Source organism: Protomyctophum bolini, assembly GCF_963924005.1.
Source record: "Protomyctophum bolini genome assembly, chromosome: 13".
NCBI classification, from domain to species: domain Eukaryota; kingdom Metazoa; phylum Chordata; class Actinopteri; order Myctophiformes; family Myctophidae; genus Protomyctophum; species Protomyctophum bolini.
The window spans coordinates 25328293-25616650 of NC_137874.1; the positions used below are offsets into that span (position 1 = coordinate 25328293).

Here is a 288358-nt window from a genome sequence, read left to right on the forward strand (position 1 = left end):
AATGGTTTGAGAAATGATTGACAGCAAGTAATAAAATAGGAGGGATTAAGACACATATGAGGAAAAGGTGGTTAACAAGGGTGGGATACACTGGCTGCTACACTCCGAAATGTTTAAGATACTTTGGCCCCTCATTGCCTGAGGGCATCTTAGTGCTTTGATGTCCTACACGCCTGCTCTGTTTGCCTTGGTGGGTGGGAAAAACAAAACCAAAGCTGTCCCGGGAGTGGTTTGGGGCAATAACACTAAGACTTTGTGAGTGTATAAATTTCATGGGTGCTTTTTGCAGTTATTTTTGCAGCGCGCCTTGAAAATCAGAGGATTCTGTGTGATCACTTGAGCTGCCTGAAATTAGTGCTTATATTGCAAGATAGAGCTACAACCCAAGGAAAGGTGTCATGACCCTCATTGTGGTTTCATGCATTTGACTTAAATACAGTGTGTTAAGATAACATCATATTCCGATAAATAGAATTATAGCTTTCATGTTGTCAGTGCTTTGATAAATTGAAAGAAATGAAAGAAAGAGAAAACCCCGAATTACAGAACAACAAATAGAGTATATTTCATAGGAGCTGATAGTCAGACAGTATATATTTCTAATCATGGGTAATCCTCCATATTGTTGAATGTCAAACCATAATGTTTATATAAAACAAAGGAACTGATTCAATAATATCATATAATACCTTTACCTTATAATACCATACCAATAATACCATATCTGAATGTGAAGTTCCTCAAGTTCTTCAAGTTCACCGGCTGCCCACCAGTCTGTTTTTCTGGTTAGAATCTGTCAGTCATATTTTTTCCTTCCTCAGTCGAAGGTTATTTATGGCGCCACTGACCCGCATGCAGGATAATTAATAATAGTCTAATTCATTCCAGTCTAAATGTACATGGTCTGCTCTGACGGAGAGAACAGCACAGCTCAGCTCAGAAAATCCCCCATGATTTAAACCTACTAGACTCTCTGAGGGAGAGTCCAGCTGTGGACTCCCAAACATCATACCAGGACAGTCATCTGAAATACATTGTTTTCAACGAGTGCGGCGCAAATAAGAGCAATTTTAGGCATGTGTGCAACATGACAACTGTTTTAAAGTATTGTATAGTAACAACTAAAGTCTCTGTAATGTTTATGTTGTACGATTACTACAAAACAATCTAAAATAAAGGGATTTAAGATCATTACAGCTGGGCTGTTGCCTGGGTCCAATGCATGTCTGCCTACTTCCGGTCCCCATTCTCAATAGAAGTCTATGTAGAAGAGGCGCCATTGGAGTTTCCTATTTTTGCAGATCTTCTATTTTTGCTTTTGAGAGTTTTTCTTGTTGGTAGATCTGCTGTTTTTGTTCTATGCTCCTAACAAACAAAGTTTGAAATAAATGTCCTTTTGTTCACTCCTGTCTCAGTGTCTTTAGCTATGCTTTAGCTATTGAAAAATAGCAGACCTACAAACTCATAGCACGCTACGAGCTTGTAGGTCTGTATCGTCTGTTTTCGTACTTCTGGTTTACCGGAACGGGGTTCAACTCCCTGCAGTGCCCTGCTCAATGTGTTGTATTTACCGGAAAAATTGAATGTTGCGGAGGATGAGAAACATTAGCAAATTGCGGAGTGTTGCGGAAAAATTGCGGAGTGTTTAAAAAAAAATAGCCCAATAGCCCTTGTTATAGCCCATCGTTTTTGATTTTTTTTTTTAAAACCCCGTTCCGGTAAACCAGAAGTCCGACACCAGTGCCTTAGTTTTTGTGTTGTTCATTTACAGGTCCAGGTGTGCATACGCATGTGCGCCTGTGCGTGTGTAGGTGCACGCTTCAATATAACCCATCGTTTTTTTTATTTTTTCATTTTTGTCAAATCCTCAAAAATGATGAAAAACGGCGCGCTATAGTATGCCGTACGATATGGGCTATAGCCCATGGTCCAAAATGATGAGAAACGAGGCTAACTTTTTTTTTCAAAATTTCAAAAACATGGGCTATAACCCATCGTTTTTGTCATTTTGTCATTTTTTTCAAATCCTCAAAAATGATGAAAAACGGCGCGCTATAGTATGCCGTACGATATGGGCTATAGCCCATGGTCCAAAATGATGAGAAACGAGGCTAACTTCTTTTTTCAAAATTTCAAAAACATGGGCTATAACCCATCGTTTTTGTCATTTCGTCATTTTTTTCAAATCCTCAAAAATGATGAAAAACGGCGCGCTATAGTATGCCGTACGATATGGGCTATAGCCCATGGTCCAAAATGATGAGAAACGAGGCTAACTTTTTTATTCAAAATTTCAAAAACATGGGCTATAACCCATCGTTTTTGTCATTTCGTCATTTTTTTCAAATCCTCAAAAATGATGAAAAACGGCGCGCTATAGTATGCCGTACGATATGGGCTATAGCCCATGGTCCAAAATGATGAGAAACGAGGCTAACTTTTTTTTCCAAAATTTAAAAAAACATGGGCTATAACCCATCGTTTTTGTCATTTTGTCATTTTTTTCAAATCCTCAAAAATGATGAAAAACGGCGCGCTATAGTATGCCGTACGATATGGGCTATAGCCCATGGTCCAAAATGATGAGAAACGAGGCTAACTTTTTTTTTCAAAATTTCAAAAACATGGGCTATAACCCATCGTTTTTGTCATTTTGTCATTTTTTTCAAATCCTCAAAAATGATGAAAAACGGCGCGCTATAGTATGCCGTACGATATGGGCTATAGCCCATGGTCCAAAATGATGAGAAACGAGGCTAACTTTTTTTTTCAAAATTTCAAAAACATGGGCTATAACCCATCGTTTTTGTCATTTCGTCATTTTTTTCAAATCCTCAAAAATGATGAAAAACGGCGCGCTATAGTATGCCGTACGATATGGGCTATAGCCCATGGTCCAAAATGATGAGAAACGAGGCTAACTTTTTTATTCAAAATTTCAAAAACATGGGCTATAACCCATCGTTTTTGTCATTTCGTCATTTTTTTCAAATCCTCAAAAATGATGAAAAACGGCGCGCTATAGTATGCCGTACGATATGGGCTATAGCCCATGGTCCAAAATGATGAGAAACGAGGCTAACTTTTTTATTCAAAATTTAAAAACATGGGCTATAACCCATCGTTTTTGTCATTTCGTCATTTTTTTCAAATCCTCAAAAATGATGAAAAACGGCGCGCTATAGTATGCCGTACGATATGGGCTATAGCCCATGGTCCAAAATGATGAGAAACGAGGCTAACTTTTTTATTCAAAATTTCAAAAACATGGGCTATAACCCATCGTTTTTGTCATTTCGTCATTTTTTTCAAATCATCAAAAATGATGAAAAACGGCGCGCTATAGTATGCCGTACGATATGGGCTATAGCCCATGGTCCAAAATGATGAGAAACGAGGCTAACTTTTTTTTCCAAAATTTAAAAAAACATGGGCTATAACCCATCGTTTTTGTCATTTTGTCATTTTTTTCAAATCCTCAAAAATGATGAAAAACGGCGCGCTATAGTATGCCGTACGATATGGGCTATAGCCCATGGTCCAAAATGATGAGAAACGAGGCTAACTTTTTTTTTCAAAATTTCAAAAACATGGGCTATAACCCATCGTTTTTGTCATTTTGTCATTTTTTTCAAATCCTCAAAAATGATGAAAAACGGCGCGCTATAGTATGCCGTACGATATGGGCTATAGCCCATGGTCCAAAATGATGAGAAACGAGGCTAACTTTTTTTTTCAAAATTTCAAAAACATGGGCTATAACCCATCGTTTTTGTCATTTCGTCATTTTTTTCAAATCCTCAAAAATGATGAAAAACGGCGCGCTATAGTATGCCGTACGATATGGGCTATAGCCCATGGTCCAAAATGATGAGAAACGAGGCTAACTTTTTTATTCAAAATTTCAAAAACATGGGCTATAACCCATCGTTTTTGTCATTTCGTCATTTTTTTCAAATCCTCAAAAATGATGAAAAACGGCGCGCTATAGTATGCCGTACGATATGGGCTATAGCCCATGGTCCAAAATGATGAGAAACGAGGCTAACTTTTTTATTCAAAATTTAAAAACATGGGCTATAACCCATCGTTTTTGTCATTTCGTCATTTTTTTCAAATCCTCAAAAATGATGAAAAACGGCGCGCTATAGTATGCCGTACGATATGGGCTATAGCCCATGGTCCAAAATGATGAGAAACGAGGCTAACTTTTTTATTCAAAATTTCAGAAAACATGGGCTATAACCCATCGTTTTTGTCATTTCGTCATTTTTTTCAAATCATCAAAAATGATGAAAAACGGCGCGCTATAGTATGCCGTACGATATGGGCTATAGCCCATGGTCCAAAATGATGAGAAACGAGGCTAACTTTTTTTTTCAAAATTTCAAAAACATGGGCTATAACCCATCGTTTTTGTCATTTCGTCATTTTTTCCAAATCATCAAAAATGATGAAAAACGGCGCGCTATAGTATGCCGTACGATATGGGCTATAGCCCATGGTCCAAAATGATGAGAAACGAGGCTAACTTTTTTTTTCAAAATTTCAAAAACATGGGCTATAACCCATCGTTTTTGTCATTTCGTCATTTTTTTCAAATCATCAAAAATGATGAAAAACGGCGCGCTATAGTATGCCGTACGATATAGGCTATAGCCCATGGTCCAAAATGATGAGAAACGAGGCTAACTTTTTTTTTCAAAATTTCAAAAACATGGGCTATAACCCATCGTTTTTGTCATTTCGTCATTTTTTTCAAATCCTCAAAAATGATGAAAAACGGCGCGCTATAGTATGCCGTACGATATGGGCTACAGCCCATGGTCCAAAATGATGAGAAACGAGGCTAACTTTTTTTTTCAAAATTTCAAAAACATGGGCTATAACCCATCGTTTTTGTCATTTCGTCATTTTTTTCAAATCCTCAAAAATGATGAAAAACGGCGCGCTATAGTATGCCGTACGATATGGGCTATAGCCCATGGTCCAAAATGATGAGAAACGAGGCTAACTTTTTTTTTCAAAATTTCAAAAACATGGGCTATAACCCATCGTTTTTGTCATTTCGTCATTTTTTTCAAATCCTCAAAAATGATGAAAAACTGCGCGCTTTAGTATGCCGTACGATATGGGCTATAGCCCATGGTCCAAAATGATGAGAAACGAGGCTAACTTTTTTATTCAAAATTTCAAAAAACATGGGCTATAACCCATCGTTTTTGTCATTTCGTCATTTTTTTCAAATCCTCAAAAATGATGAAAAACGGCGCGCTATAGTATGCCGTACGATATGTTCTATAGCCCATGGTCCAAAATGATGAGAAACGAGGCTAACTTTTTTTTTCAAAATTTCAAAAACATGGGCTATAACCCATCGTTTTTGTCATTTCGTCATTTTTTTCAAATCCTCAAAAATGATGAAAAACGGCGCGCTATAGTATGCCGTACGATATGGGCTATAGCCCATGGTCCAAAATGATGAGAAACGAGGCTAACTTTTTTTTTCAAAATTTAAAAAAACATGGGCTATAACCCATCGTTTTTGTCATTTTGTCATTTTTTTCAAATCCTCAAAAATGATGAAAAACGGCGCGCTATAGTATGCCGTACGATATGGGCTATAGCCCATGGTCCAAAATGATGAGAAACGAGGCTAACTTTTTTTTTCAAAATTTCAAAAACATGGGCTATAACCCATCGTTTTTGTCATTTTGTCATTTTTTTCAAATCCTCAAAAATGATGAAAAACGGCGCGCTATAGTATGCCGTACGATATGGGCTATAGCCCATGGTCCAAAATGATGAGAAACGAGGCTAACTTTTTTATTCAAAATTTCAAAAACATGGGCTATAACCCATCGTTTTTGTCATTTCGTCATTTTTTTCAAATCCTCAAAAATGATGAAAAACGGCGCGCTATAGTATGCCGTACGATATGGGCTATAGCCCATGGTCCAAAATGATGAGAAACGAGGCTAACTTTTTTTTCCAAAATTAAAAAAAACATGGGCTATAACCCATCGTTTTTGTCATTTTGTCATTTTTTTCAAATCCTCAAAAATGATGAAAAACGGCGCGCTATAGTATGCCGTACGATATGGGCTATAGCCCATGGTCCAAAATGATGAGAAACGAGGCTAACTTTTTTTTTCAAAATTTCAAAAACATGGGCTATAACCCATCGTTTTTGTCATTTTGTCATTTTTTTCAAATCCTCAAAAATGATGAAAAACGGCGCGCTATAGTATGCCGTACGATATGGGCTATAGCCCATGGTCCAAAATGATGAGAAACGAGGCTAACTTTTTTTTTCAAAATTTCAAAAACATGGGCTATAACCCATCGTTTTTGTCATTTCGTCATTTTTTTCAAATCCTCAAAAATGATGAAAAACGGCGCGCTATAGTATGCCGTACGATATGGGCTATAGCCCATGGTCCAAAATGATGAGAAACGAGGCTAACTTTTTTATTCAAAATTTCAAAAACATGGGCTATAACCCATCGTTTTTGTCATTTCGTCATTTTTTTCAAATCCTCAAAAATGATGAAAAACGGCGCGCTATAGTATGCCGTACGATATGGGCTATAGCCCATGGTCCAAAATGATGAGAAACGAGGCTAACTTTTTTATTCAAAATTTAAAAACATGGGCTATAACCCATCGTTTTTGTCATTTCGTCATTTTTTTCAAATCCTCAAAAATGATGAAAAACGGCGCGCTATAGTATGCCGTACGATATGGGCTATAGCCCATGGTCCAAAATGATGAGAAACGAGGCTAACTTTTTTATTCAAAATTTCAGAAAACATGGGCTATAACCCATCGTTTTTGTCATTTCGTCATTTTTTTCAAATCATCAAAAATGATGAAAAACGGCGCGCTATAGTATGCCGTACGATATGGGCTATAGCCCATGGTCCAAAATGATGAGAAACGAGGCTAACTTTTTTTTTCAAAATTTCAAAAACATGGGCTATAACCCATCGTTTTTGTCATTTCGTCATTTTTTCCAAATCATCAAAAATGATGAAAAACGGCGCGCTATAGTATGCCGTACGATATGGGCTATAGCCCATGGTCCAAAATGATGAGAAACGAGGCTAACTTTTTTTTTCAAAATTTCAAAAACATGGGCTATAACCCATCGTTTTTGTCATTTCGTCATTTTTTTCAAATCATCAAAAATGATGAAAAACGGCGCGCTATAGTATGCCGTACGATATAGGCTATAGCCCATGGTCCAAAATGATGAGAAACGAGGCTAACTTTTTTTTTCAAAATTTCAAAAACATGGGCTATAACCCATCGTTTTTGTCATTTCGTCATTTTTTTCAAATCCTCAAAAATGATGAAAAACGGCGCGCTATAGTATGCCGTACGATATGGGCTACAGCCCATGGTCCAAAATGATGAGAAACGAGGCTAACTTTTTTTTTCAAAATTTCAAAAACATGGGCTATAACCCATCGTTTTTGTCATTTCGTCATTTTTTTCAAATCCTCAAAAATGATGAAAAACGGCGCGCTATAGTATGCCGTACGATATGGGCTATAGCCCATGGTCCAAAATGATGAGAAACGAGGCTAACTTTTTTTTTCAAAATTTCAAAAACATGGGCTATAACCCATCGTTTTTGTCATTTCGTCATTTTTTTCAAATCCTCAAAAATGATGAAAAACTGCGCGCTTTAGTATGCCGTACGATATGGGCTATAGCCCATGGTCCAAAATGATGAGAAACGAGGCTAACTTTTTTATTCAAAATTTCAAAAAACATGGGCTATAACCCATCGTTTTTGTCATTTCGTCATTTTTTTCAAATCCTCAAAAATGATGAAAAACGGCGCGCTATAGTATGCCGTACGATATGTTCTATAGCCCATGGTCCAAAATGATGAGAAACGAGGCTAACTTTTTTTTTCAAAATTTTAAAAACATGGGCTATAACCCATCGTTTTTGTCATTTCGTCATTTTTTTCAAATCCTCAAAAATGATGAAAAACGGCGCGCTATAGTATGCCGTACGATATGGGCTATAGCCCATGGTCCAAAATGATGAGAAACGAGGCTAACTTTTTTTTTCAAAATTTAAAAAAACATGGGCTATAACCCATCGTTTTTGTCATTTTGTCATTTTTTTCAAATCCTCAAAAATGATGAAAAACGGCGCGCTATAGTATGCCGTACGATATGGGCTATAGCCCATGGTCCAAAATGATGAGAAACGAGGCTAACTTTTTTTTTCAAAATTTCAAAAACATGGGCTATAACCCATCGTTTTTGTCATTTTGTCATTTTTTTCAAATCCTCAAAAATGATGAAAAACGGCGCGCTATAGTATGCCGTACGATATGGGCTATAGCCCATGGTCCAAAATGATGAGAAACGAGGCTAACTTTTTTTTTCAAAATTTCAAAAACATGGGCTATAACCCATCGTTTTTGTCATTTCGTCATTTTTTTCAAATCCTCAAAAATGATGAAAAACGGCGCGCTATAGTATGCCGTACGATATGGGCTATAGCCCATGGTCCAAAATGATGAGAAACGAGGCTAACTTTTTTATTCAAAATTTCAAAAACATGGGCTATAACCCATCGTTTTTGTCATTTCGTCATTTTTTTCAAATCCTCAAAAATGATGAAAAACGGCGCGCTATAGTATGCCGTACGATATGGGCTATAGCCCATGGTCCAAAATGATGAGAAACGAGGCTAACTTTTTTATTCAAAATTTAAAAACATGGGCTATAACCCATCGTTTTTGTCATTTCGTCATTTTTTTCAAATCCTCAAAAATGATGAAAAACGGCGCGCTATAGTATGCCGTACGATATGGGCTATAGCCCATGGTCCAAAATGATGAGAAACGAGGCTAACTTTTTTATTCAAAATTTCAGAAAACATGGGCTATAACCCATCGTTTTTGTCATTTCGTCATTTTTTTCAAATCATCAAAAATGATGAAAAACGGCGCGCTATAGTATGCCGTACGATATGGGCTATAGCCCATGGTCCAAAATGATGAGAAACGAGGCTAACTTTTTTTTTCAAAATTTCAAAAACATGGGCTATAACCCATCGTTTTTGTCATTTCGTCATTTTTTCCAAATCATCAAAAATGATGAAAAACGGCGCGCTATAGTATGCCGTACGATATGGGCTATAGCCCATGGTCCAAAATGATGAGAAACGAGGCTAACTTTTTTTTTCAAAATTTCAAAAACATGGGCTATAACCCATCGTTTTTGTCATTTCGTCATTTTTTTCAAATCATCAAAAATGATGAAAAACGGCGCGCTATAGTATGCCGTACGATATAGGCTATAGCCCATGGTCCAAAATGATGAGAAACGAGGCTAACTTTTTTTTTCAAAATTTCAAAAACATGGGCTATAACCCATCGTTTTTGTCATTTCGTCATTTTTTTCAAATCCTCAAAAATGATGAAAAACGGCGCGCTATAGTATGCCGTACGATATGGGCTACAGCCCATGGTCCAAAATGATGAGAAACGAGGCTAACTTTTTTTTTCAAAATTTCAAAAACATGGGCTATAACCCATCGTTTTTGTCATTTCGTCATTTTTTTCAAATCCTCAAAAATGATGAAAAACGGCGCGCTATAGTATGCCGTACGATATGGGCTATAGCCCATGGTCCAAAATGATGAGAAACGAGGCTAACTTTTTTTTTCAAAATTTCAAAAACATGGGCTATAACCCATCGTTTTTGTCATTTCGTCATTTTTTTCAAATCCTCAAAAATGATGAAAAACTGCGCGCTTTAGTATGCCGTACGATATGGGCTATAGCCCATGGTCCAAAATGATGAGAAACGAGGCTAACTTTTTTATTCAAAATTTCAAAAAACATGGGCTATAACCCATCGTTTTTGTCATTTCGTCATTTTTTTAAAATCCTCAAAAATGATGAAAAACGGCGCGCTATAGTATGCCGTACGATATGTTCTATAGCCCATGGTCCAAAATGATGAGAAACGAGGCTAACTTTTTTTTTCAAAATTTCAAAAACATGGGCTATAACCCATCGTTTTTGTCATTTCGTCATTTTTTTCAAATCCTCAAAAATGATGAAAAACGGCGCGCTATAGTATGCCGTACGATATGGGCTATAGCCCATGGTCCAAAATGATGAGAAACGAGGCTAACTTTTTTTTTCAAAATTTAAAAAAACATGGGCTATAACCCATCGTTTTTGTCATTTTGTCATTTTTTTCAAATCCTCAAAAATGATGAAAAACGGCGCGCTATAGTATGCCGTACGATATGGGCTATAGCCCATGGTCCAAAATGATGAGAAACGAGGCTAACTTTTTTTTTCAAAATTTAAAAAAACATGGGCTATAACCCATCGTTTTTGTCATTTTGTCATTTTTTTCAAATCCTCAAAAATGATGAAAAACGGCGCGCTATAGTATGCCGTACGATATGGGCTATAGCCCATGGTCCAAAATGATGAGAAACGAGGCTAACTTTTTTTTTCAAAATTTCAAAAACATGGGCTATAACCCATCGTTTTTGTCATTTCGTCATTTTTTTCAAATCCTCAAAAATGTTAAAAAACGGCGCGCTAAAGTATGCCGTACGATATGGGCTATAGCCCATGGTCCAAAATGATGAGAAACGAGGCAAACTTTTTTTTTCAAAATTAAAAAAAACATGGGCTATAACCCATCGTTTTTGTCATTTTGTCATTTTTTTCAAATCCTCAAAAATGATGAAAAACGGCGCGCTATAGTATGCCGTACGATATGGGCTATAGCCCATGGTCCAAAATGATGAGAAACGAGGCTAACTTTTTTTTTCAAAATTTCAAAAACATGGGCTATAACCCATCGTTTTTGTCATTTCGTCATTTTTTTCAAATCCTCAAAAATGATGAAAAACGGCGCGCTATAGTATGCCGTACGATATGGGCTATAGCCCATGGTCCAAAATGATGAGAAACGAGGCTAACTTTTTTATTCAAAATTTCAAAAAACATGGGCTATAACCCATCGTTTTTGTCATTTCGTCATTTTTTTCAAATCCTCAAAAATGATGAAAAACGGCGCGCTATAGTATGCCGTACGATATGGGCTATAGCCCATGGTCCAAAATGATGAGAAACGAGGCTAACTTTTTTTTCAAAATTTCAAAAACATTATAACCCATCGTTTTTGTCATTTCGTCATTTTTTTCAAATCCTCAAAAAGGATGAAAAACGGCGCGCTATAGTATGCCGTACGATATGGGCTACAGCCCATGGTCCAAAATGATGAGAAACGAGGCTAACTTTTTTTTTCAAAATTTCAAAAACATGGGCTATAACCCATCGTTTTTGTCATTTCGTCATTTTTTTCAAATCCTCAAAAATGATGAAAAACGGCGCGCTATAGTATGCCGTACGATATGGGCTATAGCCCATGGTCCAAAATGATGAGAAACGAGGCTAACTTTTTTTTTCAAAATTTCAAAAACATGGGCTATAACCCATCGTTTTTGTCATTTCGTCATTTTTTTCAAATCCTCAAAAATGATGAAAAACTGCGCGCTTTAGTATGCCGTACGATATGGGCTATAGCCCATGGTCCAAAATGATGAGAAACGAGGCTAACCTTTTTTTTCAAAATTTCAAAAACATGGGCTATAACCCATCGTTTTTGTCATTTCGTCATTTTTTTCAAATCCTCAAAAATGATGAAAAACGGCGCGCTATAGTATGCCGTACGATATAGCCCATGGTCCAAAATGATGAGAAACGAGGCTAACTTTTTTATTCAAAATTTCAAAAACATGGGCTATAACCCATCGTTTTTGTCATTTCGTCATTTTTTTCAAATCCTCAAAAATGATGAAAAACGGCGCGCTATAGTATGCCGTACGATATAGGCTATAGCCCATGGTCCAAAATGATGAGAAACGAGGCTAACTTTTTTTTTCAAAATTTCAAAAACATTATAACCCATCGTTTTTGTCATTTCGTCATTTTTTTCAAATCCTCAAAAAGGATGAAAAACGGCGCGCTATAGTATGCCGTACGATATGGGCTACAGCCCATGGTCCAAAATGATGAGAAACGAGGCTAACTTTTTTTTTCAAAATTTCAAAAACATGGGCTATAACCCATCGTTTTTGTCATTTCGTCATTTTTTTCAAATCCTCAAAAATGATGAAAAACGGCGCGCTATAGTATGCCGTACGATATGGGCTATAGCCCATGGTCCAAAATGATGAGAAACGAGGCTAACTTTTTTTTTCAAAATTTCAAAAACATGGGCTATAACCCATCGTTTTTGTCATTTCGTCATTTTTTTCAAATCATCAAAAATGATGAAAAACGGCGCGCTATAGTATGCCGTACGATATGGGCTATAGCCCATGGTCCAAAATGATGAGAAACGAGGCTAACTTTTTTTTTCAAAATTTCAAAAACATAGGCTATAACCCATCGTTTTTGTCATTTCGTCATTTTTTTCAAATCATCAAAAATGATGAAAAACGGCGCGCTATAGTATGCCGTACGATATAGGCTATAGCCCATGGTCCAAAATGATGAGAAACGAGGCTAACTTTTTTTTTCAAAAATTCAAAAACATGGGCTATAACCCATCGTTTTTGTCATTTCGTCATTTTTTTCAAATCCTCAAAAATGATGAAAAACGGCGCGCTATAGTATGCCGTACGATATGTTCTATAGCCCATGGTCCAAAATGATGAGAAACGAGGCTAACTTTTTTTTTCAAAATTTCAAAAACATGGGCTATAACCCATCGTTTTTGTCATTTCGTCATTTTTTTCAAATCCTCAAAAATGATGAAAAACGGCGCGCTATAGTATGCCGTACGATATGGGCTATAGCCCATGGTCCAAAATGATGAGAAACGAGGCTAACTTTTTTTTTCAAAATTTCAAAAACATGGGCTATAACCCATCGTTTTTGTCATTTCGTCATTTTTTTCAAATCATCAAAAATGATGAAAAACGGCGCGCTATAGTATGCCGTACGATATGGGCTATAGCCCATGGTCCAAAATGATGAGAAACGAGGCTAACTTTTTTTTTCAAAATTTCAAAAACATAGGCTATAACCCATCGTTTTTGTCATTTCGTCATTTTTTTCAAATCATCAAAAATGATGAAAAACGGCGCGCTATAGTATGCCGTACGATATAGGCTATAGCCCATGGTCCAAAATGATGAGAAACGAGGCTAACTTTTTTTTTCAAAAATTCAAAAACATGGGCTATAACCCATCGTTTTTGTCATTTCGTCATTTTTTTCAAATCCTCAAAAATGATGAAAAACGGCGCGCTATAGTATGCCGTACGATATGGGCTACAGCCCATGGTCCAAAATGATGAGAAACGAGGCTAACTTTTTTTTTCAAAATTTCAAAAACATAGGCTATAACCCATCGTTTTTGTCATTTCGTCATTTTTTTCAAATCATCAAAAATGATGAAAAACGGCGCGCTATAGTATGCCGTACGATATAGGCTATAGCCCATGGTCCAAAATGATGAGAAACGAGGCTAACTTTTTTTTTCAAAAATTCAAAAACATGGGCTATAACCCATCGTTTTTGTCATTTCGTCATTTTTTTCAAATCCTCAAAAATGATGAAAAACGGCGCGCTATAGTATGCCGTACGATATGGGCTACAGCCCATGGTCCAAAATGATGAGAAACGAGGCTAACTTTTTTTTTCAAAATTTCAAAAACATGGGCTATAACCCATCGTTTTTGTCATTTCGTCATTTTTTTCAAATCCTCAAAAATGATGAAAAACGGCGCGCTATAGTATGCCGTACGATATGGGCTATAGCCCATGGTCCAAAATGATGAGAAACGAGGCTAACTTTTTTTTTCAAAATTTCAAAAACATGGGCTATAACCCATCGTTTTTGTCATTTCGTCATTTTTTTCAAATCCTCAAAAATGATGAAAAACGGCGCGCTATAGTATGCCGTACGATATGGGCTATAGCCCATGGTCCAAAATGATGAGAAACGAGGCTAACTTTTTTTTTCAAAATTTCAAAAACATGGGCTATAACCCATCGTTTTTGTCATTTCGTCATTTTTTTCAAATCCTCAAAAATGATGAAAAACTGCGCGCTTTAGTATGCCGTACGATATGGGCTATAGCCCATGGTCCAAAATGATGAGAAACGAGGCTAACTTTTTTATTCAAAATTTCAAAAAACATGGGCTATAACCCATCGTTTTTGTCATTTCGTCATTTTTTTCAAATCCTCAAAAATGATGAAAAACGGCGCGCTATAGTATGCCGTACGATATGGGCTATAGCCCATGGTCCAAAATGATGAGAAACGAGGCTAACTTTTTTTTTCAAAATTTCAAAAAACATGGGCTATAACCCATCGTTTTTGTCATTTTGTCATTTTTTTCAAATCCTCAAAAATGATGAAAAACGGCGCGCTATAGTATGCCGTACGATATGGGCTATAGCCCATGGTCCAAAATGATGAGAAACGAGGCTCATTTTTTTTTTCAAAATTTCAAAAACATGGGCTATAACCCATCGTTTTTGTCATTTCGTCATTTTTTTCAAATCCTCAAAAATGATGAAAAACGGCGCGCTATAGTATGCCGTACGATATGGGCTATAGCCCATGGTCCAAAATGATGAGAAACGAGGCTAACTTTTTTTTTCAAAATTTCAAAAACATGGGCTATAACCCATCGTTTTTGTCATTTCGTCATTTTTTTCAAATCCTCAAAAATGATGAAAAACGGCGCGCTATAGTATGCCGTACGATATGGGCTATAGCCCATGGTCCAAAATGATGAGAAACGAGGCTAACTTTTTTTTTCAAAATTTCAAAAACATGGGCTATAACCCATCGTTTTTGTCATTTCGTCATTTTTTTCAAATCCTCAAAAATGATGAAAAACTGCGCGCTTTAGTATGCCGTACGATATGGGCTATAGCCCATGGTCCAAAATGATGAGAAACGAGGCTAACTTTTTTATTCAAAATTTCAAAAAACATGGGCTATAACCCATCGTTTTTGTCATTTCGTCATTTTTTTCAAATCCTCAAAAATGATGAAAAACGGCGCGCTATAGTATGCCGTACGATATGGGCTATAGCCCATGGTCCAAAATGATGAGAAACGAGGCTAACTTTTTTTTTCAAAATTTCAAAAACATGGGCTATAACCCATCGTTTTTGTCATTTCGTCATTTTTTTCAAATCCTCAAAAATGATGAAAAACTGCGCGCTTTAGTATGCCGTACGATATGGGCTATAGCCCATGGTCCAAAATGATGAGAAACGAGGCTAACTTTTTTATTCAAAATTTCAAAAAACATGGGCTATAACCCATCGTTTTTGTCATTTCGTCATTTTTTTCAAATCCTCAAAAATGATGAAAAACGGCGCGCTATAGTATGCCGTACGATATGGGCTATAGCCCATGGTCCAAAATGATGAGAAACGAGGCTAACTTTTTTTTTCAAAATTTCAAAAAACATGGGCTATAACCCATCGTTTTTGTCATTTTGTCATTTTTTTCAAATCCTCAAAAATGATGAAAAACGGCGCGCTATAGTATGCCGTACGATATGGGCTATAGCCCATGGTCCAAAATGATGAGAAACGAGGCTCATTTTTTTTTTCAAAATTTCAAAAACATGGGCTATAACCCATCGTTTTTGTCATTTCGTCATTTTTTTCAAATCCTCAAAAATGATGAAAAACGGCGCGCTATAGTATGCCGTACGATATGGGCTATAGCCCATGGTCCAAAATGATGAGAAACGAGGCTAACTTTTTTTTTCAAAATTTCAAAAACATGGGCTATAACCCATCGTTTTTGTCATTTCGTCATTTTTTTCAAATCCTCAAAAATGATGAAAAACGGCGCGCTATAGTATGCCGTACGATATGGGCTATAGCCCATGGTCCAAAATGATGAGAAACGAGGCTAACTTTTTTTTTTCAAAATTTCAAAAACATGGGCTATAACCCATCGTTTTTGTCATTTCGTCATTTTTTTCAAATCCTCAAAAATGATGAAAAACTGCGCGCTTTAGTATGCCGTACGATATGGGCTATAGCCCATGGTCCAAAATGATGAGAAACGAGGCTAACTTTTTTATTCAAAATTTCAAAAAACATGGGCTATAACCCATCGTTTTTGTCATTTCGTCATTTTTTTCAAATCCTCAAAAATGATGAAAAACGGCGCGCTATAGTATGCCGTACGATATGGGCTATAGCCCATGGTCCAAAATGATGAGAAACGAGGCTAACTTTTTTTTTCAAAATTTCAAAAAACATGGGCTATAACCCATCGTTTTTGTCATTTTGTCATTTTTTTCAAATCCTCAAAAATGATGAAAAACGGCGCGCTATAGTATGCCGTACGATATGGGCTATAGCCCATGGTCCAAAATGATGAGAAACGAGGCTCATTTTTTTTTTCAAAATTTCAAAAACATGGGCTATAACCCATCGTTTTTGTCATTTCGTCATTTTTTTCAAATCCTCAAAAATGATGAAAAACGGCGCGCTATAGTATGCCGTACGATATGTTCTATAGCCCATGGTCCAAAATGATGAGAAACGAGGCTAACTTTTTTTTTCAAAATTTCAAAAACATGGGCTATAACCCATCGTTTTTGTCATTTCGTCATTTTTTTCAAATCCTCAAAAATGATGAAAAACGGCGCGCTATAGTATGCCGTACGATATGGGCTATAGCCCATGGTCCAAAATGATGAGAAACGAGGCTAACTTTTTTTTTCAAAATTTCAAAAACATGGGCTATAACCCATCGTTTTTGTCATTTCGTCATTTTTTTCAAATCATCAAAAATGATGAAAAACGGCGCGCTATAGTATGCCGTACGATATGGGCTATAGCCCATGGTCCAAAATGATGAGAAACGAGGCTAACTTTTTTTTTCAAAATTTCAAAAACATGGGCTATAACCCATCGTTTTTGTCATTTCGTCATTTTTTTCAAATCATCAAAAATGATGAAAAACGGCGCGCTATAGTATGCCGTACGATATAGGCTATAGCCCATGGTCCAAAATGATGAGAAACGAGGCTAACTTTTTTTTTCAAAATTTCAAAAACATGGGCTATAACCCATCGTTTTTGTCATTTCGTCATTTTTTTCAAATCCTCAAAAATGATGAAAAACGGCGCGCTATAGTATGCCGTACGATATGGGCTACAGCCCATGGTCCAAAATGATGAGAAACGAGGCTAACTTTTTTTTTCAAAATTTCAAAAACATGGGCTATAACCCATCGTTTTTGTCATTTCGTCATTTTTTTCAAATCCTCAAAAATGATGAAAAACGGCGCGCTATAGTATGCCGTACGATATGGGCTATAGCCCATGGTCCAAAATGATGAGAAACGAGGCTAACTTTTTTTTTCAAAATTTCAAAAACATGGGCTATAACCCATCGTTTTTGTGATTTCGTCATTTTTTTCAAATCCTCAAAAATGATGAAAAACTGCGCGCTATAGTATGCCGTACGATATGGGCTATATCCCATGGTCCAAAATGATGAGAAACGAGGCTAACTTTTTTTTTCAAAATTTCAAAAAACATGGGCTATAACCCATCGTTTTTGTCATTTTGTCATTTTTTTCAAATCCTCAAAAATGATGAAAAACGGCGCGCTATAGTATGCCGTACGATATGGGCTATAGCCCATGGTCCAAAATGATGAGAAACGAGGCTAATTTTTTTTTTCAAAATTTCAAAAACATGGGCTATAACCCATCGTTTTTGTCATTTCGTCATTTTTTTCAAATCCTCAAAAATGATGAAAAACGGCGCGCTATAGTATGCCGTACGATATGTTCTATAGCCCATGGTCCAAAATGATGAGAAACGAGGCTAACTTTTTTTTTCAAAATTTCAAAAACATGGGCTATAACCCATCGTTTTTGTCATTTCGTCATTTTTTAAAAATCCTCAAAAATGATGAAAAACGGCGCGCTATAGTATGCCGTACGATATGGGCTATAGCCCATGGTCCAAAATGATGAGAAACGAGGCTAACTTTTTTTTTCAAAAATTAAAAAAACATGGGCTATAACCCATCGTTTTGTCATTTTGTCATTTTTTTCAAATCCTCAAAAATGATGAAAAACGGCGCGCTATAGTATGCCGTACGATATGGGCTATAGCCCATGGTCCAAAATGATGAGAAACGAGGCTAACTTTTTTTTTTTAAATTTCAAAAAACATGGGCTATAACCCATCGTTTTTGTCATTTTGTCATTTTTTTCAAATCCTCAAAAATGATGAAAAACGGCGCGCTATAGTATGCCGTACGATATGGGCTATAGCCCATGGTCCAAAATGATGAGAAACGAGGCTAACTTTTTTTTTCAAAATTTCAAAAACATGGGCTATAACCCATCGTTTTTGTCATTTCGTCATTTTTTTCAAATCCTCAAAAATGATGAAAAACGGCGCGCTATAGTATGCCGTACGATATGGGCTATAGCCCATGGTCCAAAATGATGAGAAACGAGGCTAACTTTTTTATTCAAAATTTCAAAAACATGGGCTATAACCCATCGTTTTTGTCATTTCGTCATTTTTTTCAAATCCTCAAAAATGATGAAAAACGGCGCGCTATAGTATGCCGTACGATATGTTCTATAGCCCATGGTCCAAAATGATGAGAAACGAGGCTAACTTTTTTTTTCAAAATTTAAAAAACATGGGCTATAACCCATCGTTTTTGTCATTTCGTCATTTTTTTCAAATCCTCAAAAAGGATGAAAAACGGCGCGCTATAGTATGCCGTACGATATGGGCTACAGCCCATGGTCCAAAATGATGAGAAACGAGGCTAACTTTTTTTTCAAAATTTCAAAAACATGGGCTTTAACCCATCGTTTTTGTCATTTCGTCATTTTTTTCAAATCCTCAAAAATGATGAAAAACTGCGCGCTATAGTATGCCGTACGATATGGGCTATAGCCCATGGTCCAAAATGATGAGAAACGAGGCTAACTTTTTTTTTCAAAATTTCAAAAAACATGGGCTATAACCCATCGTTTTTGTCATTTCGTCATTTTTTTCAAATCCTCAAAAATGATGAAAAACGGCGCGCTTTAGTATGCCGTACGATATGGGCTATAGCCCATGGTCCAAAATGATGAGGACGAGGCTAACTTTTTATTTCAAAATTTCAAAAAACATGGGCTATAACCCATCGTTTTTGTCATTTTGTCATTTTTTTCAAATCCTCAAAAATGATGAAAAACGGCGCGCTATAGTATGCTGTACGATATGGGCTATAGCCCATGGTCCAAAATGATGAGAAACGAGGCTCATTTTTTTTTTCAAAATTTCAAAAACATGGGCTATAACCCATCGTTTTTGTCATTTGGTCATTTTTTTCAAATCCTCAAAAATGATGAAAAACGGCGCGCTATAGTATGCCGTACGATATGTTCTATAGCCCATGGTCCAAAATGATGAGAAACGAGGCTAACTTTTTTTTTCAAAATTTCAAAAACATGGGCTATAACCCATCGTTTTTGTCATTTCGTCATTTTTTTCAAATCCTCAAAAATGATGAAAAACGGCGCGCTATAGTATGCCGTACGATATGGGCTATAGCCCATGGTCCAAAATGATGAGAAACGAGGCTAACTTTTTTTTTCAAAATTTCAAAAAACATGGGCTATAACCCATCGTTTTTGTCATTTTGTCATTTTTTTCAAATCCTCAAAAATGATGAAAAACGGCGCGCTATAGTATGCCGTACGATATGGGCTATAGCCCATGGTCCAAAATGATGAGAAACGAGGCTAACTTTTTTTTTCAAAATTTCAAAAAACATGGGCTATAACCCATCGTTTTTGTCATTTTATCATTTTTTTCAAATCCTCAAAAATGATGAAAAACGGCGCGCTATAGTATGCCGTACGATATGGGCTATAGCCCATGGTCCAAAATGATGAGAAACGAGGCTAACTTTTTTTTTCAAAATTTTAAAAACATGGGCTATAACCCATCGTTTTTGTCATTTCGTCATTTTTTTCAAATCCTCAAAAATGATGAAAAACGGCGCGCTATAGTATGCCGTACGATATGGGCTATAGCCCATGGTCCAAAATGATGAGAAACGAGGCTAACTTTTTTATTCAAAATTTCAAAAAACATGGGCTATAACCCATCGTTTTTGTCATTTCGTCATTTTTTTCAAATCCTCAAAAATGATGAAAAACGGCGCGCTATAGTATGCCGTACGATATGGGCTATAGCCCATGGTCCAAAATGATGAGAAACGATGCTAACTTTTTTTTTTCAAAATTTCAAAAAACATGGGCTATAACCCATCGTTTTTGTCATTTTGTCATTTTTTTCAAATCCTCAAAAATGATGAAAAACGGCGCGCTATAGTATGCCGTACGATATGGGCTATAGCCCATGGTCCAAAATGATGAGAAACGACTAAACGAGGCTAACTTTTTTTTTCAAAATTTCAAAAACATGGGCTATAACCCATCGTTTTTGTCATTTCGTCATTTTTTTCAAATCATCAAAAATGATGAAAAACGGCGCGCTATAGTATGCCGTACGATATAGGCTATAGCCCATGGTCCAAAATGATGAGAAACGAGGCTAACTTTTTTTTTCAAAATTTCAAAAACATGGGCTATAACCCATCGTTTTTGTCATTTCGTCATTTTTTTCAAATCCTCAAAAATGATGAAAAACGGCGCGCTATAGTATGCCGTACGATATGGGCTATAGCCCATGGTCAAAAATGATGAGAAACGAGGCTAACTTTTTTTTTCAAAATTTCAAAAAACATGGGCTATAACCCATCGTTTTTGTCATTTTGTCATTTTTTTCAAATCCTCAAAAATGATGAAAAACGGCGCGCTATAGTATGCCGTACGATATGGGCTATAGCCCATGGTCCAAAATGATGAGAAACGAGGCTAACTTTTTTTTTCAAAATTTCAAAAAACATGGGCTATAACCCATCGTTTTTGTCATTTCGTCATTTTTTTCAAATCCTCAAAAATGATGAAAAACGGCGCGCTATAGTATGCCGTACGATATGGGCTATAGCCCATGGTCCAAAATGATGAGAAACGAGGCTAACTTTTTTTTTCAAAATTTCAAAAAACATGGGCTATAACCCATCGTTTTTGTCATTTCGTCATTTTTTTCAAATCCTCAAAAATGATGAAAAACGGCACGCTATAGTATGCCGTACGATATGGGCTATAGCCCATGGTCCAAAATGATGAGAAACGAGGCTAACTTTTTTTTTCAAAATTTCAAAAAACATGGGCTATAACCCATCGTTTTTGTCATTTTGTCATTTTTTTCAAATCCTCAAAAATGATGAAAAACGGCGCGCTATAGTATGCCGTACGATATGGGCTATAGCCCATGGTCCAAAATGATGAGAAACGAGGCTAACTTTTTTTTTCAAAATTTCAAAAACATGGGCTATAACCCATCGTTTTTGTCATTTCGTCATTTTTTTCAAATCCTCAAAAATGATGAAAAACGGCGCGCTATAGTATGCCGTACGATATGGGCTATAGCCCATGGTCCAAAATGATGAGAAACGAGGCTAACTTTTTTTTTCAAAATTTCAAAAACATGGGCTATAACCCATCGTTTTTGTCATTTCGTCATTTTTTTCAAATCATCAAAAATGATGAAAAACAGCGCGCTATAGTATGCCGTACGATATAGGCTATAGCCCATGGTCCAAAATGATGAGAAACGAGGATAACTTTTTTTTTCAAAATTTCAAAAAACATGGGCTATAACCCATCGTTTTTTTCATTTTGTCATTTTTTTCAAATCCTCAAAAATGATGAAAAACGGCGCGCTATAGTATGCCGTACGATATGGGCTATAGCCCATGGTCCAAAATGATGAGAAACGAGGCTAACTTTTTTATTCAAAATTTCAAAAAACATGGGCTATAACCCATCGTTTTTGTCATTTCGTCATTTTTTTCAAATCCTCAAAAATGATGAAAAACGGCGCGCTATAGTATGCCGTACGATATGGGCTATAGCCCATGGTCCAAAATGATGAGAAACGAGGCTAACCTTTTTTTTCAAAATTTCAAAAACATGGGCTATAACCCATCGTTTTTGTCATTTCGTCATTTTTTTCAAATCCTCAAAAATGATGAAAAACGGCGCGCTATAGTATGCCGTACGATATGGGCTATAGCCCATGGTCCAAAATGATGAGAAACGAGGCTAACTTTTTTATTCAAAATTTCAAAAACATGGGCTATAACCCATCGTTTTTGTCATTTCGTCATTTTTTTCAAATCCTCAAAAATGATGAAAAACGGCGCGCTATAGTATGCCGTACGATATAGGCTATAGCCCATGGTCCAAAATGTTGAGAAACGAGGCTAACTTTTTTTTTCAAAATTTAAAAAACATGGGCTATAACCCATCGTTTTTGTCATTTCGTCATTTTTTTCAAATCCTCAAAAAGGATGAAAAACGGCGCGCTATAGTATGCCGTACGATATGGGCTACAGCCCATGGTCCAAAATGATGAGAAACGAGGCTAACTTTTTTTTTCAAAATTTCAAAAACATGGGCTATAACCCATCGTTTTTGTCATTTCGTCATTTTTTTCAAATCCTCAAAAATGATGAAAAACGGCGCGCTATAGTATGCCGTACGATATGGGCTATAGCCCATGGTCCAAAATGATGAGAAACGAGGCTAACTTTTTTTTTCAAAATTTCAAAAACATGGGCTATAACCCATCGTTTTTGTCATTTCGTCATTTTTTTCAAATCCTCAAAAATGATGAAAAACTGCGCGCTTTAGTATGCCGTACGATATGGGCTATAGCCCATGGTCCAAAATGATGAGAAACGAGGCTAACTTTTTTATTCAAAATTTCAAAAAACATAGGCTATAACCCATCGTTTTTGTCATTTCGTCATTTTTTTCAAATCCTCAAAAATGATGAAAAACGGCGCGCTATAGTATGCCGTACGATATGGGCTATAGCCCATGGTCCAAAATGATGAGAAACGAGGCTAACTTTTTTTTTCAAAATTTCAAAAAACATGGGCTATAACCCATCGTTTTTGTCATTTTGTCATTTTTTTCAAATCCTCAAAAATGATGAAAAACGGCGCGCTATAGTATGCCGTACGATATGGGCTATAGCCCATGGTCCAAAATGATGAGAAACGAGGCTAACTTTTTTTTTCAAAATTTCAAAAAACATGGGCTATAACCCATCGTTTTTGTCATTTTGTCATTTTTTTCAAATCCTCAAAAATGATGAAAAACGGCGCGCTATAGTATGCCGTACGATATGGGCTATAGCCCATGGTCCAAAATGATGAGAAACGAGGCTAACTTTTTTTTTCAAAATTTCAAAAACATGGGCTATAACCCATCGTTTTTGTCATTTCGTCATTTTTTTCAAATCCGCAAAAATGATGAAAAACGGCGCGCTATAGTATGCCGTACGATATGGGCTATAGCCCATGGTCCAAAATGATGAGAAACGAGGCTAACTTTTTTATTCAAAATTTCAAAAAACATGGGCTATAACCCATCGTTTTTGTCATTTCGTCATTTTTTTCAAATCCTCAAAAATGATGAAAAACTGCGCGCTATAGTATGCCGTACGATATGGGCTATAGCCCATGGTCCAAAATGATGAGAAACGAGGCTAACTTTTTTTTTCAAAATTTCAAAAAACATGGGCTATAACCCATCGTTTTTGTCATTTCGTCATTTTTTTCAAATCCTCAAAAATGATGAAAAACGGCGCGCTTTAGTATGCCGTACGATATGGGCTATAGCCCATGGTCCAAAATGATGAGAAACGAGGCTAACTTTTTTATTCAAAATTTCAAAAAACATGGGCTATAACCCATCGTTTTTGTCATTTTGTCATTTTTTTCAAATCCTCAAAAATGATGAAAAACGGCGCGCTATAGTATGCCGTACGATATGGGCTATAGCCCATGGTCCAAAATGATGAGAAACGAGGCTAACTTTTTTTTTCAAAATTTCAAAAACATGGGCTATAACCCATCGTTTTTGTCATTTCGTCATTTTTTTCAAATCCTCAAAAATGATGAAAAACGGCGCGCTATAGTATGCCGTACGATATGGGCTATAGCCCATGGTCCAAAATGATGAGAAACGAGGCTAACTTTTTTATTCAAAATTTCAAAAAACATGGGCTATAACCCATCGTTTTTGTCATTTCGTCATTTTTTTCAAATCCTCAAAAATGATGAAAAACTGCGCGCTATAGTATGCCGTACGATATGGGCTATAGCCCATGGTCCAAAATGATGAGAAACGAGGCTAACTTTTTTTTTCAAAATTTCAAAAAACATGGGCTATAACCCATCGTTTTTGTCATTTCGTCATTTTTTTCAAATCCTCAAAAATGATGAAAAACGGCGCGCTTTAGTATGCCGTACGATATGGGCTATAGCCCATGGTCCAAAATGATGAGAAACGAGGCTAACTTTTTTATTCAAAATTTCAAAAAACATGGGCTATAACCCATCGTTTTTGTCATTTCGTCATTTTTTTCAAATCCTCAAAAATGATGAAAAACGGCGCGCTATAGTATGCCGTACGATATGGGCTATAGCCCATGGTCCAAAATGATGAGAAACGAGGCTAACTTTTTTTTTCAAAATTTCAAAAAACATGGGCTATAACCCATCGTTTTTGTCATTTTGTCATTTTTTTCAAATCCTCAAAAATGATGAAAAACGGCGCGCTATAGTATGCCGTACGATATGGGCTATAGCCCATGGTCCAAAATGATGAGAAACGAGGCTCATTTTTTTTTCCAAAATTTCAAAAACATGGGCTATAACCCATCGTTTTTGTCATTTCGTCATTTTTTTCAAATCCTCAAAAATGATGAAAAACGGCGCGCTATAGTATGCCGTACGATATGTTCTATAGCCCATGGTCCAAAATGATGAGAAACGAGGCTAACTTTTTTTTTCAAAATTTCAAAAACATGGGCTATAACCCATCGTTTTTGTCATTTCGTCATTTTTTTCAAATCCTCAAAAATGATGAAAAACGGCGCGCTATAGTATGCCGTACGATATGGGCTATAGCCCATGGTCCAAAATGATGAGAAACGAGGCTAACTTTTTTTTTCAAAATTAAAAAAAACATGGGCTATAACCCATCGTTTTTGTCATTTTGTCATTTTTTTCAAATACTCAAAAATGATGAAAAACGGCGCGCTATAGTATGCCGTACGATATGGGCTATAGCCCATGGTCCAAAATGATGAGAAACGAGGCTAACTTTTTTTTTCAAAATTTCAAAAAACATGGGCTATAACCCATCGTTTTTGTCATTTTATCATTTTTTTCAAATCCTCAAAAATGATGAAAAACGGCGCGCTATAGTATGCCGTACGATATGGGCTATAGCCCATGGTCCAAAATGATGAGAAACGAGGCTAACTTTTTTTTTCAAAATTTCAAAAACATGGGCTATAACCCATCGTTTTTGTCATTTCGTCATTTTTTTCAAATCCTCAAAAATGATGAAAAACGGTGCGCTATAGTATGCCGTACGATAAGGGTTATAGCCCATGGTCCAAAATGATGAGAAACGAGGCTAACTTTTTTATTCAAAATTTCAAAAAACATGGGCTATAACCCATCGTTTTTGTCATTTCGTCATTTTTTTCAAATCCTCAAAAATGATGAAAAACGGCGCGCTATAGTATGCCGTACGATATGGGCTATAGCCCATGGTCCAAAATGATGAGAAACGATGCTAACTTATTTTTTTCAAAATTTCAAAAAACATGGGCTATAACCCATCGTTTTTGTCATTTTGTCATTTTTTTCAAATCCTCAAAAATGATGAAAAACGCCGCGCTATAGTATGCCGTACGATATGGGCTATAGCCCATGGTCCAAAATGATGAGAAACGACTAAACGAGGCTAACTTTTTTTTTCAAAATTTCAAAAACATGGGCTATAACCCATCGTTTTTGTCATTTCGTCATTTTTTTCAAATCATCAAAAATGATGAAAAACGGCGCGCTATAGTATGCCGTACGATATAGGCTATAGCCCATGGTCCAAAATGATGAGAAACGAGGCTAACTTTTTTTTTCAAAATTTCAAAAACATGGGCTATAACCCATCGTTTTTGTCATTTCGTCATTTTTTTCAAATCCTCAAAAATGATGAAAAACGGCGCGCTATAGTATGCCGTACGATATGGGCTATAGCCCATGGTCCAAAATGATGAGAAACGAGGCTAACTTTTTTTTTCAAAATTTCAAAAAACATGGGCTATAACCCATCGTTTTTGTCATTTTGTCATTTTTTTCAAATCCTCAAAAATGATGAAAAACGGCGCGCTATAGTATGCCGTACGATATGGGCTATAGCCCATGGTCCAAAATGATGAGAAACGAGGCTAACTTTTTTTTTCAAAATTTCAAAAAACATGGGCTATAACCCATCGTTTTTGTCATTTCGTCATTTTTTTCAAATCCTCAAAAATGATGAAAAACGGCGCGCTATAGTATGCCGTACGATATGGGCTATAGCCCATGGTCCAAAATGATGAGAAACGAGGCTAACCTTTTTTTTCAAAATTTCAAAAACATGGGCTATAACCCATCGTTTTTGTCATTTCGTCATTTTTTTCAAATCCTCAAAAATGATGAAAAACGGCGCGCTATAGTATGCCGTACGATATGGGCTATAGCCCATGGTCCAAAATGATGAGAAACGAGGCTAACTTTTTTATTCAAAATTTCAAAAACATGGGCTATAACCCATCGTTTTTGTCATTTCGTCATTTTTTTCAAATCCTCAAAAATGATGAAAAACGGCGCGCTATAGTATGCCGTACGATATAGGCTATAGCCCATGGTCCAAAATGATGAGAAACGAGGCTAACTTTTTTTTTCAAAATTTAAAAAACATGGGCTATAACCCATCGTTTTTGTCATTTCGTCATTTTTTTCAAATCCTCAAAAAGGATGAAAAACGGCGCACTATAGTATGCCGTACGATATGGGCTACAGCCCATGGTCCAAAATGATGAGAAACGAGGCTAACTTTTTTTTTCAAAATTTCAAAAACATGGGCTATAACCCATCGTTTTTGTCATTTCGTCATTTTTTTCAAATCCTCAAAAATGATGAAAAACGGCGCGCTATAGTATGCCGTACGATATGGGCTATAGCCCATGGTCCAAAATGATGAGAAACGAGGCTAACTTTTTTTTTCAAAATTTCAAAAACATGGGCTATAACCCATCGTTTTTGTCATTTCGTCATTTTTTTCAAATCCTCAAAAATGATGAAAAACTGCGCGCTTTAGTATGCCGTACGATATGGGCTATAGCCCATGGTCCAAAATGATGAGAAACGAGGCTAACTTTTTTATTCAAAATTTCAAAAAACATGGGCTATAACCCATCGTTTTTGTCATTTCGTCATTTTTTTCAAATCATCAAAAATGATGAAAAACGGCGCGCTATAGTATGCCGTACGATATAGGCTATAGCCCATGGTCCAAAATGATGAGAAACGAGGCTAACTTTTTTTTTCAAAATTTCAAAAACATGGGCTATAACCCATCGTTTTTGTCATTTCGTCATTTTTTTCAAATCCTCAAAAATGATGAAAAACGGCGCGCTATAGTATGCCGTACGATATGGGCTACAGCCCATGGTCCAAAATGATGAGAAACGAGGCTAACTTTTTTTTTCAAAATTTCAAAAACATGGGCTATAACCCATCGTTTTTGTCATTTCGTCATTTTTTTCAAATCCTCAAAAATGATGAAAAACGGCGCGCTATAGTATGCCGTACGATATGGGCTATAGCCCATGGTCCAAAATGATGAGAAACGAGGCTAACTTTTTTTTTCAAAATTTCAAAAACATGGGCTATAACCCATCGTTTTTGTCATTTCGTCATTTTTTTCAAATCCTCAAAAATGATGAAAAACTGCGCGCTTTAGTATGCCGTACGATATGGGCTATAGCCCATGGTCCAAAATGATGAGAAACGAGGCTAACTTTTTTATTCAAAATTTCAAAAAACATGGGCTATAACCCATCGTTTTTGTCATTTCGTCATTTTTTTCAAATCCTCAAAAATGATGAAAAACGGCGCGCTATAGTATGCCGTACGATATGGGCTATAGCCCATGGTCCAAAATGATGAGAAACGAGGCTAACTTTTTTTTCCAAAATTTCAAAAAACATGGGCTATAACCCATCGTTTTTGTCATTTTGTCATTTTTTTCAAATCCTCAAAAATGATGAAAAACGGCGCGCTATAGTATGCCGTACGATATGGGCTATAGCCCATGGTCCAAAATGATGAGAAACGAGGCTCATTTTTTTTTTCAAAATTTCAAAAACATGGGCTATAACCCATCGTTTTTGTCATTTCGTCATTTTTTTCAAATCCTCAAAAATGATGAAAAACGGCGCGCTATAGTATGCCGTACGATATGTTCTATAGCCCATGGTCCAAAATGATGAGAAAAGAGGCTAACTTTTTTTTTCAAAATTTCAAAAACATGGGCTATAACCCATCGTTTTTGTCATTTCGTCATTTTTTTCAAATCCTCAAAAATGATGAAAAACGGCGCGCTATAGTATGCCGTACGATATGGGCTATAGCCCATGGTCCAAAATGATGAGAAACGAGGCTAACTTTTTTTTTCAAAATTTAAAAAAACATGGGCTATAACCCATCGTTTTTGTCATTTTGTCATTTTTTTCAAATCCTCAAAAATGATGAAAAACGGCGCGCTATAGTATGCCGTACGATATGGGCTATAGCCCATGGTCCAAAATGATGAGAAACGAGCCTAACTTTTTTTTTCAAAATTTCAAAAAACATGGGCTATAACCCATCGTTTTTGTCATTTCGTCATTTTTTTCAAATCCTCAAAAATGATGAAAAACGGCGCGCTATAGTATGCCGTACGATATGGGCTATAGCCCATGGTCCAAAATGATGAGAAACGAGGCTAACTTTTTTTTTCAAAATTTCAAAAACATGGGCTATAACCCATCGTTTTTGTCATTTCGTCATTTTTTTCAAATCCTCAAAAATGATGAAAAACGGCGCGCTATAGTATGCCGTACGATATGGGCTATAGCCCATGGTCCAAAATGATGAGAAACGAGGCTAACTTTTTTATTCAAAATTTCAAAAAACATGGGCTATAACCCATCGTTTTTGTCATTTCGTCATTTTTTTCAAATCATCAAAAATGATGAAAAACTGCGCGCTTTAGTATGCCGTACGATATGGGCTATAGCCCATGGTCCAAAATGATGAGAAACGAGGCTCATTTTTTTTTTCAAAATTTCAAAAACATGGGCTATAACCCATCGTTTTTGTCATTTCGTCATTTTTTTCAAATCATCAAAAATGATGAAAAACTGCGCGCTTTAGTATGCCGTACGATATGGGCTATAGCCCATGGTCCAAAATGATGAGAAACGAGGCTCATTTTTTTTTTCAAAATTTCAAAAACATGGGCTATAACCCATCGTTTTTGTCATTTCGTCATTTTTTTCAAATCCTCAAAAATGATGATAAACGGCGCGCTATAGTATGCCGTACGATATGTTCTATAGCCCATGGTCCAAAATGATGAGAAACGAGGCTAACTTTTTTTTTCAAAATTTCAAAAACATGGGCTATAACCCATAGTTTTTGTCATTTCGTCATTTTTTTCAAATCCTCAAAAATGATGAAAAACGACGCGCTATAGTATGCCGTACGATATGGGCTATAGCCCATGGTCCAAAATGATGAGAAACGAGGCTAACTTTTTTTTTCAAAATTTAAAAAAACATGGGCTATAACCCATCGTTTTTGTCATTTTGTCATTTTTTTCAAATCCTCAAAAATGATGAAAAACGGCGCGCTATAGTATGCCGTACGATATGGGCTATAGCCCATGGTCCAAAATGATGAGAAACGAGGCTAACTTTTTTTTTCAAAATTTCAAAAAACATGGGCTATAACCCATCGTTTTTGTCATTTTGTCATTTTTTTCAAATCCTCAAAAATGATGAAAAACGGCGCGCTATAGTATGCCGTACGATATGGGCTATAGCCCATGGTCCAAAATGATGAGAAACGAGGCTAACTTTTTTATTCAAAATTTCAAAAAACATGGGCTATAACCCATCGTTTTTGTCATTTCGTCATTTTTTTCAAATCCTCAAAAATGATGAAAAACTGCGCGCTATAGTATGCCGTACGATATGGGCTATAGCCCATGGTCCAAAATGATGAGAAACGAGGCTAACTTTTTTTTTCAAAATTTCAAAAAACATGGGCTATAACCCATCGTTTTTGTCATTTCGTCATTTTTTTCAAATCCTCAAAAATGATGAAAAACGGCGCGCTTTAGTATGCCGTACGATATGGGCTATAGCCCATGGTCCAAAATGATGAGAAACGAGGCTAACTTTTTTATTCAAAATTTCAAAAAACATGGGCTATAACCCATCGTTTTTGTCATTTTGTCATTTTTTTCAAATCCTCAAAAATGATGAAAAACGGCGCGCTATAGTATGCCGTACGATATGGGCTATAGCCCATGGTCCAAAATGATGAGAAACGAGGCTAACTTTTTTTTTCAAAATTTCAAAAACATGGGCTATAACCCATCGTTTTTGTCATTTCGTCATTTTTTTCAAATCCTCAAAAATGATGAAAAACGGCGCGCTATAGTATGCCGTACGATATGGGCTATAGCCCATGGTCCAAAATGATGAGAAACGAGGCTAACTTTTTTATTCAAAATTTCAAAAAACATGGGCTATAACCCATCGTTTTTGTCATTTCGTCATTTTTTTCAAATCCTCAAAAATGATGAAAAACTGCGCGCTATAGTATGCCGTACGATATGGGCTATAGCCCATGGTCCAAAATGATGAGAAACGAGGCTAACTTTTTTTTTCAAAATTTCAAAAAACATGGGCTATAACCCATCGTTTTTGTCATTTCGTCATTTTTTTCAAATCCTCAAAAATGATGAAAAACGGCGCGCTTTAGTATGCCGTACGATATGGGCTATAGCCCATGGTCCAAAATGATGAGAAACGAGGCTAACTTTTTTATTCAAAATTTCAAAAAACATGGGCTATAACCCATCGTTTTTGTCATTTCGTCATTTTTTTCAAATCCTCAAAAATGATGAAAAACGGCGCGCTATAGTATGCCGTACGATATGGGCTATAGCCCATGGTCCAAAATGATGAGAAACGAGGCTAACTTTTTTTTTCAAAATTTCAAAAAACATGGGCTATAACCCATCGTTTTTGTCATTTTGTCATTTTTTTCAAATCCTCAAAAATGATGAAAAACGGCGCGCTATAGTATGCCGTACGATATGGGCTATAGCCCATGGTCCAAAATGATGAGAAACGAGGCTCATTTTTTTTTCCAAAATTTCAAAAACATGGGCTATAACCCATCGTTTTTGTCATTTCGTCATTTTTTTCAAATCCTCAAAAATGATGAAAAACGGCGCGCTATAGTATGCCGTACGATATGTTCTATAGCCCATGGTCCAAAATGATGAGAAACGAGGCTAACTTTTTTTTTCAAAATTTCAAAAACATGGGCTATAACCCATCGTTTTTGTCATTTCGTCATTTTTTTCAAATCCTCAAAAATGATGAAAAACGGCGCGCTATAGTATGCCGTACGATATGGGCTATAGCCCATGGTCCAAAATGATGAGAAACGAGGCTAACTTTTTTTTTCAAAATTAAAAAAAACATGGGCTATAACCCATCGTTTTTGTCATTTTGTCATTTTTTTCAAATACTCAAAAATGATGAAAAACGGCGCGCTATAGTATGCCGTACGATATGGGCTATAGCCCATGGTCCAAAATGATGAGAAACGAGGCTAACTTTTTTTTTCAAAATTTCAAAAAACATGGGCTATAACCCATCGTTTTTGTCATTTTATCATTTTTTTCAAATCCTCAAAAATGATGAAAAACGGCGCGCTATAGTATGCCGTACGATATGGGCTATAGCCCATGGTCCAAAATGATGAGAAACGAGGCTAACTTTTTTTTTCAAAATTTCAAAAACATGGGCTATAACCCATCGTTTTTGTCATTTCGTCATTTTTTTCAAATCCTCAAAAATGATGAAAAACGGTGCGCTATAGTATGCCGTACGATAAGGGTTATAGCCCATGGTCCAAAATGATGAGAAACGAGGCTAACTTTTTTATTCAAAATTTCAAAAAACATGGGCTATAACCCATCGTTTTTGTCATTTCGTCATTTTTTTCAAATCCTCAAAAATGATGAAAAACGGCGCGCTATAGTATGCCGTACGATATGGGCTATAGCCCATGGTCCAAAATGATGAGAAACGATGCTAACTTATTTTTTTCAAAATTTCAAAAAACATGGGCTATAACCCATCGTTTTTGTCATTTTGTCATTTTTTTCAAATCCTCAAAAATGATGAAAAACGCCGCGCTATAGTATGCCGTACGATATGGGCTATAGCCCATGGTCCAAAATGATGAGAAACGACTAAACGAGGCTAACTTTTTTTTTCAAAATTTCAAAAACATGGGCTATAACCCATCGTTTTTGTCATTTCGTCATTTTTTTCAAATCATCAAAAATGATGAAAAACGGCGCGCTATAGTATGCCGTACGATATAGGCTATAGCCCATGGTCCAAAATGATGAGAAACGAGGCTAACTTTTTTTTTCAAAATTTCAAAAACATGGGCTATAACCCATCGTTTTTGTCATTTCGTCATTTTTTTCAAATCCTCAAAAATGATGAAAAACGGCGCGCTATAGTATGCCGTACGATATGGGCTATAGCCCATGGTCCAAAATGATGAGAAACGAGGCTAACTTTTTTTTTCAAAATTTCAAAAAACATGGGCTATAACCCATCGTTTTTGTCATTTTGTCATTTTTTTCAAATCCTCAAAAATGATGAAAAACGGCGCGCTATAGTATGCCGTACGATATGGGCTATAGCCCATGGTCCAAAATGATGAGAAACGAGGCTAACTTTTTTTTTCAAAATTTCAAAAAACATGGGCTATAACCCATCGTTTTTGTCATTTCGTCATTTTTTTCAAATCCTCAAAAATGATGAAAAACGGCGCGCTATAGTATGCCGTACGATATGGGCTATAGCCCATGGTCCAAAATGATGAGAAACGAGGCTAACCTTTTTTTTCAAAATTTCAAAAACATGGGCTATAACCCATCGTTTTTGTCATTTCGTCATTTTTTTCAAATCCTCAAAAATGATGAAAAACGGCGCGCTATAGTATGCCGTACGATATGGGCTATAGCCCATGGTCCAAAATGATGAGAAACGAGGCTAACTTTTTTATTCAAAATTTCAAAAACATGGGCTATAACCCATCGTTTTTGTCATTTCGTCATTTTTTTCAAATCCTCAAAAATGATGAAAAACGGCGCGCTATAGTATGCCGTACGATATAGGCTATAGCCCATGGTCCAAAATGATGAGAAACGAGGCTAACTTTTTTTTTCAAAATTTAAAAAACATGGGCTATAACCCATCGTTTTTGTCATTTCGTCATTTTTTTCAAATCCTCAAAAAGGATGAAAAACGGCGCACTATAGTATGCCGTACGATATGGGCTACAGCCCATGGTCCAAAATGATGAGAAACGAGGCTAACTTTTTTTTTCAAAATTTCAAAAACATGGGCTATAACCCATCGTTTTTGTCATTTCGTCATTTTTTTCAAATCCTCAAAAATGATGAAAAACGGCGCGCTATAGTATGCCGTACGATATGGGCTATAGCCCATGGTCCAAAATGATGAGAAACGAGGCTAACTTTTTTTTTCAAAATTTCAAAAACATGGGCTATAACCCATCGTTTTTGTCATTTCGTCATTTTTTTCAAATCCTCAAAAATGATGAAAAACTGCGCGCTTTAGTATGCCGTACGATATGGGCTATAGCCCATGGTCCAAAATGATGAGAAACGAGGCTAACTTTTTTATTCAAAATTTCAAAAAACATGGGCTATAACCCATCGTTTTTGTCATTTCGTCATTTTTTTCAAATCATCAAAAATGATGAAAAACGGCGCGCTATAGTATGCCGTACGATATAGGCTATAGCCCATGGTCCAAAATGATGAGAAACGAGGCTAACTTTTTTTTTCAAAATTTCAAAAACATGGGCTATAACCCATCGTTTTTGTCATTTCGTCATTTTTTTCAAATCCTCAAAAATGATGAAAAACGGCGCGCTATAGTATGCCGTACGATATGGGCTACAGCCCATGGTCCAAAATGATGAGAAACGAGGCTAACTTTTTTTTTCAAAATTTCAAAAACATGGGCTATAACCCATCGTTTTTGTCATTTCGTCATTTTTTTCAAATCCTCAAAAATGATGAAAAACGGCGCGCTATAGTATGCCGTACGATATGGGCTATAGCCCATGGTCCAAAATGATGAGAAACGAGGCTAACTTTTTTTTTCAAAATTTCAAAAACATGGGCTATAACCCATCGTTTTTGTCATTTCGTCATTTTTTTCAAATCCTCAAAAATGATGAAAAACTGCGCGCTTTAGTATGCCGTACGATATGGGCTATAGCCCATGGTCCAAAATGATGAGAAACGAGGCTAACTTTTTTATTCAAAATTTCAAAAAACATGGGCTATAACCCATCGTTTTTGTCATTTCGTCATTTTTTTCAAATCCTCAAAAATGATGAAAAACGGCGCGCTATAGTATGCCGTACGATATGGGCTATAGCCCATGGTCCAAAATGATGAGAAACGAGGCTAACTTTTTTTTCCAAAATTTCAAAAAACATGGGCTATAACCCATCGTTTTTGTCATTTTGTCATTTTTTTCAAATCCTCAAAAATGATGAAAAACGGCGCGCTATAGTATGCCGTACGATATGGGCTATAGCCCATGGTCCAAAATGATGAGAAACGAGGCTCATTTTTTTTTTCAAAATTTCAAAAACATGGGCTATAACCCATCGTTTTTGTCATTTCGTCATTTTTTTCAAATCCTCAAAAATGATGAAAAACGGCGCGCTATAGTATGCCGTACGATATGTTCTATAGCCCATGGTCCAAAATGATGAGAAAAGAGGCTAACTTTTTTTTTCAAAATTTCAAAAACATGGGCTATAACCCATCGTTTTTGTCATTTCGTCATTTTTTTCAAATCCTCAAAAATGATGAAAAACGGCGCGCTATAGTATGCCGTACGATATGGGCTATAGCCCATGGTCCAAAATGATGAGAAACGAGGCTAACTTTTTTTTTCAAAATTTAAAAAAACATGGGCTATAACCCATCGTTTTTGTCATTTTGTCATTTTTTTCAAATCCTCAAAAATGATGAAAAACGGCGCGCTATAGTATGCCGTACGATATGGGCTATAGCCCATGGTCCAAAATGATGAGAAACGAGCCTAACTTTTTTTTTCAAAATTTCAAAAAACATGGGCTATAACCCATCGTTTTTGTCATTTCGTCATTTTTTTCAAATCCTCAAAAATGATGAAAAACGGCGCGCTATAGTATGCCGTACGATATGGGCTATAGCCCATGGTCCAAAATGATGAGAAACGAGGCTAACTTTTTTTTTCAAAATTTCAAAAACATGGGCTATAACCCATCGTTTTTGTCATTTCGTCATTTTTTTCAAATCCTCAAAAATGATGAAAAACGGCGCGCTATAGTATGCCGTACGATATGGGCTATAGCCCATGGTCCAAAATGATGAGAAACGAGGCTAACTTTTTTATTCAAAATTTCAAAAAACATGGGCTATAACCCATCGTTTTTGTCATTTCGTCATTTTTTTCAAATCATCAAAAATGATGAAAAACTGCGCGCTTTAGTATGCCGTACGATATGGGCTATAGCCCATGGTCCAAAATGATGAGAAACGAGGCTCATTTTTTTTTTCAAAATTTCAAAAACATGGGCTATAACCCATCGTTTTTGTCATTTCGTCATTTTTTTCAAATCATCAAAAATGATGAAAAACTGCGCGCTTTAGTATGCCGTACGATATGGGCTATAGCCCATGGTCCAAAATGATGAGAAACGAGGCTCATTTTTTTTTTCAAAATTTCAAAAACATGGGCTATAACCCATCGTTTTTGTCATTTCGTCATTTTTTTCAAATCCTCAAAAATGATGATAAACGGCGCGCTATAGTATGCCGTACGATATGTTCTATAGCCCATGGTCCAAAATGATGAGAAACGAGGCTAACTTTTTTTTTCAAAATTTCAAAAACATGGGCTATAACCCATAGTTTTTGTCATTTCGTCATTTTTTTCAAATCCTCAAAAATGATGAAAAACGACGCGCTATAGTATGCCGTACGATATGGGCTATAGCCCATGGTCCAAAATGATGAGAAACGAGGCTAACTTTTTTTTTCAAAATTTAAAAAAACATGGGCTATAACCCATCGTTTTTGTCATTTTGTCATTTTTTTCAAATCCTCAAAAATGATGAAAAACGGCGCGCTATAGTATGCCGTACGATATGGGCTATAGCCCATGGTCCAAAATGATGAGAAACGAGGCTAACTTTTTTTTTCAAAATTTCAAAAAACATGGGCTATAACCCATCGTTTTTGTCATTTTGTCATTTTTTTCAAATCCTCAAAAATGATGAAAAACGGCGCGCTATAGTATGCCGTACGATATGGGCTATAGCCCATGGTCCAAAATGATGAGAAACGAGGCTAACTTTTTTTTTTCAAAATTTCAAAAACATGGGCTATAACCCATCGTTTTTGTCATTTCGTCATTTTTTTCAAATCCTCAAAAATGATGAAAAACGGCGCGCTATAGTATGCCGTACGATATGGGCTATAGCCCATGGTCCAAAATGATGAGAAACGAGGCTAACTTTTTTATTCAAAATTTCAAAAAACATGGGCTATAACCCATCGTTTTTGTCATTTCGTCATTTTTTTCAAATCCTCAAAAATGATGAAAAACTGCGCGCTATAGTATGCCGTACGATATGGGCTATAGCCCATGGTCCAAAATGATGAGAAACGAGGCTAACTTTTTTTTTCAAAATTTCAAAAAACATGGGCTATAACCCATCGTTTTTGTCATTTCGTCATTTTTTTCAAATCCTCAAAAATGATGAAAAACGGCGCGCTTTAGTATGCCGTACGATATGGGCTATAGCCCATGGTCCAAAATGATGAGAAACGAGGCTAACTTTTTTATTCAAAATTTCAAAAAACATGGGCTATAACCCATCGTTTTTGTCATTTCGTCATTTTTTTCAAATCCTCAAAAATGATGAAAAACGGCGCGCTATAGTATGCCGTACGATATGGGCTATAGCCCATGGTCCAAAATGATGAGAAACGAGGCTAACTTTTTTTTTCAAAATTTCAAAAAACATGGGCTATAACCCATCGTTTTTGTCATTTTGTCATTTTTTTCAAATCCTCAAAAATGATGAAAAACGGCGCGCTATAGTATGCCGTACGATATGGGCTATAGCCCATGGTCCAAAATGATGAGAAACGAGGCTCATTTTTTTTCCCAAAATTTCAAAAACATGGGCTATAACCCATCGTTTTTGTCATTTCGTCATTTTTTTCAAATCCTCAAAAATGATGAAAAACGGCGCGCTATAGTATGCCGTACGATATGTTCTATAGCCCATGGTCCAAAATGATGAGAAACGAGGCTAACTTTTTTTTTCAAAATTTCAAAAACATGGGCTATAACCCATCGTTTTTGTCATTTCGTCATTTTTTTCAAATCCTCAAAAATGATGAAAAACGGCGCGCTATAGTATGCCGTACGATATGGGCTATAGCCCATGGTCCAAAATGATGAGAAACGAGGCTAACTTTTTTTTTCAAAATTAAAAAAAACATGGGCTATAACCCATCGTTTTTGTCATTTTGTCATTTTTTTCAAATCCTCAAAAATGATGAAAAACGGCGCGCTATAGTATGCCGTACGATATGGGCTATAGCCCATGGTCCAAAATGATGAGAAACGAGGCTAACTTTTTTTTTCAAAATTTCAAAAAACATGGGCTATAACCCATCGTTTTTGTCATTTTATCATTTTTTTCAAATCCTCAAAAATGATGAAAAACGGCGCGCTATAGTATGCCGTACGATATGGGCTATAGCCCATGGTCCAAAATGATGAGAAACGAGGCTAACTTTTTTTTTCAAAATTTCAAAAACATGGGCTATAACCCATCGTTTTTGTCATTTCGTCATTTTTTTCAAATCCTCAAAAATGATGAAAAACGGCGCGCTATAGTATGCCGTACGATATGGGCTATAGCCCATGGTCCAAAATGATGAGAAACGAGGCTAACTTTTTTATTCAAAATTTCAAAAAACATGGGCTATAACCCATCGTTTTTGTCATTTCGTCATTTTTTTCAAATCCTCAAAAATGATGAAAAACGGCGCGCTATAGTATGCCGTACGATATGGGCTATAGCCCATGGTCCAAAATGATGAGAAACGATGCTAACTTTTTTTTTTCAAAATTTCAAAAAACATGGGCTATAACCCATCGTTTTTGTCATTTTGTCATTTTTTTCAAATCCTCAAAAATGATGAAAAACGGCGCGCTATAGTATGCCGTACGATATGGGCTATAGCCCATGGTCCAAAATGATGAGAAACGACTAAACGAGGCTAACTTTTTTTTTCAAAATTTCAAAAACATGGGCTATAACCCATCGTTTTTGTCATTTCGTCATTTTTTTCAAATCATCAAAAATGATGAAAAACGGCGCGCTATAGTATGCCGTACGATATGGGCTATAGCCCATGGTCCAAAATGATGAGAAACGAGGCTAACTTTTTTTTTCAAAATTTCAAAAAACATGGGCTATAACCCATCGTTTTTGTCATTTTATCATTTTTTTCAAATCCTCAAAAATGATGAAAAACGGCGCGCTATAGTATGCCGTACGATATGGGCTATAGCCCATGGTCCAAAATGATGAGAAACGAGGCTAACTTTTTTTTTCAAAATTTCAAAAACATGGGCTATAACCCATCGTTTTTGTCATTTCGTCATTTTTTTCAAATCCTCAAAAATGATGAAAAACGGCGCGCTATAGTATGCCGTACGATATGGGCTATAGCCCATGGTCCAAAATGATGAGAAACGAGGCTAACTTTTTTTTTCAAAATTTCAAAAAACATGGGCTATAACCCATCGTTTTTGTCATTTTGTCATTTTTTTCAAATCCTCAAAAATGATGAAAAACGGCGCGCTATAGTATGCCGTACGATATGGGCTATAGCCCATGGTCCAAAATGATGAGAAACGAGGCTAACTTTTTTATTCAAAATTTCAAAAAACATGGGCTATAACCCATCGTTTTTGTCATTTCGTCATTTTTTTCAAATCCTCAAAAATGATGAAAAACGGCGCGCTATAGTATGCCGTACGATATGGGCTATAGCCCATGGTCCAAAATGATGAGAAACGAGGCTAACTTTTTTTTTCAAAATTTCAAAAAACATGGGCTATAACCCATCGTTTTTGTCATTTCGTCATTTTTTTCAAATCCTCAAAAATGATGAAAAACGGCGCGCTATAGTATGCCGTACGATATGGGCTATAGCCCATGGTCCAAAATGATGAGAAACGAGGCTAACTTTTTTTTTCAAAATTTCAAAAACATGGGCTATAACCCATCGTTTTTGTCATTTCGTCATTTTTTTTAAAATCCTCAAAAATGATGAAAAACGGCGCGCTATAGTATGCCGTACGATATGGGCTATAGCCCATGGTCCAAAATGATGAGAAACGAGGCTAACTTTTTTTTTCAAAATTTCAAAAAACATGGGCTATAACCCATCGTTTTTGTCATTTTGTCATTTTTTTCAAATCCTAAAAAATGATGAAAAATGGCGCGCTATAGTATGCCGTACGATATGGGCTATAGCCCATGGTCCAAAATGATGAGAAACGAGGCTAACTTTTTTATTCAAAATTTCAAAAAACATGGGCTATAACCCATCGTTTTTGTCATTTCGTCATTTTTTTCAAATCCTCAAAAATGATGAAAAACGGCGCGCTATAGTATGCCGTACGATATGGGCTATAGCCCATGGTCCAAAATGATGAGAAACGAGGCTAACTTTTTTATTCAAAATTTCAAAAAACATGGGCTATAACCCATCGTTTTTGTCATTTCGTCATTTTTTTCAAATCCTCAAAAATGATGAAAAACGGCGCGCTATAGTATGCCGTACGATATGGGCTATAGCCCATGGTCCAAAATGATGAGAAACGAGGCTAACTTTTTTTTTCAAAATTTCAAAAAACATGGGCTATAACCCATCGTTTTTGTCATTTCGTCATTTTTTTCAAATCCTCAAAAATGATGAAAAACGGCGCGCTATAGTATGCCATACGATATGGGCTATAGCCCATGGTCCAAAATGATGAGAAACGAGGCTAACTTTTTTTTTCAAAATTTCAAAAAACATGGGCTATAACCCATCGTTTTTGTCATTTCGTCATTTTTTTCAAATCCTCAAAAATGATGAAAAACGGCGCGCTATAGTATGCCGTACGATATGGGCTATAGCCCATGGTCCAAAATGATGAGAAACGAGGCTAACTTTTTTTTTCAAAATTTCAAAAACATGGGCTATAACCCATCGTTTTTGTCATTTCGTCATTTTTTTCAAATCATCAAAAATGATGAAAAACGGCGCGCTATAGTATGCCGTACGATATAGGCTATAGCCCATGGTCCAAAATGATGAGAAACAAGGCTAACTTTTTTTTTCAAAATTTCAAAAACATGGGCTATAACCCATCGTTTTTGTCATTTCGTCATTTTTTTCAAATCCTCAAAAATGATGAAAAACGGCGCGCTATAGTATGCCGTACGATATGGGCTATAGCCCATGGTCCAAAATGATGAGAAACGAGGCTAACTTTTTTTTTCAAAAATTCAAAAACATGGGCTATAACCCATCGTTTTTGTCATTTCGTCATTTTTTTCAAATCCTCAAAAATGATGAAAAACGGCGCACTATAGTATGCCGTACGATATGGGCTATAGCCCATGGTCCAAAATGATGAGAAACGAGGCTAACTTTTTTTTTCAAAATTTCAAAAAACATGGGCTATAACCCATCGTTTTTGTCATTTCGTCATTTTTTTCAAATCCTCAAAAATGATGAAAAACTGCGCGCTATAGTATGCCATACGATATGGGCTATAGCCCATGGTCCAAAATGATGAGAAACGAGGCTAACTTTTTTTTTCAAAATTTCAAAAAACATGGGCTATAACCCATCGTTTTTGTCATTTCGTCATTTTTTTCAAATCCTCAAAAATGATGAAAAACGGCGCGCTATAGTATGCCGTACGATATGGGCTATAGCCCATGGTCCAAAATGATGAGAAACGAGGCTAACTTTTTTTTTCAAAATTTCAAAAACATGGGCTATAACCCATCGTTTTTGTCATTTCGTCATTTTTTTTAAATCATCAAAAATGATGAAAAACGGCGCGCTATAGTATGCCGTACGATATAGGCTATAGCCCATGGTCCAAAATGATGAGAAACAAGGCTAACTTTTTTTTTCAAAATTTCAAAAACATGGGCTATAACCCATCGTTTTTGTAATTTCGTCATTTTTTTCAAATCCTCAAAAATGATGAAAAACGGCGCGCTATAGTATGCCGTACGATATGGGCTATAGCCCATGGTCCAAAATGATGAGAAACGAGGCTAACTTTTTTTTTCAAAAATTCAAAAACATGGGCTATAACCCATCGTTTTTGTCATTTCGTCATTTTTTTCAAATCCTCAAAAATGATGAAAAACGGCGCACTATAGTATGCCGTACGATATGGGCTATAGCCCATGGTCCAAAATGATGAGAAACGAGGCTAACTTTTTTTTTCAAAATTTCAAAAACATGGGCTATAACCCATCGTTTTTGTCATTTCGTCATTTTTTTCAAATCCTCAAAAATGATGAAAAACGGCGTGCTATAGTATGCCGTACGATATAGGCTATAGCCCATGGTCCAAAATGATGAGAAACGAGGCTAACTTTTTTTTTCAAAATTTCAAAAACATGGGCTATAACCCATCGTTTTTGTCATTTCGTCATTTTTTTCAAATCCTCAAAAATGATGAAAAACGGCGCGCTATAGTATGCCGTACGATATGGGCTATAGCCCATGGTCCAAAATGATGAGAAACGAGGCTAACTGTTTTTTTCAAAATTTCAAAAACATGGGCTATAACCCATCGTTTTTGTCATTTCGTCATTTTTTTCAAATCATCAAAAATGATGAAAAACGGCGCGCTATAGTATGCCGTACGATATGGGCTATAGCCCATGGTCCAAAATGATGAGAAACGAGGCTAACTTTTTTTTTCAAAATTTCAAAAACATGGGCTATAACCCATCGTTTTTGTCATTTCGTCATTTTTTTCAAATCCTCAAAAATGATGAAAAACTGCGCGCTTTAGTATGCCGTACGATATGGGCTATAGCCCATGGTCCAAAATGATGAGAAACGAGGCTAACTTTTTTATTCAAAATTTCAAAAACATGGGCTATAACCCATCGTTTTTGTCATTTCGTCATTTTTTTCAAATCATCAAAAATGATGAAAAACGGCGCGCTATAGTATGCCGTACGATATAGGCTATAGCCCATGGTCCAAAATAATGAGAAACGAGGCTAACTTTTTTTTTCAAAATTTCAAAAACCTGGGCTATAACCCATCGTTTTTGTCATTTCGTCATTTTTTTCAAATCCTCAAAAATGATGAAAAACGGCGCGCTATAGTATGCCGTACGATATGGGCTATAGCCCATGGTCCAAAATGATGAGAAACGAGGCTAACTTTTTTTTCCAAAATTTCAAAAACATGGGCTATAACCCATCGTTTTTGTCATTTCGTCATTTTTTTCAAGTCCTCAAAAATGATGAAAAACGGCGCGCTATAGTATGCCGTACGATATGGGCTATAGCCCATGGTCCAAAATGATGAGAAACGAAGCTAACTTTTTTATTCAAAATTTCAAAAAACATGGGCTATAACCCATCGTTTTTGTCATTTCGTATTTTTTTTCAAATCCTCAAAAATGATGAAAAACGGCGCGCTATAGTATGCCGTACGATATGGGCTATAGCCCATGGTCCAAAATGATGAGAAACGAGGCTAACTTTTTTTTTCAAAATTTCAAAAAACATGGGCTATAACCCATCGTTTTTGTCATTTTGTCATTTTTTTCAAATCCTCAAAAATGATGAAAAACGGCGCGCTATAGTATGCCGTACGATATGGGCTATAGCCCATGGTCCAAAATGATGAGAAACGAGGCTAACTTTTTTATTCAAAATTTCAAATAACATGGGCTATAACCCATCGTTTTTGTCATTTCGTAATTTTTTTCAAATCCTCAAAAATGATGAAAAACGGCGCGCTATAGTATGCCGTACGATATGGGCTATAGCCCATGGTCCAAAATGATGAGAAACGAGGTTAACTTTTTTTTTCAAAAATTCAAAAATCATGGGCTATAACCCATCGTTTTTGTCATTTTGTCATTTTTTTCAAATCCTCAAAAATGATGAAAAACGGCGCGCCATAGTATGCCGTACGATATGGGCTATAGCCCATGGTCCAAAATGATGAGAAACGAGGCTAACTTTTTTTTTCAAAATTTCAAAAACATGGGCTATAACCCATCGTTTTTGTCATTTCGTCATTTTTTTCAAATCATCAAAAATGATGAAAAACGGCGCGCTATAGTATGCCGTACGATATAGGCTATAGCCCATGGTCCAAAATGATGAGAAACGAGGCTAACTTTTTTTATCAAAATTTCAAAAACATGGGCTATAACCCATCGTTTTTGTCATTTCGTCATTTTTTTCAAATCCTCAAAAATGATGAAAAACGGCGCGCTATAGTATGCCGTACGATATGGGCTATAGCCCATGGTCCAAAATGATGAGAAACGAGGCTAACTTTTTTATTCAAAATTTCAAAAAACATGGGCTATAACCCATCGTTTTTGTCATTTCGTCATTTTTTTCAAATCCTCAAAAATGATGAAAAACGGCGCGCTATAGTATGCCGTACGATATGGGCTATAGCCCATGGTCCAAAATGATGAGAAACGAGGCTAACTTTTTTTTTCAAAATTTCAAAAAACATGGGCTATAACCCATCGTTTTTGTCATTTTGTCATTTTTTTCAAATCCTCAAAAATGATGAAAAACGGCGCGCTATAGTATGCCGTACGATATGGGCTATAGCCCATGGTCCAAAATGATGAGAAACGAGGCTAACTTTTTTATTCAAAATTTCAAAAAACATGGGCTATAACCCATCGTTTTTGTCATTTCGTCATTTTTTTCAAATCCTCAAAAATGATGAAAAACGGCGCGCTATAGTATGCCGTACGATATGGGCTATAGCCCATGGTCCAAAATGATGAGAAACGAGGCTAACTTTTTTTTTCAAAATTTCAAAAAACATGGGCTATAACCCATCGTTTTTGTCATTTCGTCATTTTTTTCAAATCCTCAAAAATGATGAAAAACGGCGCGCTATAGTATGCCGTACGATATGGGCTATAGCCCATGGTCCAAAATGATGAGAAACGAGGCTAACTTTTTTTTTCAAAATTTCAAAAACATGGGCTATAACCCATCGTTTTTGTCATTTCGTCATTTTTTTTAAAATCCTCAAAAATGATGAAAAACGGCGCGCTATAGTATGCCGTACGATATGGGCTATAGCCCATGGTCCAAAATGATGAGAAACGAGGCTAACTTTTTTTTTCAAAATTTCAAAAAACATGGGCTATAACCCATCGTTTTTGTCATTTTGTCATTTTTTTCAAATCCTAAAAAATGATGAAAAATGGCGCGCTATAGTATGCCGTACGATATGGGCTATAGCCCATGGTCCAAAATGATGAGAAACGAGGCTAACTTTTTTATTCAAAATTTCAAAAAACATGGGCTATAACCCATCGTTTTTGTCATTTCGTCATTTTTTTCAAATCCTCAAAAATGATGAAAAACGGCGCGCTATAGTATGCCGTACGATATGGGCTATAGCCCATGGTCCAAAATGATGAGAAACGAGGCTAACTTTTTTATTCAAAATTTCAAAAAACATGGGCTATAACCCATCGTTTTTGTCATTTCGTCATTTTTTTCAAATCCTCAAAAATGATGAAAAACGGCGCGCTATAGTATGCCGTACGATATGGGCTATAGCCCATGGTCCAAAATGATGAGAAACGAGGCTAACTTTTTTTTTCAAAATTTCAAAAAACATGGGCTATAACCCATCGTTTTTGTCATTTCGTCATTTTTTTCAAATCCTCAAAAATGATGAAAAACGGCGCGCTATAGTATGCCATACGATATGGGCTATAGCCCATGGTCCAAAATGATGAGAAACGAGGCTAACTTTTTTTTTCAAAATTTCAAAAAACATGGGCTATAACCCATCGTTTTTGTCATTTCGTCATTTTTTTCAAATCCTCAAAAATGATGAAAAACGGCGCGCTATAGTATGCCGTACGATATGGGCTATAGCCCATGGTCCAAAATGATGAGAAACGAGGCTAACTTTTTTTTTCAAAATTTCAAAAACATGGGCTATAACCCATCGTTTTTGTCATTTCGTCATTTTTTTCAAATCATCAAAAATGATGAAAAACGGCGCGCTATAGTATGCCGTACGATATAGGCTATAGCCCATGGTCCAAAATGATGAGAAACAAGGCTAACTTTTTTTTTCAAAATTTCAAAAACATGGGCTATAACCCATCGTTTTTGTCATTTCGTCATTTTTTTCAAATCCTCAAAAATGATGAAAAACGGCGCGCTATAGTATGCCGTACGATATGGGCTATAGCCCATGGTCCAAAATGATGAGAAACGAGGCTAACTTTTTTTTTCAAAAATTCAAAAACATGGGCTATAACCCATCGTTTTTGTCATTTCGTCATTTTTTTCAAATCCTCAAAAATGATGAAAAACGGCGCACTATAGTATGCCGTACGATATGGGCTATAGCCCATGGTCCAAAATGATGAGAAACGAGGCTAACTTTTTTTTTCAAAATTTCAAAAAACATGGGCTATAACCCATCGTTTTTGTCATTTCGTCATTTTTTTCAAATCCTCAAAAATGATGAAAAACTGCGCGCTATAGTATGCCATACGATATGGGCTATAGCCCATGGTCCAAAATGATGAGAAACGAGGCTAACTTTTTTTTTCAAAATTTCAAAAAACATGGGCTATAACCCATCGTTTTTGTCATTTCGTCATTTTTTTCAAATCCTCAAAAATGATGAAAAACGGCGCGCTATAGTATGCCGTACGATATGGGCTATAGCCCATGGTCCAAAATGATGAGAAACGAGGCTAACTTTTTTTTTCAAAATTTCAAAAACATGGGCTATAACCCATCGTTTTTGTCATTTCGTCATTTTTTTTAAATCATCAAAAATGATGAAAAACGGCGCGCTATAGTATGCCGTACGATATAGGCTATAGCCCATGGTCCAAAATGATGAGAAACAAGGCTAACTTTTTTTTTCAAAATTTCAAAAACATGGGCTATAACCCATCGTTTTTGTAATTTCGTCATTTTTTTCAAATCCTCAAAAATGATGAAAAACGGCGCGCTATAGTATGCCGTACGATATGGGCTATAGCCCATGGTCCAAAATGATGAGAAACGAGGCTAACTTTTTTTTTCAAAAATTCAAAAACATGGGCTATAACCCATCGTTTTTGTCATTTCGTCATTTTTTTCAAATCCTCAAAAATGATGAAAAACGGCGCACTATAGTATGCCGTACGATATGGGCTATAGCCCATGGTCCAAAATGATGAGAAACGAGGCTAACTTTTTTTTTCAAAATTTCAAAAACATGGGCTATAACCCATCGTTTTTGTCATTTCGTCATTTTTTTCAAATCCTCAAAAATGATGAAAAACGGCGTGCTATAGTATGCCGTACGATATAGGCTATAGTCCATGGTCCAAAATGATGAGAAACGAGGCTAACTTTTTTTTTCAAAATTTCAAAAACATGGGCTATAACCCATCGTTTTTGTCATTTCGTCATTTTTTTCAAATCCTCAAAAATGATGAAAAACGGCGCGCTATAGTATGCCGTACGATATGGGCTATAGCCCATGGTCCAAAATGATGAGAAACGAGGCTAACTGTTTTTTTCAAAATTTCAAAAACATGGGCTATAACCCATCGTTTTTGTCATTTCGTCATTTTTTTCAAATCATCAAAAATGATGAAAAACGGCGCGCTATAGTATGCCGTACGATATGGGCTATAGCCCATGGTCCAAAATGATGAGAAACGAGGCTAACTTTTTTTTTCAAAATTTCAAAAACATGGGCTATAACCCATCGTTTTTGTCATTTCGTCATTTTTTTCAAATCCTCAAAAATGATGAAAAACTGCGCGCTTTAGTATGCCGTACGATATGGGCTATAGCCCATGGTCCAAAATGATGAGAAACGAGGCTAACTTTTTTATTCAAAATTTCAAAAACATGGGCTATAACCCATCGTTTTTGTCATTTCGTCATTTTTTTCAAATCATCAAAAATGATGAAAAACGGCGCGCTATAGTATGCCGTACGATATAGGCTATAGCCCATGGTCCAAAATAATGAGAAACGAGGCTAACTTTTTTTTTCAAAATTTCAAAAACCTGGGCTATAACCCATCGTTTTTGTCATTTCGTCATTTTTTTCAAATCCTCAAAAATGATGAAAAACGGCGCGCTATAGTATGCCGTACGATATGGGCTATAGCCCATGGTCCAAAATGATGAGAAACGAGGCTAACTTTTTTTTCCAAAATTTCAAAAACATGGGCTATAACCCATCGTTTTTGTCATTTCGTATTTTTTTTCAAATCCTCAAAAATGATGAAAAACGGCGCGCTATAGTATGCCGTACGATATGGGCTATAGCCCATGGTCCAAAATGATGAGAAACGAGGCTAACTTTTTTTTTCAAAATTTCAAAAAACATGGGCTATAACCCATCGTTTTTGTCATTTTGTCATTTTTTTCAAATCCTCAAAAATGATGAAAAACGGCGCGCTATAGTATGCCGTACGATATGGGCTATAGCCCATGGTCCAAAATGATGAGAAACGAGGCTAACTTTTTTATTCAAAATTTCAAATAACATGGGCTATAACCCATCGTTTTTGTCATTTCGTAATTTTTTTCAAATCCTCAAAAATGATGAAAAACGGCGCGCTATAGTATGCCGTACGATATGGGCTATAGCCCATGGTCCAAAATGATGAGAAACGAGGTTAACTTTTTTTTTCAAAAATTCAAAAATCATGGGCTATAACCCATCGTTTTTGTCATTTTGTCATTTTTTTCAAATCCTCAAAAATGATGAAAAACGGCGCGCCATAGTATGCCGTACGATATGGGCTATAGCCCATGGTCCAAAATGATGAGAAACGAGGCTAACTTTTTTTTTCAAAATTTCAAAAACATGGGCTATAACCCATCGTTTTTGTCATTTCGTCATTTTTTTCAAATCATCAAAAATGATGAAAAACGGCGCGCTATAGTATGCCGTACGATATAGGCTATAGCCCATGGTCCAAAATGATGAGAAACGAGGCTAACTTTTTTTATCAAAATTTCAAAAACATGGGCTATAACCCATCGTTTTTGTCATTTCGTCATTTTTTTCAAATCCTCAAAAATGATGAAAAACGGCGCGCTATAGTATGCCGTACGATATGGGCTATAGCCCATGGTCCAAAATGATGAGAAACGAGGCTAACTTTTTTATTCAAAATTTCAAAAAACATGGGCTATAACCCATCGTTTTTGTCATTTCGTCATTTTTTTCAAATCCTCAAAAATGATGAAAAACGGCGCGCTATAGTATGCCGTACGATATGGGCTATAGCCCATGGTCCAAAATGATGAGAAACGAGGCTAACTTTTTTTTTCAAAATTTCAAAAAACATGGGCTATAACCCATCGTTTTTGTCATTTTGTCATTTTTTTCAAATCCTCAAAAATGATGAAAAACGGCGCGCCATAGTATGCCGTACGATATGGGCTATAGCCCATGGTCCAAAATGATGAGAAACGAGGCTAACTTTTTTTTTCAAATTTTCAAAAACATGGGCTATAACCCATCGTTTTTGTCATTTCGTCATTTTTTTCAAATCCTCAAAAATGATGAAAAACGGCGCGCTATAGTATGCCGTACGATATGGGCTATAGCCCATGGTCCAAAATGATGAGAAACGAGGCTAACTTTTTTATTCAAAATTTCAAAAAACATGGGCTATAACCCATCGTTTTTGTCATTTCGTCATTTTTTTCAAATCCTCAAAAATGATGAAAAACGGCGCGCTATAGTATGCCGTACGATATGGGCTATAGCCCATGGTCCAAAATGATGAGAAACGAGGCTAACTTTTTTTTCCAAAATTTCAAAAACATGGGCTATAACCCATCGTTTTTGTCATTTCGTCATTTTTTTCAAATCCTCAAAAATGATGAAAAACGGCGCGCTATAGTATGCCGTACGATATGGGCTATAGCCCATGGTCCAAAATGATGAGAAACGAGGCTAACTTTTTTATTCAAAATTTCAAAAAACATGGGCTATAACCCATCGTTTTTGTCATTTCGTCATTTTTTTCAAATCCTCAAAAATTATGAAAAACGGCGCGCTATAGTATGCCGTACGATATGGGCTATAGCCCATGGTCTAAAATGATGAGAAACGAGGCTAACTTTTTTTTTCAAAATTTCAAAAAACATGGGCTATAACCCATCGTTTTTGTCATTTTGTCATTTTTTTCAAATCCTCAAAAATGATGAAAAACGGCGCGCCATAGTATGCCGTACGATATGGGCTATAGCCCATGGTCCAAAATGATGAGAAACGAGGCTAACTTTTTTTTTCAAATTTTCAAAAACATGGGCTATAACCCATCGTTTTTGTCATTTCGTAATTTTTTTCAAATCATCAAAAATGATGAAAAACGGCGCGCTATAGTATGCCGTACGATATAGGCTATAGCCCATGGTCCAAAATGATGAGAAACGAGGCTAACTTTTTTTTTCAAAATTTCAAAAACATGGGCTATAACCCATCGTTTTTGTCATTTTGTCATTTTTTTCAAATCCTCAAAAATGATGAAAAACGGCGCGCTATACTATGCCGTACGATATGGGCTATAGCCCATGGTCCAAAATGATGAGAAACGAGGCTAACTTTTTTTTTTTTAATTTCAAAAACATGGGCTATAACCCATCGTTTTTGTCATTTTGTCATTTTTTTCAAATCCTCAAAAATGATGAAAAACGGCGCGCTATAGTATGCCGTACGATATGGGCTATAGCCCATGGTCCAAAATGATGAGAAACGAGGCTAACTTTTTTTTTCAAAATTTCAAAAACATGGGCTATAACCCATCGTTTTTGTCATTTCGTCATTTTTTTCAAATCATCAAAAATGATGAAAAACGGCGCGCTATAGTATGCCGTACGATATAGGCTATAGCCCATGGTCCAAAATGATGAGAAACGAGGCTAACTTTTTTTTTCAAAATTTCAAAAACATGGGCTATAACCCATCGTTTTTGTCATTTCGTCATTTTTTCAAATCCTCAAAAATGATGAAAAACGGCGCGCTATAGTATGCCGTACGATATGGGCTATAGCCCATGGTCCAAAATGATGAGAAACGAGGCTAACTTTTTTTTTCAAAATTTCAAAAACATGGGCTATAACCCATCGTTTTTGTCATTTCGTCATTTTTTTCAAATCCTCAAAAATGATGAAAAACGGCGCGCTATAGTATGCCGTACGATATGGGCTATAGCCCATGGTCCAAAATGATGAGAAACGAGGCTAACTTTTTTTTCCAAAATTTCAAAAACATGGGCTATAACCCATCGTTTTTGTCATTTCGTCATTTTTTTCAAGTCCTCAAAAATGATGAAAAACGGCGCGCTATAGTATGCCGTACGATATGGGCTATAGCCCATGGTCCAAAATGATGAGAAACGAAGCTAACTTTTTTATTCAAAATTTCAAAAAACATGGGCTATAACCCATCGTTTTTGTCATTTCGTAATTTTTTTCAAATCCTCAAAAATGATGAAAAACGGCGCGCTATAGTATGCCGTACGATATGGGCTATAGCCCATGGTCCAAAATGATGAGAAACGAGGCTAACTTTTTTTTTCAAAATTTCAAAAAACATGGGCTATAACCCATCGTTTTTGTCATTTTGTCATTTTTTTCAAATCCTCAAAAATGATGAAAAACGGCGCGCTATAGTATGCCGTACGATATGGGCTATAGCCCATGGTCCAAAATGATGAGAAACGAGGCTAACTTTTTTATTCAAAATTTCAAATAACATGGGCTATAACCCATCGTTTTTGTCATTTCGTAATTTTTTTCAAATCCTCAAAAATGATGAAAAACGGCGCGCTATAGTATGCCGTACGATATGGGCTATAGCCCATGGTCCAAAATGATGAGAAACGAGGTTAACTTTTTTTTAAAAAAATTCAAAAATCATGGGCTATAACCCATCGTTTTTGTCATTTTGTCATTTTTTTCAAATCCTCAAAAATGATGAAAAACGGCGCGCCATAGTATGCCGTACGATATGGCCTATAGCCCATGGTCCAAAATGATGAGAAACGAGGCTAACTTTTTTTTTCAAAATTTCAAAAACATGGGCTATAACCCATCGTTTTTGTCATTTCGTCATTTTTTTCAAATCATCAAAAATGATGAAAAACGGCGCGCTATAGTATGCCGTACGATATAGGCTATAGCCCATGGTCCAAAATGATGAGAAACGAGGCTAACTTTTTTTATCAAAATTTCAAAAACATGGGCTATAACCCATCGTTTTTGTCATTTCGTCATTTTTTTCAAATCCTCAAAAATGATGAAAAACGGCGCGCTATAGTATGCCGTACGATATGGGCTATAGCCCATGGTCCAAAATGATGAGAAACGAGGCTAACTTTTTTATTCAAAATTTCAAAAAACATGGGCTATAACCCATCGTTTTTGTCATTTCGTCATTTTTTTCAAATCCTCAAAAATGATGAAAAACGGCGCGCTATAGTATGCCGTACGATATGGGCTATAGCCCATGGTCCAAAATGATGAGAAACGAGGCTAACTTTTTTTTCCAAAATTTCAAAAACATGGGATACAACCCATCGTTTTTGTCATTTCGTCATTTTTTTCAAATCCTCAAAAATGATGAAAAACGGCGCGCTATAGTATGCCGTACGATATGGGCTATAGCCCATGGTCCAAAATGATGAGAAACGAGGCTAACTTTTTTATTCAAAATTTCAAAAAACATGGGCTATAACCCATCGTTTTTGTCATTTCGTCATTTTTTTCAAATCCTCAAAAATTATGAAAAACGGCGCGCTATAGTATGCCGTACGATATGGGCTATAGCCCATGGTCTAAAATGATGAGAAACGAGGCTAACTTTTTTTTTCAAAATTTCAAAAAACATGGGCTATAACCCATCGTTTTTGTCATTTTGTCATTTTTTTCAAATCCTCAAAAATGATGAAAAACGGCGCGCCATAGTATGCCGTACGATATGGGCTATAGCCCATGGTCCAAAATGATGAGAAACGAGGCTAACTTTTTTTTTCAAATTTTCAAAAACATGGGCTATAACCCATCGTTTTTGTCATTTCGTCATTTTTTTCAAATCCTCAAAAATGATGAAAAACGGCGCGCTATAGTATGCCGTACGATATGGGCTATAGCCCATGGTCCAAAATGATGAGAAACGAGGCTAACTTTTTTATTCAAAATTTCAAAAAACATGGGCTATAACCCATCGTTTTTGTCATTTCGTCATTTTTTTCAAATCCTCAAAAATGATGAAAAACGGCGCGCTATAGTATGCCGTACGATATGGGCTATAGCCCATGGTCCAAAATGATGAGAAACGAGGCTAACTTTTTTTTCCAAAATTTCAAAAACATGGGCTATAACCCATCGTTTTTGTCATTTCGTCATTTTTTTCAAATCCTCAAAAATGATGAAAAACGGCGCGCTATAGTATGCCGTACGATATGGGCTATAGCCCATGGTCCAAAATGATGAGAAACGAGGCTAACTTTTTTATTCAAAATTTCAAAAAACATGGGCTATAACCCATCGTTTTTGTCATTTCGTCATTTTTTTCAAATCCTCAAAAATTATGAAAAACGGCGCGCTATAGTATGCCGTACGATATGGGCTATAGCCCATGGTCTAAAATGATGAGAAACGAGGCTAACTTTTTTTTTCAAAATTTCAAAAAACATGGGCTATAACCCATCGTTTTTGTCATTTTGTCATTTTTTTCAAATCCTCAAAAATGATGAAAAACGGCGCGCCATAGTATGCCGTACGATATGGGCTATAGCCCATGGTCCAAAATGATGAGAAACGAGGCTAACTTTTTTTTTCAAATTTTCAAAAACATGGGCTATAACCCATCGTTTTTGTCATTTCGTAATTTTTTTCAAATCATCAAAAATGATGAAAAACGGCGCGCTATAGTATGCCGTACGATATAGGCTATAGCCCATGGTCCAAAATGATGAGAAACGAGGCTAACTTTTTTTTTCAAAATTTCAAAAACATGGGCTATAACCCATCGTTTTTGTCATTTTGTCATTTTTTTCAAATCCTCAAAAATGATGAAAAACGGCGCGCTATACTATGCCGTACGATATGGGCTATAGCCCATGGTCCAAAATGATGAGAAACGAGGCTAACTTTTTTTTTTTTTAATTTAAAAAACATGGGCTATAACCCATCGTTTTTGTCATTTTGTCATTTTTTTCAAATCCTCAAAAATGATGAAAAACGGCGCGCTATAGTATGCCGTACGATATGGGCTATAGCCCATGGTCCAAAATGATGAGAAACGAGGCTAACTTTTTTTTTCAAAATTTCAAAAAACATGGGCTATAACCCATCGTTTTTGTCATTTCGTCATTTTTTTCAAATCCTCAAAAATGATGAAAAACGGCGCGCTATAGTATGCCGTACGATATGGGCTATAGCCCATGGTCCAAAATGATGAGAAACGAGGCTAACTTTTTTATTCAAAATTTCAAAAAACATGGACTATAACCCATCGTTTTTGTCATTTCTTCATTTTTTTCAAATCCTCAAAAATGATGAAAAACGGCGCGCTATAGTATGCCGTACGATATGGGCTATAGCCCATGGTCCAAAATGATGAGAAACGAGGCTAACTTTTTTTTTCAAAATTTCAAAAAACATGGGCTATAACCCATCGTTTTTGTCATTTTGTCATTTTTTTCAAATCCTCAAAAATGATGAAAAACGGCGCGCTATAGTATGCCGTACGATATGGGCTATAGCCCATGGTCCAAAATGATGAGAAACGAGGCTAACTTTTTTATTCAAAATTTCAAATAACATGGGCTATAACCCATCGTTTTTGTCATTTCGTAATTTTTTTCAAATCCTCAAAAATGATGAAAAACGGCGCGCTATAGTATGCCGTACGATATGGGCTATAGCCCATGGTCCAAAATGATGAGAAACGAGGTTAACTTTTTTTTAAAAAAATTCAAAAATCATGGGCTATAACCCATCGTTTTTGTCATTTTGTCATTTTTTTCAAATCCTCAAAAATGATGAAAAACGGCGCGCCATAGTATGCCGTACGATATGGCCTATAGCCCATGGTCCAAAATGATGAGAAACGAGGCTAACTTTTTTTTTCAAAATTTCAAAAACATGGGCTATAACCCATCGTTTTTGTCATTTCGTCATTTTTTTCAAATCATCAAAAATGATGAAAAACGGCGCGCTATAGTATGCCGTACGATATAGGCTATAGCCCATGGTCCAAAATGATGAGAAACGAGGCTAACTTTTTTTATCAAAATTTCAAAAACATGGGCTATAACCCATCGTTTTTGTCATTTCGTCATTTTTTTCAAATCCTCAAAAATGATGAAAAACGGCGCGCTATAGTATGCCGTACGATATGGGCTATAGCCCATGGTCCAAAATGATGAGAAACGAGGCTAACTTTTTTATTCAAAATTTCAAAAAACATGGGCTATAACCCATCGTTTTTGTCATTTCGTCATTTTTTTCAAATCCTCAAAAATGATGAAAAACGGCGCGCTATAGTATGCCGTACGATATGGGCTATAGCCCATGGTCCAAAATGATGAGAAACGAGGCTAACTTTTTTTTCCAAAATTTCAAAAACATGGGATACAACCCATCGTTTTTGTCATTTCGTCATTTTTTTCAAATCCTCAAAAATGATGAAAAACGGCGCGCTATAGTATGCCGTACGATATGGGCTATAGCCCATGGTCCAAAATGATGAGAAACGAGGCTAACTTTTTTATTCAAAATTTCAAAAAACATGGGCTATAACCCATCGTTTTTGTCATTTCGTCATTTTTTTCAAATCCTCAAAAATTATGAAAAACGGCGCGCTATAGTATGCCGTACGATATGGGCTATAGCCCATGGTCTAAAATGATGAGAAACGAGGCTAACTTTTTTTTTCAAAATTTCAAAAAACATGGGCTATAACCCATCGTTTTTGTCATTTTGTCATTTTTTTCAAATCCTCAAAAATGATGAAAAACGGCGCGCCATAGTATGCCGTACGATATGGGCTATAGCCCATGGTCCAAAATGATGAGAAACGAGGCTAACTTTTTTTTTCAAATTTTCAAAAACATGGGCTATAACCCATCGTTTTTGTCATTTCGTCATTTTTTTCAAATCCTCAAAAATGATGAAAAACGGCGCGCTATAGTATGCCGTACGATATGGGCTATAGCCCATGGTCCAAAATGATGAGAAACGAGGCTAACTTTTTTATTCAAAATTTCAAAAAACATGGGCTATAACCCATCGTTTTTGTCATTTCGTCATTTTTTTCAAATCCTCAAAAATGATGAAAAACGGCGCGCTATAGTATGCCGTACGATATGGGCTATAGCCCATGGTCCAAAATGATGAGAAACGAGGCTAACTTTTTTTTCCAAAATTTCAAAAACATGGGCTATAACCCATCGTTTTTGTCATTTCGTCATTTTTTTCAAATCCTCAAAAATGATGAAAAACGGCGCGCTATAGTATGCCGTACGATATGGGCTATAGCCCATGGTCCAAAATGATGAGAAACGAGGCTAACTTTTTTATTCAAAATTTCAAAAAACATGGGCTATAACCCATCGTTTTTGTCATTTCGTCATTTTTTTCAAATCCTCAAAAATTATGAAAAACGGCGCGCTATAGTATGCCGTACGATATGGGCTATAGCCCATGGTCTAAAATGATGAGAAACGAGGCTAACTTTTTTTTTCAAAATTTCAAAAAACATGGGCTATAACCCATCGTTTTTGTCATTTTGTCATTTTTTTCAAATCCTCAAAAATGATGAAAAACGGCGCGCTATAGTATGCCGTACGATATGGGCTATAGCCCATGGTCCAAAATGATGAGAAACGAGGCTAACTTTTTTATTCAAAATTTCAAATAACATGGGCTATAACCCATCGTTTTTGTCATTTCGTAATTTTTTTCAAATCCTCAAAAATGATGAAAAACGGCGCGCTATAGTATGCCGTACGATATGGGCTATAGCCCATGGTCCAAAATGATGAGAAACGAGGTTAACTTTTTTTTAAAAAATTCAAAAATCATGGGCTATAACCCATCGTTTTTGTCATTTTGTCATTTTTTTCAAATCCTCAAAAATGATGAAAAACGGCGCGCCATAGTATGCCGTACGATATGGCCTATAGCCCATGGTCCAAAATGATGAGAAACGAGGCTAACTTTTTTTTTCAAAATTTCAAAAACATGGGCTATAACCCATCGTTTTTGTCATTTCGTCATTTTTTTCAAATCATCAAAAATGATGAAAAACGGCGCGCTATAGTATGCCGTACGATATAGGCTATAGCCCATGGTCCAAAATGATGAGAAACGAGGCTAACTTTTTTTATCAAAATTTCAAAAACATGGGCTATAACCCATCGTTTTTGTCATTTCGTCATTTTTTTCAAATCCTCAAAAATGATGAAAAACGGCGCGCTATAGTATGCCGTACGATATGGGCTATAGCCCATGGTCCAAAATGATGAGAAACGAGGCTAACTTTTTTATTCAAAATTTCAAAAAACATGGGCTATAACCCATCGTTTTTGTCATTTCGTCATTTTTTTCAAATCCTCAAAAATTATGAAAAACGGCGCGCTATAGTATGCCGTACGATATGGGCTATAGCCCATGGTCTAAAATGATGAGAAACGAGGCTAACTTTTTTTTTCAAAATTTCAAAAAACATGGGCTATAACCCATCGTTTTTGTCATTTTGTCATTTTTTTCAAATCCTCAAAAATGATGAAAAACGGCGCGCTATAGTATGCCGTACGATATGGGCTATAGCCCATGGTCCAAAATGATGAGAAACGAGGCTAACTTTTTTATTCAAAATTTCAAATAACATGGGCTATAACCCATCGTTTTTGTCATTTCGTAATTTTTTTCAAATCCTCAAAAATGATGAAAAACGGCGCGCTATAGTATGCCGTACGATATGGGCTATAGCCCATGGTCCAAAATGATGAGAAACGAGGTTAACTTTTTTTTAAAAAAATTCAAAAATCATGGGCTATAACCCATCGTTTTTGTCATTTTGTCATTTTTTTCAAATCCTCAAAAATGATGAAAAACGGCGCGCCATAGTATGCCGTACGATATGGCCTATAGCCCATGGTCCAAAATGATGAGAAACGAGGCTAACTTTTTTTTTCAAAATTTCAAAAACATGGGCTATAACCCATCGTTTTTGTCATTTCGTCATTTTTTTCAAATCATCAAAAATGATGAAAAACGGCGCGCTATAGTATGCCGTACGATATAGGCTATAGCCCATGGTCCAAAATGATGAGAAACGAGGCTAACTTTTTTTATCAAAATTTCAAAAACATGGGCTATAACCCATCGTTTTTGTCATTTCGTCATTTTTTTCAAATCCTCAAAAATGATGAAAAACGGCGCGCTATAGTATGCCGTACGATATGGGCTATAGCCCATGGTCCAAAATGATGAGAAACGAGGCTAACTTTTTTATTCAAAATTTCAAAAAACATGGGCTATAACCCATCGTTTTTGTCATTTCGTCATTTTTTTCAAATCCTCAAAAATGATGAAAAACGGCGCGCTATAGTATGCCGTACGATATGGGCTATAGCCCATGGTCCAAAATGATGAGAAACGAGGCTAACTTTTTTTTCCAAAATTTCAAAAACATGGGATACAACCCATCGTTTTTGTCATTTCGTCATTTTTTTCAAATCCTCAAAAATGATGAAAAACGGCGCGCTATAGTATGCCGTACGATATGGGCTATAGCCCATGGTCCAAAATGATGAGAAACGAGGCTAACTTTTTTATTCAAAATTTCAAAAAACATGGGCTATAACCCATCGTTTTTGTCATTTCGTCATTTTTTTCAAATCCTCAAAAATTATGAAAAACGGCGCGCTATAGTATGCCGTACGATATGGGCTATAGCCCATGGTCTAAAATGATGAGAAACGAGGCTAACTTTTTTTTTCAAAATTTCAAAAAACATGGGCTATAACCCATCGTTTTTGTCATTTTGTCATTTTTTTCAAATCCTCAAAAATGATGAAAAACGGCGCGCCATAGTATGCCGTACGATATGGGCTATAGCCCATGGTCCAAAATGATGAGAAACGAGGCTAACTTTTTTTTTCAAATTTTCAAAAACATGGGCTATAACCCATCGTTTTTGTCATTTCGTCATTTTTTTCAAATCCTCAAAAATGATGAAAAACGGCGCGCTATAGTATGCCGTACGATATGGGCTATAGCCCATGGTCCAAAATGATGAGAAACGAGGCTAACTTTTTTATTCAAAATTTCAAAAAACATGGGCTATAACCCATCGTTTTTGTCATTTCGTCATTTTTTTCAAATCCTCAAAAATGATGAAAAACGGCGCGCTATAGTATGCCGTACGATATGGGCTATAGCCCATGGTCCAAAATGATGAGAAACGAGGCTAACTTTTTTTTCCAAAATTTCAAAAACATGGGCTATAACCCATCGTTTTTGTCATTTCGTCATTTTTTTCAAATCCTCAAAAATGATGAAAAACGGCGCGCTATAGTATGCCGTACGATATGGGCTATAGCCCATGGTCCAAAATGATGAGAAACGAGGCTAACTTTTTTATTCAAAATTTCAAAAAACATGGGCTATAACCCATCGTTTTTGTCATTTCGTCATTTTTTTCAAATCCTCAAAAATTATGAAAAACGGCGCGCTATAGTATGCCGTACGATATGGGCTATAGCCCATGGTCTAAAATGATGAGAAACGAGGCTAACTTTTTTTTTCAAAATTTCAAAAAACATGGGCTATAACCCATCGTTTTTGTCATTTTGTCATTTTTTTCAAATCCTCAAAAATGATGAAAAACGGCGCGCCATAGTATGCCGTACGATATGGGCTATAGCCCATGGTCCAAAATGATGAGAAACGAGGCTAACTTTTTTTTTCAAATTTTCAAAAACATGGGCTATAACCCATCGTTTTTGTCATTTCGTAATTTTTTTCAAATCATCAAAAATGATGAAAAACGGCGCGCTATAGTATGCCGTACGATATAGGCTATAGCCCATGGTCCAAAATGATGAGAAACGAGGCTAACTTTTTTTTTCAAAATTTCAAAAACATGGGCTATAACCCATCGTTTTTGTCATTTTGTCATTTTTTTCAAATCCTCAAAAATGATGAAAAACGGCGCGCTATACTATGCCGTACGATATGGGCTATAGCCCATGGTCCAAAATGATGAGAAACGAGGCTAACTTTTTTTTTTTTTAATTTAAAAAACATGGGCTATAACCCATCGTTTTTGTCATTTTGTCATTTTTTTCAAATCCTCAAAAATGATGAAAAACGGCGCGCTATAGTATGCCGTACGATATGGGCTATAGCCCATGGTCCAAAATGATGAGAAACGAGGCTAACTTTTTTTTTCAAAATTTCAAAAAACATGGGCTATAACCCATCGTTTTTGTCATTTCGTCATTTTTTTCAAATCCTCAAAAATGATGAAAAACGGCGCGCTATAGTATGCCGTACGATATGGGCTATAGCCCATGGTCCAAAATGATGAGAAACGAGGCTAACTTTTTTATTCAAAATTTCAAAAAACATGGACTATAACCCATCGTTTTTGTCATTTCTTCATTTTTTTCAAATCCTCAAAAATGATGAAAAACGGCGCGCTATAGTATGCCGTACGATATGGGCTATAGCCCATGGTCCAAAATGATGAGAAACGAGGCTAACTTTTTTTTTCAAAATTTCAAAAACATGGGCTATAACCCATCGTTTTTGTCATTTCGTCATTTTTTTCAAATCATCAAAAATGATGAAAAACGGCGCGCTATAGTATGCCGTACGATATAGGCTATAGCCCATGGTCCAAAATGATGAGAAACGAGGCTAACTTTTTTTTTCAAAATTTCAAAAACATGGGCTATAACCCATCGTTTTTGTCATTTCGTCATTTTTTTCAAATCCTCAAAAATGATGAAAAACGGCGCGCTATAGTATGCCGTACGATATGGGCTATAGCCCATGGTCCAAAATGATGAGAAACGAGGCTAACTTTTTTTTTCAAAATTTCAAAAACATGGGCTATAACCCATCGTTTTTGTCATTTCGTAATTTTTTTCAAATCCTCAAAAATGATGAAAAACGGCGCGCTATAGTATGCCGTACGATATGGGCTATAGCCCATGGTCCAAAATGATGAGAAACGAGGCTAACTTTTTTTTTCAAAATTTCAAAAACATGGGCTATAACCCATCGTTTTTGTCATTTCGTCATTTTTTTCAAATCATCAAAAATGATGAAAAACGGCGCGCTATAGTATGCCGTACGATATGGGCTATAGCCCATGGTCCAAAATGATGAGAAACGAGGCTAATTTTTTTTTTCAAAATTTCAAAAACATGGGCTATAACCCATCGTTTTTGTTCATTTCGTCATTTTTTTCAAATCCTCAAAAATGATGAAAAACGGCGCGCTATAGTATGCCGTACGATATGGGCTATAGCCCATGGTCCAAAATGATGAGAAACGAGGCTAACTTTTTTTTTCAAAATTTCAAAAACATGGGCTATAACCCATCGTTTTTGTCATTTCGTCATTTTTTTCAAATCATCAAAAATGATGAAAAACGGCGCGCTATAGTATGCCGTACGATATAGGCTATAGCCCATGGTCCAAAATAATGAGAAACGAGGCTAACTTTTTTTTTCAAAATTTCAAAAACCTGGGCTATAACCCATCGTTTTTGTCATTTCGTCATTTTTTTCAAATCCTCAAAAATGATGAAAAACGGCGCGCTATAGTATGCCGTACGATATGGGCTATAGCCCATGGTCCAAAATGATGAGAAACGAGGCTAACTTTTTTTTCCAAAATTTCAAAAACATGGGCTATAACCCATCGTTTTTGTCATTTCGTCATTTTTTTCAAGTCCTCAAAAATGATGAAAAACGGCGCGCTATAGTATGCCGTACGATATGGGCTATAGCCCATGGTCCAAAATGATGAGAAACGAAGCTAACTTTTTTATTCAAAATTTCAAAAAACATGGGCTATAACCCATCGTTTTTGTCATTTCGTAATTTTTTTCAAATCCTCAAAAATGATGAAAAACGGCGCGCTATAGTATGCCGTACGATATGGGCTATAGCCCATGGTCCAAAATGATGAGAAACGAGGCTAACTTTTTTTTTCAAAATTTCAAAAAACATGGGCTATAACCCATCGTTTTTGTCATTTTGTCATTTTTTTCAAATCCTCAAAAATGATGAAAAACGGCGCGCTATAGTATGCCGTACGATATGGGCTATAGCCCATGGTCCAAAATGATGAGAAACGAGGCTAACTTTTTTATTCAAAATTTCAAATAACATGGGCTATAACCCATCGTTTTTGTCATTTCGTAATTTTTTTCAAATCCTCAAAAATGATGAAAAACGGCGCGCTATAGTATGCCGTACGATATGGGCTATAGCCCATGGTCCAAAATGATGAGAAACGAGGCTAACTTTTTTTTTCAAAAATTCAAAAATCATGGGCTATAACCCATCGTTTTTGTCATTTTGTCATTTTTTTCAAATCCTCAAAAATGATGAAAAACGGCGCGCCATAGTATGCCGTACGATATGGGCTATAGCCCATGGTCCAAAATGATGAGAAACGAGGCTAACTTTTTTTTTCAAATTTTCAAAAACATGGGCTATAACCCATCGTTTTTGTCATTTCGTAATTTTTTTCAAATCATCAAAAATGATGAAAAACGGCGCGCTATAGTATGCCGTACGATATAGGCTATAGCCCATGGTCCAAAATGATGAGAAACGAGGCTAACTTTTTTTTTCAAAATTTCAAAAACATGGGCTATAACCCATCGTTTTTGTCATTTTGTCATTTTTTTCAAATCCTCAAAAATGATGAAAAACGGCGCGCTATACTATGCCGTACGATATGGGCTATAGCCCATGGTCCAAAATGATGAGAAACGAGGCTAACTTTTTTTTTTTGAAATTTCAAAAACATGGGCTATAACCCATCGTTTTTGTCATTTTGTCATTTTTTTCAAATCCTCAAAAATGATGAAAAACGGCGCGCTATAGTATGCCGTACGATATGGGCTATAGCCCATGGTCCAAAATGATGAGAAACGAGGCTAACTTTTTTTTTCAAAATTTCAAAAAACATGGGCTATAACCCATCGTTTTTGTCATTTCGTCATTTTTTTCAAATCCTCAAAAATGATGAAAAACGGCGCGCTATAGTATGCCGTACGATATGGGCTATAGCCCATGGTCCAAAATGATGAGAAACGAGGCTAACTTTTTTTTTCAAAATTTCAAAAACATGGGCTATAACCCATCGTTTTTGTCATTTCGTCATTTTTTTCAAATCCTCAAAAATGATGAAAAACGGCGCGCTATAGTATGCCGTACGATATGGGCTATAGCCCATGGTCCAAAATGATGAGAAACGAGGCTAACTTTTTTATTCAAAATTTCAAAAAACATGGACTATAACCCATCGTTTTTGTCATTTCTTCATTTTTTTCAAATCCTCAAAAATGATGAAAAACGGCGCGCTATAGTATGCCGTACGATATGGGCTATAGCCCATGGTCCAAAATGATGAGAAACGAGGCTAACTTTTTTTTTCAAAATTTCAAAAACATGGGCTATAACACATCGTTTTTGTCATTTCGTCATTTTTTTCAAATCATCAAAAATGATGAAAAACGGCGCGCTATAGTATGCCGTACGATATGGGCTATAGCCCATGGTCCAAAATGATGAGAAACGAGGCTAACTTTTTTTTTCAAAATTTCAAAAACATGGGCTATAACCCATCGTTTTTGTCATTTCGTCATTTTTTTCAAATCCTCAAAAATGATGAAAAACGGCGCGCTATAGTATGCCGTACGATATGGGCTATAGCCCATGGTCCAAAATGATGAGAAACGAGGCTAACTTTTTTTTTCAAAATTTCAAAAACATGGGCTATAACCCATCGTTTTTGTCATTTCGTCATTTTTTTCAAATCATCAAAAATTATGAAAAACGGCGCGCTATAGTATGCCGTACGATATAGGCTATAGCCCATGGTCCAAAATAATGAGAAACGAGGCTAACTTTTTTTTTCAAAATTTCAAAAACCTGGGCTATAACCCATCGTTTTTGTCATTTTGTCATTTTTTTCAAATCCTCAAAAATGATGAAAAACGGCGCGCTATAGTATGCCGTACGATATGGGCTATAGCCCATGGTCCAAAATGATGAGAAACGAGGCTAACTTTTTTTTTCAAAATTTCAAAAACATGGGCTATAACCCATCGTTTTTGTCATTTCGTCATTTTTTTCAAATCATCAAAAATGATGAAAAACGGCGCGCTATAGTATGCCGTACGATATAGGCTATAGCCCATGGTCCAAAATGATGAGAAACGAGGCTAACTTTTTTTTTCAAAATTTCAAAAACATGGGCTATAACCCATCGTTTTTGTCATTTCGTCATTTTTTTCAAATCCTCAAAAATGATGAAAAACGGCGCGCTATAGTATGCCGTACGATATGGGCTATAGCCCATGGTCCAAAATGATGAGAAACGAGGCTAACTTTTTTTTTCAAAATTTCAAAAACATGGGCTATAACCCATCGTTTTTGTCATTTCGTCATTTTTTTCAAATCCTCAAAAATGATGAAAAACGGCGCGCTATAGTATGCCGTACGATATGGGCTATAGCCCATGGTCCAAAATGATGAGAAACGAGGCTAACTTTTTTTTTCAAAATTTCAAAAACATGGGCTATAACCCATCGTTTTTGTCATTTCGTCATTTTTTTCAAGTCCTCAAAAATGATGAAAAACGGCGCGCTATAGTATGCCGTACGATATGGGCTATAGCCCATGGTCCAAAATGATGAGAAACGAAGCTAACTTTTTTATTCAAAATTTCAAAAAACATGGGCTATAACCCATCGTTTTTGTCATTTCGTAATTTTTTTCAAATCCTCAAAAATGATGAAAAACGGCGCGCTATAGTATGCCGTACGATATGGGCTATAGCCCATGGTCCAAAATGATGAGAAACGAGGCTAACTTTTTTTTTCAAAATTTCAAAAAACATGGGCTATAACCCATCGTTTTTGTCATTTTGTCATTTTTTTCAAATCCTCAAAAATGATGAAAAACGGCGCGCTATAGTATGCCGTACGATATGGGCTATAGCCCATGGTCCAAAATGATGAGAAACGAGGCTAACTTTTTTATTCAAAATTTCAAATAACATGGGCTATAACCCATCGTTTTTGTCATTTCGTAATTTTTTTCAAATCCTCAAAAATGATGAAAAATGGCGCGCTATAGTATGCCGTACGATATGGGCTATAGCCCATGGTCCAAAATGATGAGAAACGAGGTTAACTTTTTTTTTCAAAAATTCAAAAATCATGGGCTATAACCCATCGTTTTTGTCATTTTGTCATTTTTTTCAAATCCTCAAAAATGATGAAAAACGGCGCGCCATAGTATGCCGTACGATATGGGCTATAGCCCATGGTCCAAAATGATGAGAAACGAGGCTAACTTTTTTTTTCAAAATTTCAAAAACATGGGCTATAACCCATCGTTTTTGTCATTTCGTCATTTTTTTCAAATCATCAAAAATGATGAAAAACGGCGCGCTATAGTATGCCGTACGATATAGGCTATAGCCCATGGTCCAAAATGATGAGAAACGAGGCTAACTTTTTTTATCAAAATTTCAAAAACATGGGCTATAACCCATCGTTTTTGTCATTTCGTCATTTTTTTCAAATCCTCAAAAATGATGAAAAACGGCGCGCTATAGTATGCCGTACGATATGGGCTATAGCCCATGGTCCAAAATGATGAGAAACGAGGCTAACTTTTTTATTCAAAATTTCAAAAAACATGGGCTATAACCCATCGTTTTTGTCATTTCGTCATTTTTTTCAAATCCTCAAAAATGATGAAAAACGGCGCGCTATAGTATGCCGTACGATATGGGCTATAGCCCATGGTCCAAAATGATGAGAAACGAGGCTAACTTTTTTTTCCAAAATTTCAAAAACATGGGATACAACCCATCGTTTTTGTCATTTCGTCATTTTTTTCAAATCCTCAAAAATGATGAAAAACGGCGCGCTATAGTATGCCGTACGATATGGGCTATAGCCCATGGTCCAAAATGATGAGAAACGAGGCTAACTTTTTTATTCAAAATTTCAAAAAACATGGGCTATAACCCATCGTTTTTGTCATTTCGTCATTTTTTTCAAATCCTCAAAAATTATGAAAAACGGCGCGCTATAGTATGCCGTACGATATGGGCTATAGCCCATGGTCTAAAATGATGAGAAACGAGGCTAACTTTTTTTTTCAAAATTTCAAAAAACATGGGCTATAACCCATCGTTTTTGTCATTTTGTCATTTTTTTCAAATCCTCAAAAATGATGAAAAACGGCGCGCCATAGTATGCCGTACGATATGGGCTATAGCCCATGGTCCAAAATGATGAGAAACGAGGCTAACTTTTTTTTTCAAATTTTCAAAAACATGGGCTATAACCCATCGTTTTTGTCATTTCGTCATTTTTTTCAAATCCTCAAAAATGATGAAAAACGGCGCGCTATAGTATGCCGTACGATATGGGCTATAGCCCATGGTCCAAAATGATGAGAAACGAGGCTAACTTTTTTATTCAAAATTTCAAAAAACATGGGCTATAACCCATCGTTTTTGTCATTTCGTCATTTTTTTCAAATCCTCAAAAATGATGAAAAACGGCGCGCTATAGTATGCCGTACGATATGGGCTATAGCCCATGGTCCAAAATGATGAGAAACGAGGCTAACTTTTTTTTCCAAAATTTCAAAAACATGGGCTATAACCCATCGTTTTTGTCATTTCGTCATTTTTTTCAAATCCTCAAAAATGATGAAAAACGGCGCGCTATAGTATGCCGTACGATATGGGCTATAGCCCATGGTCCAAAATGATGAGAAACGAGGCTAACTTTTTTATTCAAAATTTCAAAAAACATGGGCTATAACCCATCGTTTTTGTCATTTCGTCATTTTTTTCAAATCCTCAAAAATTATGAAAAACGGCGCGCTATAGTATGCCGTACGATATGGGCTATAGCCCATGGTCTAAAATGATGAGAAACGAGGCTAACTTTTTTTTTCAAAATTTCAAAAAACATGGGCTATAACCCATCGTTTTTGTCATTTTGTCATTTTTTTCAAATCCTCAAAAATGATGAAAAACGGCGCGCCATAGTATGCCGTACGATATGGGCTATAGCCCATGGTCCAAAATGATGAGAAACGAGGCTAACTTTTTTTTTCAAATTTTCAAAAACATGGGCTATAACCCATCGTTTTTGTCATTTCGTAATTTTTTTCAAATCATCAAAAATGATGAAAAACGGCGCGCTATAGTATGCCGTACGATATAGGCTATAGCCCATGGTCCAAAATGATGAGAAACGAGGCTAACTTTTTTTTTCAAAATTTCAAAAACATGGGCTATAACCCATCGTTTTTGTCATTTTGTCATTTTTTTCAAATCCTCAAAAATGATGAAAAACGGCGCGCTATACTATGCCGTACGATATGGGCTATAGCCCATGGTCCAAAATGATGAGAAACGAGGCTAACTTTTTTTTTTTTAATTTAAAAAACATGGGCTATAACCCATCGTTTTTGTCATTTTGTCATTTTTTTCAAATCCTCAAAAATGATGAAAAACGGCGCGCTATAGTATGCCGTACGATATGGGCTATAGCCCATGGTCCAAAATGATGAGAAACGAGGCTAACTTTTTTTTTCAAAATTTCAAAAAACATGGGCTATAACCCATCGTTTTTGTCATTTCGTCATTTTTTTCAAATCCTCAAAAATGATGAAAAACGGCGCGCTATAGTATGCCGTACGATATGGGCTATAGCCCATGGTCCAAAATGATGAGAAACGAGGCTAACTTTTTTATTCAAAATTTCAAAAAACATGGACTATAACCCATCGTTTTTGTCATTTCTTCATTTTTTTCAAATCCTCAAAAATGATGAAAAACGGCGCGCTATAGTATGCCGTACGATATGGGCTATAGCCCATGGTCCAAAATGATGAGAAACGAGGCTAACTTTTTTTTTCAAAATTTCAAAAACATGGGCTATAACCCATCGTTTTTGTCATTTCGTCATTTTTTTCAAATCATCAAAAATGATGAAAAACGGCGCGCTATAGTATGCCGTACGATATAGGCTATAGCCCATGGTCCAAAATGATGAGAAACGAGGCTAACTTTTTTTTTCAAAATTTCAAAAACATGGGCTATAACCCATCGTTTTTGTCATTTCGTCATTTTTTTCAAATCCTCAAAAATGATGAAAAACGGCGCGCTATAGTATGCCGTACGATATGGGCTATAGCCCATGGTCCAAAATGATGAGAAACGAGGCTAACTTTTTTTTTCAAAATTTCAAAAACATGGGCTATAACCCATCGTTTTTGTCATTTCGTCATTTTTTTCAAATCCTCAAAAATGATGAAAAACGGCGCGCTATAGTATGCCGTACGATATGGGCTATAGCCCATGGTCCAAAATGATGAGAAACGAGGCTAACTTTTTTTTTCAAAATTTCAAAAACATGGGCTATAACCCATCGTTTTTGTCATTTCGTCATTTTTTTCAAATCATCAAAAATGATGAAAAACGGCGCGCTATAGTATGCCGTACGATATGGGCTATAGCCCATGGTCCAAAATGATGAGAAACGAGGCTAATTTTTTTTTTCAAAATTTCAAAAACATGGGCTATAACCCATCGTTTTTGTTCATTTCGTCATTTTTTTCAAATCCTCAAAAATGATGAAAAACGGCGCGCTATAGTATGCCGTACGATATGGGCTATAGCCCATGGTCCAAAATGATGAGAAACGAGGCTAACTTTTTTTTTCAAAATTTCAAAAACATGGGCTATAACCCATCGTTTTTGTCATTTCGTCATTTTTTTCAAATCATCAAAAATGATGAAAAACGGCGCGCTATAGTATGCCGTACGATATAGGCTATAGCCCATGGTCCAAAATAATGAGAAACGAGGCTAACTTTTTTTTTCAAAATTTCAAAAACCTGGGCTATAACCCATCGTTTTTGTCATTTCGTCATTTTTTTCAAATCCTCAAAAATGATGAAAAACGGCGCGCTATAGTATGCCGTACGATATGGGCTATAGCCCATGGTCCAAAATGATGAGAAACGAGGCTAACTTTTTTTTCCAAAATTTCAAAAACATGGGCTATAACCCATCGTTTTTGTCATTTCGTCATTTTTTTCAAGTCCTCAAAAATGATGAAAAACGGCGCGCTATAGTATGCCGTACGATATGGGCTATAGCCCATGGTCCAAAATGATGAGAAACGAAGCTAACTTTTTTATTCAAAATTTCAAAAAACATGGGCTATAACCCATCGTTTTTGTCATTTCGTAATTTTTTTCAAATCCTCAAAAATGATGAAAAACGGCGCGCTATAGTATGCCGTACGATATGGGCTATAGCCCATGGTCCAAAATGATGAGAAACGAGGCTAACTTTTTTTTTCAAAATTTCAAAAACATGGGCTATAACCCATCGTTTTTGTCATTTCGTCATTTTTTTCAAATCATCAAAAATGATGAAAAACGGCGCGCTATAGTATGCCGTACGATATGGGCTATAGCCCATGGTCCAAAATGATGAGAAACGAGGCTAATTTTTTTTTTCAAAATTTCAAAAACATGGGCTATAACCCATCGTTTTTGTTCATTTCGTCATTTTTTTCAAATCCTCAAAAATGATGAAAAACGGCGCGCTATAGTATGCCGTACGATATGGGCTATAGCCCATGGTCCAAAATGATGAGAAACGAGGCTAACTTTTTTTTTCAAAATTTCAAAAACATGGGCTATAACCCATCGTTTTTGTCATTTCGTCATTTTTTTCAAATCATCAAAAATGATGAAAAACGGCGCGCTATAGTATGCCGTACGATATAGGCTATAGCCCATGGTCCAAAATAATGAGAAACGAGGCTAACTTTTTTTTTCAAAATTTCAAAAACCTGGGCTATAACCCATCGTTTTTGTCATTTCGTCATTTTTTTCAAATCCTCAAAAATGATGAAAAACGGCGCGCTATAGTATGCCGTACGATATGGGCTATAGCCCATGGTCCAAAATGATGAGAAACGAGGCTAACTTTTTTTTCCAAAATTTCAAAAACATGGGCTATAACCCATCGTTTTTGTCATTTCGTCATTTTTTTCAAGTCCTCAAAAATGATGAAAAACGGCGCGCTATAGTATGCCGTACGATATGGGCTATAGCCCATGGTCCAAAATGATGAGAAACGAAGCTAACTTTTTTATTCAAAATTTCAAAAAACATGGGCTATAACCCATCGTTTTTGTCATTTCGTAATTTTTTTCAAATCCTCAAAAATGATGAAAAACGGCGCGCTATAGTATGCCGTACGATATGGGCTATAGCCCATGGTCCAAAATGATGAGAAACGAGGCTAACTTTTTTTTTCAAAATTTCAAAAAACATGGGCTATAACCCATCGTTTTTGTCATTTTGTCATTTTTTTCAAATCCTCAAAAATGATGAAAAACGGCGCGCTATAGTATGCCGTACGATATGGGCTATAGCCCATGGTCCAAAATGATGAGAAACGAGGCTAACTTTTTTATTCAAAATTTCAAATAACATGGGCTATAACCCATCGTTTTTGTCATTTCGTAATTTTTTTCAAATCCTCAAAAATGATGAAAAACGGCGCGCTATAGTATGCCGTACGATATGGGCTATAGCCCATGGTCCAAAATGATGAGAAACGAGGCTAACTTTTTTTTTCAAAAATTCAAAAATCATGGGCTATAACCCATCGTTTTTGTCATTTTGTCATTTTTTTCAAATCCTCAAAAATGATGAAAAACGGCGCGCCATAGTATGCCGTACGATATGGGCTATAGCCCATGGTCCAAAATGATGAGAAACGAGGCTAACTTTTTTTTTCAAATTTTCAAAAACATGGGCTATAACCCATCGTTTTTGTCATTTCGTAATTTTTTTCAAATCATCAAAAATGATGAAAAACGGCGCGCTATAGTATGCCGTACGATATAGGCTATAGCCCATGGTCCAAAATGATGAGAAACGAGGCTAACTTTTTTTTTCAAAATTTCAAAAACATGGGCTATAACCCATCGTTTTTGTCATTTTGTCATTTTTTTCAAATCCTCAAAAATGATGAAAAACGGCGCGCTATACTATGCCGTACGATATGGGCTATAGCCCATGGTCCAAAATGATGAGAAACGAGGCTAACTTTTTTTTTTTGAAATTTCAAAAACATGGGCTATAACCCATCGTTTTTGTCATTTTGTCATTTTTTTCAAATCCTCAAAAATGATGAAAAACGGCGCGCTATAGTATGCCGTACGATATGGGCTATAGCCCATGGTCCAAAATGATGAGAAACGAGGCTAACTTTTTTTTTCAAAATTTCAAAAAACATGGGCTATAACCCATCGTTTTTGTCATTTCGTCATTTTTTTCAAATCCTCAAAAATGATGAAAAACGGCGCGCTATAGTATGCCGTACGATATGGGCTATAGCCCATGGTCCAAAATGATGAGAAACGAGGCTAACTTTTTTTTTCAAAATTTCAAAAACATGGGCTATAACCCATCGTTTTTGTCATTTCGTCATTTTTTTCAAATCCTCAAAAATGATGAAAAACGGCGCGCTATAGTATGCCGTACGATATGGGCTATAGCCCATGGTCCAAAATGATGAGAAACGAGGCTAACTTTTTTATTCAAAATTTCAAAAAACATGGACTATAACCCATCGTTTTTGTCATTTCTTCATTTTTTTCAAATCCTCAAAAATGATGAAAAACGGCGCGCTATAGTATGCCGTACGATATGGGCTATAGCCCATGGTCCAAAATGATGAGAAACGAGGCTAACTTTTTTTTTCAAAATTTCAAAAACATGGGCTATAACCCATCGTTTTTGTCATTTCGTCATTTTTTTCAAATCATCAAAAATTATGAAAAACGGCGCGCTATAGTATGCCGTACGATATAGGCTATAGCCCATGGTCCAAAATAATGAGAAACGAGGCTAACTTTTTTTTTCAAAATTTCAAAAACCTGGGCTATAACCCATCGTTTTTGTCATTTCGTCATTTTTTTCAAATCCTCAAACATGATGAAAAACGGCGCGCTATAGTATGCCGTACGATATGGGCTATAGCCCATGGTCCAAAATGATGAGAAACGAGGCTAACTTTTTTTTCCAAAATTTCAAAAACATGGGCTATAACCCATCGTTTTTGTCATTTCGTCATTTTTTTCAAATCCTCAAAAATGATGAAAAACGGCGCGCTATAGTATGCCGTACGATATGGGCTATAGCCCATGGTCCAAAATGATGAGAAACGAAGCTAACTTTTTTATTCAAAATTTCAAAAAACATGGGCTATAACCCATCGTTTTTGTCATTTCGTAATTTTTTTCAAATCCTCAAAAATGATGAAAAACGGCGCGCTATAGTATGCCGTACGATATGGGCTATAGCCCATGGTCCAAAATGATGAGAAACGAGGCTAACTTTTTTTTTCAAAATTTCAAAAAACATGGGCTATAACCCATCGTTTTTGTCATTTTGTCATTTTTTTCAAATCCTCAAAAATGATGAAAAACGGCGCGCTATAGTATGCCGTACGATATGGGCTATAGCCCATGGTCCAAAATGATGAGAAACGAGGCTAACTTTTTTATTCAAAATTTCAAATAACATGGGCTATAACCCATCGTTTTTGTCATTTCGTAATTTTTTTCAAATCCTCAAAAATGATGAAAAACGGCGCGCTATAGTATGCCGTACGATATGGGCTATAGCCCATGGTCCAAAATGATGAGAAACGAGGCTAACTTTTTTTTTCAAAAATTCAAAAATCATGGGCTATAACCCATCGTTTTTGTCATTTTTTTCAAATCCTCAAAAATGATGAAAAACGGCACGCTATAGTATGCCGTACGATATGGGCTATAGCCCATGGTCCAAAATGATGAGAAACGAGGCTAACTTTTTTTTTCAAAATTTCAAAAACATGGGCTATAACCCATCGTTTTTGTCATTTCGTCATTTTTTTCAAATCCTCAAAAATGATGAAAAACGGCGCGCTATAGTATGCCGTACGATATGGGCTATAGCCCATGGTCCAAAATGATGAGAAACGAGGCTAACCTTTTTTTTTTAAATTTCAAAAACATGGGCTATAACCCATCGTTTTTGTCATTTCGTCATTTTTTCAAATCATCAAAAATGATGAAAAACGGCGCGCTATAGTATGCCGTACGATATAGGCTATAGCCCATGGTCCAAAATGATGAGAAACGAGGATAACTTTTTTTTTCAAAATTTCAAAAAACATGGGCTATAACCTATCGTTTTTTTTATTTTTTCATTTTTGTCAAATCATCAAAAATGATGAAATACGGCGCGCTATAGTATGCCGTACGATATAGGCTATAGCCCATGGTCCAAAATGATGAGAAACGAGGATAACTTTTTTTTTCAAAATTTCAAAAAACATGGGCTATAACCCATCGTTTTTTTTCATTTTTTCATTTTTTTCAAATCCTAATTCTAGATTATATTAAATTTCTGAAGGCAAAGGGCTCTATAATCAAGATTTCGCCTTCAGGCTCAACACGATAATTGAAATCAAAATTCCATTTTGAGCCACATACTGTATAGCGACATTTGAAATGGTCCCCGTCCGTCCCTTCACCTTTTGACCGAATTAGCAGTAATTGTGCTGGTTCTGGGGATTATATTATTTAACAGAAAAGTCTTTTGAACACCTGAAAGACGAGACTAAGATAAGAGATTCTCATTCAAATCTGCCTCACCACCAGACCGCCGCAGTCAAAGCATTACCAGAAATAAGAGCCTTTCATAATTCCGGTGCGAATAATTGAATGAGGAGGTGAATGAGGAGGTGTCTTCAGTGACACTTTTGAGAAGATGGGGGAAAACTGATAAACTGCAATACCAGACCGATTTAACTTCATGAACATTTGAGGGTCTGCACACAATCTGTCCTTAGTATACAGCTTAACACCATGTAGGGCTGGTCGACTCGATATGCCTTCAAATCAATATCACGATTGTTTTGTTTTTTTAAAGATTTTTTTGGTTTTTGAAGGGACAGACAGTAGGCTGACAGGAAACGGGAGAGAGATGGGGGGATGACATGCAGTAAAGGCCGTGTCGGGCTCGGGAGTCGAACCCGCGGCACACTGTGACTGGATTACCAGTCGGGTGCCCAGACGGTTACGCCACCGCCTGGGCCTTCACGATTTTTTTAAAGAAAATATTTAAAATAGCAGTTCTAAAAAGGTAAAAAAAAATCACAATGACCATGTGACACATTGTGAGGTTTAAAAAAAGCAGGTGGCTTGCAGTTCCTGGCTGTTGCTGGACTAAGGTAGATAGGCCTATGCATACAGTGAAGAAAGTAGTCCACACACAGGCTTTGCTCCAGTAGTGTTTAATTGTATTTAAAACACCATTAGTAAATACACGACGGCCTTCATCAGGATCCTGATGAACTACGGTACTGGAGCAAAGCCTGTGTGCGGACTACTTTCTTCACTACATTGTGAGGTTGTTTATTGGCTATTCTCCATTGGAAAACGAAGTACTGTATATTACAGGGCTTATTTCAGACTAATCGATTAAGCCGATTATAAAAAGATCCAAAGGGTGGGCCGGTCCTTCTTTAACCCAAATCTGCATTCATTCACTGTAAGCATATATACAGTATTGTGGCTATGCTAATACATGTATACAGTACATAATTAACCACTGTAAAACCATAGCGAGCAAACATGTCTTTGTGCCAAAATATTCTCACATTTAAAGGTAGAGTAAAAGCTAATACTAATGACATCAGCAGCTCTAAGCTCCCTTTCACTAACTTGCAAAGTTGTCTTATTTGCTGCTGCCAGACTGATAACTGGAACGACAAAACGAGATAATATCACCCCAGCATTGGAAAAACTACACTGGTTGCCTGTTAAATTCCGCATTCAATTCAAATCACTCTTTGTATTTAAATCCCTAAACGGCATTGCCCCTTTCTACATTTCTGAACTAATAACAGCTCCCCTAATACCACCAGGACACTCAGATCCTCTACTCTCAAACTCATTGCAGCCCCCCCTTCAAATCTGAAAACAAAAGGTGATCAGGCTTTCTTTGTAGCTGGACCTACACTTAGGGATAATCTTCCACTCCACATAAAGGCTATAGCCCCCCCCTGGAGATTTTAAAATCCAACCTGAAAACACACCTTTTTAGTCTGGCTTTTAATACAGTGTGAAGTTTAGTGTTTATTGTTGTTCATTGTTTTTGTTGTTATTTTGGCCCGTTTTTTCGATTGTATTACATGTTTTGTTATTGCACTGTGATGGAATACGGTCTACCTATTCTGGAAAGCACTTATGTGCTATATAAATAAAATTGACTTATTTAAAATGAGCAAAAGCCCAGCTGTCTTAAAATGAATAAATAAAGAATACATGATTAATTTTGTCAGTACTATACTAGTCAATCAAGTGCCAGATATTTGTCAATGGCTGTCAAACAATGAAGACTTTGCTCACAAAATGATGAATCTATTCTACAAGATTGTGGAAAGCTGTCTAAGAATGTACACATTAAAACCCTCGTTTAGTGTTCGTTTATTTAAATTAACACTGCAGAATTTTATGGTCATGTGGAAATAGATTATAGCCAACATAAGGTTTTGCCATATTATACAAAAACATAAATTTAAAGGGAATATAAGGAGGTAAGTTAAATTTACTTTCTTTAAAATAGAATTTCCCAATACCTCAATATTCATTATAATTGAGTGTGTACTCAAATGTTAATAAATTGTCTGAGAAGGTGAAACAATCCAAACGGCAACATGATTTGTCCTCAACCTGTACACTTGGCCGGATCTACCATAGGGCACTGGAGGGGGAGAGGGAGCGAGAGGAGGGAGGGAGAGGAGAGTTGCACCACTCGGTTCACACGGGTGTGATTTTTAACAGTAGTATAGTGCATTTGGTTTTATTTGCCATAGTATAGCATGTGAGTGTGTAAATTGGCCATTTTCACATGCCCAGGAAGTAGGGTTAATTTGGTTCAGTTTCACACCACCTGTGTGTTTCAGTCACTCATCACTTTCTCCTGTCACTTCTAGCTTGATATCTGGTCTGGAAAAGACAACCTGTGACCATGAGTCATTCTCCTGCCGAGCATCAGCAGCGACATCATAATGGCATTCGGAGATTAGAAAAGGGCTCCTCATGACCTTGTGGCTCGTTTGTAATCTTCTTTGTGGAAATTACATTCTCACTTTATGAATATATTGTAATTAGGCATATGTATTTGAGCAGTTCAGTAAAGATAAAGTTTTTGCCTAATCTCTCATTTATATGCAAAGGAGTACCAGTTTAAGAGCTTAGATTTTCTTCAGTCTTAATGCTTACTAACCACACACACTATTGGCATGAGAAAACATACGTTTACATTGCTAAAGCAGAAAGAATACAGCAATACAATCAAAACAAAAATGATGTACATTTGAAAGTCAGAATCTTCAATAGATCAATTTCTATGTACCAAGAGCACTCGGTGCAGGTATAGTGCAGGAATATACACAATGATTAATCTTTATGGTGGTTGTGTTCCATTTGATATCCTTCTCCTATCACAGCAACTGAAATCTTGCTGCTACATTTGCACATTGTTGTGCTTTGCCCAGCAGATATGGGAGTTTTTTGTCATTGGTCAGGTTTTCAAAATCTGTGTGGTTGTAATCTGTGGGAAGTATGTATGCGTCTCTGATGTCTTGGTGCAATGGACAGATGGTTAGGAAGTGTAGCTCGGTTTCCACTTCATTTTGTGTGCATAGTCTGTGTTCCTAGTTACGATTTCTCTTTGTTTTGGGTCGGTCACGGTGCTCAGGTATTCTGCCACTGTGTATTCTCCGTTTAGGGCCAGATAGCATTCTAGTTTACTCTGCTTTTGTGTTGCTTCTTTCCAACGTGTCAGATAGTTTCCTTTTTATAATTTGGTTTAGTCTAACTTTAACTCTAAACCCAAATACCATATGAACAACAGATACATCAATTTGAAGCTATGATTCACAGCTTTCATACGACATGAAAAAGCAAAAAGAATCCAATGGCAGTCTCGCTCAAATTTGGTCACATATTTTTTCGCGAAAACGACGGTTCAGCCAGAACTGGCATTTTTGGTGGAAGGATAAGAGAAAAATAAGGGACCAAGAGTCCCTTTGGGCTTGGTCCCTAAATGGACTTGTAACCCAACTGTAGAGAGTACAAACACAGTAAAGAACCTGGGGGTTATCATCTATGCAAAGGAAACACAATGAGCAGAAAATGAACCATGTAAATACAACAAATTGAGGGCACCGCAGGGAGTTGAACCCCATTCTGGTAAACCAGAAGTCCGACACCAGTGCTTTAGTTGGTTTTGTTGTAATTTACATGTCCAAAAGCAATCATTCATAACAATTTGATTCAACAGACTATAAATAGCCATGATTATGTCTTTATACAATTGAAATCGAGAAGAAGACTCACTCCACAAATGCCTTAAAGAAAACTCCTGACAAACTAAGAAAATCTTTATTTTTCCGTGCTCATAAAGTGCTCCAAAGTGCTAAAAGTGAAAAGTGCAGCATAAAACCTTTGGGTCATAGGCCCATCATCAATGCCTCGCCTACTGACCGGCATGAATGAAGTTTTAGCTGTAAATGGCAGCATAAATAAATCACATCAATACACACCACATAATGTGATGTAAACTGACACGATTAAGCTTCACTCGCACATTATAAAAGACATACATCACATCAATCCACATCACATACCTAACCCTAGCCCTAACCCTAAGTTAATCATGTGATGTGGGGATGACGTGATGAAGCCTTACTCACAAATGTGAAATGATACGAGACATAAACACACATCACATACCGGGCCTGTGTTCATATGTGATGTGGGCTTAGATGAAGCTTTACTCACAAATTGGATCTGATGATATAGCACCAACAATAGTCTTATGACCTAGAGGTTTGCTGCTGGACTTCTCACTTAAAGCACTTGGAGCGCTTTATGAACATGAACAAAACAAAAAGATTCTTAGTCTCTGCCCAAGCAGTTGGCCTTAGGTTTTCGTGGTGCAAGTTTTTTTAGCCAGTTGTCCCTTGTTTTCTACATTTTTATTTTAAAATTGATATTTAGTGTTTTCAAAATAATTGCCCACATTTAAAAAATTACAATTTATTTTATTATTTGTGGACGATTGACATAAATTATACGAGGTGCAAATTATGCAATGGCAGAAGCATTCTTTGGACCCCAGTATTTGTCAGCAATACAGCATGAGAACACAACGGATTAGAACACAACAGCAATGAACAAAATTCGTATGGCGTGCGACGACACAGACGAGCTATCCGCAATTACTGTGAAAATGAATCACAAGAAAAATCACATAAATGCACATCACATACAGGGTGTGTTCATATCTGATGTGAACTGACGTGATGGCGCTTTACCGGCAAATGACTCAACGCAAATGACGTGAAACGACATACAGCTCCAATCAAATGATTAGAAACTGTACGCGAGACACGACCCGACACACGCACCACATACACTAGTGAAGAACTAGCGACAGGAAAGAAAGAAATTACTTTATATGAAGCAAAATGCGATTAAAAACTCTGAGACCAGAAAAACCAACAACTTTATTAAAGCAAAGAATAGGAGAGGAGATGAAAGGTCGGGGTAGAAACCGTGCACGTCCAAAACAGTTACTGGACACAAAAAGAAAACCTGTGATACGATTACATTTATTATTAATATAATAATCTGTGTTCCAATGTTTAGTCACAAGCTCTTGTTTATACTTAAATGGTTCGATACATACAAAAATAGGTTATATTCAATAATGGATGATCTTTGCATCCTGAGCTTGTAGATCAGCTATTTGCTACTTTAGTGTGTGACACTGTAGCATGACCAAGTAAATAAATTACAAAACTATGGAGATACAAGGTTTCTGCCCGACAGCCAAAGATAATAAACTACGCCCACTTACCTTAAATATCAGCACTAAACAAAACACACTAACCAAGGAAGAAAATCTGCCATAATGTTCTTCCTGTTAGTGTGGACAGATCTACAGCATAGAAGGCTGTAAACAGTGTTAAGCAGGCTACATGCTACCATAATGATACCGGACATAAGTCACATCACATTTGTACACTAGTCCACTAGTGAAGAACTAGGGCAATAGATAGGCAAGGAGAAAGAAAGTGTTTTTTTTTTCTGAGACGACCAAAATAAATAACTTTATTAAAAGCAAAGAAGAGAAAGGAGACACTAGAACAGAACATACATATGTGATGTGACGTGAAAGCTTTACCCGTAAATTATGTTAAACGATAAATAAATCACATGCCTACACAAACATCACATACGTAGCCCATAGTGGCATGTGATGTAGAGTGGCATTATACACAAATGATGTGAAACGATACACGGTGCAAATGACAACCTACGGTAGCCTATGGTAGCATGTAGCCCACTTACACAAGCAGCAGGAATCAAAAGGTTCATTACCAACCTCCACTGCTAACAGCACCCAGCAGCGGCAACAGCATAGAGTTCGTACCTTCAATACAGACGTCGCCTTGTCAGCTTCACGTTCTGAAATGACAGGGAAAATAGGAAACATTAGTTGTCGGCCTACAGGATGACATTTTGGAATTCATAACAGTCACTGACAGGGCTGTGTCACCATTATTTTACTGTATTAACAACAGTCACCGACAGGGCTGTGTCAACAATATTTTACTGTATTAACAGTCACAAAAGTGTGATTAAAGCAGCTATAAGCAATAATGTAAATTATAATGATTTTTATTTTATTCAGACAGCCAGCAATGAGTAAAACACTCCCAAAATATTAAAATAAGATTTGGTTGCAAAAGGGGTGAAGTGTATTTTTTGGAAAAGTATAAACGTAATAAAATGCATATAATTAGTGACATCTGCCTCGTGTAACTTTTTTTTATGAAACCTAAAAGCCATAAAGAAACTTTATATTCATGTGTTAATCACAATCATATGTTGACCATTCCTTGTCATACATAACATGTAATGTGACACAGCCCTAGTTTCTACTACAGCCACATACAATCCCGGTACGTACCGTGGTGGGGCTTCCGTCGCTCGGTTGAAGATAGCCGGTATTAATAGAGCCGCGAAGGTTGTATGGCACAATACGTCCCGATCGTCACCGTTCGCCTCGTAATCTCAGGAAGAGCGTTCGTTGACACCGTTATACGTTTCAGCTCAGCCGAGTAGACACTCTATTACCAATACCAGCCATCTCCTGAAGACTGCATCCAAGGTCATCGCATGACACCAAGGTCCTATGATCAACCTGTAAGACACAAACATACGCCAACATTACACTATATCCAGATTGTATACATTGTAGAAACATCTACATTATATTTCCCTCACAGGTTTAGTTTGTTAACTTAAAGCTGTAGTTTGTCATTTGGTTGTAGTGGTGTGGGTGTGTGTGGGCAACTGATACAAAAAAAACATTTAATCCACAAAATGAAAAAAATAGTCCCATGTCACTGACAGGCCATTTAACCTGTCAGTGACATGGGACAATTATTTTGTTCAGCCCTTTTGCAATGATGATGTTTGGGAGACAAGAAACACTTTCCCATGGGGTTTTTAATGGGGTAATAAGTTGTGTTTAGATATTTCAGTGTCCATGGACTCCATGATGTCATGGACACTGGATTCACTTCCTTCCTGGACTACATGTTGTCTCAGTAAGACAGCCCTCCCCCTATCCACAAGGAGGAGCAGTGCACCAAAGCATTATGGGAATTGTAGTCGAGGAAGGAAGTGAGCCCAGTGTCCATGGACATCATGGAGCCCATGATGGACACTTTGAAATAATAAAATATCTAAAAAACACACAAAAGCCCCAGGAAAATGTTTGTCTCCCAAACATCATGAACATAAGATCTGGTTGCAAAAGGGTTGAAGTGGCCCTTTAAAAGTTGAAATCAAGTTGCTCTGTATGGCAGAAATGGCTCAACAATACAAACTAGAGAGTGCTGTGGATTCATTTAGTTTTAAAGTGTGGCACCCAGACTTTAATCCAAACACAAAGAAACACATTTTGAGCTTGTAGATCTACTTTACTAAATGTATGTTTGTACATTTGAGTTTTCCACCCAGCAGAGATGGACATTTATTTTATATGAATCTTATGAATGCAACTGCCACAGTTACAACTTGTGTTACCATTACCTATGCATTTGAGTAAAAGGGTACTGGCATACTTCAAATGACCAAATGTACTCATTATGCAGAATGTCCCATTAAAAAAAACAAAAAACTGAATATAGCAGATCTACAAGCTCACAATGCGTTGCATAGCAATGCATTGTGAGCTTGTAGATCAGCTACTTTCAAATGGCCAAAATGTGGTTGTAGAATAGTGGTAAATAACTGCAATGTAGCTAGGCTGTTTATTTTAATAATAATCCAAATCGATAAAGTAACTAGCAATTAAACTTTTCCAAATAATTGTAGTGTAGTATAAAAGTACAATATATTTTCCACAGTAGGCCTACTTCAGTAAATGTAGTGATTAACTCCCACCGGTTTAGGTGAGCTTGTTTGCTTCTCAAAGGACCAACTAATTCCTCATAGTGTTGTCCATTTAGTGTCACAATAAACAACCAACAGTCCTTTTAACAACTCTAATGTTTAAACAATAGCGACGTATTGGTGGATAAAAACCTTACCTTGCAGCAGCTACGCCCCAAACACTGCCACTGCATCGCATGCGTCTCCATTTTAAACCCTACAGTATCCGGGTCTGTTGAACCACGTCAATGGAAAGTCCGTCGGTCATTGGTTGGTTGAGGTTCCGTCAGAGTGAAGGGATCATCTCATCGGCTGCAGCTGTGTGTGGACCGCACGCACGCACACACGCGCGCGCGCACACACACACACACACACACACACACACACACACACAGACACACACAGGCGAGTGGAAGTAGGCCTGCATGCAATCAAAAACGTTTTATATTAAATTCAATTAATATCATGAATAAATTATAAACGGTTTATTGATTAAAGAACCCTGAAAGAAGAGATATATAAATATAGCCTACTCTGTTGTAAAGTATAGTAGCCTAAATGTCAATATCTGCCATTGAGCCTGATTATAAAGTTCTCAAATTTGAAAGCACTATATTTCTAAAACTATGAAACATTTCAAAGATTCCTTTTCAGGCATACCGTAAGATGAACCTAAATATAGGTTTTTGCATTGGGCGTTAAAGTTAAATAATTCAGAAACAATAAACATTTTAAAGTAAAAGGTTCCAGCATGTGTGCCCACAGTAAGCTCAATTATAAAAATCACATCTGTGTGAAGTGAGGGGCGCTAATATATTAAAGTCTAACTCATGTTGATTGGGTGTGATGTAAAACAAACGCTGTCAAAACAATTGATTGTTTAATTGATTTATGTATTAACAGTTTGCAGAAATACAATACATTGCAAGTACAACTCAATACAAAAACGTATTATCATAGAGGTAAAAAAGGGAAAATAAACATATAGCCTACAGTGAGGGGGGAAATGGGTGGGGGGGATTCAGATTTTACGGGGGCCAGTTTCAAATTGCAGCCGTTCGTAGGTGCCCTTTGAGAGCAGTTTTGAAGGAGTCAAGGGATTCGGGATTCGCATGTCTTAATGACTGTTGGTAGGGCATTCCATATTTTGGTGGCATAGGAGCGAAATTCTCTTTATTGTTAATGGCATTTCATGTTTGTGTTAGGGACAAGATGACGTACATTTTCCCTTCATCGTCAATGGGCGTTTTTAAAACAAACACAAACATTAAACCTGCATATGAAAAAGTGTGAATGGAGTTTCTAGGTGAAAGTGAGTTTTTGACCTGCCAACATCTGCCATAGAACCCCCATTCTGAATTTCTCAAATTTCAAAGCATTATATTTCTAAAACTATGAAACATTTCACTTATAGAACAAGGAAAACAACTGAGGATGAGAATTAGATTGGAGTTTCTAGGTGAAAGTGTTTTTTTGACGTGCCAAAATCTGACATTGACCCTGAAAAACGACATACCGGTATATCATATATATATAACGAGGATAACTTTGTTTTTCAAAATTTCAAAAAACATGGGCTATAACCCATCGTTTTTTTCATTTTTTTAAAATCCTCAAAAATGATGAAAAACGGCGTGCTATAGTATGCCGTACGATATGGGCTATAGCCCATGGTCCAAAATGATGAGAAACGAGGATAACTTTTTTTTTTCAAAATTTCAAAAAACATGGGCTATAACCCATCGTTTTTTTTATTATTATTTTTTTTTCCCACACATATTTCTGTGTTTTACTGACACACATGCCAGTGAAGAGCCTCCCCCTGAAGGACATATAGAGCCTTCATCCTACTCCTCCCGCACAACACACTTGCTGACAGGTGCCACGTACCCCACCCCATCGGAAACGGAATACATGCAGACACCCTCCCTAGAGAACATTGTCTGACACTCGACAAATCCAGATGCACCACAGTGGATTCGCACCAACAAACCTACTTTACCCGAGCAGCAAGCGCCCACTGTGAGTTGTTTCATAATAGGTACCAAATGAAGAGGCTGTGATGAGAGCTTTCATTGCCATGAGGCTCCAACTGACAATTATGCACATCCCATCAGTGTCCTCACTGTCCTGCACAGTCATGTCCCTTACCCCTTTGTCCCACCTCCAGTCCTGATAATTAGATACCGTTATGATATTTTTGTATAGTCACTCAATTATTCACACCTGAGAATAATTAACTCACTTGTAGAAATGGGAAAAAACAAGGTCAAGGGCTCAGCACTCTTTATGGTCTGTAAAAAAAAGAAAGAAAAAAAACACCACCAGCTTACCTCAGAACCAGACTTATTTTCTACCCTAATGCATCCCTGATTTTTTAATATAGTCCCACTGAAGCTGTTCACTCGCTTTTTTATTTTCCTCCTCAGCAGAAAGGTATCAACTAACACCTGACATGGCGTTCGTAGGACTGGCAACAGGAAAGGGGAGGGTGGGGTGGTTGCATGGGGTCACATGCACGTCTGGCTGTGACCTACAGCAGTGGCTGAGATAGACCAGATCTGCTGTATAGGCTAACGCACAGGGAAAGAAGTGTGGGGAGTTCCTCCTGCAACCCCTGGTGACTTCTGAGGAGAGAGGAACGTATATCAGATGACATTGTCTCTGGACTTTTCCAGACAATAACCAAGTCTGCGCTCATCATGCTTGCTTGACATTGGTGCTTTCTTTTCATGATGTTTAACAGTGACACGCCACCCTTCAATTTATTGCACCACCTTCTCATTGTGGCACGTCAGAGTTAATTCCAAATCCAGTCCCTGAACCTGTACATGTTTGGATACAATAAAAACAGGAAGTGTTTCATTTCATTAGTTATTGATAGATATTGGAGGGCCCCATCAGAGCTTCTTTTTTCAGAGACAGTTTTACACATGTACTGTACGCTTGACAGCTGGAAATGAAGTTACTGAAAATAAGGGAGAGGTATACAGGACTTTGATTGCCTGTGCCTTTCTGACTGAGACCCTGACAGACAACAGCACAGATGGCTATACCTCTTGTTAGTGGACTGGGTTAGTTTGATGTGAACCATGTTTGATTGTGTCCAAACTGTATATACACAGGTATATACACAGGGGTTCCCTCCTCGGAGGGAACCTGTGTACTCTCTACTGCCACCATCTTGCGGAGTCAGGTTACTTTGTCCTGAGAAGACGCGAGAACTACTGGGCAGGTGCATATACACTCTATATACCTGCCCAGTAGTTCTCGCTTCTTCTCACTGCAACAGTGACCTGTATATTGAACAAGTTCTCATGAGGAACATTAAGGTGGTTGGTGGTCCTACAAGAGGTTTGAAAAGTCGACAAGTCTATTGGTTGCTGTCCACCCCAGCATATGGAGAAGTCAACAGGGCTGTGAGAGAAGACATCAAGGATGCAGTGGTCCATAAGGACAGCTGCTAGGATGACCAGAGATGCCAAGGATGTGCAGCTGATCCTGAACTTCTCTGAACGAAAACCCTTCTCCCAGGATTCGAGGGAACTGTCTGTCATCTGTCTGTCATCTGGAGTCTAGGACAAATGTGAATGTAGAAAGAGCAGAGTCAGTTGGTCATGCCATACTGAAAACTATACAGGGCAAATCGGTAGCAGAGCATACGTTCCGCAAGAGAGATCAGGTCACCACACTTGCTGCCTCAACTTACATTGCCATTGAAGGAGAACACCTTCGACCCGAAACAGTTGTTCCAGCGCCTTGTTCTGGCAGGAACAGGAACTGTTATCACAAAAACCTTCTTCACACACGAGATGTCAGCTTACCCCACAGCTCTGTTTGACATCAGTCTCCTGATGCGTCTGCCAGACAAGGCCAGTCTCCAGAAAGGCCTTGTGAAGAAGGTACCAATCTGTGGAGTAAGTAAATGTCCAGATGACGTCGTGTACGTCCTTGCCATGGCCCAACCAGATGACATATGCCAATCTCTCCAGTTTGTATGTGCAGTATGTACATCGCCACTACAGGCATGCTGCTGTCATAATTGATGGTTATGGAAGTGGTTCCTCTACCAAGGATGAAGCACACGAGAGATGTTCCAGCTCAAACATCAGAGCTGAAGTTGACTTCAAGCCAGAAATGCAGCTGACCATGAGGAAGAAGGCATGCCTCGCAAACCCCAGGAATAAGCAGAAGTTCCTGTTCATTGGCAGTGAGCTGGAGAAAGCTGGAGTTCAACTGTGCTAGTGATGCCGACTACAACATTGTGTCAACAGCATGTACTATGGCCGAGAGATCAGTGGCAGTGGTTAGGGACGACACCGACCTGCTGGTCCTGCTGCTGCACCATCTCAGTCGTAGGCATCATGTCATCTGCCTACAGACAGCCAGCAAGATCCTCAAGACCTCAACATCCGGATCCTTTACAAGAAATAGCCTTGACTTTGACAGAGCAGCCAGGTTCAGTAGCAAAGTGGCGTCCATGTTGATCTATATGCCACCTGAATCTCTCCCACCTACTTTACTTGCGATGCAGCCATGTACCATAGTTACATACTGTACTACCACCAGAGTGTACCACCAGGTACATACCTGGCTAGGCAATATTCTTGATCCAGTGGGGCAACCAGCTCCACAAAGGCCGGCATGTGGAGAATCTCAAGCCAGTGAGGATGCAGAGGGATGCTGCTCCAGCATCCTTGCTGAAGCTAGTCAGATGCTACTGCCATGGCAAGTGCGATAAAAACACCTGTTCCTGTCGCAGGAATGAACTGCTGTGCACCCTGGCTTGTGGTCAGTGCAAGGGAATAGAAAGCAGAGTCTCTGGATGACTATGCTCTCGGGATGTTAGATTAAGTTCTACATATATAATTTACATGTGTCTTTTCACAGTCTTTAAAAACATCTGTTCCTTTAATTGTGCCTTTTATTTTCTTGATTTTTTTACTTCCTGTTTTGTGATTTCACCTGTAAATAAAAATGGCAAAAAAAACCCAAACCACCTCAATCTTATTTAAAATGATATGATATAAATAGTTTGGAAGATACCCACAATGGCGACCATCTTGGATTAAGGCAAATTTAGGGCAGATCAGGGTAGATAATTTTTTATCCTGGCTAGTACCTAATGTCAGAATCAGTTGGAATAACTACAATTTTGTCCAACCTCTGCCATTTAATTACTGGACTATAATAATGAGTCTTTTGCACAGAATATATTGCAATTATCTGGAAATAGGTCACTTATAGTCAAATTATACCATAATAAATTAACTCCTTGACCTGAAACACATAGGATTAGACTCTTTGTTTGCATTTATAGCCCTAATAGTTTGGAAGATATGCACATTGGTGGCATTCAGTACCTGCAGTGGTGGCCATCTTGGATTAGGGTGAATTTGGGGTAGGCCTACTAGTACTAGTGAGCAAATTAGGGTAGATACTTTTTATAATTTCCTGTCAGAATCAGTTGAGAAACAAAATAAAGCAATTTTGTCCAAAGTGGATGAGTGGATTTGTTTTACTTTATTTAATGGACTACACTTGGGGTTGTTACAGTGTGTCCCTATACCTATAGGGGTTTAAGGGACAAAAGTGCAGTAGGTCTGTCTCAGAACCTCTGTGGAGACATGGCATGGGAGTTTGTGAAAAATGGCTGCACACTCTGACTTATATACTATAGGTGTTTGCCGATTGGTGGAACGATAATTGGAGGCCCAATCAGTGGTGAGAGGCGGAGTTGAATGATGATTGAATCAGACCTCACGCTGGGCAAGACTTACGCTGTAGACGGTATAATTTTTTGGGGCGGAAGTTGCGGAATTTCGTCAGAAGTACCGCTCAAGGAAATTACGTCGATGCTTTACAAAGCCCAAATGCTCTTTTTTCTCACCTTTAAATGAAGGTTTATTGCAGGATTGATACCATGAGATTGGAATCGGCTGTGAGAATGTGGAACAGGAAAAATGAAATAAAATATGGTGCCAGTGTATGACCTATTAGAAAGGCATCCACATTTTATAGCCACCACTCAGAACAAGACTGTAGTTTATTATACTCCCCATAATGTGTTACAACCTTATCATCATACTCGTCATACTTGCTGGCATATGATTATTATATTTTATGATCTGGGATTAACTGTATAAGCATCCTAGAAGCCAAATATTTATATATATATATATATATATATATATATATATATATATATATATATATATATCAAAGAGAATCAAAGAACAAATTACTGTTTTATGTGATGCCTTCAGCCTGTGGAATATGCCCTATGCCTATTATGCCAGCTGTCGCTAAAATTACTTAAAATTATCACTGAGCTCCAGGACATAGGATGTCCTTGTTAATATGCGTGTGTGTGTGTGTGTGTGTGTGTGTGTGTGTGTGTGTGTGTGTGTGTGTGTGTGTGTGTGTGTGTGTGTGTGTGTGTGCCCCTTCTTAATCACTAAATCATAGCCTAATTTTGTTCACAGGTGGGAAAAGGTTGAACCTCTTTTCCACTCTGCCCTGTTGTAAATACTAATGAAGCAGCCTTATAACGTAGAGGTTTTACATGCTGATGGTTCGCACGCACGCACGCACACACACACACGCACACACACACACACACACACACACACTCGTATAACTTACCTACTTAGGACCACACTTTTTTTTCAGGTTATTGCTTACCTCGTTAGGACCACACTTTCTAGACATAGTAGAAACATATAAACTACACTCCTGAATGTGGAAAAAAATCTATTTTAATACAATCACATCAGATTTAAAGAAGGGCAAACTATAAATTACCACATTTTTACCCTACTTGTTAGGACCGTCTCCAAACAAAAGAAAGCTAAAACCTTTTGGTCAGTAACTTCACTGCATTGGCTCTTATGAGTTTAATCATCTATATGCACTGGGGAGGCACTCAGGGGCACACTGGGGGGGCACTGGGGAGCCTCTGGGGAGGCACTGGGGAGACAATGGGGAGGCACTGGGGGCACACTGGGGAGGCACTGGGGAAACACTGGGGAGAAACTGCAGCCACTGGGGAGGCACTCAGGGGCACACTGGGGAGGCACTCAGGGGACACTGGGGAGGTACTCAGGGGGACACTGGGGAGGTACTCAGGGGACACTGGGGAGGCACTCAGGGGCACACTGGGGAGGCACTCAGGGGACACTGGGGAGGTACTCAGGGGGACACTGGGGAGGTACTCAGGGGACACTGGGGAGGTACTCAGGGGACACTGGGGAGACACTCAGGGGACACTGGGGAGGTACTGGGGAGGTACTGGGGAGCCACTGGGCAGACACTGGGGTGGCACTGGGGGAGGTACTGGACATTTCATATCACACACACACCATGATTCAATAGCCCCCCTTTTTTCTTTTTTTTTCTTCCTTTTTTTTGGGCAGCTTGGCATGGCACGATTTATTTCAAGCATGGCGCAGCGCCATGCCAACAACATTGTGCAGTAAACCCTGCTTTAATACACGACAGGTGAGGTGATATATCTCATCTCTAGTGAGTGGCCCAGCCCTTCCTATATTTTTCTGTATGTGGCCCTCAGTGAAAAAAGTTTGGGCACCCCTGATATAGAATACTTGCCATATCTGACACATTTAGATGAAACATGTGATAAGGAATTTATGGTACATGGGTATAATATCTACAGGAGAGACAGAAATATTCATGGTGGGGGTGTGGCTTTTTATATTTTAAATGATATTCCAGTAAAGAGGAGAGATGACCTTATAATTAGTGACATTGAAGCTCTATGGCTACAAGTCCACTTGCCTAATATTAAACCTATATTGCTGTGTTGCTGTTACAGACTACCGGATTCCAATTCTCAGTAGTAGTCAGCAGTGTATGTGAGATGGTGCTTTTGTTCTTGCTTAATGTAAATCGCTCTGGATTAAGAGCGTCTGCTAAATGCCTAAATTGTAAATTGTAAATTGATGGTGGACAGAGCATCAGACAGTAATAGGGAATTGTATATACCTGCAGATATGAATATTAACTGGTTCTCTCCAACATGCTCACTTAAGAAAACCCTCCATGCTATTGCAGATACATACAATTTAACACAGTTAGCAAACAAGCCAACAAGAACACAAATAATAAATGGCATCTCCTCCACCTGTATTGATCATATCTTTACAAATGCAGCTGATCTATGCTCAAAGGTGATTTCTGTTGAATTTGGATGCACTGACCACAACATAGTAGCTTTTACGAGAAAGGCAAAAATCCACAAATATGGAAGGAAGCTAAAGTTATTCCAATACCAAAAGATTCTAAAACAAACATCACAGGAGTTAACAGCCGCCCTATTAGCATTCTGCCAGTTCTTGCTAAATTAATGGAAAAATATGTATTTAACCAAATTCAATCATATTTCTCTGAGAATGTATTGAATACTGACTTTCAACACGCCTATAGAGATGGGCTTTCTACATGTACAGCACTGACACAGTTAATAGATGACTGTCTAATGAATGTGGATTCTAAGAGACTATAGTGGGGTCTGTACCGTTAGATTTTAGTGCCGCGTTTGACATTATTGATCACAATCTATTGCTTGACAAACTTTCATGTTATGGTTTTACCTTATCTGCACTAAGGTGGATAAAAAGCTATTCATCCAGCAGATCACAGAGAGTATACTATAATGGGAGTCTCTCAGATACTAAACATATTCACTGTGGAATTCCACAAGGAAGTTGCTTAGGTCCTTTGTTGTTCACTATATTTACAAATGACATGCCACTGGTCGGGGCCAATATAGCCATGTATTCTGACGACACTACTTTGTATATGTCTGCCACTAATGTGGAAGATCTGTCTGTAGCTCTTAACAAGGAACTACAGAACATATCAGAGTGGGTGGTGAACAATAGGATGGTCCTGGACATCTCAAAGACTAAATCCATTGTATTTGGATCACAGCATATGCTCAAGTCAAAACCCAAATTGAATCTGAATCTGAGCAATCTAGCAGTTGAGCAGGTAGATGAAACAAAACTTATTGGGGTTATATTAGACAGTCATCTAACATGGTCTACTCGTATTCAAAACATAACTAAGAAATGGGAGGGGGTTTGTCCATGATTAGGAGATGAGTTTTTAACTCCAACATCTGCTGTCCAAGTCATCCAGGCACTAGTGATATCCCACCTTGACTATTGTCCAGTTGTGTGGTCCTAAAAAGGACCTGCATAATTACAAATAGCCCAGAATAAGGTAGCTCGCCTTGCCCTGAACTGCAATACTAGATCTAGTACTGTTAAATCATCAGAAGCTGTCATGGCTGTTGGTGGAGCAGAGATTAGCTGCCAGTCTGGCTGGATTTTTTAGGAACATTTGTTCAAATAAAAAAACAAAATGCTTATATAAAAATATTCATTATACCAGTGATAGACATGTACATACTGTAATACCAGACATGTTGCAATGGGTCGATTTACAGTGCCTAAGCCAAGAACTGATGCAATGAAGAATACAGTCATGTACAGGGCAATGACTTTCTGGAACTCTCTACCAGTATGCATCACAGAAATTAAGGGTAAAAGGCATTTTACCCTGTCAATATACCAGTTAATGTAATCTAGAGTGAATGCACTAACCGTGGTTGTTATGCTTTAATGTATTTATTTTATGATATCTGTAATGTTGTTTTTATTTAAATTTGTGTATGTATATTATTCTGTGAGGACCCCAGGAAGAATAGCTGTTGCCAGGTGTAACAGCTAATGGGGATCCTAAATAAACTAAACTAAACCTAGGAGTAAAACCATTAATGCAGAAATGAGAAATCAATGCCTCAAATGGCAGTAGTTTTGCAGTGGTGGAAAATGTAACTCTTTTTTTAATGAATACAATTACATTTTGTCCAATCTGTATGGTAGAGTATGTTAATACAATATAACTTATACAATTGGGCTGGTTGTATTTTGTCTCCCTGCTCTTCTGTTGAGACATTTAGATCGTGTCAAAGGTCATGTCTCACCTAGACACAGGATCTGACTCGAATTTGGACCTTATGGTCAAGATTAAATGTATCCCCCGAGCAAGCAGTTCGGCTCGATTAGCTCAATGCTAAAGTTTTCAGCACGCAGGAAAGCGGGTTCAAATCCAGGGTAGAAGAGGAAAGTTACATACTAATGCTGCTTTAAGTATATAATAACTTCAATCAACTTTTGATTCATTAATTAATTTGATTAATTCATTAAATAACATTAATAAATTAAGATTAATTTGTATTATTGCTCTTGTATTGCTATTGGAGACACTGGGGGGACACTGGGGGACACTGGGCAGGCACTGGGGAGTCGCTGGGCAGGCACTGGGGAGGCACTCAGGGGCACACTGGGGAGGCACTGGGGAGACACTGGGGAGGCACTCAGGGGCACACTGGGGAGACACTGGGGAGGCACTGGGGAGACACTGGGGAGGCCCTCAGGGGGACACTGGTGAGGAACTGGGGGGACACTGGGGAGGCACTGGGAAGGCACTGTGGGGACACTGGGGAGGCACTGGGGAGACACTGGGGAGGCACTGGGGAGGCACTGGGGAGTCACTGGGGGGACACTGGGGAGGCACTGGGAAGGCACTGAGGGGACACTGGGGAGGCACTGGGGAGGCACTGGGAAGGCACTGAGGGGAAACTGGGGAGGCACTGGGGAGACACTGGGGAGGCACTGGGGAGGCACTGGGGAGTCCCTGGGGGGACACTGGGGAGGCACTGGGAAGGCACTGAGGGGACACTGGGGAGGCACTGGGGAGGCACTCAGGGAGGCACTGGGGGGACACTAGGAGGCACTGGGGAGACACTGGGGAGGCACTCAGGGAGGCACTGGGGGGACACTAGGAGGCACTGGGGAGACACTGGGGAGGCACTCAGGGGGATACTGGGGAGGCACTCGGGGGGACACTGGGCAGACACTGGGGAGGCACTGGGGAGGCACTGGGGAGACATTGGGGAGACATTGGGGAGACACTGGGGAGGCACTGGGCAGACACTGGGGAGGCACTGGGCAGACACTGCAGGGCAGACACTGGGGTGGCACTTGGGGAGGCACTGGGGAGGTACTGGACATTTCATATCACACACACCCCATGATTCACTAGCCCCCTTAAAAAAAAAAAAATAAAAAAAAATCCCATGGTTCTTCTTAGGACCGAGTGTGTGTGTGTGATGTGTTACCCTCCCCCATGGGTCTTCTTAGGACCAGCAACCAGTTCCTCCCAAAAGCCATTTACAAATTTCTACTGAGACAGCTATTGAAATTTAAATATATTTTCAAATGGTTATTGGCGCTCCATAAATAATGGATATCTCGGCCGTCTCTGGTCCGTTTTTGACGGGGGGCATCTCGTTGCGACCGGGCCGCCCTCGGGGACTCTGCCCCGTGGGTCTCGTGCCCGGGCGGGGGTCCGCGGGGGTCCGCGGGGGTCCCCAGCGTATCTCAGCCGTCTCTGGTCCGTTTTGGACAGGGGGCATCTCGTTGCGACCGGGCCGCCCTCGGGGACTCGGCCCAGTGGGTCTCGTGCCCGGGTGGGGGTCCGCGGGGGTCCGCGGGGGTCCCCAGCGTATCTCAGCCGTCTCTGGTCCGTTTTGGACAGGGGGCATCTCGTTGCGACCGGGCCGCCCTCGGGGACTCGGCCCAGTGGGTCTCGTGCCCGGGTGGGGGTCCGCGGGGGTCCGCGGGGGTCCCCAGCGTATCTCAGCCGTCTCTGGTCCGTTTTGGCTGGGGGGCATCTCGTTGCGACCGGGCCGCCCTCGGGGACTCGGCCTCGTGGGTCTCGTGCCCGGGTGGGGGTCCGCGGGGGTCCCCGGCGTATCTCAGCCGTCTCTGGTCCGTTTCGGACAGGGGGAATCTCGTTGCGACCAGGCCACCCTCAGGGACTCGGCCCTGTGGGTAAACAATCACCACCCCTCACACTGACTGTTGAGCTGCAGTGAACCATTTGATTGGCCAATGGATATGTATCTTACTATGTATTACTTGGCTATTGTTCACAATTGCATCGAATAAAAAAAATTAAATAAAAAAAGCTGGCGGAGTGATACACTAAGACAGTAAGGTTCCACTTCATTCATTTAGTGGCAGGAAACACATTTCTCTGTGTCAATGAGTGAGTAAAATAAATAAACAAGTCTGCATTCCTCAACACAACGACGTTATTATGGTTGACTATAAAGGATCACATTATATGCTACCCCTGAAAGAACGTATCAAAAGGTAGGAATGTGATTTTTGGAAGCTACTTGGCTCCAGCCAAACAGTGCTAATTATTTAGCAACAGGGGCCTGTGACAGATCACAGGACACCAGTCTGAGTGTCATGTACCTATACAGTATATTATACAGGAGAATTGATAACCTTGCATTTACCTGCATTTGTTATATGTTGCTATTGTAGGAATGAGGAGGGCCTATTTGTGCACTCTGAGTTACATATGCAGTGTGAGGTTTTAAAGTTAAAGCTATACGTTTTAATGAAGTTATCCCATCCTCTTTCCTGGTTCCATAGATCCTGCACTATGATTTTTGCACGAGATGTGAAAGGAGTCATACAGCCCAGAGGATCATAATGGCTTGACACTATTTTTTTTAAATGTTCCTCATTGTAGGCTGATGGTAAATAATGTACTTGTTCTTATAACTCAGTATGTCAGTAGAGCAGTTCCGTTCGAGGCCTAATGTTAGCTCCTTGGGGTCTCCTCCATTCTCTGATAGCCACGGTTCACTTTTAGGATCTGGTGAGAGATGGTTTATTGCAGCTGTGTCATTGCTAGCTCATTATCTGATGTCAAACCCACCATCAGCAAGTAGGGGTCTCATTTTTGTCAATTAGGGACTTGGCTTTGTGAGATGAAGGGGAATTTTAAAGGCAATTATCAACATAAGAACTATGGACAGAGTTAAGGATATCCTCATTACAACATGTTTTTGCCATTAGGGCCCTCTAAGCACAGCAACATTCCCACCAGAACATGGATAAGGGAAAAAATCATCCAAGGCCTTAACATTCTAATGCGAATAATAGGGGAATTCAATAATGTGACAATTTCACTCTGAAATAGCAGCCTTGGCAGGCCATATCGTTCTTGAAGTGCTCAGAGAGCAGTGGAATATGGATAAAAATAAGTGTGTAATATGCATATGTACATCATGTGTCTCCCTTTTCCCTTTTCCAAAAAAGTCTGTGCGATCCTGGGGGTAAGGTGGGGGGGTTAAGAAGCGGACTGGGTTGCTTAGCAACCACAGAACCGCCACTATCGGAGGAAGAGACAAAAAATGTTGCCAGTAGGCAAACCATGCGGGTACATAAACAATCACATAAGGACAATTTGTGTTCTAAAAATAAAAAAACATTTACTCCTGTAAGTTATTGTGATTTCGTATGTACATGCTCAGATAAATAATGTAATGTCTCCTCCCCTGAAAAGCTTTTAAAAGACAAATTAAATAAAAAGTTGGTCACAAGCAGTGGAATATGGTCTTGCATGCTGAATCTGGCCAATTTGAGTGTTGAAGATGGTCTCTAGTAGGATCTGATATTTATATTGTTCAGTAAGTTGGGGGTGAATATCTAGGAGGTTATCTAGAGGCATTTTCAGTAGGACAAATTCACTCTCTCGAACACTTTTGAACACAGGAAGTGATGACCTGGGTATCCCATTTGCAGAGGCTATGAACAGATCCAGAATGCATCAAAGCAACACAAACCAATTTGACATGGAATCCAATAAGTCTGTATATGTACTATTTGTGCATGACTTATTCATGTAGGAGCATATAGGGCAGCAGCATACTGTATTTGTATAAAAACAATGTGTTTGTATTTTGTGTACATTTTGCCTTTTAAGCGTCGTCCATTTGAAGTCATCTGTTCTGCTGAGCAGTAAAAAAACATTTAAACGGAGTGTAACATATTGCTGCTGTCGGGCAGAAACCTTGTATGCCCATATCATATATGCCATGCCAAGCTGCCAAAAAAGGGTGATATGAAATGTCCAGTACCTCCCCAGTGCCTCCCCAAGTGCCACCCCAGTGTCTGCCCTGCAGTGTCTGCCCAGTGGCTCCCCAGTGTCCCCCTGAGTGCCTCCCCAGTGTCCCCCTGAGTTCCTCCCAGTGTCTCCCCAGTGCCTCCCCAATGTCTCCCCAGTGGCTGCAGTTTCTCCCCAGTGTCTGCCCAGTGCCTCCCTAGTGTCTCCCCAGTGTCCCCCTGAGTGTCCCCTGAGTGCCTCCCCAGTGCCTCCCAGTGTCCCCCTGAGTTCCTCCCCAGTTTCCCCCTGAGTGCCTCCCCAGTGTCTCCCCAGTGTCTCCCCAATGGCTGCAGTTTCTCCCCAGTGCCTCCCCAGTGTCTCCCCAGTGCCTCCCCAGTGCCTCCCTGAGTGCCTAAGCTCTTTTTACTCATAAAGGTCCTAAGTAGGTAGCAAATACGAGAACACAAACACACACACACACACACACACCTGTAATTACATGGGTTGGTCAGAGGGGGGCGATCTCAAATGTAAAAATGACAACTTTTTAGGACCATCCCAATTTCAACACCAGGCATGCTAAAATGGCACCCTGTATCTGTTGCAGTGGTAATCCTTATAAGGACCATGATTTTGGTCCTAACTTGTCCAACGGTCCTAATATGGAAGCTCCTTTTAGGACTTTTGGTCCTAAGAAGGTAAGTTATACGAGAACACACACACACACACACACACACACACACACACACACACACACACACACACACACACACACACACACACACACACACACACACACACACACACAGAGGCCTTTTACTTGTTGACCCATAGTGCCAGGTTGCTCTCGTCTTTCTTGCAGTCCATAAAGCCTGCCTACAGTGTGGACAGCCCCTTCGCACTCAGGGTCCCTCTCAGATCTCATTACACTGTATTTCAGCTAAGCCCACCATGTGTTCCCACAATGGAAAATCCTGCCCTGTTTTCCTCCAAGGCAGGGCCCCAAAAACCATTAATTCCACCCTCGCCTTGTCTTGCATTCATACACACTCCCACTCCTGACAATCATAAAATAAAAACAGTATGAACTACGGACGGTGAGATAGCAGCTCTATGGGTAGCATTCCTCTCCTATATGCGCTATGAATGAGAGGTGCCACTGCCTGGGCTAGAGGGTCTCATTGCTCACAACAGTGTTGGCTGAGAAGTGCTTCTCTGAGAGGATATAAAGAATGTGGGATATTTGCTGAACAAAAACCTCACCGGACAGAAAACTCAGCAGAGGTCGGCAGCACTAAATCAAAACAGTGAGGGCTTCATTAATTTGCTTTTTTGTTTTTCTCCCTATGTCAACGCTGTTATTTTTAGAGCAAACTAAGAGTGTCTCACTCAACAGCTGTGACCCACCTGGGATGAGTGTGTGTGAGTGTGTATGTGTAAGTGGGGGTGAAGAAAGAGGAATATGCTGTGATTAGCTCATGGTCACCTTCCAGGCTGAGGAACCAATGATATCTGAGTTGGGTGTGAATGGGAGTCAGGCGGCCAAATACATCTCAGAACTTCAGTAGTAAGTATGGGGTCCATATTTACACTCACAAAGTTAGATTGTGCAGTCGTGGATTATGCTCTGTGAGAGTAACAGCATCCATACTACAGTATATGTACCAGTAATATATTCTATGAAATGTGCCACACCCCCTGCTCCGACATGTGAGGGCCCTTCCACACGATTCTCCTCTTCTTCCTGATATTTGTTTGTGTTTAACTATGACTTTATGACTTCAGACAAAAATCCACAAGCCAAGAATTCAAGACATTTACCGTACTATACAGTGAAATGTAGGCAGGGGAGGAGCCAAGCTCTGTGTCTCTGAATAATAATAACTACCTCCGTGTTGAAATCCCAGCCTGCTGCGATCAGAGAGGCAAAAATGAATTCCTGTCTGGAGATGCCAGAAGCTGTTAGTGTGAGCGGTCAGTGTTCAGCCCCTCTACAAGCTCCAGCGATGGAGAATGTACTGTAGCCGCAAGCGACTTTGTATTGTATTCGTCTAGTGTATTGTGATGTGACCTTAAGTCACTCACAATTACCTCCACAGACTGCCCAATTCATGAGATATACTGTCCTATCTGACTGTATTTGGATCACCAATATTGCACATGGTTCAGCTTGGCTTAACCTTTGTCATGTATGAGCAACTTCATGTCAATAAACTGCAATGGGTTGACATTTTCTAGTGTTCTTTTCTTGCTGTGTTTTAAATTATACCTGCGTGTTCTCATTATCACCACCTAGAGTTAGCCGACCGGGCAGAATGATACATATTAATTAAAGAGGGAGTGCCACAATTTTTGTATTTTTCCAGTTTTCCACGTGTCTATGAGGTGACAGTACTTCATTAGACACCCTGGAGTCGTTTTTATGTGCAATGGTGTATTAACTTTGTATTTAGGGTTTCTTCCTGGAGGCTGAACCCTTGACAGTCAAACGGGCCAATGAAATAAACAGTAATATAGTGACATCACACTATCAGCCCCTCCCCCTTTATCATACAACTACAGCTGTGGCCCTGGGTGTGGCTTCAGTTCAGGTGGATCACCACCCATCACCACCCACCAGGCAAACCAGGCATACTTAATGAACTGGTGGGCGTGCCCACATAAAAACAACATTTTAACAAATACTGTACACTTTTTTGAAAAAATTATACCTAACAATAAGACCTGATGATCATGTTTCAGGGTGGAAAAAAATCATGGCACTCCATCTTTAACAAAACCTGTCAGTCAGTCAGTCAGTCAGTCAGTCAGTCAGTCAGTCTGTCTGTGCGGTGCCGAGAGGCAAATCGGTCAGACCAACGGCTTCCGGGAAAAAAACACGAATGTCTATATCTGTCTACCTGCAGGTCTGCGGAGGAGTCGAGGACACACTCTCTGGGTACAATGAGCTCCCGACTTGCATTGTTCCCGACCTGCATAGCCACCGAGTAAGCTGCTGCCCAAAGGGCACTGGCCTAAACCTAATATATTAGAAAAAGGAAGCACTTGAGTCAGGCTGATGCGGCATGTTTTCATTTGAATGGGAGGTGATGGTAATTAAACATCCGAAGACAGGCCTAGCCATACACACACTAAAAGAGGCATTCATTAATTGAAAAGAAAGCGTTCCTCCTTTCGTGCCTCCCCTGTCCTTTCTCAGCGCCTGTAGTCTCCGCCAAAATGTTTATCTCACTTTTGCCAGTCTGTGCATAGCCTACCTGTCTGATTTAGTGACAGGCAGACAGTGAGAAAAAGCGGTTCTATAGTTATGGGTATGCTGTATGTGTACACACTGACAGCTCTTAAAGGCTTCTGACTCTGTAGTGACAGGCTGCTGAGCTCTGTGGTTGATGGGACACAGTTAAAGTTACAGCAGCAGATGGAAAAGCATTACAGAGAGCCATTCATAGCCGCTTCACATGCCCCCTGCTCTTGAGCTGTAGCAGCACATATATATGGCAAGGTATAAAAAGTGGAGGGACACATATATCTTCTGCTCAAACACATCCCGGGCAACCAGGAAATGGATGCTCATAGCTTATCCACATTGCACCTGGGTCTTTCCTATAGCTGAATTTTGGTTACATTTTCCTTCCGTCACATGCATCGACGCTCACTCACTCTCACTCGTTTCCTTCCTTCATTTGTCTTTCTAGCCCACCCCCCCCTACTTCAACCATTCAACACCTCAGAGCTGTCATTGTCACACACTGACAGGGGATTTGTTTCCCTCAATACAGTATAGGTACAAGGGAGGGAGAGAGGGAGGCCTGCCTGTCCGAGGATGTGGAGTAACTGCAGGTAGGGCGAGGATACACCACGCTCCCACTCTAAGATACTTGGCGCTCTGCATTGTCGTCGGCTCACACTGACGTCAGTCGACATTCATACCCACTTCATGCCCTGCAAACTGCAGCTGATCTTGTTACCATTGAGTGAGCGCAATTCAAGAGGAATAAATCCTCTGCCGTGTAAGACTTTATAGGGCTCCCTCCTTGTTATTTATCCCTGTAGCCAGAGGGAGATCCCATGTGAGCATGAGGCATTCGGGGGTTAATGTGAAATCCTCCTCATTCCCCTCATACAGGATGATTTATTCCTCTCACTTAAGTTGTAGCACATGTGTCTCTCATGGACTGAGCAGCATATCGGATATGACTGCTGCCGGTAATACCGTGGGAGCAATTTGTTGAGGGTCCAAAGGGGTCCAAAGGGGTCCAAAATATTTATTTTACTATCAACCAGTCATATTGGCTTGGTTGTCCACCATGTTGAGCTATAACGGTTCTCTGTGTTGATGATTAAGGACCGGAGCATAATGCACAACACAAACACCAACTAGAAATGCACTCTGTCGAGGTGCCAACTTGCGCCTTGCACACAAGTAGTATGGCCTTCCTGCTGCGCAAGTAGAGCGCACAAGTACTGCTACTAACTAATGTCTATTACAACTGCTGATTTAAATATTTTAGACACGTTATTGACCTTATACCAACCTTGATGTTATGTCACCATCAACAGCCAATAAGGGACCACCATTCTTACCCTGACATGCATACACACACATAGACACACACATCTTGGCTGGGGGCTACAATCAACCACCCAGTCTTTGAAGCGCGTCCTCGTGCTTCTCACTTCACACCGCGGACCGCCACACACAATGTCTCTCATGTCCCTCACGTGAGTATATCACGCTCCACGTCCTGCCGACTAGGACAGATTGTAGCATTGTGCAGGAAGCAGGAATTGAACCCGGGCCTCCCACTCTCCAGACCAACGTGCAACCTGTCATGCCAATAGGGTTGAGCCCAATTGGCAGGGCTGTTGCCGACTGGGTCTTGGCTGGGAGCTACACCAACAACAACTGAAATGCTGAAACCAGGTAGGCAATTAACCACTGTGCAGTCATCAGATAGCTGTCATTTGATCTCAGCAGAACCCCCATGTCTGACTTGAGGCAAATCTGTAAGAGCCATTAAGGTTAGGAGCAAGGGGCAACAATGAACCTTGTCAAGTCTCAAAAAGCCATTGTCTGCATTATTGAAGGTGTATTTTTATGCTCCTAAGCTTTGTTCATCTGCATCTCCAGTATCCACTTGGTTTCTATTCTTAGCTCTATTGTAGCTGGGATTATGGTGACATGTTGTCTATTATGGATGTTACAGCATCTAGCATCCTTCCCCGCAGGACAACTGTAGTGCAAGAGTCACACAAAACAATACGTCCTTACACGCAATGTTCACAAGGATAGACTTACATGTTGTTAAGCTGTTGTTTAACCACTTTCACTCTGGCATCCCTACTTTGGTGATGTCATTATAGATTAACCCCTTTAGACTATAGATACCCTTCAAGCATCTGTCGATCTGTGTCATTTTAGATTTTTTTATGTAGCAACATGAGTTTTTCAGAAAACTTTAAAAAGGGCATTAAAATCGGCCTCAGGTCTAGACATTCATCAAGACATTTCTTTAAGAGTTTTTAAGTGGTTAATGAACAGACCATTGATGCATTTGTTTCGTGGATATAACACAACTTTACGTTTTTGTTGGTAATTGTGTATCAAACAATATCATTATGTTGGCTTTTAAGGGTAGGAGTGGGATATTGCATACGTGTAAGTTAATGATTTCCAGCTCTTTATTTTCTGAGGAGTGTTCTCCCACTGACCAATGTCAGCTAGTCCTGCTCTGCTCACAAACTAAGGGCAGATTCCCAGTATGGTGTTTTTTGTCTTTTCCTTTTTGAGTTTGTCTTGTCTTGTTTAAAAAAAAAAAAAAATCATCATCATTCTGTAATTCATTGTTGTAAATGATATCTGCATTATCAATAAATAAATCTTAAAAAAAAAAAAGATTCCCAGTATGGTCCCGGGTGCGCACTGGGGACCACTTGACAGATGTTGTGGTAATATGAATGCTGCTCACCGTTCCCGGGAGCAGATCACACAACCGGTCCCGGGACCACATGGAGGTAGTCTCGGGACCGATTGAAGTGTACTCGGATACGGATCGCTGCAATGTGAAAGCATTGAATACGAGTAAGACGCGCAAACGCGGGAAGCGAACGCACTCAGCTCCATATATGGGCACAAAAGGGGCCAGGTCCACAAAAACAAATCACTGGCCCCTTTTGTGCCCATATATGGAGCTGAGTGGACCTGGCCCCTTTTGTGCCCATATATGGAGCTGAGTGATTGCTGATGCAACACACTCCATATTTGGATAGCGGGACAGACACACGGACAGACAGACAGACACACACACAGACATGATCTGCTAGGTCGCATAGTAAGTGCTCACTGCATTCGCAACAATTGAATGAAGTGTACTCGGGTGCGGGAGAATCAAGGCCAATGTGAATCATGGCCACCGGGGACCAGGCAATCGTATTCGTATAACAGTTTGCATCAAACGGACACAGTGTGAATCTGCCCGACTTCTGCTTCCACCAGTTAGACTTGCCAATAATCAATAATCATTCCACTCCACTATACTAGATGGAGATGTGTGAATGTGTGAATAGTTACCATTAGCAGTGGACCTGGAACTACAATGACATCACTGTCATGATACGACAGAAAGTTCATGGCCATACAACTTAGGGCAGATTCACACTAAGTCTGTCTGATTCAAACTGTTCCCGAATATGATTGCGTGGTCCCCGCTGGCCATGATTCACATTGGCCTTGATTCTTCCGCACCCGAGTACACTTCATTCAACTGTATTCAATGCTTTCATATTGCAATAATCCGTATCCAAGTACACACACACACACACACACACACACACACACACACACACACACACACACACACACACACACACACACACACACACACACACACACACACACACACACACACACACACACACACACACACACACACACACACACCATAGTGTGAAGTAATGGCAGGTAGGATGAGACTTCTCATTCAATCTATGAATTGACTAATCATTGCAACAGCTTTTATAAAAATGTATTTTCAAAATATGTAAAATATATCTCAAATAGCCTACCAGTATTTTGTAAGGTTAGAAGCATTAGTGTAATTTGGATCAAAATGGCCCATGTCTTTTCATATGACAAATGGACTGAAATAGTAACATATTACAAAAACAAATTTACTGAAAAAATTTATTGAAATTGAGGTGATTTGCTGAGTGTCAATCTACATCTGTGCTTTACACAAAATGATTTGAACCTGAGCTATTTATTTACCTGAATAGCCTATACTATAGTCAACCATGTGATGACATGCAATTGAGTGTCTACACAGTAAAGTGACTGTAGTCTTCTAGGAATAGTTGTGGATTTGGAAATGTATTGTCTCTCCTGCCGGGCAGTTGTAAATATTCAGACATGACTTGGAGCAGCCTTTTGTGTTGACTCTGAGATCAGAGACCCGGCTTCACCACAGTTTAGGCCCACTTTGCTGCTTGGGTTTTCAGACCTTTGTTGTTTGAAACCCTCAAAATAGTGAATGTTTTTAAATGTGAAATCTTTTCCCTCTTTTTGTTTGCCAGGAAGCCATGGGTTGAGCTGTCACATTTTGGAAACTCATTTCTCTTGTTTTTGTTATAGTATAATATTAGGCGTAGACTGTCTTTTTATTTGGCTGTTTGGCTAGAGTTGGCTGTTATTTATTTTGATATAGAGTTTGTTTGTTATTTTGGCCTAGACTCACTTTTTTTTTATCGCTTCATTTTCTTTAATACTAACTTTTGTCCTGCTCTGCTGATTGGTCTAATTTATGTGATGCTCAAAACACCCATAACTAATCCAGAGGCTTTACAACCACTTTTTCGCCAAGATAATGTGGCAAAAATTGGAGGGGAAATGCCCCCAACGCAATCTCACCCTGCGTAATGCACTGTGCACCATAGATTGTCTAAATAGCACTTCAGTGTCTAAAGCCCACCAACGGTGCTGTACAATATCAGAGCCGGAACAAACTGTGTAGAGGGGGGGGGGGGGGGCATGCATGTAATCTGCCAGGAAAACGAAATCCAGGCTGTCTTGTACGAAATACATTTGGAAACCATTACATTTGTACACTCACAGACTTGTATTCCCCGTAGGGTCGGTGGAGTGACTCTGAGGGCACTTGATGGGACTGTATTATACTAGGCGGTGTGATACATGGACCGTGTGGTGGAATTAGTCATGGTTTATGTTGATGTAGTTAGTTCTGTCTTGTCCTTTTCTCTTTGTTAAAAATACAATAAAGAAAAAGTTTTAGAAAACATAGTCCTTTTGGAGACTACTGTGTGTCTTAGTTTATATACTGTAAACTACTGTTAGTAAATTGTGAAATCGTTATTTCTTTTTATTCTGTTTTATTGTTGTATCATTACGTACTCTTCATCTGGGCACTTTCACTTCATGTAAAGCACATTGTATTGTATTTCAATGTCCAAAATGTGCTATACAGTAAATAAAGTTTGATTTATAACACTTTTTAAGCTGCATAATATTTAGCTTTTGAAAATAGCTGTATAAATACATTTGGTTATCAAGAGTCAAAATGAGACCCTTGATGTCTATATAATGACCTATCTGGGCACTTTTGCCTCACTGATGGTATGATTAAAGATTTCAACAGTATCTATATCAACAGATGTAACACATGTTTTGTCTAGCTTAATATCCAACCCATTTGAAGTTCAACCTGAACAAAGTCATGTGTATTTTTATGCTAATTTGGTTAGCCTTGAACCGGCAAGGAATACAACCAAAGCAGCTGTATCGCTTCCTATGAGGAAGGACAACCAATTCTGATAATGTATCCACACATGACTCCAATCTCAAATGGCGGGAAATAGGGGTCAAAGTTGATGCTGCAAAGACGAACAGGCCATTAGATCTGGCAAGTCAATAAGATTCAGAATGATGATATGAGGCCTTTGAAGGAGACATATCTAGATCTGTCCACTCACCCCCTGGGCATTCAGGTCTGGACTTCACCACCCTACCCCACCCTCACCAATTCCCCCCAACTCTGCATGCACTCCACAGTTAGATCCAGTGTCATTTCAATCCTCTACAGTACCAATTCTGCTAGAGCACCTCTCCTAGCCCAGCTGCCAACTAAGGAATGCACATAACAGCTTTATTCTTTAATAACCAAGCCTAATCCATTCTACCAATCCAACAAATAATTTCATTTCAGCGGATGGATGACGCACAACGAAACCTGACATGGTAGTTTTAAGATTTCTCGTGGCATGAACGAAAAGCAAACTATACTAATACTACTAACATAACGTTTACTACTTTTGCTAGCGTTACTACAGGTAATAGGCCTACTCATCATCATCATCATCATCGTCATCATAATAAGAGCTACAGTACTACAGCAAAAGCATCCTTTAAAGTGCTTCACTGTCAATACAAATCAAATAATCACAGTTAGGTGTGCACACAAATTCTAAATTCCAGTCTGCAAAAGTGTGTTTCAAAACAAAATAATGTAAAAGATGTATAGGCCTAAACCTAAGCTCCTCGGGCAGGTTGTCATTGTTAGCAGAGCATACAGAACCAGGAGTACATGTCGTCATGTACCTCGCAGCAGAAATGTAACACAAACACACTGCACAGTTTGGCGCTTAGATCATAGTTGTCGTTTGTAATACTACTAGCTTTTCAAGCAGCTGAACATGTGGGTGTTGGGTTTATCAAAATGTCTTAGATTCAAATCTGTAAATTAATTAAAGATGGAGTGACAGGATTTTTTTCCACCCTAAAACATAATCATCAGGTATTATTATAATATAAGGAGGAAGAACGTTTTCCAAAAAGTGTACAGTATTTGTTAAAAACATGCTTTTAAGTGGACACGCCCACCAGTTCATTAAGTATGCCTTTTGCCTGTTGGGTGGTGATGGGTGGTGATCCACCTGAACTGAAGCGGGAGGGGCTGATAGTGTGATGTCACTATATTACTGTTTATTTCATTGGCCCGTTTTACTGTCAAGGGTTCAGCCTCCAGGAAGAAACCCTAAATACAAAGTTAATACACCATTGCACATAAAAACGACTCCAGGGTGTCTAATGAAGTACTGTCACCTCATAGACACATGGAAATCTGGAAAAATACAAAAATTGTGGCACTCCATCTTTAAGTAAGTATACATAGGACATATAATGCAAGTTGCCTACCAATGATACGGTTTAGTTGATGATCTCAAGCTGTGGCAGCGTGCAATGCAAATAAAAAGAAGAAGAAGAAGAAGAAAAAAACAATGTTGACTAAGTAAAAGACATCCAAACAACTTGGGATCTAATTGAGGTATGGCTCAAGCAGGTTGTATAATGTGTGACTAGTGACTTAATCACTGTAGTCTACTTAGGGTCTACTTTATATGTGCTCTTGATAGACTGAAATTATTTCCTTCTTGCGCTCTGTCTCTACCCTGGCTAACATTATTAGACAATATTGTTATGATAACCATTGCAAAATCCCTGGAGATGCAAAGGCCAAGGGAACATTTGATTAAAAACATCAATCACTATAAGGCCATATGTGGAGTGGAGCATACTGTATACTCCCTCCCTCTCTCTCTCTCTCTCTGTCTGTCTGTCTGTCTGTCTCTCCACACCGGTATAGAGAGATGGATGGGGAAAGAGAGAGAGAGAGAGAGAGAGAGAGAGAGAGAGAGAGAGAGAGAGAGATATTATAAAACCAAGACCACTGCTGGTACAAATTAAAGTGATGTTTATCCCACTTAGCAGAAAAGGCCCTCATGATGCTGAATGTTGACATGTCAGGCAGAAAACGGGCATGTCCAAAACGTACATTTCAGGAAATGGAAAAAATAAATTGTTTTCCAATGGATCCAATGTAGGTATTATCCAAGCTCTTGTTAATACTTTTCATTGGTTGAATGTTTATAAAAGCCCACACTTACTTAAACACTTCATAATCACTTAAAATATTTTTTTTGCTGCTACAAGCTATATCAGCTATTTTAAATGTTCGTGAAACTCTTGAACAATGAATTATTAGGGCCTTAAAGGTAGGGTAAGTAATTTTTCCTTGTTAAAATAAGTGTTAAAAAGCTCTATATTCTGATTGTAATCGTTGTTATAGAGTGTGTGTTCGGTAACAGGGGTCTCCCTTGTCTCTCCAACTCTATAGCAAACACAAAATGCATACCAGGATACCAATTTTAGTGCCAGCTACAGTAAGTGCTTATTTCAAAACTTGACACAGTTAGAGAGTGAATACTGTAGTTTTTATAGTGGTATAAGTTGTATAACAGTTAAATGCAGTAACTGGTAACTGGCGAGTTCATTAACCGCACGTTCAACCGGGCTTCCCTATTTTGGGCATGTCAAATTTTAAATAGCAAATTTACAAGGGCATAGTGCATCGCAATGCTATTTTTGCTTAATCTTTATTATGACCTGCCCAAAATAGGGATGCTAGGGAAGTGCTTAAGTGATCCAGACCATCCATTTGGACAAGGTTATGTTGGAGTTTCAGACAGACAGTGACAGGTGTTTGTTTTTGGCAGGTCAGTTCTACTTTGATCTCAAAAGATATTAAAAACTTGCATAATGTATTCCTGACCTAACATCTGGCCTGAACATGGGCATTCAATGACTTATGGCACTATATTTTAGCTTCTGTGAGCTTTTCCTGTATATGTATATCTCACTCTTTCCACTCCCTGTTAGATTTGATCTGCATTTGATTCTACCAACTAATGAAAGCACATTTTGCTGCTATTGAGCTTGAATATTTGACCACATGAAAGCATGAAGTAGATCATAGAATTTTTGTCATGGTGAGTTATTATAATGTGATTTGTTTGCACTATAATTAATTACACTGCATTTATAAAGGCAAACGTTGCATCAAAGCCCTGTTATCAAAGTGATGTGTCCCAGAAGTACATTTCCAGAATTCGATGACCACAAAAAGAACAATATTATTAATGTTAAATAAATGCCAAAAACTAATTAATTTTTTTATAATAATGGTATAATATACCATTATTATAAAAAAATATATATATATATTATTGGTAACAACTTAAACCCTATTCTTCAGTTGACAAGGGTCCTCCAGGGGGTGCCCTCTTTTTGTCCCTCTAATTCTAAATCAAATCTCTTTGCTACAAGCAACACATTGCACTTGCATCGTGGCGTGTTGTGAACTTGTATCTGCTATTTTCGCTGTTTGTTAATTTGCCTGTGACATAACCAGAATGGGGACTCTAGGATTCATGTGGTTAATATATCAATCTTCACATTCCAACAGACTTTGATACTGTGTCTGATTTCAGTGTTACCCCATAATAACAGCATAATGCTACAATTTTGTGATAGAGGATGGCTATCAATTTCAAGGGTCGCTAATGGCCTACTGGTGTGACAGGGGAAGCTCTGGAATGTTCCACCTTCTCATTTTACAACCATGAGACAGAAATAACAATAGCTACACTAAAGGTTGTGGTCTTTGTGGCTGTGGAAAATAAAAAAACACTTTTGTTAAATAAGTGAATTCAAAATAATCCGGATCAAGATATATCTAGTCATTACAAAGGAGCAAAGATGAACACATTTGTTTTGTAGGCCTAGTTGACTGTCTGTGGTTCATCTGAAAACAAGTGAGGCCTATTTTTAAAGAACTCACAGTGACGGAGGATAACAAGAATTTCCCAGAACTCCTCAAAACACTGCACTATTTTGTTCATTATATCCTTCTACCCTAATAGAAAGGGGGTACACAACCACTGTTTATCTGTTCGGCCTCTCCTATACCACACCACTCCGTAAGCACACATCTCTCCATGCACAAAAAATCTGCATGTCACAGGAATTCTACTGCACTTGATTATATTTACTGTACAAATAGGCTACTGCTTTTGTATGGCATACTGTTATATTGCGCAACATTTTGCTGTGATGCAAATTGCATCACAATTTCCACAATCACCGACCCCTCCCCTTTTCACTACACGCACACACACACACACACACACACACACACACACACACACACACACTACAGACCACTGCTGCACTACAGTACAGTACAGTACAGTACAGTACAGTACAGTACAGTACAGTACAGTACAGTACAGTACAGTACAGTATCAGATCAACATATGGAATGAATTCTGTACTGGCCATATGTCTTGAGTGTAGAGGGTTTTATGAGGTCAGATCAACATATGAAATGTCAGAACAGGTCAGCTCAGCTGACCTATGATGTAATCAAATTGTAGAGTTGGTTGTATGTAGAGAGGTTTTGTAGGTTTTCATAGTAATCTGCGACCTACATTCGCAACAATTATATCCATACTGGGGGAAAAGAGCTTGTTTGGGGTTTTGTTAATAGGATATGCAAATGTAAAACTTTTGTATCCTCTATTTGAGGGGCGCTAGCCCCTCCTATATACAGTTTTTGTCCCCACACGTCTCATATTTGCCATTGACAATGAAAGGAGAAATTAGGTCATATGTCCGTCAAATATTATGTAAATTTGTGTCAACACAAACATTAAATGCCATTGACAATGAAGATAAAATGTACGTCATATGTAGACGAGCAAATCGGCTTATCAATCACATACATTCAGTTGTTCATGAGATGATCTATGGTGATGTATAATGATAAGAGTGCCCCTCACTTCACACGGGTGTGATTTTTAAAGATATTTTTGGGGCTTTTTGACAGTGTACTATACAGTAAGTTGACGGGAAATGCGGAGAGAGAAATGGGGTGACACGCAGCAAAGGTTGAACCCGCGAACTGTAAAGCTGTAAAGCTGGATTAGCAGCCTAGGTGCCGGACCGCTAGGCTGGCCTGGGCCTTTCGTATACTTTTTTTGTATACCATTTACTTAATAATGATACTGTAATACATGGCCCATTAAATGCAATGTTTACAATTCACAAATGTCTTGGCAAGCTAGCTGACTGCCTGAAATGTGGGAATCATCTTGGTGCTGGACTGAATTATAAGAATGAAGTCCAAAGAGTTTTGACCAGTTTCAACCAGCCAAGAAATGAAATATATTAACATACTGTGTCTGCATACCGGTAGACAATTTCAGATCTCCTTTATGCCTTGTCCTTTATTGAGACAAAAATCGATAAACCCAGTTTGTGTAAGGCTGGATTTTTAAGGCGGCATCAAATAACAACAATTTGTTTGGGGTCTTCTCCAGACACAGTTGGTAAAGAATCAAAGGGGATCATAGCATGAAAAATAAGGGGTGTTTGTAAATGTGAGTGCAGTGGGGAAACACATTTCTGAACTAGTCTTCAAATAGATCCCGGCTATGTTCTTTTTTCCCTGTTGGAAAACTACACCATGTGGCCTTCTGGAATAGAATTCACTTCTCGTTATACCGCACAATGGTGGAGCAGGTACACTGTTTCCAGCATGCGATCTGAAGATGACTGAAAATAATACACTTTATATTTAAAGCACCCAAAGAGTCAAAGAAACCCCCACATAAGCAGCAATATGTAAATATGTAAATAAATAACAGATAAAATGTGGGAAGAGCCCTTCAACAAAAGAACCCTTTTGTCCCAAAAATGCATCTTCTCCTTGCGGCAGTGTACTGAATATTCCCATCACATTTCATGAAAATCCAATCGTCCATTCTTAGTTATTTTTCTAACAGAATGGGAAAATATAGCCTCTGTACAACTCTGTTGGCAGAGTTAACAAAAGGAGTAATAAGAAATGGATCATAAAAGATAATACTGTCTTACGTGTAGCTAGCTTGAAATGCTCATACAAGTGGTTCCACAGCTGAGGATCCCTGAGAGTGATTCACTTATCATACAATACAAAAACATTAAAGAGAAGGGAGTTACATTTTACATTTCACCTACTGTTAGCAAGCTTTTCATCTAGACTTTCTGACAGTTATGCTTCTTCATCATATTCAACAACTGAACTGAAACCATATTGTGAACATCTGCTATATGCTTGCATGGGCTTTTCATATTAGTAGTAGGCCTATTACTTTTTGCCAATGCAATGTAGCATGACTTTTTACGGCATGGCTCCTCAAAGCTGGACTGTCTATAAACAAACAAATGGAACTTTAGAATTTTATACTGGAAGTCAAAATGTCAGATTGGGCTGAAAACTTTGCCCGAATGTAGTGACTCGCTGATGTCACAGTATTGATATCATAGATGACTGACATCACATACTCACCACATGACGTCCAAGATCCACATAAAAGCCACGCCATTACTAGACCCCATCTTGTTTTTGCCTATCGTTGTGTGATTTTTGTGGTGGGGCTCTGTAGGAGTACTGAGAAAACTTTCGCGCATTTTCTTCGTCCTTTTTTTCTTCAAACTTGACTACGATAGCGGTGGTCTCAAAAACATAAGGGAAACTTTGACAGGAAAAGACTCGCTCACCTTATATAAAAATAAGTAAAACTCCTTAGACTGAGACTTATATATTTACTTAGACCTATATTTTATTTTATTTTATCATGCTGTGCTCATGGTGCTCTGTGCTCATGGTGCAATTAAAAAGCAAACGTTTCGGTCCTCAGACCTTCGTCAGTGCTATGATTTTTCACAGACAAAGAACTTACTCTTAAACAACTCCAAAACAATACAGCTCAGGTGCTGATAATTACTAATTGGTGACATCACCTGATTGTGGGCGTGGACATTACAGAAAGGATAATTATACAAAATCACAGTTATATAGGAAACAAGATTATTGCATACTATACATCACATGTTGACAGACTTATACAATCACTTTTTGAATATAACTTTTTACTTTATAGGTAGCACTGGAGGGAGAGATCTTCATTCAAGCCACCTGGATTGACAGACTTTAAATAAAGAATCCATCTAGATTCAGTTTGGAGGAGTTTAGTGTCTAAATCACCGGCTTCCATGAAGTGTCTGGAGACAGGAGATTTGATGTCCTTGCGTCTGATGGCACTCATGTGTTCTACGTATGATGCGTGTGCGGACTGCCCTAGATGTTTTGCCTACGTACTGAAGATTACATTTACATGTGATCATGTAGACTACATTAGAGGAACTACAATTTACAAATTGTATTGTTTGTTGGTAACTGCACTAGTAAATGTGTTAGTTTTCTTGGAGTTTTTACAGGCCACGCAATGTAGACAAGGGTAGAAGCCGGTGACTCCATCCAACCGCCCCGTGTGTTGCTGGGGGGGTATGTAGCAGTCTGCTTTCACCATATAGTCTCTGATGCTTTGAGATCTATAATGAGAGAAAAGAGGAGGGTCAGTAAACACTTTAGCACCTTCAAGGTCAGCTGACAAAACATGCCAGTGTTTCTCTATGATGCTACGTATATCATTGCTCAAAGGATTATAAGTAGTGATGCAGGCACATGAATGTTTCTTTTTGGTCTTTGCAACCTGGTTAGGATTATTCAATTTAGTTAAAGCAGAGTCGAGCCATTTTCTGGGGTGAAACTAACACATTTACTAGTGCAGTTACCAACAAACAATACACTATCAGACAATTTGTAAATTGTAGTTCCTCTAATGTCGCCAGACACTTCATGGAAGCCGGTCACTCCATAGCAGATCTGTCTTACACAGTTATTGATCAAATTAAGAAATCTAGAAGAGGGGGTGATTTAGACACTAAACTCCTCCAAACTGAATCTATATGGATTTGTCTGTCAATCCAGGTGGCTTGAATGAAGATCTCTCCCTCCAGTGCTACGTATAAAGTAAAAAGTTATATTCAAAAAGTGATTGTATAAGTCTGTCAACATGTGATGTACAGTATGCAATATTCTTGTTTCCTATATAACTGTGATTTTGTATAATTATCCTTTCTGTAATGTCCACGCCCACAATCAGGTGATGTCACCAATTAGTAATTATCAGCACCTGAGCTGTATTGTTTTGGAGTTGTTTAAGAGTAAGTTCTTTGTCTGTGAAAAACCATAGCACTGACGAAGGTCTGAGGACCGAAACGTTTGCTTTTTAATTGCACCATGAGCACAGAGCACCATGAGCACAGCATGATAAAATAAAAGAAAATATATTTTTCTAAGTCTCAGTCTAAGGAGTTTTACTTATTTTTCTATACGGTGAGCGAGTCTTTTCCTGTCAAAGTTCCGCTCTGTAGGAGTACAAATGGGCGCATGAGGCCATGTAGTAGGCTACACTGTAGCCTATACTACATGGCCTCTGGCCAAAAATGATATACTGTATACAGTATATAATTTCCTTATACTGTTGTTGTTGAATGTCATCAAAAAATAGGCATATTATACTATAACGCCCAAAAGTGCTTTATTTCATATTTACATAGTGTAATGTTTTCCACCCTGAGGTTGTCTGTCCAGTCTGAGATCATCCAGTCAGCAGCTTGTAGTAATGTTAACAGTTGCCCAGATTTGCGGTCTTGACATTGTTATTTTTTTTCCACGTTTTATCCCAGAGAAGTTCCAACCTCAGGGTCCCCAACTTACAATAATTGTCATTTTATTTTTGAGATTCACCAGACTGCTTGTCAATATGTTTGTTGCCACTGTGTATCCCACAAAAAGCTGTCAAAGGCTATGCTGTAACGCTGGTCAGGCCTTTCACTCTAAACAAAGCAGCTTGGCTCTGAGCCTTTATTTAGAGTTTAGCAAGACTGACTTGCATTTCTCAGCCAAGCCTTGATATTCCCTGAGTGTCAAAGATTATCCCAAAAAGCACCATGGTTTCACAACCCTTTGTTAACAAAGGGGTCATGATTTAGTTTCAGACTACGCTTCGCTTTGTAATTGTGATTCCAAAAGGATTGAAATTGTACAAGAGCTGAGCTGTAAAAACACCTCAGTAAAACCAACCCAGCTGACAGCAGCCAAGACACCAAATCATACTGTTGTTGCATGCTGCCTAAATTGCAATGCTGGATAGGTTGACTGACCATTGGTATGTTCTTTGAAGATATTACTTTTTGTTGCCAGAATTGTGAGCCAAAGCAAAGTTGAGGGCAACCAGCTTAACTCCAACTCATGCTACAGTGTACAAAGTGGCTCAGTCTGAAGTCAGCCACATTCACTTGGATTAACACAACTATCCCTAACATTGCCCAAAATGATTCTGTGGTTACCCAGCAATGTGATAAAGCATGGGATTCACTGTGCACCAACATGCTCCCATGCTTAGGCCAACATTTTCAGTTATCTAACAAATAAAGCCCCTATAACCAGACGGGACACAGCTTACTAAACTCTTTAGTATTCTTTCCATGTACGTGTACGTAACTATCAAATCCTGTCAGAGTCTGTTCGTGTTGTATAATTGTTTTTTGTGTGGGCATAAACAAATGCTTTATGTCATTTTTATGTAAAATGTGATGCTGTATTTGTATTGTTTCCTCCCACATCTGAAATAGATTGCCTGTGACAAGTAATTTTTTATTGAATGAAAAGTGAATACAATAATCTTTATGTACCTTATGTACAGTAGCCTACTTTTATGTACTTCCTTCTGGCAGTCCATCAATAATGAAGATGACGTAACATGCTTGCTGTTATGCTTTTTGTTCTTGCTTAATGTAAGTCGCTCTGGATTAAGAGCGTCTGCTAAATGCCTAAATTGTAAATTGTAATTGCTGTGATTAGTTTTGCAGTGGTCATCTTCGCTGACGACGATGCCACTGTAGATGACTATGAAGTCCTATTCTGGAACAACATATCCTGCCACAGTGAGGACATGTGAGGCCTAGATCAGGAGGCTGAGATGGTACTGGATCAGCATGAAGGTGTCTTTGCTGGCGCTGCACCGCCCTTTGTTGGGTACGTTTCTCCTCGAGGTGTGTGACCCCATCGTGGCATAAAGAACGCCAGAGTGGCCGATTTGCTGCGGCTGACTCCAGGTCATTGGGGTTGATGTTGCACCTCTTTGAGCCTGTTTCAGCTTTCAGATCATTCACAGTTATATCACAAGATCAATAGTAGAAAGTAGAAACAGATCACAGTGAACTCTATTTAGGCCACAGCTGTTGAAGACAGATTATATTATATACTTTGTTAACGGTGGTCCCCCGGATTCTATACCTGTCCCCTGCCTTTTTGAGGGGCACTAGCCCCACCTATGCCCAGCTTTGTGTGTTTGTGTGAACACAAACATTGGCTGATGATTGGCTGATCACCCCATAGCGATGATTTGATTGGCTGAGCAAAGTACATACAGTATTGAAGATAAAAGTGAGGGTAGAAAGTGAAGACCCCAAAAGTGATTGGCCAGAATTACATTTGTGATGATTTGATTGGCTGAGCACGGAATGTGATGTATGATGATGTAGGATGATAAGAGCGCCCCACTTCAGACGAGTATCTTTCCCTCTACATCAAACCTCTTCTTTGAATATAGCGAATATATTCTCACAATGCAACATGTTACGATGCGTTGTGAACTGGTAGATCAATCATGGTATGCCAAAATGTTTTCCTCTGCCATATAGTACAGCCTTCTACTGTCTCCCAACACAGAAATAAGCAAATCTGTCCCTAGCCTGTGAACTGTAAAAACAATAAAGTGGTATTCACATTTAATGTGAGTCTTAGCCACTTTTTTATGGTCAGGGGAAAGATTAATGCCTTAAATCAATTCAATTCATAGATCATGCCTGTCAGACGTTCAGGCCATTGTTGGAGATTTAAGCATTAAGCACTGTTGACAAGACTTCATCATCAATAGGTCTTCATATTCGTGGTTTTCCCCAAATTACAAGGGTTTCGCCGGTCCTGCGGGGAAACCCAGGGCGCTATCCCAGAACGACTTAGGCACTGAACTGTGTTTCCACAAAAAGTTTGGCAGGTTGGAGAAGAAGAACAGAGACACTTGTAGAAATTAACTTGACACATTGATGAATGGTTTCGCTGAAAATATAACCACCAGATACATATCTAAAACCAACTTTAAGCTTTGCACTGCTAGGGAGGTCAAACATTGTATGTGTGCACACTACAGAATGTCAAATCAAGGAATTGAGGTCTTAGAGGCTACGAAGTCTGGTCAGATTTCTTATTTTTTTGTTTTTTATTTAGAAGGCAGAGAGAGAAAAAGGGAAAGAGAGATTATTCACTCCTGTTGGTTGATTCAGTCATGATGTCCAGTGCATATCAAAGTCTGTGGATGGAGCCAGGAAGAGATTATTTTATTATTCTGCTCACAGGGGAAAGCGTTCATGCCCTGATAATGCAGACAGGATTTGGAAAATGGTTTTGCAAGAGTGTCCATTCTGTCCAATAATGCTCTTGGTGGATGTATAGAAAGGATTTCTGTTCCTCTTGGAAGTCTCACCTCCACAACTCAGCTCTCATACAATTAAGTCCCCTTCAAACTCACACGCACAAGTATGCGCTCACCTTTCATCTCTCTCCCCTCTCCTTTCACTCTCCCTGTCTTCCTCTTGCTAACCTCACAGCTGCTCATGTAACAGGTCTCATTCTCTTGCTGTGAGACAATCAACATCAGATGTGCGTATTATTTGGCTAGAGTCTCTGAGATCTGAAGGCAGGCGTGCACCTGATGAGACCATTGCATACATAACTTACATACATGTAATACACATAACAACTGAAGACTTCCCCATAAACGATTATCAAAGAAAGACAATATCCAGGTTCCTGTCATTATGGGACAGGTCTAGTGTCTGTGATCTGTTGACAAGATCCACATGATGCTGGATTGGACACAGCAGCGGTCACAGTGAGAATGAAAACGTCACTTCAGAAGTTGACAAATAATGTTGTTGTGCAGATTGTGGTTTTAATGGTAAAGATAACCTAATAAATAAGATTCATTCCATCCAGGCAAATGCAATAAAAAGTGATTCAGAATCTGCAGACTACAGTAGGCCTACAGTATTATGTCTACATTATCCCGAGCTCCACAGTGGAGGAACAGGGCCGTGCTGCTGACAGATGCTTTACCAACTGCATCTGCCAATCCACAGTTGAATGTGTCTGTCAACACAGCTTTCAGCATGTTATTATTCATGGCAGACTATGATGCACCTCTTACTACTGCTAGTTCTCTACTAGCAGGGCTGCAGAAGACTACGTAATCCCTAGTAGTAGGTCAGCAAGATGCCATTGTTGTTTTGGAAGGATGATGCTTAGCCAGTCTTAGTCATGAGATCAACATCATGAATCAACGCATGCCTGTACCTCAAAGGCATACTGAGACAGCTAGGGAATTAATCCCAGAAATAAGAGAAGAGAGAAGAAGTATTGTCCATGAAAGCAAAACGTGTACACCATAATACAGTACCATGCAAAATGGTTCTAAAAGCAAGATGATCATCCGGAAAAAATCTAATCTTTCCTCTGGTGTTGTGATACCCTTTTTTTTGCACCATTGTTGCCTATTGTTTATGGCTTGTTGTAAGAGCCATTGTGAACTTGGGGAGTATTCCTCTCGTCGTCTATATGTCAGGTGTCAATTACGTCATTCATAGCTTGTAAAGGTAATTATAGAAAGCCGCGAGGTTTGCAAGCACGCATTTTACACAAAGTGCTAGGCAGGAACTTAGTGACATCAGTCTTTCATTTCAGAAAGTCCAAGACATTTCTGTCATCGTCATTGTGCTTTTATTCTTCCTCAGTATATTCCACTGACAGCGGTCCAATCCCAATATTGATACTGGTCCAATGAAATCAGTTCTGTACAAATGCATTTCATGAGGCTCTGCAAGTGGGCCATGTGGACAGAGTAAGTTAACCCTATAAAAGTCAGAGGTTTGCAGAATGTCTGGGAAAGCTGTGGATTTGTCTTTTAAAAAGGAAAACATTGGGATTTATTCTTAGGAACAGTGTTTTACTGCGGAGATATTGCTATAGGTCAATGGGCTTTCTTCCAAGCAGGCTTGCCTTAGAGATGGTTGAAACAGCTGAGGAGGTTGCAGAACAATATGGCCGAGACAATATCAAACTGTCCAGACTGCAGCTGACCGGATACACCAGGGCCTGGTCTATTATGCTCACAGACGTGACACCAGAGCCGCTCAATCTCCCTTCGTACTTGTAATTTGGTCCCAAAGTCCCTGTATTATGACTATAATCCAGCTATAAAGAGTTATGGTCACAGTATGAGGTCTCAGCTCACTAATGAATGAGAGAGTACTCTGTGTCTGCATGTTGATTTAAGACACAAAACTGGATGCTGGCCAGGCCTCATTTCTGACTCTTGCCCTCTCCTTGTCCCGTTTGACAAGTCTTGAACGCAGAACATCCACATCAGGACAAAGAAGGTTTTAGTTAAACACACATCTTTCATATTGCAGTGGTATGATTTTCTTCTTCTTTCTTCATTTTAATTTTAGCAGACTAAATTTACTCACGGCTGGAAGAAGGAATATGACAATGATGGAGGTCAGGTCATTGCTACTCTATACTATCAGAATAGTGTCCCCTGATGTAGTTAATCTTCATTCCAAAAATAAACATGCACTGTATACTGTATGTCTAAAATCTACATAGTAAAATAGTTATTGATAATTTAGCTCTTAGCTCGTAAAAATGGATGCACATGGACCCACAAGATCTATTTGGGTCCATATCGTTGCTGTCAGGCAGGAAGCTTGGAAGCCCAAAACCGTTCCTTTTTCACCATTTTATTTTTAATATAGTGAAAATAGCTATAGTTTACAACATTCACGATGAGTTAACTTGTAGATCTGCTATTTCATTTTTGTGTGACACTCTTATACGGCAAAGCAGGGCATTCATCTGTGAAAAAGAAACATCAGCTACGATATCACACACAAGTTAAATTGACTGGACTTTTCTGTGTAAGGGTGTATACTAGTGCTGTATAGTGACGGGCCAAGTACTGCTGTGACAACAAGGACACGGAGTGTCATTGAGACCATGGAATGACTTTTTGGATGTAAATGTTACTGCTGATGGACTGAAGCTATTTTCTTCCCAGTGAACCCTGTTAATTCCATCCCTGATCACGCTAAGCCACTTTGACCTCAAAAGATCACAAGAACATCAGAGTTGGAACGGAGCACTCACACATGCTGACAATAATGACACGGCTGCCAAAAGTTTGAACATGAAGTTACCATCATTAGCGTAGCCTCTGCCCCAGGAGTATAGAAAGAATTTAGGGCATAATCTGTAGTCACGCACCCACACACACTTCTACACATACAATGCTATAAACCAGGGGGCCATGGCTTACAAATTCAGTGGCGTTGATTTGGCATGTGTATTTTGTGAGGTGCCTGTGATAGTGTACAGTGCAGTAGGCCTGACACTGTGGTAGTGCTGAACTCTCCTAAAACAGTACACACAACTTAACAAATATGACAATGGCTTCACGCACAAGGAAATAAGGCTTTATGTGTCACAATTACTCCAAAGAGATTTGGTTTGCATGCAGTATAACAATCACGTGGTACCACATCAATCACGCGCATACGCGCATGCTATCAAGCTATTTCAATCAATGACATAATACACTTAATACCCTCGCAGAGAGTCCATACTGTACTCTGACCAAGTATGGTTTCCGTGAGAGCAGTACTAATGTCCCCTCTCTGATTGGCTGAAGTGTCACTCCCAGGAGGCCTGGCGTCTGTGTGTGCTTGATGGCAAAGCTTCCAGACACCTGCAGGAGCTTAGCTGTGAGTGCACAGAGCTGCGCCGCAGACTGACGAGGAGCTTAGAGGACAGAGGAAGAGGAAGCTGCTTTATGTGGAGCTGGACATATAATAAGGGGTAGAATCGCATATAGCATGTGCATTAGTGAGAACACTGTAATGGTGAAAAGTTGCATCAAGTCGACTTAATTTGCCACAACAAAGATTTATGGTAGCACTTTAACTAAGCAAAACACTCACACTGAGCAAACCACAAGCTTGCTGGAACTCTGGAGGGACGTGTGTGAATTACATGCATGTCGTTCACTCGAAATGCTGTTTGTTGCATTTGTGCTTAATGTGAACAAAGTGAGATTCTCTCAGGCCTTAGGTGATACTCAGGGCTTAAAGCAGGGATACTCAAATAGATTTACCTGTGGGCCACATTACAAAAATGGCAAGGGGCCAGGGGCCAGTAGATAAAATTACGACATTAATGATACTTGATAACTTCTCTCTTTCAATTGCTTTATTTTCGCAAAATGTATCAAAGTACAATGTGCATGCACACAATATGTAAATAAATAAATGTGTTACATTTTCTTGCATAAACACAAAGAGCTGTTTCCATAACTGCACAAATTATTGCACATAACATGAGTAGCTGTTATAATAACATAATAACATAACATGAGTAGCTCTTTGCCTGCCTGCCTGCCTGCCTGCCTGTCTGTCTGTCTGTCTGTCTGTCTGTCTGTCTGTCTGTCTGTCTGTCTGTCTGTCTGTCTGTCTGTCTGTCTGTCCATGAGTAGTTATTTGTCTGTCTGTCAATGAGTAGCTGTCTTACTGTCTGCCTGTCTATGAGTAGCTGTCTGCCTGCCTGTCTATGAGTAGCTGTCTGTCTGCCTGCCTGTCCAATTGTCCATGAGTAGCTGTCTGTCTGCCTGTCTGAGTAGCTGTCTGCCTGCCTGCCTAATTGTCCATGAGTAGCTGTCTGTCTGCCTGTCTATGAGTAGCTGTCTGCCTGCCTGCCTAATTGTCCATGAGTAGCTGTCTGTCTGCCTGTCTATGAGTAGCTGTCTGCCTTCCTGCCTGTCCAATTGTCCATGAGTAGCTGTCTGTCTGTCTATGAGTAGCTGTCTGTCTGTCTATGAGTAGCTGTCTGCCTTCCTGCCTGTCCAATTGTCCATGAGTAGCTGTCTGCCTTCCTGCCTGTCCAATTGTCCATGAGTAGCTGTCTGCCTGCCTGTCCAATTCTCCATGAGTAGCTGTCTGTCTGCCTGTCTATGAGTAGCTGTCTGACTGCCTGCCTGTCCAATTCTCCATGAGTAGCTGTCTGTCTGTCTGCCTGTCTATGAGTAGCTGTCTGCCTGCCTGCCAGCCAGCAAGTTGGTTAACAGAAAATAAATTGTTATGGCTGAGTAAAATAAAATACAATAAACACAATTTGCCTGAAAATAGATTACCCAGCTATGACCTTTTTCATGAAAAAAAATGAGTAGTGATATGGCTGACTGAGTAAAATAAAACAATCTACCTGAAAATAGATAGCTATAAGTGAAGAGCTATTTCCGCAATTTCCATTTCCGCAATTTCCTCAATTTCCATTTCCGCAATTTCCGCAATTTCCATTTCCACCATTTCCGCAATTACCATTTCCGCAATTTCCGCAATTTCCATTTCCGCATTTCCGCAATTTCCATTTCCACCATTTCCGCAATTTCCGCAATTACAATTTCCGCAATTTCCATTTCCGCAATTTCCGCAATTTCCATTTCCATTTCCAACTATTAATGGCAGCTGGGTTTCATCATTCAAATAAAATAGAATATAATATATATATATAATATATTATAGTATAATAACGCCAATGCTGACATTGCTCTAATTGGCCAAACAATGGAGGCCCCTTGATCAGGAAACCGTTGGCAAAATAAGTTATTTCACAGATTAATCTCCATACTGCAAATCCATGACTGTGAAATATATTTCTAGTGTTGACTCAAATTATGGGATGCATAACATAGTTTTAGCTACAGTATGTGCGCAGCAATGTTCTCAGAACATTTTGAAGGATAAAACTAAGTTTTAGTTATTTGGGCCAAAGTCAAATATAAAAATGTGTATATAAAAATATATAAACAAATATTACAGGTTATGGAATGTGTATTCTTCAACCTTTGTACAGCATGTAAGGAATACATTATCAATTCTTGGAGAACTGTTCCAAGGTCAACAGATATGAGCTTTAGGAGGAGAAGCCTGTGGAACATTTGGCTGTCTGATGTTGATCTACAACTTTCAGTAATAACATACAGTAGGCTTTAAAACACAGACAAAACCGCTGTATCTCAACGTGAAGGTTATTATTCCTGTGGGGGGAAGTTTATCTTAACAAGGAATATCATAATGACAATCTCCTATTTCACACCTCCGCCAAACCAAAATGTTTTTGGATTTTACTTAAACTCATATGGTCATACTACTACTGAGGCTCCACTAGGAGTCTCAGACGGCTTATTATATGAAAGGTAATTATTACCTGGGAGGTTATAAACAGGAAAGAGCAGAGTGTTGGTCTTTGCTATCTAAAAACACCAAATACAGCAAGCAACCCTAACCCTAAGCAAATTAGGGGGAAACAAATGGAAATTGCAACAGACAACTCATTATGCAGTGGTAACAGGACAGCACTGAACCAATTTCTCACAAGACTGTTTGAGAAGTCTAAACGACAGCCAAGAGAAATGACTCACCCTGCATGTACTGTATCAGATCAACAACCTTTACAACTTGATTTTATTTAACGTTATGTTAAGCCCAGTAGACACATAATACTGCTTTGTTGTCCACTGATGTGTCCTTCTCAAAGTCAAATAATATCTAAACACAAAGTGAGCCGAAATCATTCTTTAAGAAATGTCTTCTCTAATAAATGTTTGAGAATATGTGTCCCCCACCAGTATTACAATATGTGTCCCCCACCAGTATTACAAGGGCTGTAATTTAGACTATTGACCATATTCACACAGAAGCCATTTTGCTCCACCCGGAGTGGGAAACCCCACCTCAAGTATGATTTAGGACAAAAATGTCCAACGTGTAAATATTGTCAATTCTGCCACACCCAACCACCCACATGTCCAACCAAAAACATACTGTACCAACAAACACCAATATAAAAGCAGGCAGACCTCCCTGGAGGCTACATATTATATCCATGCCACTGCAAGTCTTTAATAACAAAACAACCTCCATACAAAATATATGTACATGGTCACATACATACTGTACTGTAGAGCAGTTTATGGAAAGGATGTATTATGGTTCATCGTTCATCTTAAATACATTACATTTCAATGGCCACAGTGACCACAGACATAGTTCATTTGTTACGGCAGGCAATGCAAAGCAGCTGACCATGTAAGTTTCCATCCATGATGGAGTTTTGTGGTTCATTCACAACCGACACACAGTTCCTTATATTTTTAACAATATCATTGAGTGACCTCCTATTTGGGTTGAAACAAAAGTCCTTCTGAAGTCCTTCTAGACAAATTATTCATTTATACATAAATAATGCAAGTCATTGCCAAAGAACACCAGTGCAAGATAGCAAATAATTCTTCAAAATAGGGAGACATTGGGGGACAAAAGCTAAATCACAGATGAGAGAGATGGAGATTTAAAACGTGGATAGGGAGCCTGAGCGAGACATTTGAACAGTATACAGACATCAGTCCAGTTTTTTGGTCTACAGAGTATGACAATTATTGGATGTAATATTGACATTGAGAATAGTATTGACAGAGTACATTACAAAAGAGAAACGAGGCGATGGGAGATAGGAAAACAATTGCATGGTGACCCTGCTGTGTGCCATATGCTCCCCCCTTCGTCCCCATTCCATCATCTTCTAAATCTTGTAGAGGCCTCCCCTGTAGAGAAAGGCAGAGTGTTGACCCATCGAATGGGAAGGGCCTAATGTTGCAGGGCGTAACATTGAGGGAGCATCTGATTGGACTATTGGTCGTAGCTCACCACCTCACTTTGTGCTAGCAAGCTGCCATGTCTATTTGGTGACATTGATCAAAAGATCATTGGTGGGATTACTAGTGTGACTGCCATTGGTCATATGCAAAGCACATGCCCTCCAGTTCTGGTTTATGTTGAGGCAAGTTATACGACACACGCACCCACACAGGGCGCACGCACACACACACACACACACCCACACACACCCACACCCTGAATGAGGGCCCACACAGGGCATGCTCACACACACACACACACACACACACACACACACGCACGCGCAAAAAGCCCTGAGCCAGTGAACTTAAGTTGTATCAGTTTAGTGAATGTAGTTTTAGACGAATAACTTAAAAGGGGAATTCCACAAATTTTCTACATTTTACTATGTCATTAATATACCTTAGATGAGTATATATTGATGTCATCAAGATGTACTTTGCAACAGAATGGGGGGGACTTTATTATTTCCACACAACAGCTCCAAGGTATATTAATGGCATAGTAAAATGTTGAAAATGAGTGGTATTCCCCTTTAAAACCTTTTACAGACATCATTCATTATATTTCAGTTAAGACCAGTGCAAATACTGAAACTGTACAGCTTACATACATCATGTTACCAACGAGCAGGGTGCTACTAGCCTCATTTCTCATAGAACTTTAAAGAAGAGTTGATATTTTGGAGGGTATAATCCATTATTGTCTCCTTGATGCAATGATGATTTCAGACAGAGGAGACGACCTTGAAAAAATATTATGATGAGTGACATTTACCTTCTGCCATAAGAGTAAGACTTGCTTACTGGATCAACCAGTAATGTCAACATACGTAATAAAAACAACACATCAATAAAATGTGTTAATTTTCCTCTCAAGAAACAAATACAAGCAACTTAAGTTCACTGTCCCAATCCGATTGCTTTGAACTATTACATTTTAAGGATTAGTATAGAAATGTTTACAAGAAGTGCAAATTGGTCATTATTCCAGACTAGCTTCTGTGTTGTTTTTTATTCTATGATTCATGGGAGAGGGAGCTACTGGATGCTTGTTGACCCCAGCGCCTCTCGTCTTGATTCATGTCCCTGACTTATGTTTGTCCAACTTACAAATCCATCTCTCCTCTCATGCCCTGTGACTCACTTGTCGGAGTTCTTGCGTGGTCGGCGGAAGCTAGACATGTTCTCATTAAGTGCATAGATGCGTCTGGAGAACTCTTCAAAGCCAGCCTCGTCTAGCTCGTCGCCCAGAACCTGCTCGTCACACTCCACAGCTACGGCGTGGTCCACAGGGATGCAGGGGTAGTCCTCCAGACGGGCCGCATCGCCCAGTCCAAGCCCCAATCCTAACCCCAGGCTCAAGCCCAGGCTCAAGCCCAGGCCTGTGGCTTCCGTACCCATAATCTCCTCTGCCTGCTCCACTGAGCAGTGAAGCTCCGGGACTAGGCCGCTAGGCCCCGATAGTCCATCTGCTGGTACCAGGGAGCCATTCATGGCTTCCGTATGCTGGCTGGGGGGCAATGCTTCCACACCGGTGTCCAGCTCTGGAGCAGGGGGCTCAAAGCCCACCGTGCTGGTAGGCTGCTGCAGTTCCAGTTCTCCTTCTTCCTCAGCCTCTCCGTCTGTTTTCCCCAGCTCACTCCCCATTTCCGTCACCACCACCATCTCACCAGTTTCATCATGCTCCTCTTCATCACTCTCTCCATGATCATTGGTCTTGACAGTCTTGGCTAGGCTGAGTGATGCCATGCCAGCATCCAGAGAAGAGGACAGGTGTTTGGGAGAGGGCGAAGGAGGTGCCAGGCCAGCAGGGGGCTGCTGTTCAGCTGGACCGGCATTGAAGGTAGGAGGAGGGGTGACCCTGTACTTGAGCTTATCAGCTTCTGAGCTGGCCCGTTTCCTTACGCCCCGCTCTGGGGAGCTGGTGTGGCAGGGGAAGCCCATCTCAGAGACGGCCGAAACACTGTGCTGGGTCTTGGTCGGCACTGGTATGGAGCTGGAGGTATGGTGCCGGTCGCTGTTCGGGAGAAAGAAAAAAGCAATCAGAGAAGACATAAAAAGCAAGGAAAGAAAGAAAAATCAGTTCAAAGTTTCTTTAACATTTAAAAAAAGGAAGAAAAGAAAAAACATTTAAAAAAAAATATTTTTCCCGCTCAACCCTGGTATCTCGTACCATTAAAAAATGTATAAAAGAAAATAAAAGAACGTAAAGAAATGTAAATGTAAAGAAAAATCCAATAAAGGGAACAGGTTAGGAAAGCTATATATTGCATAGTAGTAAGTAAGTAAGTACATTTTATTTATAGAGCCAATTTCAAAACAATGTTACAAAGTGCTGTACAGTGGTCAACAAGGTAAAACAATCATAATAAAACATGGGCAAAAACAAAACAAAAACATCAATCGAAAAGCAAAACAATGAAGTGCAAATATATCAAGTAAAAACACATAAGATAAAATGTTTACGAAATAAGTACGTTTTTAACAAGTTCTTAAAACCGTCAGCATTCCACAAAGTGGGAGCAACCACTGCAAATGCTCTGTCCCCCTTAGTTTTAAGTTTATGATTTATACTTTGAAAATATTCAGATTATGGGATATTAAACTACCGTACTAATGTGAGACTATCAACATAAAATATCCAATGGAGATTTACATTAAAAAAATAAGAATATAACGGGTTTTTTTCATGGAGACTAGATTAATCCTGCACCACAGACTGTGACCAGCATAAGAGATAGAGGGAGGGAAGGGAGTGAGAGACCTGAGATCCAATTGGACCAGCTTCTGCCTTGATCTCATCTGCCCCCCGCCTCCTCCCTGGACCCCTGCCCCCCCCTCCCTCTTTGCTCCTGATCCAGAACGGAGACAGCTGCAGCTCTCTGCAAATCACTCCGCGTTACAACATTCAAAAAACATTTGTGCAGTCTGTGCGACTACATGTTCCGTACTTGCCGTCGTGGAAGTGCGCAGCAGGCGTTCAAACCAAGGTATGCAAGACGTACCCCCCCGAATAACCGATAACAGACTGGCAACGTGGGACAGCTTGCTCCACCAGTCCGGATTTAAGTCATAAATTAACTTTAAATGGAGGGGGATGGGGGGCACGGTCTCTTCTGATATCCGCAACCACATACACGTCAGCAGACTACTTAGTGGTATGTTTAACCTGGCCAGTCAAACCTTTGAGGAGTCAAAGCATTGGATCACCAGGGTCATGGGTGTGGTTGGGACCCCTGACCTCTCCAGAGGTACACATTTGACTGGTGAAAAACTAGATAAAAACTAGATTCAGGGGGAGAAATCTCTGAATCAGAGGTGCAGTCACCATACTGTAGATAGATAACCAACTATCTGTAGACTCCAGTGAGTTATGCTTGTGATAGGGGAACAGAGCTGGGTGACATCCACTGAAAACTTAATCGCTGTTTGGTGGAGAATGTCAACATTTATAGCCTATAAAGCAGGGCATGTCTGTAACTCTTCCTGGAGCCCGAAACATGGTTGTAACACAGAGTTCAGAGGCCGGACAAGACATTCTCCAGGCCATATCGTAGAAGCTAGACAAAGGCTTCAAAGTGTCTTATGATACATAGATAAATGGCATATGGGTTTAAGGTGCTGCATGTAAAAGTTGAAGCACCTACAGTACAGCTATCAGTGAAGATGATCACAGGAATGTAGTTGAATACTGTATGTTGGAAAGCTAAATAGTCACAGGAAAATCTGGTGAATGACCTGATGTTGAGAGTCATAGAGTGCTCCTCTTTAAGGGAGAAGACTAGAGTCAAGACTGACTATTTAGCAGTGTGTGTTCATCGAAATAAACCAAGTAATGAAAGTGACTTCAGCAATTGCCCCTAGTAACCACACACGCTAGCACTGTAGCTGAGACTAAACAGAAAGAATATGATCCTCCAACACTCAATTGTCTCGGGAAAAAATATAAAATAAAATGGCTTATATAAAGAAAAATTAATGGATTACGATTAAAGACATTTTACAAAACTAAATCCTTGCAGAACATTTTGAGTGCGATCCAAAAACTCTAACAAAAACCTAATTCTGCAGAGGAGAATAAAGAGAGATTTCATGAGAATTCAATTATCATATAAATGACTGGAAACTGTGGTCCAGGCTCTCCGGAACGCAAGACAGGTTTGGAAACCAGAGATGATTTATATGGAGTAAAAAATAAGAGGAGAAAAAAAAACAGGTTTAAAGTTTCCATGCAAAATGTATAAAAAGCTAAAGTGTAACTAGTATGTTTTTTGCTAGACTGAATGATATCCTCATGGCTATAGTTCTGAGGCTGATTAGATAGCTCTGATTTGAATTAATATCAGCCTTGTCTTTGTTTCATCTATTTTCAGTTCCATGGCCTATACAGTTCCCGACACTCTCTCAGAACTGTTGCCGCACGTAATCTGTTTCAGCATCTATAATTGGATAATAGCTATAGCTCTGGAAAACATGCAGATATTTCACAACATTCAATCCCACTGATAAATAAATACTGCACAGCTTTTCTGTGTCAAGAAGATGCCTTTCCCTCTGATATTTAGTTTATCCTGTTTCTCTTTATTTTTGTATGACATCCTGTTTTGGAATAGTATTTCGTTTTTTATATTGACCCCCACCCCCCCATGTGGTTCTGGGAGATATAAATTGAATGGTCCTGGATATTAAATCGATATTGTAATATGATGACACAAGATTTCATCTGGGACTGCATGATGTCATTTTCAGAACGTACAGTAGTCATCCCCAAAAAATTGCCCTTTTATGCCCAGGAGTTCCGTGCCAGGCATATGGCCCATATTGGTGACATTGATGACGTACTCCATATTTCTATTATATTATTGAACTTTGTTGGAGAGCAGCTGATCGGACCAACTTTTCATTCAAATCTTGAGTAGAAAAACTTAAACTTTTGTTTAAAACATGAGTTCCTCTCATGAATGTCTCTAGTGTGCAGAGGGTTGGAAGTCACTATAACTTGGAACGACACAAGCATTGAGCGACAGCAGCGATTACTCAGTGCATGTGTACAAGTTGTGTAGCACTCTGGACATTATATTGAAAGTGCTCCGCCGCTCAATGGATGAGAGTATTTAGTTGCCAGGTCTGTTCTTAAAAGCAGTGATGGTGTACAAAACCACCCCATAGAAAGAAGAAAAAAAATATGATATATCAACAGTGCAGAAGAGCTGCTGATATATGCCTTCTGTGAAGAGCAGAAAAAACACCAGTTATCAACATTTGACCATATTCACACGGTGGGCGTTTTGTTCTTACGTCATACTCCGGGGGGCAGGGGCGGGGATGGGGGGGGATGGGGGTACCCCCTCCACTTTAGGGTGTTTTTTATAAGTCATTACATTTTACTGGACCCTAATCCCTGGTGGGTTTCCCTGTAAATGATTTCACCACATAAATGCCAACTGCGACGTCTCTGCCTAAATCATTAGACAGAGGACTTGACGTGCTGTGCTGTGAATGGGTTCATAGCTCTTTGTCGCCCTCATGTCTTTTCCACAGCCAGTATCAAACTCCGATTCACAGCTCTTTCTCACTCTCGTGTCTTTTCGCAGCATCAAACTCCAGCATATTTCAGATGGGCCCCCGGAATCAAGTAAGCCGAAGCTTTCCACTGTCTAATCCACAGACAGGCTCAGGATACGCCTCTGTTCATATCCAATGCTGCTAAAATGCTGGGATTGGAAGCCAAAACAAATAATGGCAGATAAGATTTGGTCTTTTGATGTGGTAAAAAGAATCCCTATGGAGCTGCTAAAGCAAATATTACTAATATTGTGATATGCATTACAAGGCTGAGTTTTCTTTCTGCTGAAATAGGGCAAGGTTCCCCGACTGCTTGGCCTTTGAAGATAGGGACTACGACTATTCCTGTCATATCAAAACCATCACACGCCAGCACAGCATGTTTAAAACATTCAACAAGCTGGAGATGCAACCACAGGCACATTTCCAAGGTTGTCGGAAGTGTTTTTTGTTCCTTTTTGGGCACAGAGGTAATATGAAACTGTAAATTGTGAGTGTGTAAAATGTGGTTATTTGTGCATGTTTATACTGTGACTATCTGTAATACAAATGGAGGTGAGCAGAAGTGATGGAACACCATGGCACTATGTGCAGGATAGTATGATTTATTGATACTAGAAGCTCCAAGTGTGTGTAGGAGCCAACACACTCTCCCTTTAGGGAAAAGAAGAATGTATCACCACACGCACGGACAAGCATGCGTGCACGCACGTACGTGCACACACACACACACACACACACACAAAGACATCAACATGTGCATACACACGTGAACAAAGATATCAACACACAAACATGTGAACTACACATGCTTTCATTCACACACACACACACACACACACACACACACACACACACACACACACACACACACACACACACACACACACACACACACACACACACACACACACACACACACACACACACACAGGGCCTGAAAATGAACTTACTGGGCCGGCCCGGCTCGAACAATTACCATTTTTCATGATTGCGTATGTCATATCCCCGAATGGGTATGGACTAGTATAATATAACTTATACGATTGGGGTGGATGTGTTCTGTCTCCCTGCTCTGTCATGTCTCACCTACAGTAGGGCTGCAAACAAATATTCCAAATTCAAAGCAATATTCGAATATAATATAAAGGCGAGCTGATTTAAAAGTCCACAATGCATTGTTGATGCAACGTGTGCCCCCACTCGGCAGTGCGGTGTTAGGCCAGAATTCTAGATCGGTCCGAACCTCAGGTAGCTGTAACTGGACAGACATTTTAAACCGTCAACCAACTACTGAATGACAAATGAAAGAAAGAAGAATTTAACATTTAATCATTCTTTCCAATTATCCTTGTTTTAGGAAATACGTTGTAGTTATTGATTGGTCTATACTACTAATACCTACTAGAATCAACATGCCTTGAGAATGGATAACAAGCGTGGATAACATAAGGTACTTCAGTGCTTCAGAGTTCTTCGGCTAGTCACTGATTACACCACAGCTGTCTAAACAGCACAGGCCCTGCAGCACACAATGACAAAGGAAGATACACATGCACACGAAGACTCATGTATCTTATGTGTTTTGGGAAGGAGTTTACAACCCCTAGAGGCAGTGTGATGCATCAACAACATTGCTACGTGGAATCACATAGTCAGGCAAGGTGCCCTATGCGTCTCTCTCACCCAGGTACTCCTGCTTCAGTGCACCGGGTGTCTCTCTCACCCAGGTACTCCTGCTTCAGTGCACCGGGTGTCTCTCTCACCCAGGTACTCCTGCTTCAGTGCACCGGGTGTCTCTCTCACCCAGGTACTCCTGCTTCAGTGCACCGGGACAGGGAGCCTCTGAACCTGTGCCAGGCTCTCCGTGGATGAGGAGCCGCGAATGAGAGCATGTCGAATGCGTTTGTTTTGATCTCAGCAGTGCTCTTCCGTTTACAAAGCACAGGTTTCTAGTACTGACTCTCCAGCTCTCCCTTGGTAATAGATTAACCGTCTCTCTCTGTGCCTTGTCTCTCAGCAAGGTAGCCAAGGAAAATCCTGACTATTTGTCAATGGTGCCTGTATACGTTATGGCGACGAGTCCGTGAGACAGAGCTGTTTGGAGAACTGCAAAGATATGATCAGGCGTCAGCCAGTCAACCAGCCATATGGCCCACTCTACAGTCTACACACACCTTATGAACTTTAAAGTATATATAGGCTTACTCAATGTGTGTGTGTGTGTGTGTGTGTGTGTGTGTGTGTGTGTGTGTGTGTGTGTGTGTTTAATTATTATTTGTGTAGGCTATATTGTACTGTGTATAGTTCCTTTCCACCCCCTCTGCCCAAGATGAACTTATTGTGTTCCCACGCCTCACAGTCTTGCTTCGGGACCATATACTGTAAGAAATACGTTCGGGACAGGCCTTCCATGCAGATTGAATGCATGCTGCATTAATTCTACATGGATGGAGGAAGCGTTTCCAGAACATTTATGGATTCGGGTTCCCCTGGCTATAGCAACACACCATTCCTGTCTGCATCAATGGAAGGCGAAGAGAGGCGTCAAGGAGGGGAAGCGAGGAAGTGAACATCGGCCCCAACTCTCACAGTCTGCAGGTTAACTCCCTGCAGCTGCAATGCAGCATTTTTATGTATCCATATTTCATACGCTTGGCCCCCGTGTTGGAAATTGTATCTGAATTTAGGCTTTTTTCAAAGTTAGGCCAGGAGGTGGGTGGGGGTTCAGGGTTTGGGGGGCTAGAAGAATGACATTTATGTGGTGAAAGAATAAAATAAAAATAAAGGCCAACAAAAGGAATAAACAAAAGTGTGCATGCATGCATACAGTATGTGTTAATTTGTCCTTGTCTTTGTACCTGCTGAGATCCACTGAGCCGTGCCGTCCTCTCAGGACATCATTTTTAAGGTTAATAAAGGGAGATAGAGTATGTCAGTGTTGTGATGAATACTCCGGATGAAGTATAAATCAAGGCTTCAGGTGAAAAGCAGTAGCCTCGACTTCAAGCATACTGAAGGAGACGTCATTGTCTGTGCTCTTCCTAGGACCAATCGTAGGAATTAAAAGTGATGTGTAGTGACAAGAATATCCTGGAAATCTGGAATGGGCCAAACAACCAAATTAGGAGAAATAAAAATAAAAAGGTGTTGCCTCCTCGATTGGTTCATGAGGGGAACACCACTGTCAACGGCCTTGTTGAGTTGGTCTCCAAGGAGTCATGCAGGCGCATTGTCAAGAGGCTGACAACAGTGATGGTGAATGCTCAACTGTACAGTAGGGGAGCAACTACGTCACCTGTCAGCTAGCCAAAACATGACCACGTGCATAGACGGACGGACATATGTTATGCATACTACACATGCCCGCACGACACATGTACAACACAGTAAAATCTTGAGTGTAAATGTACAGTCTAGAGAGTGTAAAAATGGACCAGTAAGGGTAAGGCCTTGACTGCGTAGTACAGTATTTGTGGATCTAATTCAGTGCAGTCGGCTCGGTGGAAGGAAGCGGGCAGTTTCACGACCCTCCACCGACGACTCTTGAGTCAACACAGAGGGCCTTTTGTTCTCGTCCCTGCGGGCTCGTTGTCCACCAGGAGCGTGGCTGCGGCAAGCAGCCGTGGAATCGTTGCACTTCCATCTCCACTTTTCAACTTTCCTGCGATTGCGTATGCACATACATACACACACACACCATGAGCATAAGCCCTCAGGGTTAGTGGGCCCAATGCTTTCATCTCATTTATCTTCGGGCCTTTACACTTCCCATTGAGGGGGAGGGGAGGGGGGGTATGAGGGGCCGATTTGATGGCTTTTCATGGCTTCTTTCCTTTCAAAACAAAAGATTATTCAATTAACGTGTGTAATACACGTTTTCCCCTCTGCCGACCCTGGGAGAGGAGTGGAGATCAAAGACAGCTTCGCTTTTATAGGACGGTGGAGCAGTAGTCTGGCTCAGACTGACTCCCCGTTTTAAGGTAGGGTTAACGTTACTTACAGGCCATCAGACTACAGGGGAAAGATCTAAAAATGTGACCCTGGTGACTGAATACCTCATTATCCAACACCATTAAGCTTAGTTCAGACCAATGATTCACGATGAGACAAAACCGTTTTATGCTCTATTTATACTTTGTCTTAGGACGGAGTCACGTGGCAGAGATAGCTATCTGTATCTACACTGTCATACGGCGGAGCATAAACACTGTGGACAAGAATAGCAGTGGTCTGAATGATCCCGAGAACAGGGATGATTATGCATACGGATAAAATGGAAAGTCTAAATGATGTACGAAGTTGTGATTATTAGACACGGGCAATATTCCTTTGGTGGAAGGATTTCCTTTTTTATTTTTTAGGTTTTTTTGTTTAGCAAAATAGGACATGACTTCATATGTAGTGGAGTGTCAGAGCCTCCAGGACCCCCAGCTGCAGATCAAGAGTGTGATTGCAGACCGGGCCCTCTCCAAGTAATGGATCACGGCTGTGGATTGCTACTATATTATACTACACCACTACACTGTATATTATCTTAACATTCTTATTATACCACTATGTACTAACAGTATCGTTATACTATATCATTATAATATACTATCTTACACTATAATACGTATGATTAGGGGTGTAACGATACATTTTAACAGTGATACGATACGTACAGTATCACGATACATGGTTGACGATACGATACATGGACGATTCATTAGGCGATACCACGATTCATTAGGCGATACCATATGATTCAATGAAAATTGAAATCGATACATTAACTATTTAGCAAATACATTAAATAGGTGTGTAACTTGTGGATAGTGCAGGTTTTTTAAGGGAAAGATGTACTATTATGGATATACATTTGTAAACAGTGATTCTCTGGCAAATAGATGGACATTGTATTAGAACACAAATGGACAAACCCACGCCTTGACATAAACAGAGAACATTTTTCGATACACCAATTGTGAAAATAGCTAAATGGAATGGAAAAGTAATTAAACCCTTCTTTTTCTTCTTTCTTCTTAAAATGGCTAAACAATCCACAATTGTTTCCGTAAGAATTCCTCCATTTTAGCAGTTTTGGCAGTTCTGTGCTATCATTCTTCACAAAATTCGGCAATATGGTAGAGGGCCGTGAGAATCCCTCAGGAACAGAAGTTCACAGTCATTCTTCAAAAGACCTCTGAAATTTAGATCTCCCAATGAGTACATTTTATGACTTGCTCGAACCACTTTTTCTGCCTTTTTTCCGCCACGTCAAAGAATTTTGTGTCCTTGGTTACCGCTCCCCTTTCCATTCATGCGAGTGGAGTCTGGACCCTGGTTACGGGACTACAGCGCTGACAGACAACCCCTTCAACCAATCAGAGTGGAGTCTGGACCCTGGTTACGGGACTACAGCGCTGACAGACAACCCCTTCAACCAATCAGAGTGGAGTCTGGACCCTGGTTACGGGACTACAGCGCTGACAGACAACCCCTTCAACCAATCAGCGTAACAAAAAAAGCCGCCATCTCCAGTCTACCAACGCCATAAAGTCGAGCAGTGAATTTCATCAATGTTTATATAGCTCATTGTGTAGTATATTGCTTATAGCTTTTTTTCTTTTTGGGCCCATTGTATAGCTTCTTGCAGCTGTATTTGTTATTGCCACTACTCTCTGTCTGGAACAGACTTACCAGCGAACCAGCAGGCCGTGTTCTAGGAAGTTCTTGAGGTTGGGTAATGTCTGCCGCAGGTCTGGGGTGGACAATCCATGCTGGTATCTCAACTGGAAGATTAAGGAAACACAAACATTGTCATCAGTGCTCCATCATATTATGATAAATAATGCACACTTTACTGCACTGTTACATTTAAATTGTAAATCCACGACTTACAGTATGGATAGAAGGACAGTAAAATCATTACTAATCAGACTATTCTTCACTGGGACACACAAGAATGGACATGTTCTCCTAACAACTGGCAGGTGTGTTGACGTGTGTAAGGTGTGTGCAGGCGAGATGTGGAGACTAGACATGGGTGGCATAGTCTCGCGTTACCGGACTATACGATCGCCGCCGACCAATACACCTGGTGGAATCTAAATCCAATGTATTTGCTACAACAGCCAGGGAAAGGCTGCAGACAAACCTTTACCTACTGCTCTGCAAACTATCACAATGATTTGGGATTGGTTCTGCAATGCAATTCTTATTGAAATCTCTGAATAGTTTAGGAACTGCATGGATGCAAAATTGCAAATCCTACTGGGCAGAGGTCTCTGATCGTCTGGCAACGTGAGATTACAGTGGACACGATAAAGCAGCTCATTGCAAACACATCTGGAGGAAATGGGGCAAAATAAGTGAACACTACCGGTGGTCTCCCCCTCTCTCTCTCTCTTCTTAATCAATCCACTTCCAAATCTAGCCTCTACTGCAATTCTCCCTCTATCACACTGGAGCGCTTTATACTGTACCAACATCATAGAATCAAAACCATGGGAGGAAAACGCCAGGGCCACCACGAAGCTCCAGCACCAGAGCCAAAGCTATCTCTGCCTCAGCTGAGTGGTATATCATCACGCCGCCTCATGTCCCACAGAGTTTATTTAACCTGATTTAACTGAACAGCAGAGGAGCATCACGCCTCACGTCCAGTGTATATACCCCAGCCTCTCACGCACACACACACACACACACACACACACACACACACACACACACACACACACACACACACACACACACACACACACACACACACACACACACACACACACACACACACACACACACACACACACACACACACACACACACACACACACACACACACACACACACCACATCCCCTGGTGCACCACAGTGACCACTGACCATACACGTGCCCTCGCGTTTCAATATTCAAATGAAGTGAATGTGATTGTGATGAAGAGGAACACAGCACTCCCTGTAGAACTGCTCTCACCCAGCATAACATGCTGCTAAGTCTCTCACCCAGCATAACATGCTGCTAAGTCTCTCACCCAGCATAACATGCTGCTAAGTCTCTCACCCAGCATAACATGCTACTAAGTCTCTCACCCCGCATAACATGCTGCTAAGTCTCTCACCCAGCATAACATGCTGCTAAATCTCTCACCCAGCATAACATGCTGCTACAGTAAGTCTCACTGAAGATGGAATGAGAAAGAAAGGCAGACGAACAGAGGAATTATGGACAATTAAGTGTTTGAGCCTCAGAGGCTAAAGGTCACACTTCCTAGTTTGTGTTTACAGTTTAAGGGGAGATGAATGATTTTTTTGGGGTGTATAGGGGGTGTTAAGTATTTAGCATAACACATCCATCCTGGCCGTTTTCTCATGCCATGCACTGTAATATTCTGTCACGGGCTGCAGCACAGTATATAGAGGTCCTTGTAAAGCTTGATTAATGGCACCAGGAGTGGCATAAGCGTTAACACAAAGGGGCCGTCCAGCCACCACCCGGAGTCCAGACTCCAGACAGGACACATGTGTACATACTATGTGCATGCATGCGTGTGTGTGTGTGTGTGTCTGTGTCTGTGTCTGTGTCTGTGTGTGTGTGTGTGTGTGTGTGTGTGTGTGTGTGTGTGTGTGTGTGTGTGTGTGTGTGTACACGAGACTCTTAGATCTCTCTGCTGCACGGTATATTGTACCAAAATGGATTTAGTCTTTAGGTCCGCAGAACAGCTGCCAGAATAGTGTTTGTACCGTGCAGCGTGTGACATGTACTGGAGCTGAACATGTGTGTGGATTAGAATTTTATATGTTCCGATATGTTTGTGTGAGCACTGAGCACGCACTCCTGTGTTCTGGCTCCAAAAGGTCCCTACCAGTCCCCGCTAGGGAGCCAGAGCAAACGCTTACAACAGTTATCACAGTTGCGAAGCTGCTTTACCAAAAGCAGCACAGATGGAGAATCGGAACGGGGTATCGCCTCACATCGCCGCTGGTGATGAAATTATCCAAACCCCTCGAACAACAACACAGGGATCCATTCATGGCCAAGAGTAAACCTCTGGGTCTGACCAAATGATGGTGTAGTGTTGTCCACAGAGCCTGCTTAACGGAATAGGGTTTTAAAGAGCGGGCCAAGATCAATAACGCCCCTAGTTTAGCAACAGAAAGAATATAGCAACGATGGGGCAGGGGGCCTTGAATGTTCTGTGCACAGGGAGAGAGAAAAAAAATCTCAAGGAAATATCAACAGGTTATGCTCTAGATATGTATCAATACGAACCAGATATAACCACAGAGCAAATATTATGTCTTCAAGCTAAAAGCCAAACCGAGTTCGCTGGATACTGTATGCTTTGTGTGATGCTCAAAGCACAGTTGTGAGGCTTAACAAAACACTATAACGCTGTAACCCTGTGCCTTTGTTAGCGAGTGGGGCTGAGCTCTGCAAGTGCGTGTGATGACCACATCGCTCGTGTGAGGGGAGCCCTCTGACATGTAACATGTTACACTCAAGAATGCGTAGCACTGTTTGTGCGTGTGAAACAGAAGTGTGTGTAAGAGAGACAGAGCAAACCGGTGCATGCCATTATGTGTGTATTATCTCTTGTTTTCCCTACAGCTATGCAGTATGTGTTGGAACTGCGCCAAGCATGCACCATATAGAAACTGGATAGGGGTGAAGACACCATCAAGTGCATGGTGACATCACTGTGTTGCTCTGAGAGCGCTCCATTGTTGTACAGCTCGTTCCACCGAGGCACACGTGTGAATTCCAAAGACATGCTTGCAGGACTACGACTGCCCTAGCACGAACATCTCCAAAAAAGCAGCGCTGAAACGAAAGAAAATGGCCCTTTGTTCTTTCCCCTCTGTCCTGAAAAGAAAATATATAAAGACCTGCACATCTGGACCCTCCAGGCTTCTTCTGTTGCCAAACCTCTGCCAGTGGGCACCAACAACACTTGAGATAAGTGTCTGGCTGGCAGCAGACAACTGTCACCGACGTGACTGGGCAATTAAGAATGCTGCTCGTTCATGCCGTCTTTATAATGAGGTGTGTTAAACGCATCCAGACTGTTTGGGGGACATGCAAGCTGCAGGCCCACAGCTGACCCAGCTCTCGGCCAGCCAGACTCTATCAATATTCATGGATTGGTCTGACCTCCCTGGTGAAAGCAACATTAAGTTGTTCCTCAGAGCATAGTGTGTGTTTGTGTGTGTGTGTGTGTGTGTGTGTGTGTGTGTGTGTGTGTGTGTGCGTGCCTCATAGCATGTGTAGGTGTACTGAGCATGGCCTCAGACCTGGGCAGGCATATAACATGGTCCTTGGTTGTTGAGTAAGCAAACCCTAAACCCCTTTCCCTCCTTCCTTCCCTGCTTGTGAGAGACAAACAGAAAACATCACTGTACTGGCTGCAACCACTCCACAAAAAACACTCTGGAAGGCTGTAAAGAGTATGAAATGTGTGGGACATGAAGCTGGATGTCCGTTCCAATTACAGGCAACAAGGAAGCCTTGACGGCAAGAGGGAAATAAACAGCTCGCTGGGAGTCTCCAGGCTATATGGCTCTTAAATGTAATCAGTTGTTTGGGAACAGGATGAGGGAACACGCACACTGGGTTCATTTGCACACAATAAGAATAGTCCACAATCGGCTTATGATTTCTGAACATGTTGTTAAATAGGATATACTGTAGGATTCTGTATAGGATTCTTCGAAAATATGCTGCCAACAACGACCTAGGTTTCTCTGTAAACGACCCGAGATCAAATCATACAAATCACTGTCAATCCGTTGATCAGAAACAGCATGTCATGTTATGTTTCCCCCGTATCAAGTGTTCATGGCATCCTCTCAGAGCTTGCATACTCCATCTAGAGTCCTCTTTTCAGCCTGGCCACGGGGCTCTTTGTGATGGAGCTAACCAGATCGTGGTGAGAAATTCCCAGAGCCCATTGAGTGTGGCTGTAAGGCGAGAGGGCTTAGTCAGAGGAGGGGAGGGCATGCCCACTGGCGTTCTTTCACATGATGACACGTTGAAATAGATCCAGCTAGGGCCCTTCGTCACTTTGCGCACCTTTGTGTCTAGCCACTCCCTACCCTGTTTACCTATTTGAGAGAGGAAAAAAAAGTACACCAGCATTTGGAGGGTTTTAAGACTATTTGTGGAACAGAGTGATCTGTTTATATGGCTACAGGGCCGGGCATAAGTGTATGTTTGAGCAACAGGATGTACGCAATCAACTCGTCATAACTGCAAACGTAACGTCCAAAGAAGCATCCTCATCTATCATAAAGATATAGCGAGAGCCAGAGGAATGCAGTGGGTACAGCCATGCCTCGCCGATCCACTGGAGGTCAGACCACATATATATAAACACACTACAGCTGACTTCAACCAGTGGGAAGCAGTCAGTTTACAGTACATGCCACCCATCATTTGGCAAAACCTGTTTGTTTTTTGCCGCGTTCTTTAGCACTGCTAAACAAACACAACTTGGCTTATGCCATGTATTACTGTTTCTCTGTATTTGTCACTACCAATCATCGTCAGATGAGACCACAAATGTGGGCGGGCCCCTGGGTGTCTTGAGGCTGATTGGTGGTGACACGCTATAGGAGGGTGGCCCGGGAATTGTGACTCCCCCCTCCTTAGCCATGAGACCATTGGTCAGGCCGCCTGTCAGCGCCACAGTCACAAGAGTTCTGTTGATGGAGGTTATTAGCGTCGTCTGACGAAGAGGGGTTCCGCCACGCTCACCGGAGATGGTCAGCCGAGGAAATCAGGGAAGCTGGATATTTGTCATCAGGAGTGGTTACTTCACATAATGTCAAAGGGTCAATCCTCCTCAAATCAAACTCTGTGAGTGTCCTCTATATGTCAGACCTGCATCACTGACAATTACCCAGTGATTTACAATCAGAGTGTCTTTACCCACAAGGGAAAAAAACTAAAATTGTAAATCGCAGCGTACATAGTTCTTACCAAGTCCCTAGGGTGGGCAATCAGGGGGTTCATTAGGTCTTATGTCAACTTGTTTCGGAGGGGTCTATCCAGCTGTGTCTCCTTCCACTATCCCTCTGGCTGATACAGGCTCTAGAGAATCCAGGAGAGATCATGTGCACCTCTATACAGATAACTAGAGGCCCTCTAGCTCTTGAAACAAACCTGCCACTGGCAATAATGCAAATGCATGTCTCTTCAAAATGACATCTATTACAAATGGACAATGAAAAGCATGTCCATGGCAATAAAAACAATAAAGATGAATAACATGCTATTTTAAAACCCGATTCTGGTCAAAAACACACCATCATGTAGCAATTCATCACTGAACAAAATAATTATGCCCAGACAAAACAAGAGCACGTAACCACAGTATAGGCTACTGTAGGTTAACACATTACAGTCTGGCAGAAGACAGCTCATCTCGTTTATCATGCCCTCTCATGAAAACAAATGAAATATTAACCACTTGCACTTCATTGAACGGGGTCCCCCAGGGACCGGGCACCCACACCCTCCTTTTTTCCCTCTACATTAAGCTTGCCTTGTAGATGTTCACCTATTATGACATGCCCATTCACCAGAATAGGGACAATAGGAATAATGTGGTTAAATATGAATATAATTATATAAAATAATGCTCAATTGGTGATCGCTGAGACCAAAGTTTGATGCACTGAGCAAAAGCGAACAAAAAAGGAGTTTACAAAGAAAAGTCATTGTTCCCACAGAACGTGGGAAAAGGGTGGTTTCACTTCATTCCAAAATCCCCATATCATGACTCTTGGATTTTCATCACATTTATCTCTTTCTTCATATGCCGTGAGATTCTATATCAAGTGAAAAATATGCAATTAAACGCAGATTTGGCCACAGCTTCTCACCCGGTGCACACAGATTATGGGCATTCTCTAGTGTCCTTTGGCAGTGTCTGTCTGGCTGGTGCTTTCAAAACACATGCATCAGCTGTACCACACGAAGGTCTTAAGAACACATTCCTATAATAGTCTGCAGCACTCAACAGACAGTAACATGATTAAGTTTGAGTAGCCAACACAGCCATAGTCAACTTTGCCTGCCTATGTGATTCTTCATGCCAGGTAGAATGATATTCAAGCTTTCCTCTTCACTGGTCCCTTGCAAAGGAAGTGGTTCATGCGCATTGAGCCTCACCACAGCGGTGAGAAATGTCTAAGCATATGTTAGTATATGCGTTTGTTTATGCATGCTCTCTCGCATTTCTTTACTTTCTTTATTTTCATAAAGGTCGCAGTGGGAGCCATGTTGAAGCCATTTTTAGTGGCCGTTAGTGGCAGTGGCAGTGCCACAGTCCTATTCGATTTTTTTGTGATTTATTTGCAAAGTTTACAGTAAGTGTTAAAATTAGTTTCTCTGTGGCCACATCCCACAGTTCATTAAGATTACCAGTTTGAGACCTTAGGACCACCCACTTCAAACGTATTTGATATCTGCTGCTACTTTCAAAGGGGACTGAGCTCTGCCTTTAGTTCCATTTTATTTCATGAATTTATTTATTAAGCACACACCTTACTGTACAGTATGTACTGTGTATTTGAAATAGTTGTTTTGTTATTGGTCATCCTGACCTTTTATCTCTACTATGCAGTGTTGTTTTTGACAGTAAATGTTGATTTTGTCAGTCTTTTGAATACATTTTCATTTAGTTTTAGTCACATTTTAGGCTAGTTTTAGTTGACTAAATGTAAGATTTTAGTAGACTAAATCTATAGTTGATTTAGTTGACTAAAATATATTTTGGCGGGCCTTGATGGCATGGCATTATAATGGCTGATTTTAAACATGGTTGCATGCTGAAAATAGCAGATCTACAAGCTCACAATGCGTTGCAGCGACTTGTCTTTTATTTCTACTGGATCTCTTCTCCACTAGTCCATCCCTAACATTTTTGTCTAGTTTTTATTTGTTGATTCAATTGTGAATATATTTATTTAGTCTTAGTTTTAGTCATCATAGCTTAGTTTCTATTTAGTTTTCATTTAGTTTTCCTTGGTGAAAAAAGGTAGTCGACGGACATTTTTCGTCATAGTTTACCAAAATCAGCTTGTGGGCTACAGAACATAATTTCCCCCACTCTTTTACTCGTTGTAAAATAAAGTTGTGATGTACTTGAATATACAGTACTTACTGTAGTAGTGTCACCAAGTTTTGCTGTCACTACCTGTTTAAACACTGATGTAACAAAAACATTAGCCTCTAAATATTACTACTATGTTTTACATACAGTAGTATGGATATCTGAGTATCAAGACGTTTCTCATTCTCTTCACTATAATTTTTACACATTTTACAGACACCAGGTGGTCTCTACTAGACTCTAGAGGAGTAATGGTGACTCCATAGACCCAAGTCTTTTCACTTGCAGACCTATCCTACGAGAAATATAAGTAGACTGTTAATGGAGTAAATAACTTAAACATGCAGCGATGGAATCAGTGCTTTAGAACTCCTATTTTATATACAATACTGTACATTGTGCTTTCTTTTTCATCTACTGCTTTGATGTTTGAATAAATGGTTTAGTTGTTCCACAGAGACGTGTCAGTTTCTGGCAAAGCTGCCAGAACCAAACTAATATTTTTCACAGCTAAAATTAATCATGAATTCTTACAATAAAACAAGCTTGACATTTAGAAATAAAGAAAAGTTTGAGTTGGCAATTTTGCCAGACAAATAAAATACTTAATACTAAACTTAATTTAAGTATAATTAATTGAGTTTGCTTGTATGAATGAGCAATTTGGGGGTAAAGAAAAGGAGTCATCTCGAACAACTTCTAGATGGGTGCATAGCGTTAGTCCGACGTCCCAATAATCCGACAGTACTAACCCTATCCTAACCCTAAGCACACACGGAAGCCACGGGTGAGTCTTAACCCGCCACGTATGTCAGACTAACGGGACATCGGACTAACGTGTGCCCCCTCCTTCTAGATAAGTTGGAAGCAATACGTTCAACATAATAAATAACAGCTGAGGGGCTGTATGATATGTTTCTGTAATTTCTAGTTATTCAAGTTGTGTATTGTATTTGTATGGCCTTTATATTTTCCATCAACAACTTTGTGTGGGGGGAAACAATAGGTCAAAACTAACAATTTTAGAGCGCAATCAAGCCTCAGACCCTCAACAATCATGTGGTGTAGCGTGGGATATGAAATCCAACTTGATTAATCACTGCAGCCTTTCATGTGTCTCACAAAATATACAGAGAACAACTGAAATGCTCTTCCAGTTTGGCTAGTGTCATCTAATTTGTCCAATACAGAAATAAAATACAGTCCGTTCAAACTTTGGGCCTTTTTGGCCTTGGATAAAATGCCACAGTCATTACCATCATGTCCCAAAGCCAAACCGAGAAGCAGGACTCATAAACACCACAAGCGTTTGTTTACCATAGAAGATATCTTTCCCCATTTTTGGAGTGTTAAGAGTCTACACTGTCGCTAACAAATAACAAATAATATTTGTAAGCTATATTATAGCTTAAATGATTATATGAGCGTTGTAATTATCTTCTCCAATTTCTGTATTCATGTCTATACGTTAAAGCATGCTGCATATAGTTTTCCCTCGTTACTGTAGGCATTAGTCGAGTAGTAGTTCAATTATAACTCCCATTGATTCAAATACAATTGCATAAGAAGATATACATATCAAGGCTCTGACATCAGTGACACAGTGTCAGTGATGCGAACGTCAATGACAAGAGTCATGTGAGGCCACTTGTTAGTTATATCATAACTCCCATTTCTTCAAATACAATTGCAAGTACATACTGTAAATTCATTATCCATGTCAAGGCGCTGATAGATTTAAAACGTCAGTGTTGCGAGCATCAGTGATGCGAGCGTCAATGACACGCATCATAATTGCGCCACAATTATTAATAATTAAACTGTACCGCACTGACCCGAATGGAACGTGGGAGTTACAATAACACACACACGCGCACGTACGCATGCATGCTCACACATGCTGGGTCTGGTGCTTTCTATGTGTCAAGTGGTATTTTATTTTATGTCCACATTTTATTAACAAAACACTAATTCCAGTCAACACATTGGTAGATAAGTATGAAATGTATCAGGTTCCAGGTGTTATTTCTAGGTTTTGGACTATAGTATGGGGTAAAAGCATTTCATTTTTCAGACTCCACCCCATCATGTTGCACAGTGTGCAAACGTCAGTGACCCTTTCACTTCCATAAACATATCCACACCTCTAAAAGATTAGATATTAGATAATGGCAGAGCATGTTAAGGATTATGGTGTTTGACTAAAAGACGTCATTGACTTTGGACATGGCTTTATCACTGTACCGAGTTTGAAAACCGAAGCAAACCTCACACTAAACTAGCCATTGACTTAGGATAACTGTACAAACTGTACTGTATCTCTAAGCATGGCTCTGACAAAAAAAAGAGGGAAATCTAATATTCTTTGTACTTCCTGTCCCTGTTACCATGTTAAACAAGCATATGATAAAACTGTTCTTGGTATAGCAAAGTCCAAGTTCTAGCGCTCCATTTACTACCCTTGAGCTTCACTTCTTTTCTGAATTTCTCTGTCCTGCACCCCCCCCCCCCCCCCCTCCTGTGATAATGCAACACAGGTGTGTTTGATTCACCAGTGTGCTTGAGCCAAAGCCAAAAGCAGTCTTAATTCAAACCAGGCTCTTCCTTTGCATTACTTGTTGTTACACCTTATTGAGTATCGTATAGCCGCCATATACAGTCAACAGATTTACATAATTACGGGAAAGGCTGTGTGGGATGAATGGTAGGTAGGGAGACCACCAGTGACAAGAGACCAATTTTATTCCCCGTTGACCCCAATCCTAGTTGGGAGGAAGGACTGATGGTGGCTGGTGGGGGAGATTCATGTGTCCCGCTTGATGACAGCAGTTTCATACTGAGGTTATAAGGCCTGGATCAATGAGGGTGCTGCAAGCATGCTACAGTGACACCTATGGGAAGAGCCACCATCCTCGAGGGCTGGTCTGGCCCCCCAGGGGCTAATGTCTCACTCCCTGGCCACAGTGACATCAGAGCCATGTTATTAAGTAATGTAACCCAACGCCCAGACTGACCCTGTTGGTGGAGTCACAACACTGAGGTCAACGTCCTGTTAGCATTGCTGGCATGCACGGCCTTCATCAATCCTCCATGTTGAGCCACCTCCATCTATCACAGCTCTACTTGGGGAAGAATTAGGAGAATATGCTAATACTGCACTTTGTATTTTAAAATTTGAAACACATGGAGTTTGTTCTTGAGTGTAGCCGCAAACGTTCGTGGTCTGAATGGCAATTGGAACCCAGTTAGCCACGGGCACAGGATGTGTGACGGGTGACTGGAGTGAATGGCAGGGTAGCCTGAGCCCAGTTCACATGGCCTATACTACTACTAGTGCAGATGGAAAGATGTATTAATGGAGCAAAGTGTTCCTCAATAAATATAACAAGCTTTGCCCTAGTTGTAATGTGCCTTTCAAATGACGCTGCCAAATATAACCATTAAAACATTTTAATTTTAGCCAGAGTCTGATCACAGTCATTTTATTATTTGGAATAAAAAGTAGTGCGGTATTTTACTGAGGAATCTTTTTTTTTAGCCCGTGCCGTGTTTCCACAAGGCCTCTAGGAAAACAGTGAGCCGGGCAGATGGATGAATATATGGTCTGTGGTCAGGTGCCCATCCTGGCCTCGGGCTAGCCACAATTTCTCGCTAACTCTCCTCCATTTACTCTCAATGGGCACATTGTTTTCTTTTCTACGTTTTTTCTCCTCTTTATTTTATGGATGGCTTTACGACTGAGGTTTTGTATTAGTCTTACGGAGGGGTCAGGGGTCATAGGGAAAGGCTGCTCTGGCACACCATGCACATTCCTCTACATCGCCCTGAGTAACTAAGGACTTTCAGAATTCCCTCTCTCAGTGACAGAGATCCAGATCCCTCTCTCACAGTGACAGAGATCCAGATGCCTTCTTTTATACCGCCGTCTATGACAAGTGAGTGAAACTAGAAGTGATTAAGGAATGCGAATGCGTTCTAAAATCTACTTTTAGAAGTAATCTACAGTTGTGCCGTCACGTCACAATCAGGAGGAGATTCCACTGAAGTTTACTTTGAAGCTCTTCATCTCTGAGAAGGCTTTCTTATAAAGAAAACATGCTCATCACTTTGAAGAAATGTAATCGTTTGTTTTGTGTTTGTTTTGTTCTGCAGTGAACTATTTATATTGGGGAATATTGTGTGTATACCGTTTTGTTTATGCATTTGATTGTGCTTTTGGGCATAATACTGTGACGACAGACTGTGATTTTGTGTTGTGCATAGTGCAGTCTATTCTATAGGTGTATAGCTATATAATCTTGTTCATTGGTGCTTTTTGTGATGACATTCTTCCCCTGACCCCATGGTCCTTCTGTATTGCTACCCTTTCTGTATCTTACGGTTCCTTTTCTTATTCTGTATCTGTAATTGAACTGCTGTGCCGCCACTGGTGACTGAATTTCCCCAGAACGATCAATCTATCTTGTTTGTCAGGGTGTTTTCACATCGAAATGGTTATAACTTAATTGATCCACAAATAGCAGGTCTACATACAGTTCAAATAATAGCAGCTCACAACACACATTGTGAGCTTGTGGATCTGCTGTTTTCAGCGTGTTTTCAGCAACCAGGTATAAATCAGGCTTTATACTCAGGATGTAAAGAGATGGCTGCTGCCGGGATTCATATTTCAACAATTTATGTAAATCTTACATGATTTAATGCTCTACTTCGTCATACTAGTGTCACACAATGGTAACAAAAATAGCCGATCTGATATTTTTGCAAGATGTTGAAAGTAAAAGTGTTTATGTAGGTTTTATAAATATTGAACCAATGAAAAGTATTAACAAGAGCTTGTGACTAAATAATAACTACATAGGATCCATTACACAGGCTCTTTGTCTATTTTCAGAAAAATAACAGTTTTGGACTTTGGACAAGGTTTCCTCCTATACTTTTGGACAGTACTTTTACTTTTCAAAAGTATTCTTACAGTACTTTTACTTGAGTAGTTATTTCCAACACTGGGGAAAATAAATCGATGTATTTATTCCATTAGACACTAGTGATGTTGCAGACACTCTGCCACAGTAAGGCTGGCAGGCAAAATACATGTCTTGTACATGACTGTTACACAGAGCCCTAGATTACAGCTCCAACTCCAATATTTCACACACTTCAAAAGGATTTCCTGCCAGATCCCGCCGCTGCTTCACTTGGGTAAAATATGCAATATTAAACTGGTCCATGGAGGAATGTGGGTTGGCGAGGATAAAAGTAATCGTTTGGGAAACAAGAGGTCTTTCACATATTCACATAGCAAAGGATTAGATATGTGTGCTATGCATTTTAAAATACACATACCCTACACTTCTGCATTATGTAGGTGTAGCTACATGGCTTTTTATACTGCAGTATTGCAGGAGTGCCGTGTGCGTGCGTGCGTGCACGCGCATGCGTGTATGTCCATGAGTCAGACAGAGCTATCAGTATGGGGTTATGAACATATTAAGTATTAGCAGGCATTCTAGCCATAAGCCGTCTGATAAACCAGGACTTAGCTGGTCGCACACAGCCCGGCATTGTGGTGCACTTTCTAATAGTCACATTATGCCTCAGAAAGAACAATGCTCAGCACAAATTTTCATGTATAAAAACTGCGGAAGCATTTTAATATAATTTTTATCCCACGATTTTGTAACCAATTTTTCACCCGGTCCTGATTGCCTAAGCTGTAATATTGGGTGCTAATGTACCTTCCCTCTGCCAACCTGGGAGAGCACCGAACAGAGCCCATGCTTCCTTCAATGCATGAGGAGTGAGCAGGCTGCTTCTCATGACCTGACAGGGGGATGGGGGGGTTCACCGGTAGGACATAGTGCATGGTCAACCGGGTCGCCGACCAGGGTGATGTACAGTGTACAGTGTCTCTGGCGGGAATCGAACCTGGGACCTTCTAGCTGTGAGGCGACAGCGCCAGCGTGCCCTGCTGTGGAAGCATATTGATATTGTAATGTTTTATCTCACGTAACACCGGTAAACCGTGAGTTAGCATGAACAAAATGTCTTGGTTTACGCAATATCAGTAATATTGTATATATTGTTGATGGCTTGCCTTTTTTTTGCAGTCAGCCTAATACACCTACATAATAAATGTAGGTGTAAGAAAAGCACTTTAATTCGTAGAGTCTGATGAGACACACATTACGTAGTTAACAGCTCGTACAGTACATGGTACACTGTGGGACTAATCTTCAACGCCAACAATACTGCCTGAAATTTTAATTTAGAAAAAGGTGATGGAAAATCGAGACTAGCTGAACTGTGCAAAGTATAAAGAGTCAAGACGTCTCTTGGCTTTCTTTTCCATTGGCTCCAAGTATCAAATTAAGACCTGCCAAAGTACGGGAAGAGTATAGGCCGTGTCCGGTTTACTTTGGAGGGCCCAGAGCATTCCCTGGTCATCTGGGTTTGTTCAACTGTGACCCTGCACAGTGTTAAGGACATTAAAACGTTCTTTACACTGCCAATGGGTAGGGACGCTTGGACTCAAAGTACAGTCATAGTCCAACAATGGTTTCTTTACAATGAAATATTGATAAGACTTGAAGCTAATCTTTGCAACATCTAACCACTAATTCCGTGGTGTATGATGCAACTCACATACATTTCTCCATTTTTATCTAGAGTACCTCACCATTAGTAATAAAACTCCTTACTAGAATATTGCTCGTCATTGTCTCCATGATTCTGCCCTGCATTGGCTATGCTACTTTCGCTTTTAACTCTCACATGGAACTCAGACCAGCCTCTCCTCTTTAGCGTAAATAAAAAGAATATTTTTGCTACTCACCAAAACAATGGCAGGTTGTGTCATTAGAAAGCCTACTTTCCTTAGTGGACGCACTCGGAGCCCCCCACCACACGTATAAACAGTACATTTTGGCCAGAAAGGGATTTTTTTTCATCAGAGGAAAAATATTCTCTATGAGGCATTTCTCTGGGCAATATCGGTAGAGGGCGCATTGGAGTAACTAAAAGTATTTTTTTTCCGGTGGAAACAAAATCCCTTTTGGCCAAAAAGTACCGTTTACGTGTGGTGGGGGGCTCAGAGTGCGTCCACTAAGGAAAGTAGGCTTTCTAATGACACAACCCGCCTTTGTTTTGGTGAGTAGCAAAACATTGTTTTTTATTTACGCTAAAGAGGAAAGGCTGGTCTGAGCGAAAGTAGCATAGCCAATGCAGGGCAGAATCATAGAAGCATTGGCTATGGACCAGAGCTAGGGAGAGAGTATGTTTTGCACTCCGTCCGTCCATGTGTGTGTCCGTCCATCCGTTACCAGCTAATCTCCAGCACTGTTGGCCCCATTCATGCCAAACTGTGCACAGACACTCCCTGGATGCCAACGACAAACCTCTCCCCCAAATATTCCACAACGGCCTGTTATAGCTCCAACAAGAGGCCACTTTTGGCAAAACACATTTCGGTAGATTACTCATTACACATTTTATCCAAACATCAAGCAATTCGGTATACACTATCTCCATAGTCAAGTGATCAACACGGATCTGCACCATTTCCCATATTCCAGCTCGCATGATTGGTCCGTTTCGAACAAAATGCCACAAATCACAAACGCAACGTGCAATTTCAGTGAAATTATACACGCACATTTTCACTAGGCCGAGGACGACATGCCACTTAACTTTTTCCAAATCAGCCTCAGGCAAATTCCTGTTTTTACCTATAACTGCATTGATCTGTGTACAACTTTGTATGTGCACTCCCTAGAGCTCCCATGGCAAAACATTGTCCCTGCATTTTCCACATTTCCCAGTTATAGCGCCACCATGAGGTCGATTTCTGCCAAACACATTTGTTTAGATTAGTCGCACAGATTTCATCCAAATCGGTACACATGATCTCAGATTACTCAGATTCTACACTGATTGGCTAAGATTGCCTTCCAAAGTTTTCAGGAGTGGCCCGTTTTGTACAAAATACTGTAAATCATGAGTGCAGTGAAACTGTGCACGCATATTCCCACTAGGCTGAGAAAGCAATGCCACTTGACATTTTTCATCAGCCTCATGGTGGCGCAATAACAGGTCACGTATTTACATACACCGATCTGCATAAAACTTTGTATGCTCAAAACGTGTGCACACTCCCTACAGCCCAAGGAAAAACATCTGGCATGCATTTTTTCAATTCTGCCTTTTCGAGCGCCACCAGGAGGCCCATTTATGTGCAACACTCTTTTTCATATTAGTCCTAGATTTTATCCAAATAAATCCTGGTGGAAACCTGTGCCCCGAGGGGCACTTCTTCTAGTTTGTTATGAATCAGATCAGGAAGAATCTCATAATGCTCATAAAGATCACAATGTCCTCAGATCAAGAGCTGTTCAGAGTTCGCGTTCCTCTGAACCTAGGAACTCCACTAGCAATAACCCCACACTTTTAATTAGTTTGCCTATCCTACAACCATTATATTTATTCTCTCTACAGTTGTTGAAAACCTCCATTTACAATAGCCAAAAAAGGTCCTCTAAAATGTTTTAATACGAGACATATTATACCACTCCTCCCCCTCAAGATTACACCACAAATCCAAGTGTATCAAATTCCTGCAGAGGGAGATGAAAGTGACTTGTGATATTGCTTTTGCTCAACTTTTTGGACTTTGTGTAGACCCACTCAGTGGCTTTGGAGGTAGAGCGGCCTCTTGGGAAATGGAAGGTTCCCGGTTTGATCCCTGGCTCTCCCTGTGTTTGTGTCCAAGTGTCCTTGAGCAAGAACCCTAACTGCTCCCGATGAGCAGGATGGTGCCTTGCATGTTTTCCTCTGCCGTCAGTGTGTGAATGGGTGAATGTAAAGCACTTTGGATAAAGGCAAAATAGCATTTAACATGCAATCATCACCCAGCCCCATGTCAACAGACAAACATGCTCCATGATCATTTGCAATGAGTACAATATTTTACTGTCCATGAAAAGCAAAAATAAATAATGATAATAATGTCCATGTCTCTTATTTGAGCTCCAGACTGGGGCTGCAAGAATGAAGCAGAGGTGGTGGGATGAAAGAGAAACAAACAGCTATTGTTCAGTCAAACTCACAAAGCATAAACTCACACCGTTTTTTCCTTCCACCAAGAGATTTGCAGGCCAACCATCCAGATTGTTCCATTAATTCTCAGTATGGGAAATGTGTGAGGTTGAATGTGTGGTTTCTAACACTCTAATGAGCTGGAACAAGGCCACTTCTGAATTGAAGCAACCTATATGGGCTCTGTTCAAGCCAAAACGTTTATTTGAGAATACCTACAGTAGTACGGGTGGTACAGTAGTACGCCTGGCGATGTTTTAAGGACATTTTGATGGAAAAATATATACCCTGGAGTCCTTATTTTGGTCATGTCATAGGTGAACATTTCCTACATTTATAAGTTATATCCATTTTTTTTTTTAAAACAACCAATCTAGCTACAGCATTGTGACATGCCGTGAGCTTGTAGATTGTCTACTTTCAAGTAGCCAAAGTTTTTTTTTTTTTTTTTTTTTTTAATTATATTCTTTTACCACGATTTTGCAACAATTTATTTTCACCCAGTGTCAATTATCGATTATATTCTTGGGCGCTACACTTTCTCTGCCAACCTGGGGGGGCAGCGGACTGACCTCATGCTTCCTTCTATGCTTCTTTTCATCCGACCAGTTCCTTTCCCCTCCCAGGACCTTCTAGCTGTGAGGCGACAGCACTGCCGACTGTGCCACCGTGCCCCCGCCAAAGTATAACTTAAGTGGCTAAGTAAACTCCAGATAAAAAGGTACTGTTGGCTCCAGTGGATACAACAAGGTACAAATGTAAGATGCACTTAAAATATAGAGCCTACACTACAGGCTGAGCTTGGCAGGAGGAAATGAGGAGATACAGCCTCTCCTCGCCTGTCTACAGGAATGGAGGAGTCATGAGTGATGGCAGGGCTGCTGACAGGTGTTCATCTCCAGCTCCTACAGCCCTGGAGAAGGGGGGGGGGGGGGGTGTTACAACTTCTCCAGAATGGCTGCGCTGATGCAGACTGTTGTAGCTTGTGGCTGAATAGAAAATCTGGAGCGTTAGTTTAACTCAGAGTGGACCATGGACCCCTAAGGGTCAATTTTCGCACTCTCCGAGTTAACTAGCACCAGGGATTTTGCGGTGTAGGGAGCCAAACACCATAAAAGAACATGTGTGTTGACACAATAGAATTACAGCATGTGCATGTTTATATTTGCACTTGGCCTTGGTCACTGATGGTCAGCATAGTGGTGCTTGAGGTACATTGCAGCTTCTGTAAACAGGATCACAATTAAAAGAAAATAAATAAAAATCAAAGAAAAAAAACAAATGACCTGGGGATATACTGTTCAACGGCCAATTTAAAAACTAAAACTTTGAAGATTCAGAGACGTTACACACCTGACAACCTTGGAGTTGAACACAAAGGTCAGTTGTACAGTATCCTCCCCCGTTGAAAAAAATAATACATACAGTATAACTCTATAATAATGGCTAACTTTATGTATCAGGCTCCTTTTCACAATGGAAGAAATGTTGAAAAACTAACTTATTTAGACCACAATTTCCAGTGGAATGCACGTTTTAACTTCCTCAGTCATGACAATAACACTGTAGCAGGCATATAGTGTGTTCAGCCTGTTCTTGCATGATATGTCCCGAATCCCATTGTGTCAAGTTTGTCTGTAAGTATAAGAGAATTTAGTAATTTGTCTTATATCTTTGCCAATAAAAGACAGTGATTCTGAGCGACGGCTTGCTCCAATTATTTTCAAAGGGACAGTGAAAAGAAAACAACCCAGCCCAGTGTTCCTTTAAACTTTAGCTGGTGTTTATCTAACAGCACGTTTCATTACCCATTTAGCCCCTCTTCCTGCAAAAACTGTGAAACCATTATGTGGGTCCAGGGACATGAGGCCCCTGGCTCATCACAGACACTTCATTAATAAAGAGCGAACTCTGGCTCCGGATGGCAGGGATGATGACATGACAGCGAGACCGCCACCACCTTCCATATCCCCCCTCTCGCTCTCCGCCTGGTAGAGTAATGGAGGCTGACATCAGGGGTGGTAGAGGGACACAGTGCTAATGAGGTGAGATTGTATTTGATGGAAGGCGAGTGTTGGACAGCCCGGTGTTCAGAGGAGAGATGTGTGCTGGGATGCACTTGAGAGGAATAGGAGTTACAGGAAGATAAATCGGTTTTGTTCCTGACAATAGTGCCGCCAAGGAGCTCTGTGGCGCAGGGCCGCTGTGTTATAAGCTCGATGAAGAGCTGCTGATTGGTCAGAGTCAGAGAGCCATAATGAGATCCACATGGAAGCAGAAACCTTTACTGGAGAAAGCCCTGACACAGAACCAGGACGTCTGACATTTTTTCAAATATCGACCAGATGGGGCCAGCATTGTTGTATTCCAAGAGCTGTTTAATTTCATTGAGACGGAATATGACCCATGCAGATGACGGAACGCCTCTCCCCCAGAACACACGACAGCACACGGGGTTTTGATGAATTAACAAGAAAAACTAGTTTTTCTACACTTGCTGACATAAAATATACTTGGTCTCTGCCCTCTGCCGATTCACACAACAAGCCGGAGAAACGCGAGAACGCGGTGCGGCTGACCGGGAAAAAAGAAGAAAAGCAAATCCCTTCAAAAAGAGAGAATTCCTCGTTTCTCGGCCCTGGTCCCATTTTTTTTATCCTGCTCAGAGGAAAAACAGAATGGAGCTTAGAAACGGCAGGCATTTTAACACATTATGACACTGCTATTTTAAGATGAGGAGATACAATCCCCCCAATGCAGGAAAAAGGGAACTTAATTAACCTGCCATGGGGCAGCTTGATGGCTTTTCATCTTTCCTTTTATTTATCATGCAGTTATTTTTTCTCCATCCCTCACCAACCCCTTCCCAGCCCACCCCACCAATTCCCCTTTGCCCATGTCATTCTTCAGATATTACTGTACGAGTAGGGCTTTTGAAGTGGCATGGGGGGAGAGAGGGGTTATCTGTAAGTGAGAGGGACTGTAGAGAGGCCCATGTATACTCAGACAGAGTCTGGTCCAGCGTCTAGAGGGACTACAGGAGGGCAGACTCCAAACAAACAGGACCAAGCTACAAATTCCAACCAGCTGGAAACTGAAGCCACACTATTAAGTAAATGATGGAGCACAGCAGCCAACACTTTCCGAACACCCAGAGTTATGGAGAGGGACGTCTCTGCGAGAGGACAGTTTGCCAGAAAGGCCTACAATCTGACTGGGGGGGGGATTAAGAAGATATCTGATAATGATCATCTTATGACAATAAGATGGCATAAGCTTTGAATTTGACATGGAAATTGTCGCTGAGGGACAAACGATATTCTTTAGAAGTCCAATCACTTTTGCTTTGAAGGGCTAATCGCTTCATCCTAATAATGAAAACTAAAAAGAATAAATACAATAAAAATGCTATTTGTTCTCACTCTGCCCACTCAGAACGGGACTGTTGTCTCCATATTGGCCAAACCTTTTGGCTCATCTCCCGTCAAGAAATAGAAAACATAACATTGGTCAGTGCTCAAATAACCAATGAAAATCTGATACATTTGCAGATATTAAATTTACACACGTACTGTACACAGACACGGGCACAAGTATAGGAAAACAGTAAGCTGGATTAGCCTTTTGCTTCCACCCATATATTTAGTGGAACAAGCTCCTCTGGTACCTCTTTGCGGTGACGGTCAAACCCCGAGCTACTAACCTCAAAACGTGGAAATTCAATTAAGGCGAATTTAAGTGTTTCATAAAGTCATAGGTGGCTGTCCAGAGGAATGCCCATAAAATCCTGTAGCTGAGGCATAATCGTGGAGCGCTGACGGCCACACTACGTACACACACCCTAACTGGAAACCACAGGACAGCGACATACACTTATAAATGCAGTCCCAGATCCTCTTGTAAATCGTGGCTATTGGCCAAGGTCTAAGTAGGGGCTTCCCTTCCTCAGCTGTGTAGACAGACAAGCCAGACAGACTGCAAAGGCCAATATGGTCACAGTAGGATTCCACAAACTATCAATTCAAGTGTTCTTTCAAGTCAAAGACAAACTCAAAGTCTCACTCTTTGCCCCATACAAGCTCTAAACTGCAGTACTGCCAGATATCCGTTTATGGGAACTTTGGCAATGGGTGCTTCTAATTCTAGTTGTAAAAGGGTTCCACCAACAACCTGGTTCTGTCCAATAAGTGGCATTGGATGCAAAGTGTAGCTAGCAACCAGGATTGTGTTGGAAAATGGGACCACACAATAAGACCATGAAAACCAATGGGTAAACAGGGGTGTATGTTATACAGAGTATGGTTAAAATATAGCTAGTAAGGGAGCTCCAGGAAACCACAGGGCACCTAAACCACTGGGCGCTGCTTGTTTCCTAAGGACTATTGCTCACAGAGCAGACGGCACAATCTGGAGTGTTCATTTAAATCTGAACGTATAAAAATGGACCTGTAAGGGTCAATATTACAGTGCAGGAGAACAGCGCTGCTCCACAGGGGATCTCACAATAACGTACAGTAACACTGGGAAGTGGATTTGACACAGAATCTTGTATCTTTGCCATGGCTGGGACATAATTTGGCAACAGGGTTGTTCTGATCATGTCCAAAATGTCATCACAATAATTAGGCTCAGTCATTTCGGCTTACTATGACATTCTGAAGATGCATGTACATGTACATAATTATACAGTATGCTCTATCCATGTACTGGATTGATTTGGTGGTGAGATGAAATAAAATATTATTCCTTTTGAGGTAATGTTGAGTGGCTTCATGGAATAAACAAAAAAACACATAGCAATTACAGTATGACCATGGGCTTTCAGATTGCGTCTATTTCTTACACACAGTGCACTGTAAAATCCTCATCGTGGCTTTTAGTGTATACAAGAGGTGACAGGCTGGCAATGACCTAAATACTGTAGGTTGCAAACTAAAACCACCTGTAATCTCAGGTCTCCTACTATGACATACTGTAGTGATTTCCCTTTGGTGAAACGGTGAGAGAGGGCAGACAGTCCTCAGGTCTCTGGTGGACTGTTGATCTCTCTATACAGCCCCCCGTCGGTCTCCATTTACTTAACACACTCGTATGCTGCCAGAAATCATTTCTTGCTTGAAATGTGACAAATAAAGTGCGCTAATGAAGTACCCTTTACTGGCGGTGGCATACAGTGATCCCGTTAAGATTGGCACCTTAATGACATTCAAATATGAAGCACATTGCCAGATGCAGAGGCCGTAACCAGCCAGTGTATTAGATGTAAGAGGGCGATTACCAAACAGTTGTTTCTGCATGTGACCATATGGAAGCTGCCGCTCAGAGATTAGAGCTCTAGGCTATTCTTCACTGGGGCTAAAATAAAAACAGACACATGTTTATGACCTGGTCTCAAAGAGAATTTCACTCCGTTCACATGGCTCCTTCCTTTTTCTTTCTTTTCCCTGCATGGAGGGGAGGAAGTCAAGTGTATTACGTTGCATGATGCCTGTCCCGCCCATTATGTGTTCGACCATATCAATCCCCGGAGAGATGGAAAACGGATGTGGCCTTTATTGAAGGATGAAGAGGCTGAGTGGCAGCGGGTGACTGTGAAGCCGCCTGATAAACTCCAGGCCACGTCTGTTTTGGTGTAGAGGGTTGTGCCCGTGCCAAAGGAGGTTCACATTATAACCAAACAGCGTAAAGCAGTGGGTTGCATCCAAACAGGACAGTGGAGACGCAATCGTCCTTTTCCATCTCACTAAAACGCATTGAGGGGTGAGTCAGAGACCACATGCTTCGGCTGGACAAGGAGAGAGAGACCATGAAGATTCTGGGGAAAAACCTGGAATAGTTGCTCCTAAATCTGTATTATGCTCTATGGGCCCCACATTAGTCTTCATCATCTCTCATGTGTGTGTGTACAGTATGTACAGTATATACTGCAGTACACACACACACACACGCCTGGAGAGCTACCCGTCAGGCTTATGATCAATAATGCTTTATGATCAAGCATCCAGACGAGATCCGCGATAGGCATCGTTTGGCAGCTCGTTCAATGTTGTGCTTTGCAGCAAGAAGTGGAACACAATGAAAGGGACCACACGGGAACGATCTGTAGAGCATCAAACAAAGAGAACTTGAGGTCTGTGTTCTGTGCATTTATACACCAGACTGGGGAGGAATGGGAAGCACGTATTTCTGTAACCCACAGATGTCCATTACACAATCACTGTGCTGTACACACCACCATTTCTGATTCACAGGCCTGTGTACTGACGAAGGGTAAATACACAATTGTGTAGATGAATGCCAGCTCACACTGTGGAAACACTGACTTAATGTGCAAAAAACGGCATGCCCTTTGTTTCAACATTTGGGGGGAGAGAGAGAGAGAGAGAGAGAGAGACACAGACACTCTGACAAGGGAAATAAGGTAATAGCAAAGGATAGTTTTCACATGGGTGCCTTAAACGTCTTGACAGGTCTGGGCCAAGCACACTTTTCGGTTTTGAGATCCACAGAGGTATCGGCAAATATTTGCACGTCTCTCTCTGGGTCATATGGTTTCTATCAAATGAGATAATGGCCTTAGAGGGCTCTGCCAAAAATCTCACAGCTCTCATGCTTGGGTTCATCAGGAGCTTCGTCACAGAGGTGAAGAGTGGAAGGCAGAGGAGAGGGGGCTCATAACACCAAGCACAGAAGATTTACAGAGACAAAGGAGATGACAAAGGGAGATGGTAGGATGAAAGTATAAAGAGGTGAGAGGCCAGTATAAAACACTACAGACGGACCCGTTTCTGTACATGGTGGATTAGGAAAAGTCAACAAACATGGAATGGGAAGACGCTTCACACTCAACATTTAGGAAAGGGATATTCTGGCAAGAACACCTCCTGCTTTTTACAATGGCTCCACTAGGAACCCCTCCAGCTAGCCGACTCCTGTTCTGCCTGCTGCCACCTCTGCTAACCACTAAACACAGTAGGCTCCCCCATGAGTCATAGACTTGTTTTATGGAGCCACAGTTGCCATACTTAATGACAGCGGGGCACACTGACGTAGGCTCCAGACCACCAGCATGGCACTTAGCCTGGCGTGAAATGGACCAGAGATTTGGGAGGTGGGAAACAGAGAGTAAGACATGAATAATTAATAATTAGTTGCACGCAATGCACGCCGGTGTTGCACATCAAAAATAGCAGATCTACAATCGGCTATTATCAAGGCTTGACATGATGTGCAATGAAATATAATACATATCAGGCATTAGCCTAGGTGCCGTTTTTCTACTGGAGATACGAGCAAAGGTGCAACTGGGGCTGTTGACCGCCACCCCACACCCCCTTCACCCCCCTCAAGCCCCTCAGCTGCTGCAGATTTGTTGTATTTTAATTTAAAATACTCCGTTTCCTGAGCCTGGAGCCAACAAATTTGATACCCCTGGCTTTAGTGACTGAGAGCTAATTGTTTGTGTCCACCCCCTCCTCCTAAAAACCTAGAGATTTCATGTAGTGTTGGTTGTCATGTAATCAGGGCCACATGTGTGTTTCACAACAGCCTAGCCTAGTGGATAACCCAGGGAGTGAGTGAATAAGGCATATGGCAAGTCTCCAGATATAAGACTGCTGGGTTTCCCTTATAGCCAGCCACACTAACTTGCCGGAGTAGATGCAAAGTAATGGGCTTTAGCTATTGTGCCTTCTGTGGAGTGGAGTTCTGTCCCAGCAACACTCTCACCTGTAGTGGGAGTAGGCCGATACCACTCACTCATTAGTGTCTTGGGTGCCTCGACATTTGAATAATGCACAGGAAAACAAGTTTGGAGAAGTCGGTTTCAAGTATAGAGGCATTTCTGAAGTTCTCTACTGGCAAAGGCAATGGAAGTGCCAAAATAGGCGTCTTTGACCACCTGGAATCCAATGAACCCCAATCGGCCTCCTCATCCCAGCCCTTGGACTGAGGACATCAAACATAAATAAATGCAAAATTCTCTCACTACCACATCAAAGGAGTGCCCTCCTGCAGTGACCCTGATCCCTCGCCAGCTTCTCTGTATCATTTTCAAACACAGCCACATGGGGCAATTTAATAAGAGATGGACGGCTAATGTCTCTTACCCAGGCTCCAGTCAGTCAGCAAATGAGACATTGCGCCAGTCAGCAAGCAGCCAGTCGCCTGGGTCTTCTGTAGAAACAGACCTCTGGTTTGCTTCAGTAAACCAGACATTATACTTCCTACAGTATACAATAGACGCATGGCAAGCCTAGAACAACCAAAAGAGCAAAGTTTGAATAAACCACAAACAAAATAATAACAAGCCACAACTGAGACGCAGTCTGTTGGTAAATCTTATTAAAGAGAAAAAAAAGCCATTCTCATTTCTCATAAGCTGGGGTCAACAATGTAGGCATTTCCTAATACAATCTTCAGTAAATTAACAAAAACCATACCAAGGTCAAGAGATTGAGAGTGAAACCAAGTGTCCATGATAAAGCGTTCGGAAATGACAAGGTTAGCGAAACCCAATTAGACTTTTAAAAGCAGGAGGAAATCACATGTAGCATGACAGTGTTCCATGCTTTCATGCATTTCCCAGTGTTAAACTCCTAAAACTTGAACATGTGTGGCGCAAGATCTGAGGAACTAAGTGATCAGACACACAGGAGGGCCCAGTTTCATGCGGTGTGTGGAGATTCACCGTGTAAGGATTGGGAAGCTCTGTTTGTGGTGGATTTAATTATATCAATTGTGACATGTTTACCACTTCTACTGTTCTGAAACAATACTTAAATATCACAATCATCTGGAGTTAGAACACTCATGTGGCGTTGTTTTTGAGACAACCCAGTAATGTGTCCTTAACGTTACCATATCCAGTCACACATGGAAGGAATAAGACAATGCTTTGGATAACAGTTGTGATTTCATCCTATAAGAATGCTGGGGATGTACTGTATTGATCTCAGTGCAAAGCACTATATTAAGACGAGATGCAAAGCAGGTGCACTTCCTCTGATTGCCTTCCTGTGCTGCTGGTTCTGTAGAAAAACAACGACCAGATGAGTGGAAATAGTGGCACTCCAAAATAGAAATGTATGACTTCTAGCTAGTGTTGACATTTTATTGGGATACTTCAGGCTGCTTACGCATTTCAGAATAGAGCCTTCATCAGAGCACCATGAACTAAAAGTGACCATAACAAGAAAGGTCCTACATTTCCAATACAGTGGACTTTTACCACAATTTTAACACCTTTTGTGTTCCAGGTCATTGAAAATATCCCCAAAACACATATTGCCTCCAAGATTACCAAGGGAAATTACATCTTCAGTGTTTGTGCAAAATTTGACAAGAACCCTATTGCAACACATCTAAATGAATATCAAAGCTCAATGAAGATACCAATGTTCCTTTATTAGCCAGATGCACAGAGGCAGAAACAGCTTGTGAGAAACAGTGTTGAGGGGACAGTAAAAAAAAAAGTAGCAATGACATGACTAGAGTCAAACAATAAAAAATATTTTAACATTCTGGCAAAAAAATAACTAAGAAAACAATTCTGCCTGCACAAAATGACAAATTAGGCTATTTGAACAATTTGATAAAACTTTAGGAATATATCTGTTTATCATCTTTTTGTAGGCCTATGACTAGAAAATGTAATAGTTGCAATTCAATGCTTGCAACTATTAGTGGCCTTCTCAGTTTTAACAGCAGTTTGTGAGCCACAACAAATAAGGGAGATGCACACAAGTTATAGCAAAGAAAATGGCAAATGAATTACTAACCCAAGGAAAGCAATTAACAAAAGCCCTTTTGGGTGTGTCTGTCAGTGACATTAGTAGTGCAGGTGATGTTGTAAGCCAAAAGAACAAAAATGATCAAAGCAATGGTCAAAGCAACAGTAATATAAGGGTCCATGGAGGAGAGAGACTCCATTGACTAGTAGTGGACAGCTTTTAAAGGCCTAGGGAACACTCTGAGCGAGGTGTTCCCAGTTGAGCTGATGAACTTTCCGGCTGCATCCACCAGGAACCTGCAACAGATAAGAAGAGAACAGCACAAGCCCTGGCGAATAGAGCCGGAGGTTCATCACACTCCCTAACCAAAACAGACATGGCCCTGCGTCAAATGGAATCTGAGCACCAGATTTATTTTTTAAACACTCGTCTCTTTTCTAGTGTTAAGAGATCAAAGTGACTCCATACTAGCAACACCAGATGCAGCCCAGTAGAAACCTTGCCTTGAAGTGGACAGCATCAGCTTATCGAGTGATACATTTAAAACATAAAAGGCAGCACAGAAGCCTAAATCAATTGATCACAAGCACCTGTTTCACACGATATTTTCAGTTATATTAATTTCCTGTCACTTCCTACACGCGCCACATAAGAGTAGCCTACAGATCGAGGGCTTTGGTTGCATTTTCTTGCCACTAAGCACAGTGATTTGAAAGCCAATTTTAGAATATTGGACAGATCCGTCTTGAACACATGATTATAGAGATAGTGTGTAACGATTTGCGGGTTTTTTGGACAGGAGGAGTAATCGGCCTCCTGGTGGCGCTATAACAGGCCGTCCTGGAAAATTTGGGGCAGATGTTCATCGTCGGCATCCAGGGAGTGTGCGTGCAAAATGTAATGGTGCCGGAGATTAGCTGGTAACAGACGGACAGACGCGCGCACACACACACACACACACACACACACACACACACACACACACACACGGACTGACGGACGGACTGACGGACCTTCAGCCTGGTGGAGACAACAACGATTGGAAGCAAGTGGTTGAATAGTATTGACACAAGTGTGAAAAGACGAGCATCCCTAATCACATCTTAGTACTGTAATTCAACCCTAGTCTGTATGTGGCTACTAGCGATGGGTATTTCCACACTAGATACCGCTGGTATATAAAAGGCGACCAGCACACTGGCAACTCCCCTGAAACTACAGATGTTCCCCTGGGGCAACTGCTCCAACCAACCACACTCACCACAACACTACTGTACCAATATGAAACCCAAAGAGGATACATTGCGGAACCTAGCAGCGGATATTATCAGAAATGCCAGATCTCTTACAAATTACAAGCATCCTCTTTGGCACGGGCACAACAAAATGAACACTACTCAAATAAATTCTGGGTAAAGTTTGGACAAAACTGAAGGCCAAACACGAGTCCACAATTTGTCACCATTCGAGAAGAGAAACGGATGAGACACCACTTTGTCATGACTCGGCACAAGAGCCACGACAAATAACAATAACAATACTAGAAAAAGTGCCCTTCTGGGCACAGGTCTCCACCAGGAGGATAGGAGTGTGTGTGTGTGTGTGATGTTTGGCAAAATGTTTAGGAGCAATATAAATGTGTGTGTGTGTGTGTGTGACGCGGCTTGGCCTGTTGTAGCGCCACCATGAGGCTGATTTGAAAACTGTCAAGTGGCATTTCTTCCAAAGCCTAGTGGGAAATTGCATGCACAGTTTCACCACAATCGGACACTGCGTTGAGTAGTTGTGGCGATTTGTACAAAACGGGTACAAAGCGGGTACTCCTGAAAAGTTTAGAAGCCAATTGTAACCAATGAGGGTGGATTATGAGAAATCAAACAAACCTGTCTTGATCACATGACTATGGAGAGAACGTGTACCGATTTGCGTGAAATTTGGATAAAATCTGAAGGAGTAATAGAAAATGTGTTTTACATAATGTCGGCCTCCTGGTGGCGCTATAAAGACCAGATGTGAAAAAATCCAGGCAAAGGTTTTTCCTTGGCCTCTAGGGAGTTGGCATACAAAGTTATCCACAGATCTGTGCAGTTAGAGGTAAAAACACCTTTCGGCCAGTTATAGCGCCACCATGAGGCTGAGTTGAAAATGTTCAATGTGTTCAATGTGTTCAAGATTTGCAGCATTTTGTTTGAAACTGAACACAAACTTTGGAAGCCAATCTTAGCCAATAAGGAGAAATCTGAAAGACCCGTTTCGTTGAATGGCTGAGACTGTGTACCAATTTGCGTGATGTTTGGACAAAATCTGTAGGTGTACTGTCCAAAAACTTGTTTTGCACAAAGCCGCCTCCTGGTGGCGCTATAACAAGCCGTTCTGGAAATGTTGGGGCAGAGGTTCATCGTTGGCATCCGGGAGTGTGTGTGCAAAATTTGGCATCGACCGGGTTAACGGTGCCGGAGATTAGCTGTTCACAGACGGACGGATGGACGGACGGACGGACGGACACACACACACACACACACACGGACGGACGGAGTGCAAAACATACTCTCTAGTCTCTCCCCATGCCTTCGGCCTGGTGGAGACAATGAACACGATTTATAACAAAGAAAATGCCAAATTTATATTACAAACCACATAAGTAATTAACACAAGTGCTCTGGGGTTTATCAGTCAATGAAGTAGTGTAGATGGGCAGTTGAGTGAAAATGTATGGTGTGGGCTCGTAAGCCAAAATGAAAAAAGGGTCCATAAAAGTCCAATGACTAGAATTGGACTACCGGTATATATATATATATATATATATATATATATATATATATATATATATATATGGCCTCTCTGCTGGAGGAACTGCATACTGCATACATGTACTGTAACACATCAGACATGCATATTAGAGAGCAAACACTGGAGTTTAAATGGGGATCTGAATAAATAAAAATATAAATAATGGGGATCCAAATAAATGAAGAAGTGCAGAGGAGAAGACAGAAACTTTCCATGGTTCATCAAGGACGAGGTACAGGAGCACCTGCTGTGTTCTCATTCATTCTCATGGACTACCGCTTGTGAGGTACAGGGCAGCTACAGTAAATTTGATTTGTATAACATTTCCAGTAGTATTTCAAGATAAGACTGCCTCACAACTGTCTAGAGATTCCCTGGTTACCCCACATGTTATGAAAGTTATGGAGGAATGCAATTCATTTAACATCTGGGAGGGATGAAGGGAGTACAAATGTCTTTGAGGTTCACAGCAACAAGTTTTGCCAGGTCTTAAAGGTGGTTACAAGTCAAGTCAAAGTGGTGAAAACACAGGCATACTGTTGTATACGAACACAAGTGTGTGTGTGTGTGTGTGTGTGTGTGTGTGTGTGTGTGTGTGTGTGTGTGTGTGTGTGCACGCGTGCGTGCGTGCATGCGTAAGAGAGTGTGTGTGTGTGCGTGCGTGCGTGTGTGTGCGTGTGTGCGTGTGTGTGTGTGTGTGTGTGTGTGTGTATTTGACAGTTACTACAGTGTGGTAAGGTCCATCAAATGACACCATCCTAAGCAGTTCTTTCCAAGCTAATATTTCGCCTCTGGTTTGGCAGCACAGAGGGTGACCAACAGTGATGGAATGACTGTCAGATTACATTTGGGTTTGGTGTTACTCACCACTGCATGAAAGTGCCAGGCAATAAGTTTATGAATTCCTGGCTATGTGCAATATGAACCTCTCGTATATCATTACAATCCAACATTGAGGGGAAAAAATCGCCTTCATTTAACATTCATTACATGCAAGAAAAAGAATTGTGAATAAAAAACTATACTTGACAACCAGTAAATCCAGAGATCATTCAAAACACAGCAGGCCCCTTTGCCCGTCCCCTTTAACATTATTTTCTTTAGCTGTCAAAAATGTTTTCCTATCTTCCTCACTTTCGTGTTCTTGGACTGGTGGGAAGATGGCAGATTAGGTTATTGGCTAGCAGCTTGTGGTGTAGTAGTATTACAACTTAAACCTCCCAAAGTGCAGTTCAGCTCCAAACCATCCACCTGCTAGTGCTAATTGCCCCGTCTAATTCACTAGAGAGGCCCTTCATTCCACAAACTCACTGGTGGACTAGGGAGAAAGACAGCCATTGGAATGGAAATTGTTCAAATCAATAGTAATGTCTGTGGAGAGCATGGAGACTAACACCCAGGTCACCACATTAGGTGTGCACAGATAGGTCAGGAGTTCAACCGTCCCCTGAGGCTTGTGTGTGTGTGTGTGTGTGTGTGTGTGTGTGTGTGTGCGTGTGTGTGTGTACTGGCGCGTGTGTGTGCACGGTAGCGCATGCGTTTGAAAGGTGAATATCAGAGAGAGAAAACAATTGGATTTAAATTTAATTTAGTGTGCAAAATGAAAAACACAATATACAGTATTTATGTTTCTCCAAATACTGTCTCCAGAGGGATGTACTGTAAATGATCTAAGAAATACTCAGCATCTGATCCCACATCAGTCCTATCACCATGACCATCACTTCTTACTGTATATTGTACCCTAAAGTGAAGCCATACATTTCTGTGCACATTCCTCTGAGTGGGTGTTTCCATTTCAAAGTTCAGTTTCAGTATATAACTAATATTAATAACTACTACATGACATCTGTAAAGAAAAAGAAAAAACATTTGCTGTACATGGGTGAATTTAAAGATTTTTCTTCCAGAACTGGATGATTTTTCCATAATATTGAGATTCGTGAATTGTCAAAATAATTTCGATGCCTTTCCAAACGTCCCGAACCTCTGAAGGGAGGATGTGTGCAACAGATATATGTTCACACGTTACCTGGGCAATATTCTTGTTGAGCAAGTAGACCCCGTATTCAAAATGAAACCGCTCTCCTCTGGGGTACAGGGGAAATCTGTAAAAGACAAGAGAAAACAATAACCCTGAAGTCACACACAAACCGTGGTTTACCAATGGAGTGCAAAAGAAAAAATAAATATAAACAGGCTTTATGTTTTAACAAGTGTGGAGGTCCTACACTGCAGTAAGAAGAAACATTCAAAGATCAACTAACATTTCAAAGAAATAAGAAGCACACAGATTGGGCCTTTTTAAAATATCATATTGATTAACTCCTGGGATTTGAAATGTTTTGCATTCCTTGAAAATTCAACCCTCGGAGACTTAACCCAATCTGGCTCTGTAATTGGATGAATTCCTCCGTTGTTGACAGTTTCCGTTTCTGTAGCCAGCAGCATTTACAGTCTGTAACACTCGCAGATGCTTGTGGAAGGCCATTCTGGGGTCTGTGATCCCACACCACAGCCTCCACCTCCCCATGTCGGTTAATCTACAATATCAAACGGGAGCGGAAGGAGCCGAAAAGCCCTGTCCACCCGCTTCACGCTAAGGAACAAAGAAAACGTTTCTCCCTCTGAGTGGTGGGAAAGTCCCATTGGAACTGGTCTGATGTCTTAGTTAGGGACTGATGATTTTTGAAGGAGAAAAAAACTGCCATGGAATTGCTTATGGGAATGATAGCCTCGAGTATCAGCAGAATGCTGACACTCCGGGTGGGAAAGTTCTCATCGCTGCCAGGATTTAAAAGGCTAGACTCGTGTCATTATGTACTCATGTCTGCTCGTCCCCCTGAGGATGTGCTGGGGACCAGCTCCATGCCCTGCGTTTGGCTTCAGTCTGACAGCACACTCAAACTCATGCACATTATTAATAAAAGTCTCTGTACGTCTGTATACGTCTGTCTGTACGTACGCATGTACGGCTGTAATCCACCGTTCGCCCCCACCGACTTCAAATTCGACACACGCGTTCCACACCCCCACATGGAGTGCAATGCCCACTGCTGCCTAGTGTCGAGTCGGTTGGACTCACTCACTCAGAAAGGGACACAGAGACAGATCGGGTGGGGCATGGATGTCGTTACTGACTTGGTGCTCTACAGCCGGGCACCGGTCTAGTTATGAATAATGACACAAAAAGCCCAAAACTAGGCTTTAAGTACACAAGTACAGAAATGTATGTAATAATGAAAAAAACGTGTAACGATAAAAAAAATGTATATGGTGATTATATCATTGAGGTGCGTTCCCGCCGAAATATTTGTTTGCACGATTCCAAGACACGACTTGCATCGAGTGGAGTGAACGAACGAGGCAAACGGGTCCACGCACGAACCACTCCATCGCCTACAGTAGGTATCTTCTCTCCAGCTGGAAACTGAGGTGACGTTCGCTTCCCCTTAAACAATGCTGACCAGCGAAGTGATTCAGGCAACCAGAAATGTATTGGATCTTTTGGTGGGATTCGTGGGAACACATACCTTTAACAGAATACTGTGATACATCAATTCATAATAAACTGACAGGAAAAAATAGAAAACATAGGCTTATCCATTTTGTTCTTCAATAGAAACTGAATTCAATAGCAATCTTTTGAAATACAGCAATCCTTTCTTTTCCACCTCACACTAAAAAAAATGTGTTTCTCTTTAAAATGTGAATAAAGTGAAATGATGACTGAACAATGTGAACATGGCATTTTTCAAATCTTACATTTCTCCCGCACTGTTTTCATACCAAGGTTTCTGCTGAGTGAATGGACCAAAGCCAAAGCCTTGCACTTGTTTGACACAAACTTTAGAAATCCTTTGAAGATCAAGCCTGTCTGCTCTTTCCTGGTGTACTGTATGTGAAGGACAATATAATACCACAATGTGGGAATAATCTCCCCATAAAAAAAGAACTAGATCTGTCTCTCCAACATTACCGTTTGTTAGCTCAGGACAATGAGATGGGCAGTCACGTTGTCAACAGCTATAACATCTGCACAGAAATATGATGCATAGAAATGACATTTCATCGAGTGCCAATGCCCTTCGGAACGATGCCTGTTGTGAACCTCAGTGGTTATAAACCACTGTCGGTCTCCACTGAAGCGGATCATCGTTCGGTTCTTGAGATACCCACTAAGGACAGAGGTCACTCAGATATTTGGCGAAAATCAACCATTGATTTTCAGGGGGAAACTCATAATTATGTTTGACCAAGTTCACCATCTTCTGTTAATCCGGTGTGGTAGCTAAGTATGGACCCTTCAACTCTCTTACTGTGACCTGGCATGGATATATTGTGACCTGTAAGTGCCAGGGCCGTCTTGGAACATACAGTACAGTTAGGAACTTCCCGTTTACACACAGGGTTACAACGTGACAGCACTCTGGTGTCAGTTGGGATACATTGTGGGATACCTTAACACTTTGACTCCTGGACACGAGTTACACAAGTTAATTGACTGTAGAACAGCTTCCCTCCCGTTCAGGAGTTACACGAGTTATGTTTTCATTGTTTAATCCGCGTTTTAAATATGTCATAAGTCATACAGGGATTCCACCGGAATAGGTGCCGCGTTTTGATGACGTCATCGCAAAAACATCCGTCACTCTGGTGTGTAAAAGCTTATGGGAAATGGAGGCCCAATGCATTACAATGGTGGCGGTCATGCGGTGCGGGCGCTTTCAGCCTCTGCTCTGTTGTGATCGCCACTTTGGAATATTTTTACACTTTTAACACTACGACAAGCGATTATACCGTTTTAAAGTGGATTAGCAACTATGAACTCAGCGCAGTGGCTCTTCAAAGGTTAGTGAAAACACGGCAGGGAGATCTTGGAACACGATTGTTTAATTACAGCATTAAAACTGTTAAATATGTATATTATTTTATTTTATTGTTGAATGATAGATAATTTTTGTACCATCTGCTGCTATAATAGTTACAGTGTCAGCATAGGTTCCAGCAGAGAATCCCAGACTTCCCTTTCGAGAGCAACATTAGCTACTTCTGACTGGGGGATCCTGAAGCGTTCCAAGGCCAACGTGGAGATGTAAGCCCCCATCTGGTCCTTGGTCTGCCCCGTGATCTCTTTCCAGCTGGATGTGCATGGAAATAGAGGGGTATCTATATTATATGCCTGAACCACCTCAACGGTCTCCTTTCCACGTAAAGGAGCAGTGGTATTTCCAAGTCCTTCTCACAGGACTGAGCCTCTTGACATATAACTAATGGCCTATTCATACTCTAGTTTTAGGTGATAAGGTGACCACCGTAAACTACAACATGATGTCACGCTGCGGTGATAAGTGATCTCTGTTTTTACTAACCACCAGTGGTCACCTTATCACCTAGCTCTGGTCCATAGCATTAAGGACTTTTCCTTAAGGCTATGTTACTCTCGACTTCCTGCCACCGCATGAAGACTGCACAATCTCTCGACTTCTGCAAAAATAAAAAATAATGATTTCGTACTCACCAACACAAAGACGGTTTTGTGGCGGCGAAAGCGTACTTTCCCTAGTGGACGTACTCTGAGCCCCCCACCATACGTATAAACTGCACTTTTTGTCCAGAAAAGATTTTTTTTTTCACAGGGAATAAAGATAGCCTGATGAAGGCCGCATAGGCCGAAACATTGCTGTTTCCCTATTAAAGTTGGTTCATTGCATTTGAACACAGTGTGCGGGTGTTTGTTTCTTTTTCATTGTCGGGCACTGTACCCTCGCCTACGCACCTGTTGCCTGTAGGTGTGCAAAAGCTTTGCTTTTTATTTCGTTACTCCACTCCGCCCCCTATAGAGATATTGTCAATAGAAAATCCCATTGACAAGATTTTTCAAGTTGATAGTAACAGCCTTAAAGTGAAGTCCTTAAGGCTATGGACCAGTGCTACTTATCACCTAAAACTGGAGTATGAATAGGCCTTTAGACCTCCTTTGAGATGCTTGTATCGCTATCTATCTATTCACACACACACACACACACACACACACGCACACACACGCGCACACACACACACACACACACACGCTCCATGTACAGTACATCGACACTTAAGTGTGGCAGTGAGGGAAATAAGCCATTAATAGCTGGTGTTAATGCTGCTGGTGGAATGAATTGCAATACCATGAGGTAACCGCTGCTGGCAGGAGGACAGGAAGACACCATAGGTTTAAAAGGCCACACAGCCAGACACTTGTTTGGCGCTCTTGCAGCATATCCCGCCATGTCAGGCCCCATGGATAACACTGCAACATGCCAGAGGTCATATCTCAGCACCAGGAAATAACTAACAGGGAGGGGGAAGAACAACACGACAGGCGTTCCCGCTGGCATTCCCGTCCGATATCTCCTCCAGCGAGAGCAGATAGGAGGTTGTTTGCTGATGAACACGCATTGAAAAAAGGAAAACAGAAACACTTCCAACACACACACGGATACATGCACACACAAGCACGTTACAGCACTAGGCACAAGCAAGCAGGCAGTTGGTCCGTCACGGCGGGGTGATTAATGACCGCTGTCCAGTGTGTCTGAAATCACACTGGTGAGACTCCGGTTCACCAAACACCAGGAATTCCACCCGGGGACGTCCAGTAAAGTCAAATATATTATTACACACCAGCAGGGAAGAGAGAGAGAAGAGGAGGGGGGCAATGAAGAAGAAGGGGGTATTGAGAGGAAGGGGAAGAAAGAGCGCGAGGGAGTGAACTAATAAACAGGAGGAACGACACTGCACACAAGAATGCAAACGTTTTTGTACTGTACAGTATGTGCGTGTGTGTATGTGAAGAGAGAGAGAGAGAGAGAGAGAGAGACCGAGAGAAGAGAAAAATGGGAGCAGAGAAGAACTTGGAGCGGAAGGCAGCCTCTCTTTTATCACTTGGCTGGTGCCGGCAGCTTGAGCGTGAGCTGCAGCGCTCCGTTACACAAAGCAGGATCAAATGGATTACAGCCAGCGCTGGGGCGCAAATCACTACCATGTCTGTCCACAGACAGAATGGGACCGACACACACACACAAACACACACACACGTACGAACGCGCGCACGCACCAGAAGCACCAGTCATGGTACTGATGCTGCTTTTCTGTTTTTTCTTTTCTTTTCCATTCTTCTTTGTTTTTGTTCTTTTTGTTCATTATTTTGTGTTTGACTCTTTGATGCTGTTTTGCATTAAAATTATAATGATCCATCATGTTTTTGTTTTGTTTTTGTTTAACAGCAAGAGGTCACGCTTCTCGCCTCTCCTACAGAAAGGGGGTTACTTTTGCTTTAGCCTTGCGTAGCCAGACGATCAGAGATCACCGCCTACTAATATGTCTGGGGAAATCTAAATTCAGTACAGGGGCTCGAACAGTGGCGAGGAAACAAAATGATGCCCACTTCTTTGAAAACCAATAATATTGCTATCCCAATATGAAGGATCTCCCTTTGCATCGGTTCGGCAATGCTTTTTCCCCCCCACTCAGTTTTAGTCTATACATTGGATTCAGATGTCGCCACATGTATCGTTATCTCTGACCTCTGATTGGCTGGTTACACAAGACTCTTTATTTTATTAGATTTTATTTTAATGCAAGAAAAACAAAAAATAACACCAGACATGCTTTCTACACTCTCCCCCAAACGGACCTTCCCTTTCCTTCAACACATTCTCTCCTGCTCCCACTCATAGGCTGCTCTGTTGAAGGGCTATGTCCATGAGATCAACGCAGCAGACGGGACATGACGAGCACCGTGATCAACACTGCCATCCAATGGAGCATCCATCTAAAAGACGGATCATTCAAAGATGAAATCCACTTTCATCAAAATAATATTTCAATCCCCCGTGCAATTTGTGCCGGACAAAGAGATGAAACATAACAATGACTGGATAGCATAGAAGAAAACCATCTCACTCTCTTTTTTAAAAAAAATATAAAATTCCCCCACTGATTTTTCTTCCCGTCTATGCTTTGCAGCAATCACCCCATGGGACAGTTAAACGTGTGAGAGCTGGCTGTGCATGTAGACATAACTTCATAATTAATAAGTGGGAGGCAATGGGAGGGAACTTGCTGTGTGTTGTTAAAAAAGAAAATGCAGCATCAGGGCAAAAAGCCCCGAATGTTTAGAACATGGCCCTGGGGCTCCTATGTGCATCTCTCACCACCCCTGCTACTCACAAACACCTATAGAATATGAAGAGATACATCACGAGAAGGAAGAGGCCATTAATCAAGGGACGTTGGTGCATGCATCCCTGTTTCGTCTATCTTCCATTCTTTATTCCCATCATCCCCTCCTGTTAATGATGTTTGCTTTTTGTTTTGTTCTAATCCTAAAGCAACAGCCCTTTTGCACAGAGTAAATCAGCCCCAGTTTCTACGGAAATCTGGTGAGTTTCACTGCAGGGGCGTCCTGGCAGGTGACAACAACGCATGACGTGTTTTATGACCACTGGTTCACATTTACTGTACTGCGGGCCGGCTATTTGTGAGAAAGGGCGGGGGGTACTGTGGTCCAAAGACCACAGTTCAAAAATTCTAGAGACGGCGTGTTGTACTGTATGTGTTTGGATTTGTAAACGCCGGTCGCCCCGAGGTACTGGTGAAAACATACAATGTGGTGGCTGGTGTCGGGAAACGATGACAGAGTCAAAATGGAGGGCAGCGAGGCCAGCCGAGTCTTGCTTTTAGACTTAAAATGGCTGTCCTCTCCAGAAAGGTATTAAAGCGATTAAAGAAACCAGGACTGAAAGTCCCAGGGTACTCCTTGTGCAGACTATACAGCATATGTACTGTATGTTTAGTGTATTTTATAGTAAAACACCTCTCTCTGCCCCTAGGGTCATTGTACTAAGTGCTGGGAGTGTAAAGGAGGACATGACTGTGCAGGTGGGTGGTCGAGTCCAGCCTTAATCTATGTCCTTGAAAATATGCTGGAAATATTCCCATTGACTGGTTGACCTGCTGCAATGTATACAGTCCCAGGATCTGCACATGTGCCGGAGTGCCTGTTTAGACATCTTAATTAATACAAAAAAAAATAAAAGAAACAGATCTGGTTCATATGAAGGAAAGGAAGCTTTGGCCAGCACTTTGCGTCCCTGGTCGGAGGTAAAGGGACAGGGGGCGAGGGGTTGACCAGGAGTTTCACAATGTCTTTAATGTGCAATTTCAAACAGCATGGGACCATAAATCATCTGGGTCTGCTTTTAAAAAACACCTGCATTGCAACTGTCTGGGCACTAATGGCAGCAGTTACTATATAAATCACAGCGAGCTGTAATTTCCAATATCTGAGAAATGATTACACTGAGCATCTGTCAGTGAATGCTATTTTAATGACCGCTGCTGCACTTACGGCCCCCGGACAAAAGACTGTAACGCCGTCTCGGTGTGTGCCGTTAAAAGTGTCTCCCGAGTGATGTGGCGGTTGCTCACTCTGTCGCCTTGGGTTTTCATCAGCGCTCTTAAGAATATCCAGTGGTCCTGGTTTTTCTCATCATCTCGTCTTCTCTCCCTCACTGTTTTTCCTGTGTATTTTTGTATTTTTTGTTTTTATTTTTTTTCTCTCCATTTTCCGCTATTGTTTTAATGTTAAGCAGAACAGAGGAAACAATCTGGGCTTGGTTTGACCATCACACTCCATAGTTTTCCCAGGCAGGCTTATATTTATCAAAGACTACGACTTCGTCCCAGATGCATTCTTTTATGAAGCTGCCGCTAACCCTGCTCTCAAATCGGACTGATCAAAACAACAATTTTGACTGTTTAAACCTCATGGCAATCTTGCGTTGTTAAACATCTTACTTGTCCATGAGTCTATCAACACTAGAGAGTAGAGACAAAGTGCTAGTACTGGCAACAACGCGTTGCCCGAACAACAATTTTTTAACTCATCTGTGTGCAAGTATAAAATACAATTTGATGTTCCGCGCTAGCAGAGCCATTCCATTCAATCTACAGCATCCTTTTGAAAGCCATTCAAGGCAGATGCTTCTTGTTATCCCTTTTAACAAAGTATGGACAAAGACCGGTCAAAAACGTTGTGCAACGGCACGACTCCAAGATGAAGGAGCGTTTATGAAACCAACCTGCCCACCCAAACATGAAGCCTTCACTCTATCAAAAATGTTTAATTCTTGCTATTCTTCTCCGGGGATGATAGTATATAAAACACAGAAAGAAAAGCTAGTTCTAACTCTTCATCATGTCCACTACAATGAACAATGTGGGGAGGACATCAAATGTCCACCACAATGAACAATGTGCGGAGGACTTCAAAAACGGACCCAATTTTGTTTTAAAGAGAAATACAGCAAACAATAATTATTAATATTCTTCGGCAGTGCTTTAAAAGCAAAGGAGCACTAAAATGTCTAGTCAGAAACACGCAATAAATGCGTTTCGGAGTTTAGGCCAGTAAGGTCAAAACCTAGGCGGAAATGACAAGGAGAGTCTCGATAAATAGCACAAAAAGGTACAGATTGCAACACATTGATGTACGTACAGCCATTCATTGAGTCTTTTTTTAACCTTTAATTGTTTGTACAATAGAATTGTTATATACCCTTTTGATTTCTGTTTGATATATTTACACTACTGGATTTATTTGTATGGTTTTGTTATAATACTGGATTTACAATAATTTGTATTAATTATACTTTTGTCCTCTTCCTTGGGCATTAATGCATTTCATCAAATGGTCAGACAGCTGGTGTATAGGCAAACAGAAGTGGAATGGAACCAAACTCTGCTATGTACTGTATGCGAGTCTACATTCTGTGTTATGTCACTGAGCAGTTCATGCAACCTGCCCAGGCCTACAGCCCTTCTCCCCATGGCTGCAGTGACCCTAGAAGAGGAGGGGCACTCCTCCTCTGCTGCCCACATGGTCCATGTTAACAAACGTGAAATGGCTGAAGCTCCGGAACAATAACCTCCTTCCTTTGAGAGTGCAGGTTCCTCTACTCTCAACCTGGCCTCCCTCCTTGCCTTGGCACACACGTGGACTTACCTCCACCAACAGGGCCTTTGTACTTGATCCACACAGTGATGTGTAAATCCTCACAAATGCCCATTTTTCCTTCAGCCCGTGATAAATAAAAACGAGGAGGAAAAAAAGAGATTGGCTTTAATACCTCTGTAAAAAAAAAAAATGTATGAGGCGGCGCTTGCTTTTTAATGGCCACGCTCTGGTCTCAATCATACAGTGGACATCTGGATCGCATCTCCCCTGTTCTCCCCCATGCAATCAGACACAGTGGAACTGCGCTCTCCGCAGGACAAAATGTGGGCGCAACATGTCGTCAGAGACCATTGCGTTCAGAGAATGTCTTTGACAGGGAGGGGGACACTCTTCTGAAGGGTGCTTTACACTTAGTTGCGCGCCGGTGTAGCACACCGTATTGTCGATATACAAGCTCACAACACGTTGCACTGCAACGTGTTATATAGGCTTGTAGATCTTCTATTTTTTGTGCGTGACATGGCACGCGACCAAGTAAAAATCAGGCATAAAATCCTAAATATACTGTAGCTACGCTGAAGTTAGGCCAAGTGCCAAAAAAGTATTCTCCGCCTTGCTCTCAAATATTCTTACTAGGCCCCGTTCCAAGCGCTGGCCGTTACCCAAGTGATATACGAAGCGATAACAGTCGGATCAACGTGCATGTTGATTAGTTTTGCAGTGGCAGAATTGCCTCCTACATACTGTATGTGGTGTGAAGCAAGCATTATCGTAAGCCACAGGTCCACCACGAGTGAGAGCAATACAGAAGTATTAACCTCACTCAAAAGGTCAGACTCATTCATATGTCTCACGCTGCACTAAAGGCCAAAACACTAGTTAGAATCCCATTAACAAGGTCTTAAAAAAACAAATCTTCACAGTGGGAATAGGAAATCCGTATCCGTGCTCAACTACAGTATTCGTAATTATTGTTGGCTCTATATAGGATTTACAGGGCACAGTTATTGAACTACTATAATATGATTGAGGCACATTAAGTGCTACAACCACTGAATAGAGATATCCTGGGCTTTATCAAGCGCTGATGCATCTGGAGTTAGCCACATGCAAGTAAAAATGTCCACCACACTACTTCACAAAAACCAAATAGTCCTGATATCTATTATCGTTCTGCTGGCAGGGAGACAAAAACGGAGAAGAAATCAAAACCCCCAAATGTTCCTATGCTCATGCTATCATGGATGATGGATTGACTGCCTGTTAATACAGCCACACTTTGAGGTACCGCTCCCCAGCCACCCCACTTATCACCATTGGCTGCCTCTTTCCAACGCTTTAATCCACCCTTTTGTACACTTTTTGAACGGCGACTAGTTGCTTCACATCTTGCCACACATCATTTTGCAGTGGGTCTGCTGCCCGCCAGGGCCTAGGGAGTCATAAACATGGGGGTGAGGAGAGGTGAGAGGTCATTGATATCTTTGGTCCTGCTCAGGGACACCTAAAAGAACTGCCTGCATAACCCCTCCCCATCCGCATCCCATCCTGGCCCGGCCAGCACCCACGCATCCTGCTGGTTTATTTTCTCTAACCAACCTGGTGTAAATATCCTGCAGCGCAGTCAGGCCGTCAGCCACGGGGGAACAGGGGGAACAAACGAGAGAGCCCCCCGGTGAGCCCCTCCAGCTGCTGTCTTGGATGGGATGAGATTAGAGATGGGCATTCAACCACAGATTTGCAACAAACATCAACGCTGGCATCCATATTTTTGGATACATAGGAATAAGCATTCATTCAAGAAGATTTTTTTTTACAAATCAAACCCTGCACAATATGCGCATACATACAGTACAATACTGTACGTACATGCTCAAGAATGCACTCAGATGTTACCCAACAATCCAGGTCTTCGTCAACTAAAGCATGACAAGTGCAGATGTGGACATGCGAGTGCTTATTTGCATGTCTTCCCCAGTGCCTAAACAACTCAAGGCAGAACAACATGCATGCACATGAGAGTGTATGGGAGACGCCGATAAAAACAGACAAGTCGTTCAACCTTGTAGAGTTAAAACTCAGGTTCAGCAAATTTGTGTCAAGCTAGTCCAAGTTTACAGGTCGGCTTGGAAAGCAAAAGGGTTATATGTGAGCCGCAGGCCTGGCGAGGCTTACTGGTCTGGTCCATGGCCATGTGGCCTGGATCTCTTCTTGTCCCATTTCAATAATTTACTATAATGAGAGCCGAGCGCTCCGGTTTACTATCAGCAGTCAGCTCCTTTGTAGCCACCTGAATAATACAGCAGACTTCACAATACCCAAAGACCCATAAAAGCTTTTATTTATCCCGTGTTTGTTCAGCCTCAAGGCGAGCAATAAACACAATAAAGTAAACCTCTAGGGATGTACTGTGTGTGTGATCTACAATAAATGATGTAGCAACTAGAGCCCCAACCGATGCCAATCCCAATTTTAGAGATTGCTAGACCACCGATTACCAATGGTTTGGCCGATATCTTGTAAAAAAAAACGTTTATATATTTAAATAAATACAATTATGTATGCAAGGAAGAGCAAGCGCACATGTACAATAATTGAATCAGGTGCTGGAATAATAACTAGTGAAAGAAAGGCAAACCGCACACCGTTCTGAATGGTCCCCGCAAAAGTTTTCATTTATATTATTTAACCTCTTATTCCCTTTTCACAAAATGTTGATATATTTTTAATCAGGTTAAAAATCATGAAACATTGTCAAATACTGGCAGATATATTGGCCGAAATAATATACTGGTCGGGATTTAGTTGCAACCTTTGCCATCTATTCACTTCAACACTTGGTGACAAGAAACAGTGGCGTGAGACACGGAGAGAGAGGAATGTTTTGCTAATATCAACAGGTGAAGGCCAACGCATGGTAAAATGGTAATTTACTGCACGAAGGCAACTGTGCAGACATTAAGATCACACGCACAACTGTTAATGTGTAGCGTGGCAAGATGCAATCCAGACAGCGATGATGCTTTCATCTTTTCGCTTTCCTCTTCTTCCAGGGGCCCTTTCTAATTCACCCCAATGCCAGCGGGCCAATCACACTTTCCCCTATATCCATAGCTACAAGTAGCTCTATACTGATTATACCAATTTCCCCTTCCGTACCTCTTGTTTAAGTGTGGTATGCCATGTACGGAATGTCAGAATGCAAGGCCGATGCATTGCATACCTGAGAATGCGTGTCCTGATTCCTGAACATGCAATTATCAAAATCCGACAGGATTTTTGACTCAGGCATGATACTTGGTTACAAGAACATAACAGACACAAATAATAATTTCATTATAGTATCCCATGCTGTAATTGTGGTGCCAACACCTATCATGACTTAAACGAGCCGTCGCGATAAAGCCCCAGGTCAGGCTTCAACTTCTTAGTTTACCGTTTGCATGTCTCCATGACAACAATGTCATCCCTCTGTCGTAAAAATAAATTTGCCCCATTCAGCAAAAATCTGTCTAAATGCCGTTTAGTCAAGGAAAGCAGGCTGCAGCCCTAGGGCACGGTACAGACAGACTGACAGGTGCTGGGCACTGAGATTTACACCTGTCTCCAACAAGGTGCTTCACTATGAATAGGCCATGTCTGAACATTTGGACACGTTATCAAAATGGGAACATTTAGGTGTTACCATGGACACAAAACAAACTTAAACACGATCCAATTGCGTGCAATACATGTGGCTTCTCGTGTCAAAAGCTTTCTGGCGTGGTAGTGGAGACGGAAGAAGGGATGGAAAAGGTCACATGGAGCACTCTGACGCCTTCTCTACTGCAACCCGTCTCACGCAAGGACCTTCTCTACTGTAAGCCGTCTCACACAAGGACCTTCTCTACTGTAACCCGTCTCACACAAGGACCTTCTCTACTGTAACCCGTCTCACACAAGGACCTTCTCTACGGCAACCCGTCTCACACAAGGATCCTGGGGGTTTGCTTAAAGTATTCAAAAAGGTTCTCTTTCATGTCTGGGAGATATTCATTATCATCAGGGTAGAGTAAAAAAACAAGATTGATAGTTATCATACATTCCAAATGTAGAATGCATGTACTTCTAGACAACATTTTACACGTTATACATAAGATATTTAAGGACATCCCTACTGTACTTTTTGTAGGAGTTTTGGTGGCCGATTAAAATTGACAAGCAAATGAACCCTAGCATCCCTATTCTGGGGACGAACATTCTGCCAAAAACAATAGATTTACAAGCTCTCAACGCGTCACATTGTGATGAGCTTGTAGATCGGCTGTATTCTGCAAAGAGATTGGTGTAGAGGGAAAAAGGAGCTGACCCCATATGGAGCCCTGGGGGACCCTGGTCAGCTAAGTATAGGGTTTAAGTGGTTAACTACAGTTAAAGATATGGGCCCTCATTTGTCAAAGTGGTGTAGACCAAAAAACGGCGTATGGCGACATGACCTCATTTATCATTCCATCAAGACTCTGACTTTTGGCGTACGGCGTGTCAAAGCTCACGTCTGGTCTGAGCTTTGTCTACAGCCGTTTTTCCATAGTAAACATGCAGAGCAGCATTGCAGTTATGTAAATAGGTTTTCAATGTAATGGGTCCCGGGACCCAGGGCAGGGGTGGTCTTTTAGATGGGTCCCAGGGACATTTTACGAGTCCCACTTCAACGACATTATAGGAGTCATATTTTGTCATTTTTACAAATTGCAGCATTTAACCCCCCTTTTTTATTTTATGGTAATGTGGTAGAGACACCGACCGCTCTGTTGTCGGCACTCTCTCTAAACAGCTCTGGTCTCTGAGGGTGCGCTCTGACTGAGCGCTCAGCACTGCCTGTCTCGCTGAGCAAGATGGCGGCGCCCTGTGTTGTTAAATTATCAAACTACTATCGTGGTTCTACAACGATTCCTATGTCGATTTTATTGTTCATAACGTAGGATGATGTCAGATAAGGTCATGAAAATGATCGTGTCCGTGGATTATTGTTTTACCGCAATTTTATTCCTGTGCGATATTTTTTAACGTGGATTATTATTACTGTCCCGTGGAGGCGTGGACGCAGTGGTAGTTGGTTTAATGCGTCCATTGCTACTGAGTTTTGGGACGTTATGCAAGAGCATTTTCAGGAGTCGAGACCGACGGCTCTGTAATATTTTCATGGTCTTCAATTTTTTATACAGAAGCTACGTCCACTGGAATTATGTACAACTTAAGGAGAGAAATCAGACACTCCAAACCTGTGCCCAGTGCAAGTGATCTTCACGTTATGGATTGATTTGGTTCACTGGGAGATCGGAGATCATACATATGTTTATGCATTCATTCATCATTCATTCACTCCATAAAACATAAAATGGTAACGTAAAATAGAAAAATACGCCAGCACTCTCTTAAGTAGGCAACGTTTCTGTCACTACTGACCATAGCTGAAGGTCAATAGTGACCGAAACGATACTTAATAAATGTATCCTCTTTGACTTGTACCGAGCAGATTAACAGTGTGTGGGCGTATTTCATTTTGATATTTCATCATCAAAGGAAAGAACAAATGTACGCTAGGATTGGCTGTATAGGATTGCTCGATAAATCTCGTGTATACTTTGGCGTAAACTCATTCATGGGCTCAAATTTAAGCTGGGTTGTACACTTCATTGATGAATGAAGGCCACATTTTTGGTCTATCAAGTTACACAGCATAATACAGAGCATAAAACACTGTATCAGACTGTCGTGGGACACAATTCAACAGATGGGGAAACTCTATATTAAAGATGTGAGCACATTAAGTTTCAAAACAGTCTAAATCTATAACCTCCTCAAAGCGGTCTATCAAAAACCACAGTCTACCAAACCTGCGGAATTGGTTTCAAGTTATTCAATGTGTTTTTTATTATTCAAAGTGTAATAATATTAAATTAGTAAAAATAATACTAATAATTGGGGAGTGTTGTCTTTAAAATGTGATAATACCATAGAATAAGCCACTATGTATTCCCAAATTTACTATATTTAACAATTGCACAGATGTTAAATCTTTTTATGTAAAGCTTGAGGGTTGAGGTTGGAAACGAAAAGCAGCTGAAATGCTTATAGTAAAGGATAAATACATCTTTGTGGTTTGCCTTCTCCAATAACTGCAAAAATCTGTTCCAAGACTTTACAGTCAGCAGCAGGCTAACCTGTCCACTGTTAACTCACGAGTGTGCTCCGAGTAGTGCAGCTTCTGCCAAAAGCATTCCTCACAACTATGTTCAAATCTACCAGTTTTTAAAACTACCAGACACTTGGCCCATGGGAAACCACTTGGCCTGTGTCAGGCCTGCTACATGAGAGAAACATTTCCATTCACACCGACTCAGATACATTTCAAGTGAGCCAACAACAAGATACGACTACAGTACACGATGCATTCGCTCTGAGACTCAAGGTTATAACTGCTTTACGGGCCAAGACAGCAAATAGATAGTATTTGATTACACTTAATTACACTTATCCCCATGAACCCCAGCAACCCTATTCTGGGAATGTCATAATAGACGATCATTCCGTGTAATCAGGCGAACATTCACCGAAAATAGTAGATCTACAAGCTTCAACACATTGCATTGTGAATTTGTGATGAATTGTGATGTCGTAGATCAGCTAGAGATGAGCTCTAGAGACAAAAAGTATAGAGTAAACCCCAGGGGGACAGCAATAAGTGGTAATAACCATTAGTGGTGCAATGCATCGCGATTCGACCGTGCAGCAATGCAATGCAATGCAGCAATGTGACATGATCGATAACCGAAGCCTATAATATATAATTACAATATAATTATAATACTGTATATAATACTATATATAATATCATTCTAAATAAAATATGTTGTTGTTCAGTATATCTGAAAATTTTGCCATGTTGTGCAGTAATATAGAAAAGTGTGAGGGCACTCAGGGCAGTGCCAATGCACACCTCTAATAACTATCTTTTTGTATTTGCTGTGACATTTGTTGTGATATGTGACAATGTCAGAACATTCCACCACGACTGTCACACCCATCATGACACATGGCTTTAGAACAAACATAATGTGTTATTTCTTTCCGTTTATTACTCATAGACAATACAGAGGATTTCTACTTTCTCTTCCTATGTGCAGAGTGACTTACTCTCTCTCTTTCTCTGTGAGCCGGTCAGTGATGGTGTCCTTGATGGAGGAGCGTGAACCCTTATGGATCACTGGATATCTAAGAGGCACCTGCAGGAAGTACGAGATCATCAGGACCAGGTGCGCTGTGTAACCCAGGGCAACTGCCACACTCCCATCCTCCTTTGCTGCAGGACCAAAGTAAACAGATGTCAGAATTTTAAGTGAAAAAAAATAAAGAGGCTGACTTTTCTTGAACAGATCATGCTTGTACAGTAACAAGGATATTTTCACTGAGCTGTATCAACACACAAATCCTCAAGGACTACAATGTTACGGTATGCTTTTAGGAGCAAAAGCACTTCAAAGCATATAGTTGGCATTGCTGTGTGATGTTTGATTTGTTAAGGATGTTCTTTTAGTAGATGAAAAAAGAAACGGTCTGAACATAATTCATCTTCACAGCTTGAAAATACAAACAGAAATATCAAGACATCAAATAGAAGACAGTTTGGTTAACAAACCATTGAGGGGATTAAAAGCATGCACATTTATGTGGGACTGTGTTTTCAAGATGATACAAAAAAGGGCTTTTTGTGGCATGGTACGTTCAACGCTGAGAAATGCTGGCTGCTGCAGGATGCCTAATTTACTTCAGAAATGTGCCCGAGAAGCAAAAGCATCACGTACAACAATCCCTCTGAGACCAACTACATTTTAGAGGATAATTAGATGCTTTTGTGAACATTTTGACAAGGTTAAAAAACAGAGTTAACCATCCAAAGTAAGAGAAATGGGTTCAAGACAGCACACTAAGTGGTTTCAAGTTCTCAAACAGCAGCAGTATGTACCGCTTTGGGGCAAAGCCTTTAAAAAAGAAATCATGGTGTTTTTTATCTTAATGCTTTGAAATAATATACCACGGCCAGGGCGAGTGGTAGACTGCCTGACTCATACTGTGTGTTTTCCCTTCAGAACAGAAAAAAACCCTGCATTGTATCACTCTTCCGTTCTTGGATTTTTTGACACCCATGAAGTACTAAGTATAGCTTTCCAACTAAATCCGGTGGGGTTTCTCAGATGCTGCTTCTAACCGGACAGAAGGTCAAGTCAACTGATGACATGAACGTGCAAGTGACACCTCTGGGTGCAATAGGAGATTATTTTTGCCAATACCTACTTAGTGTTGGGTTGCACTGACAGAGAAAGCCGAGTTGAGGGCAAAACACTTAGGGAATTCACTATGCTGTGACGCCCTCTTTCCACTTTGTCCCCCTGGAAGGATTAGGACCTCCATTGACCCTGCTCTCTAATGTGGAACTCCACCCCCCCTGTGGGCCTTATTATCTGCTCTCTGACACCCAACCAGACATTTCTGGACTTGATCGAGCATTTTCTTTTCCTGCAGCAGACCCCACACAAATCCAAGCACAGGTCAGAGGGTGGAGGTGAAGTGCAGGGTATCACAACTCATCCTTTCTCCAATCATACCAGTGACTCTCAATGTTTTATTGTATTTCAATGATCCCCCTTTGATGTTTTATTTGCCCTTTTAACTCAAGAGTGTACAAATGGAACCAAAGGCACCCATATGGAACCGTTTGTACATTTATTGTCATTGTTTATGTAAACTGTTAAAAGTGTCCTGTAAGCCCATATGGGCTGGGCTTCTTCAGAAGCCCAGCGGCTTGACACTAAAATAATCAATCAATCAAATCTTCTTAGAGTAACTATCACACATTTAGCTGGGGACCCGCTGGAGCCTGCAGTGCCTTCTACCATCCATCATCTGTGTCTAGTCTAGCCCATCGCATGTGATCTGAACGCTACTGCTAGGAATGAAGGTAATCTGGCTCTTACATTACATGCCAACACTCGACTCCAAATCGACTGCACACAGCAGAGTCTCATTATACGAACAGGTGTTTTATCTGCTGCCACACCACATGTCGGTGGTTTATTCACTGGTAGGTGTCCACCTACACTGGGCTGCCTGGAAGCGCAGTGGCAAAGAGACAGGTGGGGAGGAGGCGAAAGGCCTACATACTGTACTTCTTCTATGCTCTAGTCTAACTCTAAAGGATGTTAGCAGGTGGCCTGAAGCTGCAGGGAGTGATTGAACACAGGAGTAGTATCCTGAGTTATGGACGGGGGGGTCGGGCAGGCTTCCTCATCCGACCAGCTGTGAGGAAGGGGAGCTCAAGAATGCAGGGTATAGATGACAAGTAGGGGGAGCGTTAAGGGTGTCATGACTTAAATCCGATTGCAAAATCATATTTATCAGAACTTTGGTATTCGGTAAAAAATAAATAAAAACAGCATCCTACAGTAAATGAAACATCCTGCAATCCTCCTTGCAAACATGATGGCAATTACAGTCAGGCAATCGTAGACAGATTTCATTTAGTATTCCACTGACGACTTGCACCTGCTGTTTTTTTTTTGCTCATGAGACAGTGGCAGCTTCATTTCTAGAAAAGGTTCAAAGTTCCACCTTGAACAGCTGCTATAAAAGTGCCCTTGAGCAAGACACTTGATCCCCAAGTAACAACAGAGCTACTGTTGCCAAGAGCCAAGACTAGGTTTTGTACCGTGCATCTGTTCAGAGTTTCAACCTCAGAGCCCCTTGTTTGTATACTATTGGACTTATTTATTATTTCTATGATAATTTGCTCTACTTTATATTTAGATGTTTTTGATGGACTTCAGATGAAGCACATCCACCACCCTTTTTATTTACCGTACACTATTAAAAATATATAATGTTTTTTGGTCTTCTGTGTTTAAATGCATAAGAAGTAATTTCTGCATTCTTGGCTGATGGGCAGCATTTTAAGGGGCTCAGCTCAGTGGTGTCAGCTTCCATAGAGAGGAGGTTGCGTTGGGAGGACTGTGTTCAAACCTTCTCCAGTGTGTTGCCTTTAACTCTATCAGGGTACTTAATCTGACACACACACACACACACACACACACACACACACACACACACGCTATCTCATCCTCTCTGGTTCCCCTCATTACAAGGATGGATGTGTCAAACAGTGTCTTCGTCATGGAATAGTATTTAGATTGGAGCTCAGCAGTGGTTGACTCACTCTAGATATCCTAGACAAGAGGACGTAAAAGCGTTTATTGTGGGCAGTTTCTACAGCAAGGCTGTCCAGAGGACAGTGGGTGGTCAATCCATTCCTGACAGCAAGGCTACTTAAAACTGACAATAAAATGCTTGTTTTGAGTTTTCTGGTGTCTGGGTATCGCATGGGTAAGGTAACTGCCACCACTGAGGCTACTGGGGTTTGATTCCTCCACAGTGCCTTGCCCGGGCACTACAACAAACACAATTAGCTGTGTTCACCCTCATAGTGGAAAGCCAGCAGGGGAGGGCGATCTCTATCGCTTACACCAGGGCCCAGGGGTAGTCATTAGTGTAAGCCTTACACTAATGACTAAGGTGTGTGTTGGGGCGGAAGTGGTGCAAGTGTGAGAGATTGCGTTTTACTCCACATGTGTTATGCCTTCACCTCACTGTCAGGTAAAAAGAAAAAACACTTAATAATAATTTCTATCCTCTTTGTTCCCTGCCAGTTATAATCTCCACCGGGACAGACGGGCTAAGGTTTTCACCCCTGTCCCACCATGTGTGTATACGTGTTTCCACCTGTGAGCAGCTATTCTCCAGCACTGCTGGATCAGTGTGCATTTGCATGCACCCTCCCAGTAGGCCAAGGAAGATCCTTCACCCCAAAAGGTGCAAAAAGGCTTCATGGTGGCGCTATAATGGGCCGATTCACATTTTGAACCATAGGTTGTACAGACAAAAATAAATCCCCCTGGATTCCCACATTTTCCACCATTTGGCTAAACACTTATTTGCTACTACTCCACAGATTTGAACCAAAACACACACACAAATCGGTACACATTACCTCTGGAGTCATGTGATCAGATTTGTTGTACAACAAAGTAAATTTGACACACACACACACACACACACACCTTACCTTGGAAGTCCTCTGAATTAGGCAGCTTGACTCCACAGATGACATAATCGGACTGATTAACCTGGAGAGTTGAGTAAAAGGTTTTATATCAAAAACAAAGCGCAGGCATGAAACATGCAGACAAGTGAGACTAACTCCCCATGGCAAAAACCTTCAGCGCCGATAGCTACTGTACTCACTGTAGACCACTGGGCCTCATTTAAGTAACTGCATTCATTTTATCTCACATTATCGGCAACAAAGTAACAAAAAAATGTATCAGCAACAAAATAATGACAATAGTTTTCAGAGCTAGAAGTGGATTATCAAGCATCAAAGTAGAAATTCAAATTGCACCTCGCTTTGGAAATGTATAAATTGTAACATCTGCCGAACATCAACATCAAGCAGTCAGATAGTACTTGTACAGTCAGACAGTACTTGTGCAGTCAGACAGTACTTGTGCAGTCAGACAGTACTTGTACAGTCAGACAGTAGGTGAGCCAGTAGGGTACAACAGCAGTGTACGGGGTGAATTGTGCCCTGCATAGAGTTAGTGCTGTGTGTGGGTGCGCTCCAACTCACAACTTCAATGGGGTAGATGTACGAGAGCTCCGACAGGAGCTGGCGACAGCGGAAGGTGAGCTGGGCGTTGGACTTGAGGAACTGCTCTCTGGAGAGACAAGGACAGATACACAAACAACATGGTTGAAGTAACTTTACCAAACTGACTGAGAGAAAAGCTACAAGTGGAGAAGCAGCATATCAGAAGGAGGATGCAACAAGTGTATGGGAAGGAGAAAGTGAGTGTGGGGCAGTAGGGTACACTCCAGAGTTAACACTAAAGTGAGTGTGAGAGAGAGAGAGAGAGAGAGAGAGAGAGAGAGAGAGAGAGAGAGAGAGAGAGAGAGAGAGAGAGAGAGAGAGAGGAAATGTGTGCAGTGTAATGAGGGATGACATCACAGTGATGAGGAGCTTGTTTACCTAAGCCTTGCTTGAATGAGAGAGTTAATCATCCCAGGCGCTGAGTCATCACTACTCTAATTGTAACACCAACTCAATTATCATGACTCCCAAATTACCAACCGCTACACATCCCAGTGGGGCACTTCCCAAATCAGCGGGTCACGTTGCCTTAACCCTGCTAGTTGGCTGGCTGACATCCTGTGACCCGACAAGGTGAGAAGTGGAGACGGCTGGAATAATGTCTGCTTTAAATTTTAAATGCTTCGTAATGACCAATGCTACTGTGGTAAAATGACAGAATGAACAAAATTGTATGTGCACACGAGTAAAACAGGGTTCTGTCTGTGCCGTCACCTCTACCGCCAAATGTACTGTATGTCTTGCGGTGGACTTCAGAGTGACTGGATGTAAACCACTTGAACATCAGGAGGCTCGAGGCAATTACTAAACTGTCTAGAGTGGCTGCTGGAGCTGCAGTATGCAGATGAATATGCTCTAGTAGCTCGTTCCCCACACGACCCCCAGTCCATCCATACAGTGGTTGTCAAAGCCTACAGCACGACGGGACTGTCTGTCAACACCGCCAATGGAGTTCCAGAACCCCACCCACCCTGCATGTCCTCGCCATAGACCACAGACAACTCGCAATTGTTCCATCACTCACATATCTGGCCAGCATTCTCTCAGAGGACTGCAGCATTGACCGTGAAATCCAAAACTGGATCAAGCAAGTATCTGCCGCATTTTGGGAGTCTTTCAGAACAAGAAACGAATTCTGCACACCCAGATTGTCGTCCAAAAATCTGCCTTCATCACCAGCTGTGAAGCCTGGGTCAAACTTAAGCCAACAAATCCATGCAGTAACTAGAATGTTTCTGAAAGGATGCTGCAGGGATTCACCTGGTATGATCATGTGCCTCACCTGGTATGATCATGTGCCTCATAGAAACCTGCAAAGAATCAACTGCAGATGCTTCAAAGCATGATCACACAGGCACCAGTTATGCTGGCATGAGCATGTCCTCAGGATGCCCCAAAATTAACTGCCCATGCAGTGTTATATGGCCAGCTCATAGAGTTATAAAAGGATAGAGGCCGAACCGGAGCGACAGCCCCGCCTGCTATTCATTTCAGTGGAAGTTGCTCAGTGGCGTTTTGAAGCACCCGGAAGAATGGTCTAATTCCACGTTTTTTATTTATTTGGGCACCAACATCTGGGGCCCAAAATGCGGAAGTGCAAACAAGCGCTCAATATTAAACCCCAGCGGCACGGGGTTTCCTTGTCATAAATCCACGGGTCCACCTGCAGTCCCCGCTCTGACCAGTAGGGCTGTGCACTTCAACGTTGGAGAGCCTCCCTGGGGCCTTGGGCCAGCTACACTATGGCCAATGCGCACCAGAAGGGCAGAAGAACAGACACAAAGACCTTGGAGGATGCCGTTGTAGACAGACATCTGGCAGCAGTGCTGCATGGATGGGACTCACAGGCTGGAGGAGCAGACGAAAGAGAGGAGAGAGAAAAACATCCCTGGATGCCATAACTACCACATGCCCCACCTGCAATAAAACCTGGATGTATTGTTGTTCGATGGACAAGCAAGTCCGTCCGGTTTAGGGATCACATAGTGACAATATGACACATTTTAAATGAGCACAATAACAGATTATCAGTAAAATATTTGTCGTATAGCCATCACTTAATGTTGTGTATTTGATGTAGTTTCAAAGATGCTTGCTCTGGTCTTGTGTTCTTAACAAGTTAACATCGTTTGTGTAGTGGCAAACACAGACCTATTTTGAATTCCTCAGGATAGTTGTGAATGCCCTACATCTTTAGCAACAGTGTTGAAAATGAGCAGACTGAGCATGAGTCGTGTCAGGGAGGGTGTTGTATTGTAGTTACCGCAGCCATTTTAAATGAAAAAGAATGGCTGCATAAAACTATGTCTTCCAACAATGTATTCTCACTGCGGTTTGTGTACGATTCCAACATTATTCCACAACTCCACTCTAATAAAGACTGCTTTTACCTCTGTGAAGTGAAGTATAGTTTAATTTTGTATGATGCGAAAATAAAATGTGAAAAAAATAAAAGAATATATTATATTTTGCATAATCAATTGGGACTTTGGATTAGTAGACCAAGCCTCATGCACATGGGGATCACATTTGGAAGTCTGTTGTCTGGTTCAATAGCATCAAATGGAGGATAATCTCTGTGTCTAATGTCTGCACAACATTAAACACAGATACAGTACATTCAGTAAAGAAATCTGTCCCCAACGTTTTCCTTCACAATAATAACGTCATGTGAAATTCATGTCAATGATTTGGTAGGTTAAAGCTGTACAGTATTAAGCAACAAACTACATGACTCATTTTCTTTCTTATTTCAATATTAATCTTGGTTCTCCAATTCCGTCCATTTCAAAACAATCAAAACTGCTGCAAAATATCTTTAACAAGTCATATGAATAAACTAGAAAAAGTAGTCTCTACCAGGTAAGGTAGGTCATTGTGGGCCAGCAATGTTCGAAAGTCACCAATCAGGATGGAATATGAAAAATTGGACAGATTTGTCTTGATCACATGACTATATAGAAATTACAGATTTGCATGATGTTTGGACAAAATCTAAGGGCGTAATATATAAAAAATGTGTTTAGCAAAACACATCCTCGTGGTGGCGCTATAACAGGACCATGTGAAAGATCTGGGGCAGAGGTTCTGCTCTGGCATGCAGGGAGTGTGTGTATGCACAGTTTCACGTTGATTGGCCCAACAGTGCTGGAGATTAGCTGCTCAGACAGACAGATGGACACACACGGACTGACAGACGGACGGATGAAAATATAAAAGATTTAAGTACAGGCAATGACCTCTTTGTATAATCCAGTGGTCCAACAAGTCACACTTTGTTAAACTCTTATGCCTGATTTATAATTGGTTTTGTGTGCCGATTTATACTTTGTGGACAGTGATTTTCAAGCTCACAACAAGCTGTGATGCGTGTTGAGCGTGTAAATCACAATTGTCTGTGCAAGGCACCCGCGTGCAACAACGTATATCTCAAGGCAGGCTTTAGCGTGTGTGTTCCCCTCAAGAGAGTGCCCTCGTTCAGTACTTAAACCACTGCTTGGGGAGCGGTGTGGGTAATAACCGATAATTTCACACACATGAAAAGGCTTTTGGTGGAGAGAATCCTTATTGAACGTGATGCGTTCTTCCCTCCCAGCTCCTCGCCTTTCACTTGGATTTCCTATCTGGCTTTGCTTGTGGTCGGTAGGGCACTCATTATTACCATTCCCCAGACTGCGGCTGCTTTGTACAAGTTAAAAGAAAAGACAAAGATTAGTGCATGTTGACGGTTTTATCTGACCCTTTCTGGAAAATGCCCTTCTCTCTTTGGAAGGGTTTACCTTTATTTGGCTGGTTAAGCTAAGACGCAAAGCCCTTCGCAAGTGCTTGCCTAAAATAAAATACCCAAAGTTATGTTCGCCACTGCCATTCTTCTTACGTTTGTTCTGAGAATCTCTCACACAAGCATGTTTTCCTTCTTTCATCCCCTTTATTGCCCCTTCACGGCGGCAACAGCTTAAAGGTCCAGGTTTGTGTCAAAAAGGCTGGCAGTTTGAATCCTCAGAATGGCTATGGGAATCTGAACAGAGAAAGTGGATGAGTAACACTCGCTCGCCCCTCCCTCAACATCTAAACCTTTCAGGAAGGCACTTAAACCCCCTATAGCTCCAGAGGAGTGGTTCAGTGGCCACCCTTCTGGTCGAAGTGGGCAGCTCCCAGATGTAAATATACACACGTAAATCTTGTGTGTATGAGGAACAGATCTGTGATGAAATGAGCGTGCATTCTCGGTGAAACCCGTCCCTGTTTAAATAAACTAAGCAAAGTTATGAAAATAAATAAAAAAGAAATACACCTTTCTAAAGAAATCAAATCAAAACTAAATAGACATAGGCCACACAATGGACTTTTCACAGAATGGACATTCGACAGACGCGTGAGTGTCAGTGTTAATTTCCTGTTACTGGCCTGTTCTTGCTGTTCTTCCGAAGGCTCAGGCTTAGCATCTGTAGCTGCCAGCAGTGCCAGGTACACCTCAGACAAACAAATGCCATATCTGCAGGGTCAACGCCCACCGCATGCTTCTACCACCAGGCCAAGGCAAACACAATCAGACATGGGCCTTTCACACAATGTGCATACAAACAGGCAGCGCCAGCCTCAACAACATCCCCTTTGGGGGTGGGTGGGGGGCAGCAATCTTCTCAGTGTTCGGAACAACTGACCAGCACATTGGCGCACATCATCGTATGAGGCCTCGATAATTTCAAGCAGATGGGGAGGGAGTGCAACGGAAAAGGATGTGCATAATGCATACAGTATATATGTATGTGTGTGTGTGTGTGTGTGTGTGTGTGTGTGTGTGTGTGTGTGTGTGTGTGTGTGGAGATAAAGACACTTAATTGTAGGTTGTTCACACATACCTCTTTGCAGTACATTCTTTCTGAAGCTTGGTTAAGGACTCCTTCTCCTCTTTCAGATTTTGGTGCTGAGTGGAGAACGCTTCCTCTGAGGGAGACAGAGAGGAAGAGAGAAAGAGAGGCAGCGAGAGAGAGAAAATTACCAGGTGTGTTCTGTTCTGGTAATTTGCACAGGTGGGTGGGCCTGTTGTTGGTCCACTGCCAGCCGCTATTAAACTTCAGCAACATCAAATGGTTCTTTTGATCAGGCCAAAGCCATTTCCTCTTGACACCACATAAAACCACACAACATGTGTATGATGATTACAGGATTTGTCAGACTATGTAAATACAGAGTAAGGAAAATAAATAGAATCAGCTAGATAAGGATCAAGAGATGGACTTGAGATAATATCCAGATAAACCCTGCCATAAACACTGAACAAGGACAGCTTATAATAGCAACAGAATATTTCTTCTGGGGTACTAACTGGAAGTTCACGGACTATTGAAACAAGGTGCAACATCTTAGGAAGAGCTTATGTGTTGAGATCCGAGCGAGAGCATCTACAACTGAACTTGATGCAGATAGTGTAGTCACACCAGCTAAGTGCCAGAGATCTCTAGATTGCTAAAGGGCTCGCTGTACTTTGTTCAGCAGGGTTTTGCACACCAAACACATTTTGAACTACAAGCTCAAAATGTGAGCTTGTAGGTCTATTTCCTGTGTACAACACAGGCACAAAATCAAATATAAATCCTGCTTAACCCTAACCTTGCACCACCTGCTTCCCCTCAGAGACATTCTGCTCAGACGGGTGTCTTACTGTAGAATGCGGGTGTACGGGAAACAGATGGAGGAGAAAGTAGCGAAGATCACAGTAGGGGTAGTTCCATCAGATTAGCCAGGGAGACCGATAGTGTCAAGGAGCGATAAGGGAGACCATCACAGGGTTTTAAGTGCTGACTTGAAAACACAGTTCGATACCACCTGCGTGGACCCGGGCTATATACTCGCTTTCATGTAATGCCCAGCTCTGCTCCATCCATCTATCTTTCCATCCTTTCATCCTCCTACCTGTAACTCATTCCCGTGTGTATGAAGGCATGGGCCAGCAGGCTAACATACCGCAGCAGTGTAAAAACAGCATGTGTGTGTCTGTGCGTGCACGTGTGTGTGTGTGTGTGTGTGTGTGTGTGTGTGTGTGTGTGTGTGTGTGTGTGTGTGTGAGTGAGAGAGCATATGGTCAAATGTGTGTACCGGTATATATATATATCATACTTTAAAATTATTATTAATATATTAAAGTTATTATGTTGCTCCCCAGGGGGCCTTATGTGCCACAAGGATAGTGGATAGGTAACAGGTAACAGTTGCTCCCCAGAGGTGTTATATCTTATCCTCAGGCAGACCCACACAGACACCTGCATGATACTACATATGGCAAAAGATCAGTTTGGTTGTGCATTTTATGAATGCCATATATATTGGTGGAAAGGTTAACTGACTGCAAAGAATGAGATTGTTACTCATTTTTTACTAATGCACCGTAATGCAAATGTCACATTTGCTCACTGGTACTTCCAGTATACCGGAAGCATTTTGCACAGAATCACCCCTAAAACTACCGAATATTTTGAAGGGATTTTGTTTTTCACAAGAACCCATTCACCACAAACAAACCCTACATGCTGTATACGAACTTCAAAGCTGCTCTTCACTGTCAAACACGCCAATGTATTTATGTATTGTTATTTATTTGTCTCACACATGTTCTAACCCAAAAATGTAAACAGTCTCCTTTTTTTCTTTGAATGAGTGATTGTCAGTTAATGAGTTTAAATTTGTCACATCCATCACGCATTTGAACTTAAACACAGCTTTATATACCGAGTCTTGGTCAATGAGCTAAACATTTTCACTACAGTCTTTTGTTCGATTGTGTTTGGTTATGCTGTAATACTTTGTTTTGACTTGAATCTACTCATTTTAAAGTTATATCGTCACAGAATTACCCCCCTTCTAAATGTTACAGGCTTTGTTTTAGATAATTTGACGGTATTGGAGAACATTTCCCAAAGCATACCGTACCGTTTGATTTTCAAGGATACCATTGGATTCCCTTCGTTTCAGGACATGTAATGAGAGCAAAATGGCCCTTTAATTACACAATTATTTACACAAAATGCCAGTGGAAAATTCAGCTCATGTGTCATGGGGCATTAATATGCTTTTTAGTGGTCATGTGAAGTTCTCTCCAACCTGTTCTCTGTCCTGTGTGTAAGCCTGAAGTAAACCATTCTTAACACTGTGTGGGAGAAGAAAGGATGGAATGTCATTTCTATCCAGCTAAAACGACCCGATAGAATAGACTTGTCTTTATCAAATCTGCTCAAGCCCAGATATGTGGGTGGCTTGGCAGACACAGAGTCAGTGGGGAAGCTAGCACTAAAAGCTGACGGACAGTTCAAGGAAGACCCAGAGAAAGATACAGCAAGGCGGGCAGTAAAAGAAAATTTGAGAAGCTGGGGCTTTTCTCTGGTGACTCCTTCAGAGTCCTTCATGCTCCCCCAAACGTTTCCTGCACTGTTCCTAGTAACTCATTAGCAAGAGTAGCCGACAACAATCCCATTCACCCTTGATTCCCTTTTTCCCTCACTAAACATGGCAACCAGCTGAATCATATACTGTAGCAGTGTCAAAGCTGAGGGACAGGCAAGTAAGTCTCTAATGATGATAGCTTCAGTATGAGACCTTTCCTCTGAGGTGACAAATGCCTCCACACTCTTCAAAAAAAAAGCTGTCTGTTCTTTACATTAGTAAACCCTACCACTGACATTTACTGGCCAGGAACCCTGACGGTGTTGCAGAGGTTGAGTATAACTACCGTTATTAACCATGCTAAAAAGGGTGCTTGCAGAGCTGATTTATGCCGTCTGCCCAAGGTGGAAGGGGAAATTAGACGTGAGGAAATTGTGAAAAGAGTGCGACCCCGACCAAAAACCCAAACCCATTAATTCTGTAGGAGGAAAGTGAAAATGTGGCGTTTTCGCGATTGAAAAAGAGCAAAGATGTTGTCGTCAGGCTCGTCCGTCTTGGATTCTGTGCGTGCGTTTACTCAATTAATGAAAAGTTATAGCTCTCTCTCCTCTCATGTAAAAGCACACTCCCACCAAGTGTTCACTGCTATTATTGTAAATCAGCTGCCATGAGCAGCTAGTTGTTAACCTGTCATCAGAATGATACGGAGCGTTTTTTTCTGTAGTCTTGATGTTCACTGCACGCTATCTGGGGTGGTCAAGTGGGGAACACACACATGCACGCATGCGCTCACACGCACACACGCTAGTCTGTGTGTAGTAAATGTTTCCTTAAAACAAAAAAAACATGCATAGCCCCGACTTTCATCTCATCTTTATCCCCCAGCACAACACGCATACAGACACACATACTGTACACACACCTGCAGAATGTCTACTGTATGTTTGGGTTTTCTGGCTCATTTGTTTTCAGAGAGGAGGGTTTCCTGAGAATAACACGTTTTCTATGGGTGATAAGAGACCGATCACTTAATGGGCACCATGGCTGAGTGAGAGACAGGAACACACTGTCAGACACACACCTCCTCAACATCCTAAACACTGTGACAAGGAATGAAGATTACACCGTCAGTCCTGAGTGTTAATTCAACTCAATAGTATAATAATAGACCCTTACGGGTCCAGTCAGATTTAAATGAACATTCAGGGTTTTACAGCATGATAGCAGTCAACACAGGATGCCTTCTAGGAACGTCAGCAGAGGAATGAACTCATACTGTACATAGTTAACTTCTAAGTCTCAATGGTGGTCTTTAATAAGCAGGAGAAGAATGTTGTCATATTTCAGAAAACAACCAGTATCCATCTGACACCAGGTCAAAAATGGTTTATCTGCTTGTCAAGAGACAGAACCGCATGCGTGCTCATTCATAAATGAAAATTCTGCAAAATAGAATCAGGATCTAAAAAAAATTGACGGATATATAAACAGGATATTCCTAGCGGACAGTCTGTCTGATGAGCAAGCTAAATGATTGATAGCAAAACCTCCCTGCTGCATCCAGCTGGCACATATTTGATAGACAAGCCAACAACATGACACCAGGAGACCATTTAGGGCATTGTACAAGGGATAAAATGTGCAGAGCACCATTTTAGAAGAGGGACCACGTGGAGGCATCCTGGCACAGATCCAATTATAATCAGCCAAAGAATCAGGTGCTTTCTGAAATATTGTAAACACCCGTCAGCAATAATAACCTCTCATTAATAAAAGACGAGTGCTTTTTGTTGAATACCGCAGTCAAGCTATTAATAGTTTTACAGTGAGAGAGAAGTACCGCATGGTGTGTACAGTATGGTTTCTGGGTTTTCAACGTGTGGATTATGAGCCTGGGGGGAATAACAATGTACTAAAAGTGCAATTAGAGAAAGAAAATTGAATTAATCTAAAAAAGTAATTTTCCTTCAAAAGTGTATTTCCTAATAAGCACCTGCGCTTCGTGGATGGATGCCATGAATATGATGTGAGGGGAGGGCATCCAGTTCTTCTGGCTGTACGGCTCAGTGCTGACAGGCAAAGAGGCAGAGGATTAAGACCCATTTGTCAGGATCCACACACAAAGAAAGCTCCCAAAACCCCCTATAGCACTTGTGTGTGTGTGTGTGTGTGTGTGTGTGTGTGTGTGTGTGTGTGTGTGTGTGTGTGTGTGTGTGAGCATGCCTGTGCACACTTGCACGCACTAACAATGCACATGCCAATCATTAACAGCTCCCCATCCCAGACCCTGGTGGCCCAGTGCATCGTGGTGCCACTGCCCTTTGGCCAAACAGCTCGCTCTGTCCCTCTCTGGCCCTTCTGGAACCTGTATGGCCTGGTTTTAGACAAACACTGACACTGGTGCCAGCCAGGCCACTGAGACAGATCACTTTGTGGGATGACAGGGCTTTGAAAAGAGACTCTTAGGAATAAGAACTAGGTCAGTCGCCTAGCTTAGGCTAAATAGGAGTGGAGATCTTGGTCGAAATGACTCCGGATAGCGATTGTTGGGAGGGAACATTTGGAGCATCACCGGTTGAATCATATAATTGTAACCCAGCTTGACCTTTCCCTATTGTTAAACTTTTGACTTATGTGCAATTGAATAAGCAACCTAGGAAGCACATGTTGTACTGAAAATAATTCTAGGAGCCATCTGGATAGTCTAGCTGTACTACAGCTTGATGGATGTTACAGTTAGGTTCAAGGCAGGTCTTCACTGTTGTGTGTGCATAACTGCATATTATGGTATGAACTGAATTTATGGAATGAACTCATTTGTGAGTGTGTGTGTGTGTGTGTGTGTGTGTATGTACTGTATATGTTCACCTGCATGCTAATGTAATTGTATGTCTCTCACAGCAGTATTCAACATGACCTTGGACTGAGGGTTTTATTTCCCAGTGGACATTAGGTGTGCGCAGGGTTGCAGTCAAATACCCAAGAGGCGTTATGGACTCCATAGCGACCTCAGCGACTCCATTGCACAAAGTTTCTTTAGTGTGCTTTCTTATATGTCAAATAGCAGTTAGCCTATTTTTCAAGGAATGTTCTTCTATTTTCATAAAAAACTTCTTGTATTTTTGTAAAATGTTCACCTATTATGACATGCCCAGTATAGATGGCTTATGTGGTTGAACCGCAGGAATTGAGGGGGGGGGGGGGGGACTCGCAGGTTCAGACGACATAAGTGACAGAAGTTTTCCGTTTGTGATGGCACGACATCAGTATATTTTATACGGTACTCTACTCTTAAAGCGCATTAAGACAAGAGCTTACTATGATGAACAAGCAGTATTACACATAATTACAAATTACAAATAAAGCAAGACATTGCTCACAACTTGTATAGTAAATGAGTAAAAGTGAGTGTATAGTAAATGAGTAAAAGTATGTTTTTTATACTACTGGGGCATTACATGGGAAGAAAATACCTATACAAAATATTTTCTCAAAAACGAGGATACAACTGAATTGTGCAAAATCTTAGATTGTCATTTTAGAAAAGAAAGTGGAAAAACACAAGTGGGAACAGAAATTGTGAGACTGTCTACTGCCTCTGAATGGAAGTCTCTTTTACCAACTAGTTGTCATTACAACAAGAAGTGTAAAGGGGAAGATACTACTTGACTATAAATACTTTATTCACTTTCCTACTTAGCGTTTGTATACTTTTTTTAGCCTGTTTTCGGGAACATGCTGTCCAAGCAGTTGTCGGAGTCGCACAAAAACAGTCAATGTAAAAGCTCACATTGCACATCCGTCGCATGACGACGCCAGGCCCAGGAAATAATTCCCAATGCATTTTCCCCATAGACATTTCAAAAAGTATTTATTTAAAGACCTTTTAAGCGTCGTACAAAGCCAACTCGAGTTGTCAAATCATGACAATAAACTGTTTTGGACCAAACAAATACCGGTAGTTACAAAGAAGAAAAACAACAAAAAAAAGTGTTGTAACCTGCCGTTTTTTTCTTCTTTCCAAATTATTTGTTAGGCCCAAAACATTGTGTTTATTAAAGTCTTTAAAAAAATACTTTTTGAAAAGTCTATGAGGAAAATTAACGGGGAATTATCTCGAGTAGGCGGGACTGCAACGCTCTATACAGGTTAAAGGCATCCAGCCTTTTAGTGTGTGTGCAAACACAAACTTTGTCCTGACACAATCATTAAATGCCATTGACAATGAATGGACAATTTTGAGTGTTTGTGTAAACACAAACATTGCGTAACACAAACATTGTCAATAAAAATATCAAACGATAAATACAATTGATTATTTTCATTATTTGATATTGACAGTTATTGAATTAGTGTAATTAGTTGAGCTGCACAAAGTGAGAGAGTAATTATTCTGTCTATCATACTTTACTATTATGTATGACAGTGCACAAGGTTGTCCACCAGATGGTGATGAAAAGTGAACTCAACTATGCACACCTCTAAATTGCCTTGATGTTCACTGAACTCATGCTTTTGGTATTACAGTGGTTATGTATTGCCACAATTATATTATGAGGATTAGTCTCCTGTATGATATACTGTATTATGTGATGATATGACAAATCAAATTGCAAATGACTTCATTAACAACATTGTTAGGCATATCATCACATGCACAGACATAACTGTGACTCATGTGTTTGAACCCACCTTGTGTTTGCCCTCTGAATTATTCTCTCTCTCTCTCTCTCTCTCTCTCTCTCTCTCCACAGTAATATCTAATAAAACAGAAATACCTTAAATATATTTTTAGAAATTCCAGTATGATTTGTTTGGCCCAAGAATGCAGACATATTTTCTAGGCAATGTGTTTTGACTGTTACGCCAGCTTGCCTGGCAGCGATACTACTGGCAAAACCATGAATTGGAGCAAGGTTTAGTAGGTAGGCACTCCCATTTCCAAATAAAATAAATTCCTTTCGCCACCTTTTCTCCAATATACCCCATGCACTTGATTTAGCCCCGTTAAGCAATAATTTGTCAGAAAAAAACCTCTAAATTGGGGTAATATACAGTATTGTATTTATTAGCCAATGAACGCAATTATGCGAGGACAAAGCCACAATAGTCAACTGCTTGTCTATTATCGCTCAAGTAGGGTTAATGATGTTAATTATCTTGCTTAGAAAGAGGCGGTTTGTTTTTCTACATTAGACTGTGGAGGAAATACTGTTGTTTGTATTGCAGACGTGATGTCATCAATCAATGTCCTCCCACCAGCAGAACAATTCACAACGAAAGGAGACTGTATAAAATGTGCATTGGCTTTAAAAACAGACATTTGGCAGACACAGTGGAAGAGCAGCTGCCTGTTACTGAGCTGCCTTTACCTTTCTTCTGGAGCTGCGCTCTCTCCTTCTGTCGCTGCTCTATCTCTCTGCCCAGCGCCTTCCTCTGACGATCCAGCTCACTGCGCAGAACACCAATGCGAAGCTGCATGCACTCCCTCTCCTTTTTCTGCTCAGAGAGTCAAAGTGACAGAGAAAAGAGAGAAATTGAAAGGGAAATAAGAAACGTTTACTATTATGTCATGGCGTTAAGCATTTTGTTACCAAGCCCACATATTCCCCATTAGCTCCCTCAAAACCACCATTGGAAATACGTTCAAATCCGATGTCAATACTCCTCTGTCAAGCCAAAACCTCACTGTCAAAATTCCAAGGCCCACTGTCCAATATGTGACAGTGAGAGAGGGACAGGACAATTAAAAGATCTGGTGGAATAAAGGGGCTGGAATGAGCTTCATTTATAGAAATGCATGCCAGCACACTGCTGTACGATATGAAGACGTGATGTTGTGTGTGCTGAAAGCCTGGGACTGATATTCGGGGGTAAATTCTGAGCTCAGATTACGTCTACCAGAGGCGAGAGGCATTGAACAAAAGGTGGAGGTCTCCGTGGACAGGAGAAGATGATGAGAGGAGAGAGGACTTTGGGCTATGTCGGTTAGTGTCAATATAGTTTATTTATAGAGTAAGACTTCTAAGATAACTCCTCTTTATAGACTGTCTCACTGCAATGCCAAATGCAGTATAAAACATAAAAACTAAAAAGTCAAGGTTTTATTCTCTTACAACCTTAAAACCTCATAAAATAGCAGATTCATAGTCTCAACTCTCAACATGAGCTTATAGATCAGCCGTGTCATTATACGGATTGTCAGTTCAAGAGGATACCGTGCTAAAACTACCCTCACGTCTCATTGTATGTACCGTATGTGCGTACGGCATATAAATATTACCCTCCCACACCACTGGCACTTACGTACCAAAAGATCCTGATCAAAAACAGACAAGGACAGACTTTAGACGGTGACACATACCGGTAAGTTGTACGATAAGCACGTGAAGTCTTAAGTGCTGTGGTGATTTAGCAACATGCCATAATCACCATATGAGTGGACTGACAAGCCTGGCAGACAGCAACAGGACTCAGACTAAAACACAGGGCTCTGATATTTACAAAGCAGAAACAAGCACAGATGAACCCTCCCATCCCCCCATAGTGGAGTGACTGAAGTCAGACGAAGATGAATCAATGTCAGACACCCACCAACCGCTAAAACACACACACATAGACACGTAACCACATAATCCTTCTAAAACACACCCAGGTGAGAGCCCAAAGAACAGTCCATGAACACTACATGAGTCTCAGTCTGCCTGTGTGTCGCTGTTGGCTGGCGTCTCTCTCTCACCACACGCTCCCCGGCCAGCAGGGGCTTGGCGATAGAAACGTCAGAGTGCAGGTCATTAGTCAACGTCTTAGTTCTCCCTCTCTTTTTCTCTACGCAGGCATCTCTTCATCCAGCCCTTCACGTGTCTATCTGGGAGCAGAGGGAGTGCAGAGCGGGCCAACGAAGGTAATGAGTAACAGCACAGGGAAGATGTGTGGGCTTCGATGAGGGGAGGAAGATATGAGTGCCGCAGAAATATACAGTGAGGAGAGACCAGATGGAGGATGGACACATAGGACATCAAACACACGCTAGGAGAAAATTTAAGAGGAGGGGGGGGGGGGGGGTGAAAAGAGCGAGGCACAGATGACAACAGTGAGAGAGGAAAGAGAGATAGAGGGATAGCAGGAGGAAAGAGAGATAAAGGGATAGCAGAAGGAAAAAGAGAGAGGGACAGCATGGGGAAAGAGAGAGGAATAGCAAAAGAGTACTGGAAGAGGGACAGGGTTTGATGTGATAACAGAGTTTTAACCTCGTTACCGAGATCCTTCATTTTTTTCCACGAGAGAGAGGCCTGTGGTGTGTGGCGTCACGTGTGCACACGCACATTCATGCACATGCCCAGATAACGATCATTGCCTGAACATGAGTGGGAATAGAGATAGGGTTCTTCTTCTTGAAGTTTCATGGGGGGGGGGGGGGGGGGGGGACAGACTGATAGAGCCTCCATCTCTCGGAGTGTCGCACCCTGATGCTCGCATGTCAAACCACCGCTGGCTCTGGCACGAACTGCCAAACCTCCTACACTTTCACCAAGGGCGAGAGTTGACACGTAGGTCACGGCCTGTCTGTCTGTCTGTGTCTGTCTGTCCGTCTGTGTGTATGATCATCAACATCAAACAGCCGTTGGTCAGCTGAGTAAACAAGAAGCAGGCACAGAGGGGTCTGCAGCGTATTAAACCCACCAGATTAATGGCAATGGTGTGTGGGTGAGAGGGTGAAACGGCCATGCCGCTGGACTGGGTGGGCTTCGGCCAGTCACCCCTTTGATCCACGCTCACTGTAGAGCAGGCATATTCACACAGATAGGCAGGCCGAGTACAGAGCTCTCCTACTCACGCGAGCAGAAGGAAAGACCCCTGAAGAACCACACAATGATCTCCTCTCTCCCTTCCCTCTCTTAATGTGTCTTAAAGTCGCCAGGATGGTATGAGGATATGCATTACATGATTTATTAACTGAGGTGAACTCCGAAAAAAGAAAAGGCTCTGAGGAATGCTTCACTGTGGGGGAAACATCAGCCACGGGTTCTTTTATTTTTATTTTTTCTGTGTGTTTGAATGGGACTCTTTGTGGGCAGCGTGTGGAGGTTGGAGTTTGTGTGCGATGTACAGAAAGGCTTTCGGTGCAGTGTCTTTGATAGGTAGGGCCGACGGAGACGAACAAAGAAGTCAACTATCAGAAGCTGATGGAGAGTAACAGCTGTGGCTGAGAAGGAGTGATGGGATGCAATGAACGTCTGAACTGAGCGGTGCAGGCTGTGTGTGTGTGTGTGTGTGTGTGTGTGTGTGTGTGTGTGTGTGTGTGTGTGTGACGTGTCACGTGTGTGTGTGCTCAACGGTGCCACTTTAGGTCACCCAGCAGTATTGTCGTAATCAAGTGATTACGACACCGCTCAAAAACCCTCCTAACCCTAACCCTCTTAATGGCGTAACGCACACAGAAAAACAACATATAGGCCTTTATGTGCCCTTAAGCTTAAAAGCATGTAATCCAAAAGTGAATCTACCTGGAGGACGAAAATATGGCCGTGTCACTGCCTCAGGGCTTTTATAACACAGAGGATGTCGACGCGTTTGAAGTGAACGTTTACAATAAACACAACGTCAAACCTGGGATTAGTGCTTCGTTTTCACAGCTGTGTGGCTGCCAATTCCAAAAATGTTAAATATGCCTTCTTGCCGCTTCTTTTTTTTTTTTTTACTTTGGCTCTTTGTCAAAGGATACGACAGGAGGTGGAAACATAAATAGTGGCTTTTGGTCAAGGCATTATTATTCAGAGGCTTGTGGTGGTGGTGGGGCACAGGGGCTCCCCCCATTTCTTCTCTGACAAGCAGCCAAAACAGAAAGCTATGACAACAGCCTGTAGGGTCTAATTACATCTTTCCGGGGATCTGTGCGATACAGGCTATAGAATCCTACAAGTATTTAGTACAATACCACCTACAGTAGGTTGTTATTACAGGATAACCTAAAAGGCCTGACTAGTAAAATAACGTAGAAAACATGAAACGTGATTTTTTGTTTAGCAGGAAATTTGATGGAATAGAGATTGACTAGTCTCATCAGAATATTAGTTGCCCTAAACACTCAATTCTGTAGGGCTGTTACACTAAGATGCTGATCATTATCTCCACCAGGAGATCATTCGTTCAACCCTGTGTGTGTGTGTGTGTGTGTGTGTGTGTGTGTGTGTGTGTGTGTGTGTGTGTGTGTGTGTGTGCGTGCGTGTGTGTGCGTGCGTGTGTGTGTCCTCCATTGAGCCTCTCAAATACTTTTCAATTCAATGACAACAATATATTTTTTGCAGAGTAATTGTGCATCTGGGGATAATCCTGCCAGAATATGTACTAGAATTAACCAATCGCATACATGCAAGTTTGTTGGTGCCATCTATTAGATACATTTATAAATATGACAACGTACCCCAAAACACCCATATCACCATGTCCATGTACTCATTTAGAGCACTACTGTATAAGTCAGACTTAGCCCTTTTTACAGAGTTTAGAGTGCTGGTGACTAGGGGTGCAACGGTTCAGTTAGACCACGGTTCGGTTCGAACCTCGGTATGGGGGCCACGGTTTCGGTTCGGTTTCGGTACAGTAAAAAAAAATACCCCCTTGTGAAGTGATCCCCAGGAACGCGCCCTACTGTACCCTCTACTGTACTGTACTGTACTAGTGTCACTGTACTGGCACACACGAAATCATCATATATACAGTTAATAATCTGCGTGTGTTAGGTTGTGCACAGGTGGTGAAAAACAACCACGCTGTTTTCATGCTCATACCCAGCCAGCCAGCCAGGCAGTGGCTTGCACCACTCAAAAAAGTTTATTTATAGCATTTTCTTTTCTTCTCTTTTTTTAGCATATATTATTTTATTAGGCATTTCTGCCTTTTCATTATTTTGAACTTGAAAGGGGGAAAAATACCTTATATTGCTATTTTAATGTGCCTCATCATTATTTTCAAGGCGAAATAAATGCACCTATGCGCTCACACGGGGCATTAAGCACATGCAGGAAAGAGGAGAGGAGAGTGCCTCCTGGGAGGGGAGTCATTCACAGTGAATGCGTCGTGTCTCAGAAAAATAGCCTACAAAAGTTTACAATAAGTCTACATGAGGATTTAAGGATATTATGCTTATATTATTAGAAGAAGGGCTTCTATCTACAGTCATGGATTGGACATGGGAGTATTTTGTTGGTACTTTTCTGACGGAATGAATGTCCTGCTGCGGGTTGTTTATGCTCTCACTCTCCCTCTTAATTAGCACTCAAACAGCGAGTGCAGATGCAGAATCAGATCTGAACAAACTTACAACGACCGTGCTTAGAAGCCTGTTGGCGCGAGGTTACTCCGCTGTGTGTGTCTCTGTGTATGACGATCAATAATTATTCCAAGAACGACGTTTAAAGACGAGTGCTGGATTCTCCTCATCATGCCGTCTCTCTCTCTCTGTGTGTGTGTGTGTGTGTGTGTGTGACTGTGTGTAGGGGGTGGGCCGACAGAGTGCTACACTTCTGTGACCGAAAGAGTGCTAGACTTCTTAGTAGGACGGTGTGTGACCGATAGAGTGCTAGACTTCTAAGTAGGCCAGTGTGTGACCGAGAAATACATTCTTCGCAGCTGTAATAAATGAATTAATGCAAACCGAAATAGCGCGGTTCATTAGAGCGCATTGAACCGTGTATGTGGAACCGAACGGTTCGGTTTTCGGTTGAAAACCGTTGCACCCCTACTGGTGACCAGCAAAACTGGCACCAAAACAAATACAGCAACGTGTAGAGTAGACATGACAGACAAGTAGAGTTATAAATACTGCATTTGACAATACAATTGTTATGTGGGTGATTTGATTGGGACATCCCTACTTAATTGAATGTTACATTATGTTATGGTGTGGTGAGTGTTGAGAGACCTCTCTCTATCTCTCTCAATCTCATGGATTGACAATGCTGGCATCATAAACTATCTCATCCTACATGCCATTGCTTTTCAGTTTTATGTATAACTGACTGAACCTGAGTAGCCATAATTTCAACGACATAATGGATCTTACTTCCTCTGGTGAAAGTCTCGCAAAGCGAGTGAGGTGCCGCAAAAACCTGACATTTCAATTCACAACCTTGGATTGATTGGCGATACAATTATTGCCATTGACATAAGAAATTAACCATCAGATTTTGCGAATATTAAAGACATTTGTCCAGAAACACGTGCAGAATCTTTCTGACAATGGAACTGGGGAGGCTGTGTGCTTCTCATTTTGCGATGTTTTAGGCTATAACATTGTAATGTTATGTTCATCCTATGGTGAGATCACCGTCCAAAGCTATAGGGCCCTATATAGACTAGTCTGGTTGGACCATGATAACATAATCAAAGTTCTGTATTATATCCATCCCAACTTTTGCACCATGCCTTTTCATACGTGCAAAACCCCAAAACATTCAGTCATCTCATGTCCCAGACAAAGAGAAAGATGGAGGAAGGTAGACGGTGAATGTTTATATGAGAGAGTGAGAGAGAGAGGATGACAGTAGAAATGATGTACAACATGATGTCACACTACTCTTTCAAGGCTGTAGATAGACATTGAGGAGATACAGTATGCACTCCACTGGAATGTAATTTCAGCGTCTCTGAGATAAATGGATTTCCTTAAGCAAGAGCCTCACCCGTTCTGTGCAAGTTGATGTGGTCCTTAGTTTCTCCTCAATCTCCTTCCCGATCTTCTGCACTGTCACCTGGGTCTGCTTGATGGCTCTCTGGGCTGTGTGGAGCCTACAGGAGGGAAAGAAGGCACAGTAACCATCTAGAACCGCAAGAAAGATTCCTGATGTTCAAACTGGGTTCCTAAGTGTGTGGTAGATTGATTGCTAGATAAAAAGGAGCATCAATGTTTATGACTGCACCAGTCATTCATTTAATTCAGATTGCGTGTTTACAGTAAATGTTTGTAGGCAGATGGTCAGGCTTGTGTGAGTTACGACATTCCCCATGTGTAGGCCCTTTGTTGAGCCTGTTTGCTTCCCCTTTGCCATTTTTCTGATTTACTGGGGTTAATCTGCATTGTTCGGCTTCGTCACCAAAATGCTAACCATTAATAGTAGAACAAAGGACAAAGTGCATTCTGCAAACATTCTGAGAGGAAAAAAGCCCTGGGTTCGATACAACTAATGTAAGCTATACTCCTAAAAACCCATGGGACAGATCAAGTTCTCAAATACCACAGACCACAAATAGCTAACAGAATTTTAATCACTATTTTTCTCTAATACACCTCACCACAATATGAGATCAGATGTTACCCTATGGACCTAAACCTATCAATCCCAGAAAGCGGTAAGAAACATCAAGAGCCAACTAATAAAATCTGACCACAACTACAGAGAACCATTTCTAAACTGTCGGGTTGCTCTACTCCTGTCATTGTCCCCCTCCTTTGGAAAAGGGGAACCGTAACAACGGTACAGAAATGACAAGCCAGAGCATTATTGCAGTCATCAATCACTGTGCTGATTAACTTCCAAGTATATTTTGTGCAGTTCCAGAGCTCATGCAAAGAAAGAAGAAACTGCCCACAACACAACCTCAGGGATTCAGCCAAACTATCGACAAACTGTCCCACATGGTGGGCTTGGGCTACAGACACATTGTCAGAGCAGATTAAGATCACCCCATATCTATCTTAAAGTTGGAGTGCCTGGCCCGGCCCAGCGGTCCGGGCACCTACGCTGGTAATCCAGCCTGACAGTGTGTCGCGGGTTCGTGTCCCGATCCCGACGACCATTGCTGCATGTCTTCTCCCCCATCTCTCTCCCCGTTTCCTGTCTACCTACTGCAATAGGTCTACTTGTACGTCTCTAAATGTTTTGATGATTTGAACAAGGTGGACCCTCTTGTAAACAAGTGTAATGCTTTATGTCTTTGTATTGAGTTGTGCTTGAAATGTACTGTAATTCTGCAAACTGTTACAATCAATGTCAGCATTCCAGTATGTTCCTATTCACCTGTTCAGCAGAGCTTACACCTTAAAACAGGAAAGCAAAATTTCTGACACATTCTAACCACATTGGGTGATCTACTCTAGACTAGAGGAGTAATGTTCAGTCCTTAGGACAAATAAAAAACAGAAAGTTACTTTAATTTATACAGTAGATGTAGTCCAGTGGTTAGCCTCATGTTCCCTGGCCAAAGGGGCAAAGAATGACTCTATACTATTGGGCTCCCATGGAGCCTGGTAACAGGTAATGGGGCTACTTCTCCTTAGAAGATACCCTGCCATTAAAATCCCACTTTGGCTTCAGGACAGCAGCAGTCCATCAAAGTAAATGACGGATTACACAGTAAAACCTAGTTTTTTTTACCATTTACCAATCCATTACCAAATATAAACTGTCATGGCAAGTGTAGCCTAAAGAGAAATGCTTCTCTCCATGCAGTGCCAGTACAACAACAATATATTTCTCCCATACGTCTGTCAGCTATTGGCCGGTGCTTTTATTCATGAACCCTTATACACAAAGCTATGTTTTCCCCAGAGTGTACTCTGATGATTTCTAGACCAATCTAGAGATTAACGTGACGGTGTGATGACAGACTATGCTCAGTTTGACTGAAAATGACCACGTTGACAAGCTACACTGCTACAGTACACACACAGTTCACTTTGAGTCGGCTGATAAGTCGTAAATCCTTAAGTGAACTCTTCTGCTCTTTTACTGTCTTTGATTCTCTTCAGCAGAGGTAATTAGTGATATGTGAATGGATTATTGGTGTATATTGAACAAAGCCCTAAATTGTCTGTCTATGCCTGTAGGCAATATACGTCTCTAATGGGGGAGATTCTCTGGCGTAAAAAGCACCAGTGGGAGAGTTGAATACTATTTGAGAGTTCTCAAATAGTATTCAACATCACCTCTCCCCCGGGAATGGCAGGGACTTTAAATTTGGTTCGTAAATAGTAGGAGTAGGCATTTTACTCTGCTGAGTCCACTATGATGAGAAAATGGCTTTTGCATAGCTATACACTTGCTTTGAGCGTTCCAAATTTTGCCTCCTGAGTGGTTTTAGTTTGCGAGGCTCAGTTAGAATAGTTTTCCAGCTCAGTGGGGTCATCATTTTGCAAATCCAGGGGGATTCTTCTGGGATTTGGGGTTATGAAGATTCCATGGCTACTATAGCACATTACTACGACAAAGCTTTTGGCAAATCATTCCCGTTTTGATATAAAAAGCATTTTGTGGAGGAGCAGATCCAACAGGATCACCATTTCTCCTCTTCTTCTTGTTTTTGTGACAGCGATAGCCGTCGGTGATAGTCGTCCTCTGGAACGTTGGGGCGAAGCTGTTTTGACAGCTTCATCTGTTTAGGTGATTGCGATGCTGGAATCTGATACCGCTTCTTCCCCTAGGTGAGAGCAGTTATCTCCTCAACCCCCTTTTCACGCATGTCTGCCCCCCTTATCGCTCCCTGTGTCTGGGCCCAGGGCCTGCCCATCAAGCCTCACCACAACCTATGGATCCAGAGAAGAGAAAGTACCTACTACCTGCCATCCAGAGAACATATTCTAACTATAGTCATGATGATGGGCCAAAATTGCTAGCTCGCTAGCTTGCTGATCGTTTGCTAGGTCATGTGTGACATGCAACACCGTCGTATGATGAAGTTTAAATCAGGCTTTAAGGTGTGAAGAGTAACCAACAGCTAGGCTGCAGGGGCTTTAACGGAAGTTATGACTGACTGCTTCACAAGCAGCCAGCCCTTGATGTTAAGATTGATAAGCATCAGAAAAACAATAACATTTGCTCATTTGACCCCGGGCACAAGGGTACGCAACGGTGTTAAGAGAAAAACAAAAATACTCCTGAAACTTTCTAAACAGAACTTTTGCTAAAACAAGAGTTGTAGAAACGTTGTTGGTGTAATGCATTGCAGACGGTGGAGATTTTGAAAGATTTGTGAGAATATGAGATACGAGAGATTGACTCTCAGGAAAATACAAATGGTCTCGACTTTGCTGACCTTAAAATCCCTCCCAGGTCCAAGCCTTTTAAAAACACCTTTCAGCCAAGCTGGAGGTCAACAGCCTGGCAACCTCCCTCACACCCACCACCCTCTGTTCTCTATTCACTTTACTTCGCTGATGACCTTAAAATAAATATTTACAATGGTTTATGTGCCGTGCTGCGGTCCAGAATTCATAATCTTGCAATCAGTGCAGAGCAGCATCAGCAAAGACAGATGTGTCATCTGGCTTACGGAGATAAGTGAGAGGAAGGCCTTGTGTCTGATGAAGAGACCAGAGTGCGTATCCGTTGTCTCTGAAGAGCTGGGCACATCAAATCAACTACAGTACATTTCATGGCCTCGTTAGTGGGGCTAGGGCTAAAGAATGGGTTCTAATTCACATCATGATGTTCCACAGTCGCATGAATCAGGATTTAGTTTTTCTTTGCAAATTCGCACACATTCTTCTTTTCTCCATATCATTCGTTTTTGTTTTGAGAGAGCGCTTTGACACAGAACTTTGTGGAAAACGTTTTGTGGATCTTCTGTGCAGCCAAGAGAGACGAGAGGAAACAAGGTGTATATCCTTGTGGATCACAAGGAAACAGGAAAACAGTCTTCGGCCATGTCATATCATGACAAACAGCATCTCACTCTGTGAGATGCTGTTTTATCGTGGAACAAGAGATCGTGGCATTTGTTAAGGTTTATTGGGTCCCTTCCAAGTCCGACTCACGCTGTCTAGAGTCAGTTCAAAAGGTAACGTTATGCACATCCATATATTCTGTCACTGGTGCAGGACAAAGTTTCAGTAATAGTACAGCAGATAACAGCCATATTTTGGGAGAATCGATCACATGGTGATACAAGCGTGAAATTTGGTACAAATCATCTTTGAAGGTCACTCTTCAACTTAAGAAACCAAGCCACTTGAAAAATTTGGCAAAAGGGGTCTCTGTGCACTCCGTGTCTACCGTTTGAAATCCTAATGTACCTGCTCTGTGCTCAAGTCTTCCACATTTGGGCACCAAATGTTGTGCTCAAATCAAGAAAACTGCGGAAGTAGAGCGTTCTTACGGATACTTCATGCGCTGGTGAGCAACTTTCATTGAAATGAATTAGGTGGGGCGGGGCAGTCCGCCCGCCCACCCAAGTCAGTAGAAACTAACTGAAGGACAAATTATTGTATTGACTCCAGCAACCACTACTCAAAGATGCATGGCAAACAATGCAGCCAATCAGCGTGCTCAAAACAAATTCTGGTAGCCAACAACCTTTGGACAAAATGTGCCTCTACCAGGGACAAACCTCCAACGTAACACAAACAAAACTAAAAAGAGACACCATGGTAGAAAATCACAACAAACACCACCTTTAAAGTCAACCTGTGCCTCATTGGTGAAGAATGTCAACACATTCACCTCCTTGCTATTCATCTCACCTTACTATTGTCTCCCTCTGTACAGGGGATGGGAGATAAGATTAGCAAGCTGAAATCTTTTTGGCAGGCCAGCATGCACACTTACATACTCCTCCAGGCTGCTTTCTCTAAGGTTCCACTCAGATGCTGTAAGCTATGTTTACATGACAACTATGGCAGAGGAGTAGGAAAGCCAGAGAGATCTTGAGAAGATTTTTTTTTGTCTCAAGGGTCACAGAGGGGCCAAGCACTCTGCAGATGATTATGGAGGTTGGCTCCCGAGTCACGAGAGAAAGCCCCCTGCCCTTGCCTCACACTAAACCCCAAACAGTTCCCCATGGTTACTTAAGCTGCCTGGTGTAATGAGCCAAACAATAAACAATAAAAGGGCTTTGCTGCAAACCAGGAGTTTCATAAACAAGCTCACATAAATTTATATTAGAAAGTTATAGCTTACCGTCTGTTTAAAAGAAATGAAATCGATAGAGGCAAAAGCTTAGAAGTGGGTTAACAACCTATGATGTGGGAAGAATGGAGCGCAGCACATCAAATATATTGTCAGTTCCCAAGCTTAATTTTCTAACAACAAAACGATCTGTTTCGCCAGGAGGCTTCATCAGGTCCTGAGGAAAGGTGAGGGGAAAATAAAGCTTGGGCGTTTGCAATACTTTGTCTTTTGGTCGACTCCCTCTATACCAGCTCCAATTGAAAATGATTGACCTTAAGAATGAAGCGTAGATCGACCTGCTGATATAACAAGAGACAGCAGTGCTAGGTAAGATGGAATAATGTTGGAGGTAGAAGAGAGACAGTGTGGGAGAAAGAGTGAGAGAAAGTGACTGATACTAAACTGTCTCTCTGTACCCGACCGTACGTAAGGAAACAGCTTGGGACAGCTTGGGACAAAAGCAGGAGCATATGGCTCATGTAATCTGCCTCAGTTAAACAGTTTCTGAAGCACTGTCTCTAATTTGAATGTAATGGAAAGGAAATAAGCATATCAATCAACGCTCAAAAGTCCTGTTGGTTTAATGCATTGCAGACGTCAACCTGTGGGGTGGAGGAAACCCCCTTTTTTAACAAAGAATAAAGTACAAACTTGATAGTTTGGTGTTCAATGAGGTGGTGGCGGCAAGAGTTTTATGCTACATGACATGAGCGCTTACACACACAAAATCAATCATAGACTAGAGAGACCAACAGAAAGGCACAAAACTGTGTGATATAGGACGAGAATTATTTACATATTTATTAACTAAAAACAAATTTAATGTTGAATGTTACGTTATGAAGCTGTAATAGTTTAACTAAAAGTGTCTATGTTTGTGTATGTTAAAAATATATATTTGTCTGTCTCTTTCTCCCTTGCTGGCCTAGGCGCGAAAACGTTGAGTGACCGCCCTGTTAAAATAGTCATAAATGACATTTATGTATGTAGAAACAATAACATTTGCTCATTTGACCCCGGCACAAAGGTACGCACTACATAGGGGTGAAAAACAAAGTACTCCTGAAACTTTCAAAACAGAACTTCTGCTAAAACAAGACTTGTAGAAACGTTTCTAAAGGGAGAGTTGTTCGTGGAGATTTTGAAAGATTTGTGAGAATATGAGATAGAGAAATTGACTCTCAGGAAAATGCAAATGGCCTTGACTTTCCGGCAGAAGTTGAGTGACCGTCCAGTTTATGATAAATGATCCATTATGACTGCAGGGAGCGCTGTTGAGGCTCCTTCTTTGCGCTTTCTCACCATTAAATGCCAATACAATGTGATTTGCTTAGAAATCTTACATCTCTTTGAAATCTCATAAACGTATATTTCTTAGAGATCTAAGAAATGTATAGTTTTATATACAGATAAGCAATACAAAATAAGAATGCATGGCAGGAAGTACTTTCGGTTTTTAATGTGGTGAAAATGGGCCAGACACATTTAAAGAAATGCACTAGACCAAAATAAACATTGTTTTGTAAAAGGGATGTCAAAGAAAGACCAAAAACTAAGAAAGTGAAATGTCATATATATATGTCCTTTCAAATTAAGTGTTTATTACATGAGACGTGTTCAAAATTTAAGTGCAGTATGTAAATCATAAACAGGTTTAAGCTGAAATTATATCTTGGTACAGTTGTGGCTGAAAAGTTCTACTACAGTTCTACTACAGCCTCCTGAGGAATTTTTTTTTTTGTGAGAATTAACTACAGTTGACAGGCTTTGATGGAAATTGCAAGTTGAAATCTCCAAAAACAGCCTCAGGTTCCCCTCTCAGAATGCTCTTTATTGGATTGCTTCGATACCACAATCCTCCTCTCCAAAGGTGTGAAATTAAAACAAGAACATCTACACTTCTTATTTAGAGTTTAGTAGCTGCTTTCCATAGCAGCTGCTGTTTAAACGGACCCACTTTAATGCACCACCACAACAATATCCAATGGCTGAAAACCACAGCCTAGCTGAACACCAGACCAACATGCGAGGAGGTCCTCTGGTCAGATGAAAACCACAGCCTAGCTGAACACCAGACCAACATGCCAGGAGGTCCTCTGGTCAGATGAAAACCACAGCCTAGCTGAACACCAGACCAACATGCCAGGAGGTCCTCTGGTCAGATGAAAACCACAGCCTAGCTGAACACCAGACCAACATGCAAGGAGGTCCTCTGGTCAGATGAAAACCACAGCCTAGCTGAACACCAGACCAACATGCAAGGAGGTCCTCTGGTCAGATGAAAACCACAGCCTAGCTGAACACCAGACCAACATGCAAGGAGGTCCTCTGGTCAGATGAAAACCACAGCCTAGCTGAACACCAGACCAACATGCAAGGATGTCCTCTGGTCAGATGCTGCACACAAGCCTGCTGCTGGATATACAGTAAATGTTAACATGTTAATTTTTGAATTCTTGTGCAGGAAAAGGCTCAACACCAGAATAACTCAGGCATCAATAAATATGTATTTTGGGCTTAGATGACAATGCTATGGAGTACTAATATTAATTTGTGTGAGAGCGAGCCTATTATTATAATATGCTTCAGTCAAACCAAATATCCCCTTTGTTGACATTCTATTATTCAACATCTCAAGTTCACACACTTAAAGAGCACTTGAACCCGAAATAAAAAAATGCATTAGGCCAACAACATAAAGGCCAAAATGGGCCTGGGCCCAGTTCAACTGGATGCAGTCCAATAGTCTGTGACTAGACGTGCAACAAAGCTCCTGTTTTTTGGCCCCCTCGCCCCCCCCTGTCGTTATCCATGTCTAGAGATAGCAACCCAAGCCTACAACTAATCCCATGAGATCTTCCTTCCCTCCCCTTCTCCACATACCAAATCAAGTCTCGGTCAGGTGAGTGGACGGTACGAGTACGAAGAACATCTGCGCCTGGATCAGCACAGTAAGGGCATGTTCACACTTCTAATCTAGACCACCTTTTTACATTTAAAAGAAACCTATGACAAATGACCAAACGGCATAGTGCATAGGGCAGCTGCCTTTAAAAGGCGCTGGTCAGCAAGCTTTTTTGATCCGAGTGTAGTGCTTTCAAAAGTTGAGAATAGTTTAACTTTTTGGAGAAATGTCACATGGGCCATTTTTTTATCAGCTGACAAAATGTGACATTTTTATTTGTATTTTATTAGCCGTCAAATCACAATACATTGCGTCTCAAGATTCCTGGCTCAACCCTCCACAACATTGCTTAGCCTGAAGTAAACTTTAAAATGAGCTTCGTCCAGACATAGCTCCTTTACACTGAGCTTTGTTCAGACGGAGCTCCTGGACAAGGTTATGATATGCCCCGTGCCACTGTCATGGGTGGAGGATGTCACGACTTAAAGTTTCAGCAGAAAAAGCGAGCGCTCTAGGCAGCATAACAGGCAGACAGCGTTTCTGACACCCTTACTTGCCAAAAAACTTGCCAATGGAGTGCATTATTATTCCAGGATAAGGTCTGCCTGGCTCCAAGACCCCCACCCTGTTGCACCACCCTAGAAGCATAGCTGGGGTGATGCGAGCAAGAGGGGGAACACGTAGGATGTGGTTCAAACCTCTCTCCCAGACTGGGGGGAAAAAGCCTCTGGGAGACTAGATGGATTTAGCTGATTAATGATCTGTACACTCTTCTATCTAAGCCTTTGTTGTGTTCCCCCCGTCCTACAGTACATTGTCATGCTATTCACACATCCAGCTCAGGGTCTTGTGTCAACCAGAGCCAAGTAGAGAAGCAGACAGTCAAATTGCAGCCAAATTGACATCATTAATCAAGATCTCCGAGTGTGTTGTTCTCACAGAATGCATTCCCATCCTTTCCTGTCATAGCACTGAGGAAGTGCTTTGTAGTGTGCTTTACTGTAGTGCAGAGACAGACTTTGATTTTGGAGAGGCCATCTGAGATTCTGGACATTATCCTCTGGGGCTAGTCATTCCCCATGCGATAAAAGGCCTACTGCCAATCCTCTAGCAGGAGTAAAAATTAGGATTTGGAGCAGAATGAAGGACGAACACGGTTTACACTCAACAACAGAACGGCCAAAGCATGGGCAAAGTGCATGCGGCTAGTACGTATGAATTTATCAGTACACGCAACCCAGGCAGGTGAGATGAGGAGCCCTCGTACAAGGTTTCTTCGACTATGCATGCACCTCTTGGTACCACAGCACCTCAAAGGCCCTTAAAACAAGGCTCCAGACTTCCCAAAACAAACTTGTCAGGCTCCTACTTGGCCTCACCCCCCGAACCCACCTCACCCCTGCCCACTTTGACAGGCTGGAATGGCTTAGGGTCGAAGACAGAGTACAGCATCTTGCAATGGGTCTGGTCCACAAGACCACCAAGATACCCATGTACCTATGTAATATTTCCTTAATGTTAACGAAGTCCACACCCACAACACCAGAGGGAGTGCAACAAACCATGTGCAACCCAGATTCGGCACAAACAAGGGACTAAATTATTTTCGCTCCTATGCCACCAAAATGTGGAACGCCCTAGCAACAGTCATTAAGACATGCAAATCCCTTGAATCCTTCAAATCCGCTCTCAAAGGACACCTACGGATGGCTGCAATTCGAAACTGGCCCCCGTAAAATCAGAATATCTAAATATTTCAATCAATCAAAGATAATGACAAAGGCGAGAGTCTCCCTCCCAGGCTCCCACTGCAAGTACAGTAGCTTGACGAGCACTCCACTGGAGTGTTTCAGGAAGTGAAAATACTTGGAGAGCACCACAGCTCTGCAGGCCACAGGCCAGGGTGAACACAATATACACTACAGTATATACTGTCATACTGTCAGATGGTGGGATAATGCCTTTTGGAAAGGACAGTATCTGATTAATCATTCCAGAGTATAGGATCATAAAACCATCAAGACGTGAGCACACTGGGCCAAGGAACAACTCAGAAGAGACAGACTCATAGAAAAATAGAGTGCGAGAAAGAGAGGAACACAAAAAAGAGACAGAGAGACTCAAGAACTGCAGGCAAAAGAGCTTGAGGGAAGTCAGAATCAATGGAGCTGCCTAAAATTCCACAGAGTCCCCTTGGGGTATGGATACAACAAGAGGACGGGGGAGGAGGCGGTTGGAATGGAAGAAACAAGGGCAGAGGTCATAAAAACTATACGATTCAACCTGGATTAGCTCCAGGGAGGCAACACTGTCCTCTTCCATGAACTCATTGATGAGGGAGGGTCATCTTCCCTTTCTTGACACTGTGGCCCACGTCTCAACTCTGTCCAAGAACCGTGATGCATCATGCATAGTGGTATTTCTTTACCCCCCTCCCAATTTCACTCGTATGGAAAAAAAGAGTTTGTGGGTCTTTCATAATGCTTCTAATGACAGGATCCTTATCGTATGATAGGAGTTTGACCAAATTTTCCAGTTCTGGGTTTATTTAGAGGTAATTGGGTGTAATTAACTTGTAATTGACGAGTCTATGTTTAACGCTGTGTTTCCCTCTGGGAAAGCCCTGGTAAAACACTACTAGGTAGTGCTTACAATGTGCCACATTCAAATATAGAACAGTAGACCTACAGCATGTTTGTCAACATGCAGGCAGCAACTACAGTAAATAACACCTAGGGTTTGTCAGGTCTGGATGCTATATTCATCTCTCAGCCAACAGTACATTCTATCATAGTGTGTCTCCTCCTTGTGGTGTAAATGTGCATCTGTATGAAAGGTTTTTCCCATATAAATATGGTCCAGCCATTTCACTGTAATGGAATTTATCATCTGAGCTCTGAGGCTGAACAATTATAATGGCTAACTTTATTAGACCAACTTGATTAAAGCTTTCCATGTGTATATCCTTTCATGTCCAAGAAATAAAATACAGAAGGTATTCTTGGCAGTTCTCGAATCTCAATGATAAGTGTCCTGTGACTGCAATACTAGTCACAGTTCCAGTCATTGGTTTTACAATGGCACCATCTGGTGGACAAGATCAGCAAAACACTTCCACTAAAAACATAAGCAGATACAAAAGCATATAATCATGTCACATCACAAAAAAGAGCCACCAATCAGGCACCTATTTGAAATCAATTATTATTTGTTCAATAATCCTAAAATCACAGAGAATTACATCCCATATACAAGTGTAGATAACAAGTTTTCTACACATTTTAACCAATGGATTTCCATGAGTTTTCCATGACTTCTCAAGGACTTTCCAACAATGTTGTACACAATACATTGAAAGGTTATGGATATGCGTTACTGAAACTTACTTGAATGTGAATGTATATCTCCAATTACAAGAATGATTGACAGACAGAATAGTTCATATTATATTACTTTGTTAGTATTATTATTCATATATACATTTAATTATTAAATGGACCGAAAATGTACATACATACATAAAACTGAGTTCCATGACTGCTTTATAATTTTCCTAAAAACAAATCCAGGCTTGGAAAAGACAGTTTTGTAATTCTAGGACTTTTCCACTGCCATAAGTAAGAGAAAGAACACACATGATCCACCAGTAGGAACCAGAGAAAAGTAGAAAAGCAGAATATTGGGAATATGGTACGCAGCTAAGCAAGTCTTACCTCAGTAAAGAGAATACACTGTAGGAGTTCCTCACTGAACTCTGGTCAACCTGAAGCAAGCTGTTCTTCTTTCCCTCAGACTGATCCTGCAAAAAGCACAGGTCAGTGGAAAACCAAAAAACAGCTTCGACATAAAGGTAACTTAGTTAGCACTTGGTCCTCCATTGTACAGAATAGCTTCTGGGAAAACGACAGAAAGACTGTACCTTATTATCAAAGTCAGCTGCATAGTAGCCATCGTTCAGCCCAAAGATGATCTCATTTGGACTCCTGGAGCGGATCTGTGGAGAGACAAAGAATTGGTAGTTGACTAAGTCTTACGGAAGACAGGGAGAACAAAGAGGAGAAGACATCTGTGTGTCCGTCTGTGGCTGGGATGTTTGGATAGCTTTGAAGAGAACGACGGCACATGTTACATTTTAAACAATATGATGTGCATGCATGCTGTTAAGAAGTCGCCTTCGATTGATGTTTAAGCTTTGAGCGGGATCCTACCAAGACGCTGGAACAATAAATGTTTTACTGTAAGAGCCAATATTTCTGAAATTACCGTCAAATCCATTTGATTTTAAACAGCAGTGAGTATTAGATAAACTTTTTATATATTAATTTCACACAAATATAATGACATGACACAAATCCAAATTGCGTTAATTTAATCAGTCAAGTTACTGTTGAGGAGGGAGAGGCAAACTAAAGCATCGAAATTACATTGAAATTAATCAAACTAATATCTATAATCAATTATTTAAAAAAAACTAACAATGCTGTTGGAAATATATGCCCCACCGATTATGCATTACCCATTGTACCCATCTGTATGTCTGTGTCCCTTTTGTGCCCATATACAGTATGGATGGAGATTTCTGTATTGGCCTGTTTGTGTCCCTTAATATATGAAGTTCTGTGTCAAGCATGATCAAATATGGAGTCCAGGCAAATCTGTCCAGGGTACAGATTTGCAATTTTATGCACATAAGAACCGCAGGTGTGCGTGCACGTGTGCGTGTACGTGAGTATGTTGGCGGTTTTTAGGTAAACGTCACCTCCATTAGCATAAAAATGCTACTATCTTTTTTACCGCTGGATTATGGGGAATAAAACTAATCTCGGGATGCCGGGCATGGCATCCATTGCAAAGGTGAATTAATCTCGGTTTCTCATGGCTGGTGCGGAAACAGTTAACCCTTATCCCTAAACTTATTTGCCATTTTTTACTATTTTAAATTTATTTTCAAAATAGTAACAAATGGCAAATAAGTTTAGGGATAAGGGATAAGGGTGGTGCAAGATGGAGCCCATAGTCTAATTTACGGCATGATGATGTACGATGATAAGACCTTCAAACACTTCACACTGATTTTCAATGTCTGCAAAGCACAGTTTTCACAAGAGAACAGTTTATAAAGACTCTGTGCAGGTGCGTGTGAGAGAAATTGATCAAATCAAATATCACAATATCTTTGATAAAACACCTCAATATTGCTATTGTGACAATAATATCGCATTGTGATTGTCATTGTGACGACAATATATATATATATATTAGGGATGCACGATAATTATCGTCCCGATAAATTGCGACCCGATATTAGCAATTATGACGTCATCCCGATAAATTTGATAACGTTATAATAGCGCCGATAATATACTTTATATGGGCTCGAAATTGCGATCATTTTGGACGCAAATGCGCCTGAAATTTTATCTGTGCGACATAAAAAATATAGTTGGTAGCAACTATGGGACAACCAATCATTTCTGTGATGCGCCCAAACGCTCCCCGAGTCGCCAATCTCTCCGGAGGAACGGCTGAGACGAGCGAGAGAGAGACGCTCCACTCTGTCTGTTGCAGTGTGTAGTTCCATAGCAGGCTAATAGCCCCGCCTGCTTCTCCTCTCTATCTCGCCTCTCTCATTTCACTCACTGACTCGCATTCATACGAACGGTGACTGTCTGAGCTCAGCAGCTGACGTCTGTATTGGTGCTCGTTCATTCATCGCGCTGTTGAATGCGTGTCACTCGTTACCGGTTGTAGTTTATTAATTTGCTCCAGTTGTGTAGCATTGTGAAACGCGACGCGACCGTTTTGGTTGAGAAATGTAGAAGTAGTAGCTGTTTGGCTACATGATGCAACAGACCATGCTAATGACTTATATGCTAACAACAACATCTATCACTGGAACTTGGATAGTGTTGTATTTGTGTTTACACACGCACACACACAGACAATAGTGGTTCTCAAAGTGGGATCCGGGGAGTCAGAGTTTACAAATGGAACGAAATTGACCCTTACAGGTCCATTTGGTTCCATTTGTACCCTCTCAGAGTTGACATTGATTTTACGATATAAATAAAAAATTATAAATTGAGGTCCCTTATGTAAATGGCATTAAATGGGGGGTCAGTAGCCTAATGCATGTCAAACTGGGTGTCCTTGAAATAAAAATGATGAGAATCACTGCTAGAGCCCTGGCATATATTTTCAAATGGGTGTCTGTGGGCTAACAATTTGGGGTCCTTGCTCCTTGACATGGAAAAGTTTTGAGGCCAACTGACCGGACACACACAGACATTCACAGACATTATATTGTTGTTTTTATTCATTTAAAAAAATTCACACCTGTGTGAAGTGAGGGGCACTCTTATCATCATACGTCATCTGGCCAATCACAATTTGCTCTGGGACTCCCAATTTATATTGTAAAATCAATGTTATTTTTACTCTGAGAGTATACAACTGGAAATGTTCCATTTGTACACTCAGAGTTACAGACCCATAAGGGTCCATTTGGTTCCTAACTATATAATTTAGCTGGGGACCCCCTGGAACTCCCTCAGGTACCCCTGGGGCCGGGGGTCCCCGAACCCCACTTTGGGAACCACTGATATAGCCTACTATACTGTAATTGCTTAGGTCAAAACTGTGTTACATGTACCGTTACTCACTAGTATGTATTTTTTATTCATGTCTATATATTTTTATTATCGGTTATCGTATCGGTATCGGTCTTGAGGAGCGGTAAATTATCGGTTATCGTATCGGTTTCAAAAAATCAATATCGTGCACCACTAATATATATATATTTTTTTTTAAAGCAAAACAATTCAGATCTGAAAGCTCACGTGTCGCGGTGCATCGTGAGATTGTAGATCACAATATTATTATTTCTCAGCCCAAGTGTGTGTATATGTTCTGACCTGCTGTCCTGTGTATCTGAGTCCATCCAGGTTGACTTTCCATTCTATTAGGAGCTGGTATTGTTCCTTCTGCCCTCCCCAGATCCTGACCACAAAGCATGACACGTACGTGTCCAGAAGGTCTGGCAGCATGCCAAAGTCCAGGCTACGCCACGTTGGATTCTGACAGACACAGACACACACACACACACACACACACTTATTAGATGATTTGCCTGACTGTCAAAAAGCCATGTGTGTAAGTACTATAATGTTGACTATAATGTTGATATGAAATGTATTTCAACCAGGATCCTATGATTCATGTCATCAGCTTGTAGGACTCTTTCCTTTATTTTTATTTTTTGACTAATGACATGTCAAAAATAGGAAAGCCAGAGTTAAAGTGGTTAGACAATTATTAATGTGTCAATCAATCAGTGCATGGAGGAGTATCTAGTAACACATTGAACACAAACATCTCTACACTACACTGTCTTCTACACCGTCCCTTATCCAATCTCTGGAATCCATTTGTCTGACTGGCATTCAACTTTCCCCTCTATTCTATAATGTACTATTTCCTTCCAGCAAAAATGCTATCTCATAATCTCTGGTTCAATGTCAGCCAAGGGATAAATGTCGAATGCTGGGGTTCAGGCCGACAGCAGGGCAGGGGCTAGCGGTGAGAAGAGGGAAACAGAACTAGTGAGGAAGTAGAGGAAGAGATTTCAAATAACAACAGGACGCCCAACGGATACGTCTCCTACGATGGACCAGAGATTCCCGGAAGGAAATGGAACATTGCAGCGCAGTGGTCAACTTGAAGAATGCTAACGTTAACAGGACAGAGAGACTGAGAGACACAGGAGTTGTGAATCTAATATGCAGAGCATTATATAGCCTATAGGCTTGCGTGCGTGCGTGCAAGGGGTAAGCTAAGAAAAGTGCTTAGGTCAGCTCATGACTAGACATTTGCTACACTTTAACTGGTGTTGTAACAGGACAGGCCCCATGCAGACAGCAGCTGGTACATGTGTGAGGTGCACTACTAACTCCTAGATAGCCAAAGGAAGGACAATGACATCATCCTCACAAATGACAACGGAAAATTAATGTGTTATTACTTCAGCAGCTGGTCATATACATACTGTAGAACGTACATAATGTCTAGTCTCACACACACACACACACACACACACACACACACACACACACTTCATGTTGATCATATTGATCACCCTTGAGAATAATTAGAAGAAAGGCAAAATAGTGAAATATCAAGAGTTGGCTAAATTAGAGTACTGTAGAAAAATACAACTGGCATCATGAATAACAGCCACTGGCTGGGTACTGCAGCATGGGACAAACACAGGAAGTTTCTTGCACAAGGCATTGAAAAACAGTTTCCCTTGCCCTTTCACGATTGTCAAATCCTTGGCCGGCTCGTTCTCTGAAATTCAACGCATGATAACACAGTCCAACAGTTGGCTGCAGCCATTGACTATGTCTGGAAGCTTTCCCCAGGACGCAGAGTCAGACCTGAGGAGTTTAAATTGTCTGCAGATGATGACACTCACCAATGAGTCTCGTATGACTTCACTCTTGTAAAAGTCTGGAAAGAGAAAAAGAAAGGCTGCGTAAACGTATGGCCAGACAAACAGCAGAAATCTGTGTGAACCACAACTGCAAAGGCTTAAATGGATTATGATACCACTGCAATAACCTGACTTCGTTAATTCTCCCTTGGCTATTGTAAATGACTAAATCCTAAAATAGAGGCGTTACTGGCGTCTACTCTACATACAGTCAAGTTACAGTCCACTTCGTTGGTCGCGACCTTTCTTGCTAATGCGTGACCCCAACGGCACCTTCCCGTGACCCCACTTTGGGTCGCAACTAGAGATGTCCCGATACTGTATCGGCTTCTGCACTTATTTGTCATATGGGTATCGGCGAATATGCCACCAATCCGACACAGGGGTAAGGGAAGTGGTTGACACTATGGCAGGTAAATAAAATGTTGGGGCATGTGGAATTTGCTTTTGAGTTGCCCAAACTGCAAGTGCACATTTGAGTGAGTGAGTGAGTTGAGTGAGTCTGCTATAAACACAACACGAGATATAGCTATAAACCCAACACGAGAAGATCACAACACTGGTATCGGGATTCGGTATCAGCCAATACAGAAATTGTGGTATCTGGATCGGAAAGGGAACGAAAAAGTGTATTGGGACATCCCTAGTCGCAACCCATAGTTTGAGAACCGCTCCTCTAGGTAGATAATATATGATCTTCTCGTGACTTCTATACAGCAGGAGGGTGTTACTGACCTATATACAGTCCTATATAGAGAAGAGGAGTGTATAGGTAGCCCGGTTTGGAACCTCATCCTACACTCTTAGCTCCGAGAAGGGGATGCATACTTAGTTTAGACTAGTCATTGGTTAGACATGGGTTAAGGTTAGGTTTAGGTGTGCTGCCCCGTGGGAGGTGAGAAGAGCTAAGAGCGTAGTGTGTGTATGGAAAATGGATGACTGAACCCCCTTTCTACAAATGCAGGGATACCTATACGGAACCACTTCTCGGAGCCAAGTGTCAGTGTAGGGTGAGGTTCCAAACTGGGCTAGTGTAGAGGGTGATATTTCCCTTTACTCTATTCTCTGACAACCATATAGTCCTCTATAGAGGTATATCTAGTAGATATACGGTACAGTCCTCTTTAGTCTATGGAGAGGTGGAAGGTATTACAGACCTCTAGATATTCGGTCCTCTATACACAGATGGAGGGTGAAGTATGTGTCCAGCAGTGGAGAACCATTCTTGTTGACAATGTTTCTGGCCGCGATGCTTCGAAGATGGCGTAATCGTCTCTGTTCAAGGGAAGGGGTAGAGAGACAGAGAAATACGGGAGAATTAGGATAATGTGAATGTAATGTGAGTGATGCGCTCAGTAATTGCTATAGGATTCTCCATTTTACTATAGACTCTTCTTATCCAGAGTGACTTACAATGAACAAGGTAAAGAATACCAGGCATACATGCTCATGCAGAGAGATAGTGTAGCGTCTAAAGAAACTAGGATAACAGGAAAAGCATGAACGTAGCGTCCACTTAAATAATATTCTAATCTGAACATTAAAACTATAGTTTACCAGGTAAATAATGAACGTAGCATCCGTCTAAAGAACATGGTACATACATTACATTCATGACATTTGTGGTAGAGGAACAACAAACTTAAGAAACAAAACATGTGAACAAGTGATAGGTCTGCACTGCAGTGAACTGCAGTAGCCAAATCGCTAGCATCAATCGAGAGAGAACATGGCAAGAAGGGCTACAGGGAGAGTGAAGTGCTTTTTAAAACATAATCGCCAAGGCCAAGGCAACATAAACGGCTTGCTAATAAAATAAAAAAGGTCACATAATAAAAGCATGACATCTTCACTCAGGCCTTTATTATACACATAAACACCAGATTAACTTGGCAGGCGTGGTCACTGGGCAGCCATGATAAGCACATAGTCACATGTTAACTACATTGACAACATTGATCCACATTTGCAGCAAACTTACAACGGAAAGACGCTCCATTTGAAATCGGAGGTCACGTGTGCTCCCCGTTTCATAAATCCCGTTGTGTCAACCAAGCATACCGCTGACGCTCTGAGAGCAGTCTTTGTGCACGCTTCAAGCTAGAAAATCCATGACTCCTTTACACAAACTCTGTACCAATCACACAAGAACACAACATAAACCAGCACTGTGTATGGCTTTAACTCCAAAGCTTCAGGCTTCCACAAGTCTCCCAAAGGGAAGGAGAGACTGCTTTCAATTTCTGGAAAATAAAGTGAAGTAAAACGGTGACGCAGATGATGTCTGGGGTTCCACATAGCATGGGACACAAACAGGAACACACACTGGCTATTCAGGTCCCTCAGAGCTTCAGGGACAGGACAGCTCTCCTCACCTGACCAGCAGAGCCAGCCTCCCTCTATAACCACAGCCATACTGGGGCTAAATCTAAGTCATGGGATTCCCTATAAGATTATGCGCCGTCGAAACAAAAACACTGTTTGTTCTGTGGGGGCTTTTTCTCTTTAAAAAATGTCAGTGGACATATTTGAATGGGTTAATTTTGACCACAGGCAGAGACAAGTTGCAGTGACTATACTACTACTAAGTATGGAGCAATATGTAGGGAAGAATGGAACAAACGACCAAAACAGAACTCACATTAGAACTCCTGTTAGATCATATTGGGATTTGGGAATGTTCTACAAGCTCAAATCATGGGGTCACTTTATAGTTATACTACCGTCAAAAAGGGATCAAAAGGAAACTTTAGATGTGAATAGGTCACAATATGGCCGAGTAAGCCCATTATTACCCACCGGCCATAATAATTGCTCCCGATGTGCTAGTTGGTGCCTTGCATGGTTTCCGCTGCCATCGGTGTATGAATGGGTGAATGTAATGCACAATCTATGTAAAGCGCCTTGGATAAAGGCGCTATATAAATGCACCATTTACCATTTACCATTTATAACGTCATTCATGTTCACGAATTGACTATGGTAGCTTGTTTATAGGGAATTGCCTTGTGAACAGACATTACTAGATCAAAGTTTGATTTTTGTATGGTTTGTCTCTGATATAGCAGCTTCAGTAGGTATGAATTACCATCATAAAAGAGATTTCACATAAGGTCACATAATCCATGTCCTCCGAGTCTAAATATATATATGTCCTTTTTGTTTCTACATGTATAGTGGACCCCAGTCACCCCACTATACATGTAGAAACAAAAGAGACAGTATTCTAGACTAGTCTCTGATGTCATAAAGTGATGCATCATGGGGCTGCTGGAGACCAACTGAACACACTGCAACAATAAAATATAACAGTGATATACAGATCAAAAAATGCAAGTTCACAGTAAATCTTTCATGAACTACCCAACAACAGCTATAGCATGCGTCACATTGATCACATTACAGGCTCAAAAAAAAAGGAGAAAGAGTGGTTTACAATTATAAAGTTTAGGCATACCAATGTTCTGCACAGTATTAAGTGGTAACTTGTAAGTGAAATTTTCATTCTATGCACTCATTTTGGTAGCACAATATTTTAACAATAGCTTATGAATGGAAAGGTGTAAAATGTATTGATAAGTATAATAGTAAATCTAAGTGTTAAATGGGACTATGATTGCCAAAGCCATCTCTATTTGATACACATGCACAAAATGAGCTCAAATGTGTTTCTCATAGACTAATTCTGTTAATTACCTTGAATTCCAAATTATTAATGATAGCAATACCAGAATGTTATAAAATAATTATTAATAATAATAATAATGGCCTGGGCTGTTAATCCAGTCTGGCAGTGTTCACCCCAATCTCTCTCCCCATTTCCTGTCAGCCTACTGTCTGTCCCTCCATAAAATATATAAAATAAAGGCGAAAGCCACAAAAATAAAAATAATAAAAATAATAATATATTTTCCCAAAATCTGGATCATTCAGATTTTTTCACTTTGCCATTTATTGACTCCTTATCAGGGTAATAGCTTGGCAAAGCTCGCACGACTCCAGTTGCTTTTAAACATAGCATATTTACCGGGTGCGTGGTTGGGTAGGTAACTTCACAGGAACATCTCTAAAAGAGAAAACCAGCACTCACGGGGCATACCATGCCAACTTATTAAAATAATTAAAAGTGCCTTAAAGGGACACTTCACCCTTTTTGCAAAAAAAATATGTTAATGACGTTTAGAAGCTTTAGATCACTTTCCTGGGGGTATTTATGTGTGTAATATGTGGTTTTAGATATTTTAGATTGTAGCAGTGAGCCTGTTGTCTCTGATGTCATGGACACTGGTCTCACTACCTTCCTGGACTACAATTCCCATAATTTTTTGGTGCACTGCTCCTCCTTGTGGATAGGGGGGAGAGCTGTCTTACTGAGACAACATGTAGTCCAGGAAGGAAGTGAGGCCAGTGTCCATGACATCAGAGACAACAGGCTCACTGCTACAATCTAAAATATGTAAAACCACATATTACACACATAAATACCCCCAGGAAAGTGTTCTAAAGCTTCTAAACATCATTAACATATATTCTTTTGCAAAAAGGGTGAAGTGTCCCTTTAAAACAAGAGTTCTGTGACTCCCGTGGGTGCTAGTTCTCTTTTTTAGAGATGTTCCTGTACATGTATTGACTCTTAAAAATATGTACCGAGTCCAATATCAAAATCTTCATCTTTCATCCTGTTCACAAAGTAATAGAACTATGGTTTTCTAACCGTTACCATACAATTCCCATATTACACCACCACCACTTTGACCATGTTTCTCACAAATGGCAAAAGGGAAGGGATTCAATTATTATCTAATAATAATCATCATCACCAATGCAGCAGTCCATTTACCATAAAAAATAAGCCGGTTCTGAAAAGAGACAGGAAACGGGGAGAGAGAGAGTTGGGAAGAGACATGCAGCAAAGGTCTGTCGGCTCGGGAATCGGGCATCAGAACCGATACCCACTGTTATGCATCAGACCCTATGGGATATGCACCTTAACCACTCAGGTATTGATGCCCAAGGGAAGGGATTATTATTAATTATATTAATTTATAAATTATATTAATTTTAAAAAGCGTATCTATACTGTAAATATTTTTCTTGATCTCTTTGTGTTCATTCTTTCTACTTCAACATACCATGGTATAGTACCTGTAAGTGTTTTCATAGCACACAATTATACCAATTTAGCTATATGATTTAATGTTTCCCATTGTTTGTATGAATTACAATGAAAATAAACACTAACATTGCAATGCATAAGGCCTATAAATAACACTGGTGTAACATTGAATAGCATACATTGGATAGCTGTCCTCTCAATTATCTGGATGTAGTGTATCATTACTGAATTGCAGATACAGATACAGGCACCTTACATAGATTACTATCATCATATGGCATGTCATCAACAATATAACAGGATGTCAACGACTAATGATGACTCATCCCCAGAGAATTAAAGGCTGAGTAAACAGCAGTGCAAACACCAGCCTCAGACTACTTGTCAGGAGGTTGATTTTAAATACCTAAATGGATTTGTCATGGAAATAGATTAATTATAAAGAGGTTTGGTGCAAACTGTTTGGTGATTTGACATTCAACAAACTAGGATGATGAATATCATTATAAAATGTTCACAATATGCAGTAGGCACAGTGAAAAAGTGTATATGGAACAGAATAAACTTTACAGGAATGCCAGAGGTGCCATGACTGATATCTCAGTATTAGCCTTGGACCAAGACTATCTTATTGAGTGTCAGTCTGACCATTAATTTTGTATCTATGATGCAAATGTCAAAATCGATAAAATATATGATAGTCTTGATCCAAGGCTATCACAATATCTGAAATGAGTATAAATAAATATTCTTATACCAGGCAGAAAATACTACATTAAATCTAACGCTTCGTTTTAGTGACCCAAAGTCACTCTTGTTTCTTTTATAGGTTTGGCTCAAATTACCTAAAGTCAAAGTTATTTATGGGTCTGTCACTGTCTGAAATTTAAAAGGAATGAATGCAGTGGATTCTGCATTTCCAATGAACGGCCACCCTTAAACCACTAGACATTTCTTGTGCATGAGAGATGAGAATGTGTATAGTATACACATTCTCATCTCTCATGCACTGTATACTGTAGTTTGTGAGCCAAGCCTCAGAGGCGACACCATATTGCTCCAGCTGACCCTGTCACCTGAGCTTGAGTCTGATGATGATGTGGATGTCATACAGTGAATGTAAACCTGAACCATGAAGTTGCAATACATACAAACCCCATGCATAAGTTGCTCCATAATAATCACATTGAACATTAGAACAACACACTTCTGCCTGTGAAGACATGGTTTAAATAACAGGCAACATCAGCCCGTTTGTTTTTTTGTTTGTTTTGAAGAGCCAGACCAACACCACTGGTCTCCAGTGAGCTAACCAGTTAGCCACAGTAGCTAACTAGCTCAAGTTTAGCTTCGCGGGCCTCCTGTGCTGCTTATCTCACACACAATCTGTACAGTTAATGAGTAACGTTGTGAGAGAACCTGTTCCCGTGGTCATGTGCGCAGCGTAATCATCATGTGTGCTGTCGCGGTGCGGGTGCGTAGTACCTGCTGGGATGTCAACTCTACGTGCAGCGGTCGCGAGGACGAGGAGGCTCCGGGGTTGGCGTTGACAGAGGCGGCGGGGATAGCGACATCCCGGCCGGTGGTGGAGCTCATCCTCCCCCTGTCTACAGGCACCTTAGCAGCAGCGCGTCCGCTTCATTCAAAACAACAAACACCCCATTCCCCTCCTGGGGCATTACATAAAGACACTCGAGCAGAGGGTTTGTGACGCTTGTTCACAGAAGGAAATGTGTGCACAGGAATGTCTGGAGGCACAGAATCAGCAAGCACAGTGTGTGTGGAGCTGTCAGTTGGCTAAAGGGGCATAAACAAAGTAGCTATTTTGCTACTCCTTGCTTCGGAAATCCATGTCCGGTTGAAGCCAAGAATGCGGGTGGCTGATAGGCTCAAACTCGCGTCGCTCACACAAAGGCGTCGCCTCCCGTGGATGTCCGTCTTGTGATTCAACCGTTTGGCTGTCGATCTTCAATGACGGGGCGGAGTTTCATAAAAATCTGTCAGATCTGGTAAATATCAAGGAAGATTCCTTGGTGCATATGGCATTGTCAGAGGAAGTCGCACAGCCCAGCGTGACCTGCGAGTGAGTAGTGAGTAGTGACAGTACTCTAAGGGCAGTACGATGACGGTCCCGTTGTCTTCACTTAAGTGTCCAGACTGGCAGACTCCAGCATGAATTACACTTTTATTCAACCCACGATTTGACCGACAGAGAGCCTAAATAGTCTCGACTTGGCTGCTTTAATATTTACTATGAAAGCCGAGAGCCGATCTTAGAAGCCGACCAGTGTTCGGATATGCGCATGCGCACTCGCCCAAAAGGGTGGTTGAACTGCGTTCGGAACTTTCGGAATTGCTTCGGATATGCCAGAGCCAGAGTTACGACCGGTTACGACATTGAGGGGGCAGAAAACTGAGCGCTCGAGCGCTGTTCATGCAGCCTTGATGAGAAGTATTGTTGGAAATACCACATTGATTCAGTGTCAAAAGCTCTAGGAAATTTTAAGAAAACCAGACCATTTCTCAACATAACCTGTTTTATTATAGCCTATAGCCTCGAACCCAGGCTTTCATTTCGTCTGCGCGAAAAATTATAGCCTAGTATCCTTATCTTATACATACTGTAATATTGTATTGTACTGTTTGTTAGATGAACAAGTTCAAATGTCAGGTCACCGTCCTCACCTCTATTTGCAAATCTTAACTTATTTTTTAACCCTTTTTAATATAACATCCTTAAAATATGCATCTTCATTTATAAATACCGTATGCACTTCATGAACTCAATGTTACACCACTAGGGGGCAGCTTTGTATCAACCACTGAGGCATCTCAGATTGCCCATATCCACCTTTCTTGTCCATCCTCCATATATACAGTATATATATATATATATATATATATATGAATGCCATTTCCAACGTAGCTAATTAACCCATAGGCATCTACATTACATTTCTGCCTTTTTTCAGTTGTTTTTACTATTTTTTACAACTATTTTTACAACTATTTTACAAGTGTTCGTAAAACTTCATATGTAAAGAAAAGGCGAGGTCCTCATCGACTCACCTGTTTTTCACCTCACCTGCACAACACTTTTTTCTTACCCAAGATGTTATTGTATAACTACCGGTATGTACTTATCTTGCAAGTAATGTTATCCAACTAGGAGATAACTCAAACTAAATTTGAAAGTGGAATACAATTAATGTGCAGCTTATAAAAGGGTGCAGTCTCCAGAGGATGAACTTGGCAACCCACCTGAACATTTATTTTTGTCTCCACCAGCCAAAGGCATGAGGAGAGTATGTTTTGCACTGTCCGGACTGTCTCCTCCAGATTCTCCAAAAATCCTGCAAATTGTTACAGTATCTCTAGTCCTGACTGACAGATCTGTCAGAGATCTCATATTCCATCATAATTGGCTAACATTGGCTCTCAAAGTTTGCAGGATTGGCCCGTTTTCAACAAAAAGCCTCAAATTATGGGAGGCAGGCTTTTTTCCGACACCCTTTTAGCCGACAGGACAATAGTCCGACACTGTCGGACTATTGTCTGAAATACCGTCTTTTTACTGTTCGACACGACATTAGACAGAAGTTCCCGCAATAGTCCGACAAACCGTAGGTTAGACAGGTTACCCTTAGGTTAGAAATTATGAATGCAGTGTGCAATTTCCGTGATATCTTTCACACACTTTCCTACTAGGCTGAGGAATATATTCCACCCTTTTCACATTGGCCAGTTATAGCGCCACCAGGAGGCCACAAACTGATCTGGCTTGGTGGAGACCTGTGCCCTGAGGGGCACTTTTTCCAGTCTGTTTATGATTTGGGGAGAGAGGGTTACGGACACTCTGTAGTAGTGATTCCATCTGCATATAGAGCTTTGATTCACAACTTTTTTGACCATAAAATGACTTTAATAATATTCGTAAATAGTGGTGTTATGCAAATGTGGAAAAGCTACTTTGAACAAGTTTGAGTTTTATTTTTCAATGTAGCCTGTATACTTCAACAATGAATATGTTCAAATGTAAATTGAAAAATATATTAGAACTATTATGTATCTATTAGTTTGAGAACAATAATGCATACATCTCATTCTGAAAACATAAAAAAAAGTTTAATTTAAATACAGGCAGAAGGTTTATTGCTTGCATGTATTGCACAGGAATTAGAGTCTTGTGTACACTGCTCTTCGCTATAAGTCACTTGGTGAATCCAAATTAAATTACATTTCAATTGACACCTTTTACCAGGTACCAATTTTAACACCATTCTAGAAGCTGACATACAGTACTCTTATACATTCTGTATTAGTGAGTAGTGACACCTTAAGACATTATGGTGTTAGATAGCTTTAAGATGACATGACCTTTGTGATGCCTTCCTCTTTGCTACAGTATATTTCACCCTAGTGATCACTGATTATGCATGTTACATAATATAATGTGGAAAAAGACATCCGAATTCCCACAATAGCACATTCTCTTCGTGAACTACTTTTCAAAACACTTGGAGATGCAAGGCCAAAACACCCATGTGGGCATGGTCAACAGCAGAATGGAGGCAAAAAAGCTCAGCACAAATCAAGAATACAGTACAAAAAAGTGCATCAATATTCACTGAAAATCATTAGACCCTGTGTTTTCCTCTCCTAAGAATAAAATTAATACTTTGTGGCATTGTACAATCACAAATACATATATTTGGCACATACATAGCATGAATCCACTCTTTGATATGCGTGTACATATGTGGGGACAATCATTGGATCTTTGGCTCAATCTTTGGGTATTTTAACCCAACAGTGAAGTTGTTCCTCTCAGTTGCATTGTGGTGCGTTTCAGAACAATAGGATTTCAAGAATTGGAGGAAAATTACAAGAACACATGGTCGGAATGCCTTGGCACTTCTTGTACGTTACCTTGCAGCTCCATCTAGTGAAACTGATCTGCCATCACGCCTGACAAGCGGTTCCTCATAGTCCAAACTATGCCCTCTCTCTTCAGACGATGCCAACAGCTATAGATATTGCATACATCTGTAGAAGGACACTTCTTTGGCAGTGGAACGGAGAGTAATTAACTGTTAACTGTAACACCATCAGGGAGAGAGGGCATTCTTTCAGGCCATCATTTCCTCAAACCTACCCTATGTTGAGGAGGAACTATGCTTACAGTATGTCCCTGACATAGCTGAGAGCAAGGGTTTATTTACATACATGCTCATGTATAGAGTTTGCAGTCCAGAGACAAGTCAGAGCCCCAGGCACAGTTTTAGATGGGATTGTTGTGAAGACTCTGTCCCAGTCCTCCCAGTTCAGACGTTCCAGAGGGGCCCTCTTTTCTTTCACTGGACATGCAGGACATCACTCTCTTTCAAACCAAAGCGCGTCTTGTACTTGTCGAAAAGGCACCGGAGGGATCTGACATACATGGCATGGTACATATCCACCACATCTTGAGTAGGCGCTTCAACTTTTGGCACTGTGATTGGCTCCCCAACTATATAACAAAAAAAGGACAAAATCAAAAAGAAGCACTAATCATGCATGAATTTGTAAAGCGCTTCAATGTTAACCATTAATATACTGTATCCTTGGCGCTGAACTGCACAAATATTGACAGTGTGGATGGAATGGTTGGTCCGTTAACAAACTTTCACTGTCCTGTAATAACCTTTTAAATAAATGGTTTTCCCCAAATAAAAAGCCATCATCAATTTGACATTTCTTTCTCCATCAGTTCATTTTTAGTGCCTAGACTAAATAATATCAATCAATTATATTTAAATCCGGCTAGCGACAGTGAGGGGCTGTAAGAATGGCAATTGACCCATCCACTGGTCCAAACAACTTTTGTTTGTTAAGTAGGTGGGTGTTAAGTAGTGTGGCCTCTAGGGGGTTCTGGCAAGGCTCCTTGCTCCTGGCAAGGCAGATTCACACCGAGTCTGATTGATTTGAACTGTTCCCCGCTGGCCATGATTCACATTGGCCTCGAGTACAATTCATTCAACTCAGAGGGGCCTTAGAGGGGCGCTGTGGACTATGGGGCTTTGACCAATGACTCTTCTGTGACATGACATTCTCCGTCTCTCAGAGTTTAGAGCAAATAATAAAGTTTGACTGTGTTCCAGACGTTGTCTTGAGTTATAACATAATACACAACCAAACTGCAATGTAACATTGTCTCTCGTCTCGTCATCTGTATGGCGGTGACGTCATGTATATATCCTTAGTATGTTAACAGTGACGTCATGGACTAATCCTTGGTATTCTTCCTATATACACAGGTTTAATGTTTGTCTTTAGTTCATTGTCAATGGCGTTTACAAAACAAACATTGGGAAATTTTACGTGTACGTCATAATGTACCTCATTACGTCATATTGTCTCTTTATTGTTAATGGTGTTTAATGTTTGTGTTGGCACTGTTTGTTTCACATCACAATTACATCACCTAATCAACATGAGTTAGACTTTAATATATTAGCGCACCTCACTTCACACGGGTGTGATTTTTGTCCTACACAATTTTTCAGTTATAATCAAACAGTGGTGGATTATCATGTCTTGTCAACATTAAAGGTGATTAGGTGAACTACCAGAAGGTATAACCCACGTAAAATAACGTGTCATTATAAAAAATATATTGATGGCTTTCACATTGCAGCGAACTGTATCCCGAGACTACAGGAAGATTCACACTATGGTCCCAGGTGCGCACTCAGGACCACTTGGCAGATGTTGTGGTAGAGTGAACGTTGCGTACCGTTCCCCAGAGCGGATCACCCAACCATTCCCGGGACCACATGTAGGTATTCTCGGGACTGATTGAAGTCACGTGTACTCGGATACGGATCGCTGCAATATGAGTATGATATATAATATGAGCATTGAATACAGTTGAATGAAGTGTACTCGGGTGCGGAAGGATCAAGGCCAATGTGAATCATGGCCAGCGGGGACCAGGCAATCGTATTCGGGAACAGTTTGAATCAAATGGACTCGGTGTGAATCTGCCCTAACTCCCCATGCGGTCCCAGGAACGGTTGGATAATCCGCTTCCGGGAATGGTACACATGCTGCATTCACACTACCACAACATCTGCCAAGTGGTCCAGAGTGTGCACCCGGGACCATAGTGTGAATCTGCCCTTAGTCTCTACTAGACCTGTGCCCGTCAGGCACCGGCCTACTGTACTTGGGAACGATGCAAGTTGGGAACAATAGAAATCAGGAATGTATACCCCATACCAGACGTCCAGGCCAGTAAAACAAAACAAGCTAGACAGCACTCACCACTGAATATTATTCCATGACCTGTGTGCAGCCTAAATTTTGATTTATTGTTGACCAGCTGAGCCAATAATCATAAAGGATCATTCTGAAGTGTCTAATTTAGTGCAGTACCTTTTGATAGATTACTTGTTACTCTGAAGAAAATGTGTTATAATAAAATAATGATGCATTATGTTATAGAGAAATCATTACACACAGCCATGCACACGAGTGTTTTGTTTTGTCCCTCACCTAAGGTGGTGATAGGTTTGCAATACGGCACGATGCCCCAGGAGTCAGAGAAAAGACCACATCCATGGAATAGGCAGGGGGCAAAGCCTATGATCCTCTGCAGTCTCCTCTGGGCATTTCTCCACCAGCTGCCCTCTTCAAAGATCACCTGCTTGTAGGCATCATTTTCCCCAAAGGAGTACACTGGGACCAGATCAGACCTGGGGAAGGAAGGAAGAAGTTACTGAGCAAGTGCTGTGCCATTAAAAACTAATATCCACAAAAAAAACTGGCTTAACGTCCTGGTATTCATAAATATACTGATGCTGGAAATTATTTGCTTTCAAAATCATTTCAGATTAAATGTACTGAAAACTAACAATATGCAGTAAGGACCTATGAGTTGCTTATGATTTAAAGAACCATACCGTGAGTAGTAGTAGTTTCTTAACTCTAAGCTTTGAGCTCCAGACAAATGACCCATATTCACACAGTAATTGCTTGTATAAATTGCTTGTATACAATACCCTAGTTGGCAAGGATGGAGGTCTGACAAACCGTATTTTCTTTTAACACTCTAAGCTTCTTTAGCAAAAGTAAAAAACTGAATATATAGGCTAATCCAATACCAAACACGATACATAACCTAGTTTGTTAGTCAGCATAACCAAACCCATTTGTTTTCCTCTGGGACTGAATGTTACACAGCAGAATTTACGCAGTCCAAATAGTGTACAAATGGACCCTTAAAGACCAATTTGGTTACATTTGAACACTCAAGAGTTAAACTGAGGTACACTTTACTCAGATTGTGCTTCAGGGTTTATGGGGTCTCAATTCTACATATTCATTGTGGACTTTGGTGTATCGTCTCACCCTTTCTCAAGGGCCAGCCTCACAAAGCCCTTGCGCTTCTTCAGGGTGACACTGTTCATGCCAGGTGCACAGTCCAGAGACTCTGCAGCTCCCCCAACAACAATGACCACAGCATTGCCCGTGCCATTATGTGACAGCAGGTAGTCAATGGAGTTCCGGTTTACTGGACAGATACCTGGGTAAAATATATAACTTATTAGTTGCAATAAATTATTTGTATTACCTTCAAGAAGGAATCAACAAATCACTTAAAAGATTTGCATTACCTTCAAGTAATAAGCAAATACAATAATCTTAAAATCAGAATATATTGCGTTAATGCCAAAATATAAAAGAATGACTTGAATAAAGTCTATACTATACAGTGTACATGCATACAAACTTCTACCCTCTAGTTTACTGTATCAGCACATACAGGGAACCAGCGGCCATTTCAGCTGGGCAATAGGACAAAGCTCAGTGTCCCCTTGCAGTTACAGTTAGCATTATCAGACATCTCCTCCCTAGGAACTCCTTACCTCCAGACATCAGGTAGTCTCTCAGAACTGGGAAACGGAAGTTTCCCGCCAGAGTAGCCAGGGAGGGCCTTATTCCTGGGAACTTCTTGGAGAAGCCTGTGGCTTCTGTGCTAAAGTTACAGAAAGCACCAAAACAGAGAATGCCATGTGGATGGTAGCCAAAGATGTAGTTCCGGCTAGGCAGCAGGTCATGGGTTTTAATTAGCTACAAAACAAAAACGGACAGCCTTGGATTAATTTGTATGCATGTCATGTTTGTAGCAAGTGCAAGACTAAACTTATGAGCTCAGTTCTTAAGAGTGAGCAAGCAACCACATACAATTAGCACAAAACTTGTATGTAGAACTTGGACATCCTTATCGTTCAACACTTTAAGTATATGGCCCTACTCTATCTGTCCTTCCTGGTACAGCCTGCTCCATCTGCCCATGTACAGTACAGCCATAAAACAATGACTGCTGCAACACTAATATAATTATTCTATGTTCTATACAATGCATATTTGATAATTACGTTTTGCATCCATCTCCAATAAATCAGAATACCAAGTGGCAGTTTTGTGGATAAATTTTAAACTGTACACCATGTAGCCTTGTGTACTGTGGACAAGGTCTCCCACCCACAGTGGTGAGTCAAACATGGCAGTTGCACAACCTTATCAGCAAATTTCAGTGGGGATAGCATGATGTGGTAGATTGTGGGAATACCTTTTGGTTTTGGTTGGGTTAATAAGAGTGTCTTACATTTACCAGCATGCATGTACAGTATACTAACAGGAGAAAATATGGGGATGCAGGCAAACCAACAACAGCAGCCTGCTGGTCTGCATTAGCTAATATTTTGTAGAAATTACTACAAAGGGTATGACTGGATTTAGTGGATTGTGTGTGGCCTTCATTTAATAACAGAGATTTCTAATATAGACATTACTGATTTCTTGGGTGCAATAAAGCACTTCATCTTTGGAGCCCTTCAGGGTGTGACCATTTTATTATTATTATTTCCTGCACTGATATCTTTCAGGTTTGGGATGTTCATGTCTGTCTTCTGCTTCTTTTTCATGACTAAAAGTCATGAAATCAGTCCAGTCACACCTATACAGTGCTCAAAGTACAGTGATAAGCAAAGTTCAGGCTCCACTTTTTATGCTTCAATGAGAAGATTAACATGCATGATGCAAATTATTTTCTACAATCAAATTCGATCAGCAGTTCGTTTTGATATCACATGGGCCGTACAATGACCAAGACAACAAGCAACAATAAGGGGTTAACTGCACCAGCCGCATTAAAGCATTGAGTTGATTTATATTCTGCAGTCATTGAGGACAATGAGAAGGACCATAATGGTAGAAACAGTGTGGACTAAAGGCTGATGTATATAAATAAATGTAATGCAAAATGTCATTTATTAGAGTATAAATCAACCTTAAATATCCTAGCCTACATGTCTAAGATAGCGCCTATATGATATTGTCTTTGGTAATCAAAAACAAAGTGGGTGGTGGCCTGGTGGGGGTGTGGTATCCGGAGAACTCGCCAGTTTACCAACTCGCCGCAATTTAGTGCATTTTAGTTTTACTTTTCATTTAAATTGCATTACATTGAGAGAGAGAGAGAAAGAGAGAGGATAGTTGTTTAGAGTTAACATTAGATTAAGTAGGAATGCTAAAAGTTGAAACACCATAGTACCGAAACAATGTAATTCATTAGAATTGGTATTCACATACTCAACTTCGCTAGCTGACCATTTAATTGCACAAAATAATTTGATCACTTTGGAAATGAACTATAACATCTGTGAGTTTGACATACTACACTGATGAAGACAGCATTTTAGCATAACGATGAAGACATTGATGAAGAATTTTTGCTGGGGCGACTTGGTAAACTGGTGAGTGCTCCGGCTAAATGTTTGGTCCCAACATGAACAACTACACGGCCTGTGTGTGTGTGTGTGTGTGTGTGTCTCTCTCTAAGTGAGTGAGAGAAGGCTTCCCTTTCACCACAACTACTGTAGGACTGTACTCCGATCTCAAGATGAAGTGAGGACAAGAAAAACAACTCAGCATTGTTATGTGCTGCTGCCTATCTGTTTGGACAAAGTCTAAAGACCTTGCATTAATCAACATGAGACAAGGAGCAGCATGGAGTAAACAGTTGATACTGGATTCTCCCCTGATAATCTTATCAATGTCTTAGAGTCTGTTAATTGCTGGGCAACAGCATAATCAATGGTAATATTGATGAGCTTTACATCGGTTCAAAACAGACAGTTTGAATTACATGTAACGTAATATAATGAGCAATAAAAACCATCAATCCCTGTTGTCGTTAATACATTTAGACCTGAGGTCAATTTTAAAAACGCCATTCTAAATCCTAAACAAAGTTTTTTCGTTTTGTTTTTCCCAAAAATACAACATTTATGTTGCTATATACAGTAGCAACATCTATAATGACAGAAGCTTAGGCTTTCCCGGTCTTAATGGGTTAAAAGTGCTATAAACATAAAAAACGTATTGTCACAAAACTTTTTTTGTGCAGAAAAGGCATTATTAATCAAGGTTAGGGTCACATTTGATGTCAGATCAATTAACATGATCAATTATCTACAGAGGGACATGTTTGACCTACAGTTACACACAGCGAGGAAGTCTGGATGCAAACATAATGCACGTGGCAGATATTGACCTACCCTGACAGGGAAGTAGTCTCTAAAGTAGCTCCATACTGTCCAGTTCCTCACCCAAGAGGACCTCCTGCCACCTACAAAGAAAATGTTTTTATTTTATTTTGTATTAATCGCCTTCATTTAACTCATTTAGACCCGAGGACAATTCTACAAATGCCTTTTAAATCCTCAGTTTTATGAAAAACCCGTTTCTATATCAGTGGTGCTCAACCTTTTTCATGTCAAGGACCCCCAGAATTATCTGTATTTGGCTACATCTAAAAATGTTTTTCCAGACCCCCCCCCCCCCCCCCCAGAAGCAAAGATTTGAGTTAAAAACGTTCACTCTGAAAGAATATATAGATTCAAAGATTTGCGCCACAATTTCACAGTTAACTTTTTTTTTTGCAGATCTACAAGCTCGTAGTGCCACGCTATGAGCTTGTAGATCTTCTATTTTTCAATAGCTAAAGTAAAACATAATGCTTAAAACACCAAAAGGGGTTAAAATCAGCCACTTCTCTATACTGCCTACACAAACAAAATAGCCAACACGTGACTCTAAAAGCCTCCAATAAACATTTGTCAGGTTTTATGGATAAACACAAATCTAAACCTTGAGAAATGTACGGTATATACCAGTAAGTTGATTAACACAGGTGGCTTACCTTGTTTGGGGGTGTTCCAGTCAAAGACGAGCCAGGCAGTGTACAGGGCAGCGATGATCCAGCAGTCCGTGCAGAACATGTAGATCAAAAGCACAGTGCAGGAAGCACCTGGAGGGAAAGAGTATACAAGTCTAATCATTTTATTGAAATGTCCTAAATAATGGACACAGTTCCATAACTAGCCATTATGTAAACAACACATACCAAGTCTGCACTAAACTAGTACAAGAGCCAGGGGTGAAGGGGGCTTATTAGCGGATTGACCTCAACTTTTCTAAGAAACTAATGAGACCACAAGCTAACACTGCTAAGAGACTAATGAGACAACAAGCTAACACTGTAGGTTTTACAGGTGCATGCAGTAGTACACTACACTCTCACTCACCCAGTGCAAGGAATGAGATGACCCACTGCAGCACAGAGATGACTCGCAGGTGTTTCTCCATCTTGGATCGGCAGAGCCAGGGAACGGAGGGCAGTTCCTGAAGGGCAGATAGCAGGCTGGATCCGGTGCCTGGAGGCAAACAGGAGAGAGTAAAGACATTAGTCTTTTTCATGCTGCGATTCTATAAGATCGATTACCGTGAAGCACTGAAGAACACACAAAAAAAACCATATATATATATATATATACACCATATATAAAATAAAGGCTTTCACCTTTATTTTATATTTTTTATAGAGGGACAGACAGTAGGCTGACAGGAAATGGGGGAGAGAGAGATGGGGGAGTGACATGTAGTAAAGGCCGTCGGGATCGGGAGTCGAACCCGTGGCACACTGCCAGACTCGGGCTACCGGCCAGGGTGCCTGGACCGCTGAGCCACGGCCCAGGCCAAAACAAAATACATCTGTTAAAGACTAAATAACACTGTCACAATTCATCAAAGCAAGACGACATTAATTAATGAGCCCCTGGACAATAACAAAATGACAGATTAGAGAATGTGCCACAGAAATAGAATTAACATCAACATCTAATTAACAGACCATAAAATAAATGCCAAAACTAAAACAGCTACATGTGTGTATAGCTGTAAACGGTGTGAGAAGTCCAGAGCATTAGATAGACTAAAGCTGGCTGAGCTTACGCACAGAGCCACTAAAGAGCAGATCTTCCCTTCAGGACAACAGTTACTTAATCCTATCTGTTCAGACTGAAAATAACCAATGCCATGCTGTTGAATGAACATGATGCAGAAACACTAACCTACCTCTTAATTTCTTTGGGCATATGAAAGTCAGTGCAAAAGAGAGAGACCACAAACAGTCTGAGTCCACTATACTATCCCCCATCATCAGGGAGATGAGCCATATGGTCTGACAAATTAACAAGTATACAGAATACAGTTGAACAACATAAATGTGCAGGTTCTGCTGGAACAAGTGGTTTGTGATTCACACACACTAATATCAGAATCCTATATGGGCTATTTTTTTTAAATTTCATTAACTGAATTTGAAATCTGTGTGCCCCATTGTTTTTTCCCTTGACAACTGGTCTGCTTCATGATCAGTCACAGTCTCCTCACCTCTTGTCACAACAAAGTTCAGATTGGTTTGAGCTCCCTGAAAGTAGGCTCTTGGTAATAACTCCCCGACCACTCGGAACTGTTCAGGCACCTAAATAAACCATCATTAACCACGGTAACGTTTGTATTTGTAGACTACACAAGAAGAACAGTGAATTTGTTTGGACATGGAACCACGTCCACATTTAATTAAATTGAGTCTTACCTTGAAGGATACCGGGACCGGAATATGCAGCAAGCATTGTCTTCATTTTTGAACGCTTAGATGACAAAAGAGTCAGAATTTCAGAAATGTTTGCTGCTGGCAAGTTGGAGTAAACCTCTACAGCACCGCTATCATGACTGCCTTCGACTGCAGTGTATTGAACAGCGGTGAGTGCATTTAATCAGCGTGGGTGGAGCCACAGTCCGGTAGGGTAGGGTGGGTATGGGCAAGAACCCGTATGGTTTGGTGCCAGCAGTGTGAGCCGCCTATGCCCCCTAGTGCCAATGAGTGAGTGAACAGTGAAGTGGATGCTAGCGTGCCAAACGAAACTGCAGCTATGGAAACGTACCGCCGGTGCGAGTCGCGGGACTCCTCATTGAGGGGACGGTGGCACCCTAGTATTTATCAAGATGACAGTCACGTGGGACTGCAGCTACTCAATAATTTGTTTGTCTCATTACAGTATGTCAGAGGTCATATTTACCTTGAGAGTTTGTTTTCTCGTTTTTTAAACTAATCATCGTTGCAGACTTGTAGCCAACTCTAGGAACATTTTGCCAGCTGTATTGTTTGTCAACACAAAGATAATGACGTAGGCCTATTTGGAAAGAATAAACGTTGTTTTAAATTATATTAATAATAACCTTTACAGTGTTTAAGGAGAACATGACCTACCACTTCCAGTCCAGCACCAAAAAAAGAAAATCCCCAAACCAAAACGCCTGGGTTTCAGAGCCTACATGACAGTAATGTGAATATGGTGGACAGCAGTTCATTTCAGGAAGGCATTTGTGACACAAACTTGCAAAATATATATATATATGAACCATAAGCCCTATTTCAAATAGGCAATAATGCACCACCATGCGATGCGTTGTCAGCTTATAGATCTGCTATTTTCTGAAGATGTCTGAATTTCGAAATAACTTTTTTATATATTTTTGGAAATGCTCTCAATTCCAGTCCAGCGATGCATGCCGTTGATATAATACTTTGTAATACTAGAGTATTTACTTTGTCCACCTCTGGTTAATAGGCTAATGTGCCACTGTGCCTGTGGGCAGCTGTGGACACTGACAGAGTTGTGTAAAGTTCTGTCATGTGCCATCCGCTTTGCTTATACCTGCCTAGTCCTGCCTAGAAACACTATTTGGCATCTAGAATGCTCAGTGTGCAACCTCTGTATGTGCTGATAACGTTTGGATGCCAAATAATGATCTATCTCTCTCTCTCTCTCTCTCTCTCTCTCTCTCTCTCTCTCTCTCTCTCTCTCTCTCTCTCTCTCTCTCTCTCTCTCTCTCTCTCTCTCTCTCTCATTCTTTATCTCTGTCTTTCTCCCTCCCTCTTAGGTCACGTAGATGAGCCATATAGATACAGATAAACGATAAGGCATTTCTCCAGGTGTAGACACCAATAATAGCCTACAGTGAGTTAAGACAACAAAAAACTTAGGTAGGTTGTCCCCAACCCCTGACAAATTGTGCAGTTTTGTTGAGCAAGCCCTGATGCTTCAGAACCTTTTCTGGAAGGCAGAAGGCTGAACAGTCTGTGGAAGGGATCTCAGAATATGCTGGAGGCTCTGCTTAGTTGTACAGTAGATGTCCTTGATTGGGAATCTTTTTGTATATTTTTTTCCCCATTTTAAAATACAAGACATACATGACCACGTACAGAACAGAAGAAACAAAACAAGAAAGAGACAACAAACTTCTATAACAAACCCTCGCAATTACCCAAATTTAATGGTGAAACGTTCAGTCTTTTAGCCAGGATGACACACTAGGAGGGTTAGGGTTCTTCCAGTGGAGCAATATACAACGTCTGGCTATGAGGGAAGCAAAAGCAACCAAGTCGGCCTGGAATCTGTTAAATCTGCCTGCTACTGGACTCAGGAGGTACACCAAACATGGCAATTAGAGAACAGGGCGTCACACAGAGAATCCATGAAGAAGAGAACCATGGTAAGTGTCCAAAAAAAGGGAAGCTTTGGGCATGAATAAAAAGTGTGTGTATGGTCTGAAGGGGATTGAAGGCACCTGATACAAGAGTCATGTGTTTCTGGAAATAATCTGAGCTTAGCCGTATGAATAGAAGGCACATACAAGTGCAGACACATAGGAGGAGTTGATCCTGGTGATATAGACAGCTTGTCGGCCCAGGCAGTGGGCCCACCATTCCTCAATCAACTCCGTCCACGCTCACTCTCACCTCAATCAAGAGAGAGAATTGTCCTAGAGGAGATAAGAGCACTGTAAATTGATGAGGTACAGTAGTAAACAAGGAATCTGATGCTGACATTATGGTTTTCTCAGGTAAACAAGAGAAGGGTTTAAAACGAGTGCTTGAAAAAATCAAACTAAGGTTTTGATTATCCAGTTTAGTGGTGAGACCTTCCAAGGAACTAAATGATCCATCGCTCTATAGATCACTGAAAGAGACAAGACCATTCTCCTTCCACTTATAGGTCGAATCCAAAGCAGAGGGTAAGAACAGGTGGTTATTGCAGATGGGTAGGACTGAAAGAGATTTCAACTCAGTCAAAATGTTGTATAAACTGATTCCAAATTTTCAATGAAGAGAGTATACTGGGAATAACGTGTTGGTAGAGGAGCAAAAAGTAATGCTGGAAGGGAGGATGTAGTACAGGAGCTAGCCTCCATATCACCAGATGAGAGAGAGTGGGAGAGTAACACCACCTCTTCATCATTAAAATGTATGCCACTCAATAATAAAATATCATATTGGGTGAGACAAGACCGTCATCTTGTTTGGGTCTCTTAAGAGAGACTTACAGCCCATATAAAAGAAGATTTTAGTGAATTAAAAAACTATTTGTATTTCGTAATACACTATATTTACTTTGTCCACAACTAGTGAATAGGCCAGGTTCTCATGCATTTAGAAACTGTGGGCAGCTGTGGACAGTGTTTCCTTCTTCATGTGTCGCAGGATGTGAAGGCCCTGTTGGGATTTCTTGACTGTGACACTGGATAGTGTCCAGCTGAGAACACCAAGAACATCAGCACGTGAACACAAATAACTGTTCGTCTGAGTGGTCATTTATTGAGATATACTGCCAAACACAGACAGACTATGGCCTGTGCCAATGTCTGACTGGCTGATGCAGCATAATCTAGCTGAGTTCTAGCTGAGTTCTCTGCCCCCTGACAGACAGCAAACATGTGAATACTGTCCACATGACCTCAGGGGCCAGGGCACCTGTGGACAGAGTTGTGTAAAGTTGTGTAAAGCTGCCATCCACTTTGCTTAGCCATTATGCATTATGGTGAGCCCTGCCTAGAAACACCATTTGGCATCTAGAATGTCCAGTGCAACCAAGTCATAAAGGCATAACCTACCATAAGTGCTGCCAAATCGTGCACACTCTCTCTCTTCCCCTCTCTCCATCTTTGTGGTGTGTGGATAACTGTCTGGTTTGGTTTGTGCTGTTGTTCATTGCAATGCTGATAGTGTTTTTTAATTTGGATGTTATTTCTTCTGTTTTTACTCCGAGCTATTGTGTCACTTATGTAGATGTTTCTTACAGTCTTCCCAATATTTTAAAGGATAAAAATACTGATTGTTTACAAATCTATACCTTGCACTTTGTAAGCAGTTCCTGCAGCTTGCAGGGTTTAATATTTTATCTGATGGCAGAACTCCAACTGGACCTAGACCAGAATCAAACCTGTCCTTGATCGATGTCTACTCTTTGACACATACTGTAACTCATGTTGAGAAATGTCTCTATAGTATACTATATTTTGATGCTTTGTATCAATCGTCCATAAATTATTTTGGTTACTCAATATTAATGGTATATTTCTCCATTGTTGACAATCAGTTACAGTTTAAGACCTACAGCTTTCATACATAATAATCTAGTTTGAAAATCTAGTTTAATATAAATTAAATTATTTGTTATAATTACACACCTACTTTGTCTGGTTTGTTGATTTATATACTGATGATATATTGTATCTGGTCATGCCTTTAACACATTTTAGTTAACTTATCTTTTGATGAGAGTGAAACATAGTGATTTGTAAAATATTGTGAAACTGTTGGTTTTGCATTGTAATTACCGTACTTGGGACAGAAACTTCCATCTGTGTTTTGCTTGGACACAGAAAATGGCAGTATAGAGTGAGCCTTGATTTTAGCAAGACACATCCCCAACTGCTCCCGACAGTGCCGAATCAACCCTTCCAAGGGCCCTGGCCCGATGCATGCACAATCAAGAATGACACTTTTTGTGTTTGCACGCCAGTTTGCACGCGCGTTGTGCATTCAGTGCACTGCCTGCGCTATCGCCACTCCTCCCATAGAGTTATAAAGCTGCTCCCCAACGCTGAATCTGTTATTTTTTTAGTCTCCTCCCGCTATACTGTATATATATATATATATATATATATATATATATATATATATAAGTGATGTAAATAGGTTTTCAATGTAATGAGTCCCGCGATGCAGGGATGGTCTTTTAGATGAGTCCCAGGGACATTTGAAGTCCCACTTCAACGACGTTAGGAGTCATATTTTGTTATTTTTACAAATTGCAGCATTTAACTCCCATTTCATTTTATATGGTTATTATAAATAAAGTGTGTGTGTAATTTTGGTTGTACGGCTGTAGCCTATAGCCTGTAAATAAGTTAACCCTGTTTGTGGAACAAGCTTGTAAATATCTGGAAACCCCTTACATGTATTGTAGATAAGATGAGAGACCCTACTCATTTAGAAGCTATGGAACCAGCTTCTAAATTTTCTTTCTTGCCTTTATCTCCTAAAACCCCCCTCTCTTCTTCCCTTTCTTTGTTTTCTTGGGAAAATAACACTTTCTGAACTATGCATAGAAACTAATTTCATCCACTTTTTTACTTGTAAAACTGTGATGTGATAATAAGTATTTCAGTCAGACAACTCACGAATAGATTAAACAATATGTATTGCAGCATGAGTAATGAGTGTGCATATGATATTTGACTTGGCGTTCGGCTCTGCTGGAATTCTCCCTGCTCGGCATGATTAGCAACAACATAAAACATAAGAGCAGGGAGATAGATATACAATAACCCCCCCATGGGGAGCATAGATAGCAGAGCCCACCGGTGGTGCTGGGGTGGTGGTGGGAGAAAACATCACATACAACCGGGAACCATGAGCAGAGGAAGGCAGAAAGAGCATGGAGTCTAGTGAGCTTAAGTAGCCTGCCCAATTAGTCAGCTGACTGCCGCATCGGCGAATGACGTGTGAGACTTGTACACACGTATACTCCCACATAGTAATGCAGCATGTTAACCCCTTGAGCATAGTAAGGGCATTTGAGCATGGCAAGACCTCCCTTGAGGTTGACTGACTGAACTGACTCCGCGAGCTGCGTTTGATAAATATCAAAAATATGATATACTGAATCCTCAGCATCACTATCACACAGCGGCAACCTCATGAAGAAGTAAGCTAAGGCCAACGTCCCGATACCACCTACCCTGTCCTAGTGACTCTCAACAGGCTTGAATGCTCTGCATGTCTGCTTTTGTGCGGTTGTTCTTGATTTAAATTCTCATTGAGCTGATAGGTGGTGCAATCGTTCGGCTGCTGACTCATGGAGCCACATATATCTATCCTTGCTTCTTGCTCACCATGCCATCACGGACTCCCCCCAGTGAGGCCTGGGTTGAAAGGGTCAGTGCATGTGTCCATCCATAAAGACTGTCTGCCAAATGTATCATTTGGAAATATCTAACCCTTGTTATCAAAATAAGGTGCCAAAGTTCATAGACAGTCTTATCTTTGGACAAGTAGAGCCAAAGAGCAATTTACACTTTGAAACTAACGGCTGCCATATGTATTCACATTTACTGAATGATCTTCATCTAAGATGAGAATCAAAGTTTGATGATGTTACTGTTTCAGTCCCTTCATAATCCATAAATAATTTACATAACAAGACAAACAAAAGTCAAGAGTCAGTATCCTAGCTAGAAAGAAATATAATTTTTTAATAATGCAATGTGCAATGAAAGAAAATGTTTTCTCTGGAATCTTATTTCCTGTCTTCCTGTATAAGATCAAGGTGTGATATTGAGATTGTGTCTGACTGAAAATCTCTATGCATGTCAAAATGCCAGTAGCCCATCACATTATGATGAAACAAAAATTCAACCTATGACTTTATTTGAGCAAATAGCTCTTGTCATGGCCGTTGGATAAATGTCTAATCCCTCAGACGTGACAGATGCCACTTGAGCTTTGGGGAATAGATGGTGAAATACTGGAAGAGACAACAACCCTAGTATCCGTATGGGGATATTTGCCGAAAATAGCACATCTGCAAGTGTCATGTTGCGACACGATGTGAGCTTGAACATTGGCTAGTTTCGGCAAAGAGATTTGTTGTAGAGGGGGGAAAAGAGTACAGAGCCAATCCCGGTTAACTAAATATTAGTTTTACCAAGTATACGGCAATGGTTCTCAAATAATGCTAACCTCAAATTGATTATTTGGCTGCAGACCCCCAGATTGGCTAGTTTCGGCAAAGAGATTTGTTGTAGAGGGGGGAAAGAGTTCCGAGCCAATCCTGGTTAACTAAATATTAGTTTACTAAGTATACGGCAATGGTTCTCAAATAATGCTAACCTCAAATAGATTTTTATTTAATTTTTTGGCTGCAGACCCCCATCTGAAAATGTTTTGTGCCAAGGACCCACAGAAGAGAAGTTTTGTGTTAAACAATAAAATGTATGCAAAGTACCAATGCTTTCATTATGATAATAATAATAATATAATAATAATAATAATAATAATAATAATAATAATAATAATAATAATAATAATTATTATTATTGTTATAATTACATTAATAATAATAATAAAAAAACTTTATTTGTATAGCACCTTTCATGACAGCTCAAAGTGATTTACAGAGCAATGGAGAAAAAAAAGAAAAGAAAAGCAAGGCATAAACATTAAAAAACATAGAAGTGGGTTTTGAGCTGTTATTTTTGAACAGCTAAATTTCCACCCCCTTTTGTCATGAAAGCATTACTATAACATTACTATCCCCTTCTACATACAGTACACAGGCCCCAGAAAGGATCAAGATTCTGAACCAATAGCAAATAGTGACAAAAATGTGTGGAATCTTTATGTGAATATTAGAAAGTACAGTCCTGCTTATTCTCTGTGTATGATGAATGAGTCCAATGACTTATGTTTTCCCTTGAGCAACAAACATCATAAACCTCATTTGTCTCATGAAGTTGATGATTATAATAATTGATTTCCCACTTTTTTTTTTTTTTTTTTTTTTTTTAATTTTATCCCAGTTTTTCTTTTCACCCAGTGCCAATTATCTAAGTAATCCTGGGCGCTACACTTCCTCTGCCAACCTGGGGGGGCAGCGGACTGACCTCATGCCTCCTTCTATGCATGAGGAGTCCAAGCTGCTTCTTTTCACCTGACAGAGGGGAATTTCCCCGGCCGGACGTAGCGCATGGAAGGGACACGTTATTCCGACCAGTTCCTTTCCCCTCCATCAGGCGCCCCGGCTGGCCAGGGGGAGGTAGTTTTAGAGACCAGGATTACGGCATGTTTTTGTGAGGGTATCTACCCTAGGGGACACGGGGAGAACATGCAAACTCCACACAGAAAGGCCCTATCGCCAACCCCCACCTCGGGTATGGGCACTGATGACGCGGAGGAGGGAACACGCCGCCAGTGCCCACTTATTATAATCATCAAATTATAATTGCCAGTGTGAGCAGACACAAGATGTTATAATATCAGAGTCTTGATAATATCAAGAGTCTTGATATTATAAAATCTTTTGTCTGCTCACACTGGCAATTATAATTTGTTACGTTTTATATTTCATAACCAGGTGAAACAGCTGAGAGACTATTATAATTGACAGTGACAGCTCCTCATCAACTACCTCTTCGCTTTCTCTTTCAAGTTCTCAGTCCATCAAATAAAGTTGAGATGTGTGTCCTTGTCCACCCCATAGTTGAACTTGTGCTCCTCAAACAGCCTGGTTAGCTCATCCATGTACAGTTGGTGGAGGACATCAAGATCTTCCACTGTGGGCTTTGCCTTCTTCTCCACCCTGATTGGCCGTCCGACTGCCAAGAGGTCAAAGGTGAAGATTGTCACACTCACAGTGAAGGCTTTTCACTTTATGATTTGTAAATTTTACTGTTTGATTTGATTAGATGCCACACGGATCATCTAAATGATGATGCCATTTATTGGCGTAAACTGCCAAACTCGGACAGACTATGACCTATGCCAATGTCTGACAGGTTGATGAAGCATAGATTAGGCCGAGTTCAGACGAGGGCCATCTCTCTCTCTCTCTCTCTCTCTCTCTCTCTCTCTCTCTCTCTCTCTCTCTCTCTCTCGCACGCACGCACGCACACACACACGCACACGCACACACACACACACACACACACACACACACACACACACACACACACACACACACACACACACACACACACACACACACACTCTATCTCTCTGTCTACCTGGTCTTTTTCTCAACTTGAAAAGCACTGCTCTTCAAGGTTGGTTGTCATATTTTCTCAAATTTCAGTATCTCATTAATCGATTATTGTGTGTTAAATTTATTTATTTCCACCATGGAAGCTTAACATGTCAGTTAGAAATGTGGCTACTTTGTTCTCACTAAGCTTATTCTGAATAAAAAAGATGGACTGTCAAATACAGCTTGTCAGCATATTTAACACGCATATACACAGAATCCTGAGTTGTGCTGGACACCACCTGTCTCTACCACTTACATTCTAGTTGACCATTTACTCACCTACTGTGTTAATGGGTTTTCTGAAAGGGATCAGGCCAAAAGAGTACTGGAAGATGCCACGAGCGTGGAAGAGAGGCAGAGAGATTCCCATGATGCGTTGAAGCCGGTCCTGTATCCATCTGAGCCAGGTGCCCTGTTGATTGCCCACTTGTTCATACACGTCATTCTCCCCAAACGAGAACACTGGAACCAGATGGGCACTGAGGCAAAAAATATTGGTATAGTTAATATTGACCATTATTTATGTGTCCTATTAGTGTTCATCACAAATCCAGATACATATCAAAACATGCCCCCACAGGAGAGGCCCATATAAGACTCTATTTCAATAAAATAAGAAGAAGTAACCAAGTCACTTTTTTAATATATTTAAACAAACAGAAGTCGGAGCGCACACCTACAGTATAGTGGGGAGGTGCTGACCACGGGAGACAAAACTTGAAAAAGAAGAAGAGGTCGCAAAGCTCGTAGTCACGATGCATAACACTTTTATTTTAAGATGACCAATGTTTCGGCACAAAATGCCTTCTTCAGGGTATGATATTATAGTTTAAATAATATCCACAACTGGTTTCTTTCACATCTACAGTATACATTTGAGACAGTAGCCACATACAGACTACAGTACGCCTATAAAACGCCTAAAAACAGTTGACAGTTGTTGCGTTGTTCAACATTGTGCTTCTCAGTATAGTCTTGTTCTTACCCATGTTCCATGGCCAATTTAATGAAACCCTTCTTGCTGGACAAAATGACACTGTAGCTTCCAGGGTGGGCATCCAGCGCCTCAGGTGCTCCGCCTACTGCTATTACCACAGCGTTCCCGCCACCCTCTCTTTGGAGCAGGAATTTGGCACTCTCTTTATCTGAAGGAATAAGACCTGCGACACAAACACGTCAGGCATTTGTGACAATTTGAGAATAACCTGTGTTCATCGTCACAGTCTAACAAACCAACACATTATGAATACATAATGCGTTAATGCATTATATATTATGAGTTTACAGAGATATACCGAGATTATCAGAAGCCTGAACAATCACACAAATATGACCTGAATCACCCTGGGTTGTTCCCATGAGTGGCCCTGACCTGCACACATGATGTAGTCCCTGAAGAATGGAGCTCTAAACCACAGCGGCAACATGAGCAGGTGACCTTTGAGCCCAGGGAACAGCTCTCTGAAGCCAGTGACATAGGTGCAGAAGTTGGTGAATGCTCCTGCCACCAGCACCCCATGAGGATGGAAACCCAGGATATAATTGTACCTGGGATCCAGGTCAGCTGTCTTGATCAGCTGGCAGTAAAAGAGAGAAGCAGAGAACAGAAGGTGACAAAACTCCATAGTGGACATACTATATTGGTTGTACTGGATGGTACATTTTGTTTGACCGTTTGATTACAATGTACACAATGTAACTTCTTATTTCCGCTCTCCATCATCGATTCTCCTCTCCTCTCCTCTCTCTCTCTCTCTCTCTCTCTCTCTCTCTCTCTCTCTCTGTGTCTTGAGATAACTTGACTGTGATTTGGCACAATACAAATACAATTTATTTAATTGGCTGAAATAGTTTTGTTCAGTTAAATATCCTTGCATCTCAGTTCGATTCTGAGACCTAAATGGTTTCATTCCAGTCCTGATTCCCAGGACTTTTGTGCAAGAAAGTATTCTTTCTTTGTCTAAATTGATTACTCATCCGATTATGTAGGATTTCCCAAGACAGACCACATGTGACAGTATTACTGCTTTGACATCCACAGCTATACAATGTCAAATGTATAACTCTAAGGAATACAGTGTGTTATGTGTACTATTACTGGGAAATGCTGCACTTGCATCCTTCATATGGCTCAAACACAAACTCCTGTATGTTTATTTTGTTTGATGTTTGAAAAGAAATGTGGTTCAAATCCGAATGTATTGCATATAGCATTGGATGTGCATTCACTCAAAAGACAGAGAAATAAGCATATTTCCATGCTATATCACAAATAATCACTCATTGTTTCAAACTGTACATTCCTAGTGTTTACCTGCCTCTAACCAATATTAACTAGATGGTCTGCAATGGAGAGATACTGAGAAGCACTAAGGTCAGTGTCAACAGTCACAATACTGCTTGTTTTGCAGAATGTAGCGAGCATTGTGCCCTCATGTCAAAACAAATCAGATCCTTGTTTGTATCTGTATTTTAAGGCCACCATGCGCTTAGACCCACATTTACACCCATTATCTTCACACGTTTGATTTTCTCCAGTGTCATTTAGCTTTTTGTTAGTTTCCAATTTTCTCACGTTTCACAAAAAGATTTGTGTTTTATACATATGTCCTGTTTTTGTGTTTTGTTTTCTTTATTCATTCATAATGCCAGTATATATACTCAATCGTAGCCTACTGTTATTGTCATGAATAGAACAAAAAACAAGCAGACCTACAAGTTCACAACATCAGCAGCATGCATCAAATAACCAATGTATAGGGTTAAGGTGGTTAAACAGATTTTTATGCTATATTAACACATTTATCTGGGGGGGAAATAGACCTCAATTAAATGTGGCACTAGTTTGAAGTACAATGATCCTCTTCTTATTAGATAGCAATCACTCTTTATTCTGAACGTGCAGTTTCCATATTATAAAACACTAAAGCATGTGTAGGATGGAGAGATAAATATTCACAGAATAAAGCTTAATATACTGCAAAAACATGTAGGCCTACTCACTTGTAATATTTTCTTTCAACATATAATTCAGAAATTGAAAATTGTGGATCACAGTCTTTGATATTGAGATAGCTCATGGATCTGATATAAACAAACCAATTAAGGATTATTGCTTAATCATCTATTGTACACATGCAGTAAATACAAAGGGCAGTATAATGACATGGCCCATTTAGATCAGATAACTGAAGGGCTGTATTACTGTATAACTGATAACTGGGGAAAAAAATATGTTTATCATGACTTTTAGGCTTGGATAATATACTTGTTAAACCTTATATTGAATATAGTAAGTTGTCATCTATAAAAGCATATCCAAATGTTTAAAGCAAACTTTAATTACTATTTACTAAAGAGCACCTAATGAGCTATACAGTATGCACCCCTGGGCTGTTTTGTTGTGGTCACTGGCTTATCAGCACAGTACAAAGTCTTTGTAAGGGGCAGAATGGAACTTATCTAGCAGGATGTTGTCCGTACAACTTACAGTAGCCTATGTATTGCCTTAATCACCCTTGTGTCCCTATTCTGGGAATGTCATAATATTTTGAACATGTGGTGAAAATAGCTCGTCTACAATTGTGAGCTTGTCGATTACGTATTTTCAGCGAGAGATTCAAGGTCTTTTTTGCCTTCTTTTTTGGAGCAATTACAGTCCAATGGGGCTGGGGGACTCTGTTCAAGTATATAAGTGGGTAAAGTCCTACTATTTGTCACATACATTGCAGAATGTGAGATTTGTTCTCCCATTTCTTGGAGCAGTGGGCCACAGCAACGCCACGCTCGGGAATCATTTTGTAGTTAATCTAACACCCCAATACAACCCTTGATGCTGAGTGCCAAGCAGGGAGGCATTGGGTCCCATTTTTACAGTCTTTGGGATCGATCGCAGATCTCCCAGTTTCAGGATACTCTAGTCTAACCACAAGGCCATGAGCTTGGATTTCGAGTGAGATTGGAGGGCTGGCCATGCAAATATTTCCTCAATAAGACATGTAGATGCTGTACTGTGTAAAACCTTTATGTCCAAGATCAAAGATGATGAACTTATTATTCAATAGGCCTTTCATCATCTGAGAAAATCTCCGCAAGGAGGAGATTGTACATTGTACATCTTTTGCCATTTGTCATAGAAAGAAGTATAATGCTTATTTTTTCTTTTCTTTTTTTACAAATCAAACTCTGAGAATACATCACAGTTGCAGTTGTCATTTCATCTAGACATCATTGCAAACTATTTATTTTCAGAAATAAATGTATTTCCTTATCACTCCACCCCCAACTGCTGAAAATCCAGTGTTGAGCAGTACACTCTGGTGGATAGGAAGTGTGATGAAAACCTTTTGTAAGTGAGATTTATAAATGTTCTTCAGTTTACAATGTGTTTATTCATTAAACAAAAAATGCATATCATTTATGCTTACATCATCTGACTGGTGCAAAATGAGTCTACTAGGCAGCTGGATATGGAGAGAGGGTTTTTTCTTTTCTTCTTTTACATTTTTATCCTACGATTTTGCAACCCATTTATTCACCCATGTGTCAATTATCTAATGTAATCCTGAACGCTACACTTCCTCTGCCAACCTGGGTGGGCAGTGGACTGACCTCATGCTTCCTACTATGCATGAGGAGTCCAAGCTGCTTCTTTTCACCTGACAGGGGAGAGTTTCCCCGGCCGGACATAGCGTGTGGAAGGAACACGTTATTCCGACCAGTTCCTTTCCCCTCAATCAGGTGGCCAGGGGGAGGTAGTTTAGAGACCAGGATTACTGCATGTTTTTGTGAGGGTACCTACCTACCCTATAGGGGACACGGGGAGAAGATGCAAACTCCACACAAATAGCCCTTTCGCCAACCCCGCCTCGGGTATGGGCACTGATGACGCGGAGGAGAGAACACGCCCCCAGCTCCCACAGTGTCCCCAGTGGGAATTGAACCCAGGACCTTCTAGCTGTGAGGCAGATAACAGTGTTTACGTCTTATCACAATCTCCCAGGGTCTGTTGTTCACACCTACAACTGGACTCTCACCTGTGATTGCACTGCATTCTCTCTGCCTTTCAATATGCCTGAATCTATTAGACACAATTCAATTGTTAATAGGCCCACACACGCACGCACACGCACGCACGCACACACACACACACACACACACACACACACACACACACACACACACACACACACACACACACACACACACACACACACACACACACACACACACACACACACTACTGTCAGTGTGTGCTCCATTGTCTTGGATGGTCAATCCTGAATGGACCTTCCATAATTTATTATCATCATCTTTATCAATGCTGAGGGTCACAGCAAGGACCCAGCTCAAGATAGCAGACATATGCCTGCCACAGGTCTGCAAACGTTGTGTGTTGAATATGAATCAAGCTTGAGGGTTGCATAGGGCTAATTGGATGCATGTAGGGAGCATCAAACATAATTGAGCCTTATCATCCCCTCACACGTTGATGTGAGGACGTCATCACATACACAGGATTTCCCTTCACAATTTGAACTATGTGCATTCTGGCCCCACAAGCCACAGAATGTATGTATGATTGTATGTATGTATTTTTAAGTGTTGTTGAGTTGTTCTCTCATCTCACCTTGATGGGAAAATAATCCCTCATATATTCCCAGACTTTGAGGCCACACAAGAAGGGAACTCTGCGTCCACCTCGTGAAGGTGTATCATAGTCAATGACCCACCAGACACCATACACCACACTGACCAACCAGAAGCGCGTGAAGATCAGGAAAATGAACAGCACGATGCAAGTCGGTGCTGGGAGAGAGATAAGTCAGGTCAAATAAGACTGCTATTGCCTTAACATGGAGTAATAACTGTAGTAATAACAGCAATATTAATAAACAGTTTGTTTGGAAGTCACTGTGTATAGACATTACGAACAGCTTCAAGAGCTGTAGGCTACTACAGGTCCATAACATTAAAAAACAAGAATATAATGAATATTGAATGATCCAAAAACTATTGAACAAACCATCCATAAAGTACTTTAAACTATAGATCAGTTTGAATTAATTTATGTTGCAATCAGGTCTTATAGGTCAGTAGATGCTATGGGGTAAAGAAACCTAAAGCAAACTGAGTGAGCCTTGACTTATGTTGCACACTGCTGGTGTCATACACTGAAAATAACAGAACTACGATGTGTTGCGAGCTTGTAGATTTTCTATTTTTAGTGCACGACATGATGCACAAACCATGTATAACTCAGGCACAACGCTCTCTCCTCCATACGAAACACTGCTGAGGTGCCCATGAGCAAACCATTCAGCTGTTCAATGTCCAGCAATGAGGAGTTGTGCCAGGGGCTTTAAGTGATGAACAAGTTAACATAATACAACTTGTCATAAAATAATCCTACAACACAGCTGGAGTGTCCATCTCTTTATTACAGACAAAATATAGTGGGATATATAACCCAGGTTATGTTAACTATATTTCACTTTTTTCTTGTTGAAAGTCTCAATGCCATGTGACATTCATTCCAAGATTTATAGTCAAACATGATCCCTTTACGTGGTGAGCATGATGTTTAATTTATTCACTATCATATAACAAAGTTTATTTTCAGATGAGCTGCATAATGTCTGGTCTGACTTTCATTATCTCAAAAGTGCCATGCAGATTATCTGGTGTAGTTCTTTGATGATAGTAGTAGTAATAGTGTGTTTTTTATTTTACCTTCCTGTCAGAACTAATCAAATGTATGGAGGATATGCTTTTTTAAATCAATTACATCAAATTGATTGATTTGAAAATATACTGTGTGTACACACACTGTGGCCTAACCTACCCACAACTTGAGGAATATTTGTAGTTTTAACTTTCTAGCACTTGTGCACTGAACTGTGACCTAGACTGTGACTTTTGTTTGGCTCCATCTCCTGGCCATGTGGTAATACTGACATTAGAGAACACCCACATTTGGCTATTGCTAGTTGCTACCTACTTTATTGCTATTACCTGAGTGACCTTCACTCTAATAGTTAGGGTTAATTTAGGGAGCATAACTGTGCTCAGCAGGTTTCATGATAATTTGCCCATTGCATTTGGAGAGATATCTGCATGCTTGGATGAGATATGAGACATTTTGGCAAAAGGGTGGCACTAGAGGAGAGAACATGGTGTCACTCACTACACTCAGTATAGGGTTAATTGACGTCAAGGTGCACAGCAAATTACATACTCAGATTATCTCAGGAACACAGCCCCAAGTGGGACAATTATTATTTTCAGTTGTAAAACTCCCCTTTTTACTAGATTAAAAGCTCAGTGGGAAAATTGATGACACTGTACTGGCTGGCTACCTTTATACAGTACTTTCATGTAACTTTAATTTTATGCAACCACATTGGTTACCCTCCACCTTACTTTTATATTTTCCCAACATTTTTCTTTTGCAACATGCATAATGGTCTTCCAACATTTATACTGAAACAAATTAACACAAATTCAGACACAAACAGAAACATACACTGAGCCACATGCAACAATACTGTAACTTTAAACATATAATTTTCAATAACGCTTTTCATTCCCCCGCATGAGAGGTATAGCCTACTACAGTAACAGGTACAGCAGTCGTGCACTAAGCATATACAGCACACACTTCCTAGAAAACTCACCCAGGCCCAGAAATGAATAGACCCACTGCAACACAGAGGCTGTTTGCAGTCTCCTGGTAAGGGGAACATCTCGGGGGGCAAAATCAACCTTCATAGCTGTAACAGGAAGAGAGAAAGACCCATGTACAGTACATTTACAGCTGGCCAAGAAGAAGTAAAGTGAGTGCAAAGTCTGCTTGTCTCCCTCCCCACCACCAACCATGTACCTCCATCTGACAGTCTTATCTCCCGTTGAACTTGAAGGGTTTAATTATTCAATCCATATCTCCAATATCAGACCTTTGACCCTGCATGGAACTGGCCACTTGAACATACAATGTCTTTACTGTGACATGAACTTCAAACAACAAATATCCTTATGTCAATGGATTGGGGAGAATGAGAATGTTCATTTCCTCTTCTGTGTCAACTTTACGACGTTTTCAGTCCCTCCCTGCATTATTGAAGGTAGTCGTATAGTCGTATATTCCTGTAATTGCATTTTAGTGCCTTGTGAGTTGACTGGTTATTTCAGATTAAAGTTAAACCACTTACAACTGATAATAGTCTACACATTTTCTTTTCATGGCAGATTTGTTGGAACTCAAAACACTTAAAACTGTTAATTAATTAAACCTCTTGCTGAAATGACACCATTACGACGTATCTTCAGACTGTCCTCCACAAATGTCATTGCCAGATTTTGTAATCATCAAAAACTGAGCCCACTGTAGCCAACAGCATCGACAATGTTAACTGTAAACAGTAGGCTAATGTAAAGAGCTATAGGCCTACTGCATGCTAGCAAAATAAATGACTAATTATTGTTGATGTAGGCCCAATTTCAGAATTGTAGGTAGGCCTATCTCATGCAATTTTCTCATGCCTATCTTCATGTAACCAATTGCAGTCAATGCAAAATAAAGCATCTGTTATCTTATCTCACAAGGAGGGATGGAGCAATCAATTAGTGTAAAAAAAATAATAATAATAATGTAAAATTCACAGAAATGTATCTTGAAAGGTGATTTACTGTATATTTTTGTGTGAATGTGTATTGTGTCTGTCTGAGTCTTGGCAAGAAGTTCAACGAGTTCATGAATCATTTAGCAGACTTGCCCTTACTTACATGTGTTGTCGGTGGTCGTCGGTGGCCACGAGGTGGCAATGTTGGTTACGCCATATTCTTCCAAGTTAAATCAACAACAATAATACCATCTACCTTCTTCTCATGGCCTCCCAAGTCTTGCTTTTTCCAAAGCGTGATATAAAACCACGCTGTGAAGAACAAACAACAAATAACACTGGATTATAGACATTTCCACCAACCAATTCAAATAGCCTAATTGTATTAGACAGTTCACAGTTTTGACTACAGACTCCTACAAAGGCCCAGGCTACATCTGCCAGTAGCCAGCTAGTCAGCCTTGTCAGAACAGTTCATCTGTGTGTGGTTTGTGCAGAGCTGCAGGGCATCAGATTTATAATAGCAGTTAATAGGCTACGCATGCATATTATGGAGCTAAGAAAAAACGTGCACGCAGCCCGTGACCGTGTTCCGTGTATCGTAAACGATCTATTTTTCTCATAGCCCGGAGGGACAGTCGGCGCGCAATGATTGGTTGTACAGAAACTGCAGAAAACAGACAAGCAATTTTTTTCTCCCTGTGTTTTATTTTCAAATTTTCAGCCATAACAAATATAGCATACAAATTAACGATTTTACAGGAACCGATTGGTTTTCTTCTTTTCTGTCATATAATTTGCTGTGCACAGTAGCCTCGTCCATCCTGGATAGTGCAGCTTATTTTCCTCTGGTGGTGGTACGTACGTAGTAGGATGGATGGATGCTGAGCGTGCGGGCGGGGCTGTTTGCTTTTTGCTGTGTCCTATCAAGTGCATTTGTGGCTTTGCTCCATGACGGAGAAGGAGCAAGTAGAGCACCCCCATTCTAGTTGTTTTTACTATCTAACGGCGATAGATATTATTTCATTCCATATGATGCATCATGGATTTATTATCTGACTACGTTTAACGTATAGCCTATTTAATCATCTTGGAACACTTGACGCAGCAGTGCGGACATTTTGTTCCTCACATTATCAGGATTCTTCAGGGGCCCTCCGAGACCAGGGAAGAGAAATAATATTTTTTCATTTGGAGCTGCGTGGCACATTGAAGTTGAAGTAGGCTAGGCTAAGAGATTATTCGGCATCAGTCACCATGGCGTGGCCCTGTATCAGCAGGGCGTGCTGCATGGCCCGCTTCTGGAACCAGCTGGACAAGGCTGACATTGCGGTGCCTTTGGTGTTCACCAAGTACACGGATGTCTCTGAGATGCAGCACATCCAGCTGCAGCCTCCATCAAGCCATCACCAGAAGCATCCGCATGCACAGGCGACTCGTGTCGCCATAGAAACGCAGCCGTCCCGTGCGGAGCACGGCTCTGCTCCCCCCCGGAGGAGCGTTTCGGAGGAGCGCGTGTGCAGCTCTGTGATGCGCCAGGACTATAAGCACTGGAGAGTGCAAAGAGAACCCAGCTGCAAGCCCAAGAACGAATACCACAACCCCGAAATCCCCTTTAACACCGAGACACAGTACCAGAAGGACTTCCAGCCATGGCCCATCCCGAAGAGGGAGCATCCCTGGATCCCCAAACCTCCTTCTGCTCCTGCTGGCATCTCCTCCTCCGCTGGAGGCGAGGAGCGCGTTCCAGACAGCAGCAGGTCCATGAAACACTCCAAACACATGGCGACGCACCACGCCGAGCTGGACAGCGGTGTGGAGAAAAGCACGATAGCTGACAAGGTGCAGGAGAAAGACATTATTCAGGGTGAGAAAAAGAAGAAGAAAGTTGTCCTTCAGACGGAAGGAGATGGGGTAACAGAAGGTAAAGGGAGGGCGGTGGATGCAGTGAACAGACAGATCAAACAAGAGGTCACTGCTGGAAGCTCATACAGGTGAGGTTACAGCTGGTGTTGTTGTTGCCAATGGTTCTCAAACATTTTCATTTCAATGGCCCCCAGATCATTTATAATATGCTGTAGGCCTAGTCTATAGCCTACACACCCTATACATAAACATAATATGCTTGCTGAAAATATATTTTTCCTCTGACCCCCATACGAGAAGATTTGTGTTGTTAAAAACTTTCAAACTTATTCCAAATGTTTTTAAAATGTTTCAATATTTCTATATAATTTATAAATGTTTTGAAATTAGCCGCTCTACAAACGCACATGTCACAACATTGAATCACTCTTAAAGCTTGAGTTAAATTACTATTATTACACTGAGAGGATTTTAATGTGTATTCTTCATTTTTGCTATTGAACACAACCTGCACAGGGTATATATAGCCTATACTATACTATAACTATGACAGTATGATAATGACTGAGATCATGGCTTTCAAAAGATGTCTTGCTGTACATACAAGGCTGTATAGAGTCTAAAACCTGTGTGTGAAAAGTAAAACCTTATGAATTCAGGGTCGAAGTGGAATTGCTGCCAAATACTATTTTGGTCTCGACTGTCAGATTATGCTGTGTCATCGAGTGATGATGGGCAATCTGTCTCATAGTCCTTTGCTAAAAATGCATAATAACACAAGGTCATCTCATCTCTTGTCAATGTGCATTATTGACATTATGTTACTTTATCTGTGGAGTAAAATAGGACTACGGTTATCTTTGTCTGTGCTAAATTTAGATTGTGTTTCATCGATCCAGGAGATATCCTTGGAAATAAAACGGCACCCCATCAAACTTTACACAGTAACATCCTCGTAGTAATTTGTCCATTTTTAACTCTGAGAATGTACAAATGTAACCAAATGGACCTGTAATATTTGTAGAATCTCAATGGAGATTTTGTGATAAACTCCTGAGTCATGCACTGATTAGGAATATTCTTCAAATACTATTGCAGTAGGCTAGGCTATTACAATTTGTTAGAATGCATTGCATGGGAACAACTTTATTCACTTTAATGTAGGTGAAAATGTTGTGGGGGGGGGGGGGAGGATATCATTTAATTAATAGGACAGTGCATCAATGGAAAATAGTGTTTTCACTGACAGCAGGTGTACCGTGGCTCATGAGAAACCGGCACGTCAGTCTAACAGCTGTTGGGTGCTGTGCTGTGCTGTGCTGTGCTGTGCTGTGCTGTGCTGTGCTGTGCTGTATGCAGGGTAACTGCTGCAAAGGGCACAGCTTGATGTGGCATGAAATGGTTGCACAGTGACAAGGCCCAGCAGTCCACTCTCTGTCAGAGACTTAAAGCAGGTCAACTGTGGGTTAACAATGCTAATAGTACACTTATGTGCACGCATGTACAGATTGTATGCACACATGCATGCACGTATGCACGCGTGCACGCACACGCGCACACACACACACACACACACACACACATACACACACACACACACACACACACACACACAACACACACAAAACACACACACAAAACACCATGCATACATTGACTTGCACTGAGCTTATGGCAAATAGATGAGCATTAAATTAGTTTAGCTGTTTTGAGAATTTCCTATAATGTGACAGCCAATCTTGCATGGTTAACCACTCCTCCTTGAAAACATCCATCCAATGAAATGTTTTCAAGGGGGAGTCAACCAGGCTACAAGTTTCAACCAGGCTAATCCTGCATTCTCATAACTAAGAAATGAACAATGTAAACATGACGACCCCCCTGCCCATAGTTAATATTTAGAGCTAGATAGGTTCTATAGCTGAAGACATCTCTTTTGTATGGTGAAAGCCTTAATGTTCTCTACTGTTGTGATGGTTTGAATTAGCTACGTTATTTACAGCTGACTCATTGTGCCCAGCCTCCATTTTCTGACAAGGGAGGGCCATTGTTTAAAAGTCTTTACTTATCGAGGGAAGACTTGCTGATCACAAATACAGTACTCTTTTTGAGCAATGCCTAGCCCAGCTTCACACTGTGTACACACCTGGGAGCTTAGAACAGCCTGTCTTTCTCTGCTGGCCACTGAGCTGCTCCAGGAGCACTTGGACAGTCTGGGGTGTTCAGTCCCATCATGGCCACTTCCTCTGCTACACCATGATTTGGACAGTATTACGATATTATGAAAAAGTAACGGCTGGATGCTGTCCATAGCGCTATATGATCTGGAGAGGGCACAGAAAATCCCTGCCCACTCATTTCAGTTAAAGTTGCTCACATAGCATACTCCCCGGAAGTATCTCTGTTTGAGGCCATTTTGAGGCCATATACACACTAGGGGCTTAGTTTAGGTCATGGAGCATGTGCATTGTCATTTATGCCATACTTGTACATATTTGGGGTGGCAGTCGCTCAGGAGGTAGAGTGGCTGCATGGGAAACGGTTTCCCTGTCCCGGGCTCCCCCAGAGTTAGTGTTGTGTCCTTGAGCAAGACACTGAACCCCTAATTGCTCCCGATGAGCAGGTTGGTGCATTGCATGGTTTCCTCCACCATCTGTGTATGTGTGTGTGAATTGGTGAATGTAATGCACAATCAAAGTGCCTTGGATAAAGGTTTTATATAAATGCACCATTTTATTTACCATTGACTATATTGTAATGGCAAGGTTGCCGTACCAGAGTTGGCCACTTGTCTTAACCAGAGTAAGTAAGAGCGCCCCTCACTTCACACGAGTGTGATTTTGTTCCATAAGCAAGTGAAATTCAATGTAGAAGAGAAGTGCACTTATACTATGCAATCAAAGCCACTGAAGAGGATAAAGTGTGCAGCTTCATGGCTGGCAGTCATTCAGTTCAGGAAGCAGGAAGTAGAACGGCATGAATGTTTAATATTAAATTGTGTCGCTATCAGGCATCAGCGTTGGTTATTGCAGAGGTCCTGTCTGGCCCACTGTGTTTGTCCCCTCTCACGTATTGTAAGATGTGCAAACATTCATGCAGCATCTACAAGGGGCTGTCAACTCACTGAATATTGGTTCCTCTTTACAGAACATATGCCATGAGTGGTATGAGTGTGACATGTGAGCAGCACTACTGGTCAGACTCAGAATACTGTAAAAGCTCAAAAGAAGAATAACTCTTGTAGAGAGCTTGCCATACATAAAGAAATAACCATTCCTTCAGTAGCCTCAGAAACCCAGACGTATACACACAGTATATCATTCTATTAAACATTAGCAGTCTGTTGTCGCCAAGACATTAACTTTAAGCCATGTTATTATTACTATAATCCTCAGATCGAGGCTCTGCTTGGCTTGTTTCATCAATGCAGAGCTCCGTCAACTAACGTTCTTATATAATACATTATAATCTGATTTGATCACATCTGATTACAGCTGATGCTCAAATAAAATGGTTTCAGTTGCAATTCTTGAAACAGATAAAAGCCTTTCTTCTTTTTGCGGAATTCTCAGAACGGTTTACTGAAGATACGTTTGGGAATACCTGGTGACAAATGTTATGACTGGGTCTGACTAGGTTGTTGTACCGACCATTCTTGCATTCGTTAAATTCCAGTTGCTTTTATTTTAGCAGTGCCTAACTGCTCCAATGAACAGCTACATACTGTATGTGTGTCTCTATGTATGTTTGTCTCCATATCTGTCTGTTTGAGTATGGACAGCTGTAATACTGCTGGGTAACCTAAAGTGGCACTGTTGAAATACAGGGTTGATACCAGAGGAAGGAGAGAGTATTGATGATCAGAAGCAAAGATTATTTATTTATAAAGATGGGCGAACTTCATTTGGAGCCACTAGAGGCGGAATAGTACACAAAGCCTACAAATGGTCTCCTAAATAAAGTAGGCCTGTTTTTCTTCTCCATTGTCCATTCATTTCACGTTATATTCACATATTCTCATCTTAAATATGGGGCCATATTCCCTTCTATGCGAGTACAATGACAGAAGACAGCAACCCTTCCATATCTTTAGTAGTTAGTTAGTTAGTTGCTGCGAGAGTGAGGTCTAGCCAACACCAACTCGGGATTCCTGGATCGTGGCCCTCAAAAAATTCCTATCAGGTTCTTGAGCTCTGCAGTGTTGTCAACCAAGCCGTCGTGCCGCAGCACGTCTACATAGGTGGTACGCTTCTTTCCCCTCCTGGCTTTGCCCTGGGTTGGCTCCCATAGAGTCAATTTGCTCAAGTTCTGGGTGCCTGACGCAGTGCCCTGCCAGCCTCATCCTTCTCTCTCTGACTTTGTCCGTGACCCGTGGTAGGTCCACATTTCTGATGCGGTCCGTCCATGTGACACCTAGTGCCATTCGTAGCATTCTTGTGTAGACTCCGTCCAGGGCTTTTTCCTGTTGTACTATGAGGGTCCATGTCTCGGCCCCATAAAACAGTACTAACTCCACAGTAGCTATGAACAGCCGCCATATCTTTGGCCAGTATAGTACAGCATTATTGATTTCAAAAAGCTATAGGTAGATGGAACATATTGTTCCCCGTGTGAAATCCTCCAATCCTGAAGGTGACATGTAGCTTTGTTTCAGTGTAATCTGCTATTATTATCGTGATATGTGTCATGACATTGGTGTTCATATTATGTTGAGAAGCTCATAGATTTTTATAACATGGGTATTCACTTTCTGCTGAGCTTCATCTTTTTTTCCTTTTTTCCCCCCTCTTTTTTTTGGGGGGGGGGGGGGGGGGGCATGTTGGATGAAGGTAAGCTTACTGTACAGTAAGCCTGAAGGACAATCCAGTCAAACAGCGTACTATTGATTTGAGGTTTTACAGTAAAGTGAGTCTTACCTGTTTTCTGTGTTTTCATGTGCTGATAGTTATAAATATTTGATTTGTTCACTGAGCTCACAATGCTTTCAGCAGCCTTTCAGCAACAACTTATACTGATTGGGATCGTACATGTTTCCTGATTGGGTTTATCGCCATTGGCTGGTTTGAAGTGGCCACAGTAACGTCTTATTATTGATTGCAATTTGCTGTTGCTTTATGTTTACTGTTCAGAGTAGACGTTTGTTGTTCATGTCCTTAATGATCGAATGGTAAGTAAAGAGGGCTTGAGCAGAATGTGCCATATTGGCGGAAGGTGGCATGTAGTAGCTCAGCAGTACCGTGCCCTGGAATGGTTCCAGCCATGTCAGTGCCAGTGTATGGTGGTCACAATGGTGCTGCCTTTTCACCCTGTGGACCAGCATGGTCAGCCTTTCAAAGCAGCTATAGTCACACACAGAGAAGCACCAAGCAATGATTGTACTGTACTGTATAGCTGTGATTCATATGGTATATAATAACCTACTGTACTGAAGAGCAAGATAATCAAGAGAAGTTGTAATGAAAGTACAATAAAATAACAAGACTCCTGCTCAATGGTTAAAGTAATGTTTTGTGTTTCTTTAGAGAGAATAATTAATTATTATTACTGCTCAAATTCACAGATTCCTCAAAAATGCTGGTGAGCATCTTAAGTGATATTTGTTGAACCTGTGATACAAATGTTAATGTTGAAATGCCACCAATTATTTCAGTACTTAAAGGAGTAGTTCACCCCCCAAAAAATGACACATTTTCTATCAATTACACACCCCATGTGGGTAACTTTTTTTCCAAGCCAGTTTTATTGTGTGCAATAGTATTCCATACATGTACTGTAGGCTAGTACCTAGCACACTCTGACCTCAGAGACACTGGCTGTATTGTTATAGTCATGAGTCCACAGCAGCTACAGTTCACTCTTCACCCCTTTACACACAGGCTGTACCCTAGCCCTTATTTTAGGGCTCGAACTTCGGCAGGAATTTGCGAGTGAACATTCGGACCAATCATGACAAACACAATTTTTCGGGCCAAACAAAGAATTAGAAAGTAGATAAAACGGCAGGTTACAACACGTTTTGTTCTTCTTTGTAATTATTTGGTCCAAAATATAAATATTGTGTGTGTTGTCATGATTTGTCACGACAAGAGTTGGCTTCGTACGACGCTTAAAGGTCTTTAAATAAATAAGTTTTGAAATGCCTATGGAGAAAATGAAATGGAGAATAATTTCCTGGGCCACTCGTCGTTCTGAAAGGGGGAGGGACTGCGACGCTCTAGTGTGCAAAAGGATGCCTGTTTAACAGATTAAATGTAATCAGCAGGGCACAGCAGGGAATCAAACCCCATCCCAGTAAACCAGGAGCTCCATGCCTGTGCCAAAGTGCTTAGTTTGCGATGAAACGCAAAAACCTACCCTAGGATAGGGTAGGTTACCCTACCAGCAGCAAAGAATACAAAAACAGATACTTACCGTGAACCATCACGTTCTTCTGCAGATGACAGGCGGTGTCCACAAGTTAGGTGAAATGACAGAACCGGCCGAAATTGTGGCAGTCGACGCAAAAGACGCAACGCAAACGAGTGCAACAGCAGGCAGCCCGACGCGACGCAACCGCAGGAAGCCGGAACGCAAACGCAAACGCAAACGAGAGCAACACCATCAGTACCCTGCTTAACCACACCAGCGACAGCAAAGGACAATAAACAAGATTTGTACTCACTGCGCAGCAAGCAGCTCTTCCCAGCAGCAGCAGCTATAGCGTACAGTTCCTACCTCAATGTCTTGTGCAGGGAGGGGGGCATCGGTCTGGGACACTTCACATGGGCTCCAGGGTGGGGGTCCTCGGAAGCCTAAATTGGTGGGGCTGTGGGGCCCACGGACATGGCTCGTCTCAGGGTCCAGGGCTTGGTGCTGCCTACACCACTGGTGCAGTGACTCTTCATATTCTGGAATTACATGAAGAGAAAAGATAAAGTGTCATTAGTGTTATGTAGGCCTACATCACATTAGAAACACATGTGGCTGTATAGCCTTGTCAGCCCCCACAACCCATATTTTACAACTTAACATCCCTACCCCAAGCTTACATTTTTAACATACCGGTATACATTTTCCCCGAACTTTTGAAATATGTTTTCCCTTCAGCTTTGAATGGAAGTTTAAGCCCAACATTGTATTGTGCGTTTGTGACAATACCAATTTTATATTGAAGATGAAGTGTTAGCATGTTTAACCAAATGGACCCTTACAGCTCTCAGTGTACAAATGGAACCAAATGGACCCTTACAGCTCTCAGTGTACAAATGGAACCAAATGGACCCTTACAGCTCTCAGGGTACAAATGGAACCAAATGGACCCTGTCCACTGTCTGAAGAGTTTGAATGCCAGTCAAAAAGACACCATGAGCCATATTGGAACAGTTACCTTAACTCTGGTTATAAAACACAACTCCACATCTCAGTGGCATTCATTCACAGATCAAGTTACCCAAACTGAATAATTTAAAACAAAGCTAAAGTTTAACATGTAGTTACCTTCTTGCTACAGCCAGACAGTGTGTAACGTCTTGCTGCTACAGACAGACAGACCAAACACACACCAGGAAGAATACAGAATGCTGATTCCATACAGCTTTATATGTGTGTGTGTGTGTGTGTGTGTGTGTGTGTGTGTGTGTGTGTGTGTGTGTGTGTGTGTGTGTGTGTGTGCGTGTGCGTGTGCGTGTGTGTGTGTGTGTGTGGGTGTGTGTTTGTTGCTGATTGGCTGATTGGCTGCAGGCCCATCACCAAATCAATGTGCATTGGGGATTTTGGAGAGGGACAGCAAAATAAGGAGATAGACAACTTCTGACAGGAATGCACGAGAAACTTAACATATATCACATTCTCACCGAGATATATTTTCGAGTTAATAAAAAAGAAAAAAAAAATCTTTTTATTTTTATTAAAAAAAACCCGAATGGTTCAAACCCATTAATTAAGATTCGAGTGCCAACCCTAACGAGCGAACCTTGAATGTTTGGGGACAGCCTTAACACACACACACACACACACACACACACACACACACACCCACACACACACACACACAGCAGTGTCATATAATGAGCACTTTATGCCCTTGGACTTGGACATTGTTGTGTAACCTGTCTTTTGCATTGTGGCTTCTTGCCCCAGTTCAACAGTAATTGGTTAAATGGCTTCTACTTTCTTGCGTAAGAAGAGTTCTCTCTTCTCTGTGTGATATCCACCTCTTTTCTGCACCGCTGGAGGAGTCCCTCTATTCAGCATTCAGGCGGCATGTTCTTCCACCATCATGATTCATTTGCTTTTGAGATTTATGGGGATATGGCATTATAATTGCCAGTGGTGTGTTTTAAATGACAATATTAGTGCACAATGCGAATTAGGGAGAGTTAATTTAGCAATTTAAAGTACTAGTCCTCACCCGTTCTGAGTATATGAACAGCAAATGATGTTTGCCAGATGGTGAAGTAGAGAGTATTCTCTACTGCCCCATCTGGCGGAGTCAGGTTAATATAAGGAAGTGTAGGCTACAGACAGACAGAATGACTGACTGACTGACTGACAGACATTTTTCGGTGCATTTATAGACAGATAGATAGATAGATAGATAGATAGATAGATAGATAGATAGATAGATAGATAGATAGATAGATAGATAGATAGATAGATAGATACAGCATTGTCTTTTTCAGGTTAAATGAAAATATGTTAAATGTTCTTTTAAATGTTCTCTTTGCTGATAAGGAAAATTCTTTATACTATATTATAAATACCAGTAAGACGCCCTGAGGGCGAGAAGCGCCCTCGCCCTTTATCCGCCTGGGTGACAGCAGACTGCTGTGCGAGCACTGGCGCTTTGACATGGGGGGTCAGATCAACATATGGAATGAATTCTATACTGGCCATATATGGAGCGTGTCTTGAGTGTACACTGTACAGGGTTTGAGCAGGTCAGATCATGGCAGCGGGGGCAGTGTCTTGAGTGCACAGGGTTTGATGAGGTCAGATCAACATATGGAATGTCAGAACAGGTCAGCTCCATATATGGAGATCTAAGAGTGACAGCGGAGGCAGTGTCTTGAGTGTAGGGGCGACTGTGGCTCAGGAGGTAGAGCAGGTCGTCCAATGATCCATGGGTCGGCAGTTCGAATCCAGGCTCCTCCTGTCTCCATGTCGAAGTGTCCTCGGGCAAGACACTGTCACAATGTGTGTGTGAATGGGTGAATGTAATGCACAATCTATGTAAAGCGCCTTGGATAAAGGCGCTATATAAATGCACCATTTACCATTTAGGGTTTGATGAGGGCTAAAAAAATCCACATGAGAGCTAAGAAAATCCACATGAGAAGAATTACTACAGTATTTACTGTATATCTCATGCCTGGTTTGTGGCTTACACATTATGCTCATTTTGACATCCCTGTGCTATCCCATGACAACCAACCACAATAGGAGGTCAGAAACCAGCCCTCCCACTGTGACGCAGTCAAAGAGACAACTATAGCCACAGTCTCATTGAAACCCCAGTCATGCCTCAAGCAGCTTGCGGTGTACTTCATAAGCCAACAAAAACAAAGCACAAACCTCCTGCTACTGTACAAATGGGGCCAGCTAGGACATACAACAGGCAGTTTTCCACCCAAGCTATGCTGCAGCAGCTGACTTCAGGTTTTCCATAGCTGTTGGCTTATTGATTTAGTAATTTCATACAATGTGGGTTGACTAATTGTTCTAACGATGATCTAGTATTGCAGCCTTGAAGCCAGTCTTCCTCTTGTATGAACTTTGTTACCTGCAAAATGAGAAGGGTTTCAATGGGCCAGGGCTACAGTACAGGAAGTTGAGTGGCAGTGAGAAGTGCTTTGTGGAGGTTGGAGAGTTTGTCTGTGTGCTTGGTGCTGTGGCCATAAGGGAAATTGGATATGTATACTTTGTCCTTGTCCAAGGACTTCCCTGGCCCATGGACATATTAGATTGTCTATGCAAGTATGTATGATATATTGAGCATTAATACAGAATCTACTGAGCATATTTTTTCATTCATAAACATTATAGTATTATACTACTTACTGTATAGTACTGAATATGTCAGTGTTTTCTATATGTTGTTCTATAGGTTATATGCAACTGGAGTTACACTGGTGCTGCAGTATAGTCAATGTAATAAACATGTGATGGTGGCAGACTACTGCAAGGCAGGCTCCCTTGAGTGAGAGCCATAATGCTGACCTTCTTCAGAACTGCTGTGTGAGGACTCACAAGACTAGCACTATTGCACACTGTACTTTATTGTATATAGTACTGCACCAGGCAGTCACATACTATAGGCTATAGTTCTGCAGTTCGTCTCAGCACATTGTTGTTCATTACCTCACAGTGGCATTATATGGAAGGTTTTCTTATTGTGAATCACTTCTTTCTTTGCAGGACCGAATTCAAGGCTTATAGGGATGTGAAGCCAGCAAAAATGATTCGGGCCAAGTCCCAGTATCTCCCACCCAATTACAAAACCAACCTGGAGACCAGCTACAGCGCCACCTACAAGGGAGAGCAAGGCCAACACTTGCCCACTGACAACAAGGCTCAGGAGAGAAGAAGGATACGCAGTCTGTACAGTGAACCTTATATAGACCACACCAAGCAGGTGAGATAAAGTAGTTATATTCATGTACACAGTTTTGAAGTTTCTTTTTTGCCTAAGAAGAAAATTGTCCCCATGGACAAACCTAAAGAAATGATCAAATCTCTGTGAAATTCATGTATCCTTCTGGAAGACATTACACAGCTAATTTAACCCATTCAGGACGGGAACCCCTTTTGGTGTTTTAAGAATTATGTTATAGAGCGTTGCAGTCCCGCCCCCTGTGAGGGCACAAGAAAATATTTCCCCATTAACTTTCCCCTATCCATCCATCCATCTTCAACCGCTTATTAGTCAGGTCGCGGGGTCAACAACTCCACCAGAGAGCTCCAGACATTCCTCTCCGGAGCAACATTACTAGTAACTTCCTCCTGGGGGATCCCGAGGCTTTCCAAGGCCAGTGAGTCGATGTAATCCCTCCATCTGCACCTTGGTCTGCCCCGAGGTCTCCTCCTAGTGGGACGTGCGTCGAGGTCCGAGGACCTCCCTAGGGAGACGCTCGAGAGGCATTCTAACCAGATGCCCGATTGCCCGAACCTATAAGCTGGCTCCTTTCCAGGCGAAGAAGCAGCGGCTCTACTCTGAGTCTCCCCCACATGACTGAACTTCTCACCCTATCTCTAAGTGAGATGCCAGCCACCCGTCGGAGAAAACTCATTTCGGCCGCTTGTATACGTGACTTATTCTTTCGGTCAAGACTCACACTTCATGACCATAGGTGAGAGTAGGAACACTTCATGACCATAGGTGAGAGTAGGAATGAAGCTCGGTAGACAGAGAGCTTTGCCTTCTGGCTCAACTCTCTTTTCGTCACAACAGTGCGGTACAGAAAGAAGAATAAAGGGGCCGGGTACAACACTTTTTTCTAGTTTTTCTTCTTTCTAATTATTTATTCGGCCCCAAAAAAATTGTTTATTGTAGGGATGCACGATTAATCTGTAGAATAATCGGAATTGGCCATATATCAGCCATAAAAATGCCATATCGGTATCGGAATGGTCTCGGTTTCCAACAGCAAAAAATAAATACATTTTAAAATAAATCTACATTTAATCTGTGTACTCATCTCAATCATTAGTCATTCAGTTGTGAAAACAGACACACAGACACACAAAGTATTATGCTATTTATAGATTGATTGAATACTTTATTAACAGGCTTTGGGCCAATAGCCCTTATAGGGCCTAGGCTTGTTTCCATTGTGGTCCTCTGTATAATATCGGAATCGGTCAGAATCGGCAGATATGACCCTGCAAAAAATAGACCGGATATTGGTCATAATTTCATAATCGTGCACCTAGTTTATTGTCATGATTTGTCAACTCTGCTGTTGGCTTTGTCCAAGGCTTTAAAGGTCATTAAATAAATACTTTTTGAAACGTGGGGAAAATGAATGGGGAATTATTTCCTGGTGCCCTCGTCGTTCTGAAAGGGGGCGGGACTGCGACGTTCTATACTTTAGCTGTTGAAAAATAGCAGATCTACAAGGTCGTAGCGCAGCTATGAGCTTGTAGATCTGCTATTTTTGAAAAATCATGAAAATGTGGCGCAAATCTTTGAATATATTTATATTCTTTCAGAGTGAACGTTTTAAACTCATATCTTTGCTTCTGGGGGGAGGCCTGGAACAACATATTTTCAGATGAGGGTCGGCGGCCAATTACATATATTTTTGGGGGTCCTTGACATGAAAATGTTTGAGAACGAGACATAGAAACATGGGTTTTTCAGAAAACATTTGTAGAATCGTCCTCCGGTCTAAATGGGTTAATGGCCCATTAACTAAATTGAGTTACAGTATATCCCTTCTCCAGGGACACAGGAAATCAGTTGTTACAGGTTCAATCGTACACTAACAGTAAGGTAGCTCCAAATAGCACAGACCGTCTGACAGTTTTAAGTACCGTAGTCTTTGACTATAGTCTGAACAAGTTTGTTTGGTCACCTTGCCATTTAGGACTGAGCCCGATTCTAAGAACGCCTTCTAAATCCTGACCTGAATTTTCTGAAGATTTTCAAATATTTAGCCTATTCAAAAATTACAAAAAGGGGTTCCCGCCTATAAAAGGTTAAATTAACACTCAGTATTGTAGGGGAATCTCACTCCCACTATCCAACGTTCTTAGGTTGACAGGTATAGTGCCCCCCGTTCTAAACCCAAAAAGGCGGGCACTGCAACGGCGGGCCAGGGCAAGCCAGTGAAGAAGGCCAAAGACAAGCAGAGCGTGACGCTGAAGGGTGCCAAGAAGAAGACCACTGAGAACCAGCCCGAGACCCGGCCGGCGGAGGGGGACAAGGAGAAAAGTAAAGAGATGAACAACAAACTGGCTGAGGCAAAAGAGTAAAAATCATTTAGCACTACTTTCCTTCCTTCTTCTTCATTTGGGCAAAAAAACACAGGCTGCAAAAATGAATTAAGGGTTCTCGTCTTTACTGTCTCTCCTTTCTCTCTCCCTCACTCTTTCATTCACTGTCCTCTTTTGTCTTCTCACTGTCCTTTGCTCACTCTCTCTGTATTCTCTGTCCTGAATTATGCTTTATCACATGACGGTGTTAAACTAGCCCAGCTTGAAAATCTGTTTATTTTTCACAGCAACACCATCATGTGACAAAGTTTAAATTATGCTTAATCATTTCTATGCCCCCGTATATCTTGGATAGGCTTGTGTAATATTAACAGAACATTTCCAACGCTTACACATGACACGTCTTTGCACATCCTGCCTCACAATACACTGAGAGAGCTATAGTGACGAGTGGGTGTGAACATCCACTTCCTATGCTATTCGATGCCGCCCACCAACCCCCACTCGCCTCTATGTCTCCATCTCCAGGTTGCCATGGCTACCAGCTGCCTTGGTAGCCAATGGATGGCTCTTGTTGCATGGGCACATTGACAAGCAATTCTGTATGGTTTGGCTTTGTTCAACTGAACAGATTGCTTTGTATTTGAGTTTATCAGGGATTTTCAACAAAAGAGAGGAATGGAATCACAAATTGGCTCTCAGAATTTCTGTGACTGCTAAATTAATAGCAATGATACTCATCTTGGTCATTCTGAAAATCTTTGATAAATGTGCAGCTTGGTTTATCATGACTGTATGGATCCATGGCTTGGTTTGTGCCTGCTCCGTTTCTGTTGGTATTGTTCTCTTCATGGTACATAAAGTTCACAAAACGTCTGATGTCAGTTGGATAATATTGCATATTATAAAACATTATGTTGTTCAAAGCCATTTTGAAAGCCAGTGTCTCATTTTCTTAACATATGCTGCTCCTCACACAAATTGACTATGAAGAACATATCTTCCCATTTTCCCATTTTTATGAAACATACACAGAGTTCACTTTTAGGTAATTTGACGCTACTCTACAATCTAGATCACTATCATCTGATTATGCACTACACCAGTCATTGGCAAAGCAGATGAGTACTCCTATTAGTCCTCATGCAAATAACATTTAACATTTGAATGAATATATCCCAAAGCCAGGGAGAAGGTCTGGAAAATTGAGCTGTGTTTAACTCTGTGACCAGCCTTAACTTAACCCTAGTGTTCCTATGTCATTAGGCAAAACATTTAAATAGAATTATAAAAGATTGAAAACAAAGAATAAATAGTGAATATTTTGCTAAAATAGTGGTCAATGGCGATATCCTTCTGGAGTTCTTCTCCACCGAATCTTCAATACTGAGATGGATTCCTCTGTAATGCCACTAAGCTACAACTAAATTAGTAGCTGCACACACACACACACACACACACACACACACACACACACACACCTCCTTATAGCTCTTTGTCATACACACCGCCATGGTTGACCGGAACAAATGACACCCATGTGACTGTAGCAGACAGTTTGAGTTGCTGCTACTAAAATGACCACAACAACTCTAAAGAGGGTCTTCACAGGCTGTACCACACAGACTATGTTAATCCCAATACACAGTACCATATACAATTGTAGCATGTATTTGATTTCTTCATCAGTATGTAATTTGATTTCATTTTGTCAATAATGAGTGAACTATATGCTAAAGCCTTTGCCTACTGATGTGATGGTAAGTCTGAATGCCTCTCTCTTGGTAGTCACTCTGCATCCATCATGGTTTCTGACCGCACGTTGTTCTACTTCTAATTGTCTTACATCCCCCTGGATCAGGTGTGTATTTGTATTATTGATTTCAGCTTACATGATGTTGATTTAACATTGAAGGTTTATTTTATTTTTTCAATGTGTGGCAATTTGAGGGTGATGTGTATGAAAGGTACAGTATGCCAAAGTATACCAAATCAAGCTGCACAACCTTGATTTTCTGGGGGCATGTTTGTAAATTGCAGTTCCCTTCAGTGGGAAGGAAAGGCATAAAGATGTTATTTTATAAACCTACAGTATATCTGTCCATGTCCAAATTAATGACGGTAAACGTTAAACCTCTTTGTATATAACAATAGCATATAACCATCTATATTTCCAGCAGGGGATCGACTACGTTCTAGAATCTAGAGACTAATTCTAGACTGATTTCTGTAAGTCTTTACTGTAGTGGAACACCTGGATTTTCCCAAACATTTGTGTTGGCTTAGGGCTACAAATTAGGGCATTGTACAGGATCCATCTTGTCATGAGTCACCGCACCAACCACTGTCCTCCACAACCCAGCAACTCTGCTCACTGTTCCCATCTGTTCTACTGGTCAGCATATTCCTCCATTTGAGTGGAAGACGGTTGTGTCTGTTTTCTGTGGTGTCAGTCTCAGCAACCATCACCTCCATCATGCTGTATTATGTCCACACTGAGCACGTGTCCAATGCAAAAGAGGGGTTCACTCATTTTGCAGCCTTTGGTTTGGGGAGGGGGGCGCTTTGTCATGTTAGCTCAAAGAAGGGGCTTGGGGGAGGCAGTTCTTCGCACACAACCTGGTGCTATCTTTGTGAGTATTAGGTAAACGAGGATAGAAAGTATGCTAAAGAAGGTTATGTCTTGGGGAAAATATTTTACTGTGACGTGCTTGTGTTTCTATCTGCTTGCTGATATTTATTGAAATACCACAAATAAATAAAAAAGCAGAAAAGCAGTGTCTTCTTTGGTTCTTTGTGTTGAGAAGTACAGAGCGGGGTGAGAGCTTAGTAGTTGCAGCTATGTTAGGATATTCTCAGTCTTTGTCTTTGTGAGACAGACAATATTCAATAATAATAAATCCACATGGAAGAGAACTTTGCTATTATCATTTCTTTCTATGCTTATTAAATATTATGCCATGTTCTGGCGAGAACGAGAATAGACATCCTTTTGAGGGATTGCATATTGCTGTCACATGAGAAAGAATATATTATCTTTGCATCATGTCTAATATATTCAGAGAACTCAAACAAACTGTCTAGCAATATGCATGTCAAAGGATGCCTATAGAAACTCCTTCCAGAATAAGATGTCATGTGCTTTTTCAGCCACAAAAACTATACAAATTATTCTAGGATATACGTTGTGGTCCTTTGTATATGAGAATCACAAGTATCAAGTATGTGACATTAGCATAGATCTTTCTGAAAATGTAAATGCATTTTACCATACTGTTGCATCTTTAACCTGGTTAGCTTCTTTGAGGATGTCAGATTTGGATGATGCTGTCCCACTTTCTAGTGCGCTAACAAGTGACATTCTGATTCATTTGAAGGGTTGTGCTAAAACAGTACCACTACGTACAACTCTGCCAGCCAATCCGAGATATTGGCTGGGTGCAGACTCTAAAGCAACACCTGTGGGGCTGTGCTCTACCCGATCCCAGGTAATGAAAACAAACAAAAGGAAACCAGACCAAAAGCCACAGATGCCACTCATTACCATTCATACATATAATCATGATGTTCTGATTCATTTTTGTATTAATGTAACACAGCATTGTTTTGATGGCGCACCTGTACATTTACATTATCAGGTTTATTCCTCTGTATTTCTCTTCCATATGGACTCTAGAGTGGTTACCGATGACTGAATGCTTGCTCTCACGTCCTACATGCAAGGTTCCTTAAGGTCTCTCTCTTAAGGATGCCTTGTGTGTTGATCTCATCACTTGGCCATGCTTGAACTTCAGGGAGTTGTTCTTGATGAACAGAAATGGGTCATGGCTAATCTAACTCGCATGGCTGCATAAACATGACTGTTGAATTATTCACCCAGATGACTAAAGGCCATCCATCTGTATACTAGAGCAAGCAGAATACACCTACCATGCATTCACTGTACACCATTTGATATTCTGCTGTCAATGGATGTTATATATCTGAAATATGATTTTATTATTTATATAAATCTATAAATGATTACAGGAGAAGCCTGTAGGGTTGTTTTGTTTGGGACCTGGAATCTGAGTGCCTAGACAGATATGTTTAGCATATCTGTTAAGTGATGTTATGGATATCATATGAACTGTAAAAGGGGTGAGTATAAATGGGATGTGGGTTTGTAATCGAGATCCCATGTCACAGTATCTTTCTCATGGAACACCCTGAGACTCTCATGCCAGTGCCATGAGTGTGCTTAGGTATTAGTGTACTGTAGACATAGGTACTAGACCTAAGTCATCTGTTTGTATTTAGTGTAAATGAATACCCCATAGTAACAGCAGCAGCAGCAATAAAGTGCAGCAAGTTGCAACTTATGCCTTGTGTCTGGAGTCCTCAGGACACAAGGCTGCCATCAAAAAAAGAAAAGAATCAGCAATTATCCATTATGGTGGTCCTTGTAAATACCAGAACATTGTTCTGCTTTGAAAATAATACAGGACATGATTTAGTACTCAACTGATCCCACCTACAAATCAGGTTGTTTTGCTTTATAGCAGGCTTCATGACATGCAGGAACACACACACACCCACAGCAGTAATATAATGTCTTTCACTAATATGAGTCACAGGGTGCTCAGCTCAACGCCAGTCCAGTAACTTGTGTCGTTTCAGTGAGAGAAACGCTTCATATATGTCTCTTTCTGTCTCCTTCTTCTTCTGCTGGTATCTTAACCTGTGTGCTGCCTCCTAGAGATGCTAAAGACGAGGGCCCAGTCGGAGCCAGTCATCATCATTCCCCTGGTGCTGCTGGAGGAGAACAAGAACCAGGAACAAGGAAGAGCACTGGAGTCGTTCGTTTTGCCCTAGACGTAAAGCCCACGGACTGAAAGCTGCCAACAATGAGGCACTTACACAACACACAGGGACTAGTGCTCTGTACTGTACATATCTAGTATTAGAAATAGAGAGGAATCCCCTGCCTCCGCCCATATACCGTATAGCAGGACACGCGTGACTGAATCAGCTTCTGCCTGGGGCATTATGGCAAAGGTGCTATATGTTAACTTACATGCTCTTCTTTTAAAATATGTTCTATTGATGATGATGATGTTAGAAATAATATAACACAACATAAAGTGCTTCCTGTACTTTGCATTGATCAACTGTAATGTAAATAAATAAGGGTATAAGTCACAATGCAAAACTGTATTGTAATTTGTTGCTGCATGTTGTTGAATGGACATGCATTTTCTGCAGGTTCTTCTAATCCAGGGGTAACCAACCAGGGGTTCGCGATCTACCTGTCGATCGCGGGAACGTTTCCAGTCGATCGCGAAGTGTTAGACCCATTGGAATAATGTCAGTGCCGCTCGTCACATGCAAATTAATTTTGAGCCATAGACTGTAAAAAATATGGACAAAGCGTTCCCCGGGTCTAACATGAACGTAAAATGAAGCCTGTCAGTCCTTGCAATGGAAGTCGCCATCTTTCTAGATCCGTTTGGGCCCAGCTGGCCATTGGCTGGCCCAGACAACGAGGCGGGACTTCCCCCCTTCTTCTCCGTTGGTTTTTATTTTGACTCGAGTGGGAGGGGAATCCCGTTCATAGACTGTAACGGTAGCCACGCCCCTCAGAACATGCGCGACTTTATGGTATTTTTTTTTATAAATGAGACCATAATTTTCCAAAAAGAATATTATGACATTAGAAATGAGACTTTAAACTAGTGACTGGAAGCAGAAAGTATTCATGACCATGTTTATTAAGGTAATACAGTCTAGGTGAAGTTGGGCCCAAATACATGGACTTCTATGGGGCTATGGGTTTTTTTGAGCCCAATGACAGCGCCACAACAGGCCATTATATGAACTTTCATTTCCTTAGTGGCTTCACAAAATATCTGTCTGACTGCCCCCCTGTTTTGAGCAGAGCGCTGTGGCTCTGAGTTTGAGAATAGACCCCATCGTCCAAGGGTGTGTGTGCGTGTGTGGTGGGAGGGGTGGTATCTTAGCAACACTGAATGACCTGTCCCATTGGTCGTGTGCTCGTATCATGAGCCAATGGCTGCAGCTCTGAGCTTCCCAGACCCAGGTTCACATACTACACTACACAAGCCTAAAGAGAACTGACAGGTCAGCCACAGGGCTGCTACCATATTAGCAGCTGTGAGCGCTCTTCTCTTCTCGTGAAGAAAGCAGGACAGAGTTGTCAAATAAATCCCGCCGTCATTCATACTGTATTTATTCTCCGACCCGACATTAAAATACGGAACAACGTGCGTTCATTACGGGGCTCGTGACAGGCTGCAGACACAGATAGATAGATAGCGCCGCTGCTCCTTCAGTTTTCGTTGTTCGTTGTTATAATATTTTTTATTATTGGGATTTGATCATTGATGCAAATTCTAAACATATGGATGCAGCTGCAGAAGTTGTGTTGCTTAAAGGAATGCATAGTTGCGTTCTCCTCAACTGCTGCGCACTGTGCGTAGCAACAACAAAAATATAAATGAGAAAAATATACTGAATATACCAGTCTGCAATGCAAACTAATAGGCGAGTGCACTCCAGGGCATATGCAAAGGGAAAGAATGACTTCTGTCCGTGACAATAATCAATGCTACAGTTTGAATTCTGTACACATGCACACATAGAGCAAAAAATATGATAAATATGAAAACTTGTTGAAGTACAACGCATGAGTCAAGTAGCTGCTTTTGTATCAAACCCTTTCCTCTTTACTGAGCCTACTGTCATTGAACTGCTGTCCGATAAAATGCAGGATGTGTTTGCATTAACTTCAGATATTTAAATGGAGATTATTGGATTAGTAAGTAATTTAAGCTTTAGTCTTTGTGTGGATGTGTGCACATGCATTGAGCCTGTCAGAAATAGCAAAAAAACAAGTGTTTTTTCTAACACGTTTTAGTGGTAGATCTTGGCTTACAATTGGGAATAAAATGGGCTCTTGGGCTTGAAAAGGTTGGTTACCACTGTGAATCTAATCCATCATGTTCCACAGAAGAAACACTCTTGAAGCAGTACTATACCCGAGGCGGGGTTGGCGAAAGGGCCTTTCTGTGTGGAGTTTGCATGTTCTCCCCGTGTCCCATAGGGTAGGTACCCTCACAAAACACATGCAGTAATCCTGGTCTCTAAACTGCCTCCCCTGGCCAGCCGGGGCGCCTGATGGAAGGGAAAGGAACTGGTTGGAATAACGTGTTCCTTCCACGTGCTATGTCCAACTAGGGAAACTCCCCCTGTCAGGTGTAAAGGAGCAACTTGGACACTCAGGCATGAAGGAAGCATGAGTTCAAGTCCGTTGCTCTCCCCATGTCCCCCATATATGGGGACTAGGTTGTGTGTTGAGCCCAGGATCACATTAGATAATTGACACAGGGGTGAAAAATGGGTTACAAAATCGTGGGATAAGAAAATATTTAAAAAAAAGCAGTACTATTTTTCAGGATGGTTAACAACCATCAGAAGCCATGAAACAAATCACACATGTGTTGTTCTGGTTTGTGATGCTTGGTATCCAGCTAATTGTCCATGTGGGAGGGAAGGAGAGGCTATAATCAGCCACTCCCTTTCAGTGAGAAATACTCACCGACAGGGCTGTGCCGGGCTGAATAGATAGTGTATCAACTACATAATTGCAACGTCCCCAGTCTGATTCTGGCAGGAGACCTGTGACACATTCCTATGACCGGTATTTAAAAAAAATATATATATATTATTATTTTTTGTATGTCAGTGAGTATGTTCACCAAGCGTCTATGTGTGATGAATAACAAATGGTAATATAAATCATGGAAGTAAAAATAAGTCATGTAGCCAGTAACATGAAGCCTATACAGTAAAATTGGTGAGGAGTCGAGGACCATTATCATTTTGGGGTAATTATGTTATAAAGTCACTTTAACACTTGCCTAGGAGAGGAATAATAATAATGAATGCTGTGTGTGAGTTGAGGCCAGTCTGAAACCAGTAAGTAGCCTACAGTACACATACCGTACCTATACCTTACGGTGTGATGGATGAGTCTCCCTGACCTACAGAAATTGAAGTGAGTGGGGGTTGTTGTGACGGAAGGATCACATTACTGCTATTACACTGGATCTGGTTAATCTGCACAGCCCTATTGATTGCTGGATTTATTGATGGGGGGGGGGGGGGGGGATTACTATTACTATTCCCACTTTGTCCAATCCCATGTGGTTTTGTTTTGGAATCATTTCCTTGGCATCATCTCTGTATGTTTTTACAGTATGTGGAGGTTCTTAAGAGTTCATGTGCTGCCTTTGCACTTCGCAACCCTCGATGCATTATAAATAAGCAATCGCCTGCCCCCAAACAAGAGCAGCTTAGCTAACCCTGTTTTTAATTCCTACACAGAGGTGTACGTGTATCCAATGAAATCAAAAGCAGATTTTAGAGATTTATTGCTCAGTATATGCCTAATCTCATTTGTATCATGACATGGCTAAACTGCAAAAGGATGATTTGAGGATGAATGTGGTGTTTTTACACCATTGCGTTGCACTTACTGCGGCCTCTATCCATCCCTTCAGTGGCTTCAGAGGCATGGCCGTTGCTATAGAAACGGTGGAGGCTGAATGGTTAATTTAGGGCCGAGCCAGGCTCTGATTTAGGGGTGGAGCTGCTGTAGCTGTCCAGATGGTTACACCCCCATGACAACCACAGGTCTGAGGTCTCCAGAGACCACCTTTAAAATCAGATGTTATCCTCCTTATCGTGTTTATCATGTGGTCCCCAGCAAGGCTTGTCAGAGATGTGCTACAAAGTTCTTAACCTATAGCACCATATTTTATTCATGACTTCGTGCTCATTATGGAAACGTCTTTAGGCCTACCTCCTCTTCAGTCAAGAAGTCAAGATAGTTTTCTAGATCAGTGGTTCCCAAAGTGGGGTCCGGGGACCCCCAGGGGTACCTGAGGGAGTTCCAGGGGGGACCCATCTATTTTGTTCATGTTCATAAAGTGCTAAAGTGTTTAAAGCAGTGGTTCCCAAACTTTTTCATGTCAAGGACCCCCAAATTGACACTACTTAGCCCGTGGACCCCCATTTGAAAAGATATGCCAGGGACCCCCATAAGAGAAGACGTACACATTTAGACGTCTACATTTAGACGTCTACATTTAGACGTACACATTTAGACGTCTACATTTAGACGTCTACATTTAGACCTCTGTAACTCTGTATACATTTAGACGTCTACATTTAGACGTATACATTTAGACGTCTGTAACTCTGTATACATTTAAACGTCTACATTTAGACGTCTGTATACATTTAGACGTCTACATTTAGACGTCTACATTTAGACAGTGTCCCCCTGAGTGCCTCCCCAGTGTCCCCCTGAGTGCCTCCCCAATGCCTCCCCAGTGTGCCTCCCGAGTTGGCCTTCCCAGTGCCTCCCCAGTGTGCCCCTGAGTGCCTCCCCAGTGTCTCCCCAGTGCCTCCTCAGTGCCTGCCCAGTGTCCCCCAGTGTCTCCAATAGCAATACAAGAGCAATAATACAAATTAATCTTAATGTATTAATCTTATTAATTAATGAATCAAATTAATTAATTAATTAATCAAAATTGCGGCCTGTGCCCAGCACCATGCCAAAGCTTTTTCCTGCAGGAAACACTGCTTGTGGTTGTAAATATATTGTTATCCGTGTTGCGAGGATGAGAGGGTACCTGGAAAAATATCTACCCCAAAAGGTCCAAAAAAGTTTGGGAACCCCTGTTCTAGATAGCCTGATAGCCTACATGTAGGCCTAGCCTATGCCTGGTTTTTCTTCATTAAGACAGACTCTATTACCATAATTCCCATGCCTAAGTGCCTTGCACTCCTTGCAGGCTTGCACAGCACTGATTGTTCCCTCCTTGACAAAATCTTTAGCATCTCTATCGATGCAGGAAGCCATCTTGTAGAATATATCTTGTTTTATGAAAACTGGATCAGCAGCGCCCCCAAGTGTTAACAGTCTATGCATGAAAATTCAAACAAACGGTAGGCTATTAGGAAATCTAATTTATGCAGCTCAGGTTCAGGTTCAGGTTTATTTGTCATATGTATAGATACAGAGTATAAATACAATGAAAATTATTTTGCTCAGAGCACTCTCAGTCTTACATACACAGGGCATAAACAAACATCTATAGTGCAAAGAAAAAGACAAAAACACAAAGCTAAAAGAGAATAAAGTCATAATAATAATAATAACAATAATAAAGCGTTTTTCAAAAACAGTGTTACAAAGTGTTACAGTGCCAAGATATTGTGTTCTGTTAGTTTATTAACACAACACAATATTTCAACAATGTATTAGCCGCTAATACATTGTTGATTGATATAGGACTTAGGACTACATTTTAACTCCATGGTTTGTTTGTATTACTTTACATAAATTTAATTATCATCACTTGACTTTACAGATCACTCGTGATGCGCAAAGTGTGAAAAGAGTAAAACCCTATTGTGCATTTTTAACTGCACTCCACTTTTGATTCTGCAGTCTTATACTCGATCAATCCACGAAAACAGCTTATTTATAGTGTATTTTTGATATGCAAACTTGTATGTCTTGAGCTATTATGTCTTGTCTTTGTTTTACTGCTTTTCGAAGCTCTGCTCCATGTTATGCCAAAAACTGGTTTAATTTCAAGTTAAAATGTAGCTTAATTGTACTGGATGTATATATGTGTGCAGCAAATGCATAGTATTTTTTCTGGATCTTTGGTTTATTTATTTCTCTTAAAGATGAATGTTTACATGTAGACACTGCATGCCATTGTTTTACTGATTAGTAAATCAATAAATATTTGCCATAAGACTTGTGCTCGTAAGAAGTAGAAGAAATAGTGTTAGTACACTTCTTACAAACAACTTTCACATGCAGTCTTTATAGTCAACCAGGGAATACAGTGCTGACCTTATAATGGAGATTTAATATGCTGTTTATAAAATGTTTGTGCTCTTCTTGACAACATCCCACCAAGTTGTACTGTATGTTAATAGCAGCAACACATGGAAAACATGCTCTCCATATTATAAGTTCATTATTACTACACAGTCTATCGGTAGCCCATTGAACATATTTTCTTTTTCTAATGTCCTTGTTACATTTCATTCAGTGCATTTGCAGTCCTAAGTATTAGTATTAAAGTCAATGTAAGAGAAGTTATTGTCTTTTCTCGGATTGAGATTGAAATTGTAGTGTCCAACACGGTTCCTTTGGTAGTTGAAGCAAATTAAACCACCAATAAAGCAGAGAGCTAAACTTGCTCCCAGAATGCAGAACCCCACCACATGGAGAGTATTCAATCCATCTTCTATGGAATCTGCAACAATATATAATGTCATAAACATGTGGTGAAGGTGGTATTCCTAGAGGTCAAATCTAAAAATTACAATTAACGTGAAAACAGCTGAAGCAAGTAAACAAATATTCTACATTTCATTACTGTTATTTGGCTATACATTTAAATTTGACTATAAGTTTCCAAACAGAACAGTGGTTCTCAAAGTGAGTTCCATTGACCCCAGTGATCTTTCGGGGGGTTCAGGGGCCCCAGCAAAGAGTTAATATAACATCAACAACGGGTTGTGATGACACACGGTGTCAGCTATTTTCAAAACATTTAGAAAAATCTTGAAAAGGTTTGAAAAGATCTAACACAAATCTTCTCTTATGGGGGTCCCTGGCACAAATACTTTTCAAACGAGGGTCCGTGGCCAAATACATTTATGGGTCCTTGATATGAAAACCTCACAGAAATGTTGTCAACAGTAATCTTCAATTTACCATTATTTACAGTGAATAATCTGGGTGCAGGAGACTGTCTGGAAATGGTGGTGGCCCCATGCGGGATAACTGGAAAAAAAAGAGAAAGGTCAAAGTTCATCATACTTCATGTCATTATCTTAGGCAAGGAAAAAGGGGTGAGTGTACTGTGTATCGTACTATAAGGTTGACTTGGCTATGTGTCACATTTATGTTCACAACTGAAGGCTTGCAATTTTTGCTAAATGCTACGAAGAAATTAACGAAACAATGTTTCGATTATATTCGTCAGAAGATCTGGGAGTTAACGGAATGTTCCTTTACAGTTTTTCACGATTGTTAACACACAAAAATCGATTTGCTCAATTTGCACAACCTTCACTTCATGTACCTAATCGCTCGACACAATTTGCAATACATCACACTCCTTTATCTGCATTAGACTCTGGCTTTCCTTCTTTACACTCTGATGTCAATTACACATTACCTTGTTATCCAAACATGGAGTCATTTTACAAAAGGAGAAATGGCTCATTCTCCAGAGTCATTGTCATTTATGTGTGTTCCATTTCTATGATTATGTTTTCAAATTTTCACTTCATTGTGCTGTAAATGCTTGGTAGTGTGTAGCCAATGCTTAGTTGTGTGTACTCAATGAATGGTATTGTGTGTCATTTGAAAATATGGCTGTGTGTACCAAATTAAAACACAAGTTCCATTTTGGGAACAGTTAAGAGATTTGATGGCAAAGAGTCATCATGGAAAAGGAGAGTCAGGGTTTAGCATTTTGCGTGTGAGGTTTTCAGTTTTGTGTGTGCAGTTTTGAGAATGCCATTAGGTTGTGAAAAACATGTGTAATAAAATGTCTTTGGCATTCAACAAGCTTTGCCAGCCTTTATTTTTTATTTAACTTCTGTAGGCTAATGTCTAAAACTATAGGCCTACTACACTAGTTTTACTATCCTCGTGGTGACCTTTGGTCACCATAAAGATTGTAAAAAATATGCACGCACGCACGCACGCACGCACGCACGCACGCACGCACACACACACACACACACACACACACACACACACACACGCACACACACAGGCACACAGGCACACAATTTTACCTTGACAGTGTGCTCCATTGTGGTTTGGATCGGCGTCCGTGTATCCTTGCAGACAGGTGCAGTAGTAGGAGCCCTCTGTGTTGTTACAAGCGGCTTGAGGGGAGCAGTTACGCAGACTACTGACTGCACACTCATCCACATCTGCATTAAAAGTTAGGACACAATCAATTATCTTATATAACACACATCATGTGCTGCTGCACAATGATTGCCTAAACCACACCTTGGTCGTGGAATGCGATTTCCGCGACCGGAGTGGTTTACCAGGCTAGCACAATGAAGAACCCAATTAAGCCAATTAATACAACAATTAAAATTACAATAAATAAAAGTTAAAAATGAAAGGTAATTGCATTAAAATATATAAAGTACATGATGGCTTTAAGACAGATGTATAATAAATAGAAAAATGGCTTGGTTTGGCTTTGAAAGTGTCAATGGAATGGAAGGGGAAGACCTAAAGGGGTCCAAAGCCTCATGGGTAGCAGTGACAAATGCACAGTTACTCTTGTACTATAATGGAGATTCAAGAGGCCTGAAAGTTGAACAGTATAGCCAGTGATGAAAAAGAGGCCAGTATATCGAAAATAGGTGGATGAAAACCAAAAGATGTGTTCATTCGGAGACATCATTCTAAACATAGCCATTTAGATTACAACCTGTGTGTGTGTGTGTGTGTGTGTGTGTGTGTGTGTGTGTGTGCGTGCGTGCGTGCGTGCGTGCGTGCGTGCGTGCGTGCGTGCGTGCGTGCGTGCGTGCGTGCGTGCGTGCGTGCGTGTGTGTGTGTGTGTGTGTGTGTGTACTTGTGTGGAACAATTGATATCTCTTTGTGTGCATGTGCATGGCAATGTGCATTGTGCAATGATGATTCGTTTCCACTGTTACAGGAAATGCATCACAGAGGACTGTCAAAAAAAAGACATGGTGGCAGTGGGAAACTGACACTGTGGTGTGACTGAGTCATTTTTCCTGAACTCGTTCACTGCAACATGAGTCAAAAACAGCTACAAAATCTCTCTCTCTAAAAAAGGACCAGATTATATCTACAGAAGCAGTATGGAACAATCTATATTAATCAAACCATCACCTCACCTTTCACCATTAGAGATATAATTTCCTCTATATTCTTGAGGCGAAAACGCAACTTTGATGTGGTGTTGGACTGTGAAAGTGTGCCATTAGATTGAATCAGGAATGAGGAGGCAGTTCTGAAGTGATCCACAGGCAATGAGCTGATGTAGTGAACGGAGACATCAGAAGAGTCCACTGCTCCGGTCAGCTGATATTCATAGAGGAACAGCATAAGGACAGATAATATTTTCATAGCATCTGTGCCCTAGTATCATTATCGTCGTCATCATATTATTATTTATATAATATAATAATAAGACTATTATTTTTTAGTGGTAGTATACCATTGCGTGCAGTAATCTTGAGTGGTTAAAAAGCCCTCGCTCCATTAAAAGTTGCTGGAAGTCTGTCTTCACTGTAACTGTCACATTGTAGCGCCATCCACCATTCCTTGAATAGTACGACAATCCTGAAAATTATAACAGGGATCGCATTTAGTTTGGCCCAAGGAGGAAAAAAAGACCATGATAGCAAGTTTCAATGGATACTAACTTGAAGGGTCATAACAGTGAGAGACGCCTGATTTCTGGCAACATTTCTGCCATCCTGGACAGTCTATATCAGACTCACAGTCTTCGTAACTGGACGGCAAACGTTCAATGTTGGAGCATGACCCTGGCTTCGCAGTGAACTCCATACTTCTGTTTAGAGCTTTATTCAAAAGACATAATGCCGGCAACGGTTATCCCAGAAATGTTGGTAGGAGTACAGTCCCATGGGTTTCGATTTGGTATTCTTGTCACCATGCTAATCACAACTGTGATTGGCTGTATATCATTCCCATATAAAAATATAAAAAATACACATACATATATGGCTCTGTGTTATACGATTCTGTTATTAAAACAAATATCACCACTCACATCGTGCACAGTATAGCTGCTGACTTGCTCAAAGCCATCACAGCATCTTTTAAGCTCTTGGGTGACTGTCTTGTACTCAGTCAGAGAGATCATTTTATAAAGTGTGACTTCACATGTCTTCCAGGACAACCACACACGGCAAGGTCTTCTCACAGAGTAGGGCACTTTATGTGTCACTAGGGAACTCACTATCCTTGTTTCATTGCTAGTACTTAGGTGATAACCAGACCTAGACAACTCATGTCCTAGAACAGAACAGGTTTATTTAATGAAAGAATGTCAAGTGTATAGGTTCAGTCTAGCAATTAGTCTATAGCTGCATAACTAATCCATGAAGACATTAGCTTAAACTAAATG

General features: G+C 40.5%; 5 protein-coding genes across 6 annotated transcripts in view; 1 reads left to right on the forward strand and 4 right to left on the reverse strand.

Annotated features, from left to right (window-relative positions):
- Nucleotides 1-122526: 122526 nt before the first annotated feature.
- Nucleotides 122527-229097, reverse strand: uvrag (UV radiation resistance associated gene). 2 transcript variants are annotated; one of them, XM_080779785.1, is made up of 15 exons: nt 228647-229097; nt 223203-223320; nt 222028-222062; nt 220469-220630; nt 217474-217548; nt 217268-217353; nt 205448-205553; nt 199136-199262; nt 191246-191330; nt 186363-186450; nt 185799-185859; nt 181820-181985; nt 165674-165749; nt 134610-134701; nt 122527-125376 (listed from the first exon to the last, which is right to left on the reverse strand). In XM_080779785.1, the coding sequence occupies exons 1-15, from the start codon at nt 228755-228757 to the stop codon at nt 124500-124502; spliced, it is 2265 nt and encodes a 754-aa protein (XP_080635911.1). In that variant the 5' UTR covers nt 228758-229097; the 3' UTR covers nt 122527-124499. The 2 variants fall into 2 exon arrangements, with proteins under 2 accessions (XP_080635911.1, XP_080635912.1); XM_080779786.1 differs by lacking the exon at nt 228647-229097 and adding an exon at nt 224027-224157.
- Nucleotides 229098-231271: 2174 nt separating this feature from the next.
- On the reverse strand, nt 231272-241457 carry dgat2 (diacylglycerol O-acyltransferase 2). The gene is made up of 8 exons (XM_080779879.1): nt 241149-241457; nt 239797-239925; nt 239412-239519; nt 238768-238838; nt 236071-236275; nt 235553-235727; nt 234698-234897; nt 231272-232670 (listed from the first exon to the last, which is right to left on the reverse strand). Exons 1-8 carry the CDS (start codon nt 241192-241194, stop codon nt 232516-232518), a joined length of 1089 nt encoding a protein of 362 aa, XP_080636005.1. The 5' UTR covers nt 241195-241457; the 3' UTR covers nt 231272-232515.
- A 7662-nt stretch (nt 241458-249119) lies between these two features.
- Nucleotides 249120-257472, reverse strand: mogat2 (monoacylglycerol O-acyltransferase 2; the record flags this gene model as incomplete). Its single annotated transcript, XM_080779884.1, has 6 exons — nt 249120-249274; nt 249982-250181; nt 250688-250862; nt 251075-251279; nt 255332-255510; nt 257379-257472. 6 exons carry the CDS (start codon nt 257470-257472, stop codon nt 249120-249122), a joined length of 1008 nt encoding a protein of 335 aa, XP_080636010.1.
- Nucleotides 257473-259580: 2108 nt separating this feature from the next.
- Nucleotides 259581-273584, forward strand: map6a (microtubule-associated protein 6a; the record flags this gene model as incomplete). The annotated part of the gene is made up of 3 exons (XM_080779489.1): nt 259581-260317; nt 270585-270801; nt 272925-273584. 3 exons carry the CDS (start codon nt 259581-259583, stop codon nt 273141-273143), a joined length of 1173 nt encoding a protein of 390 aa, XP_080635615.1. The 3' UTR covers nt 273144-273584.
- An 11727-nt stretch (nt 273585-285311) lies between these two features.
- The window catches only part of umodl1 (uromodulin-like 1), a gene marked incomplete at both ends in the record, with an annotated part of 3210 nt that continues 163 nt past the window's right edge, over nt 285312-288358 (reverse strand). Inside the window, 6 exons of the mRNA XM_080781105.1 lie at nt 285312-285358; nt 286008-286148; nt 287100-287286; nt 287423-287547; nt 287631-287779; nt 288078-288246. Of these exons, the coding sequence (XP_080637231.1) occupies nt 285312-285358; nt 286008-286148; nt 287100-287286; nt 287423-287547; nt 287631-287779; nt 288078-288246 (818 nt within the window). The remainder of the gene's footprint in view (nt 285359-286007; nt 286149-287099; nt 287287-287422; nt 287548-287630; nt 287780-288077; nt 288247-288358) is intronic.

Excerpts from the sequence above, each read along its gene's own strand:
- uvrag (XM_080779785.1), bottom strand. The coding sequence starts at position 228,757 with ATGAGCTCCACCACCGGCCGGGATGTCGCTATCCCCGCCGCCTCTGTC. Across the intron at positions 186,451-191,245 it reads AAAGAATGTACTGCAAAGAG|AGAGCAGTTCCTCAAGTCCA; the intron begins GTATGTGTGAAC and ends TTGTCTCTCCAG. Across the intron at positions 185,860-186,362 it reads ACATCTACCCCATTGAAGTT|GTTAATCAGTCCGATTATGT; the intron begins GTGAGTTGGAGC and ends TCAACTCTCCAG.
- dgat2 (XM_080779879.1), bottom strand. The coding sequence starts at position 241,194 with ATGAAGACAATGCTTGCTGCATATTCCGGTCCCGGTATCCTTCAAG. Across the intron at positions 236,276-238,767 it reads GAGACTACTTCCCTGTCAGG|CTAATTAAAACCCATGACCT; the intron begins GTAGGTCAATAT and ends TTTGTTTTGTAG. Across the intron at positions 232,671-234,697 it reads CAAACCTATCACCACCTTAG|TTGGGGAGCCAATCACAGTG; the intron begins GTGAGGGACAAA and ends TTTGTTATATAG.